Below are 217,389 nucleotides of genomic sequence, written 5' to 3'. Positions count from 1 at the left end.
TTTAAAAACAAAATCTGACACAAATTCTACTGAGTAAATTTTAAATGAATCGAACAAATATTCGAATGTTTACAAACAGATAAACCTAATTTGCAAAAAAAACAAAAATCTTTTGTTTTTAGACTTGCTAAACATGAAAAGAATACACGAAATTAATAACAACGCAGAGATTCGAAATGCTTTCAAAAGTCCATAAAGAGAAGCGATTGTTTGAGAATGTCTAAGTAGAGAGTTTATTAGACTCTAAATAAAAACTTTTTTTATATGTTTTTGTTTATTGTACTAATTTTTTCAGAATTTGGCAACAAATAAAAGATACTTAAAACCTTATCATAAAAATATGGCATTAATAACAAACAAGTTACAGCTTAAACTACAGCTATCTACAGAAGGTAATACAAAGTAAATTTTAAGGAGTAACCATAAAATGTCTTAGTTGAATAATTATTTCAATGAAAATTCAAAACAATTACCATAAGAGATTAAAATGATATTTTGCAAGTATTAAAGTTTAAAAAAAGGGGATTTTGTTTAAAATTTTATTGAATGTATTTATTTTTCTGATTTATTATACCGTATTCTACTTATTTTTAGGAAATATGCTATGAATGAATTTAAGGCAAACAGCCGCTTTTTTACAGTTTAATTTTAATGAGGGGAGCTTTATGTAACACTTATGTTTAGCCAATCTTTATTTATAAATTATATGGAATTTTATATTTATTAATTTGTAATTTAAGCTAGCATAAATCAAAAATATTTAAATGTTAAGTTCTGCTTTTCTTTGTTTTTTTATGGTAATCCACTTCGTTCTTTCATTGTTAATTTTGTTTCTTAGAGTTTTCTCTCGAATCCCAGTTTGGTTGCTGAAGTTTTTCATATCATCGGACTCTAAATGAAAAAAAAACCTTTGTATATATATGCATAAAGATTATATATACATATATATGTATATATGATTTGCTAGTATGTAAATATATATGCATGTATATATTTTTGAACCCAATAATATACGTAAGAAAATAGAGCAATAATTCTTTTATTGTTTTAATTTTACATAATTATGTAAAATTAAAATAAAAGATCTATTGCTCTATTTAATGTATAATTTTATATAGTTTTATAATTATTATATACTTTTTATAAATATATATATATATATACATATATATATACATATATATATGTACAATTAACAGTTTTTATATAAATAATTATTTAAAAACAATTAACTGTGTTAACTTTTAACTCACTGGGCCATCCAAGGTTTTTATCTCTGATGTATTTTCCAAACATCTCCTCCAATAGTTCTTCTTGCTCTGTGGACCACTGAGTATATACTCTTTCTGAATAAAACATATAGTTAAAAATAATTAGCTCCACAAAAAATTTTTTTAAAAAATCATTGAATTTTATTATTTATTTATCAAAGTAACTATTTTTAAAAATTGTTTAAAAAAAGTTAAATCTCACGATATTTTGACATATCAACACATTAATTGAGTTTTCTATACAAAAATTGACAAATCCAATAATGAATATAAGCGATTCTTCAATAAATTCCTGTTTTACTTACAAAGTAGTATAGTTTTAGTAGATCAAACTGTGTTATTGGTTTGGAAAGAAAGTTCTTTAGCATTTGCGAGTAGAGGTAATTTATTGATATAAATAAAATAATTTACTTGAAATTCAACACTGCATATTGTATGAGGTCGTTTATTCTGCTGGTAAGGCCAAACATAACATATGCCTAGCCCAAGACAGTATTACCAAATGCACATATCAAATTTGGTTTCAACGTTTTTGGTCCAATGACTTCCAATTCGAGGATCGTTCAGGGTCTAGTCGTTCAATTGAAGTTGATTCTGAAGCGTTGCGCAAACTGGTGGAAGAGGATCCAAGACTCAGTAGTAGTGTATAGCCTCCACACTTTGATTTTCTTACACACCAGTGCTGTACTGTCTTCACTGATTGGGAAAGGTTCTGAAGTTGGGGGTTTGGGTTCCCCACAGTCTGACACTTCATGACAATGACATGGGCTTGGAGATCTGCACATTCTTGCTCTCCAAAAAGTGACGCTTTGACTGGTTAGATCACTTATTCACTGACGATGAGAAGTGGGTACTTTATGTAAACCACACACGAAGGTGGATTGACGCTGAAACAGATCCCCAGAGCAAATCCTCACCAAAAGAAGGTCATGTGTTAGTGTGGTGGGATGTACATGAATGTACAAAGCCAACATTTCTAAAATTTTCGAGGCGCAGCTAGACAGCTTCAAGAAGGATGGGGTCCATTTTTTCTCACTTTCTTTCCAATCCAATAAATACTGAATATTTTAAAAGCTTAAATGAACTGTTGAAATTAAGGTAAAAGGAAGCGGGGGAAGGGAGAGGTTTGTGAAGTCACAAAAGGGACATGTTTTCTCTCCCTCCAATAGTTTATAAAAAAATCTAGTGCCTAATCTTTTAACCAACGACATTCTTTAAACAAGTTTTAGCTATTTGTTTAAAAAATATAAATAAGTTTTATTCCATGTTTAAATTTAAGCAGTAATCAGATTTTATACACGATAAATTAAAAGATTTAAAGTCAAATGAAATAAAGATTACGTTAGTACATGAAAAAAGTGTAAATTTACCTTCTAGTTTTTGAACGGAGGAACTAGCCAGTTCCACACTTGAGTTGTATAATTCTTTTAAAGTATGTTGCCGTTTTAACGGTTTTTCTAGATGCAAAGGCTTTTAAATATAACCATCATATTTTATATAATAAAATGATAAGAAGGTTAAGAAACGTAATTATTAAAATTATATACTTCTGAAATAAACATTTTTCATTAATGAAAATCAAAACTTGCCATGTAAATGATCAGCAGGGTCATTCTCAATTTCATTTCTTTCTTCATTAGCATCTGCTATTTAAAGTTAAATATAATCATAGATGTAGTTTTTTTTATTAAAAATAAAAGTTCAAGTTTTTAAAATGAATATAAATTCAAACCTATTTGAACAAAACTGGGTTTCTTGCGTTTAAGATCCATTTTTCCGCTACCTGCTGCAATGTTAACAAATGTTATAACAACCATTTTAAAAAAATTTTCATTAAGTTTTATTTTAAAAAAAAGGAAAGCGAAAGTATTATAGAAAAACATAAGTTCTGCTTCTTTCCCTATTCAATCTTAACGAACCTCCAAAAGATGTAAATACTTTTTATCGAATAACGCTTTACAAAAGATATTAAAACAGCACGCATAAAAAGGATTGTCGGGAAAAACCTTGGATAAGTTTAAATTTCATGACACTTTATTGTCTGTTTAAGTAAATTGGTGGAAATAATTCCAATCAACTGTTTGAAAACTTATTTATATGGAGGCATTTTGAAGAGTGATAACCAGAACTATTTATTTTCTATTTTGCTGACAAACAGTAGTTTGTCATTCTGTTGATTTAAAAGTCGCTTTTTTTCTAGTTTTAAATATCATATAATTTTTCAATTTTTAACTTCAAAACCTCAACATGTGGTAAAGAAAGTAATATATACCTGTATCAATAGCTAATAAGTGTTTTCCTGTAGACAGTATTTGTTGGTGAGCGGCTGGTGCTTGATAGATATTTTCATTTATATCCTTGCTATGGCCAAAATGTTTAAACACTAAGCTTTTTTCTACATCATTGAGATTTATTGCAGCCATAAGGGTGCTTAATCTATGTCTATTTGTAGTACCAGTTAATCTGGACTTACTTATTATTGGCAATTTATCACAAACATTTGTTAAACTATGCCAGCCCGAACAATGTTTTTCTGAACCGTGACAACTTGGAAAAGCATAAAGGTTAGATTCAGGAATTCCAACTTCCCTTCTAATAGCTGGATTACATAAAGTTTCCATAGCTCTGACTGTATCTTCAGGGATTATAACAGGCACTAGATGATTTGAGCCTTTGCCACTTTGGTAAGTAATTTTCAAGTTTGTTTCTGTTAGCTCTTCAGAACGTTGATCGTCTAGCCAAGCACCATTTGCAGCTTCAGTCCACTCACGTAATAAGAGACGGGCAGGCTCACCGCCGCGTCTGCCATTAAATAGTACAAGCCTTGTGCATGCAACATCACGAAGCTCAACAAAGGCATGAAGATCCCATAGAATAAAACTGTCATTTTCGTACTTTTTCATGACAGATATAGCATGATCACGAATCATTTTAATGTCTGATTCGATTGGAAGCTTAGATGGTTTTTTTAAACTTACATTTCTTCGCTCATTTAAGTCATAAGTGGCATCCCCAAATATTTCTTCTTTGCGAAGTTCTAGAAGAACTAAAAAGTCAGAAATTGATTTAGCTGAATCGTCATTGTCTTTAGCTAAAAAACTCCCAACACATTTTTTTGCACTGCCAGAAATTAAGTAGTACAATGCAGCTTTTAACCCTGACTTTTGTTTTTCGGAATAGGTATCTGTGTATACCTCTATTGCAAGTTTTAGAGAATTAAAATTATGGCGAAGAAACATATCGGCAGCATTGCAATAAACTTGGTTGACTTGATTGTTTTTGAAATAAGAATAAAGATGACTAAGTCGCCTCATGTCATTTCTAACAGAATTTTGAACTTCGCTTTTCTTACTAAGTTTTCTTCTAACCTTTTCGTATAGAAGCGACCCAATCATCAAAATTGTTTGATCACTTTTTGCAATGATGCCGATAGGATCATCTCTTATCACTTGTAAGATTTCATTTTTAAAGCTTTCATTAAGTCCTTCTTGTGATTTATCAGCAAGGATTTCAACTGGTATTGCGCATTTTGAATTTGAAGAATCTTTTCCACATAACTTCATGTGACGTGAGTAGTATGATTTTGAATAAAAACCATGACATAACGAGCACATTACAAGACTTTCACACTTTCGCTGACTCCGCTCTCTTTCAAAACGAGGAACTTTTAAATTAATTTGTTCCAAATTAAATTTATGAATTCCATTTTTTTTAAAACATTTAAATAGTCGATTACGCTCTATTTTTGGTTTTTGTAGAGCGGTTTTCACTTCTTCGTTAGTTTTGTGTTTTTTTGTAATATGTCTTGAAAGTCTACGAAATGATTTTCCACATATAAAACATACTCTTTTAAGTATTTTAATGGGGCCCTAAAAAATAATATGAAAATTGATATGCAATTGTTTATATTGGTAACACTAAAATCAGCTCGCTAATAATGCTAAACTTACTTTCTTAACTTTTTGTGTGTTTTTATTTACTTCTTCTTCGTTAACCATTTTGTTTTTATTATGTGATATATCCGTGAGATATAAGTTTTCAGGAATTTCTGTTGAAAGCAAAGAGATCTCGGAATCTTTTCTTGAAGTCTATACATATATGTATATATATATTTATATATATATATGTACATAAATATATATAAATATATACATACATACATATATATATATATATATTTACATACTTGTAGAATTCATTTGAAAAAAATTACATTAAACAATTTTTTTTTTTTACCTGAGATTCCAATTTATCATTAACAGTACTATTTGAATGGCTTGACCCAGGATTTGTTGAACTACTAATAAAGATCTAAAATAACACGAAATATTATCTGCTTGTTAAAACTGAAAGAATTTATATTAAACTTAAACTTTGCCTCTAAAGGAGAAATTAGTTCATTTTTTAACCTGAGTTTCTTCTGAAAGGCCATTACCAACACTACTAACTTCACTTAATCCAGGATTCGTTGAACTAATGATTATGCTCTAAAATAACAGAAAATGTTGTTTTGAATAAGTTTCGGAATTTCTTGAATTATGCAAAAAGTTATATTTGTTTATTATATTTGAAACCTGAGACTCTTCCGATTCATCATTTATGAGATTGCTTACTTCATTTAATTCAAGACTCATTGAATTACTAATAACGTTCTAAAGTAATGCGAAAAATCACTTTAAGAAGTTTAAGAAATTAGTCAAAGAATGCAAGATTCATTAAGATCCCTAACATAATTTTGATTCTAAAAGTGGCTCGTATAATTTTTCACCTGAGATTCCGCTGATATATCATTTACCGTACTGCCTACATGACTTGACTCAGGATGCACTGAACTATTGATAAAGTTCTGAAATTACACCAAATCTTATGTAAATAATCTTTTTAAATGTTAAAACAATTTTGTTATGTTTAATTTAAAACAACGAAATTTAATTTTTCTTTATAAACGACTCTATTAGAAAACAATTAAGAATCAGTTTTTTTAAAAAAATACCTGGACAAAAGTACTGATAACAAAGTCAATTACATCATCACCTTCCGTTGGCATTAAATTTGAATCGCTTTTATTACTGTTCTGTTAAGAAATAATAAAATATTTTTTTTATTTCAAAACATTTCGTCCCAAGTTAACAAGAAAAAAAATGATTTTTTGCCTGAAAACATTAAAATTTTTTTTTCGTTTATTTTCTTCGATTATTATGAAAACTTAGCGGCGAGCAAAAACAAACTCAAATAAATGACCATGGTCCTTGTGCTGAAGAAGTAGAATAATGCAAATCAATTATAGTCCTCAAAATAAGCTGTAAATACCATTATGCAAAGTTTGTCTTCGATACAAAAATACTTAAATAAAAATTCAAAATAATTTCAAATACATTAAATAAAAAAAATTTTCAAAAATTACCTCCGCGAAAGAAAAACTTGTTTCATTGCCGTTAACTAAACCAACTACTTGATTATTCGCTTCTTGCTCTATAATTAAGTATGATTCAGGTTAATTACAATTTATTTACTATTTATATCATTACTATCAGTTGTTTATAGATTTTTACCATACATAAAAGATTCCCAAGTCTGGTTGAGAAAATAAAATTGTAGCTCATTTACCTTTTTTTTTTTTTGTTTTATTAAAAAGCTTTTGGTTACTTTTTATACTCCGCATTAAATTATAGACTATAAATTAGACCTAATATAAAATAAAATTTATAAACTTTGTCCTATTACAATAAAGCACCCTTTAAAAAAAGGAGAGACTGGCAACTGTAGAAGAAAAAACGTCAAATTAGAATTCTCAAAGCTAACACACCGCAGTGAAAATAATTTATGCTAAAAAGAATCTCCACAAGAAACGATTTGTATTTTCGAAACCATTATACCATGTACAATTATAACTGATATTTGAAAAAAATATAAAATCGAAATTCAAAGAAACATGTTTAAATATTCGAATCTAAGATTTTTTTTTTCAAGATAGGTAACTTCTAGGCATGGTGCAAATTTTAAATTTTTTGATATTCATATTGGTGTCAAACGAGAATCTTTTACAAAAAAATTATTGTCATTGGACACTGGGATCAATATTAACCAGAAAACTCATCGGAAAAATTTTCATAGCATCAAAAATTTTCTTATCATTTACAAATGGCGACCATGTAAAGTTTGAAACCCCTCCCCCTCCCTCCCCCCCCCCCCTCCTTTTATTTTTTGAGGGATGTCTTTACATGGTTTAAGCTTTTGAAAACTAATTTTTTAACTTAACAAGAATTTTTCAGATTAATTTTAGTCTAGTTTAAAACAGTACGGGTTGTTGTTTTTTTAACGTCATTTTTGTTTCAAATTAAAACAATTTTTTTTCTTTTAAACAAACACATCTTACGGACCGTAAGGATACATTCACGCGTATTTTTATAGAAAAATTTAATATAATCAGCATTAGATTGTATCAAGTAAAGAGAATGGCGAGGAAGTCAAAAGTATTTTTACTTTCAAAATACTATTAAGTTTTCATAATATTTAATAATGTTTTATTATATATGCTAAATTATTTAATTGTTAAAGGTTTTTTTTAACATGAAAGTAGTTTTCACAAAATAATTGGGTAAGTTACATTAAGTTAATTTTTATTACTTGTTCACTACTTTCCGACTTTGATTTTAACTTAAATTCATCTTTGTCAGCCTCATGAAAAGAGTAAGTTTAAATAGGATATTGAAAAATTTAATTAGTGGCCATAAACTCACTGGATATATACAATATAAATATCCTGCGAACTGAATTTCTTTTTTGAATAAATCTTATTTCACAAACATATTCACTTTAAAATAAATGTCTTTTTTTTTTAAAAAAAAAAATTATGTTTCCTAAATAATGTGCATTATGAAAGTTAAAGATACTTTTTTTACTGTTAAAAAATTTTACTCTGAATATTAAAAAAAATTTTTACACTAACTTTTTCTTTTTCCTTCTTTAAACTTTTGGTACACCATCTTTTCCTTCATAAAACATAAGATTTAATGCTTCTATCAACTCATACAACTAATAGAGTTCTTTAAAAAAAATTCAACTTATAAATAATATGTAAATCAAAGTATTTATTTTAAATGCATTTCAAAAAAGAAAATTTCACTTACTGCTGCATGCCAATCCAGATTATCTTCCCCATAGGAATAGGTAATTTCTTCATATTTTTCAATTTTTCTTATTGAGAAAAGGCAAAGAAATGGAATGTTTTTTATGGTTAATTTTTCCATTTTACAATTGGGGAAATATTTAGAATCATTAACTAGCCTTCCAAGAGAACCATCATCTTCAGTTGCATCAATACTAAATATTTTAATAAAAAATTCTCAATTGGTTAAGAAAGTTTTTTTTTAGAGGATCTTAAAAATTTCCATCTATTCTGATAGACCCAATGTATTTCTGTTTAATTTAAAAGTTTAGAAATACTCTCCATTATTAAAATTTACAAATGAAAATCAATAGTTTATATAGTTTGATAATATTTTTTGTTTAAAAAATGCTATCTTACCAGTATGCTTCATCATTGTGTTTGAAACTAAAGACATAAGACCCATAGCCTTCATTTGCATATATTTCTTCAAGCTCCTTCATTTGGTTCTTTTTTTTTAATACTCCTCGGTAAACAGCAACAAATTCATCTTTGCCTATTTCTGTTGTAGTGAAGACTCCGTATCCTAAATGTTTTTTACTTCTTTAAATGTTATTCTATTTAAGTTTATATCAATTAGTAAAATATATTATGCCAAAATATATTGTACCAAAAATTGTATTGCTATTTCATTTAACAAAATTATAACTTATCCTACCTTTGTATTCATTTATGTACTGCTTTTCAAGATTTTTAGGATCAGATTTGCTATTGTAAAACTTTACTGCATTATCATTTTGAATAAAGCGAGCCTTTTTCTGTGATAACTTAAACAAAAACACAGTTTATTTAAAAGTAGAAAATATTTAACCACTAATGGCAAGATGGATTAAAACTCCTTAGTTTTTGGTAATTTCATATTAGTTATTGGTAACTATAGGATTGTTTTGCCCATACTGTTGTTCTAAGCGCCAGATAAAGCTTACAAGTTATAAAATTCTTTTTCCATCATTTTACTAAGTAGTGAAAAAATGGGTGAAGTAATAATTTAAACTTTTGGCTTTGCTTTTCCAGTGTTCCAGAGGTGATTAGTATATTCCATTTCTTTATCTTCTCTAGCTTAATATGTGTAATAATTTTAGTGCAATCATTTTATTTAGCTGTTTTCTGAAAGAGGTAGTTAACTAGAAAATAAAAATTTTAAGGTATATAATAACCTATTCTCTTTTATAGAAATTGTTGCAAATTTACAGACTGGATTCAAATAAAGCTAAGATTGAATTTCTAAATAACCAAACACAAATGAGTTGACTTTCTTTGAGTAAAGTAAAAATTGCTCCATATTTTTTGTATGGACATAAATTTTTGGCATATTTTTTGATGTTACCATGTAAAAGGTTTTGTTTTTCATCTTAGAAATTGTCACTGTCAAAGTATTGTTTACTTGTATTTAAGTTCTTTCTTTTTTAAATTTAATCATGTAAATTTATTTGAAAGTAGTTAAAGGTACCAATTTTTCATTAATGAATATTTAAATTAATTCATGTTAATGTCACTTGATTTTAAAGAAAAATCCAATTTTATTAATATTTAACCAAACTGGGCTCTTGAATTCCAAATTTATTATGATTTCAATAATTCAAACTAAATTTTATTTTATTTTAGGATAATGAAGATAAGACCTTTCCAAAGAAAATATGTACTTATGAAAATTTGTGCTTATAAAAATATGTGATGGCTATAAAAGTTGTTTTAATATTAAAATTTGTTAATACCTGTCTACGTTCATTAAGAGGATAGGTTTTTGTTGTTGGTTTTATTTTCATTGCTTGAGGCTTTTTTTTGTTTCTTCTATCTTTATTTAAGGTAAGTAGAATCTAAGAAAAAAGAGTTTAAATTGGAGGATTTCCTTTCTCTTTAATTTTATTCACTGCAAATTTTTTTCCATCCTTAGTTGAAAATTTAACTAATCCTACCTTATCAATATTGTTTCTGACTTCTGGATTTGAGTCCCAAGCATTGCAAATCATTTTGAAAACCCAAAGTTCATCATTAAAAGTGTAAAATTGGTTCAAATCGTTTATATTAGGTCGTTTATCTTGACGCAGAACCTCTATTAGAAGAGAATCATTAAGAATAGGTATTATATTTACCCAAGGGCTATCATATCCAGAAAGAACTTCGTAAGATGACATTGCCCAGGAATAAATGTCTGACTTAAAAGATGGGCCTTTAACTTCCTGTTTGCAGATTTCCGGTGCTGTGTAAGCTAAAGTCATTCCCAATAAAAAAGATTTATTCGTTAGGGTGGCATTAATAGTGTCCTGTATTAATGAAATGTCATCAAAGTCGGATAGTTTAACACATAGTTTGCTTAATGTTCCAGTGACCAAAAGGTTAGATGGTTTAAAGTCTCTGTGTATAACTCCGTTATCGTGTAATGTTTTTAAACCCATGGCAGCTTGTTTGATGATGTCTAACCTCTCACTTAATACGTAATGATCGTTGTCATTAAAAATTTTGATCAGTTGGGATACATTGTTTATACATTCATCTCCAACATTTACTCCACAGAACTCAAATATAAATGCTGATGGTCGTAATGAATATCCTTTAAAGACTACGAGATGAGGGCAAACTAGTTTGCGTAATTTATCTGCTACCTGCAGTGTTTTCTTCTTGGATAGTGGTTGCTTAAAGATTTTTACAGCAAGCGGCTCTCCTATTAGCTCAAATTTAAAAATTGATGCGGATGTCCCTTCACCTATCTTTATACTAAAACTGAGCGGAATATCTATCAAAAAATCTTTCATTTTACATTCTAGATCCGACAGTGATTTTAATGAGAATGTAGCCATTATCTAAAATTGAAATAAGTTATTAACTAAAGTATGGTGATTTTTTATCCATATTTATGAAATATCTGTTTCAATATTTTTTTGATGTTTAAGTTGTGTTTAACCCATTAACGCCTAAAAAAAAACTAGCATGGAAAAAATGTCAAATGATAACAATACATATGTTAAAAAAAAAAAAATTAGTTCTGAGGATACGATGGCGTCCTAGTCTTAGATGTTTATTTTTCTAAACGTCCTCAAATGACTACAGCCGGCGTAAATGGGTGAATAATGAAAAATAGAAATGACCTAGCACCAACCATCAGAGTCTCGGTACGGGAAGTATCACTGGATAGGTCATTTTTTACGGTACCGATAAAGAACTGAGATTGGTCTCGGAAGGACTGATTTTTTCGATACTAATTTCGAAATACTGTTGATGGTATTATCGTACATACGAGACTTCCAAGAAGGATGCTAACAGAACACAACTTTTTTTTTTTTTTGTAAACGATTAGTTTTTAAGTGAAAACTAATAGCTTCAACTAAACTGTTAGTTTTTACTATTTAAACTTCATTTTTTATGTTACATAATAACGAAATTCTTTTTTTTAAATATTTATGTTTGCAAAAAAAACAGTTTAATTCACTAATAGTTTGTTACTGTAAACTCAAAATATATTTTCCTTGTTTTTTGTTGTTTTTTGTTTTAGTTAAATATGAAGTTTTTTATATGTAAGGGGAGAGGGGGCAACTTTGAACGTTTTTTAAACTTTTTTTTATAAATCAATATTTTAATTATTCTAACCACTTTTTTTTCTTCTAAATAGTTAAAACAGTGATAAAAGAACAAAACTAAAGTATTTTAATAAATTTTGAGCTAAAAGTTAAGTCAGAATTCTTATTTCTTTAACATGCTTGAAAATGTAAAAATTTACCCCAATCTGAGGTTGCTCTGAATACACCTGGGGTAGCTTTGAATTATCTTTGGCAAATGGAAATAACTAGTGATTAAATTCTTTTTTTTTTAAACAAAACAGAGCATTGATTTATTTTTAAATTTTATTAAGTTTAAGTTTCTAAAAGTAAAAATCAGTTATTTTCTCAATACTATCTTATAATCACTCTAAATCGTTATTAAAAACAAAAGTTATATGACGCTATTTAAGTTGTAAATAGAAGCACATTTTTAAAAAAAAAATAATAAAACTTACAACGAAAACTAAACCTTAAAATTAAAAAAAACACGATTATAACGGTAAATGGAAATGGATTAAGTTTTTTTTGCCTGTTCATTTGTCAAGCCATAATTTATTTTAGAGCTTTTGACTTGGTAGTCTTTTAACATTATTTCCTCATCTTTATTAAATACTTGTGTGACAGTATATTTAGTTGTCAAACCTAACTTGGTCTTAGATAATAAATTTTTACACTTCTTTATTCTCGTTTGGCCTCATTAATCCATTTGTAACTTGGAAAACACCATTACTAACATCTTCCTCTATGACTTCTTTCACTCTCTCTTTTATAATTTCAAAGTAATCAAAGTTCAGGCTGCAATAATCAAGCAATAAAATACGAGAAATTTAAACAACGATTCAAAGGTGCCCCATTTATTTTATTCAAAACTGCCCCAAAAGCATTTTAAATAATAAACGATAATTTTTACAAAATTATCTCAATTATTGACATTTTCTGCTTAATTGTAAATGTTATAAACTATATTAAAATGACATTAGACATCACACTGCTTAGAGACGTGGTCAGGAAAATCTTACAACTTTATATCGATATGTTTACGATTTGTCCTCAAAAACAAACCAATCATATATTTTGTCCAGTTTATGCCAAATGCCAGGAAAGACAGATTATAGCTGCAAGGGTAAATATTATTTTCACAAAATATTTAGTTTTATTTAGTTTAAATACAAAAACGCTTCAAAAATGCATTTTTTTGAAGCTCCCCCCCCGTTCATAGCTGCCCCCCTCTCCCCTATTTAAAATTATTTTAAATTTGCAAAAATAACTTTTACCTTAAAAAAGAAAAATAGTTTTTTACTTTCGCTTCACGTTTTGATTGAATGAAAAACACGTTTAAAAATCATGCTCCCGCAAAAATATCCGAAAATTATAAAAACTGGTTTGGCCAGTTGTTAATATTCTAAAGGTCGATATTCGAATTTCTAAGGAATATAACTATAAAGAGTTTCTAGTAAAAAAATGTTAAAATATGTTAATATTTAGATTTCTTCAAAAACTTTAACTATTAACATACTCTTCAAGTTATAAATAATTTCATATCTTTTTGGTAAATACTTTCAAGTTCTCACTTAAACTTTTTGAAAAAATGTCGTTGATGATGTTCGTGTCATCGTGAGGGAAAGTTCGAATTGTTAAGCGAGTCTGTTTGTTTCACTGACGTTTGTCGCCACCAATTTTATTAAAAATTTATCAAGCCTTAGAGTGTCTTCACTTATCGCGTAGAACTATGGGGAAAATCTCTAAAAAAAATTATTTTCTAAGGTAAAACACTATCAAAGTTTCAAATTAAACACAAATGTTTCAAATTAAAACATATTAAACTTTAAGAAGTTTTTATCATAAACACCCATCACTCCGTTGCTATAACAACTTGGTAATAAAAGAAAATATTGAAACTAGTTCCCACCTCCTTGCAAAGATTGCAGCCAATTAAAATAATATTTTTAGCTGATTTTTTCCTTACAGTTTAAAGATAGATTTTCCCAAGTAGCAACTTTCATGTGGCCCGACAACGGTTCGGTTCTAGCTGCGGAGCTAGGCTAGGCCTGGCGCAGTACCGCCATGCAGGGCCGTACCAAGGGCGGGGCCGGCCGGGCCGCGGCCTGAGGCGCTAAGATTAGGAGGGCGCAAATTTTAATAAATTAAAAAAATAATAATCAGTTTATGAAACAAATTTTCACGGCGTCGCTGCTGTTGATAAGAAAATTAATCAAAATTCCGCCTCTTGACACAAACTCCTAAAAAATATATATTTTTTTTTTCTGGGGGGGAAGGGGGGGGAGGGCGCAAATTTCTTTTCTTGCCCGAAGCGCAATATTGGCTCGGTACGGCCCTGCCGCCATGCACATTAGGGCATCCCGTACTTTTCAACTTTCATTAACAAGGTCGGCCCCAAGAATTTTTTTCCCTTTAGGTACACACATTAAGGGGTGGCAAATATAAATTTATCAAAGTAAAAGTAACATTTGCAAAAATAGACCTTAATTTTTGCAAATAGTAATTCAAATGGGGAGGGGGGGGGGAGCGAAGTTTAAAATATGTAAGACTATCCCATACAATTAGTATAAAAAACGATTTTTTTTTCACCAGATTGGATGTCAATAAAATAAAGATTTTTTTTGGAAAAATTGGAGTGGTGTATAAGCCTCCCTTCATATTCTATGTATAGCTGCCAGGTTTCATAAATGCTTATTCTACAATACAATATCAAGCTTATAAAAATCAACAAACAAAAATTAAACTATTTTCTTTCTAATAATATATCTTAATATCTAAATATCTCTATAATATATTCTGTTATAGGCACTAAAAATGACTAAAATGAATGCTAAAATGAAAAGATGTCCTTCTTGCTATTATTATATCTCCTCTTGCTCAGATAAAACCATATTTTCTCTCAAAACCAAAGACAATTTCAAAAGCAGCAGTTACCTAAAAAAAGCTTATCATTTAAAAACTACTTTCATGACAATAAATATTTCTTAAACTTTTATCAATTATAATATATTATTAAGCATAATAAAAATTTATCTTACTCCTTAACTCCCATCTCTGTGTGTGAACAGAGAAATATGGAAACACCATAGGACAATCAGGAATTTTTCTATATCACTATTATTCATTTGACAGGTTTATAGGCTTCTTTCCATGTTATAAGGTTTTTTTTTTACTTTTATTTTTATTTTAAAATTTACTTTAATTCAAAAAAATCCCATATTTTAAGGTATCAGTGTTATATTTTACTTATGATTTAACTACAAAAGCTATGGCGATTACTTTGGAAGTTACACCATAGGCGAAGTATTAGAGTAAATCAGTTTTAAACAGGTCATATTTGGGCCACACTTCAAAAAGGCAAACTTAAAATCGAACCAAAAGTTCAAGTAAAAAAATGATATCATTTAAGAGGGATTTTTTATTAAAAGAAGAAGTAAAACAATAGCCCCATTTATTTTCTGCTTTTTATTTTTTGTCCGAAATTATTCTTTATTTTTTTATTTTTGGTTTTTATCCTGAGAATAATAAAGTTTTAAGAGTAAAAACGTTTAACACCATTTTGCGCAAAACAACAAAACAAAATTTCAATTCTAGAGGTATATTTTATTTTTAACAGAAGTAACAGTATAAATGAAAACTTAAAAAAAAAGCAAATAATTTAATTTTCTGGTTAAATGCAAAAACTTGGATGAAGGAAAATCTTAATCTGAGTATGGCTTTCATTGGTTTCCATGCAATAACTGGATTTCAATATGCTGGGATTTTCCCCCTTAATAAAAATAACATAAATCAAGATAAATTAAAGATAACGCAAACACTTTATCCACCTATTAAAGCCACTAAACCATCAAGAACCATTACCCCAGTGGAATGATTTACAAAAACAATGCGATAATTCAAATTCAATTCAAGCATTAAATCAAAGCATTAAATAAAGCAAAATCGGAAATTGAAATCACGCTAAAATATATTCTGCGGGAGCAAAACCAAACGCATGTTAAAAAAAACGAAAAAACGAACTTAAAAGTAATTGACGGCACGTGTGTGACAGAAGAAGATGCTATTGCAGTGTTCAAGAATGCTACCACAATTGATACAAATATTTATCATATTGATTTTAATTCAGAAAACAAAATCACTTTTGAAGGTAACTTGATATCGTATCAAAATTTTCCTCTTCCATATATATTTATCGACTTTGTTTTTCAAGATATGAATATTAAAAATCATATTAGAAGCTAATAGTAATAATAATAATAATAATAATAATAATAATAATAATAATAATAATAATAATAATAATAACAACAATAATAATAATAATAATAATAATAATAATAATAATAATAATAATAATAATAATAATAATAATAATAATAATAATAATAATAATAATAATAATAATAATAATAATAATAATAATAATAATAATAATAATAATAATAATAATAATAATAATAATAATAATAACAACAACAACAATAATAATAATAATAATAATAATAATAACAATAATAATAATAATAATAATAATAATAATAATAATAATAATAATAATAATAATAATAATAATAATAATAATAATAATAATAATAACAATAATAATAATAATAATAATAATGATAATAATAACAACAACAACAATAATAATAATAATAATAATAATAATAATAATAATAATAATAATAATAATAACAACAACAACAACAACAATAATAATAATAATAATAATAATAATAATAATAATAATAATAATAATGATAACAATAATAATAATAATAATAATAATAATAATAATAATAATAATAATAATAATAATAATAATAATAATAATAATAATAATAATAATAATAATAATAATAATAATAATATGTTATCGACAACAAACTTTTTTTTTTTCACTTTTATTTTACAAATAAGAAGCAATTACTCATTTTAATCTTATTTTTTAATAAAAATCAAAATCTCGCAAAAAGAATCTAATGTTTATTGTAAAATATGACCTGTTTAGTTAGGTTTAACTTTTTAAACGAAAGCTTTCATGACGTCATGAAAAATTTTTAAAGTGTGCGCAGAAGAAAGTATTACTTAACTACCTTACATGTTATCTCCTTTAAAAGTATGACAACAATTCTGATTTATGTGTGTTACTACAAAAGTTGCAAAAGAGTGCAAAAGTTTATAAACAGCAAAATATTTCGAGTTTTTTTGTCAAAAGGTTTTGCTGGAATGAAATTTTTAGTTACTGTTCTTCTAAAGTAACAATATAGTACAACAAACTCAAAAAAATGATAACTTGTAACGGAAGGAAGAAATTCAAACTATTGAAAACATAATCGGGCAAAAGTATGTAAGCAGTTCCTTGCCCCATAAATAAATCAAAATTTTGTAAAGAAAAACATATTTATATTAAAGTTATTTTACTGGATATAATTTTTTACTTAAATTAAAAGTAATGGTTAACTTTAGTGTGGTAAATCTCTAAAGTAAAAAAAAGTAACAATTCTTCCGCAAATGTCATTTTAACATTGGTTAAATATCGGAGATTAATAAGAAGTTATTGTCGAAAAAATGTTTCATGGACCAGAAGATTTTAAAAAACAATTTTCTGCTTGATAAAATTAATAAGTTACTTAAACTTTAACATTTTGTTTAAATTATAAACAAGAATAATGTAATTAAAATTTGCTTAATTTATATTCTAGTTTACCACTCTAATCATTATTCACTTTAATCAATATTTAAAACATTTTATTAAAAATTATTTTGCTTTTTTAAAGAAACAAATTAATCATTCAAAATAAATTTTTCCAAAAAAAACCCTAAAAACAAATATAAAAACATATAACTATCTGAAATACAGTTTATCATTTCCCCATGCTTGTTTTTGCAATAGAAACTCAGCTATGTAACACTGGAAAAGTGGTTCACTGGTCTAGTGTCTTCTTAGCTCGTAACCCCTAATTTTATTTGTGAAACTTTCTTTTCTCAGATAAGCTGAGTGTGCACAGTTGGGTTATTGAGATTGACAAACTTTCTTTGGTGAACGAGGACGTGTATATAAATACAATTCGAAATCTGTAGATTATTAGCATCAAATTTTCAACCATTGCGTTTTATTAGTGGATAATTATTTGGAATGACCTGTGTGTTCTAACATTCTTATCATTAACACGAAATATATTGAAATATATTTATGCCGATAGTTAAATTTTGAAAGAAAAACTTAAAAGAACGAGCTTTAGCACGGTTTCTTTTCTACCTGAAATTTTAATTAATTTTAAGTATACGCATTCCTATTCAGTAGCATAGCTTCATAAACTCGCCTCTTCTACTGAAATGTAATTTAAAGCCACTAAAATTATCCCATTTGTAAAAGCAAAACCGTTTTTTTACTTCTTCATTATTATTTCAAAAAGATTTAAAAAGATAAAATAAATAATTTTAGGTTTATTAAAGGTCATCTCATTTTATAACTTTCTCAAAAGATTATCCGATGGTGCAGACTATTTTCTCTACTTATGGATGTTATCATTTGTTTATTTACAAAAATGACGTAGGAGGTTTTAACAAACTTAACTGTCTGGAAGAGAAGAGACTTACGATTGCGATTAACCGAAGTAGCGTCAGTTTAATCGCGAAAGAGGAAAATTTTGATCTTCCGAAAATTGATTAAATTTATTGTATTTTCGTAATAAACGTCATTATTTGATTCGAAACTTACGTTCATATTCTAATTAAAGGAATTAATTGAAAATTCAATCGTAATAATTGAATCAGTGTTTTTTAAAAGGGCTGATTTGACATTTTTTTTAAAATTCACTTTTTGTGTGTTTTGTGTCCTTCTATGATAGCTTCATCAGTTTATGTTAAAAATGTGTTTAAATTTTATCTTCTTACAGAAATAAAGCCACCTGAAAGTTTTTGATTTTTTTTTAAAAGGCAAATTTGTTTCAAATATGCCCTTTTTAAAAAAATCACTCTCCAGCTGATTCGTATTTTTAGCCGCAATACGCGGAAAATATAAACAGTTTCGATTTCGGAATATTCGATTTTTTTTAAAAGGGCCAATTTTTCGAAATTTCATTAATTAATTATTAACAAACGAAATGTTATAACAATTATCAAAGTGTACTAAGATATTACTCTTGCATATATTTTTTAAAAATATATTACACAAATTCTGTATATTTAATATTAAAAGATATAAAGAGTTTTTTTTAGTTTTCTCAAAAACGGGTTTTGAGCAAATCAGCCCTTTTAAAAAACACTGATTCAATTTGTATCTTTACGTTAGTTTCGAAACTTCCGTTAACAATTTGCGTTAAAGTTCGTAAATTACGATGTGGATTTTTTAAACCCATAAATGCTGTTTTTTATATAATTTTCATTGTTTACAAAATTGTGCTCCACATACTAGATCAGTTTTCATTTTAAAAAAGAGTTTTTAAAATCTTATATTTGCTAGTATTTTTATTAGTATTGTTAGACTTACTGAGATATTAATAATGAAATTCATTTCTTATTATTTCATGGACCTATAAGAGATGGACGTGCAACCTATTGTTTTATATTAGAGAGGCCGCAGAAATCAGCGAGCCATGCGAGTTTCCGACAAACTCTAAATTTTCACCCGTCAACAAAAAAAACTATTAAAATGGCTGCCCACAAATTTAAAACAGAAACTCTGATCACGTGGTATTAGTTTAAACTTTTATAGCATTTGTTAATAAGACTGTTCAGGATAAAGTAACTACTTCACGCGTTGACAAATTATTAAACAAATTACACCTAGGTAAAGGAAATTAGTTGTCGGCACGAACAGATTTTCATCATTTTTCCAAAATAAACATTTGTAAATTTGGAAACTTTTTGTAACAAAGTTCCTTCAATAATAAAATAGACCTGTAAGGATAATTTTAAAATGACTAAAAAAAGTATAGCGAAATATAAAAAAAGCTTAAATAAAATTTAAGCTGTTTTATATTTCGCTCTACTTTTTTTCAACTCCTTGGTCCTTTATTCACCAGGCTTAATTTTGTGTATTTTTTGAGTATTTTTTCCGATATGTCGCCATTTTTTGCCTCGACTACTCTATAAGCTCAATAATATATTCCACTATGCATTATTTTTTAGTAGGTATATTTTCTAATGGGATTTTTTATAATTGATTCGATAATGCAAAATCCTTTTAAAAAGTTATTCAAGTTTATAATTATCTTGCAAAATGCGGCCAGATATTTCATGTTTTCGTTTTTCATACTTCATATATTATTTCATTTGTCATAAAAGACACATAATAACCCATTTGTTTTTGTCAAATAAAATTTAGCTTATATATAGCTGGTAAATCATGTTATGTTAAAGTTAAATACTTAATTATTCTTGCGGTTTGCCATAAATTAGCTTTGCTAAATTCTTCAAAACTGTGACAAATTTTTTTTTCTTTTTTGTATTTACATTCATTTTATGTATAAGTTATTTATCCTTAACTGTATAAATTTCTGTTGTTAAACATAAAAATAGAAAATTCTATAATATTCATAAACTAGAAGTCTGTAGCAATATAGCAGATGGAGTTGTTCCCTGGACATGAAACCAATATGCTATAAGTAGCTACAAAACTAGTTGATATTTTGTATTATTTATTATATCTCTAGTTATACATGTACTAAAAAAGTTAAGTAAATGATCTCAATTTCTGTATTATCATCAGTGTTATTTTTTAAAATATTAAGAATATCTAGCTATGTAAAATTAAGCTTGCAAACTGATTCTATTGCTATTATCTTGAATAACTAAAAGGAAGTTGGTGCGACTGGTTAGACGAGACCAAAAATTTTCGACGAATCCGACAGACTTTAATATAATTTAATTTCTATTACTTAAAACAAAAGATTTGTAATAATACGCAACGAGCATGGTTCGCAAAAAAAACAATAGGTTGCACATCCATCTCTTATAGGTCCATGGTTATATGTATTTTAATTATCATTTACGATTCGTAAACGTAATATTCGTAAATTACGAAATTTACCCACATTTTTTTCAACTACATTTTTACAGTCCCGGTGTCATTAACTTGTCAAATTTCTCCATATGACGATGGTTTGGTGAGGTCAGAGAGGGTGGTCAGGTTCCAATTAATGACTCGTAAGAGAAAGAAAACACTAAGGTCTCGGATTCAGATTGCTACTCAAAACACCTTTCAGTCTCAGTACTCAGCAACAGAGGAGCATGTCAGAACACCAGCCAGGAAAAAACTGAGACTTACCCTAGGCAGTTAAATGACAAGTTGTGATTGTTGTTAGAAGATACATGTACAAACAAGTTTAACATTTTTTACATAGTTTAAAATTCGAAACATTTTTATGACAACTTCAATAAAAATGAAACTATTCTAATGTATGCGTATAATATTCTTTAATAGTACTTTAGTAACGAATGTGTTTGTAGAAAAAGCTTCCATAGTGGTTATTGTAAGAATAGTCAGTTTCGAAATTTTATGAAAATTTAACAGGAAAGGATAGTAATAAATTAATCGATGGTTTTCGTAATTTTTAACAGAAATTTCGAGCAAATTAATTGATTTACATAAGTTATGACGAACCTTTCGAGCAAATTACTTGATGTTGCGAATTAATTGAATTAGTTACTTGTAGGAATTTCAATATTACAATTTAATTGATACCGTTAATCGTTGCGTTCAGTTAATTTTACGAACACACGTAATTTTATTCTTTAATCATTACGGTCGGAAAAACTTCGTATGTCTTTCCTCCACTGTCTGGAGTTTTTCAATCTTGATCCACTTACAATTCCGGCTTTCAACGTCAATAATACCTGTACATTGCTGTTTCTTTTTGTTTGAATTCTAGATTTTAAAAGCCTAGAAATTATGTTATAGAAAGTCAATTAGAGGAATTGTATTTAAAATGATAATTCTTTTTTGTGTATCAAGTCAAATACCGAATAAGATCATTTTTATATTATTTTAGTTATGTTAGATTGAAAAGTTTAGACTCAGACCATCATTTAAAACGACTTACTGAAACATGTTTAAAACTTCACTTAAAGTGGACTTATTGAAACGTTCGAAACTTCGCCTAAAGTGGACTTATTTTAAACATGTTTTAAACCGCGCTTAAAGTGGACTTATATGTACACGCTAAGTATAGTTTTAAAAACAAGTTTAAAAATGTGTTAAGTATTCTTTACAGAAAAACATCTTTTAAATAAACTCAGTAAACTATTTCTTTTGATTAAAAATAGATAACTTTACAAAAAACTTTTTCTTAAAAAAACCTATGCATTAGCGACCTCGTCAATAACATTTTTGATCGTATATCTTTAGGAATAAAGATTTAACAATCTTTATAAGTTCTACCAGTATCAGTTGTATGATGTTTCATGGAAGAAAAAAAAAATTATTAAATATTTTTATATTTTATCCACATAAACGCTTCTCAAAATGTAGATCCACTTTAAGTGTTGTTTCGTACAATGACTAAATATACATGGTAAAAAAAAGGAATGTTGAAACTCAAAATTATGTATTTAAAGCTAAACCAACTATCCGCCAATCTTTGTATAAATCATATTCTAATTAGAAAACTGGTTATTGACTTCTTAATAACAATAGCTTTGCCTAAAAGTTTCTCTAAAACGTAAAGTGGCCTTTAAAAAGTCCACTTTAAGTAAAAGTCCACTTTAAGCTAAGTTTTTACTATTTAGAAGTCCACTTTAGGTTGATCTAACAAAATATATATATATATATATATATATATATATATATATATATATATATATATATATTTATGTTCAGGTGGTTTTGTAATGCAAATTTGATTTGTTAAATAGATTTTCAACACTCTAATTTGCATTACAAAACCGCTAAAATTTATATTGGGTATATTAATAATATATTATTGTTAAAAGGGTATTATATTATTGTTAAGGGGGTAAAAGGGTATTATATTATTGTTAAAGGGTAATATATTATTGTTATTGGGTATATTAATAACATATTATTGTTAAAAGTTATATTGGGTATATATACCCAATATAACTTTTAGCGGTATTTTAATGACAATTTTTGTGGCTTGTTATCCAATATAAATTATTAAAAATATCCTAGTTTATTTCAAGAAATAAAAAAATCAGCCTTATGCACATTGCATAAAAGAAGTGAGGAAAATATTACTAAGTAAAATAATTTTTCCAAATACCTCAGTTTAATTTCTAGAAAAAAAAAAATCATCTTACACAATCGCATAAAAGAAGCGGGAATAGTAATAAAAGAATTAAATAAAATGGCTAACAATGTAAGCGTACTTTGTATCTATTGATATTATTTCTACATATCTATATATATATATATATATATATATATATATATATATATATATATATATATATATATATATATATATATATATATATATATATATATATATTATATATAGATACTTTTTATATAAATATATATTTAAATTATTATTTATATTTAATAGGTATCAACTATTAATTTAATATATAAATATAGACTTTTAAACATATATATATATATATATATATATATATATATATATATATATATATATATATATATATATATATATATATATATATATATATACATTGTATATATACATTTATATGTATATTATGTATATATATATATACTCATATTTATTTACATTTTTTTAGTATAAAATACATTTAAAATACAATTTATTTTTAATTACTTCTGTATCATATTATTTCTTAAAGGATTAAAAATGGAGTGGGCTGTCAAAGGAGAAAAAAAGGCTTGTCATTAATGAAGAAGTTGATACTTTTTACAAAAAAGCTCAGGAAGATGCTGCAATTCATGAGGTTGTTGTTAGTTACGATCAAGAAGAGCCCAAGAGTTCTTCGTTAGAATCAATTAGCAATAATAGCATTAACCTTGGTAGTTATCGTTCTTTTGAAAGTATCATAGATACAAGCTCAGAAGAAATTAAAAATAAGTCACTTTTAGAGGAAATTCGTGTTTGGGCAATTCAATACAATGTTGAAAATAAAGCATTGGATGATTTGTTAAAAATTCTTATAACAAAACATCCGGAGTTACCTAAATCATGTAAAACACTTTTAAAATGTTCTTCGACCCATTTGAATATCTCAAAGATGGGTAGTGGAGAATTTGTTCACTTTGGCCTAGAAACTGAACTTATTAGGTATATAGAATCTGGTTTGCAAAGCTTTAGGATAAGTTCAGATCGATATAATTTACTTTGCGCTGAAGCTACTCATTTTCATTCTACACTTATCACGTTAACATTTAATATCGATGGGATGCGTTTATTCAAATCCTGCTCTAAATCATTTTGGCCTATTTTAGCAAAAGTTAATGAAAGTACTTGCCTTGAGCCTTTCATTGTATCTCTTTATTTTGGCACAAATAAACCGAATGACCTGAATAAATATTTTTCAGGGATTGTAGAAAACTTGAACAATTTAAAATACCCAATTGTAGTTTCAGGACAGAGGTATCTTATTAGAGCTTTTTGTATTGTAAGTGATGCTCCGGCAAGAGCATTTATAAAGGGTATAAAGTATTTTAATGGTTACAATGGGTGTGAGTATTGCAGACAAACTGGTAGCTATATTAATGGAAAGGTTGTTTTTGATAATCATGATGCTCCTGCTCGAACTGATCAACAGTTTTTGAATTTTCAAGAAAAAGATCACCAAAAGGAAATGACGGCAATTGGTAGTATTGTACCTCCTGTTACTTGTGTGCCAGCTGAGTACATGCATCTGTTATGTGAAGGTGTGTTCAGAAAACTTTTGTTTTTATGGGTTTCTTCAACATGTGTGTACAAAGGTTCATTTCGCATACCACCGTCTAATCGAGTTGCTTTATCAAATAAGATCGTTGAAAATGGGAAACACATGCCTAAAGAATTTAAACAAAGAAAAGTGAGACCATTGGTTGAGATGGACCGATGGAAAGCAACTGAATTTAGAACTTTTTTTATTTATTTGGCACCATTAGTCATGAGATCTTTTCTGCATCCCAGTGTTTATGCTCATACTATGCTTCTCCATTTTGCAGCATTCAATATGCTTGGATCAGATTTTTTACCAATTATGGATAACATTTCCTGGTGTTTGAAGAAATTTGTTACTACGTTTGCAGATCATTATGGTAAAGGTAATTTAGTGTATAACATTCATTGTCTTTTACATTTAGATGAGTTTGTAAAAAACCTTGGTCCACTTGACTTTTGGTCATCATTTCCTTTTGAGAATAAATTAAGGCATATTAAAAAGACCATTAATTCCAACACCAATTGCCTCAAACAGTGCATCAATAATGTAATTAGAAGTTCAATTTTCAAAACATTATCGCCATCTTGCAATAACTTATTTTACTTATCTACACATTCACCAGACAATATATATCTCACCTCTTCTGGAATAGTATGTGTTACTTCGTTTGTTACCGATGTTGTGTGTAATGGAAATGTAATGACTTTATATGAAGACGTGTATTCCCATCCATATCCTTCTTCATTTATGCATATAGGTTTGTATAAACACTCAAATAGTAATGTATGCAATGTTTCAATAATTAACAAATGTGTGTGTATTCCTTGTGAGAATAGTATATTTTACATTATTCCATTTGCTTCTAATAAATTGTTTAGTTATTGATCAAAATACCAGAATTATTTATATAAACTATTAGTTTTTGAACAGCATCAAATTTTGAACTGTTTAACAATTGAAGACATTTGTACTTTTAGCACTTATAGTCTTCAATTTAAATCTTGAAAAATGACTTTTATCTAGTTTTTAAATTTTGTATTTAATTTTAAAAAACAGTTTGTTACATAATTAGTTGTATAACCAATTTATATCAGTTGCGTAAAAGATGTTTAATTTTTTTATGAGTTTTTTAGTGTTATTTTTTTATAGGCATTCTTATGAATTTTATATCTATGTAATAAAGATATTTTTTATGAAATAATTATATATAGAAAAGTATGAGTTGTTTTACCTATTTTTTATTTACTTGGCATTGTTAATTTATATTGCTATAGTCCTAGCAAGTATTGGGAATTTATATAGTTATTTTACTACTATTACTTATGCAAAATTTTTTTTATTGAATTATGGTAATTCTAATGTAAACATAGTGTCATCAGGGTGGCAAATACCCTGTAAATATTGTGCCAGCCCAAAACGATATTTACTGAAATTATCTTTCCTAATTCCTAGAGTTTTTTATAATATGCACAAATAGTTTATATTATTTATATTTTTTACAGTGTAAAGATATGTTTTATATTGTTCATTTCCTTAACGACAATACTGTGGAGTATGTTCCAAAGGAATGGCTTAATGGAAACAGCGAGTGTATGTGGCCAAAATGTAGCATGACTTCATTAAAAGGAATGCGCCGGAAGAGACAGATTCCCAATAAAGATTGGGAAAGATACAAAATACGAATTTTATCTACTGCAGGTAAAAACACACATATGTGTGTTTGTGTGTGTGTGTGCGTTTAAGTTATACCTGGTTTATTAATATTACTTTAATGCACAATCAACTCACATTTTTGTTACTTTGTACTACTTTGACTACTTTGTTACAGACTGTGAGGAAAGAGCATTAGAAAAGTTAAAAATATCTGAAGAAACAAGTGATCTTGCTTCAGAATATGAAGGTAATTCATGTCGTAGGAAGACAACATCAAAACGATTATCCCCTTCATTATTTGCTTCTCAAATTCATGGCAATATGTCTAGTGAAGATGATTCTGATTTCAACATGCCTACATCTCTTCAGCAAGCTGTCATTTCTGTAAGCTTATAAAGTGACTTTATTAAAAACAAGTTTTTTTCATTAACTTGCTTACGTTAATGAAAAAAATGTTAAATAATTATTTTAAATGTGGAAACGAAAATATTTATTTAAACATGGCTTACTCTTGTTGATTACAATCAACAAATTTTTATTTTCTTAAATTAGATAAAGTTTTACTAGATTTTAATAATTAGCATAAAATATTTTAGACATCAACACCAGGTAGCCAACCATTGCTGCCAATACCACATCATGCTGTAAGTATTAAACATGTTGCTTGATAGAAATACTATAAGTTAAAATTTGTTAATGTTATTATTAGACATTTAATTTTGATATATGATTAGAATGTTTTTCGAGAGATGCAACACCAAGGAAAATCTAGTCAAAGCTTTGTGTCATTACTAAATGATCCTGATGAAATAAATTTACCTTCAGTAAGATTTTTGTAAATTTTATTTTAGTAATTATAAGTTTGCTGTGAAGTAGAATAATTATAATTGAAGATCATTAAATTTAAATATGCATAAATGTAATTAAAGTAGAATTTTTTTTAAAAATTATATCAGGAGTTCTTGCCAATGCCATACACCAAAAATTCCACTGACACCCTTACACCAATCACACAGTCAATTGAATACCGATTGTCCTCCATTGAAAATTTACTTAAAGGTGAAAAATCTTTTAAAGTACATATATTAATTTGTCTATCTTTTAAATACTTATAACAGTTCGATTTGATTAGATTTAGAAAAATCTGTAACGTCTGCGACAAAAGAGATTAAACATTTGATAGAGCGTATGCCAATTGGTCATACTGAAGAAAGTTTATTTACGAAATCAAGCAGCATAGAAGAGTTAGATGCTGTTTTGTTGCAATGCCAGGATGAAGAAATGGCCTCACTTTTTGCAAGTTGTACTTAAATATTATTGAAAAACTTTTTAATAAAAACTCCGGTTGCATCCATTGAAAAATTAAAAATTCGAATATTTAACCTTTTTTTAGATAATACAATTTTTTATATAATTTGAATTCGTATATAAATTTTATTTTTTAGTAATCACTTATATATATTTATGTATGTGTTTATACACCTTTGTGTACTTTTAAATTGTTTACTTTCTTTTTCTGAATGTAGATTAACTGGCTAGCAACAGCAGGCGGAAAGTATATATCTGATACGGTACGAAACATTTTGAATGTTTTCATGACTGATGAGTTACAGATGAGTTGTTGTCGTACTGGGAAACGCTCAAACAAATATTCAATTGAGGCTTTTGTAAAGTTTATTGCAAGTAAGCAAAGTAGCTATTCCGTTAGAGTTAACCGTTTGTCAAGTACAAGTACTTATTGATAAAGTTGACATTAACCCTTAATAAATTAATTAATTTTTTGTATAATCGAAATAATAAATAATAATAAACTGATTTTAGTTGCTGTTCGAAGGCATTGCAAAAATGCTACAGACAAAGATGTCAATGAAGCCATCACCGCTTCACTGCATAACTCAGCAGATCGTGGTGGTAGACGTATGCATCGAGAGAAGAATGAATAAATAAATTTAATGAAAAGTTATTGTAAATAAATAAAATGTTTGTAAATAAATTTATAATAAAAAGCAAGAAGCATATTATTTTTCATATATATATATATATATATATATATATATATATATATATATATATATATATATATATATATATATATATATATATATATATATATATATATATATATCAGATTTCATGTAAAAAGTTAGTGTACTTTCGTTCTGAAAGTGGTTTTGAGCGATATAAGTACTATTGCCACACGTGAGCCACTCCAACGCCATCCCATAATGAGTAGTGGTAAATATATGGCTAATATATACTTCCCACACGTGGGCCAGATGAACCTTTGCGCACAGATGAAGTGTGGCTTTCGTTCTTATTTAGTGTGGTTTTAGTGCTATAAGCATTAAACCCACATATGGCCCGCACTAAAGCCATCCCATTAAGAAGTGTGGTAATGATATGGCTAGCAAATGCTTCCCACGCGTGGGCCATTTGAACTTTTGCGCACAAATTAAGAGTGGCATTTGTTCTTATTTAGTGTGGTTTTATTGCTATAAACATTAAAGCCACATATGGGACGCATCAGCGCCATCCCATAAAGGAGAGTGGGAAATATATGGTTAACATGCAATTGCCATATATGGCCCACGTTAAATTTTCTTGTCGGGTTGGCATAGTGAAAATCTTTTTAATAAAGCTTGTATTCTGATAAAGTTACAAATTAATCACAACAGTTGAAAATATGGGATTATTTAACAGAGAATGAAATATTTAACAGAACTTTTCAACATAAAAAACTGTCAAAAATGATTTTATTGATTCTAAAAAAGACTTAACACTTTTTTATGGTCATAAAAATTTCACAAGATGCTTCTAAAGGACCAACACTAGTTAGCATATCAATAAAATAAAACATGTTTTAATGAACATTCGGATATGTAAACCAGTACCTTGGATCAAACCTTTGTATCTTAAACTTGATATATTTGGGAAGCACCAAAAGATTTGTTGCAAATAGTTTTACTTTTTAGTTGAACTCCTAATGTTTATCATGTTATGATGAGCTTATATAAAATGATGTTATTAAAGATGAAGTTAATCTAGGAATTCAATTGAAGCAAAGGAAGTAATGCTTTCTGTATGCTATTTTTGTATATACAACTATTTAAATAATTAGATTGCTGATTTCAATAATAGATTGCTGTCATATATTACTAATGTACAATACTCTGCAAATGCTTATTCCATGCATCACCAATGACATTTGTGATGCGATACATTTGGAATGTATCATATGTACAGACTGTACTACAGCAATAAAAATCTTTCAGATAAATACAGTTACCCTGTAAAATAATGGTTAAAAAGTCAAAGTTTTTGTTGTTGTTGTTGTTGATTGGATTAGAAACAAAAGCCACTGCAAAACCTTTTCAGATTAAGACTGTTTATTTTGATCACACTTATAGTCAAAATGAGCAAAGATGAATTAGATGCTTAAGTGATAAACATTATTCGCAGTCCTTATCAACAGTAGCATCTAAGTTTTTTTAGTTACTTAGTTACTGAATTCTACTAAATAATAATGATATCTATAGCATTTTCATAAGTTTTTTTTTTGTAAGTTAGATGCTGAATGCTGAATTCTAATCAGTTATCTAGAAAAAGGTCAACATATTTTAAAATCTATATATTTATAAATTCTAATGTAGTTCAATAAACAAAATTTTTTACGTTTTGTTAAATTATAATATTCAAATATGTATTCAGTTTTATTCATTGTATTATTTTAAGTCTTTTGTGAATAATTTTAACAAAATTTTGAAAATTTGTTATAGGTTACAAGTTTTTTTTTAGTTGTTTTTTTTTTTTATAAGAAACCAAGCTAATGGGTTAGTATTTGAAAGTTTCTTATTTTAAAGCTTGTTCTAAATCTAGTACTAAAAGTTTCTTAGTAAAATTCCATTTAATTGCACATGCAAATGAAATACTAATTTAAACTGTTGTTCTCTGTTGTAGATAATGTTGTTCTCCTTTTAATTTAAGCTGTTGTTCTCCGTTGTAGATAATAACTTTGTGTAATCTTAATGTAATAAGTAGGTAAAAGTTAAAAAAATATTCCTCCAACTCTTAAATAAGTTTATTATTCAAAAGTAGCTTATCACTAAAAGTTTCTTAAGATTTTGGGGCTTCTAGTGCTAGTTTCTTATAAACTCGTTTCTTATTAAAAACGTGTATCTTACAACTAATTGTCTAATCAAGTTATTGTTAGAAAAACGTTATTTTGACAAAATTAAACAATTTTTTTTTATTACCCTGGATGACTTTATGCTGTGTACACACATTTTTAGAAAAATTAGAAACATAAAATGTGATAAGAGGTTAAGCAAGTCCCCTGCTTTAAAAGTAATTATAGATTTTCAGCTTTTTCTTACACAGAATAGCTGATATAGTAGGATTCTGGTCATTTCTATTATTTGGGCTTTACTTTAATGATGTCAACAAAATAGGGGGAGGAGGATTCTTAAATGCTTTGACAGTTGTTGACAAAGGGGAGAGTAGTAGGTCAAGAAAAGTGGACGTCAACACTTTTACTTTTTTTAATAAATTTATTTACTTAAAAAAAAGTAATTTGAAGCAGCGTTAGTAGTCGTTTGTAACGTAGTGTTTGGAGGGTAAGAGGTAATCAAATGTTGTGTCTCTTGAAGTTTGGTGAGCAGGAGAGGGAGGGGGGGGGGTTGACGTAATTAATAAACAGCCTCATAGTTGTGTCTGGTATTTATTTTCTCTGTCACCAAAAACACAGGAATAAATTACAGCTAATGGTGGAATAAAATATAGTGAATAATATGTAATAATAATAAAGTAAAAGTATGTTTATTTGAATTTGACGTTTCGCATGTTTGAATAAACCACAATTTATCTAATTTTCTGTATATGTTAATTTTCCATTTATGTATCAATGTATGTATTTTGGTTTTTGAGTCCTCAAAAACTCTTCAAAACAGGCCTTACCCCCAATAGTACACTAACGATTTGCCAGAAACCCAAATAGCACAGACTAACAATTATCAAAGCTAGGGAAATTCTTTAATTTGTCGGATACAGACGATCTATCAAGGGATAATTTTTGGATTCAATAATTTGTTACCGAGTAGGCCCTTAATTTAAAATTTGCGCCACACAGTTTTATTAAAGTGTCATTCCTCTTTTAACCAGCCTCCCAAAATTACTTGTGTTTTTAAACAACGTGCTGAGTTAAATATATAGATTTCTAAAACAAAATATTCAAAAACGAGTGGGGAAGAATAACCCTTTGGATTCACCCTTGTGAGAGGGATCATCCTTTTAAAATTAATGTTTTAAATTAGTTTAATTTTTCAAAAATTAAATTTGTAGCCCTCAAATAAAATAATGCATGCTCTGTAAAAAGGTTGGATTTCTCTGGTTTAGGAACCTTTTTTTTTTGTTTGCCTTTTATCTTTTTTAATAGTATATAAAGTTGCTTTGTTTTTAGTAGTATATATTTTGCTTTTGAATAAAATAAGTTACATAAAGGTTTCACGTTAAAACAATATAAATAAACAAGACAATTTAAAAAACAGATCGGGACACAAAGAAGATATGGGTAATGCAATACCATCTCAATCTTTTCATAGAGTTTCTTAAAAAATATAGATTGTCAAAAAGTTCTAATAGACTGCAGATATAAGTAAGATGTTAAATTTCTAATTTAAAAACTCAAAGATTTAAAATATTATTTTTATGTATTAACCAATACATAAATAACTAAAAGAGAGCTTTAAACTTTGATGTGTTTAATGATTTTAAGATTTTATCATTATATTATTATTAGCTTTTTTTTTTTTTGAAAATAATTACATTTCTTGGTCCTCGAAATGTTATCAAAAACTCTGTATACCTATTTAATTTCATTGAAAATTTAAAAGAACTTTTATTGATTTGTTCTTAAGAAATACTTTCCATTTATATTTTTTTCAAAGTTACAAATAAAGTTAGCTGGAGAGAGGTTATTTGTATATTTATGCATTAAAATTAAGTGTTGATTAATATTTATTTCATAAACATTCATAATTTTCATGTCTCTCATTATGGGTTTAGTTTAATAAGAGAGGGCCTATTATTGATCCTTGTGGTATTCCACACGGGACTTTAAGTATTTTGAACTCCTAGTTTTGAACATATTGTTTTCTAATAGTAGGGGAACTATTAATGCAAATGTAGTTCTTATTTATTACGCCATAATACTTTAACTTTTCTAACAAGATGCAACGATCAACGGTGTCAAAAGCTTTAGTTAGATCAATAAATATACTTAAGGTAAATTTGTTTTTATTCTCGGCCTTTGCTGAAGCCCAAACAAGAAAAAAAAAAGAAAAAGAGTAAACAAAAATAGCAGAATCGATGTTTGTTAAATTACTCTTTACAAATCTGCAAGCACTCTTGAAAAAACCATAAGATAACTATGATAACTGTGTAAGAACTATAAATTTAGGGGTATTCAAAAATTAAAATTCGGGGATAAGAAAGCAGTAGGTACTTAAAAAGTGCCTATTACATCCTAAAATGTCCTCAAATCTCTAAATTCCGATTGGAACGTCCGAATTCCGACTATACTTCTAAACAACCATCAATAAGTTGAATCCGCCAGGAAAAAGTGTGTGGGCCGATATTTCAAAAACCAATATGATGATATTTGTTTTAAAACAAAATATGTTTCTCTCGTTATAAAAAATATTAAACGAATTAAAAATTTGTACACTTTATAAATCTTTTTAAGTTTTTAATAATAAACTTTATTTTATTGTTTCAATTTATAAAATTGCTTAACCCTTTAAGGCCTAAGGGAGGAAAACGCTGGTGTTTAATAAAATATACAATTGAAATATACTAATTAGGGTCCAGTAATAGACAATACACATTTTTTCAATATACCAGGGTGATTGTTACTATGGAAACTGAAGTGGGACCAATATGTCCCGTCAGGCCATAAAAGCTTTTTTTTTAAAAAAATTTTTAGTTAAAGAAAAAACAAAGTCTTTGTTATTAAACACATTTTATTTAAATGCTATGATATTTCGAAAAACTTTTTTTTTTTCATTTATGCACAAAAAAACCTTACAAGTAGTGGATTTAAAATGTGGTCTTGACTCAACCTTTTCTTTTGAGCATACTTCACATCTTCCAAGGTTAGTTTCATAGAAAGGTCAATGAATGCCTTGATTTTTTCCTCTAATTGACAAAGGTATTGAATAATTAGAATTTCGGCGTTTTTTTGTTGATAAAGAAGGTGATAACATTGGGCGTCCTATTTTGGGTAGTCTGCTAAGTATTATTAACGATTGTGCGACTGATCTTTTAAACTGCATTAATATAATTTTTTTACCACTTAAATTTTATAGACCACATAAGCATTACATAAAGTACGCTCAAGAACCCCAAAAAATCTTCGGTGCCACCATTTCCTTGATTTTCGGTCTACACCATAAATCGAGCAATACATCCTTTAAAAATATTAGCCCGTAAAGCCTGACAGGACTTATTAGTCCCACCTAAAATTTTATAAAAAGGTAGTGTATGCAAAACTTTAAAACACTTTAACTAAACTTCAATTATTTAGTTATACATTAAAGAAGCTCTAAAAAAATTCTCAACACAAATAAAAGTATGCACAGTGGGCCAGAATGCACTTTTACTGGACAAAATTCATAACTAATTTAATATTAGAGCTATATTCACTAAAATTAGTATGAGTACTAATATGATGTCTGCGCTTTTTATGAAGGTAATATTTTTTTATTTCGTTGCTATGGATACCTTTATTTTGCTTAGCAACAACCTACTTTTGTTATCTGCAGATATTTTATAAGTGCTATATTCACTAAATTTGGCATGAGTACCAATATGAGATCACACTTCTTACAAAAGTGATAATTTTTTAAATTTAGTTGTTATGGATTCTAATATTGCTTAGTTACCGGATACTTTCCTTAGTTACAAAGTGGTAAATTGATATTTGAATATCTTATCGGATTTTTGACCCACCTGTATTGAATAACAATTGAGTATTTAGGTAAATAATGTTTTAGGAATAATAAAAGCAAAAAATAGTGCAAGAAAACATTATCAATTTTAAATTACATCAAAAAATTATAAAACAATAATATCGTTTGAAGATTGTTTAAGTAATTGTAAAACATCTGAAGGAAATGCTTTATGATTTGTTTGGTGTGATGTTGATTTACGTAATGATGAAATAACAGGATCACTGGAAACTAGGAGTCTATTAATAAGATCAGTATTTGTTGCTTTTCTGGATGTTTTTCGGCTGAAATTTTCGCGATAAGATTTAAAGTCTTTATTTCTAGCCTCTTGAGCTTCCTCTGACATAAGTCCGATGGGTAATGTAAGGCTTTTAATTATGTCATGTCCATGTATCAATACTTTGTGAACTGATTGAGCCATGTAATACCATGGATAAAGGGACACATATAGTCTAAAAGTGTCAAAACAATAATCCTTGAACTTTAAGCAGTCTATTTCATATCCTGAAGAAAGCGTTACCAAGATAATGTAAAATCTGAATATAAGGTTTTGGTCAATACCCAGAATTTCAGCTGTTTGTTCATATGCTGCAAAAGCACGCCTTGAGGTATTGCCATCATTGCTTGTTCCAGAACCACCACTTTTAGGAAAATCAACAACAAGTCCCATTTTGTTCATAAAACCAGTCTGAATCTTTTGTTTAGCTACAGATGCCTTTTCTTTGTGTTCTTTAGATCTTGCTTGCCACTTTCTTGTTTCTTTTTTATATGCAATGTGCAATAACATCTCAAAAAATCGAATCCATGCATGAAGACTGGAAAGACCATATTTGAACTCTCTGTTAGTATAATCTATATTAAGGATATCAAGACTATTCATATTTTTTGGAGAGACACCACACACTGAACAATATTGGTATGAGTTATTTTTTTCAGATAATATTGTTTGAACCTTCCCATCAATCATTGTAAGTTCAATAATACAATTCACTTCAATAGAAGATCCGCAAACCTCTAATAAAATCATACCCAAGCTTTCTATCTCACTTTTAATGTACTGATCTTCTTCAATCACAGATTCCTTGGATTCCATTTTGTATGCAAATCTTATGGGTCTACAATAGGCTGAGGAGGACGACTTTTGATTTCTCCAAGTAGGCACCTTTTCGTTGCTGTTGTTAAATCCAGTCAAATCCAATGGGACAAGACAAGTAATAAATAATGATTCTTCACGCTTTAAATCTCTGTTAATGTCGGGTTCTGATAAAACTTGTTTATAAATGCTTTGGCCAGTAGCACCATCAAAACCAGCCTTACACGTTAGTGTCATTGTTTTTATTGCTTTGTCGTTCAATATCAAGTGCCTTAGTACAGGTTCCTGAACTGCACAGATTCTTTGCAAAGTATGAGTCATTAAATCTTTTAAAGGAACTGAAGCTGAATAGTCCTCCACTGTTATGTTTGCAGGATAACATTTCAATTTTGCATCTCTGACATCATTGTAAGCGGGGTAGATGTTATATTCTTTCTCCAAGGCTCCGCTTCTAATCAATTGATAGGAAGCTTTTGTCAGACTTGCATCAATTAATAAAGCCAGTGCTTCATCTGCTGAATATTTAGTTGCTTTATCTGTATTTGATATATTTAAAACATTCTTGGCAGCAATAACAACAGATTCATCTCTAAATTTTTTACTAGCAGCAAAAAATAATTCATTGGATGAATGAGATTCAATTAAACAAGATACACGCCGTTTTTTAGTTTTATTAGAACTATTATCAAATGCAACTGGTTTTCGACCACGTCTACTTGCAGTTGGTTCATTGTCTTTTTTTTCTGACAATTAAATATTCATTAAGCCAGTTCACAAACTTCTTTTCAAAATTTTTCACAGTATAGTTTGCAGATTTCCACTTTTTTTTATACAAGTAAACAAATCGTTGAACAGCATGTCTAAAATCAACGTCTTTAAAATCAGCAAATTTTGGCTGAATAAATTTTAATATATCTTCAGTAATATTTTGTTTTGAAATACTAAGATTGTTTTTTTGGAGAAAATTATGAATGTCTAAGTTTAACAAAACCATATCTAAATAATTATTGTAACAAGTATTTTGTATTTAAAAGTAAAATGTTATAATATATATGCCGCCTGGACTACTAATACTTGTTAGTAATTAAGTTACTACAAGTGTTAGTAATTAAAATTAAAAGTAATTAAATTACTGTCAGTGTTAGTAATTAAATTACTAACAACTACCGAAAATATGTTGTTGCTATGTTATGCAAAGTAAGGTATCCATAGTAACCAAAAAAAGTTAACCTCATAAGAATTGTGAATCTCATTTAAATACATACCCCCAATATTGTGTATTTAGCGCAAGTAAAATACTGTTAAAACAACGTTAATGTAAAAATGAGTTGTTGCTATGCAAAATTTAGTACCATAGCAACCAAGTTAAAACATACATAAAATCTGAACGGGGATTTAAGGGGACGAGCAATCAATTAAAACTCGATTGAAGCATCATATAGCTCAAATAAATATAAGACAACACATGGCAAATTGTGGTAATTATTAGTTATTGTGCGGCAAAAAATAAGTTTCTTAAGAAATTATTTTTTTTAATCTGTGATTTTCAAAGTATAACTGAGATAACATGCTATGACAAATTTATTTCACACATTGGTTTTTCTTATCTCTAAATACTCTAGAATAACATGTACTAATTTTTTGTTTCAAAAACGTAGATGTAATTGAAATATAACACAACGTTGATGTCACCTTTAATTACTTATTTATAATTTTTTTTTATTTTATTTTATCTCAATATTCAAATGCTTAGAGTCCTGGTAACTAAGGGATTTAATATAAATAAATTATCAATAGATTTCTCCTAATATATGTAGATACTAAAATTAAATAGGTTTTCAAGATTAGACAACTAAAATTTTTCCCATTTTGTCCACCTACTGGCCCACTTTGGTATGTAAAGTTAAATATAATAGGTTTGCTTTTACAAAATAAATACGCTTGATTTCCTTAAAAACCACCATTAGAGATCACATCTAAATAAGCATCTGCGTCTCGTTATTTTTTTTATTCGAGACGAGACGAGACAATGATATCCGGGATACAATTTTTATAATCCGAAAGAAAATTTATTGTCCCGGTTTATAACTTTAATCCGGGACAGTTTATTCGTCAATTTTTTCCGGGACATTACTCGTCTCGTTATGCTTGTTCCGGTTCATTTCAGAGAAAACGATTCCGAGACGCAGACCCTTACATCTGAATTAAAAAATAATTGATAACAAACAATTAAATGTAATTTTAAAACATGACTAAAAACCAAGTGAAAACTTACGCAATGTTTTTACAGCAAAAAAAAAAAAACCGGTTTAAGAGAAAGACAGGAGTTTAAGGGTCTACGTTTCGGAATCGTTTTCTTTGAAATGAACCGGAACAAGCATAACGAGACGAGTAATGTCCCGGAAAAAATTGACGAATAAACTGTCCCGGAATAAAGTTAAACCGGGACAATAAATTTTCTTTCGGATTTTAAAAATTGTATCCTGGATATCATTGTCTCGTCTCGAATAAAAAAATAAATAACGAGACGCAGATGCTTACAGGAGTTAATGTAGTGGGACATATAAGTTCCGTCAGTCCTCAAAGGGTTAAATAATGAAATAAAAAAAAGGTTTATATCAGGTAAAAAATAAAAGTTAAATAAAATACTATTAGGGTAACTACACCTCTACATAGGAATATATTTTAGTGATTAAAAGAAATAAGGAATACTTTTAAAATCATAAAACAGAAACTTTAACTCAATTAATAAATGTCAACAAAGAAATAAAAACACAATTGTCAATGAATAGCTTTTGACTTAACAAGACAACTTTAAAATTTTCAGAGACGGTTTTTGTTTGATTCTGGTGTAAAAAGTGTGAAAGTATATTATCATGATGTTGTTCCATGTCAAAAGAGTAACGCTCCGATATAAGCATAAAAGTGTTGCACAGAAATGTCCAACAAACTTTATTTTTAATAGAGTTAAAGAGCACAAGTGTGAAGAAAACACATTGAACAGTATTAATAGGAATTTTAACTCACCTCTATGGAGTGATTTTAGATATTGACCAAACTTTTCAAAATAAAACATTTTTCTGGTTAAAATTTCATTTTAGTAAAGCAAATCATCATTAGGAGACACAGATCCGGCAATATAAACAAAAGACGTCTTTCATTGAATAGTTATACTTTTTTTTAGTTTTGTCAAATTATCTCAGCTGAAGATTCATCAAATAAAAATTCACAAAATTGGTAAGAATGTGCTGCATCAGGAGCTGACTCATTAATGTTATATGACAACAAAAGTGAAGTTTTAGAAATATTGAACTTTTCAATTATTTGTTTGACGCTTAAAAAATATGTGCCACCATCTTAACTTGCTGAATTCTTTTTCAAGTGGGTCTGTAAAAAATTTTTCCAACATAACATATTTGTGTGTTTCTCTTAATAGAGTTTTTTTCAGCTCAACAATTCCTTTACATGTATGATTTATGGAATGTCCTGTATCATGTGTTAATTGTTTTATACGCTTCCCCTGATTACTTGTCATACGAAATCCCATTTCTTCAAAATCCCAAATAAATTTTAATCAATCATCGTTTGGATCTTGGATGACAGCTTGTCGATCATCATTAAACCTATAATTCACACCCACACTTTAAAACATTTTACATTTAACATTTTCCACCATGTAATAACAAGTTTAATAAAATCAGCAGTCTCATTAATTCTTAAGATGTTGGAGGTTTCAGGATGATTAAGTAGAGCGCTTTGTTTTTTTTCAAAAAAATACTATTAGAATGAAGTTTTTGTTTGAGCAAGTCTTTCAAAATGACTTGGTCAAACAAAAACTTCATTCTAAAAGTGTTTTTTCGTTAGACTATAAGATTTAGCTTCAAAAGGTATTACTAAATGACTCCAACAAGCTTTTTTCTTAACACAATTTTCATAAAAAAATAGTTGTCCTTTTTTTTCTGTGAGCCAATTGTTTTGAATGTTTTTGATTAGGTGGACAAATAGCAAAAAAGTTTCAATGGTGGTTAATCAAGATTTTTTAGGAAATGAATCAAATTTTTTGAAAAATGCTTGATTACTCAACGCCGTTAATGCAAGTTCTCAAACTTTTTCGACTTGTTTGTTCTCGGTGGTAACAAACATGTTTTTTTTTTCATGTCTGCAACATTTGTTTATAAACAATATGATATGCTAAGTTTTAAAAGATATGTTTTAAACAATATCTATAGATATTGTTTAAAACTTAACATATTTTTTGCGATGGAGTAAGAAAATATGTATACATATTTTCTACAAAAAAATAAAATATATATATATATATTCAAATAAAATATATATATGTTAATCTATGGTAATTTAAAGACCGGAATTTTAGTTGAATAGTTTTATGGCATTATAAAATAGGGGTGGTTCATATCACAGTAAAGTTTATATTTTGAGCTTAGACTTTTAAATAAACCTTAAGAGGTTTAACTTTAAAAGTCTAACTAGTCGTATGTCAATTTGTGTGTTCTTCACCCTTATATTATTAAAAACTTTAATATAAAATGGAAAAAACAGATTTTAAACTTGAAATAACTAATTTTTTTCAACCTTTAAAGATGTTTGCAGACATATGACTGAAATTAAACATATAACTTAAAACTTGTTTGAAAAAATTGTTTTTTTAATTTAATGATAAAATGAACTGTATTATAAATACTTAAAATTATAAAAATCTATTTGAAAAACCAAAAAACACTTTAAAAAAAATTTATTACGAGAAAATTATTAGAAAATACAATTAAAAACACTAAAAAATCGTGGCATGTTATTGATGAAATAATTTTCCAAAAAAATATTCCTCCAAAAAAACTTTTGATTAATAAAAAGCTAGTTTATCAAAACTTTTGTCAGATTCTTTGATAATATAGGGCCGAACTTGTTAAAACAGTTTCGCTAAGCTCAACAATTTGATTTTTACTTAAAAAGATATAGTACGCATATGGACGAATCTAATCTTAAAGTTTGCGAATTACTATTAATAGTTTAAAAAAAAAAAGCGCAGGTTTTGATAAAATCAGCGCAAATGTTGTAATATCTGTACTTGATGACAGTGAAACATCTTTATTACATATCTTTAAACTTCCTTTAAAATTAGGTGTCGTTCCGATTAAGTTAAAAACTGCCTGAATCACCAATTTTTAAGAGTGGAGATGCCTCCAACATTTAAAACTACAGACCAATTTCTATCTTCCCTTGTTTCTCAAAGATACTTGAGCGTATAATGTTCAACAGACCATGGTTATTTAAAAAAAAACTTCATGTTGTAAAAAAACAGTTCGGGTTCAAAAAAATGCTTTTTTTGAACCCGAAACTGAAAAAAAAAGCTCGATTCTAGGACTATTGTTGTTTCTAATGTACATAAATGGTTTTTATTTATCATCAAATCTTATAAATTTTATTCTAATTGCAAATGACTATAAATACTTTTTTAAACATTTAAACGAACAGTTAGATAAAGTAAATTAGTGGTTTTTAATTAACAAACTTTCTCCTAATACTGATAAAACTAAATTTATTTTGTCATTTAGTTCCTAACATTGATTAAAACATCATCTCTACATTATTTTTTTTTCCTTTTTAGATACATAAAAATAAGGATTTGATAAATTTTTCCGTAAAAAATATTTTAATATTATTTTTGAAAAGATCTTTAAAATGGGTGAATCGACCTGCATTCGAAATAATTCTGACAGCACGTTCAACTTAGCAGTCGTTTAATCTTCTATACATTAGAGCTGCACCAAGAGATATTAGCATAGTTTTAGCGTGTTTAAAATGTCTACTGTGTTTTATTTGTTTTCAAGGATAGTTTATTTGTCTTAAACCATTCCGTTTGATTTGAAAACTCTTTGTTAATTATTTTAGACACATTTAGAAAACCAAAGAGTTGAGTATACACAATTCGCTCTAATATTTTAAAGAAACAAAGGAGATTTTAAATTGGTCTACAGTTTACAGAATTTAAAAACAGAGCGGATTATATCCAATTTAATGTTTGTTTATTAAATATATAATCTCTTAAAAGAGTTCCGAATATTTATGGTGTATTTAAAAACACGCTACGCTATAAAAGACTTCCCTCAGTACAATCGCTGCCCAGTTTTTTTTTTAAATAACTAAATTTATTTTAAAAAATGATATTGTTAACGTAACCCTTTTTTGACCTCCCCCTGTCGAATATTGTCAAAATATTTCAGACCTCGCCTCCTGCCTATTTTGTTGTCATTACTAAGGGACAGCTTCAAATTAGAATATCTTCGTCAATGAAGTTTTTACATTTTATGTTTTTTAAAAGTGGATTCAAAAACAACTTTAAAAAAATCTTTCTAAAAATTTCTTTCAGTTAAACAATAAAAACAAAACATCAGGTAATCGAAACTTTGAATTTGAACAAATTATTAATGACATACGCATGACAACCTAAAAATAAAATAAAGTATTATTAAAATAGTAATGCAAAGTATACTGAGTTACAAAAACCAATACCAAACACACTTTGGTAATTATTAAACCATGACTAAATTAAAATCTTATGCAATAACAATTCTTTTTTGGTGACATCTCAACTTTCTCAATGTACTAAATATTTTAATTGTGGAAAAAGAATGCAAGTAAAAAAAAAGGATCGAGATGAGTTAAAGTTTAATGTATTATTATAAAAATATTTGTTTTTATTTCTTAGCTTTACGTATATAAACGTGCAGTTTTTTGTAACTTTCTACAAATCCTCGATTAAAGTTAATCTCTATGGCCAATTATAAATTGTATAACGTAAGGAGAGCAGTAAAAAAATTTTATTTATAATTTATTTTAAAATAAAATAAAAATTGAGTAAAAGAATACTAATTAATAAAAATAAAAATGGGTGACCTGGAATGTGGTACCTGGTGATGACCTGGAATGCGGTGCCAGCTGACGACATGGAATGTGGTACCTGGTGATGACATGGAGTGTGATATTTGGTGATGACCTGGAGTATGTTACCTGGTGATGATCTTTAAAGTACAGGTCTTTAAAGGTTTAAAGAAGCGAAAATGATGACAAATTGAATAAGTTATTAAAAGGCATAATGAAAAGTAAACTGTAAACAAAAAAAAAAAGATTTGAAAAAAGTTCAAAAATATGAGAAATTATGGTCTAGTGTGGCTTTTCAAATAACATTTAGCATGTAGAGAATGTCTGAGAAATAAGTTTAGGTTAGGAAAACAATTTTGAACTACAAAACACAAGATTATGAAACTAAGATATCAGCAATTTGCATCCAAACTATGAGAATATTGCAAACATTATTTATATGCTAAAACAAGAAAAGTATATACAAAACAATAAATTGAAAATAATACTTTAAAACTTAAGTAATAACAGTTTAAATAAATTTTAATATTTTAAAACTATATATATTTTTAATGGTTATTAAGTATTAACTATTTTAAAAAATTTTTCTTATTAAATATTTTAATAATCAATTAGATATAAAGTAACTTATCAAACATCTCCGCTCTCCTGAACCATACAGAGCCATAATCTAAATATCTGAATGACATAAGTTTTTTATTATTACTTTGTAGAAAACACAGAACATTAATTTATTCTTGATTGAAAAGTCTATTAAAAGTTAATATTCAAATACTGGGGAAAATACAACTTATACTTACTGAAGTACTACTAAAGATATTTAAATATGTGACCTAATCTGGAACCAGACTCTTAGATGAAAATTATTATAATTTTTTTTTTTTTTTTGTAGTTATTAACAAATTGTAGCCCTTAGAATAACGCTCAAAATTCCAAAATGCTAGTTTGCAAGATTTTTTTCCTCATTCAGTGATAATAGAATTCCTCAATACATACAGTTGTAAATGGTCTGCAAAAACTATCCATGTAGAAACTTATTAACATGCTAATGACTAGAATATCTTAAAATAATTCCCTTTTGCCAGATTAGGTCACAATAATACTGTATTTATACAATTAAATTATTTATGTATTTTTACCACACATTTTTCACAACTATAACAACTCAAGCAAATATCTCTCATCTTTTATACTTTAACTTTAGAAATCTAATACAAACTTAATTAACTAAAATACTTAATAAACTAACAAGATAATTTGGTGTGTGTATATATATATATATATATATATATATATATATATATATATATATATATATATATATATAATAAATAGCAAAGCTGGGTAAAAATGTGGTATTTGATTTCAAAACACCATTAGTGTAGTTTTAATGTACTGGAACCATTTTAAAACGAATGTCTATTAATAATTTTGTTTTATATTGATCAATATTTATATTTGAAATAAAGTTTAATAAAGTTACTAAATAATTCCAAGTGAAAATATGAGTTTATTTAATTGAGAATTTCCAACATGCTAAACTGTCAATAATTATGTTGTTAATTCTTAAAAATAGTTATAATGTTTTTATGATCATAAAAGTTTTATATGATGCATCTAAAAAAAAAAAACACAAGTTAGCACATCAATAAAATAAAGAGGTGGACTGGAGCTTTAAAGAATTTCTTTGAAAATATGTATACTTTATTAAACTTCTACATTGGGGTATGCTTTTAAGATGTCCATTTATAAACACTTTATTAATTCAAATAAATCATAGTATGTATTAATCTATACTTGAATTATAGTCTTGAAAAAAAATGGCGGTTTAGCTTTTTTTTGTTTTTGAGTTGCGCCCGTAAAAAATCGTTCCTATTTCAAAAGAAATCGTTCCTGTTTTAAGGAAATCGTTCCTGTTTTTCTCCAAGAAATCGTTCCTACGGCTTTTTTCCGGGAAATCGTTCCGGTTTGATAGAAATCGTTCCGATTTTTTCTAGAAATCGTTCCTATGCGGAACAGTAGGAACGATTTTTTCGGGGAAATCGTTCCTACATTTTGAGAATTCGTTCCTTCAACATTCTTATTATTATTATTATTACTACTACTACTATTATTATTATTATTATTATTATTATTATTATTATTATTATTATTATTATTATTATTATTATTATTATTATTATTATTATTATTATTATTATTATTATTATTATTATTATTATTATTATTATTATTATTATTATTATTATTATTATTATTTGTGATTAGAGACATTAAAAACATGAGGAATTTAATACTTATAATTACTCATGCAGACAAGTCATCTAATTTGTACTGATTAAGGAAAGTACAAAAGTACAAAAAGTTGATAACTAACTCCATTACAACAAGTTATAAAATGGTTTATAATATTAAGAGCTGGGGCCAATGCTATAAACATAAAAAACGAAGTTTTTTCCGTAAAACACGAAGTTTTTACCGTAAAAAGCGAAGAAAAAAAAAGTCCATTGCTATAAACATTCAAAAAATTCCGTTTTTAAGATAAAAACTTCGTTTTTAAATCCAATGCTATAAACGAACAAGGGAATCGCCTTTTCAGATAAAAAATGCGTTTTTTCGAAAAAAAACTTCAGATAGATTTTTGATCTCAATTTTAGATATTTTCTTCGTGATTTTTGGCGGCCATTGCTGGAACAACGTTAGCGCTTCAAAATCATTGAACATTCTTTGTTTGTGTTTTTATGCAGATATTTTATAGATAAAGCTTAAAAGGATTTTGGTAACTTCATAATAAACTAATTACTTAAAATCTGCATTTAATCGATTATTCAGTTCCTTGTTGTGCTTCGTTAACAATGCATGCATGAATTTAAAATTCCATACTTATTTATGAAGGTTTTCGATAGTAATTCTGGTTAAACAAATTTTTCATAGTGTTTGACTAAAGAAAAGTATAAAGAGTTGATAAATATGCCATATAATACACAAATACACAACAAAATAATACACAAATACACAACAAAATAAAATGCTGTTTAAAGAACTTAAAATGTTACTAGCAATAAAGATCAGAGAAAACAAAGAGGTTCTTCTTGGGAAGCTTAGTATTTTTTAATTAGCAAACTATTTAAATAAAAATATGTATTGCTACATTATATTTTATATATGTATATATATATATTTACAAATGTTATAGTATAAGTATGTAATATATAGTATATATTAACATAATATAAGTATGTAATCAATCAATCATATTTCTAAATAAAGATTTTACATTCGAGTTTATATACAAATAGTTATAAACTAATGTAAAGTAAGCTACTAACAGTGCTAATGATATATAACAAGGGTAATAATAATGGCAATTTAATCATTCTATTCAAAAACAGCAGAGATATATTACAGTATATAAAATTAACAATGATAACATGATGTAATGTATAGTATATATCAATTTTATATATATATATATATATATATATATATATATATATATATATATATATATATATATATATATATATATATATATATATATATATATATATACTTCCAATAGTTTTATTAACTTAATACACTAACATTGAAAATAGCTTCTCCTACACTGTATAATACTATAAATTGTGTTGGTAAAGATTCCATGACAGTCTCTGAGAACATGAAAAAAAATATTTGTGCCAATAAAATGAAGAAATACCATTATTTGGAAAAGTACTGAAATGCTTTTATTTCGCTTAGTATAATGTTGCAAATCATCTTTAAGCCTAGTTTCTAAAAAATCTAATACAGCTCTTGGGACTCGATACTGCTCTCGAAAAACGTTGTCAGAAACATCTTCGTTAAAAAAGCGACCATTAAACTAAAATGATATTGAAAAACAAAACAAAAATATAATTTCTGCGCCTATTTAGTATGATTTCTGATTTTGTTCGATAAAAAATCATTAAAAAAGTATATATATATAGTAATTTTAAGTAATGTTTTAAACACCAACCTCTCGAGGCAATCGGTGGCGAAGCTCATTTTCTGCAACTTCGAAATCTAAGTCTTCATCCGAAAAAATTAAATTCATGTTTCTACTTTAATTTTACACAGATTTTTTAAACACCAAATACTAGAATTTAAAAATATTCATAAAAATAGAATAGACAGCACAGCATACTTAATGACTAATTAAATTCATTAAGTAGGCCTAATAAATAGAAAGTTACAATAAAAATTACTATTATATTACTACTATATATTACGGATAAAAAAAGTTCGTGAATTTCAGTGACGTTTACGTTTTATGCTTTATAGCAATGGGCGAAAAAAATACAAACAGCGATAAATTCTTCGAGATTACGAACTTTTTTTCGTACGTGAAAAATTGCGTTTTTACGAAAGATTTTTTTTCTCGAAAAAAACTTCGAATTTTTTATAGCATTGGCCCCAGAATAAATGCTGAAGGTAAGAAAATCATGACAGGCACAACTGTATTAAACATGATGCATATCAATGGTGAAACTAGCGCTTGTATAACACTTAAAGATCACAAAGAGAACTTTGTAAATAACCCTAGCGTACGATTAATAAATCCTGCAAAAAAGAGTTGGGAAAAATAAGCAAACCTATTTTAGACAAAATAAACAATAATATAAGGGGCATGTTGAATCTAAATCAATAGAAAAACACGCAGAACGCAGTAGATTGGTTTAAAGGCATTCATTATAAGAAGCTGCAGAAATTCGTCGTTTTTGATATTAACAATTTTTATTCATCAATTAGTGAAGAACTTTTGAGAAAAGTGATATCCTTTGTTGAGAAGTTCGTTTGTATTACAGCTGAAGAAAAAAGAACGGTATACCACTTTAGAAAATCTCTTCTGTTTCATAGAAATGAGACATGGCTGAAAAAAGGATGCGGACTATTTGATGTAAAAATGGGGGCATTTGACGGGGCTGAAGTTTGCGAATTAGTGGTGCTATTTTTGTTAGAAAAGCTATAATCCGTTTATAATAAAAGTTTTATAGGTATTTACATAGACGATGGTTTAGCGGTTTTTGAAAATATAAGTGGCCCAGAATTAAAAAGAGTAAAGAAAACAATTACAAAAATGTTTAAAGAATATGGATTAAACATTACCATTAAATGCAACCTTAAAATCGCTAACTACCTAGATGTTACTTTGAGCTTAAACGATTCTACTTACCAACCCTATAGTAAGCCAGCAAATCAAATAAACTATATTCATAAGGAATCAAACCATCCTCCGAATATTATTATGCAATTACCCATTTAATTGAAAAGCAGGTTATCAAGACTTACATCAAGTAAGAAAATATTCGGCTAAGCGATTAAGTGTTATGAGGAGGCATTAAATAAAGCAGGATATAGTTATAAATTAAAATATAATAACACTCGTAATAATACCAGAAAGAAATATAATCGAAAGCGTAACATTATATGGTTCAACCCACCATTTAGCAAAAATGCCATCACAAAAGTCGGCAATCATTTCTTGATTTGGTAGAAAAACATTTTCCATCTAAGCATATTTTGAACAAGATATTCAATAGAAACAATTTAAAAGTCAGTTACAGCTGCATGCCGAATTTAAAATCTATAATAAACTGGCATAACCAATAATCATCGACGATTTTGAAGATCGAAATAAGAAATCCTGCAATTGTATCAACAGGTTGTATTGTCCCCTAAATCAACTTTGCCTAAAAGAAAACATACTTTACAAAGCCGTTAGAAAGAAAACATACTTTACAAAGCCGTTACATGCAAAATATAGTTGACCATGAGAGAAACACGGTTTTTTGAGATATACCCCAACTCTATCAAATGTTTGACCTCGACTTTTAATAAATAATCAACCCAACAAATCTATTTCTGCAAGTAAATATTCATTTTTTTAATCAGTCGTACAACACATTATTTATGCCTTTTTTTCTTCAATTCACAGGTCGGCATTGCTGCCTCTTTCGTGGCATAACAAAGAAAGAGATCAAAATAACTCCTGAACTTCGAAAACATAATGTTTCACATAGAACACTTTATTCTTTAAGAGATAACTTAAAGTCTTTTCAGAGCTTTGGAGGAATTTTAAAGAATGAGAAGCTTTTCAACAATGTTATTGATCAATCTTTGTTTAATATTCCTCTGGATCATGTAAATTAGTTCTTTTTATTTAAATAATGCTGTTATACGACAAAATTATTACAATTGTTTTTATTAACTTTAACAGGTTGCAGTGCCTGCATTACATATATCTCCGGGTATCTACTTGAAATGTTTTATTATGTTGGAAGATGAGTGTCATTTAATTGATATAAAACTTGCTGGAGAACTTGCATTAAGAAATAAAACTATTGGTAACGAAGAATTTGATAAGTTTATTTCCATGCATATCCAATCAAGTCTTTTGAATAGAGTTATTACAGATTGTCTTGAAAAAATTGTTCTTCTGCAAGACACAGTTGGAATATAAGTTTTGCGTAATCCAGAAAGAGCAGAAGATATTTTGAAAGTATATAAACCAAGAATTCTTTATTATGAATTGAGAAAAAACGAAAAGAAATTGCTTTTTAGTTAAAAATATGAGTTATTAAATTTACTATTAACAAAAATTTATAGATAAAACTTGCTTTACAACTTTGTTCAAACTAGGATAATAAAATTTAATAAAGAGGGTGAAGTTTTTGTAATTTTAAATTATCAATAATTTTTTTAATTTGCACAAATATAATTAAAAAATTAAACATCTGTAAGTTTTGTTTACCTAATTTAATTAATCAGTCATTAGTCATTAGAATATGTCATTAGTCAATAGAACTGCAAAGTTTACACGAATGTTACGAACTAGACAAAGTGTCAGGACCATGCATTCAAAAACTAGATGAAATATTAAAAGAAAATAAAGTTTAAAGACAAGCCTATCATGGGAAATGTTTTGTAGGAAACCATGTTCACTAAATGCCTAAGGTAGTTGGTTTAATACTATAAATACATACACACATACATACAACGTGCATGCATGCCTGCATGCATGCATGCATACATACATACATACATACATACATACATACATACATACATACATACATACATACATACATACATACATACATACATACAGGGTGGCCCATAATTAGTGTCCCATCTTAAAAAAGCAATTCCTTGAAAACTAGGGATGGAAAACTATTGATTTTGCTTTGGTTTTTGATATTATTATATATTTTGATCTATTTACTGCTGCCTTCACTCACTTTACTTGTTTTTTTAGCAATGACAAGACCATCACCATATCGGCAAAGTATTATTGATTTTCATGAGAAAGGAGTTTCAGCACGCGACATCCAGACTAGACTCAAAGTGCCGCGAAAGCTTGTTTATAGAACAATTCAACGCTTCAAAGCATTGAGAACAATGTCAGATCGTCCACGCAAAGGAAGAAAGCGCTCCGTGGTGACTGATGCAAAAATCAAGCAAGTTCGTGAACGGGTGCGCCGCAACCCAGAACGCAGTATGCGACAAATGGCCAAACAGCTCCAAATTTCTCGAAGTTCTCTTGGAAGAATTACCAAGGATTATCTAAATTTGACAGCTTACAAGAAAAATCCTGCACAGCTTTTGTCTCAGGCATCAAAGCAGAAGCGCAAGGATCGCTGCAAGGATCTCCTCGCCCGTTTCGCCAACAACGCTCATCTCAACATCGTTTTCACAGACGAGAAGATTTTTACAGTTCAACAACATCACAATGTGCAGAATGATCGTGTCTACGCTTCCTCAAAGCCTAATATCACAATACAAAAGGCAGCACATCCTCTTTCAGTAATGGTGTTCGCGGGTATCAGTGCCACCAAGAAGACACCATTGATTTTTGTTCAACAAGGCGTTAAAGTAAAAGCCCAAAACTATCTGAATGACGTTTTGATCAAAGAAATACTTCCATGGAGTCAAAAGGAGCTTCGTAGACATTGTTGGACATTCATGCAGGATAGCGCTCCAGCCCACAAAGCCAAAATTGTGCAAGATTGGCTCGGCCGAAACACCCCCGATTTCATCAAGCACAATGAGTGGCCTCCAAGTAGTCCCGACTGCAATCCAATGGATTACTCAGTGTGGAGTGTTCTGGAAGCTGAAGCGTGCAAAAAACCGCATAAAACGATTGATTCTCTGAAGAAAGCGCTTCAAAAAGCATGGGATTCGCTTTCACCCGCCTACTTGCGTGCCACCGTAGATGACTTTCCAAAGCGTCTTGAAGCTTGTGTGAAAGCCGATGGTCGACATTTCGAAAAAAATCTTTAAATTTTATTTGATATTGTTAATAAATTGTTTATCAAAAAGTTTTATGTGTTTTCCATCCCTAGTTTTCAAGGAGTTGCTTTTTTAAGATGGGACACTAATTATGGGCCACCCTGTACATACATGCATACATACATACATACATACATACATACATACATACATACATACATACATACATACATACATACATACATACACATACATACATACATACATACATACATACATACATACATACATACATACATACATACATACATACATACATACATACATACATACATAAATGTATGTGTGTATGCATATACAGTGGGGTGCAAAAAAAAAGCCACACTAATATTTTTTCTTCATTTTAAGTATAAAATGTATAATCAAGCAAAACAAAAAAAATTGGATGTGTCAGTGAAAAATTTAGGACTGAAAAGGTATGTTTATATATAAACTAATATTTACATAAATAAAATCTTTAAGAAAAAGATTAATATGGACACATTTAATATTTTAGAAAACATCTAACGGATGTAGAAATTGGACGAATTATTGAAGCTGCTGACCAAGGAGAGTCTCATAGAAGCATTGGAAAGCGTTTTAAAGGAGAAAACTCAACTATTAGTAGATTGGTAAAGAAGTATAAACACACTGGTAAAACTGAAAGGTCTGCTGGATCTGGGAGAAAGCCTAAAACTTCAAAAAGAGCAGATCGCTACATTCTTAACGCTGTCAAAAAAAATCGTAAAATCACATGTTCTGAGATAAAACTAGATTTGAACCTTACTAATATCTCAAAGTGGACAATATCTCGCAGAATAAAAGCATCGGGTTGTTTTTTTTCTGGAAAGCAAATTAAAAAACCCTTTGTTAGTGAAATCAATCGAAAAAAACTATTAAAGTGGTGCATTGAGCACAAAGATTGGACATGTGAACAATGGGCTAAAGTTATTTGGAGCGACGAGTCTCCTTTTGTTTTGTTTTATAATGGTCGATCTCACTGTTGGAAATTAATTGGGGAAAAATTCAACCCCCAAACATGCAAGGCAACAATTAAACATGACAGAAAGATTAATGTTTGGGGTTGTTTTAGTGCACACAAAGTTGGAAAACTTTACCGGGTGAAGGGCATCATGGACCAGCATATGTATCATAAAATCTTAGTTAATCAGCTTGGACCAAGTATAAAAGAACTTTTTCCTAATAGTGACTACATCTTTCAACATGATAACGATCCTAAACATACAGCACGGTTGAATAAAAGATATCTAGAATCTAAATTAATACCAGTTATGTCTTGGCCAGCACAGTCTCCTGATTTAAATCCAATAGAAAACCTTTGGTCTATATTGGATAGAAAATTGAAAGATCGTAGAGCAACAAATGAAGATGATTTGTTCCAAATTCTTCTTGATGGTTGGAATGCTTTGCCAAACGATTTATTAAAAAGACTTGTAGATAGTATGCCTTCCAGATGCGCAGAAGTCATAAAAAACAAAGGATGGCCAATTAAGTACTAAAACAGCTGAAACCTAAAAAATGCTTTACAAATCCTAATTTCTTTTTATTATATGTAATATACAATGATGTTATAAACATTTTTATCAAAATTGTCCTATAATACTTTTATTATACGAGTCTTACTCATTTTTTGTTGCTGTTTTTATTAAAAAAACTAGTGTGGCTTTTTTTTTGCACCACCCTGTATGTGTATTTACAACAAACTGTTTTATTATATATAATAAAAAAGTGTATTGCATAAAATAATATATTTAAATCTGAATGTTTATAATGCCTTGATTTATGAATTGATTTGACATTTTTTGATATTTTTTTATTTATAGTATGAACAATAGCTTGACTTACGCCATTCCATTCCAGAGCTAGTTGGATTTATAGATACTGGTGTTCACTCACTACCTATCGATGTGAGCCAGAATTTTAAAAAGTTATTTTCATATTATTCTAAATGTCGTAATATTATGAAAAGCTTACACTATTTCAAAGATAATGATATTCAGGAGCTTGGTAAATATCTAACTAATTTTTCAAACACAACGTTATTTAAACGTTGGATTTTCGTTGTTTATTGGTCACGACGTCAATCCACCAAATACCAACGTTATATTAACGTCGAAATAATCAACGTGGCTAGATAACGTAATGCTCACGTTTTATTGACGTTTGATTTCATAAGCTTTAAATGCGTCGTATTTCTTATTATTATCAACGTTACATCAACGTTCGGTCAACGTTGAAAAAAAAATTTTTTTGATGGCTTAAAATCACAGTTTTAAGCAACTTAAACTTAAACCATTTGCGTTTTCTAATAATTACTTAATGAATGTAATTTTAATCTTGTATCACAAGGCGAAAATAAATCCAGAATATTTAGACTTCACTATCTGTTTATATTTGTTTATAATTTTTCGCTTATTAGTAAGTAACGTTACATTTATACTAAAAACTAATCTAAATTCTATTTTAATGCCAGGTCGAATTTCTAACCTTACTTTAATTACTTGAAGTCGATGTAATAAAATTGCTTATAACATTGTATATAATGTATACAATATTATAAACAAATATAAAAGTGTTGGTCAGTTATATATTTTTAGTATTCATTTAAATGAGTTTCCAATCTATTTTTTACTTCAACAATATGTCTTGTGCATAACAATGATAAACACTAAAATAATTAATGTGCCTATTACATAGGCTATTTTATTAACAAATATGTTATGCGCGCAGTGTTTGTTTTAATGGACAAAAATTTTTTTTAATCATAAACATTAGCAACATTGTGTATTCATTTATCAACATAAAACAAAATTGTTTACTTCTTTGTGCATTATAAAAATACATGCTATATATATATAGCATGTACTTTTATAATAACATAAACAATGTTTTTATAACATAAAAACACTTTTTATTTATAATATTATATATAAAGCATAATATGTTTATTATGTGTAAATACAAATATCAAAAGAAATATAATTGATGTGCGTTTGACTATTAACTAAATATAACTAAATATGTAGAACAGTATACTTATTAACAAATTAATTAATGTTACTTAAGTTATTTATCAATCAGTTAATTAAAAGTTGTTTAGCTTTGAGTAGTTTAGGTTAGTAATAGTTACTTATATGAGTTTTAAAAACTTTGTTTTCATCAATGGTTTAGTTTTAGTTAAGCATTTTACTTCTGAAAAATTGTTTATAGAAATTAGATTATTTAATAAAATGGCATCTCGGTTAAGGTGGTAACCCTAGAAATAAATGTTGATTTTTGATAAAATTTTCAAAAAAATTATTTCTATTATATTTAATTAAGAAATTTATTACCTTTTCAAAAATGTATAACATGAATAAGTTTTATTAATATGATTGTCAACAAATTGATATAATTGTGAATTGGTTGTTGTTACTTTCCCTAGCAACGCCCTAGCAACATGTAAATGCCCTTAAAAATGCAGCAGAAAACTATTTTTTAAACATTTTTATGGCTATACTTTAAAGCTATATAGTGACTATTAGCTATACTTTTAAACCTAAAACACTTTTTGAAGTTAAAAGGATAGGCATGAAGTGTGTCTGGTGACATGAATTGCTTATCTAATTGCTAATTGCTTAGTTACAGCTGTTGTTGGTGATAAAGTTTTAGATTATCAGGCTTTCTCAAAACACTGTAAAGGTTGTACAATGTGGAGATCCAAGGAAGGTACACCTGAACATGATAGATGGAAAGTAAATCATGATTGTCATATAAACCATACTAAATCCTCTGGTGCCATGGAAGCTGCCGGTGCTATTCAAATGTTTGCACGTTCCATTCAGAAAAACAATATTTATTTATTCTCAATATATAGGAGATGGAGATACTTCTTCTTTTAAAGAAGTTGTTGAATCTAATCCTTACAAAGAGAATGGAATTAACATTGAGAAATTAGAGTGTATTGGCCATGTACAAAAGCGACTTGGTACTAGAATTCAAAATTTAGTGAAAAACTTTAAAGGGACAAAAACTCCAATACATAATAAAGGGAAACTTACTGATACTATTATTAATTCCATGCAAAACTACTATGGTCTTGCTATTCGGAGAAACTCTGATAATGTATACGCGATGAAGAAAGCTATTGGAGCCATTCTTTACCATTGCACCGCACTTAAAGATCCTGCATGTCGCCATGCTATGTGTCCCAGAGATAAAAATTCTTGGTGTAAGTGGCAACTTGATCAACTAAATGGTACTAAGTTTCATAAAGATAAAATTAATTTACCAATATGGATCTATTTAAAGCTGAAACCAATTTTTCAAGACTTATCTGATGATAAATTGCTAACCAAATGCCTCCATGGACAAACGCAAAATGCAAATGAAGCATTTAACGCAATTATATGGACTCGCTGTCCTAAAAATGTATTCTTATCCAGAAGAACGTTTGAATTGGCAATTATTTCTGCAGTTCTTCATTTCAATGATGGTGGGGAAGGAGTAAAATCTGTTTTGGAAAGTTTTGGAATTAAAGGACAAATAACTTCCAAGAAACTAATGGAGGCTGATAATAAACGTGTTAAACACATGAAGCACAAATCTTCTAATATGGTGTTAAAACAGCGTAAAAAACTAAGAAAAATTAAAAAAGGTACAGTGGATGTTGAGGTTTCAAATGAAAAACAAACTTCATATATACCTGGTGGTTTTTAAGCATTATTTTTGAAATACTTTATTTAAAGTCTCATTTCCCAGATTTAATAATTTTTGAGACATTCCACATTTCAAAACATGGTTTTTTAAAAATGGTATGGATTTATGAACTGAAATTTTCAGGACATTTTTATAAGACATTGATAAATCATTTCTCATAGGATTTTTTAATATAAAGGGCAAATTTCAGATTTATATGAAATTTCGTACTAATTTGAGTGACAAAATAAATAAACTCTGAAATATTTTGTATAACTTTGGAGTTATCGAGGCAAATCAAAAAATCCTATGATAAATGAAAATATTATATATAATAAACATTTCTGCAAAATTTCAAAGCTGTAGAGTTATTATTTAGTAAGATGTTATGTTTTCAAATACACCCCATTGTTTGAAGTTTAACTAATTTATTTTTGGATAATCAAGGCAAAAAAATTTTTGAATGATTTTTTTTTTTTAATTTTTTGAAATAGAGTCAAGTTTTACTAAAAAATATCAATAAATAGCTTAAACTCAAAAAATAAATTATTTCTAGGGTTACCACCTTAAGTAAATGGAGAAGTTTTAAACGATTAGTTAATGAGGTATTAGAAGAAGAAAGTGAGAATGATACTTATTCTGTTGATAAAAATGTTGCTGTTGACAGTTATGTTTATGGTGGAAGTGTTTTAAAGAGTTATGACCAAATAGTTAGAAATAGCGTTACATTAACCTCTTGTACTTATGATGATTTTGATATCTCATGTAATTCATCTTATGATACAACTGCATCTTGTACAAATAATGATTTTCAAACATTGAACTCATCTGATAAGCAATTTAATGAATTGGAAACAACATAATTATTGCAAGATCTGGCATCTTGGGCGTCCCGAAATAGATTGACACAGATAGCAATAAATGAAGTATTAGGTATCCTAGTTAAAAATGGTCATTCCAATGAACTACCAAATGATTCAAGAACCTTACTTAAAACACCAAGGTCTGTAGAAACTGTGAATGTATGTGGAGGGAGTTATGTGTACATTGGAATTGCTTTACGAATCATAAGAGCCTTGAATGAAAATAATGGTTACACAAAAAAAAAAAATAGAATGGAGTGTTAACCTTAATGGTTTGCCTTTGTTTAAGTCTTCTTCTACACAGTTATGGCCTATTCTTTGTAAGTTTAGCACTTTAAACCCATTTATTGTTGCACTATATTGTGGTGAGAAAAAGCCAAATAATGTTGATGACTTCATGAAGGATTTCTTAACAGAGTATGATAATTTAAAAACAAATCACTTAATTTACCATGATCGATCCTACTTAGTTTCAATAAAGTATTTTACATGTGATGCTCCAGCAAGACAATTTCTCAAGTGTATTAAAAGCCACACTGGTTACTTTAGTTGTGAGCGGTGCACAACACAAGGTGAATGGAAAGGAAGAATGGTTTTTCATGAACTTCATTGTTCTAAAAGAACTGACTATAAGTTCAGTTTACTAAAATATCTTGAACACCAACTTCGACAGAGTCCTCTAATAAGTTATGGGATTAGTTGTGTGAATCAATTTGTTATAGATTATATGCATTTGATATGTCTAGGTGTGGTAAAACGACTTATAAGTTTTTTAAAATTTGGTCCGCCGGTATGTCGTCTCTCCGAACTTCAAATTAGTAGAATTTCAGAAAGTCTTGTTCAACTAAATGGATGTATGCCAAGTGAGTTTGCAAGGTAGCCTAGATCATTAAAAGACTTCAAAAGATGGAGTTTCGTCAATTTTTACTCTATACTGGACCTGCTGTTTTAAAAAAAACCTTATCAAAAGCTTTCTATACCCATTTTGTCACACTTAGTGTAGCTATTACAATTATGTCATATACAAGCGCATCAAAAAGGTCAGAAGTAATGTTAGATTATGCAAATGAACTTTTGCTGTGATTTGTGTCCGAGGCAAAAGTTTTGTATGGACAAACATTTACATCTTATAATGTGCACACTTTAATCCACCTAAACGAGGACATAGTAAATCATAAAACAAATCTTCATGAATTATCTACTTTTTCATTCGAGAGTTATATGTACATATTAAAAAAGTTTATTAAGAAATCCCAAAATCCACTTGCACAAGTTGTGAAGCGTTTGTCTGAGTTAGAAAAATCAGGTTCATCGTTTTCTTCAAAAGCTGTTTTCACCACTTTGTCAAAAGAAGAGAAAGATCGTTGGTTTTTACTTGGGTCAAACAGCTTTGCTATATTATGTAACAATTTTTTTTTGTGTGATATACTTAAATCTTATCAAATAACAAGTTTGTATACAAATTCATGTGATTCAAAAAAGATTAATATTGGTTATGTTCAAAGAAATGTTTGTATGAAGCAGAAAGTTTTAAAAACCATGGCACAAATGAGAGATAAGGTAGTTTAGAACCAGTATGTAAATTTTTGGCACTATCTGATGTAAACATTTTTATTTTTCATTCCTGTGATGATATTTTCATTTTTTTACACTAAAGTGTACAACAAAGTATGGATAATCGAGGCAAATTATTTTCAACTTTTTTTTTTTCAATTCTTCAATATTTATCTTATTATATAAAAAAAAAATTTATCAAAAAAAATTTTTTATAGGTGAACCACCTTAACAGAATTGTCTATGAAATATTGATTTTCTTGAATTGTAAAATTTTGCGTAGTAGGAGGTTCCGTAACGTCTGGAGCAGTGAGGTCTATCAACTCATACCAATGATTGGCATTAAAATTTATTACAGGAATATTTCTTCAATTCATTTTGAAAACTGATCAAGTTCATTCTATAAATATAAAATTGTGATCAATATTGCGTTATGATTGTGCTTAAAAGGATTAGATAACTTTTTTTTAGTTACAAACTCAATTAAATAATTTAAAAAGATACCTTTATCTAAGAGTCAGTATTGATTTGAAACCATGATTACGGATCTTGTTGTCATCATCTTTAATCATGACATTGAGAATGTTTTTAGGTCTTAGGCAGAATGCGCTATTTTTAATGTTTTGCTTCACAATATGATTCACATCATTAAATGGGAGAATATTTATTCGAACGATGGCGGAAAAAAGGCGAGGAGAGTAGTGCAGCTTGGATGGTGTCTTTATTTCAAACCATGCTGGAGCATAAACTTAAACAATAAAGTAGACCAGTTTTTTTAGAGACTGGTTTGGTTGATTGTCTCTTGTATATAAACAGAGAATGCGAATAGCTAGAGTTAACCACCTTGCATGGTTAAGTAGACCAATTTTTTAAGCAGCCCATTTAACAGCAACTTTACCTGACCCTACTCCTTTGTAATACTTAAATAAAAGTCTTTGGTCACTAATAAGGTCTTTCAGTACTTCTTTTGGAATATACACATCAATTATAGGATTTGTGACAGGTTCAAACAAAATTTGATGTAAATCCTGAATATTTTCAGCACATCTTTTGCCAAGAAGGCCACTAAAGCTTCCTGGTCCAGTTGTTAAACCATCTAGTTTTTCAAAAAGAGCTCTTAAAGGAAGTTCGTTTTGATGTAGCGCGCACCCAATGAGGTGCAGTTTTCGTTTTAACAATTCTTCAAGTTTTACCACTGAACCACTTATTGGGCCAGTATTGGTAGCAGTATTATCAAGAAGAACTGCCTGAATACTTTAAACACTATTAAATTCTTGTAAAACACTGAACGTCTCTTTTGCAAGTACTAAACCAGTTCCGCCAATAATAGGAATTGTTCTATTAGTCAAATAGGTTCCAGTAGATTTTCCATCTTCATAAGTAAATGTGAGGTGATGTTCAGGTTCAATAGATTTTTTGAGGAACTCACCTTCAGGTGAGTTTATTATGCAAGAAGTTCGAGTGTTCTGATCAAGTTTTCTATTCACACCAAGGCAAAGTAACTGTTTTTTTTTTCTAGCTCTTTACCTTCACTAACTATCTTTACTTGTGCTTTAGCCCTATCTAATTTGGACTTGTCTATAAAGATGTGATTTATATCAACATCTTTTCTCAAAATATGTTTAATGTCATGTAGAAAAGCAGTTGCAAGAGCTGCACTTAAGTTTGACGAACACTCATTTCTGACTAATTCCATAGCAAACCTAAGAAGTTTAAAGATGTAGTCTTCAGGAAATTTGTTTATTAGTTGCCATTCAGCTTCTTTCTGAAAGAAATTGCAGCATACAAAATTTGCGTATACTTAAAATATATCAATAAAGTTACAATAAGTTTACCTCAATTTCAGATGAACAGCTAGCTTCTTCAGATGACATTGTTTGTTGTATGAGAGATTCTGCTTTATCGACTACCCTTTGAGATAGTTGTTGTCGCTCATTATCAACCCTCTTGCTTCTTTTGAAAGCTACACTACCGTGCAAAAGTCTCCGCTCATGTGTAATATTTGCAAGGAACAGTAAATGCAATACATTTTAGGATGATTTTAAATATATAAAAAGAAAAAAATGTTAATATAAAAAGTTGATGAGGCCAAATCATAATTTGCATACTTTTTCCTTTTCTTTTTGTTTCAAATAATTTTGTTTACCTTTGTTTTGTTGAGTTCTGCTGCTAAAAACATGGCAGAAATTTTTCTATATGAATAACCTTTTTCACGTAAAATACATATAAAGTTCTTCAGTATTCTTTATTAAATTTAAAACTGCACAAAAGTTTTAACCAAAATATTTTTTGTAAGCTTAGGTTTGACAGTAGCATGATACTTTCCGGCATGTAAGGATGTTTTCAGTAATTTTAATTGGTTGCTTTTAATAGACTTATGTTTATATTTATACTTGAAAATGGCATTAGTGTGCGCATTTAATGTCTTGAATTTAATAAAGAATTTGAGAAATGGTGAAAGTAAAGAAAGAATATTGTGAAGAACTTCGTGGCAAAATATGTATTTTACGTGAAGAAGGTTATTCATATAGAAAAATTGCTTCCAGGTTAAAAATATCCGAATCAGGTGTGAGATATGCTCTACAACGATTGCATGATATTGGTTCCAACAGTGACAGATCACGTTCTGGAAGACCAAGAGTTACATCACGGCAAGAAGATACGTTTATTGTTGTGTCCAGCAAAAGAAATAGAAAAATTCCAGCCACAATTTTAACAGCAGAACTCAACAAAACAAGGGTAAAGCCAGTATCAACTGATACTGTAAAAAGAAGACTAAGATCAGTCAACTTAATTGGACGCATTGCTGCACGTAAACCTTTGTTGAGGGCAGTAAATAAGAAGAAAAGATTGGAATGGGCAAAAATGCATAAAAATTGGGGATTAGAAGATTGGAAGAAAGTCCTATGGACAGACGAGAGTAGGTTCGAACTTTTTGGTACCCGACGTCGCGTGCATGTTAGGCGTTTACCTAATGAAAGAGTGCTTCCTCAATGTATACAAAGTACTGTAAAACATGGAGGTGGTAATATTATGCTTTGGGGATGTTTTGGCAATGGGTTAACTGGAGATTTAGTTAAAATCACATCTACCATGGATAAACACATGTACCATAATATTTTGGTTAAGCACGCGATTCCATCGCGTGCTTAACCAAAATATTATGGTACATGTGTTTATCCATGTGTTAACCAAAATATTATGGTACATGTATTCGTATAATTGGGAAAGGATTCATCATGCAGCAGGACAACGATCCAAAACATGCATCTGGATTATGCAAAAATTATTTGAAACTAAAAGAAAGGGGAAAAGTTTGCAAAATTATGACTTGGCCTCCTCAATCACCATATCTATCACCCATCGAAAAGTTGTGGGATGAACTGGATCGGAAGATCAGAGAAGCAGGTGAAACATCTTTTATTAATCAGCAAATGCTATGGGAACGTTTGCAAAAAGCTTGGAATGAGATAACAGCGGAAACCATGAATAAATTATTAGCCCGAATGCCAAGATTATGTGCTGCTGTTATACGCTCCAAGGGGTCTCATATTGATGAAAATAAAATTTAACATTTACAACTTTGTATATTAACATTTTCTTGATTTTATATATTTAAAATCATCCTAAAACGTATTGTATTTACTGTCTAATTCATTGTTTAATAAACAATTAAAAATAAACGCAATTTTCTTGCAAACTTTTGATACTTTATTGAAATATTACAAATGAGCGGAGACTTTTGCACGGTAGTGTACTTTATCAACTGAAGAAAGTTGATAAGCTCCTTTTGTACCAGTTTTCTGCCTCTGATCTCGAAGATAAACTCTATCTTCAAGAGGTACTTTCGCGTTTTGAGGGCAAATACATATAATATGTTCTTCTGAGCATTTTGTTTTATTGCATGATACTTTTCTATCACTGCAAGGTAGCATATCAAATGAGCAAGAACAAGCAGAAATATTGAAAAGCTTATCCAACTTTGCATCAAGATTTCGTTTAGTAATTGCTCTACCATGCTTTCGATTAATGTTTTTCACTAGAATGAGAAGATCCTTTACCTTTCTAGCAATTGATTTGTCAGTTATTAGAGGTAGATTTGGATTCATTGCAGCCCAAATTGATTTTAAATTATTTTTAATTTGCTCAGTAATTTCTATGATATCTGCAGTTGGCTTTACATGAATAAGATAGAAGTAATATTAAATAACCTGTCTGTAAGTGCTCGACTTCATCATTAATAATTCACATGACCCACCATCATACTTCTTTCAACTTGTTTTTCGTGTAATAGGAGTAACTATAATTTTCGGCATTTTTTTATTGTTGATATTTGTAATTCTTGTTCAAGTTTTTGTTTACTATGTTATATTTATCTGTTTATTCATTTAACAATCGCCAGGTGCGATAAATTTGATTGGCTGCTGTAACTTAACAAACATTTTTATTGGTTGCATTATATATTCAAAACGAGATATTTTGAAACGAGGTACTTGTTTGGAATTTAAAATTTCAAAGATTGAAATTCCAAATACTTTAGAAACTTACAAATTTAGGGCATAACTGAAAACTTTAAATGCAAATCCGCAAGCCATTTTTAATACAGTATTCCTAAAATTTGATGGAGTTGTTGTTATACCCTAGTAACAGTAACTGCAACATTACTCAATTTGATATTCGAAAAAAATGTTAAAATCGACCTACCCTAAGATATATATATATATATATATATATATATATATATATATATATATATATATATATATATATATATATATATATATATATATATATATATATATATATATATATATATATATATGAACGTTCAAGAGCTGTCAAAAAAACGTTTGAAGTGAACGTCAATACAACGTTCGCTATCTGTTAATTGAACGTTCGATGCGAACGTTCAAGAACTGTAAATCGGAGTTCACAAAAGTTGGTTCACGTAACGTTTGCAGCGAACATTAAACGAACCTAAACGAAAGTTCGGACAACGTTTCTTGAACGTTATTTGTTAGCTGGGTATATATATATATATCGTTTGATGTAGTTTAGTATTAAAATAATTCAAAACTCTTGTTCGTTGAAAAGTGCTCAATACTAAGGAAATTTATTTAGATTTCATATAAATTTCAAAACAGAGCGGTTTATAATTATAATTAAAAACAATAAGAAAAAACTTATTATGGAACTTTAAGTTTCGTTCCTAACGGCAATCATCAGCCATATATAACAAAATTAAAAATTAAACGTTAAAATGACATTTAGAATTACGGTGGCGTGAGCTCTAATGACTCCATGTAAACAAAATTTTAAAAGAATAACGTGACGTAAACGTAACGTGAACCAACCAGGATCAATCTTCGGTATAAAATGAGGAATAAGGAACTTATTCTTGTGCCTGCATTTTGAGACTATTTCACTTCTTGTATTAAGTAGGTTATCTCCTTAATACATCAAAACTTGAAACTCGTTTAAACAAATGGTTTCAAACTCTTGATGCTGGGTTGTATGGTTTGCATTTTTTAATAATCTTCCATATGACTAAGATGTGAAGTTTTTTTCTTTTAATTTCCATACCTCTTTTAATAGCTCTGTATAACTCTTGTACCTAACTGCATTAAAAGATTTTAAGTGGTAAGCATACCCAGCTTTAAAAGATGTTTCGCTAAGTCCTAAATACATTTTTTCTTAATATTCCGGATTGTCCGAAAAGGCGGTGGCCTGATAAATGATGTTGTTGGAAAGGCAACGATTGTTCATTGGACATTTGCTTTTGTCAGTGCTGTTGCATTTCATTTCATTAGTTTTTGCCTCCTTATTCAAAGTGCTTTTGTTGTGAGAGTTAATAATGGATTTTATATTTGGCATGCAAGTAGAACTAAATTTGATTGTGTTTCTATTAAATATTTTACGAAGCCTGTGGTTAACTGGGAAGTGGAGGTCGATGAGGTTCAAAAAACATTTACCTATTTTTGTAACAACATTTGCACTGAAAGGAGGATTATACCAAATTATCTTACGTTTATGGTTGCCGTTTGTTAATTTTATACTTGGATGGTACGCAAGTTCGCAATTGTAACCCGATTTTTTCAAGGCTTCTTGATAAGGAGGAATACTTTCTTTAAAAATCGCTTCACTTGACGATGCTCTGATAATCTTAATTCAATAGTTTTAGGAATACTTTTTATTACACTCGGTGGATGATTATAACGAGTATGTATATAATTAAGTATATTATCTGGTTTGCGATATGGTTGAAAAGAACTAACGTTAAAGTTTAGTGTTAAATCGAGATTGAACTATTTTCAAATTATATTTAAATAGAGATAAGAAGATTATTATTTTCAAAAATTTGCACAAAATGTTTCTATATTCTCTCTATTTCCTGACCACTTTTGTTCCTAAACATAGCTAGTTCATCATCTCGATATATTCCGAAATTGCTTTTATCATAAAACTGCGAGATTTGATGCCATATAAAAATCGCCACTTATTGACTAATGTTTACGTCACTTTATTCTTTTAAAATTTTGTTTCCATGGAGTCATTAGAACTTACGCTATCGTAATTCTAAATGTAAATTTAACGTTAAATTTTTAATTTTGTAATATATGGCTGATGATTGCCGTTAGGCATTAAACTTAAACTTTCATAATAAAAGTTTTTTCTTTATTGTTTTTAATTATAATTATATATATATATGTATATATATAAGTATATATATATATATAGTATTGTAGAAATTATGTTAGTATTTCAAGTAAGAGCGCTCAATACAGCGTAGAATAAATAAGGCAAATTTATTATTATTATTATTATACAAACTAAAGAATTAGCTTGCACAGTGGGTCAAGTTGTGCCAAAATTAAAAAAAAAAATTTTGTTCAACGTATGTTTAATGGCAATAGTTGTTTTCCATACTTATCAAGCTATTGATTTGAAACCATGATTACGGATCTTGTTGTCATCATCTTTAATCATGACATTGAGAATGTTTTTAGGTCTTAGGCAGAATGCGCTATTTTTAATGTTTTGCTTCACAATATGATTCACATCATTAAATGGGAGAATATTTATTCGAACGATGGCGGAAAAAAGGCGAGGAGAGTAGTGCAGCTTGGATGGTGTCTTTATTTCAAACCATGCTGGAGCATAAACTTAAACAATAAAGTAGACCAGTTTTTTTAGAGACTGGTTTGGTTGATTGTCTCTTGTATATAAACAGAGAATGCGAATAGCTAGAGTTAACCACCTTGCATGGTTAAGTAGACCAATTTTTTAAGCAGCCCATTTAACAGCAACTTTACCTGACCCTACTCCTTTGTAATACTTAAATAAAAGTCTTTGGTCACTAATAAGGTCTTTCAGTACTTCTTTTGGAATATACACATCAATTATAGGATTTGTGACAGGTTCAAACAAAATTTGATGTAAATCCTGAATATTTTCAGCACATCTTTTGCCAAGAAGGCCACTAAAGCTTCCTGGTCCAGTTGTTAAACCATCTAGTTTTTCAAAAAGAGCTCTTAAAGGAAGTTCGTTTTGATGTAGCGCGCACCCAATGAGGTGCAGTTTTCGTTTTAACAATTCTTCAAGTTTTACCACTGAACCACTTATTGGGCCAGTATTGGTAGCAGTATTATCAAGAAGAACTGCCTGAATACTTTAAACACTATTAAATTCTTGTAAAACACTGAACGTCTCTTTTGCAAGTACTAAACCAGTTCCGCCAATAATAGGAATTGTTCTATTAGTCAAATAGGTTCCAGTAGATTTTCCATCTTCATAAGTAAATGTGAGGTGATGTTCAGGTTCAATAGATTTTTTGAGGAACTCACCTTCAGGTGAGTTTATTATGCAAGAAGTTCGAGTGTTCTGATCAAGTTTTCTATTCACACCAAGGCAAAGTAACTGTTTTTTTTTTCTAGCTCTTTACCTTCACTAACTATCTTTACTTGTGCTTTAGCCCTATCTAATTTGGACTTGTCTATAAAGATGTGATTTATATCAACATCTTTTCTCAAAATATGTTTAATGTCATGTAGAAAAGCAGTTGCAAGAGCTGCACTTAAGTTTGACGAACACTCATTTCTGACTAATTCCATAGCAAACCTAAGAAGTTTAAAGATGTAGTCTTCAGGAAATTTGTTTATTAGTTGCCATTCAGCTTCTTTCTGAAAGAAATTGCAGCATACAAAATTTGCGTATACTTAAAATATATCAATAAAGTTACAATAAGTTTACCTCAATTTCAGATGAACAGCTAGCTTCTTCAGATGACATTGTTTGTTGTATGAGAGATTCTGCTTTATCGACTACCCTTTGAGATAGTTGTTGTCGCTCATTATCAACCCTCTTGCTTCTTTTGAAAGCTACACTACCGTGCAAAAGTCTCCGCTCATGTGTAATATTTGCAAGGAACAGTAAATGCAATACATTTTAGGATGATTTTAAATATATAAAAAGAAAAAAATGTTAATATAAAAAGTTGATGAGGCCAAATCATAATTTGCATACTTTTTCCTTTTCTTTTTGTTTCAAATAATTTTGTTTACCTTTGTTTTGTTGAGTTCTGCTGCTAAAAACATGGCAGAAATTTTTCTATATGAATAACCTTTTTCACGTAAAATACATATAAAGTTCTTCAGTATTCTTTATTAAATTTAAAACTGCACAAAAGTTTTAACCAAAATATTTTTTGTAAGCTTAGGTTTGACAGTAGCATGATACTTTCCGGCATGTAAGGATGTTTTCAGTAATTTTAATTGGTTGCTTTTAATAGACTTATGTTTATATTTATACTTGAAAATGGCATTAGTGTGCGCATTTAATGTCTTGAATTTAATAAAGAATTTGAGAAATGGTGAAAGTAAAGAAAGAATATTGTGAAGAACTTCGTGGCAAAATATGTATTTTACGTGAAGAAGGTTATTCATATAGAAAAATTGCTTCCAGGTTAAAAATATCCGAATCAGGTGTGAGATATGCTCTACAACGATTGCATGATATTGGTTCCAACAGTGACAGATCACGTTCTGGAAGACCAAGAGTTACATCACGGCAAGAAGATACGTTTATTGTTGTGTCCAGCAAAAGAAATAGAAAAATTCCAGCCACAATTTTAACAGCAGAACTCAACAAAACAAGGGTAAAGCCAGTATCAACTGATACTGTAAAAAGAAGACTAAGATCAGTCAACTTAATTGGACGCATTGCTGCACGTAAACCTTTGTTGAGGGCAGTAAATAAGAAGAAAAGATTGGAATGGGCAAAAATGCATAAAAATTGGGGATTAGAAGATTGGAAGAAAGTCCTATGGACAGACGAGAGTAGGTTCGAACTTTTTGGTACCCGACGTCGCGTGCATGTTAGGCGTTTACCTAATGAAAGAGTGCTTCCTCAATGTATACAAAGTACTGTAAAACATGGAGGTGGTAATATTATGCTTTGGGGATGTTTTGGCAATGGGTTAACTGGAGATTTAGTTAAAATCACATCTACCATGGATAAACACATGTACCATAATATTTTGGTTAAGCACGCGATTCCATCGCGTGCTTAACCAAAATATTATGGTACATGTGTTTATCCATGTGTTAACCAAAATATTATGGTACATGTATTCGTATAATTGGGAAAGGATTCATCATGCAGCAGGACAACGATCCAAAACATGCATCTGGATTATGCAAAAATTATTTGAAACTAAAAGAAAGGGGAAAAGTTTGCAAAATTATGACTTGGCCTCCTCAATCACCATATCTATCACCCATCGAAAAGTTGTGGGATGAACTGGATCGGAAGATCAGAGAAGCAGGTGAAACATCTTTTATTAATCAGCAAATGCTATGGGAACGTTTGCAAAAAGCTTGGAATGAGATAACAGCGGAAACCATGAATAAATTATTAGCCCGAATGCCAAGATTATGTGCTGCTGTTATACGCTCCAAGGGGTCTCATATTGATGAAAATAAAATTTAACATTTACAACTTTGTATATTAACATTTTCTTGATTTTATATATTTAAAATCATCCTAAAACGTATTGTATTTACTGTCTAATTCATTGTTTAATAAACAATTAAAAATAAACGCAATTTTCTTGCAAACTTTTGATACTTTATTGAAATATTACAAATGAGCGGAGACTTTTGCACGGTAGTGTACTTTATCAACTGAAGAAAGTTGATAAGCTCCTTTTGTACCAGTTTTCTGCCTCTGATCTCGAAGATAAACTCTATCTTCAAGAGGTACTTTCGCGTTTTGAGGGCAAATACATATAATATGTTCTTCTGAGCATTTTGTTTTATTGCATGATACTTTTCTATCACTGCAAGGTAGCATATCAAATGAGCAAGAACAAGCAGAAATATTGAAAAGCTTATCCAACTTTGCATCAAGATTTCGTTTAGTAATTGCTCTACCATGCTTTCGATTAATGTTTTTCACTAGAATGAGAAGATCCTTTACCTTTCTAGCAATTGATTTGTCAGTTATTAGAGGTAGATTTGGATTCATTGCAGCCCAAATTGATTTTAAATTATTTTTAATTTGCTCAGTAATTTCTATGATATCTGCAGTTGGCTTTACATGAATAAGATAGAAGTAATATTAAATAACCTGTCTGTAAGTGCTCGACTTCATCATTAATAATTCACATGACCCACCATCATACTTCTTTCAACTTGTTTTTCGTGTAATAGGAGTAACTATAATTTTCGGCATTTTTTTATTGTTGATATTTGTAATTCTTGTTCAAGTTTTTGTTTACTATGTTATATTTATCTGTTTATTCATTTAACAATCGCCAGGTGCGATAAATTTGATTGGCTGCTGTAACTTAACAAACATTTTTATTGGTTGCATTATATATTCAAAACGAGATATTTTGAAACGAGGTACTTGTTTGGAATTTAAAATTTCAAAGATTGAAATTCCAAATACTTTAGAAACTTACAAATTTAGGGCATAACTGAAAACTTTAAATGCAAATCCGCAAGCCATTTTTAATACAGTATTCCTAAAATTTGATGGAGTTGTTGTTATACCCTAGTAACAGTAACTGCAACATTACTCAATTTGATATTCGAAAAAAATGTTAAAATCGACCTACCCTAAGATATATATATATATATATATATATATATATATATATATATATATATATATATATATATATATATATATATATATATATATATATATATATATATATATATATATATGAACGTTCAAGAGCTGTCAAAAAAACGTTTGAAGTGAACGTCAATACAACGTTCGCTATCTGTTAATTGAACGTTCGATGCGAACGTTCAAGAACTGTAAATCGGAGTTCACAAAAGTTGGTTCACGTAACGTTTGCAGCGAACATTAAACGAACCTAAACGAAAGTTCGGACAACGTTTCTTGAACGTTATTTGTTAGCTGGGTATATATATATATATCGTTTGATGTAGTTTAGTATTAAAATAATTCAAAACTCTTGTTCGTTGAAAAGTGCTCAATACTAAGGAAATTTATTTAGATTTCATATAAATTTCAAAACAGAGCGGTTTATAATTATAATTAAAAACAATAAGAAAAAACTTATTATGGAACTTTAAGTTTCGTTCCTAACGGCAATCATCAGCCATATATAACAAAATTAAAAATTAAACGTTAAAATGACATTTAGAATTACGGTGGCGTGAGCTCTAATGACTCCATGTAAACAAAATTTTAAAAGAATAACGTGACGTAAACGTAACGTGAACCAACCAGGATCAATCTTCGGTATAAAATGAGGAATAAGGAACTTATTCTTGTGCCTGCATTTTGAGACTATTTCACTTCTTGTATTAAGTAGGTTATCTCCTTAATACATCAAAACTTGAAACTCGTTTAAACAAATGGTTTCAAACTCTTGATGCTGGGTTGTATGGTTTGCATTTTTTAATAATCTTCCATATGACTAAGATGTGAAGTTTTTTTCTTTTAATTTCCATACCTCTTTTAATAGCTCTGTATAACTCTTGTACCTAACTGCATTAAAAGATTTTAAGTGGTAAGCATACCCAGCTTTAAAAGATGTTTCGCTAAGTCCTAAATACATTTTTTCTTAATATTCCGGATTGTCCGAAAAGGCGGTGGCCTGATAAATGATGTTGTTGGAAAGGCAACGATTGTTCATTGGACATTTGCTTTTGTCAGTGCTGTTGCATTTCATTTCATTAGTTTTTGCCTCCTTATTCAAAGTGCTTTTGTTGTGAGAGTTAATAATGGATTTTATATTTGGCATGCAAGTAGAACTAAATTTGATTGTGTTTCTATTAAATATTTTACGAAGCCTGTGGTTAACTGGGAAGTGGAGGTCGATGAGGTTCAAAAAACATTTACCTATTTTTGTAACAACATTTGCACTGAAAGGAGGATTATACCAAATTATCTTACGTTTATGGTTGCCGTTTGTTAATTTTATACTTGGATGGTACGCAAGTTCGCAATTGTAACCCGATTTTTTCAAGGCTTCTTGATAAGGAGGAATACTTTCTTTAAAAATCGCTTCACTTGACGATGCTCTGATAATCTTAATTCAATAGTTTTAGGAATACTTTTTATTACACTCGGTGGATGATTATAACGAGTATGTATATAATTAAGTATATTATCTGGTTTGCGATATGGTTGAAAAGAACTAACGTTAAAGTTTAGTGTTAAATCGAGATTGAACTATTTTCAAATTATATTTAAATAGAGATAAGAAGATTATTATTTTCAAAAATTTGCACAAAATGTTTCTATATTCTCTCTATTTCCTGACCACTTTTGTTCCTAAACATAGCTAGTTCATCATCTCGATATATTCCGAAATTGCTTTTATCATAAAACTGCGAGATTTGATGCCATATAAAAATCGCCACTTATTGACTAATGTTTACGTCACTTTATTCTTTTAAAATTTTGTTTCCATGGAGTCATTAGAACTTACGCTATCGTAATTCTAAATGTAAATTTAACGTTAAATTTTTAATTTTGTAATATATGGCTGATGATTGCCGTTAGGCATTAAACTTAAACTTTCATAATAAAAGTTTTTTCTTTATTGTTTTTAATTATAATTATATATATATATGTATATATATAAGTATATATATATATATAGTATTGTAGAAATTATGTTAGTATTTCAAGTAAGAGCGCTCAATACAGCGTAGAATAAATAAGGCAAATTTATTATTATTATTATTATACAAACTAAAGAATTAGCTTGCACAGTGGGTCAAGTTGTGCCAAAATTAAAAAAAAAAATTTTGTTCAACGTATGTTTAATGGCAATAGTTGTTTTCCATACTTATCAAGCTTTAAAAAAAAGATATTTTTTAGTCGCTAGCTTTTATATTAAATTTTATATGGCCTGTTGAAGTTAATTTTTTTTGCCAGAGTTGTAAGTTTTAAAATAAAAATTAATAAAATATATGTGTTGCTACACAGAAACTGTCAACTACTTTTTAATTAAAATTATTTGCGCCATAATTTTTTTACATATTGATAGATTGATACTCTTTGAAACAAAAGAACTTCCTTGCAAATTTTTTACTTGTAAGTAAGAAATTTTATTTAATTTTTAAGATGATGTGTTTTTACAGATTTTTTTAGTGAAAATTTTTGCTTACTTTATTTAATTAAAAAAACCTCCAATATCCTCCAGTCTGAATATGCAATAAAATCTTTACTAAGTATATATATTAAAATTTAAAGTTAGTTTTAGCTTTAAAAAAGTACCACCTTGCCCACAAATTAACTTTTAGATAGCAGGTTATAACTAAAATTTTGCCCGCGACAAACAAATCACGAGTTTTTTTAATTAGTTAATTTTTAATTAATCACTTGGCTTTTTAATTAAAAATAAAACACATCATCTTTAAACTTTTAAGCATAAATATACTGTCATTTAAATGACTTCTAATGAATGTATTTTAGAATTTATAGGTTAAAATGAAATACATTGATATATATACCTACATGCTAAAAAATAAATTAAAAATCTCTGACCATGGTGTTTTAAAGGATGTTATCAATGGTATGAATCTGGTAAACCCTAACCCTAAGCTGGGAACATTGCTAATTCATATAAGAAAGAGATGGCAGGATTTAAAAGGTAACCGTATTTGTTTTGAAAAAAAAGCATAAAGAGTGGCTACAAACAGAGATTGATGTTTTTACTGATATTCCTGTGAAACAAGATACACGTGGCAGGCTTTCAATTGAGAATTTTGATGACTGTTCACTTCGAACAAAGTACAGGGGCACCAACTCTCTACAACCTGGGAATTCATCGAATGAACTACTTTTTGCAGCAAAGGTTTCTCTTAAAAAAGAAAATAAACTTGATGAGGTACATGCAATAAAGAGAATTTTTGACAATAGTAACAAAATATCTTAACAACTCTCTGGCAATGAGGCTCTAGCTTTACTTTTTGATACAAACATGACCAAAGATGGATATCAACTACATCGAAGTGCTGCTTTGTGAACTTTATCCTTCACATAATAAAGGGAGCAAAATTATCTTGCTATCCAAATGAAATAGAGATAGATGATTTTTTTGCTAAAATCTCAGAGCTTGGTCAAGTACAGAAAGAAGTTATTAAAACAGCTGCTGATGATACAACCATATTTGCTACTTTAAGACACAAGGCAGGATTTGATGGCTCAACAGGACAAAGTGTCTATAAGCAAACAGTGTCTAAAGATGGTATCCGTAATATACAAATAGAAGAGTCACTGTTTTTAACTTGCATAGTACCACTTGACTTGAGCTCATTTGCTGGTGGAAAAAAGAGAACTTTGTGGCGAAACCTAAAACCATCATCAACTCTGTATTGTCGCCCTCTGCGTTTTCAGTTTGAAAAAGAGTCTAAAGATAATATAATCTCTGAAGAAGCTCAACTAAAAGAAGAAATAAGGAATTTAAATTGTACAAAAATTAAATTAAGCTTGATAAGCTTGATATGATGGGCTCGTTTTACAAGCATAATCTTAAGTGTCATCGTTTGTATATTTATATTTAGGCGCATACAATAGTGATCGCACTAATAAATGCATGGTTTCTATACCGTAGAGATTTAAAATTACTAAACCCAAAAACATATGCCCCTGAAAAAGTTTCAAGCAAAGGTTGCAACAAGTCTAATAAAGGCAGAGAAAAGTAAGATTGGCAGACCATCCCTTGTAGCTATGATATCACCAAAGGCTAAAAGATCTGTGGTCCGAAGCAACACAACGCAAGACGTAAGACCAGACGGAGTAAACCATCTACCAGCATACACTGACAAAAGACAACGATCTAAAAATGCCTTGCAGAGTTTTCATACATTCAAAGCCAAAAATGTAATGTTTGGCTTTGTATGCAAAGAAATTGTTTCAAGGATTTTCATTTATAAAAACTGGCACTACCAATAGAGGCATAAAAACATTTAAATCCCTTTTTTCCCCCTAAAAGCCCGTTGTAGCAGGTATGCTACAATACACCGATTGAGCTTTGTAACGCGCCATTATGATTTGGGAGTTCGAGACCCCGTTGGAGGGGTAAAAGTAGAGACAACGTATCAAATCTCCCATTAAAACTTGAGAAAACGAAGTATAAACATCTATCAAAAGCATTCAAATAAAATTTATTTAATTATAAAGTATAATCTAAAAACAAAATTTGTATTTGAATATGCCGAAAGTTAATTGTGCCGTAATTGGTTGTACAAATAGTACATATAGATTGAAAAAATGGAATAAAGAACTATGCAATGAACACCAACAAAATATAAGAAGAGAGGAATGCCAATTATGCGAAAAGCCTTTTTTATTATATAAGTTTCCATCAGAAAATCAAAAAAATAAAGAAAGACAATTATTGGTCAAAGCTTTAAGAAGAGAATTTATAAATAAGACATTATGGCAGCCAACAGGTAGTGATAGGGTATGCTCCATACACTTTGTTGATGGAATTCCTTCAACTGCAAACCCTACGCCTACTTCATGTCTTGGATATGAAATAAAAGCTAATAAACCTAGAAGAAATTTATTAAAACACCCTATACCATTAAAAAAGCAAAAACTTCACTACACTGCTGGTACCAGTTGTTCAACTTTTATGACACATGCTTTAACGACCTCACCTCACTTGCTTCAACCAACTGATTCTAATAATATTTCAACTTTTATGACACATGCTTCAGGACAACCATATCATTCTAATGATATTTCAACAGATTTAGATGAAGAAAATAATTCACCACAAACAAATATATTATTTTTCTCACCAGTATCTGATCATTCGTATTGCTCTATACAATCAATTAAAGTTTGCAAAGTATGTGTTGACAAGAGTAATCTAATTGAATCACTTATCAGTAAAGTAAACACGTTAACATTAACTTGCCAAAGATTCAAACGTCAAATATTATTTGATAGTGTTAAAAGTCCAGTATTTACATGGAGAAAAATCAAAACTGATGCTAAAATGAACTTTTATACTGGTTTATCAACAATCACATTATTTGAGAGTTTCTACTAATCAAACCATATTTACCAAATTTATTTTATTGGTCTGGTCCAAAAAGGTTTACTAATTCTAAAAACAAGAAAAAACATGCTTTAATGAAAAAATCAAAAAGACTATCACAAAGAGACGAGTTTTTACTTGTTTTAATGCGATTAAGATTAGGACTTCTAAATCAAGACTTGGCCGATTGTTTTGGCATATCCCCAGCATTGTGTTCACGCACATTCACAACTTGGATTAAAATGTTAAGTCAAGTTTTAGGAAAAGCATTAGTTGTATGGCTTCCACGAGAATCTATTCGTAGCAATCTGCCACCTGTTTTTGTAAAAGCTGGTTATCAAAAATGTAGAGTAATTCTTGATTGTGCAGAAGTTTTTATAGAACGTTCAAAGTCTCTTGATAAGCAATCAAGCACCTGGTCAGACTATAAGCATCATAATACATTTAAATTCTTAATAGGTGTTAGTCCAACTGGATATATTACATTTCTTTCATCGTGTTATGGAGGAAGAGCAAGTGATAGGTTTATTACAAGAGATAGTGGTATTTATAATCTACTAGAACGAGGTGACGAAGTTATGGCTGATCGAGGTTTTCAAATTCAAGAAGATTTAATTTTAAATTTCTGTACTTTAGTTGTGCCCCCTAGTGCCCGCTTAAAAAGCCAGTTAACCGCCGAAGAAGTTCAAAAAACAAAACATGTTGCAAATCTGAGAATACATGTAGAGCGAGCTATTAACCGTATTAAAACGTACAGAATTCTAAATGGAAGTATGTCGATTAGCATGCTGCAACATGCAGATGATATTTTACTAACGTGTGGTGCACTTTGTAATTTAAAATCAAAATTTATAGCTAACCCTTAACCAAAAATTAGTACTCATTAAATAAATTTTTTGTTTCACTTAATTGTTTTTATTTGTAAAATATTTTTTGGGGGTTTTATTACTTATTCCTGTGCCTTTGGGTGTTCTTATTTTGTCTAATCTATAATAGAGGTTGATTGGTTAATCGGAGGTCGAATAATTTACTTTCAAATCTCAATCGTTATATTATTGTCTATTTAACAGGCGCGATTTTACGGGGAAGGAGTTGTCTCAACCCCTCCCTATAAAGGTAATTTCCAAGTTATATATTTCATAGTTTGTATTTTCAAGAATATAGTCGGCTAGTCTGTAGATATGGAGTTTTAAGAACTTTTTTTTGGAAGGCAGTGGCACCATTTAAGGATCCCCCCTCCTTTAATTAATAGAATCGCCCCTGGTAATCAATGCACCGATTAATTGTAATTTATGTAAAATGAAATTAACAAATTAAATTAAACAAAGTAAAATAATTTCATACTTTACGCCTAAGACATATTCACAAAAATAGTGGATGCCAAACAAATCTAGTACTTTTTTTTTAAGTTGAAAGATCTGCAAATTTAAAATCAGCTACAGGCGGCATAAATTCTTTGTCTCACTTTGATATCAATGACTGCTTTCAGGGGCTGCACGAAGAGGTGTTTTTCTTAGGGTGTCATAAGCGCATATTGCTGACTAGGACCAACGATGTCCATATTTGCCGACTACAAATCAAGACTAGAGTAGGGGGAGATGTTAGACACCTATCGCCGGGCCTTACTTCTTTAACTTTGATTACGATGTCTTTTTTTGCAAACTAGTTTAAAAATTTTAAAAACAAAATGTAAAAATACAAACCCGCAGTAGCAGTATTTTTGGGTTTGCAAAAACCATAAAAACTACCAACCCAGAATTTTAAAATACTACCCCGGGATTATTTTATGTTTCAAAAACTAATAACTTGGTATTTCATTATTTTTAGCAATGATACTTACTTCACTTGACAAATCTTCAACATTGTTTATGGACTTTAAGGGTGGATGCAAACCTTGTAGGAAGGGGAGGGGCGATTTTAATATTTTTCGATTTGGTGGATCCAGAATATCTTGTAAGGGGAGGGGGGCAATTATCAGATTTAATGATTTGTAAGCAAGCAATCACATGATTTTAAATTTGCACCGTACAATTTTTTTTAACGTTATTTTATTCAGGCCCAGGCTCCCAAATTTATTTTCGTTTTTAACCCCTACCCCTATGGATCCGCCTTTGATGGACTTATAGATATATACATATGAGATGAATTAAGTTTATAAAAAGTACTGAAGGTCCAACATTTTTAATTTGTTACCACCTTTTTACCATATAAATTTTATGAAAGTATAGGAAAATTGAGACCCTGCAGGAGAGGTAAGGAATAGTATAATGAAGTACAAAAATCAAAGCAAAAACTTCTTAATAAAATTCAATTAATTAAAAAGAAGACCACCAAAACTTAAATTATATGTAACAATAGTGAAAGTTAACGTCAATTTTCACTATCTTTACATATAGTTTACTTAGGTTAAACAAATGGAAAAGAAATGAAAAAGTTTGTGAAGATTTCTATTTAAATTTCATTCACCAACATTAAAATATAAATATATCCTCAACTCACAGTATTATCACAGTATATATTTTACTGACAAACATTAAAAAATAAATTTTATCAAGAAACATTTTAAAAACAAAAATAATAGAATTAGAGAAAGATAACAATTAAGCGACAAGGCAAAAGGGGAAAAAAAAAAAAAAAAACTTAGTTTTTAAAAATATGATAAAAACCTAAATATAAAAAAATGTTTTTTGAAAAGAGTTACATTATTTGCTAAAAATAGATTTCAAATAATAATCTTTATAATAATTAATATATTTTTCCTTTAACAAATTCCACATAGACACATCAAAATTCATTTTATCAACAACTATGCCATGTGGAGTCCATACAACAAAGTATGTAACACTGCACCTTGTAACAGCCATTTGTAACATACATTGGGTGTAATAAGTATGGTTAGTTTTAAGTTTTACATTGACACCCTCTTTTATTAAATATGGTAAATTTAATTCTGTTGGTGTTGTAAAGTTAATCTTGTAAGGGCATTTCACCTCAATACATGCTTTAGGACAGCAATCACATGACATTATTCGGTCTGGACTTGCTCCAATGTAAGAATGTTCATAATCCAGGTAAAGTCCACATTCATTCAAAGTAAGATTTTTATGATGACCTTTCATTTTTTCATAAAATGCATTCACTGCTTCAACTTCCATTGTACGACCATATTTTAAGGCTGGGATATTGGGGTTAGTAAATGTCAGCCCTGATGTTTTTTGGTTTAGTGACCAAAAGTTATGATACCCACCGACAGTTTTTTTAACTTTATCCATATTCGTTGCTACCTCATGAGCTTTAGAGGCAGTTATAACACTTTTTCGATAGTGATACCAATTTTCATTTTCATTTTGACCTCGTGTTACTAACTCTATTCGTTTTATATTTTCAGCTGACATGTTTACTTTTAAACTTGTAAAAAATTCAGAACAACACGAAGAGGTAGAAATTAAACTGTCAATGCTTGGCAAATCAACTGGTGGCATATCAATGTTTGTCAAAACTTCACGAATAAAGTCTATTTTTGGCTTTAGAACAGCAGTAAACAAAATGCTTGTCGGCACAATATTCTCAAGAGCAGAAGCTACATCATTGATATTTAAGAACTGCACTGTATTATTTGATAGAGGATTATATTTTTCTTTTTGTATATCTACTAACTTTCTCTTTTTTTTACCTCTTTCGCCAAAATCTTCACGACTAAAGTCAAGATCTTTGATTTTAGAAGGTACTACTTCTTTTTGAGATGGCAGCCATTCATTTGAAGTGCTTGTACATGCAGGGTTTTTTAATCCGTTTCTTACAGCAGCTTCAACTCTATACATTGCTGCAGCAACATGATTACAAGTTTGACCCATGCCAGCCATGCATGTGCAATGACAGGCTTTTATTTTTGCACTTTTTTCTAATACTAACCACAGTTTATGATATGTATCATTAATAGATTGTGATCTTCGACGTTCTGATTTAAATATACAATAATTACTTCCTGTTAATTTATGATACATAAGAGGCTGAATCCAGGAAGATTTATAGTAGCTGTATGCTTTTGAGTTTTTATAGTCACTTAAGTCTTTACTTCCTAGTTCTGATGGATTAAACATTAAATAGGTAAATATATCTGGATATAACAACATTGGCCAGAATGGCATACCCTCTTGTTCGTCCATCCAGCCATCAAGAATTTTAAATGGATCAGGTATTTGCATATTGTCTAATTCAAGTTTCAAATTATATTCTTTTTTTAAATCTGCCTCAACTTCTACTGCTGTTTTTATTGGTAGAACATTGTTTTCTATTGCAGCAAATACTCTTCCTTTTTACCATTTAACTTTAATCCTCTTAACTTTAGATAGTTTTTTTACTCTTCAACTTTCATCTTTGAAATCATATTGTACTCCATGATTGATTTTATAGTAAATATTTGTTTTAGCAGTATTAGTTAGATGTTTATACTTCGTTTTCTCAAGTAAATATTGTAACGGAAGTATCTTTTTACCCCTCCTATTGGAGTTCAGACCTCTTAAAAATGACGTGTTTTAAATTCGCTCAATCGGTGTATTAAAAAAAGTTCATTATCAAAAAAAAATTTTTTTTTAAATTATGTTTTTGTATTTTGCACCCCAACACATGTATTTACACAGTTGATCATAATTTATTTTTAAACTTAAGCTTGGGTGGGCTCTAAAGGGTTAAATTTCTGCTTCGTCGACGCTTAATGCTATGAACAGTAATATACTAATCCTGCTTATCCTTTTTTTTTCAAGTTGTTGAAATATGATATAAGTTTTATACTGTCATCTTCTGTTGTAACTTCAAAACACTTTAGAGTAACACAGTTACATGGTATTCCTAGAACATGATTTTTTAATCTCAGATCTCGAGTAAACTCTCTTTTCCTTCCATTGACTGCCTTTTCTTTAGGTTTTTCTGTGACGGTAGAGTTATTTAGATAAGCCACCGCCACATTTTTTTAGTGATAAGTGTTAGTCACGTGACTTATTATTTTACTATTATTGGTTTAGATATAAATAACATGGACAACTGAGTTTTTAACCAAGTAAACATTGTATAATAGTGGTTGTTTCAAAGTTGCCATTTTTTAAAAATGACTATCGAACCTTATAACAAATTTTTTGTTATGAATTTTTAAATTAAAATAACTTAGGACTAGAATATCATTAAAATATCTTAAACTCAAAATTTTCAAAATGTGGACATCTGTGGTTTTACCCGTGTGGTCTTCATATCCCAGTAAATATTTGACGTCTGCTAGACGTCCTATGGACGTTCAAAACTGGTCCACTCGTCCGTGGCGTGCTTAGACGTCCAAGGACGTTCATCTTAGTCCAAATTCGACTTGATCCATTGCGTTGACGTAACTAGACATCCGTGGACGTCTATATTAACTGCGTTGCGCATGCGCATAAAAACTTTTGATTTTTTATGTGTTATTTTATTTCATATCATAAGTCAAAGTGTATACATATGACATGAATGTAAGGGTATTCATATGGCATATGAAGATTGTACATATTTACTATAATATGCTATTCATATGGTGAGTGAAAGGGTATACCAGGGTTCCCACTCCTCTAACTTTGATTAAAGTTAATATAGGGTATACTCTATGTTCCTTCTCTATTTTTATAATCAATTAGTTATGATTTTGTGCTAGCGAGCGGAGTACTCATCAGAAAACATGTTTGTGCAATCTCACAATCTGTTGATGAAGATGAATAGGTTGAGGAGCACTTAAGTGATAAAACTTAAAACTTATAACTCTTTAGAAAGTTCACAATTTTTTCCTGAGCATCAATCAGAAAGTGATTCTAGGCATGACTCGTTTTCAGAAAACAGTTCCGCTGAATTTTATGATAACAATTGCTTGTCTGAGAAAAATAGTTTTCCTTTAAGTAATGATTATGGTGATTATGATACATCTATTGAATGCCAGTTCTCTACTTCTACTAATACCAGTTCTGACAAAATGTTGTCTGCGTTAACTGCGTTTACGCACGCATTTAATACGCAACTTACGCATTTAAAATGCGTTTAAAAACTAAAACGTAACTAAAACGCAACTTACGCGTATAAATGCGTTTGCAAACGGAACTCAAACGCAACTTACGCGAATAAATGGGTTTGCAAACTTGACACAAACGCGACTTACCTAATCTATTTTAAAAAATGTGTCTTTTTAAGAAAACGCGAATCGTTAAGTAATTACTTTTTACGTTTTAATTCAAAGATATAATATAACTTTTTATTTAAACCGTTGTGTTATAATTGAAACTATTGCATTAAATTTTCATTTTATTTTTGTGCTTTTCAATTTCAAAAAATATATTATCTTTATATGATAAAATTTTTTATCTTTAAATGATAAAATTTATTTAAATACTATCTCACTGGAGTAAAGTATTTGTGCAATAAATATTACTGTTTCCATGTTTTTCATATTCATTCCCTTTTACTGTAATCTCTTGTATATGAGATTGTTAATGAGAATTTAAATTGATCGTGATATTAAATGTTACCAGTGAATAAAGTAAGATAGATTTTATTATTTTAATGTTATTTGTTTCAATGTTGTTTTTGAAAGAAATTCAAAATATAAGTTCTGGAGTCTGTCTGCTGTTTAAAAAAATTATATACTTATTTACTAAACAATTTTATTTCAATCAATTGTTTGGCTTTCTTTATATTTTTTCAAGCTATTTTCATAGTATATTATATTGTGCTATGATTTTGTTTGTATGGTGAAAACTATGTTAAATGTGCAAACTATATTTTAGTTCATCAAATTACATTTTTATTAATGTGTTCTGTCTCTGATTCTTTCTTTTTCAGATCTGCATTTGTGTCTTAGGCCTATGGTTTGCCCTTAAGTTGCTGTGGGTTTCACAGTTTGATTTCCAACCTGGCATAAAAGTATATCATTTTTAAATACTATTTCATTTGTTAACTTAGAATTAAAATTAAAGATAATTTTTTTAATGAAACAACAATTTTTTTTATTGTTCATTAGCCCCTCGAGTGTATTGGAAGGAATCAATATACCAGGTAGAGTATTTAAGGTTACTGTATATGAAGTTTTATTTTTAAAAAAAGGCACGCAATAAGACTTTATTTTTATATAGTTTTTTTTAAAGATGTTTCCTTTGTTAAGATAATGCAGCAATATAATTAAGCAATGTTTTTGTTGTTTTTTTGTTTTAAATTATGCTTAAATAATAAAATTAAATTTATATTTATTCAACATAAATAAATTTAGTATCCGGAGTTATTTGTCAATAACTGATGATCAGACTATTTTAAACAAAAACGATTTTAAGGGCTAAGAAGGTAAGTTTATTACCTTTGTTGTAATAGCTCTAAACTTAACTGTTTCAATATTTTCATTATATATCATTGTCTGCTTTCAGGTAAAAGTTATAAGTTTGCACACTGCAACGTAAATCGATTTTCAACACATGGCTTTCCGAGTATATTTAGTTTTCCATTGAAATGAGAATAAACTAAACATAGAGATATGCTTAAAGTTAACTATGTATTTTATATTTTATATTTTAAACGTTCGCTAAACGCAAGTTAAGTAATAAACTATAGATACAAATATTTTATATATTCTGTTTTGAATAAAAAAATATCATTGTGACTTTAATATTCATATTGTAATTGTAAATTGCAATCTGAAAATGATTTTAATTATAACTTCTGATTATTCTTTTTGTTCACCGAGCTTAAGCGTTGCCACGTATGACCTAATGATTTACAGTTGGGGTAGTGTTTTTTGGTGCAAGGAGAATTTTAGTATAATAAATTCGTATTTAATGGCTATATACATATGGACAAAGTCAAAAGGTATTTGATGTGCCTACCAGACATCGGCAGGATTTGCCATTCTTTTATGAGTAAAAATTGCGCTGAAAGATATACACAATTTTGCTAACGATAAGTGCGTTCTATTCAAACAAAAATACAAAAATAATATGTATATCAAATGCATTCAAATCTTAGTGGAAACTTATTATAGGTCCTATGCTATTCCGCTATCGCTTTATCACCGGTTTGCCGCTGACGGACCGTTGCTCAAAAATTGTCGATCTGCAGCTTTCCGCTAGCGGACCGATGTAAATACGATGTGCAAGCCCACGCGGCAACGCAGCGGGTGGCCGACGTCGGCACGGCATAAGTGCTGACAGTGGTCCGTTGTCGGTCAGCCTGCTTAATGTTTGCTGGGTCGGTAGTTTCCAGTTGAATGGAAGTAATTGAAGGGACATTTAGGAAATTCAAAAAGATTTTTTAATAGTTAAGGGTGTAATAAAAAACAATTTTAAAAATATGCCAAAAAATAGCATTATTTTTTAATCAGTGAGCAAATATGTATTAATATTTGTCTAATACATAATTACATAATTGCTTTGTTAATTTTGTATAAAAATTGATTTGCATTTAGATTTTGCTATTTATAAAAAAAAAAAAGCAAAATAGTGATAAGGATGCCACTGTAGTACATATAAAATATTTATATTATGTGAAAAAGAGTTTGTTAAAAAACTAGCATAAATTGATTAATGGGAAAGAGTGGAAATTCTTATCAATAAAAAGTTTAGTTACTAATTCACAATAATTTATAGTTTACTAAAAGTCAAATAGGCAGTTAATAAAAAAAACTCTTTAATTTTAATTAAATTCAAAGTAAGAAAGATTATTATCACGTTGTTATTATGTGTTATAAGGTATACTTATAACGCATAATAACAAAAATTAATAACAAAATTATCACTTTGTTATTATGTGTTATAAGGTATACTTATATAAGGTGACATACTTATATAAGGTAATATAACTCAACTATTACTAATATAACAAACTCATGCTATCGTTATAATATGGTTATAATAACTTATAATAAATTATATAGCTGTTTAATTAACTAATAAAAACAAGTTTAAGAAATATCATATGGTTTTATTACTTATAGGTAATAAAACCATAGAGTTAAATATTTATATTTATTTTATAAATTATGGTTATAATATAAAAAAACATTTATAAATAGGGTTCTCTAATTTATAAATATTTTGTGTTAGCTAATTCTAAGTTGAATACAAATGGAACTATTGTTTGTACACGAGTGGAAACGGAAATTGATGAAGATGAGATGCTGCACGAACTGGAACCTCATCCCTAACTTATTTTATCTAGTTCTTTAGATGGTTAGTTTTTTTTTATCTGGGTTAGTAATGGAAAAAAAAAAGTGTTTTCATCTAGTTTATATACTATAATGTAAATTTCTTATTATCACTTTTTTGAAATAATATTTCAGATAATATACCATCTTTTGATTAAATGGAGTGTTACTATATAATCATTTCTTTATTTCGTTGAATGACATGTATTATTTATTAACATTAACTTTTTATTTCAGTTTAAAGAATTTGTACCACATGTCATTCAAGATCACACTTCTCCTGAATCGCACAATGATCCCATCACTTCTACTCCTGAGTTATTGCAAGTTTAAGAAATGAAGTAACTCTTTAATAAACACATATACATCTTAAAATATGATAGCATGATATGGTAATGAGTGATATAAAAAAAAAGAAAGAATATTTAAAGGGAGGAGTGAGATGCTCAAGAGAGCTTTGCAGCCTATAGTGTTTTTAAAACATGAATCTTGGCAGCTTATTAAGGGTTCTATCTTTTTTTACAATTGTTTTCTATTTAAATTTTCTTTCACTGCTAATAATAAAAGAAAATAAATAAAAGAAAAAATAGCAACGCATATTCATTAAATTTATAATAGAATTTATTTAATAATAAGAGTTATATTATTAAATTATATAAACAAAAATGTAAATAATATAAATAATAAAAAAGATTTAAATAATATAAATAATTACAAAATCTTTTCTTTGGAAATATCTTTTATAAGTGTTAAAATATTGGCGTTACCCAGTCGGCAAAAAACGTTATCGAAACGTTGCGTAAAGTTTGCGCGCGCTAACGTTACAATTCAACGTTTTAAAAACGTTGATACATCGTTAGTTAACTAACCATATTTAGTTTTTAACTAAATTACAGCAGCTGCTGTAATTACAGCAGTTCAATTGAATCATATATGATTCAGTTATAATATATGATTGCTTTAAAGCGTGATATATCCATAGAATTAATGCATTTTATTTTTTTTTAGCTTTTTTACTTTTCTATATTATAAATATTATAAATTAGATTATAAATTTATGAATGGGTTATGAAATTATAAATGGACGTTTTTTTGCCATAAGTTTACAGAAATGTAAACAAGTCTGTATACATATTTACGAAAATCAACTATTTAATACTATTTTTTGAATGTTGTTCTCAGAAGCCCCACTTATTGCAAGTATCCCCTGTTGGCAGTATATGTATATTATCTTTTTGCATTTGATGTCTCGACGAAATTATTTAAAGACTTATTCGTAGAATAAGCAAACAAGTGAAAAGGCTTATAAATGAAACAGAAAGTGATCATAAAGTGTTAATTAAAGACCACTCACCTACATTAAGCCTCGGTGATGTAACTGATTTAAGATTAGAGTTTGATATTGACACAGACAGGAAAGAAAATGAGCTTGAGCTTGAAAACAATATTGATGTTCTAAAAAGAAATGAAAACCTGCAGACTGTGTTAGCTACTTGGCTTGTAGATAGTCAATGTAGCAGAGAGCATGCAGATAGTTTGCTCAGTATTTTAAGAAAGCACGATTTAAATTTGCCAAAAGATAGTCGCACTCTTCGTCAAGTGACTTTTTACAAGTACCACATTATTTATTCCTTTATAAATATGCATGTAATAGATGCCTGGTAGATACAATAGTGGTATTTTTTTCCTTCCTAAAAATGTTTAGGCGCAACTTAATTGTGCCATTATTAACTTAGTTGTGTATCTATTACACAGTTATCATAGTATTTGTTCTAGCTATTATTTTATCACTTATATTATTTACATTTAGTGTTTATTACAGTATTTTAAAAATCTTCTTAAAAGTAAACTTATTTACTGTTGTGGTTTTATCAACAAAAGATTTCTGTTTTTAGTTAAGTAAAAATATTTAAGCATTTAAGATAAAAAAAAAAACTGCAAGGGACTTTAGTCTATATGAAATTTGTTGTTTTAGACAGTTGTAAGGCTTGCAATAAATATGAAGCCACAACCACCCCAGAGGTTAGTGATCATCTTGATTGGCCAACTCCACCACTAAGCAAAAAATTTACGATAAATGTTTATCAAAAATTTAACAATGATGCAAAAAATGTCGTTATAAAAACAAAATATAAAGCAATGATAATTTCAATATATATGGTCAGTTTCAATATATATGACATTTTTTAGATGCTTTGTTTTTTCTGGTATACAAATAGTATTTGAAAATCCAAATTTAAATAATGTAGACAATCTTAATTGTTAATATCATAACAAATATTATTGTTTTTATAATGTTTTTGTAAAATGAAATGAATAGAAATGACACTATACTGTATTTTTTTTAAAGGTGATTATGAAACTGCAAGACAAAAATCCAAGAAAGCTGAGATTACATCTGAGTTAGATACAGCTACGTCCGACACTGAAAAGGGCAATTCTGCAAAACGAAGGAAGAAGAATGTTGATGATTTTCCTAATGATGATTATGGTTACATAGATGGTGAATATGAATGTATGAATAATGCTAGTCCAAACATTAATGTTGATAAATTGTTGTCCAAAAAAAACTCAAAGATGATGATGATTTTCACATTCTGATGATGATTTTCACATTTTTAATAAATCTCTTGCCAAAAAGAAACCAGGTGTTAAAAAGCTACTACTGCCGCCACAACCACCCCAAATATCTGACAAAAGTATTTCCAATTGAATTATTGAAGATAAAACTCCTATGTTGTGTAAGGTAATGACAACAGACCAATCAGATTTGTATTAAAATCAAGAAGAGACACAAAATTCATCAAGTAGAATGATGCAAACCTTGCCTGAAATTTCACTTCGTTATGCAACACCATTAAAAACCACAACTAATTATCTACCACGCACTGAACATGCAATTTCTAGTATGTCATTAAAATAAGTTATTTTAAATTATTAAGTTTGATAGAAAAAAGTGTGTAATAAATCCCATTACGTAATAAAATAATGATGCAACTTGTATACAAATATTGCACCTAATGTTGATTAGGTTTGCATTCTAGTTTTATCAACATATATAAATCTGTTACTTAATTAAGATAGTAAATTTAAAAATGTTGACGATTGAGTGCTGAATGAAACATATAAAAGTGCAAAAAAGATGTATTCAAACCTTTAATTTAGATTTGATTTAATTTAAAATGGAAAACAAATTATATTTACATGATATAGGTAAGTTGCTGGTGGAAGTCAAAAAACAGAATGATGACATAAAGGCTCAAATTCAATGTATTTCACAACAACAAAATGCTATTTTAAAGCATCTTGATTTACAGATCGCAAGAGTTAATCCCAAATTGCCTGAAAATGTAATTTTGTCATTACAAACATTTGAACAGGTGCAAAATTTTGAAAAGAAATTGCGATAGTCAACGCTGGACAAGTTGCAGATAGTGAGTTTTTTGTTCTAATGACAAACTTAAACTATTTTTTTCTTTAAGTTTAAGTTATACATTATGTTTAGACACAGTATCTTGGTCTTCAAGGTGTTACTTTGAAAGAGACTGTCAGACGAATAATGAAAATGGGCATGACTGATGATTTGGCAAACAGTTTTAATTTCATGGGCCATGGAAAAAAGCATGCTTTTTCTGTCCTGCAGCTTAAGGACATTGTTTTTGATTAGTAAATAATCGTATGTATATATTTGAGTTAGTTGAAAAACTTTGCTATCATTGTTTGAAAAAAAGTGTTTTTGTGAAAGAAGACTTTAGTTTTCAAGTAGTCAAGTGACTTGTCCTGCAAAACTAGTATCTTGTGATCAAATAGTTCCATTAAAATGCTTATCAGTGTTTATGTTCTTTTTTAATGAAATTGATTAAAAATCAACAAATAAAAATCTAAATTCATGTGCAAGCATAGAATCAACAAAACCTATTTTAGAGTGCTCGCACCACTGACTTGTGATCTTTTCAGATATACAAACCATTACATCACAACTTTATTGTAAAAATACAATGGTAACAACATGGTAATGAGTCCTAAAGTTTCCATTTTCACAAAACTTGTTAATTTTAGAGTTACATTTTATGGAAATCATTTATGGTCTTTAGGCTGCAGTTTGTATTTTATGCAGTTTTGATATAAAAACTATTAGAATAATTGAAAGTGGAAATTTAGTGGCATTTATAGTTTCATATGCTGATTTGTATTTTTTGAAATGATAGTGGTATTGATATAGTATATTTCGACTGCCTTGAAAACACAAAGGGTTTATAGCATATTTATATATTATACAGTTTCTGTACGTGCAAATCCCATGACGAAGGAAGCCAAAAACGCTGAAATTGAGTCAGCTATAAAAACATGGCTGCGTGTTTCATCTGATAGAGGTGGAGGTCGTAAAAGACGAGAGGATACCAAGAGACAGTTACCTGGGATAAATGTAGAGGATTTATTTTAGCAATAATAATAAAGCTTCGATAAAATTCGCATTTTTTATGTTTGAGGTGTTATTTTTGTTTATTCTTATAGGGATGCAAAGCGTGCAAAACCTGCAACAAATCAAGCAAAAAATGCATAATAAGGAATATCTAAAAAAAGTACAATTTGATATATATGTGTGTATATATATATATATATATATATATATATATATATATATATATATATATATATATATATATATATATATATTTATATGCACACACACATACATACATATATATCAACTTAAGATATTTTTAGATATTTTGTTTGAATGTATTTTTACTAACTTTTGAATTAAACATAAATATAAGTGTGTGTGATTTTTTACTTAAAGTTTACACTATAAACTTTTTTTGCCATGTCTACAGTTTTAAAAAGTAATATATAAATGACAAAAATAAAAGTAAATAATAACCCAATAAACATACAATACTTTATAAAACAAACAACCTATATTAATTGTATTATATAGTTATAAGTATTTATTATAATGACATGGTTATTGTTTTCTTATTTGATTGAGTCTATCAAGTATACCTTTATTGCTATACCTCACTATAGAATATATTTTATACATGTCATATATAACTTAGTTGTATTTTTTCCGGACAGCTCCTGATCGGCTATTCGTCAGCTTATTCATCATAACAAGGTGAATTGTCAATGTCATTTTTACGTTTTTGTTTACGTCCTGCCGATGAGCAGCCGCCCATCAAAAATACATAAAATTTACATCAGCAGCCGATTAACTGCGGACCTCGCGCCGATGCTAGTGTGGTATCTGGGGTGGCATGCTGAAAATTGTTGATTACTTAATTGAATGTTGTAAATTTATGTAGAATTTCAAAAGCAGGTTTTACACCTGTTGATGGAAATAAAAGAACTTCTAAAAAGATCCAATAATCCTGAGGAAGTAACTTTGGTGTAATCACCATAATTAGAGGAATTTTATGTCTTTGATAAGACCTTAAGTGAAAAGACTGTTCGACTTAATGTGGTTAGTAATAATATTGAACATATAATTATTTTATTAGTTATTGATTGCAGCTTAAGTTGACTTTATGATGTTTCAATGGTAATTTTTATGCATTACTAATTATAAAAATTATTTTTAATAAAGTGTTTTTATTTGTATGCAAATGTATTTGCATATAATAGTTACAACAGCTTTCACATGTCGGTGGTCATGATGCAGATGCAATGGTATTTGCAATGATGAAGCGGTATGGATATTAAACTCAGGAAGTTGATACTATGTAATTGTGTTTATTATTGTGCAATGTTATTTTATTAGCTATCATATCATTATTCTTTTAAGTTTGATAAATTATAATTTCAAGATTAATGAGTAACTGGGTAATGAGCCAGCTGTGTGTTAAAGGAAAAACAAAGAATAAAATCACTTTCCAAGAAATGGTTGTCTTTCCTGTTCTTATAGGTATAGTAATGTTTTGTTTGCATATAAAGAAGCTTGTTATCACTTAAGTTTCCAAAGTAAATATTATGTGTATTTTTTATTTTACACTGTTTTTGAATGTGACTATTTGCTTTGTGAACAATTTTAAAAGGCTTTGTTTTATGTTTCAATTACAGAGTTTACTCTTTTTTTAAAAATAATAGTTTATCTTTTGATGAGTATAAGTACTTCATACATGTTTTCAGCTGCTGTTCAAAACACTTTTAAAGAGACTAACGAAAATCGAATAAGTATTGCAATGGAGAGGTGTCTAAAATATGCTCCGTATAGACCAGGTGGGACTAAATGTCAAATTGACCGAGCAGCATCATCATCTGACTCTAAAAAATCGATGTAGCAACCCAAATCATTTTGTGAAGATAACTTGTATTTTTCGTAGCATTAATTTTTCAAAATAAATCTTTCTTATGTGCGAGTTTTAATTTTAATTGGTTAATGTGGCTAAATGCACCCTAGTTAATGCGTTCGTGTTTTAAAACAAGACAATTTAAGAGTCTAAGAAGCTCGAAAATTTGTGTGTGTGAACATACATCCATCTATCCATGCATGCATGCAATACTTGCAATACATAAATTCATGCATGCATTTCTTTACATAAATACATGCATGCATGCATGCATGTATGTATGTATGTATGTATTTTTTCAAAAATACATTGTATGCATTTTTGCATACATAAAAATACATGCATACATATATAAATCGTATTCATAAATATAAAAGTAAAAAATATTTCCGAATACGCCCTTAAATAACGTCGAGGATTCGTCGCTAAAAAAACTTTGCAAATTTCATTTGAAAAACGTTTTTAGGTGTTACCTATGCAACCAATGCATAACGTTTTCGCTACGTTTATAATAACGTTTTTACAACGTTTTAAAAACGTTTTTTTGCCGGCTGGTTACTTATAAACATGTTTCTGTAATTTAAAAGTGATTAAATTGGAAATTATTTAAAATGATATTATCTTAAAAGTATAAGCCAATACAACTTTAATTATAAATTAAATATATATTAAAGTTATTCAATACATGTTATTTTCTATAAATAATATCAATATAATAAAGAAAATATATTCACTTTAAAAAAATTTTTTTAAAAAAAAGTTCAAAAGCCATTGTTTTTATCAACTACAAAATTTTATTTCTGTTGAAGTTTAATACAAGCATTTTTCTTTGCAGTTACATTCCTTTATTTATTAATTTGTGCAATTTTAGGTTTGGGTACCCATACTGTTCAAACGGTATGGATTACGTCTGGGTACGGCACTGATAACCATAAAAAAAATTCCTAATCGTTTCAATTTTTAACTATTTCAAAAAATGAGCTGTACTAATTATCATGTATGTTATTTTTTTAAAAGATGCAGTTCATTTAAATCTTGATGAGAAACAATTTATAATAATTTTAGAAAAAGAATCTGCATTTAAAGAAACTAATTATTTATATTTTTTTAGTGATCTACCGATGCACTTCTGTCCATTCTGCTTTTTCAAGTGCATAAATGAAAGAAAACTCCGTGGCCATATATATCACTTCCATCCTATGCAAAAATATAAATGCCATGTTTGCAACCAGCAATATTCGTGTTATAACTAATTAACATCACTTTCATCAAGAAAGCATAGAAATAATCTGACTAATCTACCATTTACAAACATACGTTATCCACTTTTGTATGAAGATATTACTATTAATGCAACTGAAAATCAAATTATGGAAGCAGAAAGTTTAGTTGTATAACCGTCTTAAGAAAAGCTCTTTTGTGACTTTAAGCTGAAATTTACTTGCAGGAAGTTTGTTCCTGAAACCACTTTCAATAATATTTTATCAAACTTATGCATGATGAAAGACTTCAATGAGATCATGGGTTCATCTATTGTAACATGTTCAGTTAAATCAAAGTATGAATCTCTGTTAAAGAATGAATTTTCTTATATAATTCCTGAAAAAGTTTTTCTTTCAAGTTCAGAAAAACACTACTTTTATGTTCTAATCAAAGAAAATCTCAAACAATATTTGTCTTCAGCTAATATGATTGAACAGTTAGAATTATCTGCAATAAAGAACTCAAACTCAATAACAAATCCTCCAAAAATCTGCGATGATTTTGTACATGGAAAGTTACTTCAGCAGAATACCTCTTTTGCTATCCATCCAGAAAGTATAGGAATCATATTATACTCAGATGATTTTGGATCTAATTCAAACCCTTTGCGGCAACAAACTCAGAAAAAAAACGCAAGACATTCTTTCTTTATTATTGTATTATAAATTTGCAAAAAAAGTATAGAAGTCAGTTAAAGCATGACAATCTCGTTCTGTTGTCTTCAGCAAGACACATTACAGAATTTGGCCTTCCAGGTATTCTTAAAATATTCATAAATGACTTTAATGATTTACACTCAAATGGTGTATATATACAGAATAAACATTAACCTGTATGTTTTGTTAGCTTTCTTGGAGATAACTTAGGATCTCATCTGATTGTTGGTTTTACATGTGGTTTTAAATCTTCTAGACCATGTCGTTATTGTATGATAACTAAACCCAGATTGAAAACATTATTTGCATCAAAAGATTGCATTTTACGAACTGTCAGTAATCATTATGCTATAGTAGAAAAGGTTCAGGAAGATGCTTCTTTGAGTTCTACTTATGGTGTTGTCTGTTCACCGCTTCACCGTCTCAAGAACTTTCACCCTGTTCTATCTCTTCCTCCTGACATTATGCATGATCTACTTGAAGGATGTTGCCCGAAGGAGATGAAGTTAATATTGAATTATGCAGTTGAAAGCAAGTTCATAACTTGGAAACAGATCATTACTTTGATGAATATTTTTCAATTCAAAGGTGCTGATAAAACAAATATCCCTGGGCCTGTGGTGAAAAAAGAAATTAAGGGCAAAGCAGTTTAAATATGGTGTTTTATGAGATTATTTGGTGTTCTCTTTGCTGATTACTTTCCCAAAAGTGATCCAGTCTGGAGTACACGGAAGGTTTTGGGTCAGTTAGTGGATATTAGTTTTGCAACATCATTTGACATAGAACAACTACCAAAGTTCAAGGAAATATGTGAAAGACATTTGGTATCAGTGATGGAAAATTTTCCAAATAGTTCTGTATCACCAAAACAGCATTAGAGTGAATTTACGTCATCTTATTGTGGAGTCTGATTTGAAGTCTGTTATTGCAGAAGAATTAAACAACGAACTTAAGAAGAACGTCTTCGGTATGACTATAACTCACGATGGCTGGACTTCGTGTACCAATGACAAATACTTCTCGCTGACAGGACACTACGCTGTTGCCAAGGAACCACCAGAACTGAAAAAGCTAATGCTCAGGTGCTCTCCATTTAAAGAACGCAGCACAGGCAAAAACATTGCTGTGTGGTTACAAGATGAAATGGAGCAACTGGAACAAGACATACCTGCATTGAGGGACTTCTACCTGTTTTGCGTCACTGACAAGGGGCAGAATGTTGTTGCTGGAGTCAGAGATGCAGTTCGCAATCGAGAAACAGAAGAACCTATGTTCCAAAGCAAACTGAACTGCATTGCTCATATTCTTCATTACTGTTTGAAGAGAGAAAGTGGGGAAGAAAAATGACAAACTAGCAACTCGCTGCAAACTTCTCAAGCGGTCGAAGACAGCCCCGATGAATGGCAGCCAGAGTTCGTTGGTCTTCTGAAAAAATTGCGCGATCTGACTGCCCTTGCTTAACAGTCAACAATATTTAAGCAGTGCCTTAAAAAGGCCTGTGAAAAGAAGAAAATTCCTTTCAAGAAATTGATGTCATCCGCCCGAACCCGTTGGAATTCAAACTGCGCCACCATTGAATCAGTCTTGGAAATCAAACCAGCTCTGCTCCTTCTTGCTGGATACTCAAAACACGAACGTGATGCATCGGGACTCACTGAAAATTTTCAGAAGTTAATTCTGACACCAGACGAGTTCGAGAAACTTGTGGAGATCTACAAATTCTTGAAGTTAACAGATGAACACATATTTCATGAACAGATGAATACATATATTAACAGATAAATACATATATCGGTAACAGATGGATACATATATCGGTTAACAGATGAATACATATATCGGTTAACAGATGAATACATATATCGGTTAACAGATGAATACATATATCGGTTAACAGATGAATACATATATCGGTTAACAGATGAATACATATATCGGTTATACATATATCGGTTAACAGATGAATACATATATCGGTAGTAAGAAAAACTTCATCTGATAACAGAAGTTCGACAGATCAGCGAAAAATTGACTGCAGACAATGCCCCTACCATTCACCTTGTTGTTCCACAACTTCGCCATCTTCAGGGATTTGCCGATCATATGCCAAATGGTCTGGAAAAGAAGTTCGCTTTTCAATTCAATTCAGAAATTAGCTCCGAAATTGGAATGTTTGGTTCCAGACAAGTTGTCTACCTGGTTGCCAACTACTTGGACCCATTTTACGAATGTGAGTGAAAAATATTTCAAAATGTTTTTAGTCAAAAGTTGCAAAGTAACTGGTTGTAATCTACTTTTGTGCAAATCCCCAATCCACCATTTGAGATGCATATTGTCAAAGTAACATCTAAAGTTGCTAATAATAAGTGCAACTAATAATCTGAAGTAATGCAATCTAAAGTTGCGAATAATTAAAAGAAATGAGAAGGAATAGTTGTGAATAATTCCAAAAATGCAAATAAATGTAAATACTTGGACACAAACTCAGTAAAAGTTGGTTAAAGTATGAAAAAGTCTGACTATCTGCCCTTAAAGTCACTCTTTTTGCCCATTATATTTTTCAGACCAATACATCAAGTTCTTGAAAACCAAGTTCAAAGAAACAAAGTTCAGTCTCCAGAATGTAGCGAAGGATCCTGAAGAAGCTGTCAAAGAGTTCTTGTCAAGTTTGTTCGGCAAAAGTGGGAAAGAAGACTCTGAGATTGAACCATTCCTCGTCGACGACAGCCTTCGGCACTCACAATTTGAAAGCTTTTCTTTGAGCTTTATCCAGCCAAAGAAGCAGAAGAAGAGCGCGACTGGATTGAAAGGAGAACTTTTTGCCTATGAAAATGATGTTGAGGCAGTTTCTGCATGGATGGGCAAGCCAATTTTGTTCTGGGTGAAAAAACGGAACATCTATCCAATTCTTTCTAAGGCTGCCTTTGCTATCCTGAGTATTCTTGCAAGTTCAGCATCCTCAGAGCGCTTGTTCAGCGCTGCCAGCCTGACAGTCACGAAGGGAAGAAATCGTATGGATCCCCTGAAGGCTGAAAAACTGCTCTTCATCAAGAGCAACTACTTTCAGTTTGAGAAAAAAATGTTGCACAAAATCTGCTCAGAAACCAAAAGCTCGTCATTAATTCCATATGAGGACCCGAATGATGACATCGAGGAAGCCCCTGTTGACGCAATTAACATTATAGACATGTATGACATTGAACATGACAAAGAACTTGTCGAAAATGATTTTTTTAAATTTGGTTCAGAACTCTTCCAATTTATTTCTTGCTAAGAAACTCATGAAAACAGTCACCGAATTAGTATATCTCCAAACTTTAAATGTTTATTTTAATCACTGTTAAGTAAAAATTCTAAAGTGAAATTGCTATACTTGCCAGTGTTTTATTTTTATGATGACTAAGGCAACTAGTGTGTTTAAAAAGTTAACTTTTGGTACCAAAACTGCATATATTTTCGCATGATTTAACCTCTTTCATTTACTCATGTTGTTTAATTAACTGTGGACTTAAATGAAATACTTCATTAAGTAGCTCCCTGCTTAAGTAAGTACAGTTAACTTAGTACATTTTTTAAAATTTTACATTAAACGTTTTACAGACTATTCCAAAGATGCTAAATTTGCACACCTGCAAGAGCTTTTTTGAAGAACATCAAATGTCATTCTGGTTATAGCTCGTGCGAGAAGTGCATTCAAGTAGGAGAGTATTGTGAAGGTAAAGTTATTTTCCCTAAAACATGCACCTCTTAGAACAGATAGTTCTTTTGATAAAATGGAGGATGAAGAACATCATACTGGTAGTCGAAGTCCTTTATGTGATCTTGGTTTTGGAATGGTCTCCAGATTTCCTCTCGACTATATGCATCTGATTTGTTTGGGTGTTATAAGACGATTGATGCTTTACTGGAAAGTCCTGTAGGTCCTTATGCAGTGCGTTTGGGGACACGAAAAGTGCTGGAATTGTAAAAAAAAGTTGATTTCTTTCATTCCCTTTATTCCTAGTGAATTTGCCCGCAAACCAAGATAATTGTCTGAAGTATTAAGATGGAAAGCTACAGAATTTAGACAATTTCTGTTATATACCGGTCCTATAGCATTGCAAAGCATTTTAAGCAGTAAACTTTATAAACATTTTTTACTTTTATTTGTTGCTATTAAAATATTATCTACTAAACAACAAGATATTAATTTATGTGATTATTCAAATAGTCTGCTTATTAGATTTGTAGAGGAAGTCTAATTGTAGAGGAACTCTAATTCGAAGTCAAAGTTGTAAAGAATCCCAATTAAAGCCCTAATATTCGCCATTTTGAAAATAATAAGTTTATGATCTTTTTGCTGACAAAAGCAATATATTAATAGCATGGTTTTTACGTTAAAAAAGTCATTAAAGTATGTTTATCTTGCGCAACTTTTTGTGGAAATGAAAATAGCCGTTTTTTGATTTATTAGAGAATAAACTATATTGCAAGTAATGTACATTTGTAATAAATTTTTAAAAAGAATTTAACAGTTTTGTTTCCTAAAAGAAGAACTTTTGAAACTTAGTTCATAATTGTTTTATCACATGTATAATTTTTAAAATGTTACCTTCAAACCGTTTTTTTTGATAAAAAAAACTAGCGTACAATACAATAATAATTATTAATCAATTTGTCAACATTCTCACATTCTACGTTCAAACTTTATTTGAAATCTTCCATTAATTTCATTTCGTTATCACACTTTCGTTTTAATACTTTAAAGTAATAATGTAAGTGCTGATGGAAACCAAGTCTGTTTATTGCGCAATGTAAAGGTATTTAATTTTCGTTAAAAATGAAAGCGTTTTGAAAAAAAATGGCGAACATTAGGGTTTTTATGAATTTTACGTAGGGGAGAAATACTCCCGACGTAAACATTAGCCCGTAAATTAACCTGCATAAAGTTTGTCGCATGTTTTAGTTGTGAAAATTTGTCGTGAATAGTAAAGTTTTTGAATTCCTGGTGTTGTTAAAGTAAATAACCTTATTGTGAAATTAAACAAAGAAATGTTTAACAAGCTTAGTGATAAATTATCATTTGTTAATACTGCAGAAATAAATCCTTATGAAGGTAGGGTTTTTAGTTTTTTGAGTTGTTATGTAATATCGATAGTGGGAGTAAGTCCCATAAAAAAGTAAATCTCCTCTTATAAGCTTTAAAACTCATATAAAAAAATTCTTAAATTAAGGATTTTTTTATATGAGAGTATTTATCCCCTTTTCAAAACTAAATTATTAAAAAGAACCATTTTAATGATAAAATGAACTTTTTTGGTGGTGTTTTGTGGAAGAGTAATTCTCCCCTTTTTAAAATTTTTGTTAAAAGTGTAAGTTTTACTTTTGTCAAGTTTTTTTTGAAACAATAAATCTCATATTTTAAGGATTTTTTTCATATGAGAGTAATTCTCCCCTTTTCAAAATTAAATAGTTAAAAAGAACAATTGCATTGATAAAATGAACCTTTTTGGTGGTGTTCTGTGGTAAGGTAATTCTCCCCTTTTTAAAGTTTTTGTTGTAAGAGTAATATTTACTTTTGTCAAGTTTTATTTGAAAGAGTAAATCTCCTCTCTTAATGATTTTTTTCATATGAGAGTAATTCTCCCCTTTTTAAAGTTTTTGTTATAAGAGTAAGTTTTACTTTTGTCAAGTTTTTTTTAAACAATATATCTCCTCTTTCAAGGATTTTTTTTCATATGAGAGTAAATCCCCCCTTTTCAAAAATTAAATAGTTAAAAGAACCATTTTGTTGATAATATGAAACTTTTTAGTGGTTTTCTGTAGTGAATTATAAACAAAAATGACATTTTTTTTTTTCAGCATCGTCATCAATCAATCCATTGAATAGTTTAACAGAAATTCAGTTAAAAAAACCCGGGTAAAATACTGAATTGATGTCTGTAATATCCGTGTTCGGCATAATAGACACATGCCTTGTATTGTTAGCATTTTTACTGTGAATAAAAAACATGGCGGTTAGCACGCTTTAGCTTATGTTGTATTCAGTTCGTGATTCAACACAAACATCAAATATTACATGGCACCAGAAGTAAACCTGTGTTTAAAATAAAATGGAACAACTTAGACCATTAGAGGCAATGAATTTAAATGGCAATGTTTCAGAAAACTGGAGAAAATGGAAGCAGAGATGGAATCTTTATAAAATAGCTTCAGGAGTCAATGACAAAAATGAAGATATTCAATGTGCCATTTTCCTTCACATGATTGGCGAAGACGCTTTAAGAGTATATGATACATTCATCTTCACAATCGAAGAAAAAGACAAATTAACACCTTTAGTTCAAAAGTTTGAAAGTTATTTCAACCCAAAAAAAAACATTACTTCTGAACGATATTTATTTAATACATGTATCCAAGATAGCAGACTATTTACTGACTTCTTGATTGATTTACAAAATAAAGCTAAAACATGCGAGTTTGGAACCCTCGAAGAAAGCCTTATACGAGACAGAGTAGTCTGTGGTATCGACTCTAAAGCTGCCAGAGAAAGACTACTTCAAGACACTGAGCTCACTCTAGAAAAAACAATCAGTTTTATGAAAGCATATGAAACATAAAAAATACAACTAAAAGCCCTTGAAAATACAATCCAGGCAGATTCCATAAACAAACATGGAAACAGAACTAAATTCAACTCCCTAAAGATTGATAAACCCTTACAAAAACCTTGCTATTACTGTGGATCACAACATACTTCCTCGTTTTGCCTAGCATATGGCCTAAAGTTCACAGCATGTGGAAAACTAAACCATTTTGCCAAAGTATGTAGATCCAAAACCAATCGCTTTAATACTAATACTGTAGACCAAGTTGATCAAAAGGAAGTTAACCTCAACGTTGCAGAGCTATATATTTATCATGTTGCAGCATCGATGGAATGTGCTGACGATTTAACAGCAAATATTACAGTTAACAACAAAAATATAACATTTAAACTAGATACTGGAGCCCAATGTAATGTCATTCCATACAACGTCTACAACTCTATTCCTAGAAGACCTCCTCTCAAAAAAACAATAACCAGACTAAAATCATATGGAGGAAACAATATTCCTGTACTAGGAACTTGCAATCTAACTGTTGAAAATAATAACATTTCACGAGTGTGCCAGTTTTTTGTTGTATCTCTATCCAATGTAAAACCACTTCTTGGTCTAAGTTCCTGCAAATCTCTTGAAATACTAAACATTAACAATGTTGAAATTGATAAAGCTAACATTTTAAAACATTATGGTGACGTTTTCACTGGTCTTGGTTTAGTTAAAGGAAACTATCACATCGCAGTTGCTGAAAATGCAATCCCAGTCATTCATGCACCAAGGAAAGTACCAATGACTGTCCTTCCTAAACTTAAAAGCACACTTGACCGTTTAGTTAAAGCCACAGTGATCTCAAAAATTTCTAAACCGACACCTTGGGTACACTCATTGGTCATCATAGAAAAAAAAGATGGATCTTTAAGATTATGCATTGATCCGAAAGAACTAAACAAGTCTGTTTTAAGACAATACAAAACCACTCCATCTAAAAAATCTCTAGCAAACTTTGCGGCAACAAAGTTTTCACTGTTATAGACATGGCTGATTGCTATTGGCATATAAAACTAGATGAACCTTCTTCAGAGCTATGCACATTTAACACTCCATATGGCAGATACAAATTCAACCGCATGCCATTCGGCATATCATGCGCATCTGATGCTGCACAGGAGATGATTGAACTTAATTTTGGTGATATCCCAAATGTTTTGGCTATCCACGATGATTTGATTATTGCAGCTAAAACAGATACAGAGCATGATACAATTTTCCAAGAAATCCTACAACGAGCTCGTGAGAGAAACATCAGATTCAACCTAAAGAAAATACAATTTCGAGTATCTGAGGTCAAGTATCTTGGCAACATAATCAGCCATGAAGGCATAAGAATTGATCCTGAAAAAACTAAAGCCATATCTGCATACCCATTACCTACATGTCAAGCAGATTTGCAACGGCTCTTAGGAATGGTCAACTATCTGCGACAATTTATCTCAAATATGTCAGAGATAACTACTCCCCTTCGCCAGTTGCTTAAAAAAGACATACTCTGGTCATGGAACCATGAACATACCAGTGCTATAGAAAAAATTAAACAGATTCTTTCATCTTCTCCTGTACTCTCATTCTTTGACACTTCAAAAGATGTCCAGATTCAGGTAGACGCATCTTCACATGGATTAGGAGCCTGTATTATGCAAGAAGGTCACCCGATCAGCTATACTTCCCGTAGTTTAACCACAGCAGAACAGAGATATGCCCAAATAGAGAAAGAACTTTTAGCAATAGTTTTTGCTTGTGAACGTTTTAACCAATATACCTATGGGCGACAGGTCTCCATAGAAAGTGATCACAAACCTCTTGAATATATCTTGCACAAGCCGCTGTCAGAAGCACCACCTCGCATACAAAGATTTCTGATAAGACTTCAAAAATATCAAGTTGTAGTAAAATATGTTCCAGGTAAAGATCTACACATTGCTGACTCCTTATCACGTGCCCACCTCAACATTTTTGACGAAGATGATAGCCTAAATGAGGACTGCAACGTTATGATCCACACTTTAGTTCAAAATTTGCCAATATCAACAAATAGACTAAAGCAATTGCAGCACGACACTAAACTTGACCCTGCGCTCTCTCAAATAACAAACTATATAACTTATGGTTGGCCCCTACACCAACAAATGCTTTGCGGTGAAGAAAAGAAATATTGGAACATCAGAAACAACTTACACATAGCAGAGGGAATAATTCTAAAAGAAAATAAAATAGTCATACCAACCGCTATGAGACCCCTCATATTAAGACAGCTCCACTTATCACACCTTGGCACCGAGAAGACAAAAGCTAGAGCGAGAAATGTTGTTTACTGGCCAGGACTTACAAGCGACATTGATAAACTAATACTTAACTGCAAAAAATGCCTTAAATACCGTAATAACAACAAAAAGGAAAAAATCATTCAACACGACATTCCTGACTTACCGTGGAGTAAAGTAGGATCAGACATATATGAGTTGCATGGAAAAATCTATGTAATTGTTATAGACTACTTTTCTAAATTTATAGAGAGCAGTGTCATTCCTGACAAAACGGCATTCTCTGTTATCAAGTTCATGAAAACCATTTTTACTCGTCACGGAATACCTTCAAATCTCATTGCCGATAACAACCCCTACAACAGTGCAGAGTTCCTTAACTTCTCAAAAGAATATGGGTTCAACTTCACTCCATCAAGTCCTAACTACCCCCAATCAAATGGTCTCAGTGAAATGGGCGTGAAAATTATGAAGAAAATACTAAAAAAATGCGACAACCCTGAACTTGGCCTTCTAGAATACCTTAACACGCCTCTTACAGGTATGGACTACTCTCCATCCCAACTTCTCATGAACAGAAGAACGCGAACAACCCTACCTGTGCACCGTGATTTACTTATACCAGCAGTTCCACTAAATGCTTATAGCCAGATCACCAAGTCCAGAAATCGTCAAAAACAATACTATGACCGGAACGCATCTGAACTCCCAAATCTCGTAGCAAACGACACTGCCTGGATGAAAAAAGATGGAACATGGAAGAAAGTGACAGTTAAAGAAAAACTAACACTACCCAGATCATACAACGTGGTAGATAAATATGGAAGAGTATATCGACGCAATCGTAAACATCTGATTAAAACCAATGAGCAACCACTAGCATATCAGCATGAGCAACTTGATTTACCATACGATTTACCGGCAGTTAGCACACCTCCTACCTTAAATGAGGAAACAGCTAGAAATGAAATAGAAGAAGCTACAATCATTCCCGAAACTCTATCGACTGAACCGCAGCCTGACGTACGCAGATCGTCAAGGACTAAAAACAGACCTGCCTACTTGAGGGACTTCATTTAACTGTGTATATTATAAAGAACTTATTAACTATATGATATATATGCATATCTTTTTAAAAAAAAAAAAAAAAAAAAAAATTATAGAAGGAAGATGTAATATCCGTGTTCGGCATAATAGACACATGCCTTGTATTGTTAGCATTTTTACTGTGAATAAAAAACATGGCGGTTAGCACGCTTTAGCTTATGTTGTATTCAGTTCGTGATTCAACACAAACATCAAATAATACAATGTCAATAAGTAACTAAAGTATATAAAGACTTAATTAAAAATTTTTGTTTTTAGTTTTATCTGTTCTGCTTGTATGATGTCATTTACAAGAAAAGATAATATGAAAAGACATGCTTTACAGGTACATAAAACCATTTTTAGAGATGATCAATCCAAAGATAAAAGAACTCCATGTCACTATCAAGACTGCGGCCAAGTATTTTTTCAAAAAGTCAAACTTATTAAACACATAGAGGAATGTCATGAAGGTATATTTTCCAAAGAATCCTACAATTTTTTATCAGAATCTGAATTCTTAGCATGGAAGGAAAAGGAGGAACTTAATAGTTATGTTTTTTTCAGTAAACAAACTGGTAGTTTTTTCACTGGAAAAAATATAAAAAAACTTATTTTATTTGTCAAAATGATGGTCATTCTAAACCGCATCGCTCTGTTAGTGAACCAGCAAGAAAAACTAATAAAAGGTACTACAGAGGGAGTGTTAAATCAGGTGCCTTCTGCCCTGCCAGAATGATTGTCACAGTAAACAAAAATGGTGTCACAAATGTGCAGTATATCAAAACTCATAACCACAGTGTTAGTATTACAAATACCATGTACCAACCTATCCCAGGTAATATTAAAAAAAATATTTCTACTAAATTATCATAAGGTGTACCTGTAAATACGGTTTATCGTGATCTTAGGGAAAGTTTTGGAGACAGACAAAATAGAAATGATGAAGATGCTGTTTTAACTAAATCACATCTTCTTACAAAAAAGAATATTTCTGATATCAACAGAGCAGTAAAAAAGGGATGTCGGCTTCACCCTGATGATAGCATTTCAACTTTTTTACTTGTTCAAAAGTTGAAGTCTGAAGATTTTAATAGCATTCTGGTTTATAAGCCACAAGGACAACAAACTGTTATCGGCCCAAAAGTGTATGACAACATTGACCTTAATAAGGATTCCTTTGTGGTTGGTATACAAACAAAGCATCAACTATCAATGTTTAAAAAGCATTCATCACAAATTGTTTGTATTGATGCTACACACTGCACCAATCAGTATGCATTTCCTCTTGTAACTTTACTAGTTCGAGATGATTTTAAAAGGGGTTATCCAGTAGCTTTTCTTATTTCTAACCATGCAGATGAACAAACCATAACACCATTCTTAGAGGAAATAAAAAGGAGATGCAATCATTCTGTAAAAGTTAATGCTGTTATGACAGATGACGATTTGTCAGGCTGGAATTCTTTCGATAATGTTTTCGGAGATGTGCGCCACTTGCTATGCAAATGGCATGTAAAACGGGCATGGCGCAATAAACTTCCTTTAGTCGGTCCATCTAATTTACAAGAAGAAGTTTATAGGATCTTAGAGACAATCATTGACGAAAAAAACCCTGATGTTTTTTTATCAACTATGAATGGTTTTGTAAAGGCATATGAACATAAATGTCCTAACTTCATTAGTTACTTTGTTACATACTATGCTCCTCGACATATAAAATGGGCTTCTTGCTATCGCAACTTTCAACATGCTGACACTGATACTAATATGTTATGTGAGTCATTTCATAACAAATTGAAAACAGTTATATGGAAAGACGACCTAATAAAAGGTTAGACGATTTAATCAATTTACTTTTAACAATTGAGGAAGATAGTTATTGGCGCCACAAAAGAGACAACATTTATCTTGGAACAGTATCTCTCCCAAAAAAGTACAAAAAGAGAGATGAAAAAGGAATGTTGATTTCAGATAAATGTATTATTAAATGTTCATTAACTCAGTACACAGTTAAGAGTCAATCAAAAGATGTAACATACAATGTTGACATTCTAACCGACACATGTAAGGAAAGTTTGTGTTCAGAATCATGTCTAAATCCTGCCTGTAAGGGTTTGTGTCAGCATTTATATAGGTGTAATTGTAATGACATCATAATCCTTTGCAAGCATGTTCATAAGTTACGATTCTTTTAAGAACTCAAGAAAAAAACTACACAAAAGTATCTTTAGCTGTTAAAACTGGTAATAATCAAGTGAAGCAAAAATCACAAACATTTATAAATGAGACTGAAAGGTTTCAAAAAAATATTGATGAATTATCTACATTAATTTCTCATCCCATGATAATAAATTTGCAACTTCCTTCAATGAACAGACAACTGGAAGACATGATCAGCCAAGCTGAAGCCATAAAAAATATGAATTCAATTGAGATACCTGTAAAGCCACACAATAACCTTTTAAATTTTGAACCAAATAAGAAGTTAGATAATCAATGGCAGCCTAATAAATTTAAAAGAACAAGAAAAAAAAAATAGGAAAAAGGAAACAAAACCATATCAATATCCTGCACAAAACCAAAAAGAAGAGATAGTTCTGAAATTGTCTCAGCAACATGTTGATCTAATTCATGATAAACAAAGTACAATAATATGCGATAAGATTGAAACTAGTGATTTCACCAACACTCTCATTACGTAAGATATTTAAATACATTTTCAAATACTTGCTACTATTCATATTTTCTATGAATATCTTAGCTTTTAAATAAATTTGCTTATTCAAGTTAATTTGATGTAATGGATAATATATTAGACAGTAAATAAAACAATAAACTATATTTCCTTCAGTATATTAGTTATATTTTTGTGTAAAATATAAATTATTCATATATATGTGTGTTTGTTTATATATATAAATATAAATATAAATATATATATATATATATATATATATATATATATATATATATATATATATATATATATATATATATATATATATATATATATATATATATATATATATAATATATATATATATATATATAAATATATATATATATATATATATATATATTTATTTTTTTAATTTATTGATATATTTAGACATCGCTCTCACCAAATATCTTTTATTTCCCTTTTGACATTAGAAAACAATATACCATCTGACATTTCCTTTAATTTAAAAAAAAACACTCCAGGTTTTCAAAAAGGCTGGCTTCAAGATGAAGTCATAGGAAGTTTTCTACATTGCTTAGAAAAAAGATACCCTTCAATGAAATATTTGGGTCCAACTGAAGCATTAGCTTTAAGCTGTTCAAAAAGTTTATGGCTTTTATGGAGAGATGTTGATACTAAAGTTATAGAACAAGTCCTTATTCCTTTTAACCCAACTAATTCTCATTGGATTTTAATACATCTAAAAGTTATAACAAAAGAAATAACTGTACTTGATCCACTCCATTGCAATATTATGCCAAATAATTTATCACACAATAAATCCATTGCTGTTGCTAAAGACCTTTTTCGACTAAAGTTTAACATTTTAAACCCAACCGTCATTTCAGCCCCAAGTCATTGTTTACAGAAGGATAGTTACAACTGCGGTGTTTACATATGCTATTATGCATTACAACTTTGTGAAGGTATCATTATTTTTACACAATATGCATTCTGCATACAGAGTGCATCTTGTGCAATATTTATATATTGGTATTTTTTTAGTTGTCGATTTTATAACTAATTTTTTTATTATGTTGCTTATATTTAATTAATTGCATTATATAAATTCATTTATGCATTATTAACTATAAATTTAATTATTTGTTCAATAAATTATAATTGTTAATTATAGTTTGCATAACTTATAATTTGTCTGCGACTATTTAAAAATGCATCATTACACGACTTTTTTATTTTCTATTTTATTTAACTTTCTTTAAAATTGTGTTTTCAGAAAAAAATATCAATGATCCATTTAATGAAGTACAATTTCGTAAATATATATACGATACTTTATGCGGTAGGTGTTTAAAGAACCTTGAAAGTGGTTTTGAACGTTTGTACGATATTTGCAGGGCAAGTGTTTATTTTATTTTAACATAATAATAAGCTGAAATTTTTATTCCAATATTGTATTAGGGAATAACCTGTTCCTTTACTATTTTGTTCGTCCACTTTGAACTAAATGCGATTTGGTTGGCGAAAAATAAATATATACCGTTGTTACATTTTAGGTTCTATCCTTATAAACATATGTTTCCTTGTTTCTTTGAGTTGTTTACAGTTATATCTAAATTATAGCTGTCTATGAAATTTGAGAAATTGATGGAGTAATAGATATTGTAGTAGTGATTACAAGGATGACCTTTAATATTTTATTATTACAGATTTGCAAGAACACATCCTCTAAAAAGAACGATTGGGTGCAATGCACAAAATGCCCACAATGGTATCATTGCCAGTGTGCCCACATTTCAATCAAAGATGCGGGTGTCATTGATACTTTCCAATGTCAATGATACAACCCTATCAAGTTTAAAAAACGGCTATTTTCATAGCCACAAATCGTTTTAAAAACATTAAATGACATGAAAAATCTAGTTCCATTCTATTCTAATTACAGGGCCGTGCTAAGGGCGTGAATTAATTATAATTAAGAAAAAAATAAAGGAAATTTTAAGGGAAATCTTTTTTTTTTAATCTTAACTTGTGCTAAAAATGCGCCTCCTTATATAAACTCTAATTAATAAAAGCTCATTTAGTGAACAAAAGAGCGCTCTTTTGTTCTGTAAATGAGATAAATTGCGCCCCCTTCACTTTAAATAAAAGTTATGTCAGAGTTAAAGACAATAACATTTAATTTTTTTAAGAGGAAGGGAGCACAATTTTTCTTGCTTTCCCGAAGCGCTAAGTTGGCTCGGTACGAACCTGTCTAATTCTAGTTGTTTTTTAAGTTTTAAATCAGACAATAACTTAACAAATTTAATAAAATATCATATCATTTTTAAATAGCCTGTTTAATAGGCCTAATTTGTTTCAGTTTTTAAACAACGTGATTTGTTAAATATTTGGGGAGAGTGGTCTAAAATATCCCCCTTTTCAAAAAATGATACAATCAACTAGCCTCGTACAAACAAACCTAAAAACAAATTTTTTAAAGGATATTCAATTTATGCTCTACAATTTGTTATCTGAAAATTAAAGATGCATTTATGCCTTACGTTAAGAAGCAACCGATAAAAAGAGAGATGCCAGGGGCCCATTTCACCCTAGTGTTAGCCTAAAATGGGTGATGATAAGTATATGAAGCTAAATAAATCATTTAAGATAATAAGTATAATATTAGATAATCCGTAATCGTTAATCCGTAAGTTAATCGCTAATCCTTAATCGTCGGAATGTGATTGGTTGATTGTTTTTTTTCTTGAAGATTATAAATGTGTCATATGATTGGTTGCCTAAAATGAAAGTCGTAACAGGATTGGTTGATTTTATTTACCCCCTGTTAGGGATTACGACGAGTATAAAAGTTGTGTTTCAGTTCATTCTAGTCAGTACAGCGATCTACGCCACACGACATCCCGAACCTCTGCTCAAATTTTTTTTCAAGATGGCAGTCAGTTCAACAACAACCACATTGAAGTTGCAAGATGGCGAAGTGGAAATACCATTTGAGCAGCGTCCTACTGTTAACATGGCGGAGTTGTTATTTCGGTTAAGACCTGTACCAGTTTCGTTGCCGTTGCAGGTAAATATAAAACTAAAAAATATAATAATAATGGAGTGTATATAAAATATATGAAATGTATAAATGATTTTTAGGTAGCAGAAATAAGTTCCACCTACCAAGAGGAAGAGGTCATCCTCGTTGATTCCGAAGATGACATCAATGACTTCCTCTTAGAAGAACAGGAATTCATCTTTGAAGATCAAGAAGAGAGCGATAGTGATAGCGATAGCGAACAAACTGAGGAGAGCGAAGATGAAGAAGAATCGGAAAGCGAGGAGAGTGAAGATGATGAACGACATGATCCGGACTATCAACCTGGAATGAACGACTTGAGGGTGATTTTAAACCCCATAATGCGTCTGAACAGAAACGCAAGATGATTTTTTATGAAATTGTATATTTTTTAATAAATTATAAATAAATGATTTATAAAATATACATATATTATCATGGCGCTACTCGACTTTCTCCCCCCCCCTAATTTTATGATTGATTCTGATAGAGAATTTTATGCTGATTAAGAATCGTATAAAAACATGGGTCTCAAAATCAATGGAAAGTGCTCTAATTCGAAGTCAAAGTTGTAAAAAATCCCACTAAAAACCCTAATATTCGCCATTTTTTTTCAAAACGCTTTCATTTTTAACGAAAATTAATTACCGTTTTATTGCGCAATAAACAGACCTGGTTTCCATAAGCCTTATAATTATTTTTTTTAAAGTATTGTAACGAAAGTGTTATAACGAAATGAAATTAATAGAAGATTTCAAATAAAGGTTGAACGTAGAATGTCATAATGTAGAAAAATTGATGAATAATTATTATTGTATCGTACGCTGGTTTTTTTTATTAAAAAAAACGGTTTGAAGGTTACGTTTTCTAAACTTTACATGTGATAGAACAACAATGAACTGAGTTTCAAAAGTTCTTCTTTTAGGAAACTAAACTGTTAAATTCTTTTTTAAATTTTATTACAAAAGTACATTACTTGCAATATAGTTTATTCTCTAATAAATCAAAAAACGGTTATTTTCTTTGCCACAAAAAATTGTGCAAGATAAACATACTTTAACGAATTTTTTAACGTAAAAACCATGCTATTAATAATTTGCTTTTGTCAGCTAAAAGATCATTAACTTAATATTTTCAAAATGGCGAATATTAGGGTTTTTAGTGGGATTTTTTACAACTTTGACTTCGAATTAGAGCACTTTCCATTGATTTTGAGACCCATGTTTTTATACGATTCTTAATCAGCATAAAATTCTCTATCAGAATCAATCATAAAATTAGGGGGGGGAGAAAGTCGAGTAGCGCCTATTATTATTAGATATCGTCATATACACATATAGTTATTCAATTGTTACACAAAAATCGCTTGTGATGTATACATATTCTTTGAACCGTATTCGTCAAATTTGAAACGTTCTTCTAGTATATCTTATTAAATATAGGGTTTTATATATTGGGTTTTCGATATCGGTTTTCAATATCGGGTTTTCAATATCGGGTTTTCAATATCGGGTTTTCAATATCGGGTTTTATAATCGTCGTATTTAACAATATAAACATGTTCGTTTTTTAGATAAAGTGATCACCATTTGATTGAGTTCTAGAAATGTTGGTTTATAGTTCGATCGATATTTTGAAAAATAAATAACACGAACCATGTTTTTATATAATTAATCTAAAAAATAATTTTAAAATCTAAATCTAAAAAGACTTAAATAATTTTCATTCAAAGAAATTAATTTACTAAAAACTATATAAAAATAACGATAAAATTAATGAGATAAATCAACGATATGAAACAATAAAAAGAGGTTTTATAGTGTAACATATATTTAAAAGTTTCAAAATTTTTTCAATGTCAAATATAAATTGTAAAAAAGTTTCACTTTCATATTGTGAATGTCCTGGTCCGTCAATTCTTTAAAAATCAACAAATCGCCCTTGATTTTTAAACATGGAAAACTTGTTTCGTTAGGAACAAAATTAGGATTTTTAACCATTCTTTCATAACGCCATTTTTTAATGATTTTTTTAAGCTCTTCTTTTTCTTGAACAGTAAACTTGTCTTTATATTTTAAATTGTAAACTTTGTACTTTTTTTGCACGATAGGTAATACCTCTTTTGTTTGATTAATGGTGTGATTTGACGTCATTAAATTTTTGGACGGTTCGGAATTTAAATCTTTTGACATGTTCATTATTATTGATCTAAAACAAAATTTTTATGAAAATATTCAATTACAACAGAATCACTTTGAACATTAATAACATTATTATTATTAAAATGTTATACAATAAAATGACAATAATCAAAATCATTCGTAGCATGTAATAACTTTAAATAATATTTTTTATGTGTTGAAAAACCAATATCTTTAATCATTTCACTTGTATTTGAATAATTATCAACTTCCATGTTTACAACAAATTATTAATCGTTCATCAACCCTTGTATTTCTCTTACAATATCATAACGTTTCATATAAGCTAATATTCTTAAATTTTCAGCAAAGCTCTTTTTTAAATAAAATACTATAGCTAAATTTAAATGTGCCAGTTTCCTATTGTCATAATCCAATTCTTCTAATTTTGATTCTGTCATTCCTCCAAGTCTAGCATATATTTTCGAATCCAATCCCAATTGTTTAGCTATTATATTCATAGCCATTGTTTCATTTCTTTTTTTTATTTGTTGTCGTTCATATTTAGGGATTGCAATCCCGGAGGTTTTTTTCAATCCCGGGATTTCGGGATTGAAAAACATCAATCCCGGGATCCCGGGATTGAAAAGCAGATACAACTTCTATATAGTATTAATTAGAATAAAAACATTACATTTAAATAAAAATACATTTATTAAATGACTTTAATTTAACATGTTAATTAAATTTTACATGTTAATTAATGTAAAACAATTATGTTAGAAATAAGGAGATATGTTATGTTTTGTGTGCTTCGAAATGCGACTTCAGGAAGCATAACGCGTCCAAAGTTTTATCGCCTAAACGGTTAAGAATTTTTGTATTGAACAGTCCAGCGGAAGAAAATGCCCGCTCAGCCTCAACACTTGTCGATTTCACGGTCGTTAGAAAAGAATAAACTCTTTCTAACTAATCGCCACGTGTATCCACATTTTCAAATAGTGTCATTTCTTTTTGAAATTTTGATGACAAAATTTCATGTCTAATTGGTTGTATTGGTGATTGTCCTTCTTTAATAACATCAAGTTCCTCTTCAATACTTAAAGTATTACTTTCAAACTCAGGAGCCATTTTAGGTTCCTCAATCAAATCCAGCATGTCAGACTCAACTGATGCTCTTACTAGAGCAGGATTGGAAGCATTTAATCTTTCCAACAATTCTACCAAAAGTTTTCGACATTTAAATGAAGAAGGCACTGTAATCATTTCTTCATCGACTTCAACGGGGCTTCGACCGTTATGCAGGTATTGCAGAAGTCCACTCATATCGGTTTGGCGTTCATGCATGCGAGTCATTAAAGCTCTACGCATTTCTTTGCTTGTATTATTGTCAGCATCTTTTAATTTTGTAAGCATGAAATTAATAGCAATGTCGGCTGTAAATAGGTTAGAATCTCGACGACATATTGCTTCAACCGTTAGGGTTGGCTTGCACTGGGTATACCCAGTGCAAGATAATTCTATAGTTCTGTCAGATGATGAAGTGACAAATTGTCAGAGATTATTACAACTTTAGTTCCCATTAAAGCAACGGTTGAAGCAATATGTCGTCGAGATTCTAACCTATTTACAGCCGACATTGCTATTAGTTTCATGCTTATAAAATTAAAAGATGCTGACAATAATACAAGCAAAGAACGTTAACGTTAAATATCAATTCATGGTTTTTGTATACCACTTTTTACTTTGTAAAATTGTTTAAGCATTAACAGAAGACTGCTCCGCCGTGTCTTGCAGTCCATTATTAAAGACAGTTGTTTTCCAGATTCAGCCTTAATATATTTTTGTAAGATGTCGTTCTTGGTAGGTGATTGTTTAAGTTTTAGTATTAGTTTGCGTACTTTTTTAATGTCTGGCCCATAATGAACTTAATTTAGTTCAATTTTAGGTCTTAACTTTTCATGATTGTAGTCCAACAAATCTTCCTCAGTGTCCTCATTCTCGGATGATTCACTGTCAGAAAATTCATTGTTAAAATCTGGCTGATTTGCATCGAATTCATACAGGTCTATGTGTATGAAGTCCTTTTGTTGAGCCACCACCAATTTTTAAAATTTTCTTGCAGTTTGGTAATTTACACATCGCTGTTTGGCCTTTCCCATCCCGTAGAAAATATTTCCAAACAGCTGAGTTACTTTTAATTGTAAAACCCACATACGACATGCTGATTTAATTTTTGATTATAAGATTCTCCCTTATAAGAAACGCGCTTTTCTTCAGTTTGAAAAAACTGACAATAGTAAAGAACCTACAAAAAATTATTAACAATAGTAACTCAGGTATTAAAAAATCTAACTAATTTAACGCGAATATTTTTAAAGTGTTTACGTAAGTAACTTTTTAGAAACAACGTAAATTTGTATTATATAACAAATTATTATAAAATAAATATAAACCGTATGTAATGATAAAAAGCGTGGGTATCGTAAGCAAGCATACTATAATAATTTTTTTCTTTGCTTACAAATCTATTATTTAAATCAGATCGTATTCAATTTTTAAATAGTGTATATGTTAACCAACATGACATAATGCAAAGATTTTCACTTTTGTTTTTCTCTAAATCAATCCTTTTCGATATCGTATTTTATTGTACAACCGAAAATACAATGCTTTTTACAATTTTATGTTAAATAAAAATTATTTTATTGATACGCAAAATTGTTGGTATTTTACTATATTTTTTCATTACGCTTTGTTTTGTTCGATCTAAAAGGGAATCCCGGGATTGATGTTAGACAATCCCGGGATTTCGGGATCATAAAAAAAGTCGGGATCCCGGGATTTCGGGATCCCGGGATCCCAGGATTGCAATCGCTATTCATATTCTTCATCGAAATAATCATCATCTACTTCAACAGCCATTCTTCTTTTATTATTATTTTGTTTATTCATCTTTTATAATATAAATATAAATAATATTTATTAACATAAATACTATTGATATTAATTATAAAAATTTCTTTTAAAAAACCAAAGTAAGAAATGATAAAAAATATATTTTATAAACACATTTTTATAAACTGTTATATTTCATTTCTTTTTTTATTAATTCCAAATCACAATTTGTCATTTCTTTACAAATAAAAATGTCATTATTGTGTTTCATACAAGGAAAACTTGGCGCTACTCGACTTTCTCCCCCCCCTAATTTTATGATTGATTCTGATAGAGAATTTTATGCTGATTAAGAATCGTATAAAAACATGGGTCTCAAAATCAATGGAAAGTGCTCTAATTCGAAGTCAAAGTTGTAAAAAATCCCACTAAAAACCCTAATATTCGCCATTTTGAAAATATTAAGTTAATGATCTTTTAGCTGACAAAAGCAAATTATTAATAGCATGGTTTTTACGTTAAAAAATTCGTTAAAGTATGTTTATCTTGCACAATTTTTTGTGGCAAAGAAAATAACCGTTTTTTGATTTATTAGAGAATAAACTATATTGCAAGTAATGTACTTTTGTAATAAAATTTAAAAAAGAATTTAACAGTTTAGTTTCCTAAAAGAAGAACTTTTGAAACTCAGTTCATTGTTGTTCTATCACATGTAAAGTTTAGAAAACGTAACCTTCAAACCGTTTTTTTTAATAAAAAAAACCAGCGTACGATACAATAATAATTATTCATCAATTTTTCTACATTATGACATTCTACGTTCAACCTTTATTTGAAATCTTCTATTAATTTCATTTCGTTATAACACTTTCGTTACAATACTTTAAAAAAAATAATTATAAGGCTTATGGAAACCAGGTCTGTTTATTGCGCAATAAAACGGTAATTAATTTTCGTTAAAAATGAAAGCGTTTTGAAAAAAAATGGCGAATATTAGGGTTTTTAGTGGGATTTTTTACAACTTTGACTTCGAATTAGAGCACTTTCCATTGATTTTGAGACCCATGTTTTTATACGATTCTTAATCAGCATAAAATTCTCTATCAGAATCAATCATAAAATTAGGGGGGGGAGAAAGTCGAGTAGTGCCGAAAACTTTTATTGTCCGGTAATAATGACATATTTTTTATAATTCTTTCGTATCTCCATTTTTTTATAATATTTTTCACCTCCTTCTTTTCTTGTTTTGTCCATAAATGTTTTTCCTTAACAATATAAACTTTGTAACTCTTTGAAATAACAGTGAACGTTAATTTTTTTGTCGTCTCTAAACAATTTTGTTTTTCCATATTTATTTTTTCTAAAAAAATTTTATAACATATTATCATTACAAAAGGATTCATTTTTAAAAATGAACAATGACATAATAAAACAGTTTAAAAAACAATTCTATTCAAAATAATTCATTTTATACGTTAATAAAACAATAACAAAAACCTTTTATGACATGATTTAATACCAAAAAGAATAAAAATTTTATACAATATTTTGTCATTCATTAAATCCAATGTTTTTCTAAATATATGAAATGTCCTTTCATTGCTAAATAGGCATGAATTCTTTTTTGATAATGAGTGGGGTCTCTTTGATATACTTTCAACACGACTTCGTAAATTTTGTCATACAACGTACGTCGATCGTAATCAATACTTTCAATATTTGGTCTGGGTAAAAAGTCATATCCAAATTCTTTCCAGTTTTGTCCAATTAAATCCATTACTATGTTTACAATTTTATTCATGCGGATTTCTTTAACCATTTTTTTGTTAATCTAAAAAATTAAAAAACTATTTTACATTTAAACATTTTTTAAAATGAACATTACTACAATAACAAAACATTAATTTTTTTAAAAAAAAAGAAACCATTATACATATAAGGATATATTATTATATAACCATACAGTTTTTGTGTTCGTCAATACAACTACTACATACCCTATGAACACAATATATACATTGATAATTATTATTTATACATTTTTCATGTTCATAAAAAGCATTACAATAAGGAAATTTTGTAACGCAATTATTATAATGGTAGCTCATACATATCTCACAAATATAATTTTGACAATTGACACAAAAAGTCGTATTACATTTTAATTCTTTACAATTGAAACAAAATTTAAAGCATAACATAAATGTTTCTTCAAATGCTGTTTTTAATTCGGACTTGAACTCCTTCAATTCATTTTTCAAATTTTTTTATTTCTTCTTGAATTGTTATCACTTTTTGAACATGTTTGTCGCAATATGGATGAAATTTTTTATTTTTCATCAATTTTGCTTTTCCCATCTAAAAATAAAATTTGTTCCTCAAATATTTGACATTTATCATCAGTACATCTTTTATGAGATTTATCTAAATTTAAATTTTTTATAATAGACATTTTTTTAACATACTGTATTTTCGAAGCATATTCTTTTAATGTTTCTTCGGTTAACAATTTATGACATATATTTTGATGAAAATGAAAACATGAAACACAATAATACAACGCACATTTACAACAATCAAATAAGTCCGTGTTTTGTTTATTGATTAAAAACCATTCGTCACAACAATCGCAATTTCCGTATTCTTCTGCAGGACATGCAAAGTCCATATGTTTATCGGCTATTCTTTGATAATGATTTTTCAAATCCTTAATATAAGACAAATATTGTACTGATAAAAAATCCATAATATACCTTTATAGTTTGAACTTTTTTTGTTTTTTGTATAAACAAAAAACTTCTTGACTCTTCCGAGTTGTTCGATGAAATGTGATTTTTCTGACTCAATTTATATGTTTTTTTGTTGATTAACAATTTTAATCTTTTTTAATCCTTCAAAATTTTTCTTATTGTAAAAAGTTGTTTTCGAAACTACGACAGATTAACAATTTTGCAATGTTAATCTTTTTTAATACTTTAAAAAATTTTTCTTATTGTAAAAAGTTGTTTTCGAAACTACGACAGATTAACAATTTTGCAATGTTAATCTTTTTTAATACTTTAAAAAATTTTCTTATTGTAAAAAGTTGTTTTCGAAACTACGACAGATTAACAATTTTGCAATGTTAATCTTTTTTAATACTTTAAAAAATTTTTCTTATTGTAAAAAGTTGTTTTCGAAACTACGACAGATTAACAATTTTGCAATGTTAATCTTTTTTAATACTTTAAAAATTTTTTCTTATTGTAAAAAGTTGTTTTCGAAACTACGACAGATTAAAATTTTGCAATGTTAATCTTTTTTAATACTTTAAAAATTTTTTCATTGTAACTAAACTAAAATGACTCATCACCTTTGTGTTTTTTTAATTTTTTTACTTTGAGTAATGTTTATTTTTAACATGTCTATTGTTTAAGGATTAAAGTGAAAAAAACATATAAATTGGGGTTGTTTTTCTCAACAAGTCATCAATCGCTCAAAAGCAACAAGACAGTGATCAAGAAGTAACAAGAAAAAAGAACAAGGCTACAAGGTTGTAAGTAAATAAAAAATGGTTAGTTTATCTGCGACACCATCTTCTAACTTTTTAAATTATGGACAATTAGCGGCTGGTTCTCTATATTGTATTTATTTAAATGAAAAGGTTGATGCAAAGAGTAAATTGAATCAGTATTTAAATTGTCCTATACAATTAATAGGTCAGTTTGATTTTAATAAAAATGTATTTTATGTTATTCGAAATGCAAAAAAAATTTCAGTGTTGTTACCGTTTAAAAAAATTAACGAATGTTTAAATCACAGTTTAACTGATTGTGAAAGTTTAGACAATCCAAAATTTAATGTAAAATGTTTTATGTATCGCGCTGCTATAAAAACATCGCCTGATGACAATCGTTTCATAAATCCAAAAATCAGCGGTGAAAGAAAAATGGAATATTATTATAACGTGGTTGATGATAACGCTATTTGTTATGAAAATTGGGATGAAAATTTTATAGCTGAAATGTTTATTGAAAGTATAAAAGAAAGTCAAAATAACGCTTGGAAAACCATTAGTAAAGAATTTACAATTCCATTGACCACTTTTAATGCGGATAAACCTACTCTGATATCTATGTATAATTATAATCCAGATAAAGAAGTTGATGTGTTTATTAAAGAACAAAACAGATTACAATATGAAGTAATGAACAAAAAATCTATTCCGTCTTACATCTTAACAGAAAAAAAGTTAACAACAGTTGAAGGGCCACCACTTAGTACGTATTATTATGAAGTTGATAAAATTTTATAATTGCAAAATTATTTTTTTCTGTATAATTTTACAAAATATTTTTTAGAAAAAACTAAAAAAGATAAAACAACCAAAGATTAGCGAAAAAAATGCTGTTCGTTTATTCTTCAAGATTTAAAGAATTTTTATTAGACATTCGAGATTTGATTAAAGAGAATAAAGAACAATTTAAGCATTTGGAAGATAATAATGTTAAAGAAATAAAAAGTATTTGTGACGATCTTTTATTTTATAGCGAACATTTAAATGACGAAGATTATTTTTTAATATTACGAGAAAATTTAACCTATGTTTTTCAATATCATTGTAGTATAACGGATGGATTCTTAAAAAATTATTTTGTTGAATTATTAAACAAGTCGGGTGTTTTGTTAAATTATTTTTATTTATGTTTAGATATTGATAAATATCCTCAATATTGTATGAAATGTATAAAACTAGCTGCTCATCTTTGTATACAATATAAATAATTTTTAGTTATAAAACAATATGGAAGAACAAAACGATATTGAAATGTCAGAGGAAAAACACGTTACTTTTAATGATAATGTTGAAGTACATTTTATTGTAGAATCAAATCCTGAATTGATTGATTTAACTATAGATGATCCCGACGATAACAAAAATGCGACTGAACCAAATGTTATTGAAATTTCCGACGATGAAGAAGTACAGGGTAATGATATTTATTTAATAGACAAGCAAGGTAATCCTATTAAACACACCGGAAGAATTATCAACGGAGTAAATAGCGTCACTTATTTTTTGAGTTTATTAGACATTAAAAGCGCCAAAACTGAAATTTTAAATAATTTATTTATTGATCGTTTTATTTATTGATCGTAAAAGAAAAAGCGGAACAAAGTGATGACATTATTTTTTGTAAATATTTAGCTTGTCACATTTGTTATCATTTATCTAATATTGTATATTTTTTTAATTTAAAACGTGGTTGTAATGAAGCACATGAAATATTTAATTATTGTTGTGAATATCTTAATCAACAAGGTGAAGATGTGGATGATATTTTCTTGATGAATACTGTATAATATTTGTTATTTTTAATCTTTCATAAAATACTAAATGACAAGTTTGTATTACGATTTTTCAATATTCTATTGTGTATTAATTAGTTTTTTAAAAAATATATAATCTTTCTTATTAGACAGTTAAACAAGTTAAAAGTGTTAACTAAAAAATAGCAATCGTAATGGAAGAAAATAAAAATGCAGATGTTTTACCTATATCTGATAACAAGAAGACGACGATTGATGGTTTTTTCAATGTTACAAAATCTAAAGGTGTTTTCCTCCACGATAATATTGGTATAGTTACAGATGATGAAATTGACAGATTTCCAGAATTAAATGAAAATTTTAAATACTTAAAGATGAAATATCCACAGATCGATTTTGAAAAAAAAGCAAAAATAATATTAAACGGTTTTAAAGATATAGGCGAAATATTGGAAAAGTTTGAAAGCATTAGTAATTCTAATCATATAATGACCGATGATGAACGTATTATTGAAAAAGTTTTTAATAATGTTTTAGCTGATAATTATTTAGCAGAAGATTATGAAACTTGGCTTAGTAAAGCGCAAAATTCGGTTGACATGGAAGAATTGAAAAAAGGTCTACAAGTTCATCTTAAAGACGAAGAAATATGGTTGGTTGCTTATATGGTAATGGTTAGAAAAAATTTTTTAAATAAATATTTAAAACTAGCCACTTTAAAAATGTTTCGTTCGAGATATGAAATTTCTTTTCCTCATTCTTATGAAATTATTAATGAAATGAAAGTGTTGTTTCATATGTTTTTTATCAATACTATACCTAAAAGTGTGTATATGAAATTAAATGTGCCGAAAAGAACTAGTTTTGATAATTATTACGAAGTTTATTTATATATGCCCAAGATATTAAAAATGCTAGAAATAGAGAAAGAAAAGGAGTTGGAATATAGCACTATTAAATATTATCATCAATTCATATATTGTTTGTATACGCCTTATCCAGTGTATGACATGTTTAAAGAGATGAACAAAGAAAATAAAAAGCATTTTACTTTTAAAAAAACAGCTTATGTTTACGGTAGGAAAAGAAAGAGTGATAGTTTAGAAGTGTTACATAACAAGTATCCAGAAGCAACACGTTTTGTTTTTTTTAAAAGAAATTTTAAACCTGATTCTATTGATGATTTACGTAACGGTGACTATTTCGATAGTGCTTATAATGCTGATGTGTTTGTTTTATCTACCAAAAAAAGAATCGTAGAAGATAAAGTAGAAACAGTATAAAAATAACAAAGACATAACTTTCAGTTTATTATTTTTATAACTATTGTAGCGGTATATAATGACTTATGTAGCGGTATATAAAGTTGTACTTTTATCATTTTTGAACTGTTTTTTATAAATGTATTTTCACTGTTTTTTATAAAGTATTTTAATCATTTTTTATTACTAAAAATTTTTTTTCATAAATATGTAACCAAATTTGAATCATTATTTTTGAATATTTTTTAGAATCTTAATAAAAAATTTTATTATTTAAAAATGGAACATATCGTTACAACGGTTCCTGAAGACTTTGAGCAATGGGAGTCAGATCGAGTAGTAAATTTTTTAAACAATCAATTTTTTCTTATCTATCGCCATGAGGGTTTTGGCATTGGAAAAAAAATTAACTGCATTAAACAACTCGCTCGTTGGTGTCGAATGCATGCAAAGGTTAAAGCTCACAATAGCGTCAATGTGACTTATTCCAGTAAAGTGTACTGTGATGAAAAATGCAACTGTTATTTTAGTTAGAGGAAGCGTTAAATGTTTCATTTGAAATCTATAATCTACAAGACTAGATTTATCTGAGAAATTTATTTTCAGAAAAATTCAGTTTTGTAGATTATATATTATTCATTTTATTATATATTATTCATTATATTAGTATATCAAAATATGTTACGGTATTAATGAAATAATGACTATAGTATTTTTTTAGAATCATAATTAGAATGACTTTTAGTTTGGAAATGTCTGATCAGGAAATGGTTGATATTTGTACTGAAATTTTTTTGGATGATTTGTTATGGAAAAGATTTGGACAATTATTACAGTGTACGGAGACATTTTTGAATGGTTTGAATGGACAAAGTTTGTCGGTTCAGATGAGCGAAATTTAGAAAGATTTTAAAAAAAAGTCAGTATGCGTATGTTCAGACGATTGTTTTGAAAACTATATATGTTATGCAGACTATATTTTATTAATTTGTCAGGTGGCGATTTATGATGTTGTAATGAAGAAATGGAGAAAAAATGTTTAAAAAATCATATCATTTTTGTTTGGATCATTATGTTAAAATATATTTTAACTTTATTTTTTGATCATTATTTTGATTTTGACTTTACTTATTCATTACTTTGATCATTATTTTTAATTTTTAGAATAATAATGAGTTTTGAGAATAACGAAGATTTTAATATAAAAACAATGAAAAGTGATTTGTGTAAAAACGATTTAGTGAAAATATGCGCAGATGTATTTCATGGTTATCGGATTAAAGTATTGAATGAAAATCAAAAAACAATGTTGTTACGATTGTTCCATTTAGATGATAATTTTTTTGACCAATGGAAAAATGAGAGTTTTGAAAAAATTATGACTGAAATGTTAACAAAGTATAAAAGACAATGTTGTGACGAAAGGTGTTTTCAAACATGTTTATTAGCAAAGTTATTTATTATAAATCCTAAAGTTGTAAAAAATAAGTGGAAATAGATTTTTAAATTTGTTCAGTGATATTGATTTTCAAATTATAAAACCTATATATGTATGTATTCTTTTATTTAGATGTATATAAAAATATCACTTTTGTGTTCAAAAGAGGATGAAGATGAAATATACGACGTATTAGAACTACCAGTTTCCACACATATTGATATACATTATCAAATGGAAAAACTAACCTGTTTTAGTATGAAGTTTGAGAAATCTGTTTTGCAATCTAAAATTAACATAATAAAAGTGGAATGTGCTATGAATGGAGCGACAACAGTAACAAGTTATAGAGCTATATTATCTTTTGATTGTGTATATCAACATTTGTTTCTTCAAACTTTAGTTTCATGTTTCATGTTATTTTTAGGTAAAATAACATAAACAAAATCTTAAAATGATTATTACAGAATTTGCTGAATATTTGGTAAAAGCTTTGGATACAACCAACAACTTTTATGACATTGCTCAAGATAATATCACTGTTAAAATTGTTCATCATTTAATCATGAAACAAAAGCATAAAGCTCGTGAATTGTTAACTGAATTGTTTACAAAGAGCGAAATCGATTTTTCATTTATTTTATCGTTGTCATTAAATATAGCTTTTTTTAATTATTTATATTATAGATTAAGTTTAAAAGACAATGATATAATGAAAGTATTAAATTTATCAGTGGAAAATAAAACCTATGAATTGTTTATGTATTTTTTACACGGTTTTTTACATGATTATGACGTTTGTGATGGTAATTATTGTGGTGGTACACATTTAAACTATTTATAAACAAAATTTATATACACTTTTATATGTAACGTTAAATAATCAAAAAAAGGATTTTAGAATGTTTTTTTTTGTTTTTAGGTAAAATAACAGAAACAAAATCTTAACATGAGTATTAAAGAATTTGCTGAATATTTGATAGAAGCTTTAAAAACAACCAACAACTTTTATGACATAGCTCAAGATAATATTACACTGAAAATTGTTCATCATTTAATCATGAACCAAAAACTTAAAGCACGAGCTTTGTTAACGGAGGTGTTTAAAAATAGCCAATTTGCTAATAACGATTTTTCATGTCATATAACAATGTCGAAGAAAATAGCTTTTTTTAATTATTTATATTATAGATTAAGCAAAAAAGACAACGATTATATGAAAGTATTAAATTTATCAGAGGAAAATAAATCTTATGTAATGTTTATGTATTTTTTACACGGTTTTTTACATGATTATGAAATTTGTGATGGTAATTATTGTGGTGTTAAACATTTTAATTTGTGGTAAATTGTTGATATTCGTTATATAGTTTTTTAAAAATATTTTTTGAATGATTTTTTAATTCATAAATGTTTTGATTTAGATTAAGATAAAAAAATGGAAGTTTTAATAAAATATGAATTTATGGACATGGAAAGCGCGTATGCTACTAAAAATAGTGCTGGATTAGATCTTTATAGTGTTTCTGATAACGAATTAAAACCAAAAAGTAAAGCAATTGTAGATAGTAATTTGAATATAAGTTATATGCCTGATCATATATGTGGAATGATAATGGCTAAGTCCAGTGGAATTTTTAAAGCTTATAATGTTATTAATGGTTTGATTGATCCCGATTATGTTGGTAATATAAAAGTGCAAATTGAAAATAAAAGTGATCAAGTGTTAAATATTAACAAAGGGGAAAAAATAGCACAAATGCTTTTAATTCCTTATTTTAGAGCTTTAAATATTAAAGTAACCAATATACAAAGAAATGGAGGTTTTGGGTCGACAGATCTGGCTAATGGACATGGAGGGAATACAGGTATAATATAAATATATATATATATATATTGTTTTTTGTTCTATTCAATATATGTATTTATATATATTGTTTTTTAGACAACCAAACATTACACATGTATCAGGGAATGTTCGATAATAAAAGTAATAGACAATAAAGACAATAAAGAGAATAAAGAAGAAAAACAACATAAACCGATTACGTTTTATAGTAATCCGTGTATAAAATATATTGATCTGGACTTAAAATATCAACAAACTTTTAATTATTGTAAAGACAAAATACATCATTTAAACTATTTTACGCCCTCTCCTTTATACTGTAAAAATATATATTCTTTATTATGTTGTATCTTTGAACCTAACGATATCATTTTATACAAAGGAGGAACAATAGAAAAAAACTTTTGTGAAAAACATAATTACAAAAGTTTTAATATTGAAAAATGGAATGTTCCAAAAGTACAAAACATTGTTGAATTTAATGATATTGTTTATTGTGAAGAGCATGAACAACAGGAATCTCATTGCTCTAAATATGAAGTACTTGTACTTAAATCTTATTTATACAAATATCATTTTTGGGATTTAGAATTGTTATAAATAAATAATTTTTTTTTAATTTTTATTTCAAATTGTGTATATATTATTAACAAAAAAATTTTTTAGTAATAATAATAAAATAAAAAACATGGAGTATACTGTTTCTGAAGAGAAAAAAACTTATGCCAGTGGAACACATTTTTTTGTCACGACTTATAGAAATAAAAGAACAAGAGAGATTACAACGGAGAGTGTAATGAATACGGATCAGTTGAATATGTATATTCAAAATCCTTTGGATATAGAGAAATGGATAGAACAATTTACCTTTGAACTCCTAGATAAAGAAGAAGAATTGACCTTTCAGTCTCTCGACGTGCCTTGTTTATATCAAATTGTGGTGGTAATGTTGTATGGAAACGATGATTATGAAAGCGGTGAGTCTAAAGTTGTTAAATTTGCTTATTCGTCCCCTCTGTATGTGATTAAAAAATTAGAAAAAAAATCATTTTTAAAAATGGTGGTTAATATTAATATCAAACAGGCTTTTGAATATGTAGAAAGTGGTAGCGGTTGGAGACTAATTGCTTTAGATTTGTTCAAGTCTCAATTATTGACCAATGTTAAAGAAGACAAAATTATGAAAATGAGAACTGAAATTATAGGAGCTAAAAATCGAAGAATAACTAGATCAGATTTTAATCCCTTTTTAAAACGTAACGTCAATGCTTTAATTAAATTTCTGATTCAATTAGATAAAGAAGAAAACAGTAATAACGTGTTTTCAGAATTTATTGGACCTTGGTGTAGACCGCATGAAGTTTGGTCAGATAATAATTTTCAAAATGGAAAAGTTTTAAGTTTTTATCAAAAAAAAAAAATGTTTTTAGATTATAGTTCTATAGTAGATAAAGGTTATTGTTTTTATGCTGCAATATTAATAGGTATGTTGTTAAATAAAATAAAAATCACAAAAATTAAAGATTTTGATTTATGGTAGAAAGAAAATACTGTAGGCGGTATTAAAAGTGAAGAAGACGTTTTTGTTTTTTTACAAAAAGGATTAAATGAAGTGGAATGGTTAACTATGAAAAATTTTCTCATCTTTATTAAAAACAGTTGTTATAACTTGACAGTAAAAAATTTAGAAACGATATGTATGCACTTTACGAACGAAGGGAAAATGTTTCCGTATCATTTAAGAATTTTTGTAGTTAAAAAAAAAATCAATCGTCTTTATTTAATTGGTAAAAATCTGAAAATTATAAATATATACGAAGATTATTTAAACCCTATTTTTGAAAGTAAATTGTTAAATCCATTACAGTTAAAAAGGTTTTTACCTTTACTTGAAACAGAAGAAAAAGATTTATTAAATGGACAATTTTCCAATACCATAAACATTCTAATTGCTGATCAAGGTAATCAAACTTATCATGCTTTAAATTTAATCAATGTTAACTACAGCAAAAAATTAGTTAGTAAACAACGACGTGAAAAACGATATTTAAAAGAATGTCCACGTTGTTTACAATTTTATTCCAATAAAACTAATAGAAAAAGACATGAAAATACCTGTGAAGGTTTTTATGATAATAAATGTTTTTTATATAGTCAGAAAAGAACTTTTTATAAACCACGTATAAAGTTTATGATGCAAAGTAGAAGACAATTTCCTTTTTTTATCACTTTTGATTGTGAAACATTAAATATACCATTTACAGGAGAAAAAGAAGAAAAACAAAAAACATTGTCCCATTTAACCTATTTTTGTCATACGGTTTCATTAAATATTGTTTCTGATCATTTAGCTAAAAAATTGTTTGGATTAGACGTTCAAGAAAATGTTATAAAACAATTGGTTTTTTATTATGAAAACAACGATGAAAGTTTAAAAAAATTATCATTGATTTGTTACCCATTTCTATTCAAAATTGTAAAAATATTATAGCCTATGAATATCGACAAAAATTATGGAGAGAGATGAATCAATGTGAAAACCTGAAGGCAAAAGAAAATTTAAAAAGTGACTTGATAGTGTATGATTTGCTGATATTAGCAGCAGTAGTTAAAAATTATTGTACTCAGGTATTATTAAAAGAAAGTTCATCTTTAAATATATCGATAGAAGATTATGACAAGTTATGGCAATAAGATGAAATTATTTGTACTATATGTAAAAAAAAATGTAATAAATTAAAAATGGAAAATGTTAAAAATCGTTTTTGTGAAATTGAAATAGAAAAGTCATTCAATCAAAAAGAAATAGATCATGTGAATTACAGTCATGATAGTTTAGCAGATTTGTTATACGAGTGGTTAAGCGAAGTTAATTTGTTTGCTTTACCTAATCCAATTCAAACTTTAATTCAAACTGAAAATGCATCAAAGATCAAACAACGTTTGTTGTTTTTATCGCAAACTTTTTATTTAATAAAAAAATGGATTTTGCTGATTGAAACATACGGAGAAGATTATAGTTGGCAAAATGGTTACTTGTGTAAAATCATCAATATGAATATAGATGAAGTCATGAACATGATACGATGGTTAGGTAAAATATTTTTAACACAACGCAGGTGTGATATTTTATTTGAGGAAGATATGACTTTTCAATTTGATAATATAGATATGGATTTGTTTTTGTTAGAAGATAGTCGATTTTTATTCAAAACATTTTTGGAAATTTTTCGTGTGATGAAAACTTTAATAAATTCACAATATATAAATTTAAGTGAGAATGGAAAAGTAAACGATATACAGTTGTTTTCATTACTTTCTGACATTGATGAAACACAGGTAAAATTATGGCACCAAGTATTGACTGTCAGTTTAAAATCTAATCATGCTGACAGTGAAAACGTTCATTATTATGATCAACATTTATATGAAAAAGAATTTCAAAAAGATTTACAGAATATCTTAAAATCGGTACTGTATCATTTTGAGAATTATTTAGTAGTAGATCATGATCATTATACGGGAGAAGTTTTAGGTCTAGCTCACAATCTATGTAACGTGTCGTACGGTAAAGTTTCTTCTCACAATATTTTAAATATATACGCTCACAATTCCGTATTTGATAACGCCGTCATGATCATCAACAGTTTACATAAAACTTTAGATTTTCCTTTACATGATTTAGATAATAGTAACAGTAGCGATTACGAAAATTTAATGAAATATTTCAGTTTTGATAATTGTTTTTTTATAGCGCAAAATAGCGCTAAAATTCGTATTGTAGATTTTTACAACAAAGTTAGAATTGTGGATTCCTATCGTTTGATGAACATGTCTCTGAATGAAGCTACATCCATGTTAACCTCAAAGTGTAAAAATGATTTAATTACATCAGCTGTAAGTTATTTTTATCAATATGGTTTTTTGGATTACGAATCCATGACTCATTTATTGCAAAATGAATCCTTAAAATCTTGTTTGACTAAAAAATTAATTTTTCCGTATTCACAATTGGAATTAGATTTATTAGAAAAAGAATACGAGTCAATACCACCCATTGAATTATTTGCTAAAAATGATTTATCTAAAAGTGCTAGTTTGGAAGAAGAAATTGATAAAATTAAAACAGATTATGAAAACGTAAAATTGATTTGGAATCTTTTTAAAATTAAAAAATTAAAAACGTTATTAAAAATTTATGTGGTGATAGATTCGTTAAGTTTAGGAATGGCTTTGATTGATTTTGATAATAAAACGTTTGTACAAACAGGTTTTCATATATTATCCGCTGTCAGTATATTTAGTTTTGCTAGTCATTTTAACAATTGGATGAGCGGAATAAACGTGCAATATCCTCCAACTCACGAACATCACCAATTGATTGAAAAATGCGTTCGAGGTGGAATGTCGACCAACGGTTCGTTCAAGTTGGGAATAAATACAGAATATTACAAAGATTATTTGAAGCTAAACTATATCAGAAATGATTTTGACGCTTTAATGTTTTTTGCTGACGAAAATCAACAATATGGTGGAGCTCAAACTGGACCTTTAATATGTCAAATGAATTATAATTTGGATTATAATACCAAAGACTTTATTGAAGTTTTAAACAAGTATTATACTCCACTTCACCGTTTAGAACAATTTTCCACAGACGCTTTTGTACATTGTAAATTATCCATGAAAAAAGAGTATCAAGATAAGTGTCACGGATTTTCACCTATGGTTCAAAGAGGTCATATACCTTTATATCAATACAGTCCATACGAAATTTTAAAGTTGAGAAAAAAATTAAACAACGGACAATATACGATTGAAGAAGATAAATCAGTAAAATTGTTGATGAAAGTGGATAGTCACGTGACTGTGGAAACATTGGATTATTTAAAATGGTTAGTAGAAGAAAGAGGAGTTGTGATTGAAGAAATATATTCAGTTATGCCTGTGTATCGATATCCTTTAAGTGCTAAAAGTATACATTTTTATATGAAAATGAGAGCTGAAGCACTAAAAATAGGAGATTTGATAACTGCCGCTTTGTGTAAATTTATAGTCAATGGACAATATGGATTTCACACTAGAAAACCTGAAAAAAATATCAACATTAAAATATATGTTCATGTACAAGAAAAACTGAGACAATGTATCAAAAATCTAAACGAATTGTATGAAACAATGATATCGGAAGGAGTTTCACCTGATCAATTTAAACAGTATTTACCTCAAAGTTTTCAAAAGTTTTTTTTTCATTAATGGACAATTTATGACTTATAATCCTGAAGAAATATATTTGGATGTTAATAATCAAAAAATTTCAACTGAAGAAAATCCATCTTTAACTTATGATCGTTTTTTTCAAGATTTTTTAGCTACCAAAATGAAAAACCTTACCACCAAATCTGTGGTTTGTAGTTTAGAAGGTGAAAACGTAGACGTTTTAAATTTATTAGTAGAGGATGTCGAAATAAATTTAAAAAAAGCAGTCATTACTCTAGTGGAAGAAAAATCTAAAAAAATAAATTTGAGCTTACGAATGATTGCTGCCAAAATATTGAGTAACGCTAAACTGAACATTAGTCGATTTGTCTTTGATTTACAAAACATGTGTGAAAAATATCAAGCTAGTGCTCATTTAATGGTGACTGATACAGATTCTGCTTGTTTTATGGTTATGAAGGAAAAAAGTGACATTTTAAATTTTAATCACGAATTTCAACAGTGGATAAATAACGATCCACAGTTTAAAAAATGGATGGATTTTTCAAATTATCCTAAAGATCATTATAATTACAATAACGATTATGCTAAAGCACCACATCATTTTCAAGATGAAGTACCACCTAAGGCTGTTATTAATAAAATTATGGCTATGGCACCAGAATGTTATATGGTTGATGTGGATAAGGAAGGTAAATTGAGTACTAAAAAAAGATTCAAAGGTGTACCTTTATATAACATCAAAATAAACAATTATGTGAACGGATTAGATTGTTATCCAAGCACCAACTATATCATGAAACAACAATGGAAAAATATGATTCCGAAAAAAGACCAACAGGTATTACAAAATCGTATGGGAATTAAAAGAAGCGGTGAACGTTTTGATATCACTATCAAAGAATGTAAATTACAACTTTTTAAAAAACCAAACCAAAAGTTATATCCTTTTGATTGTGGAGTAATGGCTGAAATTAGAGGACATCATGTTTTGAAACCAATAGAAGAGTTAAATAAAACCGTTTTACCTAATAAAAATACATTTTGTAGTAATGAACACATTTTTAATTTATTACGTTTAGAACAAGAAATTATTGAAAATAATCCCTACTTGAAAAGAAATAGACATTTCATTGACAATACTATTTTACCTTTTTATAAATTATTAAAAAATTCATTTAATGATATTCAAAATAACTGCGAAATAGAAGTTACGAGTGATGAAACCATGTTAAATAATGAATGTAGTATGAACGATGTTTTGTTGTAAACTCTTTATGATGTAGATAAAACTGTTTTTGTTGTAATACTATTTATGTTGTAGGTGAAAAATAAAAAATTATTTAAAAATCATGGAAAATATAAATGTGGTAGAACAGCTCATCGTGGAAATTAAAAACGAAGTGATGAAAACTGTGGAGGACAGAGACGAAGATAGAGAAATAACCGACGATGAGGAAGATGAAAATTCATTGATTTATAAGTTAGATACTGTATTGAAAAACGTCAAAAAAATTGAGAAAGAATATTTGGTAATGAGAAAACATGCTCAAGATTTTATGTATATGATGAGAGGAAATATTGAATCGTTCGATAAAATGAAAAGAAAGCATCATTTGATGAAAGAGAGATATCACGAGTTGTTTTTGACTAAGTTGAATAAATTTAAATATAGTATGTGTTACGAATGTAACACATACTATATTTCATACTATCAAAGAGATTATGACGCTGCTGTTTTAGAAAATAGTTTCAATGTAGGTGAAATCATGATGCGAATAGTAGTCCAAGCTTTTTTTTCAGCTGGTCAGTTGCCACTATTATCAGAAGATGACTCTAAAAAAATATGGGTAGACACTGTAGCAGTTATTAATAATACTCCAACGCAAACAAAAATATTTGAAATTTTAGATTTTAATTATGACATAGACGAAGATTATCTTCGATTAAAATCAAATTTGGAACTTTTTATGATTTTAAAAACAATTTATAGCGGAAACATTAACCATTTACAAAACATTTTTAATAATTACCAAGCTATATTTCTTTTTGAATCAACAGAAAAGGATGTTCACTATTTTATTCAAAATTTATTTAAGGGAAACTCTTATGCTGACGGATACAAAGTTCCAAAACCAAACGTTATAAAAACTAGAAAAAGAGCTAATGAAGTGTTAACACCGACTAAATTAATAAATTTAATAGACACTCCAGAAATGAAACAAGAAGATATCAAACAAGAATTGGATTCGACTTTTGATTTGAATGAATTTACAAGAATAAGCAATGACAGTAACAAAAACAACAATGGCGATAAATCTATATCGACAGATTCTATTAATCAACCTAGCACTTCATTTAAACCTTTAAATTTGACCAATTCACTTTTAGGAAATTTAGTTCAAGCTAGTACACCTAAAAAAAAGAAAAATAAACGAAAAAAATGAATAACTTAAAAAACGATATTGATGTTCTAATTGAAAAATATTCTCAAAATGAAAAAAGTGTTTTATTTGGTGTTAAATCCAAATCTAAAATTTTTAAACTTATTTCTTTATTTCATAACAAAATAAAAAATAATGAAGATAAAAATTTATGGTCGCAATTGGAATTTATCAATAAAAGTTTAAATTATCCTAGTATTAAACAGATGATAAAAGAATGGAGTCAAACTATAGACGATAAAGTATCGTCATCTAGTGCTGACGTTTTAGATAAAAAACAAGCTCCTAGAAAACCTTACTCTTACGAGACACATCGAACGCGATATACAGATCCAAAAACTTATTTTCAAGCCGATATTGCCGATATGCGATCTTTTAATAAAGATCATATGAAATATAGACCTAAATATTGTTTAGTTTTAGTCGACGGTGTAAGCGGAAAAATTTATTTAACAGCTATGAAATTAAAAAACGAAAAATCGACATTAAATGCTTTTGATATTTTATTTAATGCGATCGAGAGAGATAAAAACAATCCAATTTATCTTCAAACAGACGGAGGAGGTGAATTTTTTAATAAAGCTTTTAAAATGTGGTGTAGAGACAACAACATTGTTCATTATAAATCTAAAAATTACGGAAAAGCTTATTTAGCTGAAAGTGTCATCGGTCGACTGAAAATGTACCTTCGGAAATGGCAACAAAATAATAACAAATTAAAAGAAAAAAATTGGGATTATTATTTATCAGAAATTGAAACCTTTTTTAACGAAAAAATAAAACAAAACGGTTTAAATGCTAACGATTTAGATGGTGACACAATGGACGCTGAAGCTTTAAGAATGTTGGATAGATATTCTTTTTCAGCTAAAAGAAAAAATAATTTTAACAGTAATAACATTTATCGAATTGAAAAAGAAAGTAAAAATTATAAATTAAAACCGTATAAACCCTTAAAAGTAGGCATGAATTGTTATTTACGACGATTTAAACCAGTAGCTTCAGAGTTGTTCAGTAAGTCTTCCACCCGACAATTACCCTATTGGGATACGGATAAAAAAGTGACCATTATAAAAATAAAAAAACGAAAAAACATTATAGCAAACGATTATGCGCCTATTTTCAAATATTTAATTAAAGACGGTCAAGAAAATATTTGGGTACGTCGAGAAGATTTATTACCTTTAAACGAAAAAGAGTCAAACGTTTATTATCAAAACCCTGTTCATTATAAAACTCATTTTTTATCGAAAATAGAAACATGAACAACGAATTGTTTTTAGATGATATTTTAACGGATAAATTTTTTCAATATGTTTATTTTTATCCTGAAATTAAGGCCAATGGAAACGAGAATCAATTAAATAATAACATTTTTAATTTATTCTCGTTACCCTTAGTTTCCAAAAACGGGGAAGCTGTTAAATTTCAACCTAATTCAGTGATTCATTTAGCTTCTATGGATGTTCCTACCAACATGGTGTCTTTAACTCCTAAACCGCAAACTATTGTAGATACTATTCAACAATTTAATTATGATAATATCTATAATAACAATTACGACCCTAATATATTATCGCAATTTATTGAATTTAATTTAATAACAGAATCGGTGGTATTGGATTCTAGAACTGAAACACTCTTCAATAATTTATGGACTGAAATCGGGTTGGAAACTTTTGAAATATTGCAAGATCTAAATAACAATTCAGGAAAATTAACTTCTACTCTCAACGGATTGTCTTTTTTTAATAATGATTTTTTGTTTGGAAATTATGGTATGTTAACTAAAAAAGTACGCATTTTAAACAAAACGACCAACAATTACCTCACCTATGGAGATATTGTTCAAACGTTATCAAAAGGTGATGTTAAAAATGAAAAATTGCTTCCTTTGTTTAAACTTTCCATGGATTCGTTGTTTCATCAACAAAATAAATACGTCTATTCGCAAATATTTAATAATAATGTCAACAACGAATTGTTTGACTTGAATTTTGTTTCCAATCAACAAAATTCATTTTTAAATAAAATACAATTGGATATAAAAAATAATGTGGATAACTGGGCTTGGTATTTTAAATCAGACGATTTAAACCGAAAATATGTTTTACCTCAATTCAATATAAGCGTAACAAACGATCTAAGCGAATCGACCGTCAGTCATTTTGGATTTTTTCCTAATATTGATTTATTTAGTACTGCCTTAAAACATAGTGTTTATGATTTTACACCGCTTATCCATTTTACGTATAATAATAACGATAGCTTATACAATAATTTACATGAATGGGGAAGGGTAACGTATCAAACCAAGAATAATTTAAATCAATGGATTACAAACAGTGTATCAACCATCACTAATACACCTTTTCTTATTTTTGTTAAACACAACAATAATCCTACGGACAGTAATATATTAGATGTCATTGATCCGGATCGAAATATCAATTTAAAAGCTTCTAGAAAATTTCCAATGTTGGTGATAAAAATAGAACCTGAAACTATATCTAGTGAAGGTGAAGTCCTCACCGTAAACGTGAAAATATTTTTGCAAAATTATTTGGGTACTGATAATTGGGTTGATAACATCAAAAGACAAACATTTTTACCGTGGCAATTGGTTCATTTTATGAAAAAAGTGTTTTTTAATCAACAAACAAAAATGTTTATTCAAATGCAAAATTTGACGAATCCAACATTATCCATTGGTTATGATATCGCTCCTAAAACAATTTTAGACGACAATAATCCTAAAAATTTGGAATTATTCTTGTGTTCTATCTATGAATCTTGTTTTGGAGCCAACAATGTGACAGATTTTTTATTAACGTCTACATGGATAGAAAACAAAATTAATATATTATTTACATATCTACAAGAACTGTTGTTTGTTTATTTAAAAAATAAATATTCTTTTACAGACACTCGAACCTTCAATTTTTTAAATAACACCAAATTTTTAAAACCTATAAGTCCAAGTATGTTTCCATATTTTAGACCGCAAGATTTTTTGTTTGGATTACATCAAATGACTTTACCTATCCCAAACACCGGATGGAATGGATATAGTTATGAATTTTCATTAAACGGTTTAAATATTACCACTCTACCACTACCTTGGTTTAAACAAAAAGAAATTATGTTTCCTACCTATCAACTTCAAATACCAAGAGTAATAAATCAAGCCATGTCATCTGATAATAGTTCCAGTTATATCAATAACAATTCTCCCAAACGTATTTTTGTTACGGAAAATTTAAATCATATTTACAGTTTAACAGATGAGATATTGATTCCTTTACCTAATATGTTAATCGGTGAAATTCCGTTATTATCAGCTGAATACTCTATCTCATTTCAATATAAAATATTAGCTAACAATCCAATGTATAGTACTATTTTTTCATTAACATCAAATGATTCTACTATTTTATCTTTATACTTACCCAATAACACTACAAATTTTTACCTGTTAACTCCAGATATAGACAGTAATATGTTTAATGTATCGTTGAATACCTGGTATACGTTTACATTAAGTAGACAATTTAATTGGTCTGATAATCAATATTACGTTACAGCTTCCATCGAAAGTAAAGGTAATGTATATAGAAGAAGTTTAAACAATACTACTTATTCCAACAAAAATATATTTGGGATTAAATTCATCATTGAATCAATATATTCATTTAAAAAATGTTTCATTTTTATCTAATGCTAGACAAAATTTATGTCGTTTTAATTCTATAGAAAACAAAATTTTTTCACCTAAAAATGTAAATATATTATGTAACAATAATAATCTCATTGGAACTTTACCCATATTTAGCGACGAATTTTTTATATATTTTGAATTTATGGTTACACGACAACATAGTAATTATATAAACCTATGTCATTTTACTACTGGACCGGACTCGATGAGAATACCTGGTGTGTGGTTAAACCCAAATAGCAATAGTTTATATTTTGTTGATTTATATTGGAATCCTAGCAACCTAAATATTAATTTTAACCAATATTATACTTTTTATTACGAAAAAGTAAAAAGTAGTACAAATTATACCGTCAATATTAATGTTGCTGGATATACAGCTACTCGCGCAACAACACATACATCTGTTTTTGCAAACTTGAAATGTTATTTAGGTGATCCATGGCATGATAATAATGGAGTTTATATAAAAAATGTGGTTATATACGGTTCGTCTCAACAAAAGTTTAAACATATTACCAACACACCTGTTGATGTTTATAAAGATATTAACGTTGCTAATACTTACAAATCTATGTTTAAATTACCGTTTTTTGGAATAGAAAAAAATCAATATCATGAAAATGTACAACTTTTTTATTATCAAAAACAAAATTATTTTTTTCCATCGATAGATGTTATAAATACCAATGTCAATAATAACCTGTATAACGCAGTTATTAGCCCACCTTCTTTTGGAGGGTTAGTCTACGATTTATACGATCATAATTTTGCTCATATTTACAACGATCAAATAAAACCTACCTACTCAAACGAAAAAACCGTATCGCTTTATACTACCGCCTACATACCTAAAAAAACGGAGAATTATACAGATTTATATTATACGTGGAAAAATCAATATAAAGGAATATTAACCAAAAATGACATATCAAAATTAACTTTTGAATGTAAGAACTTTCAAAACGATTACTTTTATCAAGTGGACAATAATAATAAAATTATTACTCATTGGGATAGTAGTTTACCTTTAAGAAACGTTTTACTCTATATTTACGAACCTATGGAAAAATTTAATGGAAATTATACCGTTTTATATTTGTATCGCAATGAAAAATATTTAACAACTGAAATAAACCCTTTTACCTTATCAATGAAATATGACATTGTTAGCGAAATAAAATCTTTAGGTAATAAAAATAATAAATACAGGAAAAAATTGGTAGGTGTAGTCACTGAAATTCAAAATTTAAATGTGAACGCTTTAAATTATGGATCAAATACAGATAGGTATATACTCGTTAAGTTTGAACAAGCTCAAAAATGTGATGTAGTCATTAATAATAAATTTGAAGATGGTATAGTATGTATTTTTAACGTTCAAGAATACATGACCGGAAATCAAAGCGTTATAAACGTAGATTTATTAAAAGATTTCAAACCTAATTTTGATGGAAAATTAAGATATTTTGAATTTAATGACATTGAAGATTTGAGCAATTTTAAGTGTTCGTTTTTTAATTCAAAAATGGAGTTATTAACTTTTAGTTCTACAGATGTCAATTATTTTAACCCTACGTTTAAAATTCATTTTATAGTTTCTTGAGGTGCATAAAATATATAAATAAACTATTTATTTTTAAGAGATATAAAGCATTTATATTTTATTTGAATGTCAATAAATTAGTTTATAACTAAAATGAAAGGAAGAAACATGTTTGCGAGATATAACTTAAACAGAGTCGATAAAAACACGACCGCTATTAACTCTTATGATAAATTGGAACAACAGCAAACGCATTTAAAAAAAGCGTTACAAAATGTGGCTGAAAATTTAAATCAATACACTACTAAAAAAGAATATGAACATCTACAACAACAATGGAACAAACTTTTTGAAGATAAGATGAAACAATTGGACGAATATAAAAATTTATACGTACAGAAAAAAAATTATAAAAAAATAGATAAAAGAAAACCAAAAGACAGTGATACAAGTAGTGATGAAAGTAGTGGAAATGAAGAAAAAATGCTACCTGTAAAAAAAAAAAATAAAAAAAACAAAACTAATCCTTTGGAAATGAAACAACACGTCTGTGTCAATTGTTTATTGTTAGTGAACGCGGTGGATGCTATAAATGGTATGTGTAAAGATTGTATTTTTCAACAAAGAAGTATTCAAAACTTGACGCAATTTCAACAGATTAAAAAAAAGTCTGATCATGTTGTAAAAAAAATCCCAAAAAAGAAACGAAAAGAATTGTTTGAAAAAGGGTATGAAAAAGCTTTAAAAGACGTTCAATTTAATAAAATGCCTTATGCAAAAGAAGAATCTGAATCTGCTGATGAATAATATTTTTAAAATATCAATTTTTACCTCATTGCGATGAAACAGCCAAAAAATTATTAAAAAAAGATGTAAAATTTGCAGAAGAAATTGAAAAAAACAATGATTTGTATAGATACAATACCACCTTTAAATTACCAGAGAAAGAAATAGTCGAAGATATTTATAAAAATGAAGTCATCCAGAACAACGCTAATAGGGATTTATTAAAAGAAATGGATTTATTAAGAACAACTAAATTGATAAATAATGACGGGTTTTTATCAATAGAACATATAATGTCTATACCACATATTATAAGAGAAGAAGACTTTGATTATTTACAACAAAACGAAAGAGAAAAATATTATATATCTCATTATAGATCAATAGTAGCATCAAAACAGTTTTTAAATGTACCGGAAGAGGAACGTGCTCAAATTGAAAATTTAAAAAATTATTATACAAATCCGCTTATTCATATTTCATAATGGCTCCACCAATGCATTGTTTAAAAATTTGTAAAAAAAGAAAAGGTGATTATGTGGAAGGAGTACCAAAAAATGAAGAACTCATCGGACAAATGTTTGATATAGTAGAAGTTGTACCCAATCATAAACAATGTAAACTAAAAGAACATTTTAAAATATTTATTTATGTAACAACAATTGTATTTGTTTTATATTGTATTATTACTGTAATTATTTTTTATACAAATAAATAAATAATTAATTACAATGGTATTCTTATAAAAATTGTCCAATTGTTGAAGAGCTTGACGTTTTTGTTCTAAATAATTGCAACCTTGATTAAGTAAATTTCCAGCCATGTCAGACTTTAACGCTGTTTTAGCTATATTACCCAAAGAACTAAAAATTCCTTTTCCACGTTTACGATGTTTTTTTGAATGTTTTCGTTTTCCACTACCTCTATTTTTAAAAACATGTTTTTTATGTTTTTTAGGATGTTTTCTTTGATGTGATCTTACATTAACCATTTTAATTTATAGCAATGATAGATCTATTTTTTATTTGTTAATTATTTCAAATTTATTTATATAATTAAATTTTTTTTAAAAATGATATTATTTAACTCATTTTTGACATACAAATCTAACGTAACCCATCTTTATTTTATATATATATTGTTTATTGTTTTTTTAGCCTATTAATAATAAAATGGTACGCATTCTTCATTTGTCAAAGAGCGAGTTGCGAAAACCTAGACTAATCAACGTCAAAAAAATACCGTCTATGGAAGAATATCTTGTTATATCTCCACATCATGTTGTCTTATACGATATTAAACAGTTTCCTTATCCAAGAAATTCTCACGTTAAAAAATATCCACTTCTTAAATTTATCCGAGGAGATATATATATTATTCAAAACGATAATGAAGGAAATACCGTCAATATTGATAAAGATATCATTATACGTTTGTCAAAAATAATAAAAAAAGATGAACAACAACGAAATGAAATGTGCAACCAATTAATGCTCAGAGCAAACAATCGTAAACTCATTTAATAACTGACTGCAGCTTTCAGTCTCTCCTTTTTTATTGAGACTTGTAGCTTCTAGCTAATTATTTAGTGTTTTTGTGTCTGGTGAATTTGTAACCTCATTTTGATAACTGACTGCAGCTTTCAGTCTCTCCTTTTCTATTGAGACTTGTACCTTCTGGCTAATTATTTGATGTTTTTGTGTCTGGTGAATTCGTAACCAATTAATGAACAATGAAGTGAAAACAATAATATAATAAATAATGTTTTTTGTTTAATTATATAATTAATAAAATTTTTTATATTTTATAAACGCAATAAATATTCTCCTTAGTGGGGAATCGAACCCCAGTCTCCCGATAGACAGTCGGGAATACTAACCACTATACTACCAAGGATGTATTAATATTAGTTTCTATAAGTATTTTTTAATTAAGTTCATCATGATAAAAAAAGTTTTGAAATTTTGTAATTTTATTTATAATTCATTAACAAATATACAATTTCATAAAAAATCATCTTGCGTTTCTGTTCAGACGCATTATGGGGTTTAAAATCACCCTCAAGTCGTTCATTCCAGGTTGATAGTCCGGATCATGTCGTTCATCATCTTCACTCTCCTCGCTTTCCGATTCTTCTTCATCTTCGCTCTCCTCAGTTTGTTCGCTATCGCTATCACTATCGCTCTCTTCTTGATCTTCAAAGATGAATTCCTGTTCTTCTAAGAGGAAGTCATTGATGTCATCTTCGGAATCAACGAGGATGACCTCTTCCTCTTGGTAGGTGGAACTTATTTCTGCTACCTAAAAATCATTTATACATTTCATATATTTTATATACATTCCATTATTATTATATTTTTTAGTTTTATATTTACCTGCAACGGCAACGAAACTGGTACAGGTCTTAACCGAAATAACAACTCCGCCATGTTAACAGTAGGACGCTGCTCAAATGGTATTTCCACTTCGCCATCTTGCAACTTCAATGTGGTTGTTGTTGAACTGACTGCCATCTTGAAAAAAAATTTGAGCAGAGGTTCGGGATGTCGTGTGGCGTAGATCGCTGTACTGACTAGAATGAACTGAAACACAACTTTTATACTCGTCGTAATCCCTAACAGGGGGTAAATAAAATCAACCAATCCTGTTACGACTTTCATTTTAGGCAACCAATCATATGACACATTTATAATCTTCAAGAAAAAAAACAATCAACCAATCACATTCCGACGATTAAGGATTAACGATTACCTTACGGATTAACGATTACGGATTATCTAATATTATACTTATTATCTTAAATGATTTATTTAGCTTCATATACTTATCATCAAATGGGTTTCTTATTTAATAAATGTATAAAACCCGAGTTTTAATCAAGAACTGACAGTTACTTATACTTTAGTAATAAATAATCATCTGTTCCTTAACCATATTAGAATTTTGACACTCGAAGTAAACTCAATTGAGACAGAATGTGCTCAAATCTCTTCTGTAACTGAGTGATAGAAACTACTACAGCATAACAATATGTGTACAGGTGGGATGAGAGATTATCTAAGATATATGATATATCCGGTTGGATATTATAGTGATTTATCCGGCCAAATATATGATAATACTATAAGTGTATGTTTCATTCGATGCATACAAAAAGCTATAAATGGTAGCAGTCAAACAGGATATGCTGTAACAACCTGATCCCAAAAGTGAAAAAACCGATGTTCGGGAAATCTCTGCATCCACATAAATTCGGATAAATAATCAGCTATCATTTCGCGGTTAGTTGGTCCCATCATTGATTTAAACATAGATTTGGCTCGACACCACAAAGCTTCCACGTGGTTTGTTGTCACGCCTGTCTGCGGATCTACAAAATTGAGGGTATAGTTAACGGTCCCATGTAAATATGCAGGAGCTTGCATATCATTATATGCTCTCCACATGTCACTCCAAACAATAGAACCAGGAAGTATCCATTGATGTATAATTGGAATCAATGTTGCAGCATCGCGATTTTGGACAGGAACTAAAAAGCCTTTCTTTGTTGCAGGTTCATACCCACCAAATATCCACTGTTGCGGGATTATTCGACCAACATGATATTTTCTTCGACAGAAAACAGATTCATCTACTTCAACAATACACCCTGGACCGCCAATTGGATCAGGGTTGTTGAGGAAATATGAGACGCAAATATCTCTGCAAAATTGATTCCAATCTACAATCGTGTCATCACTTCCAATATTTAGTTCTTGCCTTATATCGTTAATTGATAAACCCCGACTCTTACCCGCACTTCTACTCCAGACGTATGTTAAGCCTAATACTTGCCACAAGTGTAGATGGGATTTCTCAAAGAAGCTGCCTTTTCTTATACTGAAGGTTCTTTTGCAGCGCTTAACTGGACATCTCCAAATGATTTGATCGATTGATCTATTATGTACTTGTTGTGTGCAGGGCAAGTTACATACACTACAATTCATACTTTCAGCGAGTAAACCATAAGTTCTGCACCAACGAATTGTAGCTTCTAAATTGTATTTGAACTTTACTCCTATTTCTGTTAAGGTAAGAGAGTCAAAATCGTTAATTGTTGGTCTGTGTAGGGCCATGATAATTATGATCACGAACTTAATATAAATCTATTTATGAAACATTCCTTTTTATACGACAGGCATGATGATAATAAATTTTTACGAGGGGGTTAGCTAAAAGTATGTGAAAAAAAGGTCAACAGTTTAAAATATAAATATTTTTAATATAAACAATTTAATACTATCAAATTTATTTTAGTATATAACAATAAACAGAATTTTTCAACTTCTTTGATAAAAATTTCAAAAGATATTTTAGACAACAATGTAATAATCCCAGTCAAAGCAAATTTGCGTGATAATTGAAATATTAATGAATTCTCAAATCGTTCCATAATTGGAAATCTTTGTTATAATATTTAAAAACCAGGTTACTGGTACTTTAAAATGATAACTTTTAAAACAGAAAAAGTCACTATTCAAGATGGCGAATATTAGGGATTTGTCGTATATTTTTGTACTTTCAACTTCAGATTAGAGCACTTTCCGTTGATTTTGAGACCCTTGTTTTTATACGATTCTTAATCAGCATAAAATTCTCTATCAGAATCAATCTTAAAAAAAGGGGGGTGCGAAAGTCGAGTAGCGCCGATGATTCTAATACAACTCCTATATCAACATGGGACCTAAGTTATTGTGAGGTTTTGGAGCAAATAAATGATCCTACTTTAAGATATTGCATTCTGTGTATTTTTCTTTTCGTGTTTTTAGATTTGAGTAAGCGAGGCAAAAAAAAAATTCTTTATGTGACAAGTTATTTAAAAATTTGTTTAAATTTGGTTTATATATAAAAAACTTCTAACTTCCAATTTTTTAATACATTATTAAACATTTTAGAAATAGCTTTAGTGCCACATTAAGTTCTATCACAATAAAGATCTTTAAAAATGTTAATAGATTTTTAAATGTTAATAGAATAAATTTTCTGGCGAATTTAGATCTGTTGACTGTGCGGGCCACTCCAAAACATCTGTCTTGATAGCGCTAATATAACACATTTAATACTTTTGGTGGTGTGTTTGGGGTCGTTGTCTTGTTGGATTTTCCAATTCAAAAGGAGATTTTTCTCGGCATATGGCAACATGACGTTTTCTAGTATTTATTTGTACTAATGCTGATCAATTGTCCCTTGAATTCTATGCAACAGACACACCATGAAAAATTCTGCTTGACTCAATCTGTGTGGCACAACATCTGTTAACACAAAATCAAGATCATTTGATATGGAAGGCTTGTTTTCTTCTATTTCAACTTCATTTTCTGCTTCTAACTCACAACTTTGTGGTGGAACTGGTAAACTATCTGAATGTGGAATAGGTCGAATGGCAGATGGAAGATTCGGATATTTTACTGTTCTTATTTTATTCATTGACAAACCTGCCTTAATGGGTGGGATCAAGCAGATATAGTAGTCATCTATATGGTTTTCAGGCTCTCTCCATACCATAGGAACAGCAAAAGTCAAAGATCTTTTTTTATTTTTCAACCATTCTCTTAGGATAACCGAACAAGAGCTACAGCATATATGTGGAGCCCATGACTTATCCTGGTTCCCTACCTTCATATGGAAGTAATGCTGGTAAGCAGTCTGCACTAGAAGGGTAATAGTTCTTTTCTGTGTGGAAAATGTTATTTCACCACTAATGCAACAAAAATTGTCCGCTAAATTTACACACTTCCTTGGCATTCTGATTTGTAAAATTTTACACAATTAACTGAAAAAAAAACGAAAAACATAAGAATAGATTAGACCAGAAACTTTAGCAAACAAACATAACTAGTATCACAAGTTTTAAACATGAATAAAACATGGATAGTCAAAAAAACAATTTTTTTTTAAAAAAATTAAAAAATTTATATCCTTGTAAAGGTTGAATTAAACGATCGCGATTTGCAAAAACTGGAAAAATATCTGGTCTTTAAAATAATAGTTTAAGCAAAGCCGTTTACTTTGTTGTAAAAAAGAAAGTTATAAAAAAAACAAAAACAATAAACTTACGATTACAAATGTAATAATACTCCAGTCACTAACTGCATTACATAAGTAACAAAACTATAAAAGTATTATTACTTTTATAAAGCACTTATAACTTTTAAAGTTCCTTCATTGTTCAAGTATTATTAGTAATTCCAAACTTTAATCAAAGTAAAAAAACTTCTAAAAAATAAAGTGGGTAATCCAATATTTTTAAAAACTTTATGAACTTCTACAAATACACTTAAACAACTTTATAAAAACGTACTTTATAAAAAGTTTAGCATTATGAAAAACGTTACTTACAGTCCGTTAAAACGAGCGCTAATTTAAAAGTCAACCAATTAAAAGTTGCTTAAAGGTTAAATTTTGTTATGAAAGTTACAGTTCTTATGAAAAAAAAAAAAAAAAAGAAGGTAAAGAGTATTATTTGTAAATATATATTTTGTTTACTTAGAATCTTTTTAAGTTTTCTGGCGTCATTTTTAAAATTTTTGTTTGCACACGTTTATTGTTTGCATATATGCTTTTTTCATATGTATGTGTATGTGGTAGTAAGTGCCTTATAGTTGTTTTATCAATGTGTTTTTATAATAATGTAAAGTGCTTTTTTATTGTTTGTTCATGTGTTAATATGTGTTATATAATTGTTTTAAAAATAACTTGAAATATATATATATAAGGCATATATTTAATCTTATATACATATTTAAACACATTTATTGTGTTTGTAGTTGGTAAATGAGTTTATATTATGTTGTTTCTGTGTTTTCAAAGTGCTGTGACTTGGTAAACATCTACCTGAAAATCAATCAGTGTATTTTAGAGAAGGAGCAGAACAAATGGCTGTAGATCGTGCAGCTCAAAGTGATATGCACCTAACAGCATGGTTTAAGTTAAATACTGAAAAAGAAAGAGCACATTGCTATTTGAATGCAGACATTCCTTATCACTTTGTATTTGATGATAAACATTGTAAACGGAAGGTTATACAAAGGGATGGTAATTAGGTGGTTGTTAGTCTGTTTTCGCTTAAAGAAACATCTATGATACCTAAACATGCCTTAAATGCAATTGATAGGTTGTTATAAGATATTTGCAACAACAACTTTCCGTTCGAAAGAAAAATCATTCTTTTTGGTGGTGACTTTAAGCAAATTCTGCCTGTTGTGAAAAAAGGACAACCAGCTGAAGTAGTAGAATTGTGTGTAAAATGTTCTTTGCATTGGCAATGGGTGGTGCAGAAGCTTGCATTAACTGATAATATGAGAGTACAAGATAGGGAAGTTGAATTTTCCCAATGGCTACTAAAACTTGGGAATGGAAAAATACCTGTCAAAGAGGAGGATCCTTTAAAGGATGCATTGAAATACAAAATCAGTGCATTGTTAGTGAAATTGAATCAAGTGTTGAGAAAATTTTTGGTGAAATGGATCAAAATGATTATTAAATGAAAATAGGTTGTGTAATGATGCTACTTAGAAATATAGATCTCAAAGCTGGGTTATGCTATGGTATTCAAATGAAAGTTTGTGCTCCTCAAAACAATTATATACAGAGGTTTTGACAGGTATTTCTGGTGGTAAATGGGTTTCTGTTCCTCGAATTCAGTTGGCTCCATCAGATTCTAATTAACCTTTTGTTCTGAAACGGCGTTAGTTTCCTGTCAGGTTAGCAGGAAACTATTCAATGACAATTGATAAAAGTCAAGGTCAAACATTAGATAAAGTTGGGGTATATCTTAAAAACTGTGTTTCTCTCATTGTCAACTATATGCTGCATGTTCAAGAACTAGAACATTTAACATTTTATTTTTCAAAATTGATAAACATCTCATTCAAGGTATGGTAGGTGAAAAGTGTTACACAAATAATGTTATATTTTTTTAATGTTCTTAATTTATTGTCTTTAGACTTTCATTTTGAAAATTTGCTGTTTGTAGGTTGTCAGCACATTTTGTATGTATAACTTTATTTATTATTATAATATTTTTTTTCATAGTTTTTGATAAATATATCTGTCATTTAATATTATTTTAAAATGTGTTTATATGTGTTATATAAATTCATATATGTTTAAATTATGTTGTTTCCATGTTTTCAAAGTGGTGTGGCTTGGCATAATGTTGGGCAAAATTGATAACCTTGCCAGCCAAGGAATGTACTTACAGCAGAGGTGTGAATTGGCAGCATTTAGTGCCAGGCGGTGTTACTGATTCAGAGCTAGGTTGTGTTGTCTAGCCTTTTTTAATTATTCTGGAAACACATAATAATGTCTGTTAATGTTTAGCGTAATGTGTATGGGAGAGTATGCAGCCTTGATCTTGAAATGTAGGGTGTTTTAATGTCCTTAATTTGAAGTAATTGAATAATCATTATTGAATATAAAAACAAAGATACTTTTATGCATTTAAATATTTAGTAAAATGATAAATATAGTGAACTTTAAATTGGTTTTCTAATTTTGTCTTTTGTTTTTCTATGGCATCAACATCAAGAAACAAATCAGTGCTGCTATCTGATTCAGTGTCCATTTCACAGGATCTGAATGCATTTATACCTTCCATTTCAGGAAACTCTTTCAAAAGCTGAGCTTGTTTTTTTTGCTCAGCTGATATGCGGTTGGCAGCTTTGGTCTTTGAGGAATGCACGGTCCAGTTGTTTTTGAATTTGAGCAGCTTTTGAAGCTTATGCTCAGAATTAACTTAACACACTGTTTCATGTACCAGTATTACAGCCCTCTCATTGCAATAGTTGACGACAGCCAAGTTTTTGACGTACGACTGGAACTCTAAATAATCAGAATCGATATGCCAGGAGCTAGCTGGATAAATCATCCATTTGGACTTGGTTTTGTCACGGCCTAAAATCTCAAAAGTATGCCACGATTCAAATTATTATCAATATTTCTGTAGCCTACGTAATTGTTATTGTACTTTAAAAATTCAAACAACAGTTATTAATAAGATTTTAAAAATATATTCTTATTTTTATTTACCTGTATATAGCTCCACGCAGTTTTCCAGCATTGCTACTGGAATTGTCAAAGCATAAAGAATGCACATTTCGGCTTTGTCCATCTCCTTCAAAAGTTCACTGATTGCATTAAACTAGTTTAGGCCAGTGCCAGATTCAATACCGGGTGCACCTAGAAGATAAAACTTACAAGTACACAGATCTTGTCCTTCGCTTTGTCACAGTGCTCAGGTATTAAATCCTTAATTATTTTCCCATCAAAATGTAGTTCAAGCTTGCCATCTTTGTGGTTAATATAATACTGCAATAATTTTTTTAACTTTTCAAAATCTTCATCAAGTATCTTATTTTTCATTCTATATACACTTGAGTATGAAAGAGGCAGCTTATCTGGATTACCTCCCCCTTCAATATCCAACTTTGTTAGAGTAGCAGTGATTTTATTGACAGATAAATTGGCTCCCAGAGCTGTTCTCATTGCGTTATGTATGGTGTCTTTGCTAACGTCAATTTGTTAAGATTGAGAGTTAGATGTGTTTTTTTTTTTGGCAGGACTAGGCTGATATTCACTGCCACTTGAACTGAGTGTGTCAGATGAATTTGAAGTATTAAGTACAGAATCCTGACCGTCTAAAACAAAAGGTAGTCTATTAGTCACTCTTTCCAGAACTCTCTTTTCTTTTTGCTTTGAATAGTCAGCTCTGGTTTTGTCCAGATCTTTTATACACATCTTGCGATCTGTTATCTGGTCTCTGATGAAGGCGATGTCAACTGCTTTGTCTTCCTTTAATATGAACTTATCCATCATAATAGCTTTAATAGCAGAAACCAGTTTCTGCACTCCAGAGTTAGAAAGACCAGTGTTCATTTGTACTTTTGCTAAGTCTTCAGCACCAAGGACTTCTTTTTCTGGAAAGAGGCATTTGGATTGTGATGAACCTGCAAATAAATCACAAAATCTTGTGAAGATTCTCAACTATTATACAAGCCAATTATATTTCTTAATCACATAATAGACATTATTTACCTTGAAGGACTGGAAATAGACTGCCTCCTTGTGCTTGTTTGAGACGAATTGTTCCATGTCCTTTGATGTGACTTCAACCAAGTTCTTTTGTAGAGTACTCTTTGTACATACATGAGCAAAACCACGGCCAATGACTGAAAAGCATTTTCCACACCTTTTCTCTACAGTATTTTGAGCTTTTTTAACCTTGGCTGGTCCTGGGTTGGATAAGTTTTCAAGAAAAGTAGACTTAGTTTTTCCAGATAGTCTTGCAGTTGAGCAAATCTTGCAATTACAGGTTGAAGTTCTGATCAGTGTTTTTAGCCTGATTGAATTAAAGTTGTGAAGTTCTGACAAAGTGACCTTCTGACCTTCATCACATCTTCTAAGTGATGATCTACAGGCCTCACATACACCAAGAGGGACTCTTGGGTCTTGAAAATCAATCTGTTTCTGTAAAATAACCTGTGATCTGTGTTTCATATTGTCATTCAGTGCTCTAGAAGCCTTTTTGAAACAAATAAAGCAGATACATTTTCGGTTTCATGAGTCTTTGCTCTATTAGGCATTTTGTCATGAAAAACTATGTTTTTTGTTTTAAATAAACACAAATCTAAAAAACAAAAATGTAAACAAACATATACATGTCTTTTCTTAGAATTATATGCGACTTTTAGGTTTGTGTTGCGCTACAAAACTCCGAAGGGTTTGTTCGCTTAACTCCAGAAAAAAAATTTAAAAAGATATTTCGTTTTTTTTTGTTGACAGTGAATTTAATTGCATTGTTTTTTCTGTATGTAGAGTTACTTTGACTTATTACAGAAATTTTTATTAATACAACTGATTTTATTTTCTTTGAACCTTTTCATTTATGGCATAAACTTTAAATGCAATTTTCTCTCTCGGGCGCCAATCAGTGATTTTGAGTTAAATATTTTTTTGATCCTCTAGGTAGATACTATCATCCCTCAAGAGGGTTTCTCTGGGTCAGAAGGTTCGGTTGGGAAGCCTTTTTTTTGGAACTGTGTGACATAAAAATAATATCATCCATGGTCAAAATTGTTGGTTTGATAACATTTAAAGACAATTAGTTCTTCCATATAATAAATCTCAGGTTTAGGTAAAACAGAAGTTATGATGCTATGAGGAGCAACGGTTTCAATTGCTTTTGCTATGCCTATTAAATTTAAAATCTTTAAGTCACAGTTTATTAATGGGTTGTAATTACGCTTTTCATTTGATACTGGTGAATGTTTTTTTCTTCCACGCTGATCAAACTCATCACGATCAAATTTTAAGTCACATAATTTTGATGGTGCTACTATGCTGCGGTTGGGAAGCCACTCTGATTTTGAACTTGTACAAGCTATAGTCGTCAAACCATTTCTAACAGTAGCCTCAGTTCGAAAGAGGGTTGCAACAACATGATTACATGTCTGCGATAAACCAGCTAGACAAGTACAATGTGCAGAAACTATTTTAACAGTTTTTTTTATCAAAAATAATTCATAACTTGTGACAGAGACCATTAATTTTTTCAGATTTCCTACAGTTCCCCTTTAAATAGAAGCATTCACTTTTTATTCCAACTTGGTAGTAAAATAAAGGTTCAAGCCAGCCACATTTAAAGTAACTATATGCTTTACACGTATTGTACTCACTTAAGTCTTTACTGGCAATTTCAGCAGAGTTAAGTAATAAATAATTGTGTATATCAGGATATAATAATTAGCCATCAGACAAAACTATGAATATCATGTTGTAATTGATGTTAGCATATGCCAATTACAATACAGCCTAAAATCGATTTTGTCATATGTCAATTACCATGACATTTTTTTTAAATGTCGGAAATTATATGACAAAAATATAACAAAGTAATTTTTCACAATTTATCTTATCTTTTCATAAATACAATAAAACGAAATGTTCCATAATAATACTAGAGATTATTAACTATCACAGATCTTAATTAAGCATTCAAAACTCGTCTGTCTCTTCTAGTTCATTGCTTAGAAGGCTTTGGCTCATGAGATTTACAGTCCTTTTCTTTCTTTTCAAGGATATTAAGACTTTCCTTTTGTCATAGATTGCTTTACAGTCTTGTACTTAGTTTATTTAGTAAGAACTAATCATATGCGTATCAAAACTTGGCACATTTTGATATGCAGTACCTATTTGGCTTGTATACATAAAAAATAGTTAAACTAAAATTTAAATTTAAAAAACAATGAACAATTCTTACCATCAGTTTTTCTGAAATACAATACTATCTCTATAATTCGAATCTCCTTAATTCGAAAACCTCCGTAATTCGACTAAATGTAAAGTCACCGTGAAATGCACTTAAGAAACTCTTTTGTTTAACTTTCTATAATTCGAACCTCTATAATTCGAAAACCTCCATAATTCGATTGGATTTTTCGGACCCTTTAGTGAACATCTCTCTGTAGATCGATTTTTTATTTTCTGAAGTGTAAAAAGCTCGTTAACCATTGAGTTCTTTTTTCAAATTTCGAATGTTTTGAGTTTTTGAAAAACGATTAACGTGAACTATTATCTTTTGTTTAAAAAACATCATGGCATCAAAGAGACCGCATAAAGAAACCAATTTAAAGCGGAAACACGATGTTCTACTGGAATTGGAGAAAGGAAAAACAAATAGAGGTTTCGAAATTCTTTGATATTCCATCAATCATTCTTTTAACCTGTAAAATGAATAAAGATAAATTATTTGACGCTTTTCGTCAAGGAAACTTGGCTAAACGGGTGCAGGTTGATACGTATTATCATGTTAACAAAGCTGTACTTATATGTTTCAAACAAATGAGCTTATATTCAAAAAAGGCGATCTACAATTACAGACTTTTTTTTTTTAATAAAAAAGTTTAAAACACATAATCTCTAATGCATTTAGGCCTAAGAATCACTATTTGTTTGTTGTTTTTTTTCATTTCTATTTGTAATTTGACCGGAATATTTGAAAAAAAAATCAAATTTCTATAATTCAAAATCTCTTTAATTCGAACTTTTATTTTTCCCCATGAAATTCGAATTAGAGAGATTGTACTGTATTTCCAAACAGAGATGGCATATTGAACTTAAAAAGAGTCTTCTTTTCGGTATGAAATTTTGTACACAACTAACAATTATGGACAAATAACTGCCGATTATATATCAATTGTTCATGTTCACATGCCCTACGATGCTTACTTATTAAATTTGCAATAACGAAAAATTAATATTTAATTGTCGAATGATATGGTATTCGTATTACAAATGAAGTATTATAATTAAATTTCAAATGCCGAATTCGTACAAAAAATTACGAAATAAACATATTAATAAAAAGATTTTTTCGTCTTCGTCATTTTAAAAGTAAATTGGCATAATTTCGTAATATTTATTTTTTCATTAGCATATCAATTAGCTGTTGAAAAAACTTGTCATTGACATAGTATTAGGATATAACTCATATCTGCTATGACGGCAGGTCTAATGATATTTGTTTGTTTTTTTTTTTATTTTCTTTTCTTTTTAGTTTACAATTATTAATCGTAATACAACAATATAACAATACATAAACTTGGTATCTGAAAGAAGATCCAAAAGATCTCGTCGTCAGAACCATATAAAATATATCTAACGTGTATATATAATAAAATAAAAATACAGTTGATTTAATAACTGGTAACAATGTAGAATTAACAAAAACTGAAAATAATTTTACAAATTATCCAGAGTGAAATAATTTTTCATTTCAAAAATATTTATGTATATTGCCAGTAGAAAGAATATAGTTTTTTAGTTTAGTTTTAAAAACTGAAAATGAAATTGACAAATCAAAAATCGGAACAACAATTTTGTTCCATAAATATGGTGCTCGATAGTTTATACAAAATTGATTATGTTTGACATAAGGGTTCAAGTAATAAGTTATTATTTCGTAAAGGATATTTGGTTATAGTTTTATGGGTAAAATGATCTTTAAAAATCGACAATGGTCGTTCATTTTTACAAAGAAACGTAAAACATAAAATATCACAGACATTAAGTTCGTAGACGTTGAGTGCTTTAACGTTTTTAAATAAAGTATTTGAATGAGAGAAACGATTTTCAAAACATATTACACGGATTGCGTGTTTCTGACGATGGTAAAAATTTCGCAACTTACTTTTAGAGGTACTTCCTCAAACAATATTTGCATAATTTAAATAGCTATGAATAAATGAGTTGTAGAGTTGAATTAAATTTTGTTTACTTAGATAGTATCTGACTTTATATAGAATTCTAATACTTTTTGCCAATTTAGTAGAAATAAAGTCGATATGATACTTCCATGTAATATCTTCATCAAATTAAATGCCTAAAAATCTTGTGACCGACTCCTTTTTTATTTCAATTTTATCAATAAAAAGTTTAGGTAAATTACTTGGTAAAAAACGCTTTTTTGCGAGAGAGTGGAAAAGGATCCATTTTATTTTGCCAATGTTTATAGTTAACCTGTTGCACTTAAAGCAGTTGGAGACGTGATTGAGTTCTTTATTCATATTTGAAACAAAAGTGGACCTAGAAAAGAACCCTGTGGAACACCACATTTTATGTAAATTAATTTTTTATTTTGAAAATAATCACCATAGGAAACAAATTGTTTTCTATTTGTCAAGTAACTTTTATACCATTTTATTAATTTGCCATTAATTCCGTAAAATTTGAGTTTTTTAATTAAAATTTTGTGATCGATCGTGTCGAATGCTTTTGATAGGTCAATGAAAATTCACGAATGAACTGTGTAATGGCTTGTTAAGTTGAACAATTTTTTTTAAAGCCGAATTGATTTTTATATAGAAGTTTATTTAGATTAAGATAATTGTATGTTCTATTGTATATAATTCTTTCTAAAATTTACGAGAAGGTTGAAAGAACTGAGACAGCGAAAATTACTTTAATACCAACAAATATCAAGTTTTTTCTTCGGCTTCTGTCTCCTAGTTCTGCTATTTTTTCTTTTATGTTATTGTTTTCATTTTAAATAGTACTTCCATTTGGTGATTTTTTCGACTCTGTTTTTTTTAATTCTGTAAGTTCAATTATTACCTTGTCATAGCTTTTACTTATAAATTCGACAGCTTTCTGTACCTCAGATAATTCTTTTTTTAACTTAAAGTTTTCATCTTTTAAGTTATTAAATTTAATTTCCATTTTTTCAATCCGATCATAAAAATTTTCATCATAGTATTCTCATGATTTTCAAGGATTTCTCTAAGTTGTGTTGGTGTAAAGTTTTTCGCCATTATTATAAGTTTTTTAATAAGCGTCTTTAAACACGTCCGTTCGCGGTGAAATTCAGCGCAATCAATATCACAATTACAATGGCTAAATCATGTGAAAGAGCAAAAACTAGCATTGTATTTTCTGATGGCAAATAATTATGTCGGCCAACAAGTTAGATCTTGGACTTCTGATAACCAGCCATTACTGAGCTTAAAAGGATCAGGTAATTTAACACCGTTAATAAATATTTTTTTTTTGTACTCAGTATGTATATCATGTTCCACCTCTTCAGCTCTTTTATTAGGCATAACGTTATTTACCATTGCACAATAGAATCGAGCTGCAAGAATTTCTTTCTTTCCAGATATCTTCAAGCCACGAAGACGTAAATATGACTTCGATTCTTTAACTTTCATTCTACATACTACGTCATTATCCATTTTGGCTTATATATGTTTTACGTATGTTTCAAAGATTATTGGCTTTGTTTATGTTGTTTGTTTATATTTCATTTATTTAAGAATTTAAAGCTATGACTTGATTTATTTCCCTTATAAACTCGATCCAGTTTTTTTTTTTAATTCTACGTAACGCGGGTAGAATTGGTGTATTAAACCATCGCTGCCACGTGGAATTATAGGATGCCAATATTTGGAATATTGGATTTTTTTTTTTTATGCATTGGTATTTTATGGCGTTTTAGCTTTATTTTGGCATTTTGACAAAGAAAATTTTAAATTCTTGAAAAGGTATTTATTTTGGAAAAAATTTTTTAATTACTTTTTACTCCTCAAGAATTTTTAAGGATAATAAAAAACATCTTTTGACTTCCGATCCGAAGATTAACTTGTTGATTTCATCGATGAAATGTGTTCAAAATAAAGTGACGGAATCATTTTAAAACAGCCGCGATATGAAAAATGACATTATTTATGCATTTTTACATTCACCCTTTTGGCATTTCAAATATAAAAAATGTTGGCAACACTAACTTTAATTGTCATTCAAAACGTTTGGAATGCCCGCTTCCACGTTTAAGACGTTAAAATAGTTCTCCTCGCCGCATTACAAAAAATCTTGATGCTGGAGACTTTTGATCCAAATTCTATTTAACCGTAATATTTTATATCATAACCATTTTAATCATAATTCTATTCTCTAAATTAACTTTGACTTTTTGTGCTAAAGTTCTGTCAAATATTTTCAAATAAATTACTGTCAATACTTTGCTTAGACAAAATTTAAAAGAATTTTATAACGTTATAAAATTTTTTTTTATCATTCGACTCTAAAAAGTGTTTCAGAAATTGACTTTTGCACTAGGCGCCAAAAAAATTTTTTTGACTAATAGAAAATGTGAAATGTTCAGTTTTTTAAAAAAACTTTATCTTATCAATAAAATCTACATTGTTTTATATCACCATGATAGAGTTTAAGAAATCATTTGAAATGCGAGTACGTTGATGGTTATAAATCAAAGCGAATCTAGAGAAATCACGTTCAACTTTTACGCTGGAGAACGCTGCACCGCATACCACTTGCAACATTTCATGGAACCGATTCCATTTCGTTTTCTGGCTTTTCTTCTAGTACGCAAGAATGTTAAATTCAACGTCGAATGACGCTCGTGGATCATTAAAAGTCCATTTTAAAAATAATTGACGAATATCTTGATCTGATTTTGAAGATGCATTAGCAATACCTTGTCTGGTACCTCCTCCAGTTCATTCAATGAAACGGCGCACTTTTTCAGCATCAAATTCTTCTGAGTTCATCGGAATCATCTTTTCTGAAGTACTTGAGGAATATGACTTATTTAAGTGTATGAATCCTTTTGTTGATGAAGAACTTGATTGTTCTCGTTGAGTAAAAAGTTTTTGATGGATTTTGATTAGCTTTATAATTCCTCTATTCAACATTTCTGTATTGAACATTTGATGACCCGATGTATACCAAAACCTAGGATCCAGAACTAAAGCAGCAATAAATGCCTCACATTTAAAAAGCAAAAAAACCAACCTGTTCTCGCTTATTGATTGCGTTAGTCAGTAGCATTTTAAATCCCAAATCACCTGCTTGAACGTCCTCAGTTTCTATTTTCATTTGAATCTATTTAACGCAGAACAGACTGATTGATAATTTTGCAAATCCATCAAGGCCGAATTTATTGGTAAAAATGCATCGAAACATTCATCTATAAAACCTCATGAAGCATTATTTAATTTTAATTGGTCGTGTCTTAGCCTTTGATATGCTTCTGCGTCACATTGTCATTTTGATTCCTCCCAGCAGGCACAGAGACGTGACAAAAACATGAATTTCACGTTATTTTGGCACGTGACATTAAGGTGACCTATTGGTCCCCATGAAATGACCAATTTACGTGATCTATGGACGTGTTTTTCACGTTACTTTTGGTACGTAATTTTAAGTGATTTTTCGGTCCCCATGAACTGTCCAAAAGACGTGCGTTTTACGTTAATTTTGGGACGTAATATTTAAGCAATAATTTTGCTTTATAATTACGAAGTGTTTGGATTTGTGAAAAGAAAAAAACATCGTCGAGGAAATATTTAATACGTATTAAATTACATGGTTTTATTAGTCAGTATATTAGTTCTTTACAAATATTTTGAATTTCTAATAAAAGCTGCACTTTTGTTAAAATATCCACCTTATATCCAATAAGTACAAAGTCATAGATCTGCAACTTACGAAGAGCACGCTTCAATCCACAAAGAGCACACTTCAAAACATAATTTAACGAATCAGTCGATGTTTTCTCCTATAAGAGCACGCATCAAACTTTACCTAATGAATCAGATTTGGCTAAAATGAAACGAATAAAATCTTAATATAATTATTTAATAATTATCTTACATCACAAACTTAAAAAACGAATCTTACTTGGTGAGTCGCCAACTATTTTGGCAACAAGATTTTCTAGTGTTGCTATTTGTTTTCTTTTGTCTAAATCATAAAATAATTTTAAGAAAACAATACTACATACAAAGTAAAAAAGTTAAAAAAAAGTCATTTGCCTTCTAATTTTATACACTCCGATTGCTAAAAAATAAAAAAGGATTTAATAAAAAAATATAAAACAAAAAGTCGACAGATAGTTTAAAAAAAAAAGAAGTACAAAATAAAAAATGCACGTTAAAAAAATATTGTTTATATATCTATTTATCTCTATCTATCTATATATATATATATAAATATATATATATATATATATATATATATATATATACTTCTAAGAGCGCTATTAGGTCTACATGGTAAAAAAACCGCGTTAAGGGCGACACTGTGTTTTAGCTAAAATATTCATTAAATTTTAATTTTGGCCTATTTACGTCTTTGATTATAGCTTTTATGTAAACTTGATATAAAAAAAAAGTTTTAATAATATTTTCTAAAAACTTCGTGTAGCCCTTAATTTTTCTGATTTTTTTATGTAGACCTTAATAAAAAATATCTTTAAAAGCTATACTAGGACTACACGTATATAAAAGTTCATTTTAATGCGTCCCATGTTTCCGACTGCAAAACAACTTCCTTTATAAAATTAATTAATAAGAATTAATGAAACCGCATTTTTTTGATTTTGTTTGTTTGTTTGTTTGGTTATCAAAAGAATTACTAAATAAAAAAAAAATAGATAAATAAATACACGGAATTGTCTGATTATGTTCATGTTGTCTCTTGGTCGATATTTTTTGCAAAAAAAAAAAAAGTAAAAAAATGTTATACGACTCATTATTTATAAACCTTTATAACTTTTATACACTTTGTTTATACTGTTTGGAATAAATTAATTTTTTTTTTAAAGTTTGAAAACAGTTCTGCAAACAGTAAATGGACGTCAATAAACACGAAGCCGTAAGTAGCTTATTTTTTTCTTAAATTGCTTGAATGTTCATCATACGAGAAAAAAATTGTCTCGAAAGTATTTCTGAAAGTTATATCTTTACTCGATTAAAATTGAATATCTTTATAATATCTTAATCAGCTTTATTTATTTATTTATTTATTTAGGCAACATGTAAAAAGTAAAAAGTAAAAAAAAAATTTTTGATGTTAGGAAAGGATAGCATTTAAGATGATCATTGAAATAAATGATGATGAAAAGAAGAAGAGAAAGAAAAAAATTAAAACAATAAATAGTTAATAGCTTTCAAAATTTGAATACGTGCTCACTTTACCCTAGTTGTGGAATTAAACGGTGGTGTAGATTATGGCTGTTAGTGCTGTAGTCTCTTCGAAACCCCACTGTGACACAATTATGGGCCTGAGGACATATATTTATTACAAAGCACAGATGTTTTTCTTTTTCCCCATCTCATCCCCTACAATTTATTATTAGCATAAAATTTAGTGTAAAAAAAAATTTTTGTGTATATTATTTCGTAAGTGTTGTCTAGTCTTCTTTGTTAGCAGTAATACAGTGAAGGAAGTTTTTGTTTGGAAAATGCGTATATATTTAAAATAACAACAACTTATCCTGAAGTTCGCGTGGCATAGTGGATGGTTCTAATACTGATCAAACCGCGTTTAAGGTTCGAATTAAATCTTAAACGCGGTTTGATCAGTATTAGAACCATAGAAACCATTTTGTAAACCTGCGTTATACAAAAATGTTTCTTTAGGGTTATTTAAATTTTAAATTCTTTTAACCGCGCTCATCAAACTTTAGTACGTGTTAACATTGTAAAAAGACAAGCATATATAAAACAATCCGGTGTTTTGTTGTGTATGTTTGTCAACTATGCATAGCAATTAAACTTATTTATCTCCGTGAGTCTAGACATCTCCCCAAAAACATTTTTACTATTTCTAATCTTAAAACTTATTTTATTTCTTCCGAGAGGCAGCTACTCCTCAGTCTCAACTAGTATATGCAAATACAAAGGAAATAGAATTTCTGATATTATGAAATGATGTTTAAGAAAATCATAGGATAATGACGATAAGAGGTAAAAGAGAAAGAAAACAGTTTACTGCAATAATTAAAAAATGTTTAAACACAATTTGGGATGTTTTTAAAAATGAGCAAATAGCTTATGTTGCAGTCAGTTTTAGTTTTCTTTTAAATGTTGTTTAAATTCTGGCATGTTTGAAAAAATGTAAAAATTATCACCAACATGCAAAATTTTACTTTTAAATAGATAAAGTTCGCTTCTAATCTTAAATTTAAATTTAATAAAGAAATATTTTCACTCAAAGCACGATTTCCTAATTAGAAAATTATTTTACGGATAGATGTGTAAAGTTAAAAAAGTTGCACTAAGTTTTATAACTTAGGTCAATTAATGAATTATTATGATATTACATTTGAATTTTACTTTGTGTCACAAGTCATGAAAGATTACCAAGTAATGAAAAAAGGAGCCACTATCAAAAGATTAATAGAAAAAGTTTAAAGCGACCATGTAAAAAAACAATAGCATGTCAGCTTTCTTTTTTGAATCTTGATCAAAAATTTTTATTTTGTCATTTTGAAAAAAATTTAAGCCAATTTGCAAAACACTTTGTTTGTATAAGCCTACATAAATTTGAAATCGTTTGACTTAGAAATTAAAAATTAGAAGAACAAGTTTTTATTTGAGGAAAAAGGTACGTGGCACGAAAAAAAAAACTTGAATATGAAAATTAAGTTTTTTATGAGCCCGACTTTTAATATCTAACGAATTTTAAAATCCGCCACCAGATTTGTAGGCTTTTTGTAACAACTTTTATGCTTCAAAAACATCTTTCCCTATTACAAGAAAACGACCTCTCCGTTCAAATATTTAAAAAATTTCGGTTGCCGTGAAATAAAAAACAAAGTACTTTGAGAACTTTAATAATAAATTCAACAGCATTACAAGGAAAGAAATTAGCACGATGCGATAATCTTTGACGCGCTTTTGTTTGTTAGCAGTTCAAGTTAATACACATATTTTCCAATTCTGATTATTTGCTGCTGTAGCATTAATTAAAGCATCTGTTAGACAAAGGCAAAGTGTTAAAGCAAATCTAGGTGACTAAACTCAAATACAAGCAAGTAATTCATTTTTAGGATCCCTAATAGAATCAAAAATCGCAAGAAAGGAAAAATAACTATGATTATAAAATGTTAATATCTTTTAAACGTTCTTTCTTTTTATTTAAACTTTTCATTCGTTCATTTGTAAGTTTGGTTCGAGCTGTTTTATATGGAATTTCCTTCAAAAACTCTTCCAAAAACTCAAGCAACTCTTGTTTACCTAAAAAAAAAAAATAAGTTAGAGATCTTCTTTGCTAGCACATCCAAATGAAAAAACAGTTAGTGTTCTAAATCTTTTTTTTTTCATGATGTAGTTTGAAATATTGCCTTTTTATATCTCTTATTTGTTTGTTTTATATTTTTTATTAGTTAAGCAGAAATTAAGATTATCAATAATTATTTATAAATGTATATCTATAATTTATATAGAACTATGGTTTTAAAATATTTATTTGTTATTTTTTATGCTCATGATTATGTTTCAGATTGTAAAACATAATCAAAAGCATAGTTCTTAGCGTAAAAGATTTCATAGTTTTTAAAAATGGAGATTACTTGGCATTTTGTTGTCATCAATGCAACTTTGAAATTTGTCCAGCAGTATTTTTTCATCTCTTTGCACCCAAACATGAACTCTCTTTCTAAAAAATAAAATGAAAAAAATGATAATAATAATTAGAGCATATTTGTGCAAAATAAAAAAGAAATATTTTTCAAAAAAAAGATACACACACATATATATATGTATTTATACTCTACACCACTATCATGTTTACATGATACTTGTGTAGAGTATATATATAACTATTAGGAGAAGTTTAGTCATGTTAAATCTGGTTTATTTGTTATGACTTTTTTAAAATGTTTAATATATTTTAATTTTTTCATTTATTCTGTATGTTTTAATTTTGTTTTTTTTATTTTAGCAAATAAAAATGTGATGAATAACACTGGAGCGCCATGTGTCTTGAGGTATTTCTCTTTTATTTCAGTCATTTGTTTTTTTGTTTTGTTTTGTTTGTTTAATCTTTAAAAAGCTTTAAAATATTTGTTTTTTTTCTAAGCCAATAATTGTTGGCTGCCAAATTTTATGGAAACATTATTTATTATAAATATGATTCTCTAGTTTACAGATAATTTTATTTATATCTCAGAAACATTGAAACAGTTAACCATTTCAAAAAAACTAATTAAAAATTATATTTGTTACTAAATAATTAGATACCTGCCAAATCTTTTTGTGGTTCTTCCACTTTTTGTCTCTTTTTGTTTCTTTTCACAATTTCTAAGAGAACAAATGATACAAGTTACAAAAAACCATACTTTTCAACAATACTAAAATCTGACAGTCAAATTAAGAACAGTGTTTAAAATTTTGAATGTAGATCATTCAGTTACACTGAGGTAATTTTTGACCTTTTATATGATTTCAAAAGGTAGCTAAAATTTAAATAAGAATGCGAAACTTTTGAAACAAAGTACTTTTATTTATTAAAAGCTGAATTAAATGAAAAAGTTTTAGCCAAAATATAAGATAAAATTTATGGGATATTATGGAAACTAAAGTAAAAACAGTAAATTTAGAAACATTAGAACAGCTCTTAAATGTTTAAATTTCTGCATAAGTTTGGACTTTTTGTGCAAATTTATGCAAAAAGACTTTTTCTTATATTATTAAGAAAACATAAAATACTTTACCACAAATTTAACAAAAACTGTAAACTACCTTTTTGACTTTCAGCTGATGAATCTGCATAAGCTTTATCTATGTCATTTTTAGGTTCAACATCAGCTTTGTTAGATACAAGATTAATAGTTTGAGGGAAACTTGAGCTCTCATTAAGTGTCTTGGAACAACTTCCATCTTTTTAAGAAAATAAAATCAAAAAGATATAAGTTAAAATTTTTTTTTTTTTCTAGTTTTTTCTAAGAGCTGAGCTTAAGTGCTCTTTTTCCTACATGAAACATCTGATAAATTCTCAAATTATAATAAAAAGTTAAACCTACTTGAGTCAAAATTAAGAAGATGTCTTCCAACTTTAGTTATCTCCATCAAGGCAAGTGGTACTTGGTAGGTGTTTTCATTTATTTCTTTTGAATGGCCCATATGCTTAAAAAATACTGCTCTATCCTTTTCAGGTAAATCAAGGGCAGAAAATAATGTACTCACTCTATGTCGATTTGTAGTGGCTTTCAAGTTTTCTGGTTTTTTTAGATTTAATTTTTGAATGACACTATGAACAGCATTCCAACCAGATGTATGTCCTTCAGAATTTCTTGTACATGCAAATAAAAACTTATTTCCTTCTGGTATATTTACCTCTCTTCTTATATCGCTATTAGCTATAATTTTTAATGCTGGAAGGGTATCTGGAGGAATAAGAACAGGAACTAGATGATTGTTTCCTTTTCCAGACATAAAAGTTATTTTTAAAGTTTCAACTAGCTTTTGATCAATCTCATCTAGATCAAGCAAGCGTTGTTTGTCTATCCATGTGTTTTCAATAGCTTGTTGGTATTCATCAAGATGAAGCCTGGCTGGTTCACCACCTTATATGTAAAATGCAAATATAAAATTTAAAGTTTGTTTTATATAACTACTTTTATAAAAAAAAAAAAAAAAAAAAATTTTAATTTTTTCTACTTGGATTATCCTTTTATTTGTTTTTCTAATATATATCACATTTTGTATATATAAACACTAAATATAATATTAAGACATTTGAATAAGGACAATAATGATAATAATAGAAGTAATAATGATGATAATAATAATAGTAATGATAATAATAATAATAATAATAATAAAAATAATAGTAGTAATAATAATAATAATAATGATAATAATAATAATAATAATAACAAAAATAATAATAATAGTAATACTAATAATAATAATAATAATAATAATAATAATAATAATAATAATAATAATAATAATAATAATAATAATAATACTGATAATGATAATAATAATAATAATAGTAATAATAGTAATAATAAAGATAATAATAATAGTAGTAATAATAAATAGTAATATTAAAAATAATATTATTAAATAAAATATATAAAGTTATAATGATATTATTGAATAAAATAAATTAAAAGATAAATAATAATAATAATTATTATTATTACTATTACTGTTATTATTATTATAAAAGAAAAAAAAAAAAAAGATATTTATTGACACTTAGCCTTTATATTTTTACCATATATTTATAATAATGATCTACCATTTCATATGTTTATTCTACTAGGTTTGTTTAGTTTACCAATATAATTAATTATTTGTATTATTTAAATCTGTTAATATTCTATACGAAGAACAATTTTACTTTAATCAAAGAAAAATCTCAAATACTGTTTTATGAGGATTCTTGTTTTATTTTTTTTTTATTTTTTATTTTTTTAGCAGAAACTATTGATTTATTAATCATGTGTTATAATTCTTGACCTTGTTATATCACTTAAAAAGTAGGCATAGATTTTAAAAAAAGATCTTGTATACAATTAACATAAAAAATGAAGTAAACAGACTTTAAAGCCACAAAGTTTGTGAGAACAACAAGCTTTTATGTCAATCTCATAAATATTAGTTGAAAACCTTTATGTTTTACAAAATATCTTTTATAGTAAAAAACCACAAGGTTATCTTGCTAAATTAACACTATTTAAAATTACATTAACATCAGTTACAAGCTCTAATTTTTTTTTTCTTAAGCTTAGATAAAATTGTATTTGTAATTATAAAAAACTAAGATTATGCAAGTTATATGGAAGTAGTTCATCCTGAAATGATATGATGTTAATAGCTGATATTATTTTAGAATTTGTTAAATAGTATAAAAAACAATAGTTGTAATTCCATACCTCTTCTAGCATTTAGCAATGTAAGTCTTGCACATGCGCAATCCCGAAGCTCAACAAAACATTCAGAGTCAAACCATTGGTAGGAATCTTTTGCTAAATCTGCCATTTTTGTAATTACAAAATTGCAAAAAGCAATCACATCTTCTTCAACTGGAAGTTCAGATGGTTTACGGGATTTTACGTTTTTGTTTTTATTTAGTTGGTAAGTGGCATCTCCAAAGATAAAGTCCTCCCACATTTCTAAAACACTAACAAACTTGTCAGTTTCACTAGCATCATTGTCATTTGCTTCTGATAAATATAATGCTTTAAGAACTTTTGCAGCACGTTTTATTAAATAAAATAAATTTTGTTTTAAACCAGCTTTGATGCCTGAATCTGCCTTTTTTGTAAAAATATCTATTGCTTCTCTTAAGGCAAAGAAGTTAGAGCGCAAAAACATACTACTAGAATCTTTACTTTGTGTTGGTAAGTTTTTGAAGTGTAAAAATAGGTTGTAAAGATGTGCCAATTGTCTCATGGCGTTTCTGACAGAGCTTCTTGCTTCCATAACTTTATCAAGTTTCCTCTTTTCTTTATCATAAAAGACTGAACCAATTTTAAGAATTGTTATGTCTTTTAGGCAAATCTGACCAATTTTATCTGTTCGAAAATGTGATAAAATGTTTTTTTTAAATTCATCACTTAATCTTGCTTCTTCAGGTAATCTTAGAAGCCCCACTGGAACAGGAAGAACTTTTTGACATGAGTGTTTTTGACACGACTTCACATGATTGTGCCAGAATCGTTTTGAAACAAACACAAGGCATTGACTGCAATAACTAACTTCTTTATATTTTTGAGCCTCTCGTTCTCTTTCATATTTTGGTTCCGCTTTTCCAGCTTCAGCTACATTGACTTCCAAAATCCCTTTTCTTTTAAACATTCCAAAAGCTTCATCTCTTTCTTTCTTTGATTTAATTGATGATGCAACTTCAACTTCTGGATGACTTTTGTGCATAAGCTTTATGTGTCTTGTTAAATATGATGTAAACTTTTTACAAAAAATGCAAAATCGATGTGGCTTCTTTTTTCTTACATTCTAAAGTTTAGAATTTTAAATTTCAATTTCTGAAAATTTTGGGATTTAACTTTATTCAGATTGATTTATAAATTGTGTAAAAAAAATGTATTTTTCAAAGGTACCTTAACTTTTTTAGGCATTTCTTCATCAGGCAATGTTGGTTGGCTGTTTTGACCTACCTAGAATATTTAACAATAGTATGAAGTAAGAGATGTTTTCTTTTTTAATAGTTTTTCTTGATTTTATTTCATATAATGCTAAGAAAGATTTATTATGTTTAGTATAAAATCAGTGTTTTTCTTAGTTTTTAAAATGTTAAGTATTTAAAATATTTTTTATTAAAAAGTCAACTTAATTTTTACCTGAGATTTGTCTGTCACATCATCTATCATAAAAGTGCTTGAAGCTATTTTGGCATTTTTAATATCGGATATCTGCAAAGAAATGTGATTAAGATATTTGCTACATTAATCAAAAATAAATCAAACAGCAATAAACTTAACTTGATTTTGATCACTTTAAACATGGAAAAGTTATTCATAATCAAATAACATTTAAAAAATTAAATTAAATAACACATTTTGTGTATTTCAAAAAACATTTTGTGTATTTAAAATTGTTTTCAGCTTAACAAATAAAATAATAAATTTACCTCTAAAACTAAGTTGTAGTTAAGAGCTTCAAAATCAATGTCATCCTAAAAAATCATTAGCATTTTGTTTAAATTAAATCATATCATAAATGCGAAGTGGTAGTAAATTAAAGTTAAAACTTCACATACCTCACTGGAATCTGATCTTGATGTGCTTTCATTTTCTAGAGTATCAATTCTTTCTTCATCACAGGACTTTAAATTAAATTTTTAAAAATCTATATCATTTGTTGCACATAAAATATTTCCATTAAAGTTTGAAATGCTGAATATTTTTGCTCTCAAATGATCAATTAGTTTTAATCAATCTTCAAATATTAAAAAGCATGAATTTGTTTACAAAAGCAGTATACCTGTGGAGTTTGGGGTAAAGACTCTTTTTCACTTTGATGTTCTTGGGTGATTGATGAAAAAATCTATTGTAAACAAAATAAAAAGATGTTTCTTTTTTCTTTTTCTTTTTTTTGATAATTGATAAAGTCACTAGCCAAAACCAATGATGAAAAAAGTATAATAACAATTGAAAAAGAAATAGAATTAACAGAATCAAAGTAGAAATCTAGTCAAATATCTTTTGAATTTTCATTATGAGTTTGAGTTTGCTTATAAATACTAGGTTTTAAAAAATATTACTCCCTATATTTAAAATATCCTTACTTTATTAAGAATATTTTTAGGGTTAGAGTACATCAGATGAACCTTTAAGATTAAATACAAGAAGTAATATAATTAAAATAATGAATCTGTTATAAGTATGTTGCAAAACATGTGAAGGAAGTTTTTTTTTTTTGCCAAAAAAAGTTTGCTTTTAAATAATAATATCATGTATGTTTGTTATATATTCATTTAGTCTTTTTTTAGAAATATTTACTTGAATATTGTCTTTTTCATCACAATCTGTAGCTGCCAATTTTGTGACTTTATTAAACTGTGCATCACTTCTGACTTCTTTGTCTTTATCTAACTGTGCACTTTTCTCAACTGGTCCTATGCCATTTTTCGGTCTTTGTAATTTTTCAATCTAAATGTTTGTTGTTTTTTTTTCAATAAAAAAAAAAAGATCAATTTTCTCATATAAAATAAACACTTTTTGATTATACTTTTTTAGTAACAAGAGTGAATATAACATGAATATAAAAAAATTTCAAAAATATCTTGTTTTTTTAAATTGACTTTGAGATAACAAGAAAATAATGCTTCAAAATCAAAAATTAACTTTAGAACTAAAAAAATCAGTAAATTGTTCTCAAAAATAAATCTTTCTCACTTAAGTTATTATTCATCCTTGTGAAGAAAAAAAAAAGTGTAATTTATGATAGCCCTAAAAACAGAACGGCTCTAACAATGTGAAAATGATTTTAGAGGTAGGGTGCAGCAAACTTTGTTTATTACAAAACAATTTATTTGGGTATTATTAAATAGTTGTGCACACAGTTATTATCTTATAAAGTGTGGATAAAATTTTTAAAAGGTTTTTTTACCTTTGATATTCTTTTTTGCTCTGTCTTCATTTGAAATTCCTGAGTTAAAAAAAGGTTTTTTAGTAACATTTTAAGTAAATCACTAGGGAATGCAAATAATTGGCAAAATATAAAAATAAGTAGTTAAAACTTGAGAAGAAAATAAAAAAAACCTCAGCATGCCACTTTAGATTATCAACTCCATAAAAGTAGAGAATTTCATCACCAACACAAATGTCTTTCAAAGCAAATAAACATAAATGAGGAACATCACAATGCAAAATCTTTTTCATGTATGCATTTGCAAAGTATTTTGAGTCATTAACATAGCGTCCTAAGTATTCATTGTATGGAGTTGCATCAATGCTAAATAAAAATTTTTGTTTTAAAAGAATATCAATATAAATAAAGAAAACATTATAAAATTTAGATGAATTTTAGAATAAAATTTAGTTTAGTACCAGTATTCAATATTTTTGTGTAAAAAGTCATAAACATAACTGCCAGCATTTGTTTCTTCGTATAACTTTTCTTTATTTTCCAGTGTGCTTTTTGCAACGAAATCCCCCCTATATTCTACTATGAATTCTCCTTTTTTTAAGCTTTTGCATGCAAACACTCCAAAACCTATACAAGTAAAACCATATTTGATATCTGTTATGTAAAATTTCATTCTGATATAATTTTTTTTACATTAGAAAGTTTGTAGAAATATATTTTCTGACAAGTTTTCTGACCTTTTGTTTGGTTAATAAATTCTCTTTTTAAATAACTTGGATCTTCCTTTAATGAAATATAGTGCTTTGCTGCCTCAATTGGAGAAAGTCGTTTTCTCTAAAATTATAATTTTTAATCACTGAGTTTCTCCTAAAAAATTGGCTTGCTATTTACAATATAAAAACATAGGACAGTCAAAATGTTGTTTTTTTTTCCCTCTGGATTTATATGAATAAAATTCTGCAGCAAAAGTAAATTTTAATATAAAGTTTATTATAATTATTATAATATATATTTTAATTATTATAAATATTATAATGATAATTACTAAAGTCTAAGTTATATAAATGCTCTTTGTTGTTATCATTGTTGAGTTAGTAACCTAATGGGTTTGTTACCTGACTTTTATTTACTATCTTCTCTTCATGATATGGCTGAATGCTACTTGATACCTATAATTGTATTTTTGAAATAGTTAGGAAGAAAGTTGTGTGCTATTGAAGGGTTATTTTCAGAACTACTTCTTTAAAAGTGAATTACTTAAAAGTCTGTAGAAGTTGCAAGTTTTCTTGTTTGCATGTTCTATTTAAAAAAAAAACAAACCTGCAATGTTGATGTATTTATGTCACATGCTTGAATTGGTGCACCCTAATTTAATATAAGTATTTATAATGAACTGTGTTAAATAACATTTGGAATATTGTACTACTCTTGTTACTCTCACATTGCATGAAATAAATTTTCAGAAGTTTTATTTTTAGCCTAGTATAAAGGTGGGCGTGGTAGTCAATTTTTAATGAATAGGTATGTGAGGATGCATATTAAAAAAACAACTTTTGAATTAAATAAATTACAAGTTTGCAATAAAAATGTTTGTTATTGCTGTAGCTAAAACATGAAAGGTCACCTACCATGACAGATGTTATTATACTTGACACTGTTTCTCTCCACTAAAAAAATGTTGTTAATGAGCTTGTTATATATATCTTTAGTATATTTTTATATCTAAATTTCAAAGTGAAAGTGAAATTAAAGCTTTTCTTTTTTTATTACCTTAGATATGGTTGGTCTAGCCGTTGGATTGTCTTGCCATGTAGTCTCGATCAGGTTAGTAACTATAACCACATTAATTGTATTTTCCGTATATAAACCGGTAATGTGGCTTATGTTTGGTCGTTTTCCAGATTTGATTGCATCAAGCAAAAGTATATCTTTAAACAATGGTATAACACCATGCCATGCTGTGGAAAAACTGCTAAAAAGCTCGAATGCAGTTATTGCAAGAGCGTACATATCGGATTTTTTGTTTGGAGATTCCACCTCACAATTACACAGTTCAGGACTTGTGTAGGCAAGGGTCATTCCTTGATTGTTGGGCTTCGTCTTATTACATGTAACTGTTGCTTTTATATCAACAAAGTCATCAAAGTCGCTGACTTTTAAAGTTACATTGTACTGATGCCCTGTCACTAAAATGTTTGAAAGCTTGATATCTCTATGAACTATATTGTGTTCGTGCAAACATTCAATTGACATTTGTAAAAGAAAATCTAATCTTTGTTGAAATAAAAAAATTTTCTCTTCATTTAGGAGATCAATGAGCTGAGACAGATTATTGACTTCCATTTGTTCAATATTAGTGGCGCATAATTCAAAAAACAAAGCGGTTGGCCTTACAGAATAACCTAGAAAGTTTACAACATTTTTATGTTGTAGTTTTTTTAATTTTGTTGCAATTAGCATTGTTTTTCTTTGAGAAAATTGGGTTTTAATCAACTTCACGGCCGTTTGTTTGTTTCCTAAGCTATACTTGAAGACTGAAGCTGATGTTCCTTCACCTATTTTGGAAACCAAGTTTATAGGCATATCAAATACTTCATAGTTTTTTATGCAGTCCGTTTCAGCAACATCTTTTACAAGCTGTAATATAAATCAGTAATAATAACGTTTAAAGTTTAATTATGCTAAATTTATAAATTAGTGACGTAACAACTTATGATGAGATAGTAGTGAATGCTGCGCTGAATTTTTGAAAATATTAGTGATCCAAAACCTTTATTATCTTAGATTTTCTTGTCAGGTATTACCAGATTTATTATTACTCAGTTGATTATTAATCAGTTAAGTAATGTTAAAAATTTGATAAGTAATGAAATTTAATAATATCTGATTATCCAAGAAATTTTATCTATATAATAATACTATATTAAAAAGTAAATTTGCTTACCGTAGAACTCATTTTCAATAGTCCTCAGAACTTCGGAAAACAGTTAAAAATATTTCTAAATATAAAGTTTTAAGTTAATGTTGCTTTTGATGTGGCATGTATAATTTTAAAGTAGAAAAAACATTAATTTCTCTACTTCTTAATGTAAAACCATGTTAAGCAGATGTTTAGTTGTTTATTATACTTTATTTTAATTTTGTTCACTGTACTAATAAACCAAGAGAGCGTGTTTATGACAGTAATGATAAATAAAATTTTTTGTTAGTTTTATTTATTTTTGTAAGTAATCCAGTCAACTACGTTAAATTACAGGTGAATAAAAAATTTTACATCTCTTTAAAAAATTTTCCAAAGTTTGAAACTTATAAGAAATTCAAATTATATGCCATGAAATTCGGTTTCCAAATTTGCACATTACAGTAGCTAATGTAGAAATTAGGCAAAATTTATAATGAGATCCATAAACATTTTTTAAAAACTCAACAAGTGTTTTTTTTAACGCTCAAGCTTCAATGTTTAACTGAAATCCACGTCTATTTTTTATTATAAACACTTGTTTTTGAAAACATTTCCAATTATTTGAAAGATGATAGTAAATATAGAATAAACATAACTTAAAAATGGGTTTCATTTATAACCAGGTAATCTCAACTTGGGTTACCTTTATTACTGTTCTAAGATTCTTGATATTAGGTTACAGTAATTTTGAAATACTCTATAAAAAATCAAGAAACAATTCGCGAGGTTAGAATTATTTTGTTCCATTTCCCGTTTTAAAAGTTGGGAGAAAATGAGTTGTTAATTTTAGTTAGCAATAATAACTTTTAAAACACGCTTTATTTTACACATTTTTTTCTAAATAATTTGCTTAAACAAATTATTTAAAGCATAAGTTGTTGTTGTTTTTTTTTAAATTACAGCTAAAACTTTAACCATTTTTTACTTTAAAAAAAAATCAAAAACTTTCTCCCAACGTTTAAACATGGAGATAGAGCAAAATTATTATAACCTCGCGAATTTTCTAACACAAAACTTTTATAAATAAGAAATACCTTTCTATCTCTTACTCTTCACACTCTTCTTCGGTCACATATGCCTTTTGATATCTCCTAAAGGCTATTTAAACGTTTTCAAGGAGTCAATTTCACGTTTTTAAAATGAGAATTAAAGTAAATCGGAAACATTTTGAAAAGAATGAAGTCAAATTCCAGTGATGGATAGAAACCAACTTCTAAGGTTACCGACTTATTAAGCAGATGAATTATTAAATTAACGACTTTTAAACTTCATAACAACTTTTTAACAGTAAAAGGTTACTCGAAAGGTATTAGAGTCTTTGTTTGCTTTTCTTTTGTTAACCCGTTCTTAATTTATTTACTTCTACTTAATTGTTCTTAAATCCAATTTCCACTTTCACTCTTAATTAGGTTAAAAATCTGATTTCACTTCCTCAAACTGTTATGCAAAATATCATTAGTTAAATTTAAGTTTTCTGGTTCGGAAACTAAGTGTTACTAACAACTGCCTCATTTTTAATATCGCAAATATTATTCCTTTGTGAGCTTTTTTAAAAGTGTTGTTAATCTTCAATAGTATCTTTGAGAAGTCATTCGATATCTCAATTTAAAATTCTTTCTTGAACTTTACTAGTTAGTTTACTGTTACGAGAATCAACAGTTTAGAAAATCTGGAAGCAAGTACTAAAAGATGATAATTTACCCACAACATTTTCACTACTCAAAAATATATAATACTGCATTCATTTCTTATAGATGACTTTAAGTCTGCGAAGTTCTTTACCTTTTAGTAAAATTGCGGAACAGCCATAAATTAACTCTTCTTGTCATTCATAATTATGAGGCAGACTTTTACTTCAGTTTCTGAAATAAAAGCGTTTTATATTTTTAAATTACGAATAATTGCATCTTTTTTAGTTCGTTGTAAATTATCTAGTCACAATTATGAAAGAACAAATAGAAAAACGCACACAATATTTCAATTGTTTAACAGTTGGTTTATTTATAATCGTAACACTTTGCAACTTGTAATCTAATCGTTGGTTACAGGAGTGTAACAATTTATCTCGCTGCGCATGTTTACGAGTGAACGCCGACTACTAAAACTCATAAATTATTGTCAAAAAACTATTCTTCTTTAAACCCTTATATATTCGTCGAATTGATTGGTCTTCGTTAATTCTACCGAAAATCGAAATAGGTTTTTTTCCATAATTTGTAACAAGTTATTAGGTTTCATCAATAGTAACTCGTTCTTTCGAGAAATGTTTCTTATTAATCACAAGAATTACAGATGACGAATGAAATTTTTTAGCGTTTCTCTCCTTGTAAAAAAACTGCTGCTAAAGTTGAACTCGGCACTGATATTGGGTCACACTTTGAAACTATATTTTTAAACAAATGCAAATAAAAATCAAATAGCACGAGAAGTTTGGAAACCCATGGAAAATACTGAAGGTTATATTCACTGTTTTAAGTTTGGCAAATTAGCAAATTCGAGTTCACGTTGAGCACACGAACACTGAGAACAAACTATTTTTGCAAAGATTTTTAGTTCATTACAAAAGCTGTAAAAAGTTTCATTTTAGTAATTAAATTTATCTTTAATTTAATTTTTTAATATGAACTAGAAATATAAAAGTTCTTGGAATCTTTTCCATTTTATATTTTTAGTTTTAAAAAAAGATTGAAGGTATTGATATTCTATAGAAGGTATTGATATTCTACTGTAGGAGCGCGACACGAAAAGACATAGCTGCTTGTACAGTAGCAAATAAAATCCTGGAATTGATAGTTAGCTTTTTCTATACATAAATAAAAAAAATCCGAAAGAGGAAATTAGCTTCCCGTAAAAATAAAAATTTAATAAATCTGGAAATCTGTATGTGCGGAAGCCGCTGTAATCAATTCTGATGGAATATTAATAAAAATTTAGCATAGTTAAATGTATAAAAGCATTCACTTAAACTATTACGGCTACAAACAAAACAAAACTTAAGTTTTTTGTTGTGAAAAGTAAAACTTAAATATAAAAAACTCATTTATCATAAAAATGTGACCTATGGAAAATACTGAAGGTTACATTCACTGTTTTAAGTTTGGCAAATTAGCAAATTCAAATTCACGTTGAGTACACGAACACTGAGAACAAACTATTTTTGCAAAAATTTTTAGTTCATTATAAAAGCTGTAAAAAGTTTCATTTTAGTAATTAAATTTATTTGTAATTTAATTTTTTAATATAAATTAGGAATATAAAAGTTCTTGGGATGTTTTCCATTTTATATTTTTAGTTTTAAAAAAGTTATGTTTACTCGACTTAGATGTTTTTTTTATGACAGCGCTAAAAAAGTTGACACAAGCGCCTTATTAGTATTGTTGTACCTATTTTTGTTTAAGTTGTTCCTATTGTTAGTATTACTGTTTCTAAAATTTATTAATATTAATTTGTTATTATTATTATTTTTATTATTATTATTATTATTATTATTATTATTATTATTATTATTATTATTATTATTATTATTATTATTATTATTATTATTATTATTATTATTATTATTATTATTATTATTATTATTATTATTATTATTGTTATTATTATTATTATTATTATTATTATTATTATTATTATTATTATTATTATTAATATTATTATTATTATTGTTATTACATTTATTATCAGCGTTATAACATAGCATAATACTCATGACAAAACACACTACTCATAACAAAACAACATTAATTTGTTAATGACGTTTTAGTGATTTAATTTACCTAAGAGTTTTGTTAAGTGTATTGTAAACTCTGGAAAACTTAAATTTTTCAGCTATAAGAAATATGGAAGCATTAAATTAAATTTTTTTCCTTCTTTTTTTGAAGCTTAGCATGATTTTGAGTCCATTTTAGGGAGTATATTACAGATACCGTTATTTTTTTCTCTTAATGTCTTTTCGAAAGATAATAGAATATATTGAAGTTAGCATTCATGGGCGCCGGCAGGCAAGGGCAAGAGGGGGCAGTTGCCCCCTCCTGGAAAAACAAAATAACAAACTTAATATTCATAAAATTTCTTTTAACTGTTAACTTTAACTCATTTATAGTTTACTCATTTTAATGTAAACTACTACCGTTTAAAATCAAATATTACTATCAAATGCAATGACTTCCACGATGGCGGAAGCTTTTTTATAAAGGCATATTTTATGTTTTAAAAAAAAGATATTTGAATGAAAGTTTAAAAAAATATATGATAGAAAAAGATCATAGAAAAATAAAAAAGGAATAAATAGAAAAAACAATAGATAAAGGAGAAGTATAGAAAACAAAAAAAAGAGAGGAAATAATAATAATAATAAAAAGAAATCGAATTACAATAACAAAGTTCTTACACAAACAAATAAACTTCGAACTAACGAAGAAAGATGTCAATGTGTCAGTTTCATTTACTTTTTTATGCTGTTGTTTTTTTGTTTGTTGGCAAAATGTTTCTTGTTTGTATTGTATTTCTATTTATTTATTTTTTCCAATTTATTGTGCTATATTCATTTTAATAATACTATTACCTTGTGTTTTTTGCTTGCTAAATGTTGATTATTATAATTATATATATTTAATTTGATTAACTTGCATTAACCTGCGTATTTTAATTTTTGTTTTGTTTTTTGGAATATGTCTAATTTGTATGTAATAAATCATTTAATGTTTTTTAACTAGTCATTATATTAATATAAAATTTAGCATTATTAGGTATAATTTAGCATTATTAGCAATCTGAGCGTTTGTCTGGCCTTTGCATGATGAGCGTGCATTGTGAAAAAATACGCTCCAGAAAATCTGAATTTATGGAACAAATTGTAAATAAGTTTGGAAGTGAACGCAGACGACTACAATTTCTATTTACTGAATAACAATGATTTAATTCTTGTGTTTTTATTTTTATATTTTCTTTAATTTTTTGTTGTCACTGGTCTTATAAAATGACTTGACAAATTGATACATTTATGTAGTTTTTGAAATATCACTGTTAAATTTTGTTTTGCCCCCCCCCCCCCCCCCTTGTAAAAAATCCTGCCGGCGCCCATGTTAGCATTCATAAGTAACATATTCCAGGTAGCTGTTTCCCAATTCTTTTTACCTTGAACTTGACATTGTAACTATGGATTTTAATTAAACTTCTCTATTACGGAGATGTTTAATAACTACGTGATTTTCCATATATTCATAATTATTATTTTTCGTGTGAACTCTATATTTCGCGTGAACTCTATTTTCGTGTGAACTCTATGTTTCGCCATTCAGCTTATCATTTACACTCTCATTTTTTTGATTGTCTTAAAACACGGGGGCAGGTAGGGAGAGAATGAAAGCATTAATTAAATAATAATACTCATAGAAGTTGGAGCGCGACACGAAAAAGCATAGTTGCTTATACAGAAGCAAATAAAATCCTGGAATTGATAGTTAGCTTTTTCTATACATAAGTAAAAACTTCTGTAAGAGGAAATTAGCTTCCCGTAAAAATAAAAATTTAATAAACCTGGAAATCTGTATGTGCGGAAGCCGCTGTAATCAATTCTGATGGAATATTGATAAAAATTTAGCATAGCTAAATGTATAAAAGTATTCATTTAAACTATTACGGCTACAAACAAAACAAAACTTAGTTTTTTTTTATTGTGAAAAGTAAAACTTAAATATAAAAAACTCATCATAAAAATGCTACGTTTTTGGGTTTGTTTATTTGAAAGCGCAATTTATCTAAATCTATTTAAGAACTCATGAGAGAGAGAGAGAGAGAGAGAGAGAGAGAGAGAGAGTTAAAGTTGTTATGTTCAACTGAACGCCTTGTTTTCACATTTGATATTACATTTTTATCCACAGCAAAATTTCAAGCTTGACATTCTGCTTTACTTTTTAAATTTTTCTTGATAAAAATTAAATGATAGCTTTATTGTTTTTTCTTTATTAGAATAGATTTTTTTTATAATGCAGCTGCTACTACATTATAATTCAAATCTATTCAAAATGTATTCAACTAAAAAACTGAAATACTATCCCTTATGAAATAGTTTCTGAAATTAGGTTTTCCATGTTTCACTAAATTGTCTAAAACTCTTTCTTTCTCTAGAATATTTTTTACCGAGGTATAATTATATCTAGTAACATTTATGTATTGAATACTAATTGCAACAGTTGCGCCTTAAGTATTGCAAATTTCTGAAACAGGTTTGATAACATCTTCATGATTAAGTTTAAAATTATTTTTTCGCATTAAAGAATATTTTAGTGTAATTCTCGACACTTGTTTTTGAAAATTATAAATTGTCCTTTCTTATTGGAAATTATAGATTTTTTAACTTGATTTATAAGAAAAGTTTTCGTTTGAAATTTGCCGTGATTTTGTTTCGTTATAGACTTTCTACATTTGGAGTCTAAAAACACTTTCCTTGATTTGTACCAATTTAAATTAAATAATATTTACAAACGGATATTATTTATAAAAAAAGACGCCATTTATAACTTGACATTCTCTATATAGTTCACCGAAATCACACTATTTTTTGTATATAATAATAAATTAACGAAATTGCCTTTTCTTTGTCATCTGTAATTGCATTACTGAAATTCAGTATCATCTGTAATTGCATCATTGTACATCAGTGCCCAGATTACTACTAAAGAAATAAACTATACTCTTCTAAAAAAATACAGATTAATAATGAAAGTTAGAACATAAATATCTTATCGGAACAAATGATTACAAAAGTGTTTCAATAAAACTTCAAAAGATAATTTCATTCTTATGAAGTTTTTTTTTTTGAAATCTCATTATGATTAAGTTTCCTTCCTTTACAATAACAACGATGATTTTTAGAACACCATTAAAAAATAGAACAGTTAAATAAATCCCATCATCATTATAAATATAATTAATAGTAAAAAATTTCTAATACTGAGTATGAATACATTTCGGATCCACCATTTATCTAATGAGATTAGCCTTAGCTCTGATTCAGTTTTCCACATAAAACCTAGCATATAAAAATGTCTTTGTTTTCGATGAGTTTTTCATGTAGTTTTGTTTCGTTTGTTAATATGCGTGATTCTTTAAATTTAGATTGATTTTATCATTTCTTATTTAAAGTCAGCTAAGAAATTATTTCGAATATCGCTGTAGGATATTACAAACTCATTTCGTGTAGCCCTTATCTGCAACTTGAAACGCTCAAAATATATATGCAATTTAAGGACGAGTCGCTTTAAAATTTTATTTATATTGTGTGACGTTAATCTCCAATTTCAATTGCTCAAAAGTGTATATGCTTTTGAAGACAACACCGTGTAAAAATTTACAAAATTCGTGTAGACCTTATATTTTTAAGTACTCGAAAGTATATATATGCAGTTTAAGGCGACAAGCTGTAAAATATTGTTAGTTCCGTGTAGATCTAATCTCCAATTTTAAACATTTTTTTTATTGTATTATATTCGGATTGTATATCTTTATTTCATTAGTAATTATAATGTATAATATATGGTATATTTACTTACATCTAATTTAATCCATAAAATATGCTTGTTTATATATATAGTATATTTATTATATATTTCTATATTAGATTTTTCATTGAGTTTTCCTTATATTTATTTATCATTTGTTATATTTGTATTTATTATACTTTATTTATTATACATTATTTAGGGTGGCCATCTGCGAGTATTGTGAGGTGGGGCTTTTTATAATTTACTTATGGGTATATTTCAGGGAATTGGGATGGGGTTTTGGTATTTCGCATAGGTTAGGAGGTTCGGGTTAAAAATGTGTGGGGATATGGGGAAGCCTCTTGGTTCTGTGTAGCACTCTGACTTATTCTTGTTAACACGCCTACTTTTCTTTACGTGCAAACTTTTGTTTTAACTCTAATAATAACAGTCCTTTTTCTTTAATATACCGTAATCGTTATTGAAATCTCTACACTTGAAAATTATATAAATACTTATTCTTCTAAACTCCTTTTATAAAATCAAACCTCCGGTCTACTTATATTCCGAAGAACCTAAAACTTTGTACCAACTCTTCTCTTCGTAATTCTTGAAGTTGAGTCTTGTATCCCCTCCTTACGTATCTCTTAACTAACTCCTGACTGACTACTGACTGACTCTCATTTACCGACTAAACCCAACTAATTCTTCTCTGATTCCTACTCCAACTCATTCTTCTGTTTTGTATCTCCCTTTTTATATTGGTTCCAATGCTTCGGGCGTTGGCGTCTTTTCATTTTTTATTCGTTATTGTGTAAATTATTAATTAATGGCTTTAGGTGGTTTTATTTTTATTAACGACATCTTGTTTTACTTAGAATTAGCTACCTCACAGTATTTAGCCAGGACAGTCTTGTATTTTTACAAAATGTCCCGTGTCCTTTATTTGACCACATTTGTCCCGTATTTTTAAATTAATTAGTACAAATTTCACTTTTGAATTTTTAATGAAAATTTTAACTTTTTTTTTAAAATCAATTTGCAAATAATGATGTCGTCAAACATTTCTATTTGAAAAACTAAATTTGTCATTTTATTAAATCAAAATATTGTTTTATAAATTAAACTTCTTTTGTCTTACTAAAATAATGTTTTCATCAAATAAATTAGTCAAGGAACAGTTTTGATGTTGTATCAAAGTAGCAAATGTAAAAATCGACTTGATATTAGACAATTGATTCATTGACAACAATTAATTACAAGTCTAAATTAAAATGCTTACATTTTCATAATCTAATTAAGGAAAATGTTTCCTTCCTTAATAATGTTATTTCAAAAGAAAAATATATAAAGTAAAAGTAAATTTATTTTTAAAACTTAATTTATTTGAAAAAATATCTCACAGTTATTATTGAATTTCTCAGCCATTAAATTAAATTTTAAATTAGACAAAAAAAATTTTTTTTGCAGCACAATAACGTTGTACTTGAGATTGCATTCTCAATTTTTTTTACTTAAACGCACTTTTGTCATTCATTAAGAAATAAATTTTATCTGAAAATGTTGAGGAACTTTTAAAAAATAACTACAAAATTTAAAATATTTTGAAAAACAAATTAAAAACTTCTTTTTGCTTCAATATATTTACAATAAAATTTTTTTAGCTAATGTCCCGTATTTTTAGCAAAACTCCCGTATTTTTTGCCAATTTTCCCGTTTTTTTGAAAAAAATCGAAGGCCACCCTAACTTTATATATTGTTTATTGTATTTTATTTATACTTTATCTTTTATTTCTTTCGAATAATTACTTGAAAATATATAAGTTGTTCAATTGATTTCGTGTAGACCTAATCTGCAATATTAGATACTCGAAAGTATATATGCAGTTTAAGGCGACACGCTGTAAAATGTATAAAATTCGTGTAGACCTTATCTCCATTTTTAAGTACTCGAAAGTATATATGCAGTTTAAGGCGACAAGCTGTAAATTATTTGTTAGTTCCGTGTAGACCTAATCTTCAATTTTAAACTTTTTTTTTTTAAATTGTTTTATGTTCGTAATATACATTTTTATTTGATTTGTGTCTATAATATATAGCATATAGTATAATTATTTGCATCTAATTTAATTCACAAAATAATTTGTTTTTATATGGCATATTTTTTACATATTTCTATGTTATATTATTTTTCTTTGAGTTTTCATCATATTTTTTTATCATTTACTATATTTATCATTTGTTATACTTTATTTATTATACTTTATTTATTATGCTTTATTTATTGTTTATTGTATTTTATTTATACTTTTTCTTTTATTTCTTTCAAATAATTACTTGAAAGTATGTAAGTTGTTCAAATGATTTCGTGTAGACCTAATCTGCAATATTAGATACTCGAAAGTATATATGCAGTTTAAGGCGACACGCTATAAAATATTGTTAGTTCCGTGTAGACCTTATCTCCAATTTTGAACATTTTTTTTTAATTGTTTTATATTCGTAATATATATATTTATTTGATTTGTATTGACGATATACATCATGTATTCATTATGATTTGCATACATATATCGTATTTTATAAATTTATACTTCTTACCATTTTGCATATTGTGCATTTATTGTTACATAGTATATTCAATATATTTATTCTATATTTATTATTTATTCCTATTGTAATTTATCTATTATTCATCATGTTTTATTTATATATATTACTTTTCATTCATCAAAAATTTCGACTATCTAATCGAATGTATATTAGTAGCCTAATCTCAAATTTGAAGTATTCGAAATTATATGCAGTTTAAGGCGACATCATTGCAAAATAATATCGATATCGCAGCTTTATATTCTTATTGAAGTACAATAGAACAAATATGTAACATTGGATGAAGTTATTGCATTATTTTGTTGAGAAATAACAGGTTGGTGTTAAGTTAAACACAGTTTTTAAGTATACAAGGAAGTGTCCATTGTAAGCATCATTTCTTGTTAAGCGCGGTAAAAATGTAAAGAAACAATGATGATGTGGATAGATTTATATAGAAACCTTGATAATTATTGAATTGGTATAACTAATATTGTTTACATTGATATAACATAATATTGTTTAAAAAAACTAATTTAAAAAAGATTTTCATTACTTAAAAATCTACGCATTACTTTTAAATTATGAAATGACGTAACTTTGATTCCGTGCCAAATTGAATTTTTTTTGGCGTAAGAAAATGTATATCTTGTTTATTTCGATACACACTCGTATTCAAGACAAAACAAAATATTTTTTAAATAAGTATTCTAAAAGTCTTTATTAAACAGTTTTTATTTTTTTGATATAGACTTAAATAACATAAATAATTGTTATAAATATTCGTGTAGGCCTAATCTTCACTTTTAAGGATTTGTACGATATACATGCTTAACAATAAAACGCTGGTTTTTAGCGAAATTTTAAATCAAAAACAAAAATATTAAATGGAAACTCTATAAATGATCAAAGAAAACCACGCAGATTGTGAAAAAAGTATCAGCTAAAAAAAATTAGTCAGAAAAATTATGCTTGAATTAAGGTCTACACGAAATATGTCGCCCTTAGTTATATGTAGACCTAATATAGCAAACTTTCACATTTCGTGTAGACGTAAACTGCTCTTATATATATATATATATATATATATATATATATATATATATATATATATATATATACATATAGCGTATTGCTATAGTCAAATAATACAAATACTCTTCGGCTTGTATCGTGATAATGGATTTTTGAAAACAAAGTGGCCAACAAATGGAGAAAATTAAAAAGCATTTTACACATATTTTTCAAGGTAACAACCTAAATATCTCCATTCAATCTAATATTAAAATAGTAAATTATCTAGATGTAACATTGAACCTGATCGACAGTTCTTATCAACCATATTGTAAACCTAATAACCAACTTTTGTATGTTCATTCTTATTCAAACCATCTATCTAATATAATAAAAGAAATCCCTCGCACTATTGAGTCAAGATTATCAACTATGGCAATAAATAAAACTGTGTTCAATAACTCTATTCTTCCTTATGAAGAGGCTTTACTTAAATCAGGATACAATTCAAAACTCACCTACCAACCGCAAATAGACAAACATCAAAGTAAACATCGCAAACGTAAAATTATATGGTACACCCCCCGTTTAGCAAAAATGTTGAAACTAATATTAGAAAACGTTTCTTAGCTTTAATTGACCAACACTTTCCAGTCGGACACAGGCTTCATAAAATTTTTAATGGAAACTATATTAAAGTTAGTTATAGTTGCATGCCTAATATCAATTCTTTAATAAATGCACATAATAACAAAATTCTTCAAAGCGATAAATGTAAAAAAACAAAAGAATGCAACTGCATATAAAAAAAAATTGTCTGTTAAATAACCAATGCCTTTCTAGAAATGTTGTATACCAAGCCACTGTAAATTCTGAAGATCCTCAATTCAAAGACAGTTTATTTCGGTGTAAGTGAAACTACATTTAAACTTAGAAATGCCAACCATTTTAAATCTTTCAACGCACCTAAATATAAAAATGACATCGAACTTTCCAAAGAAATATGGATGCTAAAATCTAAAAATCTGAAACCGGTGATTACATGGAAGATCATAGCACAATGCAAGCCCTACAATCAAGCAGCAAATGTTTGTAATCTTTGTCTCCGCGAAAAATTTCATATATTATCATATAAAGGAGAAAACTTACTTTACAAAAGATATGAAATAATATCAAAGTGCCGATATGCAAAGAAATTTTTGCTATCCTTATTCGACACCAGGGACTAAAACCTTTGACGTCTTTTTGTTTTGTTTCGGTTTAGTAACGTCAGAACTCGTTCTACCATGATTTTAATTTGTAATTTTTAATTGGTTTTTAAGTAACGATATAAACAATGGCTAATGATTGCCGAAAGGCATGAAACTTAGAGTTCCATAAAAAGGTGATTTTTACTCATTTTATTTAAATAAATAATTAAATATATACAGATAGATAGATAGATTGAGAGATGGATGGATGGATGGATGGATATATAGATAGATAAATAGATAGATAGATAGATAGATAGATATATAGATATATAGATAGATAATATATATCCATACACATCTACTGAATTAGTTACAAAGTATCTTAGAAGTCGTTCTGCATTCTGAAGATTTGAGTTGCGAATAGCATTATCACTTTCGCAGAGGAATCTTATAGCAATTTTCAACAATATCTTTAAGGGCAAAAATACCAGTGTAAATCAAAATGAGTGCAACTCAGTAGCTTTCCATCTATCCAACTCAACTAGACTTCGTAGCTGTCTAACAAAGTCCCTTGGGAGTTTACCATTTAAATTTGTTAGCTTTTGAGAGACCTGGTTGATCATGTTGGCTGATAGTTTTCCTGATATTGTGTCTTTTATACAGCCTTTTAGAAAATATATGGTTTTCCGCATAACACCAAGACAAACAAGATGCATATATTAACCAATAGACTCAACATCATGTAATGAACTTTTGCTGGTTTGGTTAGATCTATTATTATCATCTTTGAAAAAGTAACCGTTTGTCCGAAAGATCTGGTCTGTTCTTAAAACAACATTTTATGGTGTGAAAAAACAATGCGACTTTTTAAACTCTTTCCAACAATTGTACACCTTTCTCATGAGTGCAAACTACAATGACTAATGATTCCTTTTAGCATGGCTCTGGCAGGTGCATCGCAAACAAATGCATAAGCAGTAACAATCTAATCGATGTTATCAACATGAAGAGCATTATGTTGCAAATCATTTAACTCATGTATTAAGGTATGGAAATACACATCACACAGTAGCTTTTTATTATAACAAAACAAACCAATAACAAATGGCTCTATTCCTAAAATTGAAGCAAGTATTGGCCATAGTTGGGTAGAGTTTGATTTGAACAAAAGTATGCCATCAATATTGAAAGTTATATAAAGAGAAGTTACTTTGATTGATTTATAAAAAATTTGTTTTGCAATCTGTGTTTTTAAACCTAAATAAATGTTATCACCATAACTATCAATACTGATACTTGCAATTCTTCTTTTTGTTTTTAATAATGTTCTAGAATCTGTAGGTACACTTTGATTACTCTCTAAAAATAACTCTAATGCACCATTAATAGATTGTCTTGTACATCTCTTTGTAAGAGCCCAGTGACGCAGTTTAGAACATAAGTTTTCATCATAAATACTATTTTCATCTTTATTACCAAAAGAAACATTATCTGAGGAATTTTAAGAAACATCTATTTCACTATTGCAATTATTCATATCACTGTCAATAAACAGAAAATACTTATCTTCTACATCATTTGAAATATATGTAAAATTATCATCACTATTTTTATTTCTTATTACCTCAAAAGAAACTTGTTTAGATAATGACATCTGGATAACAGCTAACCGACTTTTCCTCCAGGATGATACAGAACTGAAGACATAAACAAGCTTTAGAGTTTATAATTTGTATCTTGCAAAAATAAAATTTATTTATAACATAAAATTAGCAGAAAAATAGAAATATTTATAAAAATACAAAACTAAATTTATAAGCAATAGAGCATAGATATATATATCTGTGTGTGTGTGTGTGTGTTATTGAGTCTTACTACAGAATGATATTCATAGGCAATAACATAACAATTCCATTGGGTCTTCCTAGTCGATAATATTTTATTCAGATGTTATGTAGCTTAATAAATTTAATATTAAATAAGTCATAATAACTTATTTATTATAACATCAATAACATCGACAAATTTGACAATCTGAAATAATATATAATAGGGTAGAAAAAAAAGTATACCTTGTACTAGGGTGTGATCTTTTGCGTGTAACAATATGAGAATTATCTGCCACAACGTTACTCGATTTTGAACTATGTTTTGTTCTATATTTGTTAAACCTAAATTGATAAAACTTACATATAAGATTTAAAATATGTTTATATAAAATATTATGTGACATTTTATTTTTGTCAAAAATGCATTGCAACGTTATAAAATATCTTATACCCTGATACTTTGTTTATTAACTATTATAAAACTACAATGCAAAATAGTTATATTATTATAAAAATAAAATAAAAAGTAATTACAATAATGAATATATAAACTAGATATTTCCTATAAACATTATATTTAAAAAATCCAGAAAATTTTTGGCGGAAATTATCCTGAAAAATTTCAGAATATTTTTCCCCTTATTTTTTCTCTTAATTTTGCATTCAGCCAAGTTGTTTCTCGATTTTTTAAAGACTTCTCTTAATTTTTGTATGAATGATGACTAAAACCACATAAAAACAACTAGATAGCAATAATATATACTTTAACTTGTATGGAAAACTTGTATATGTATGGAAAACTTTTCGGATATTTGGAAAAAGATGAATTTCAGAAAAATATCCAGTATTCCAGGAATATCCCAAATAAGATAATCCCTGAAATTAAATTATAAAAGATAGTAAATAAAGTAAAGAATATCTTTCCAAGTTTCTAATCACAGGTTTTTATTGTGAAAAAAAAAAGTTCCAAAATACACGATATTTTGGCAACGTAACATTCACGTTTCAATCAAGTAAAATTGTAACCTGGATGAGGTCACCTAAAATATACATGATTGAAAGGTGAAGAAGGAAACTGGGTAAGACCACGCATCAAACTTTATCTAATGAATAAGTTGATATTTTCTCCAATTATAGCTAATCTTAATTTATAATATGATTATTAAATTATCATTTTAAATCACAAATTTTGAACACAAATCTTACTGGTGAGTCGCCAACTGTTTTGGCAACAAGATTTTCAACAAATTAGTGTTGCTATTTCTTTGATCTAAATCATGAAACAATTTTTAAAAAAGCAATGCTATATAGAATATGAACAAATAAGCAGATATTGCAATTAGCCATACTTGAGAGAAACTTGCTTTACATATTGGAAGTTCGTCAACATTGAAAAATAAGTATAATGCAGTTTCAAATACATCAACATCATAATCATCTTTTTGTGGGGAAAACATTGAACAAGTCCGCATTAATAAACTGTTTTATATTGTACATAATAACAATGGTAATAAAAATCATTCCATACATATAACAATAATTTCAAAAATATAATTCAAACATCATAATATAATTCCTACAGAAATGCTTAACGTTTAATGTGGTTTCGTCATTAGCTACTAGGCTTTGAATTAGTTACTAGGCTTTGGAAGAGCGCGTTCTTCAAATGCACGCGGCCATTGGTAAATGCACGCGGCCATTGTAAATGGTAATTTGCTACCATTTACTTAAAATTCGTTTTGTTACTGAAAATTTAATTCTCTTAACATTTTGTCACTAATAAAGGACTTCGCATCCCCGTTTTTGTCTTAATAGTGGCAAAGAGTAATCAAGTTCTTGATGAAGACCTTTTACCAGAATAATAAAAAGTAAAACATTGATTTACATGTATAACAATTTTTTCTTTTTAATATATTTAAGAATTTAACATATATAAGAATTTTTTCTTTCCTCAAAAGTGTTGAAAATGCAAACTGAGCTAATTAATTTGTTAAACACCTTTTTAAATTTAATTAACTCGATATTTGACAAATGCGCAAAACTACAATATTCACCCACCCGTTTAAAAAGATCCCCTAAATTGCGTACAACAAATTATTAGGCGTAAAATAAAGAAAATTTAAAAAAAAAAAAGAACTAAATACATATATTTATACCATTTAAATGACAAAAATTTACAATAAAAGGAAATCAGGTTTTTCTTTATAAATCGTATAAATGCGTCAATCGTAAACCTTAAAGAAAAAAAAAAAGAAATTATGGTACCATAATTACAACAAAAAAAAAAAAAAACACCATATAAAAACTGAAAATCGATTTACCTATTTATAGAACCTACTTTGAAGTGGCAGTTAATATAAACATTTATCTAAAATGTAACTATAAAATCTGTTCCGAAGTACAAAAGGATTAACAATACTAACAAACAAACAAACAAACAAACAAACAAAAAAATCAAATTAAGATGTAAATAGCATTTTTAGCATAATGTTGTCTTGGCTTTTAGTAAATAAGGAAAAGCAGTAAGTTCCAATAATGAAACTACCTATTATTCATTTTTAACAAAAGTCACCAACGCAAAGGTAAGCCAAGCAGTCTATCAACACAAAACATCACAACAATATTACATAAAAATATAATATTTACACCCTTGATCCTAAAATCCAGCGAAAATAACAAACCAAATTAAAATATGAAAGGCAAAATTAGAAAACCAATTTAAAATTAACTATATTTATCTTTTTACTAAACATATAAATACATAAAAACATATTTGTTTTTATATTCAATATTAGTTATTCAATTACTACAAATTTAGGACATTAAAACACCCTAGATTTAAAGATCAAGGTTGCATACTCTCTCATACACATTACGCTAAACATTAACAGACATTATTATGTGTTTCCAGAATAATTAAAAAAGGCTAAACAACACAACCTAGCTTTAAAGCAGTAACACCAACTGGCACTACATACTGACAAGTCACAGCTATGCTACAAGTACACCGCTTGGCTGGCAAGGCTATTAATCTTGCTCAACATAATGCCAAGTCACACCACTTTGAAAACATGGAAACAATATAATTTAAACATATATACAACTATAAACAAATATGGCTTTATATAACACATATAAACACATTTTATAACAATATTAAATGACAGAGATATTTATCAAAAGCCATTAAAAAAAAAATATTAAAATAATAAATGAAGTTATGCATAAAAAATATGCTCAAAACCTACAAACAGTAAATTTTTGAAAGGAAAATCTAAAGACTATAAATTAAGAACATTAGAATATATAACATTATTTGTGTAACACATTTCACCTACCATACCTTGAATGAGATGTTTATCAATTTTGAAAAACAAACTATTGAATGCTCTAGTTCTTGAACATGCAACATAGTTGACCATGAGAGAAACACGGTTTTTTGAGATACACCCCAACTCTCTGAAATGTTTGACCTTGACTTTTATTAAATGGCAATGAATAAGCCAATCTGACAGGAAACTGAAGACGTTTCAGAACAAAAGGTAAATTAGAATCTGATGGAGCCAACAGAATTTGTGGAACAAAAACTTGTTTACTACCAGAAACACCTGTCAAAACCTCTGCATCAATATAATTATTTTGAGGAGCACAAACTTTCTTTTGAGTACCATAGCATAACCCAGCTTTGGGATCTAAATTTCTAAGTTACATTATTACACAACCAAATCTCAATTTTAAACAATGAGGTGGCACACCTGAAGGAGTTAAGCTGTTCAAAAACTCAACAGGAAAGTTATTTCTTTCATGAAAGTCATCATTATCAATTTGATCAGCACTTAAATAAATTTCGACCTCACCCGGCAGCATTCAAGCACTTCTTCATTGATTGATAATGAATCAACATTAGTTGGTGTTAAAATCATGCATTTAGAATAATCATTTTGATCAGCATCTTCAAAAATCTTTTCAACAATCAATCATTTTCTCTAATAATGCACTGATTTTAATGCATCCTTTAAAAGGATCCTCCTCTTTGACAGGTATTGTTCCATTCTCATGTTTTAGTAGCCATTGGGAAAACTCACCTTCCTCATCTTGTACTCTCATATTTTCAGTTAATGCAAACTTCTGCACCCATTGCCAATGCAAAGAACATTTTATACACAATTCTACTATTTCAGCTGGTTGTCCTCTTTTCACAACAGGCAGAATTTGCCTAAAGTCACCGCCAAACAGAATGATTTTTCCAACAAACAGAAAGTTGTTATTGCAAATATCTTTTAACAACCTATCAATTGCATTTAAGGCATGTTCAAGTATCATGGATGTTTCATCAAGCAAAAACAAACTAACTTGTCTTAAAAAATGCCCGCGTATAGAGTTAGGAGTTACATAACATGTGCTACTATCCAATATTGGAACAGGATGTTTGAATAAGCCATGCAATGTAGATCCATTTGTAAGAGTTGCTGCTATGCCAGTCCATACAGCTGTAGCAGATTTAAAGCGCCTACTTATGGTTTCAGCAATTAAATAATTATAAGTAAAGATTTTTCCACTACCAGCTGGTCCATCCGTAAAAAACAATCTAGAATGTTGATTTTCTACACTTGGTTGCTCATTCAGTTCAGCAAGGATAGCATTACATACATTTAATTGATTGACATTGAGCAACAGTCTCATTCAATTGGCTTATTTTTATACCTTACATACATATTTAAACTCATTTTTAAAACAATTATATAAAACGTATTAACACATACACAAACAATAACAAAACACTTTACATTTTTATAAAAACACATTGATAAAACAACTATAGAGCACTTGTTACCACATACACATACATATCAAAAAAGCATATATGCAAACAATAAATGTGTGCAAACAAAAATTTTAAAAATGACGCAAGAAAATTTTAAAAGATTCAAAGTAAACAAAATATATATTTACAAACAATACTCCTTACCTTCTTTTTTTTGCATAAGAACTGTAATCCTCATAACAATCCTTTAACCTTTACATACAATATCATGTGACATGCCATGTCAGTGTTTGCACAAAATTTTAATTTATTTTTTTAAATTTTCTAAAAAAGATTTGATCGAATTGTTCCACATGCTGTTGTTCCATAGTGGTGCAGAAAGTGGAAAAGCCTACATGAAGAGTACCAATTATCCATTCAAATAGTATAACCTTTATTCAGAAGTGGCAACATCATGTATACTACAATTTTTTCAGTATTATTGAAGCTTTTACATTCTTCTGGTAGTTGAATATCAATAGCATCAGTTGGAGTTTGTTTTCCGGTATAAATTCTGAAACGGTACATGTATCCAGAGTCTTCACATAGGCAAAACAGTTTTATTCCAAATCTGGCTCTTTTAATAGGAAGATATTGTTTGAAGAGTAGTCTATCTTTCCATAGTAACAGTGACTCATCTACCGCAATACATTGATTTGGAGTATAAACACTTTGAAATTTTTCAAAAAGTTCCTCTATAACTGGTCGTAACTTGCATAATCAATCTCGATTTGGATCATTAGGGTGAGGTAAATTTCGGTTATCATTTATATGAAAAAACTTCAATAGTAAATTAAAACGATTACGAGACATAACTGCATTAAACACAGGTGTTTGAAATATTTTATCAGTTGACCAATAAAAATGTGTAGCAGGTTTATGAATTAAACCCATAGTCAAGATCAAACCTAGAAACTTTTTCATTTCAGACAGAGTTGTTGGGTTCCAGAAACGAACATAGGAATGTTTTGGTATATTTCTGGGCGTTTCAATAAATTGTTGAGCAAAAAGATTAGTTTGAACAACCAAATGATCTAATAAATCATCAGTAACAAATAATTGGTAATATGTTATTGGTCTAGAGTCAGAAATCTCAACATTAAAACCAGGTTGACCTAGGAACTGATGTAGTTATGGTAATTCACCATTTGCAGGCTTCCATGTACTGTTTAAAAAGTTGGGACAAGTCCAAAGGCTTGATTTTCATTTACTATATGATAATCTAAAGGACTTTCAACTTCCATTTCTTTGATATTCTCGTTGTCTACATCTACAATAGCACGATCTTCATCAAAATTGTTAATATTTATTTCAATGTCTTCAACATTAGTACAATCTTCATTAAAATTGCTAATATTTGATTCAATCTCATCGTGAGAACCACTAATATCTTCTCCACTGTCTTCGTCATCATCGTCACAATCCAAACTACTTAAGTAATTTATTACCTCTTGCAAAGAATAAACTTTTTTATTGAACGACCTTTTTGAAAACCTAAGTAATATAAATCCAATATCATAGGAAAGTCTATGTAAAGCTGCCGGAATATTCCGGCATGGTATTATTTTTATTTTCAAGCGCCGGAAATAATTGGCACAATTTATTTAGCGGTAGTTAAAGGGTTAACAACACCCACATACAATAATTAAATATTACTGTCACTTTTAACAGTTGGTATCTCCCTTCTCATTTATCTCAGTACAAGAAAAATGCAAAATAAGAGAGCAACTTGAGGAAAGGCTCGACGAATATTCTCACGGTCTGCTTTTCGGCAGCTTTTTACTTTATCCCAAATTTTCCTAATATTTCTTCCGGATGTGTTTTAAATAGATTTAATTTTTTTTTTTTTTTTATTTATCTATTATATAGTTTATAATTAAAATTTTTAGAGTTTGTTATCATGAGCGCCGTCGTGTTTTGCATCATCAGCTAAATGTATTAATGAATGAACATTTTATACAATCTGATCTCTACCATATAGCTCTTCAAAAGTCTGCACAAGATATCGCAGTAACTGACTTGCATACCCAGCATAATGTTTAAGTAAGGAAGTACACAACAAAATCCTGACAGTAACAGATAAGTCCATAAAATTCTGATAATATTTTGGAAACAACTTTCCTTTCAAAACAATCGGCCCTGTATAAATCAAAAAAAGGCGGAGCTCAGTAGCCTTCCATCGCCTAAATTCAGTTCATGAACGAGATTTCCTAGAAAACTCTTGAAATATATGGTCGCAAAGCAGCCAGTTTTTCAGAAATGACTACAACAACATTTTGTGACAACCTACACGATGGTGGGCCTTGAAACCATAAGTTTATAATTCTTCTTACAACACCCAAACAAACACAATACATATAATTAATTGGAAGCCCACTTAAAATATTATAATTTCGCTTTGTGAAAGGAGATACTGCTTATGGTTGTTCTGAATCATGTTGATTGAAAAGTCTAGATCAGTTCTTTAAGGAGCAGATAAATCAGGTAAAACAACTTTTTGAGACCGCTAACCACGTTTAATTCATCGTTCACAACAATTGTATCCATTATGTGTTTTAATGCATTTAACAAATGACCGAGCAGGTACATCATAAATAACTGCTTCCAATTTTATTTTGAATGCTTTGCAAGTAACCAAAGGGCATATATTTACGTCCAGGAGCAACTTTTCTACCATAATGACCTGCTCTACATGTCAAAATCTAAATATGGTTTTTAATAACTTTTTTCATTTCAGAAAAAACTGCTTTCCTCCTGTCTCCTCCTCTATTTCCAAGTCTTGTTGTTTCACGCTCATACCAGAGTCTTGGAATTCCTATAATTCTATCGGGATTTATGGCTAGATAATAAAAATAAATAAAATATTGACTTAAGGTGGTACATCCCCATTAATTTTGAAATTTTTTAGAAGAAATCAATTTTTTGAAAATTGGTTTTTTAAATTCAAAATTTTTCATTGAACAATACTATTAATTTTTTTTTTAATAAATAAATAAGGAAGTGTGTACAATTATGTGTTTTGTGGCCATAGTAAATTGAGAAGTCCGTAGCAACGCCATAGCAACGCAATTTAAAACAAAAAATGTAAACTTGCTCAAGCTTATAAACATCAATAACTCTTTTCTACTGCAGCTTGTTTATTTTGTGCTTCATGTTTATTTTAAAAGCTATAACTTGAACTACTAATGCGAACATGTATCAAATGTATCGTGCTTGCATGCTGTTTTAATTTGTTAATGTTTTTATAAATAAATAGCTAAATAAGATATGGGACGTTCTATTGCTGGAACTAAAAAAAGAAAGTTTTCTTGTAATCAACACCTAAAATCTTCAAAGTTTATTCAGCTTGATACATCAATTTCTGATCCAAGTTTATCAGCAAGCTCCAAAAAAATAGTAAACACTGAAATATTTGGAAGTCAAAAAAATTACATCATTATAAACTTTAATATTTTAAAACTAATGGTTAGTGAGTTTAAATGCCCCGAATGTGGAAATGAAGTTTGTTTAGAAAATGATTTAAAAAGCAAGAAAGGTTTTTGTTTTTATTTAACTTTACAGTGCCTTTGTTGCCAATTTAGCAAAGGATGGCACACGTCTCAGTTTTCTACTAAAAAATCTAAAAGTACTCCAGGTGTTCCTACTGCATCAGTTAATTTTCAAGTCTTTACTGCTTTTCGTGAAATATGTAGAGGTTATCAATCTATATGCAAATTTGCAGCTGTAATGAACATGCCATCTCCTATGAATTTTAAAAACTATAGTGCAAAAAATAACAATTTGTTAAATATTTATAATGAAGTTGCTTCTGCTATGTCAAGCGCAGCCAATCAAACCAAAGATATTATTTCTAAATCAAGCAATCTTAATGATGTTTCTGCTTACCAGGTTTCTGTTGATGGTACCTGGCAAAAGAGAGGCCATCAATCTTTAAATGGTATTGTCACTGCAATATCAAGAGAGAATGGAAAATGTCTTGATTCAATTTTGTTAACTAAGTTCTGCAAAGCTTGTAGTTATTGGAACAAAAAAAACTCAACACCAGGTTATCAAAATTGGAAAATAAATCATGTTTGTGAAGCTAACCACAATAAATAATCAGGATCCAAGGAAGTTTCTGGTGCTGTTTCAATTTTTCAACGGTCAATTAAAAAGCATGGTTTGAGATATGAAGGATATATTGGAGACGGTGACAGCTCAGCATATAATGATGTTGTTGCAAGTAATCCATATCCAGGTTTTGAAATAAACAGACTTCATTGTGTTGGACATTACCAAAAGAGACTTGGAAATCGTGCGCGTAACCTTAGAGTGACACTTAAAGGTCAGTTTCTTTCAGATGGAAAAAAAATAGATGGAAAAGGTCGACTAACAGATAAAGCCATAAATACGCTTCAAAATTTTTTTGGTATGGCTATCCGTCAAAATGTGAGTAACCTATATGCAATGAAAACAGGTGCTTGGGCTGTTTTATTTCACAACAGTGACATAAGTGAAGAGTCAGAGAGACACAAATTTTGCCCACGAACTAGAACTAGTCGGTGTTTGTGGCAGAGTAATAAAGTAACAGGTAAAACAACATACAAAACTAAATTAAGCTTACCATTAGCAATTAAAGCATTACTTATGCCTATATTTATAGATTTGACAAATGAAACATTATTGTCAAAATGTTTGCACGGACAAACTCAAAATAACAATGAAAGTCTGAATGCCTTAATATGGAAGAGATGTCCTAAAGATTTTTTTATTGGGAAAAAAGTTCTTGAGATTAGTATGAACTCAGCTATTATAGCATTTAATGATGGAAGCACAGCAGTTGAAAAAGTAATTAGTGCTGGAGGTATCGAACCAAGTATATTTATGCAGGAAGGACTTCGTAAATTGGACTGCAACCGAATTAAAAAAATGAATCACAAATCAAGTGCTAAAGGTAAAATAAGGAGAAAACAGCTTAGAGCCATCAAAAAAGGTTTCATAGATATTGAAAAAGAACTGGAAAAGGACCCACAATATAATAGTAGAGGTTTTTAGTTGGGCTCGTGCTTCTTTTCTTAATATAACGAACTTTTATTTTGTTTTTTGTGTTTTTCTCAAAATGTCATTTTTACCAAATACCCAAATTTTAAAACGCAATATTTTCAGTTTGGGACCATATGCTGACTTGAAATTTTCAGGGTGTTTTTGTTATAAATTGACTTAGGTAATGAACCAAAACTACAAATAAATATGATGTATAAGTATGCTTAAAATCTTTTTTTCTTGCTTTTTTTGTTAAAAATTTTCTTAAATATATAGAAAATTATTTTTAAAATGTTCTATGCATCTTTAATGCATGATTTTGGTTCATAACCTCTTCGTACCTTTTAGGAACACAGTGTGAAAATTTCAGAGTTAAAAGATATATAGAACTGGAGATATCTTGTTTTAAATTACACCCATATTTTGGCAATTCGTATGGAATAAGTGAGGCAAAAGTTCGGCAATCGAGATTTCTTATTTAAAAAAAAAATCAACATACTTGTTTTAACTTGTGTATTGTAGTTTTAATTTTGTATTGATTATTTTAAGGAAATTTTTTAGAATGGGGGTGTACCACCTTAAGTCAATAAAACATTTTTTCAATAATATACATGCATACTTTCTGCAAATTATTTTGAATTAATAGTAAAGATAAACTTACACAATACTGAAAAAAGTGAAGCTTGGCAAACTCGTAGTTTGTATCCTTCAACGCATAAAAAGTATTCAATGCTTCTAGGGCGCTAATTTACTCTTCTACCCCCGCCCCCATTTTTATTTTTGATTATGATAGAGAATTTTATCCTGATTAAGAATCGTATAAATACATAGACCTGAAAACCGAAGGAAAGTTCTCTAATTTGATGTTGAAGTGTCAAAAAAATATACCAAAAACTCTAATATTCGCCATCTTTTTTGAAACACTACCAAGTTAATAATTAATGCCGTAAATATGAAATTATTCATTAAAAAAACTTTATAGCCCGGTTTTTATTTCTCTAAAACATTTTATGGAGAAATTTGTCATGCATTTGCTTTTTATTTTAGTATTTTTTTCTTGAAAAAACTTCGAATTTCAATAAGTTTTTTTCTTATTTTCAGATTATATAGATTTTTTTAAAAATATATTTATGATTTTAGATAAACAAATGTTCCTATATACAAAAATATTATTCCAACGGGATATTCATCTACAACTTGGTTCCAAAAGTGAAAATAAGTACGTTCTTTAAAACGTTGCGCCCACATAAATTCTGGTAAATAATCGGGAATCATTTCTCGATTTGTGAGCCCAAACATTGCTTTAAATTTGACTTAGCTTCTTTGCCACATTGCCTCAACCCTGTTTGTTGTAAAATTTTTTGCGGGATCAACAAAATGTAAAGTATGGTTTACTGATCCATGTTAAAAACCTTGCGCTGCTAAACCTTGGTATGCTGCCCACATATCGCTCCATATTTCAGTCCCAGGACAAATTCATTGTATAATGATGGGTAGTAAGGTTGCAGCATTGCGGTGCGCTACAGGAATGACTAACCCTTCTTTAGTCGCTATATCGTACGCACCAAAAATCCATTGATCTTATACAATTCTACTTCGGTTGTATTTCCTTCTTGAAAAAAGTGATTAATCTATTTCCACTATTGAACCTGGTCCTCCTAATTGCACACGGTTGTTAAGGAAATAAGTAACGGTAATGTCTCTACAAAATTGATTCCAATCAACAACAGTTTTATTGCTACCAATTTCTAAATTCTTTTGAATGTTTTTTACTGAAAGGCCACGACTTTTTCCGGCGCTACAAGTCCAAATATAGGTAATACCTATTATTTGCCAAAGTTTCAGTTGAGATCTTTCAAAAAAACTCCCAACACGAATACTTATTTTCTTTTTGCATGGTTTTTGCATGCATCTCCAAATCTTTCCATCGACATTATGACTATTTTGTTCGTTGCACTGAATGTTACATCGAGGACAGATCATATTGATAGCAAGTAAACCAAACTCCCTGCACCAACGGATACACTCGTTATTATTGTTTTTAAACCTGCGACCAATTTCCGGTAAAGTAAGGCTATCAAACTCAATAATAGTCGGTCGTCTAGCATTCGCCATTTTAATTTTAAAACAGAAATAAAGAAACATCTCTTATAAAGAGAGTCTTTTATAATTACATTTTGTTATTTGCAAATTTTTTGCATAGGAATTTTCATGAATATATTCTGAATTTTCATGAGAATTTTAATTACTTTTAAACTACAGAAACCAGGCGGCGTAATTAAATAGTGAAATTTTAAAGTGTTATAAATTAACATTTTGTGAATGCTCTGCGGCATATAGTACCATGGAAAGCATTCTACGTAAAACCTAGCTCTATGTCTACAGTATTCCCTTAATAAATCTGTATCAAGCTCAAAACCACATGAAATACAAGTCAGAACAACATGGAACAGTTTTATAAGTTCAAAATTAAGTCCTGCGGTTTTAGTAAACAATTTTTCACTCTGATAGGCTCTTCTGGAGGTTTTGCCATCATTAGATGTTCCTGAGCCGCTAGCCTTAGACCTATCGACAATCAGTCCCATCTCCTGAAAAGCAAATTGAATTTTTTTCTTTTGCATTTCAATTTGTTGCTTGTCAGCTGGTAATCTTGATGACCATTTCTTGACTGGCATTTTGTAAGCAATGTGGATTAAGCATTCGAATGTTCGTATCCATGCATGAAGAATTGAAATCCCATATTGTAACCCATTTTGAGTGTGCAATTTATTTATATATATATATATATATATATATATATATATATATATATATATATATATATATATATATATATATATATATATATATATACACTCATTAGGGTGTACCTGTGTGCAAATTATTTTCTATATACCTTGTCAATAACATTCATTTCTTTAGGACTTACACCACATAGAGAGCAGCACTGTGATGAGTCAGTTACATCTGATAATGCAGTATGGGCTTTGCCATCAATCATACTAATTTCAATTTTATGGTCAACGTCAATAGACTTACCATTAAGTAGGATATGGCTTGTTTTAGTTAGCTGTTTGATCTCGTTTTTTAATGTTAATTCCTTACAACGAAGAAGGTGTGCAGTTTCCTCTTCAAATATAAATCGCAAAGGCCGACAGTACAAAGTAGATGTGGGTTTAAAATTTCTCCAAAGAATGACCTTTTTATCATTATCAATAGATGAGAGCTCTAAAGGCACAAAGCATTTAATGAACAGAGACTCCTCACTCTTCAGATTCCTAGTACACTCATCATCATTACATATTTGTTTATAAATACTATGCCCACTTAAACCATTAAAACCAGCTTTGTATATTAGAGGAGCTCTATTACATTCATCTGCATTTAAAACACCAGTCTGTGTCTCCAAAAGCTTTTTTGTTGTGTGATCTAGTAGATCTTGAAGTGGAACACTAGCAAAATAGTCAGTTACGCTTATATTTTTAGGATAGCATCGATCTTTTGCCACTCTAACATTTTTACATGCTTTGTTTTGTTTGTTATCACTGCATATGGCAGATTTGTTGTGAAGATGCTGATTCGTTCTCTTTCTTTTCCTGTTAATAATTTTGTTATTCCTCTTAGCCATATTTTTAAATGTAATTCGTTTGGTACCAATAAATAATGGGGTTGCAATGTAAACAAATATCCAAAAGCTCCTAAAATTGACAGCACTTTTTTCATTTACGAACAACTTGTACAGGCTGTTTTATAACTTATTACTTTAAGTTGTGTTTAACCAAAACGAGGTTTTATATTCACATCAATTTTTAACAATAAAAAAGATATTAGACTAGTTATTAACCCAAAAATAACTCAAAATGTGGTTGCTATGGGCGTTTTTAAGGATACTTTTTTAAGATACCTAAATATAACAGCTAATATCTTTTTTAATAGAGATTGTTTACAATCCAATATAATCAGAGACTATTCACAAGTGATGAATAAATAAAATAAGCTTTAAAAAAAAAAAAATTTTTTTAAATTAAAAAAAGGTTTTATGAGTGTGGGACCACCTTAATGTTGATACTGCCGATGCAAACAGGACATCGACCAATGGTGGTTATTAAAGATACAAATAATTCACTGTTAATCACAAAGTTACATTCAAATGCAGTGTGATGAGATGAAGAATCGTCTTTTGATTCCAAAGAAATTTCTAACTTTTCTGCAGAAGCCGATTTATTTACAAAGTTTTTTGTAATATTCAATGCTGTATTACCGTTATTTCTTATATCTGCTTGCAGAACCCATTTATAAATAAAAACACTAAAAAATCTTTAATTATAACTCAATTTAAACTGAAGGAAGACTGACAAAAAAGTAACTACCGTCCTTCAGGAGCTCTACTTTGAGAACAATTTTAGTGGTTTCAACGTACAGCTTAAAGCTTTAAATAATATTTAAGGAGAAGCCAAACGTCTTGAGCATTGTTTAGCAAAAATTTAAAGTTAATCGCTTTTGTGGTTAAGGAGATGTTGGAGAAAAAGCGTTACTAAGGTCGTTGCTATGAAGCAAGAACCAAACTACTCTTTAAAAAAAGGGCAAATTTGATTAAAATTAAGAAGATTTTTGACTTATTGCAAAACGCACATTGAAATAGGCGAACACTAGGTGTTTTACTCTATATATAAATTTAAAAAACGGCAAATAAAAGAAAATGCATAAATAGTTCAGTCTCTTGGCAGCAAGTGCTCTTTTCATTTCTGCTTTAACCATTCACTCAATTAAGTTTTTTAATATTAGGAATGTTTCACTCAAATAAGTTTTGAACTGTTAGGAATTTAACTGTTAGCAATCTTCCATGTCACTAAAGAAATTAAAACTGCCGACAAATTAAAAGGTAAGTCGTATGTTATCATTCATAAGGTTAATTTTGGCTATCATTCATAAGGTTAATTTTTTTTATTGTACTTCTTCCGTCATGATAGAATCTAAAATTGCATAACAATGCGCTTTTGCATCCTTACAAACAATTGCAATTGCATCAAATTTTCTTTTGAACTTTTCTTTCATTATATTGTCCTCAAGGTGGTTTTCAAATTTTACTAACTCCTTTATTGAGTTAACCTGTTCAAATCTTTAATAATGCAAATTCCATTTAACTGAAAGAAAGGACTATCAAATAGTTTGTGATTTGGCTAACATCCTTTATGAAACAATATAAGTTCTCAATTTTATACCAGTTTTTAAATAAACTATTCTATGATTTTCTAGTGTTACCTCTATTGAACATCTTTTACATCCAAACTTAGCAATGTGCCCCATTACACATTTAACAAATGCTCGCGAAGGTACACCACAAATAAATGAACAAATACGAAATGGCAATTCAATGCTGTCAATATTTATGCTCACTTCAACAGACCTACTTTCTTCGGCGCTTCTTTGAAAAATTGATAAAATACCCTTTTGTAATCCAAGGTAAACATATTTTCCAAATTCATTTATCAACATCTACATTACGAGGGATATGCAGTAAAGTGCGAGAATCTTTTGAAAAGTCTTCTTGATGAAAATGATCACTAATTTGTATCAAGTTTAACAACTCATCAAAATACTCTCTTAGGAGATTTTATTTTACTACCTACTTGATAAAATCTGATAAAAATTCATGCACAGTTTGCTTAATTAAACATTTATCCTCTTTTTCTGAGCTTCAACTTTTAAAAGGATCTTTTTTCTTCTGAAGAATCAAAATAAGAATGACTACTTGAACTTACAGTTGAAGACCACACTGGAAAAACGATCAAGCTACTTTTTTGCTTTTTTTGGGTTTTTGCCCTTTTTATATTCGGCTGCAGTTTAAGTATATAATAATTGACTATATAACTAGCTAACCGATCAAATTACACAGATATTAAGCTTAACAAATAAGTGAGCTATGGTTTTTTGAAGTTTAAAATCTAATTTACTCAAAACAATAAAAATGTAGCTTGATCGTTTTTCCAGTGTGTTCTTCAGTTGTCATTAGGGAAAAACTGTGTGAACACTTTGAAACATTACTCTCACTATCCTCTGATATTTCTTCTAAGAAATCAGATTAAGAATGAGAATTTGATAAAGATAAATTGAAAGTACAAGTCAAAGATATATTTCCAGCTAAAGCTGCTAGGTATTTTTTCATATATTCTTTTATATATGATGCTGAATTTTCTGTCTTCATTTTATTAAATTGCTAATTTTGCAACATTAATTCTCAAAACTTTTAAAATGTTAAAATAAATATAGGGAAAAAACCTAGATATTAGAAAAAATATAAATCAGGACAACTAAAATAACGGGACGCGAAACTTTAATTTCATGTAGTTTTGACGACAGTGCTGATTTAAAAAAATAGCGAAACGCTTCTATTATTAAACATTAGTGTAATTATCAATAGAAATATAATAAAATGTTATGGCTCAATTATTTATCACTATTTTCAAACAAAAATTAATTGTCTTGATGAAGTTTAAAAAAAAAAAAACTTTTTAGAAAGAAACTGTAAATTATCTGTAAATTAGCTGTAAATAATAAAAATACTTTTAATGAATTAACTAATCATTATCATACTATATTATATTCATATCATAATAGTAAATATATAATTATAAATAAATTTTAAATCAAATAAATGTAAAACCATAAATACATTTCAAAACTTTATTAATTAGATCATCAACAGAGACTAAAAGATCTGACCTCTAAGTATTGAGTTTCTTTCTTTTTCTGTCCTCTATGTTAATCCTTGTAGGGTGTTAACTAAAACATGTTTTGTTTCTGATGTAAAAGTATTATGACGCTTAAATCCCTTTCCCTCTGACATCTTAGAAGTCGCATCAGCAAATGCTAAAATTTCTTTAAATTTAAGGTCATCGATTGTCTGGAAAGAACACCTATTGCTATCATTAAATAAAGCATCACAAAGCCTTTCCTCTTTACATTTAGCATGTCCCATAATGAAACAAAATTAGCTAATCTTAATGCTGCAATAGTTTTTTTTATTAAATACAGCAACCATGTTTGCAACAATTTTTCTATCATCAAACTAGGGTACACTGACTTGCGTGAAAGCTTTGTAGTTTTGGCAACAAACAATTCCTGTCTGTTATATAATTGAACTATGTGAGACCAATCACAAGAGAGAGGTTGATTATTAATTTTTGAACTAATAATGTTTTTTCCATAAACTAATTATTTCTTTTACTTTTAAATAAGTGAACTGGGTCGTGTAGCATAATAACTGTTTTTTGTTTTTCTATAACACCTTTGGTAAACAAGTCGATTTATGGGATCGTAATCTGATAAGAGACACAATAACTTTTCTCCTGCATCAATTATTTGTTTATTTATGTTTATGATCGAATCATGAAGAAAGTGTACTGGCAGTTTGAACATTGGTTCAATTCTACAAACAAATCGTTTACCAAAGATAATTTTAATCATAAAGACTAATAATGTTTTTGCAATTTTAGTGGGATTGTCCTCACTATATCCAATGAGGTGTCCTCCTCTGAAACTAACACTTTGTTTAATATACATCTTAAAGAGAAGGCAGCAACGCTTTTAAGAACTATTAAGATTTTAAAAAACAACTGTGATTGTATCATCGCATTCTTTTTTATATCCAACTTCTCCAATTCTTCCTAATTTTGAAATGAGAGTCTTTGGACTGGGCAAATAAAGCAGATTTCTTAAATGTCGATAACAACATCTGGAGGACAAATAGTTCTTGTGCAAGACGTATACATAAAGTAGAAAAGCGACGTCCATTTGGAGAATAAGTCGTGAGGTGTAGTTGTTTAATGAGGAAAAAGTTTCTTCACAAGCGTCACTGTATGTATTTTTAATTTGACTAATCAAACTTAATACCTCATCTTTTATTTCAGGACTAGAGGTTCAAACTCTTTTGACAATAGCTTCAAGCTGTGACCACCAAGTAAGACAATGTGAAAGCTGAGCAGGTCGAAGCAGTTTACTTTTGTATGCCTACAATAAATATTAACTTGACGTGAATGACAATTAATTAGAACATTAATTAGAAATTGTTTCGGGCAGACATGATCGAGAAACACCTGACATTTGACTTTTCAATGAATGCAAAGTATTGAGGATATCTATAATAGATAACAAGTTCACTTTAAATCAAAACAAACAAATATCATAAAACAAGGAAAAAATCATTAACGTTCCCTTTCTTTTATTTCAGACAACATTATTTCAACACCATAAAATCTAATAAAATCAATTTGATTGAAATTATTCATTTCATCAGGTATTGCATTTTGTGATATTAAGGAAATTTTATTATCATTTGTAGATCTTGTTTTTGTTGAGAATGTTTGGCGCACCATTGAAGATGTGCATCCAGGAAAAACAGATAAGGATTAATAGGAACCTGAAAAAAAAAGGTGTTAATAAAATGATTCATTGTAAAATATATCAATAAAAACTTTAGGAATGCTTTCCTCAAACTTTTGATCGAGGAGGCTTGTGCATTTTGTAGCCTCGTGGCCAGTGTTTTTCACACATACACACCCATATTTAAAGTTTTTTGAGAAGAATTTTAGCTAATTAGGCCAGGTGAATAAAAAAGAGTATTTGCTGTTTTTTCGTGAAATCTTTCACTCATGAGCTTTTGCTGAAATGTTTAGCGATTGCTCACATATGAGAAAAGCGCTTGAATAAAAAAGCTATAACTAAAAAAACGGTGAGCAATTGCTTCTAATTTTACGAGCCCCCTATATTAGTTGCTTTTTTTTTTTTTTTTTTTTTCGATAATTGGACATTGATTTTACTATTTTACTACTATATTTTACTATTTTTTGACAATTCGTGTATATATATATATATATATATATATATATATATATATATATATATATATATATATCAAGCAACCAAAGAAGTTCGTGCGGTTTCGCAGATCCATAAATAAATACACATAAAAACAGTTTTAATAAAGTTTATTCTTAAAAAAAGTCTCCTTAAGCAAGAATAACTTTCTCCCATCGTGAAACAAGCTGGTGTATTACATTTTTGTAAAAGTCTTGGTAGCAAAAAAATTGAATTAACTCATTTTCGAGATCTTCTCTATTTCGGAACTGTCGATTCCTCATATGATTATCCAGGGCCAAAAACTGGTGATAGTCGCTTGGCGCAAGGTCTGGTAAATACGGAGAGTGAGGTAGAGTCTCCCATTGTAAACATGCTAGAGTTTCCTGCGTGATTTTTGCGGTGTGCGGTCTGGCGTTGTCCTGGTGGAATACAACATCCAGCCAACAGCGAATGATGGGACTCACATGGGGGTTATATGGGCAAATACATAGGACCGACGTGGGCTAACCATATAAATAATATGTAAGTTTGGTGGCTGGCACCAACTGGGACTCACGTGGGCTAACCAGTTAAATTGCGAAAACCGATTTCGATCATTCTTCAGTTAGCCTCTAAAAATTCCAATTAGCGACTTAAATGGATTGCCTTTGCTCTACATTTTTCGATGTGACACTTATTCATGATAGAGGAATACTTTTATACTAAGACTACGATAGTTTTATACTACGACCAAGCTTGCAGTTGTATCATACACGACACGACGGTATATGATACAATACAATTGTAACATACTACGACCAAGCTTGCAATTGTATCATACATATGCATATCAAATGCAATATATCATGCACGATTGCTTATTAAATGTAACAATATCTAAAAATACTTCAACTCGACAAGATTTTTGTAATGTGCAAGCTGTGTAAAAAACATACTTTTTAATAAACGAACAAAAGCAAAGACGAGTTTACAAATTCGCTTTTATTATTTACAAAAATATAAGACCGTTTACATAAGTTCCATATAAAATAAATATTTCTCTATTCTCTTCTGTATATAGAAAGATGACAAACACGCCCACGCCTACACACACGTGTTTGTGTATGTGTGAAACTATTCGATTGATTGTGATACTAACATTCGGATCGCACAATTACCATCACGAACTCGACTTCCAAGTAACCATTTTCCTCCAATAAATATAGAAACTTAACGATAAATTTGTATTTTTTAATAAAAGAAAATATTTTTAAAAAAATTATACAAATAAATTCCTACTAATATTACTTACGTTGCTTAAATAATTTTTTTTTAATGTATACAAAATCATTAAAAATCTGTTAACCAAATTACCTATGGTTTTTTTCACAATCTTTCTGATTTACTTTGCTTCTGTAAAAGAAGTTCATTATAATGATTAAAAACAAAGAAATATTGAACTTTTTATTACAAGGAACTGTTTATAAATTTCATTGAATTTCAATTTATTTTTTTCTATAAGTTTTTTTAAAGAAATATTATTTTTTTATCTAAAAATTATATTTTTTATTTTACCAGTATTTTGTATTAAACTGCTGTTTTTTTTTTTTTATTAAATGTTTTCTACAGTAAATGATAATAAAATATATTGAATATATTAAATAAAAAACATAATATTTGTAAGCTGTTTGACTCAACTTTAACTTTTGATAAAATCGACAGTGATATTAAATCTTTCTTTCGAAATTTTAAAAATATCCTTGATTTGGCAAGCAACTTCCAATGTTTTGGCTCATTCACTAAATTTCTCACCAGTTTTCAGTAACATGAGTTATAGCAATACCATTTCATGAACAAAAATAAAATTCATTTGAGCATTATCAATTCTTTAACATAAAATCTAATATTACATAAAAAATTGCACTTACTGTACACAGTCTCAAAAAGTTTAGTGGTTCTGAATCCTCTTTTATCTTGCCTACCAAAAACATTAAGTTTCATAGCCAAGTTATTGGACATCAAGTTAATGTCATCATACGTTTAGTTGTCTCCTCAAGACAATTACCCCCAATATCACTTACAAATATAACCTAAAAAATTACTCAATACTTTACACAATATTTTGAAAATCATTTTAACCTTAATATGACAGGATGAATTATTTAGTTTTCTTTACTCTAACTCAGATGATAAAGGAAAAACACCTCCATATGGAAGAATCTCAGCTTTTTGAAGTGGCTGCTGTTCTAAACTTCTAATTATTACCATTTGTAAGCGCTGCGTTTCTTTAACATCTTCGAGCTGCCTTAGTACTTTACCCAAAAGATTTTCAATTTTGTTAAGTTGGCCTAATTTAAATTAAAAAATATGTTTAAAAATAAATACTTTTGATAATCATGAGTAAATTATTTTTATTCAACTCTTGGTTAGACCTAGCCATTGCCAATGGAACTAAGAGATTCAATCAATGCAATCAACCTATTTATGAATCTGAGAATCCCTCCCCCTCCACACACAAAAAATGTATTTCAACAGGATTTTTTTGTAAGGCTTTTGAATATCTTTATTCTTAGTAGCTTGGAACACAATCTAGACAAAGTTATCTATATTATATATTATATAATGCAATATGCATACAAGTTTATTACTTGTTTTTTCTACTTAAGTCTAGTTTATCTCAATATAATTCCTACAGAAACGTTTAACGTTTGATGTTTAACGTCGTTTCGTCATTAGTTACTAGGCTTTGAAAGAGCGCGTTTTTCCGTTGCACGCGGCCATCGGAGAAAGATCTCTTAAGCAAGTTGAAACTTTTTTCCTTTTGGAATTTAATTATTAGTTTAGATATGGAATTTAATTATTTGTTTAGATATATTACATAAAGAATCATATTAAGATAAATAATCATCGCTAAGATCATCTTATAATTGAAATAAGTATATAAAATAGTTATTTAGACATTTTTATAAGTTAAAGTAGAAAGGATTTAAATGAGATAAAGTAGAAAGGATTTAAATTTTTATTAGATAAAGTAGAAAGGATTTAAAGTAAAAAGGATTTTAATTTTTTAAATAGTTTAGATTTTGTTTGTTTTAGTTTTTCTTTTTGCAGTTTTATTTTTATTATCTTACTTTTTGGAAGGAAAATAGGGGTACGGATGTTATTTAAAGTTATATTAATGCTATTTCCATAAAATAGTTATTACTACTTTGAAATTTCTGTGATACTGTTAACTATTTTTGTTCTTTTTTAGAAAATTTAAAAAAATAAATTAAAATTTTGTGCCAACACTGACATGGCATGTCACATGTTATTGTATCTAAAGGTTAAATTTTGTTATGAGGATTACAGTTCTTATGAAAAAAAAAAAAAAAAAGAAGGTAAAGAGTATTGTTTGTAAATATGAATTTTGTGTCTTTTTAAATTTTCTGGCGTCATTTTTAAAATTTTTGTTTGCACACATTTATTGTTTGGATGTTTGCTTTTTTTACATGTATGTGTATGTGGTTATAAGTGCTTTATAGTTGTTTTATCAATGTGTTTTTATAATAATGTAAAGAATTTTTTTTATTGTTTGTGTATGTGTTAGTATGTGCTGTATAATTGTTTTACAAATGTGTTTAAATATGTTTATAAGGTATTTGTTTAAGTATATATTTAACTTTATATACATATTTAAACACATTTATTGTGCTTATAGTTGGTACATATGTTTATTTTATGTTGTTTTCGTGTTTTCAAAGTGCTGTGACTTAGTAAACATCTACCTGAAACTCAATTAGTGTATTTTAGAGAAGGAGCAGAACAAATGGCTTTAGATTGTGCAGCTCAGCGTGATACGCACCTAACGGCATGGTTTAAGTTACATACTGATAATGAAAGAGCACACTGCTATTCGTATGTAAACATTCCTTATCACTTTAAATTTGATGTTAAACATTGTAAACGGAAGGTTAGACAAAGGGGTGGTAATAAGGTGATAGTAAGAATGTATAAAGTTAATCTAACTGGAGAATTGTTTTTTCTTAGACTGTTACTTTTGCAAGCAAAAGGAACAAATCTTGGGAGTGTGTGCGTACTGTTAATGGTATTGTCCTTGAAACATTTTGTGAAGCATGTGTTTTGAAAGGTCTGTTGCAAGATGACACTGAATGGCAGAATACTCTTTCTGAGGCGGTCTTAACACATATGCTAAAGCAAATTAGACAGTTGTTTTCAATTATTTTGACCTTTTGTTTACCTGACAATCCTTTACATCTCTGGAATGCATATAAATTTTTTATGATGGAAGATTTCATTCACCGCTCAGTCCCACTTCTAATAGCTGAACAAGCTACTCTGCATCAAGTTAAAAAGATTGTTAATCAAAGTGGTAAAACGCTGGCTGATTACAAACTGCCTGTTATTAATGAGTTTATAGGCTTAAATCTAGAAAATTTTGATGAAAATGTTCAATAATCTATTGAGAAAACCAATCGTATGAGATTGTTGCTTAATGTCAATCAATGAAATGTATGTAATGCTATCCTTCCTGCACTAAATTAGCAACCAAGTGTAGAAAATCAACATTCTAGATTATTTTTCATGGATGGACCAGCTGTTAGTGGAAAAACCTTTACTTATAATTGTTTGATTGCTGAAACCATAAGTAGGGAGTTTAAATCTGCTACAGCTGCATGGACTGGCATAGCAGCAACTCTACTTACAAATGGATCTACATTGCGTGGCTTATTCAAACTTCCTGTTCCAATATTGGATAATAGCACATGGAATGTAACTCCTAATTCATTTGATGGGGAGGTTGATTTTTCCCAATGGCTACTAAAACTTGGGAATGGAACAATACCTGTCAAAGAAGAAGATCTTTTTAAAGGATGCATTTAAATACCAAATCAGTGCATTATTAGAAAAAATGAATCGATTGTTAAAAAGGTTTTTGGAGATTCTGATCAAAATGATAATTCTAAGCGTGTGATTTTAACACCAACTAATGTTGATTCATTATCAATCAATGAAGAAGTGCTTGAATGTCTGCCGGGTTAGGTCAAAATTTATTTAAGTGTTGATCATATTGATACTGATGACCTTAATGAAAGAAATAACTTTCCTGTTGAGTTTTTGAACAGCTTAACTCTTTCAGGTATGCCACCTCATTGTTTAAAAATGAAAAGTTGTGTAATATGCTACTTAGAAATTTAGATCTCAAAGCTGGATTATGCAATGGTACGCGAATGAAAGTTTGTGCTCTTCAAAATAATTATACTGATTCAGAGGTTTTGACAGGTGTTTGTAGTGGTAAACGGGTTTTTGTTCCTCGAATTCTGTTGGCTCCATCAGATTCTAATTTATCTTTTGTTCTTAAACGTCTTTAATTTCCTGTTAGATTGGCTTCTTCAATGACAATTAATAATAGTCAAGGTCAAACGAATAGAGTTGGGGTATATCTCAAAAAATCGTGTTTGCTCTCATGGTCAACTATATGTTGCATGTTCAAGAACTAGAGTAGTTTGTTTTTCAAAATTGATAAACGTCTCATTTAAGGTATGGTAGGTGAAAAGTGTTACACAAGTAATGTTATATATTCTAATGTTCTTAATTTATAGTCTTTAGATTTTCATTTCAAAAATTTACTGTTTGTAGGTTTTGAGCACATTTTGTATGTATAACTTTATTTATTATTTTAATTTTTTTTTTTCATAGTTTTTGATAAATATATCTGTCATTTAATATTGTTATAAAATGTGTTTATATGTGTTATATAAAGCCATATTTGTTTATAGTTGTATATATGTTTAAATTATATTGTTTCCATGTTTTCAAAGTGGTGTGACTTGGCATTATGTTGAGCAAGATTGATATCCTTGCCAGCCAAGCGATGTACTTATAGCATAGCTGTGACTTGTCAGCATGTAGTGCCAGTTGGTGTTACTGCTTTAGAGCTAGGTTGTGTTGTTTAGCCTTTTTTAATTATTCTGGAAACACATAATAATGTCTGTTAATGTTTAGCGTAATGTGTATGAGAGTATGCAACCTTGATCTTTAAATCTAAGGTGTTTTAATGTCCTAAATTTGAAGTAATTGAATAACTAATATTGCACATAAAAACAAATATACTTTTATGTATTCATATGTTTAGTAATAAGATAAATATAGTTAACTTTTAATTGTTTTTCTAATTTTGCCTTTCATATCTTAATTTGGTTTGTTATTTTCGCTGGATTTTAGGATCAAGGATGTAAATATTCAATTGTTATGTCTTATTGTTGTTATGTTTTATGTTGATATTCAGTTTTAACTATAGACACCTTCACGTTGGTGACTATTGTTAAAAATGAATAATAGGTAGTTTCATTATTGGAACTTGCTTTTTTTTATGCACTAAAAGTCAAGACAATATGCTGAAAATGCAATTTATATCTTAATTTGATTTTTTTAATATATATGTAGTATTGTTAATCCTTTTGTATTTCCAAGTAGATTTTATAGTTACATTTTCGATAAATATTTATATTAACTGCCATGTTAAAATAGGTTACTATAAATTGCTAAATTGATTTTCAGTTTTTATGTGGTGTTTTATTTTATTTTATTTTTTTGTTATTGTAATTGAAGGGCCCAGCGGAAAAGCTGCGTAAGCCACAATTACGTCATTTTTAGTAAATTGTAAATGACTTTAAGGATATTTTTAAAAATAACGGGAAAAAGTATCATTATCAGAAAAATAGTATTTATTATAAAGACAGGTGAAAAAATACACTGGTATATCTACTAAAAAATTAGGACACTATATTACTGTGTTCTGCAATAACAAAAATGTTAGGCAACTTTGCCTCTTCAAAATTTTTAAAATATTGTTAAAAGAGTTGGTCAGGCGAAATGGATGTTTTGTTTATGACTTGTTAATGACTCTTTTATATATGTAGCATGCACTAATTTATGTCTTCGTCACCAGAATCATCTGTTAGACCCAAATCAGTTGCCTCCTCGTCACCTTTAAGAGCAAGATAATAGGGATGATGGACAGGTGGTAAGAATTGTATTAGCTCAAAAAGATCACTTAGCTTTTCTCTTGTGAGTTTTCTACTATTGGGGTACAAGGGCTCAAGTTCAACATTGATAGTGGTAGATGCTCGTCCACGATTTCGCTTTGTTACGTCCAGCAACATGAATGTGTCACTTTCTAAATCACAGTTTCTGGTATGTGTCGAAAAACATCCTCGAGGATTCACGAACCTATCTCTTGTGTACCTCTGGATGCTTGTTGCTCACTCCATACATACATAAAAGCTGTCTTTAAGTTTTCATTGTGGATTCCAAGATTGTAAGTCCACATTTGCCTTTTATAGTAGGCTATTCCTGTACTAAGCACTGGTGTCGGTAGAGTTTTTTGTAAGTCGAAAACTAATACCCTCTTGTTTGGATTTGTATGTGCATCTAGTGTATCTTCTTTCATTTTTTCTTTTGCCTTTTCAGCCATCTCTTGATGAATAATAAGGTTCCTCTTAACAGTGTTCTTTTCTTCACCCTCTGAAAGACACCTGATTTTATTGTTAAATAGATCACATTCTTGACATGTATCTGATTGCGGATGGTGAAAATGTAAATTATATTTTGTATTAAATATGCGTCGAAATACAAAAATTGAAAGTGGGGTGCGATCATTTTCATTGCGATTGCAAACATATTTCTCGTACATCTTTGACATTCGTAAAGTTGCAAATAATTTCTGTACTGGTTGTCTTTTCTGCTATAGTGAGATTGGTACGTTGGAAATATGCGAATAAATCTTTGAAGATATTCTGTGTCTTCATCACTACTTTTATTTTGTGGAGCCGATTTACCTCTGCGATCTTCGATAGGTGTACCATCTGTTTTTTTCCTTGCTAAAATACTTGTTATTGTCTCTTTAGGAATCTGCAATGTGTCTTTGAAGTAAGTTTTGCAAATCTTTTAACATTTTCACATTCATCAGTTAGTTTATAGGAACGACTATTTACCCATCACAAAGGCGTTTTTTAAATCCCAGTTCATGGTGTAAAAGTTAGAAAAAGTTTGATTACGGCGAGCAACTGTTATTTTACTGCTGCACTCTAAATTGCAGCCACAATCTTTGTTAATAAAAATCTTTGGTTCAACTACTTTGCCCTTTGATGTAACATATCCCTTCCCTGTTGACCTTCTTTGTTTCAAAATATTTCTTTTGTGTAGTTCTGGATGAGCAACTCGCTTACGACTATGTCTATGACTATGGGTTTCTCCTTGTACTTCCTGGGAAAAGCTGTCGTCCTCTCCTACTTCTCCAACAAGGTTAACATTTGAATCTGCAATGAAAATGTTAGGTAAAAATTATTTTCTATCAAGAAAAGAATTCCTAACAAAACAAACTAAATGGTCCTAGCTAGTCTAATGCTAGACCTAACACCAATGTAAACAATCAGTCCTAGGCCACATCAATAGGACTAAAAAATTCCTTTTATAAGCCTATTTAGTTTTAGAGAAATTGTACATACCATTAACTCCTGTTAGTATAGATATAGGTCTTGCTTTTTCTTCAACATACTGATCCCCAATACTTGAAACAGAAATAAAAAAGTGCATGTCAGTTTTGAAAAACTAGAAGAGGAAAACCTGCCTAAACAACATTGAGGCTAGAAACTATATTATTGTATGATAAACTCAATGAAAAGTATATCTTGAAGCTGCATTAATTATATACATACCTTCGCTAACATCATCCTCTAAAGAAGTGTAGTTATCTGCATCTGAATCATCACAATCACTTTTCAATAGAAACTTCCAAATCTGAGCAGTTCATTTTCGCCATGTTGATTGTTAGATAGGCAACTTTTCCACAATTCAAATTTTATTTTTCTGTTAAAGTAAATATGATTATAGGTAGTAGCACTGTATGGATGGGCTTTGGGGTTTGGCACTTTTTCCACAACAAACTACATACTCAATGTACAGTTTGCAGTGATTATCCAGAAAATTTCAAAAATGTGGGTTAGACCACTTTTCCGCTGAGCCCCTCAATTATAGTATGATAATTCCTTTTTTTTTTTTTTTTTTTTTTTTTTTTTTTTTTTTTATTTCTTTAGGATTTACGATTGACACATTTATACAATTTATAAAAAGAAACCTGATTACCTATTATTGTACGTTTTGGTCAGTTAAATTGATATTAATATATGCATTTAATTCAATTTTTTTTTAATTTTCTCTATTTTATGCCTAATAATTTGTTGCACGTAACTTAGGGGATCTTTTTAAACGGGGGGTGAATAGTGTAGTTTTGCGCATTTGTCGAATATCGAGTTACTTAAATTTTGTAAGGTGTTTAACTAACTAATTAGCTTAGTTTGCGTTTGTAACACTTTTGATGAAAGAAAAAATTCTTATATATGTTAAATTCTTATATATGTTAAAAAGAAAAAATTATTATACAGGTAAATCATCGTTTTTCATTTTATTATTCTGGTAAAAGGTCTTCATCAAAAACCTGATTACTCTTAATAAAAATAACTCTATTCTCCTGACCACCATTAAGGGAAAAACGGGGAAGGGAGGTCCTTTATTAGTGTCATAATTTTTAACAGAATTAAATTTCGAGTAACAAAAGCAATTTTTAGTAAATGGTAGCAAATTACCGTTTACTAAAAACTATTGAAACAAAGATGCCATTTAGAAGAAATGGGCAGATTAGTACCATATATAGTAATGATCAAATGGTCGGTTATTTTTAATAAATTTATTTAGTTGTGTGCATTTAACGTTTTAAAGACTATTTCCTTTTTTAAAGGAACATGTATCAAGGGGATACCAAAAAATTAATAACTCATGTATAATTCACGTTCACTTTATCTTAATCTTATTAGTTAAAGTTCATGTTATAAAAAATATAACAAGAATTTAGCTTTACTTTTTCGTCAATTTAAAGCATGATGAAGTGTTATTAGTTTGTGTCAGTAACTAAAAACGTATTGTTTTGAACTTAGTTATGTCGAGGAAAATGGTTCTGCCATACACTGATATGACCTATGTCAGTTGTAAATTACTCAAATAATGTTAAATAGTTGGTAAATTATTTTACCTCCGCATCCTTTTTATTTTCTTTTTACAGATGGTTTAATTTTTTCAATTTGAAGGTGTTTTTCTTAAAGGTTATAGTTAAGGTTTCGCAACTTTAAATTGTGGAAAACAGCCACTATAAATTAAGTAACAGACCGACCATAACCCGTTTTATGGGTTGCTTTTTGCTTGTATAAAATAATACCTACCATTTGAATCGTTGGGTAAAGTAGAAGGCTTTTTGCTAATTGTTCGCATATTGCCTTGTGAAGGTTGAGCTCATGATAAGTTGATTGGGAAGCAAACGACTGTTTAGAAATTGAAGAAAATGTTAGTGAAAGGGGTTTACCAATGACTTCGGAGTCAGAGGAACAGCAATATCATCATTATCATCTGATTCTGAGTCAGATGGCATAACCCTTTTGGTTTGTTTTGCTCAAAAAAAATGTAAAAAAGAACAAATAGAAAACTTGAAAAACTGAGAAGAATTTTCTAAAACCTAATGTGAATCTGTAATTTGCCAAATTTATTAGGAATATTAAATTTGTTGACTCATTAGAATCTCTGCTTTTCGAATTTTTTCCACTGCTCTTTCATAGTTAGCTAAATGAAAAATATATGGGTGTAAATCAAATACTAATATAAAAATGAATAAATTTAGTGAATACCATTAGTATTTTTTACCTAAACTTATTTTTATCTAGAAAAAATTTTAAACTTTAAAACATTAAGCACTACACTATGCTATATATTTGCAAAAAAGCAATGAAAAAAAAAAAAGAAACATTTTTAACTATTTTTAAAGGCTTACAAGCTTTCCCTAAGGACCTAACATTAAACTTGTTCCATGAATCTGTCGGTTTTGACTCACGAATATCAAGTTGCTTTATGTTTGACCCAGCAGGGGGCCAGAAACAAACATCTTCATCGTCAGAAGCAAACCACTGTTGATAAATAATTACAACAATGCATGTTGTCACAAACTCAACATTAGCAAAAAGTACCATATTTACAAATCTATTGTTATACAAGAAAATTATCATTAATTATTCATATATTAGAGTTGAAACCATCATTTTAAAATCCTTGTTAAAGATAAAACACCTTGTCATTTTTAGCTTACAAATGAACAAAGTATTGTAGTAACCAGGTGTTAGGGTACTGAAATAACAGTTTATTTTATGCAAACTTCAAAACCATGCAATAAATATTATAATAATAATATAAACTATGCAATAATAATAATAATAATAACAATAATAATAATATATATAATGCAAAAATAATATATTATATGATAACACTATTTATTTTAACATATTACCTAAATTAAAATATAACATAGTCTGATAGAGGTTTTTATGTTCAAATGTACAGTGAAAAATTATTTTTTTATTGTATCAATCTCTTCTATTAAGTTGAATAATAAAAAAAGTTAAGTATCATAACTAAAGCAAACAAACCAAACTTAAAGAGGAATAAGTAAATAAACTTATATTGTTCTTGGAAAGTTTGAAATTACATCTTCAAAAAAATAATTAAGTAGATTAAATAGAAGTTATCCCATAAAAATAAAAGTACTATTTTTAAAAACTTTAAAATAAATAACTACTTCAATAACAGTATGTTTACCAGAATTACCATATAATATATATATATATATATATATATATATATATATATATATATATATATATATATATATATATATATAACGCTAGATCGACTTTAAGTGGCATTTTGTAAAAAACTTAACTTAAAGTGGCATTTCATAAAACGTTCGAAAACTTCTAAAGTTAATGATGATATTGAATAAAATCAAGTTGAAAAGTATTGTGAGATGAGTATTAAGTTAAAAAGAATAAAATTTACCAAAAATACTTTTTTTTAAAAAAAAAAGTCCACTTAGCGTTTTATTATCAACAAAGATTCCACTTAACGTAAATAATAACGTTAGATTGACTTAAAGTGGACTAATACTCTACATCGAGTTGTTAATTAGTATTCGAGGCTTTATTATAAAAAGAGTAACAAAATAAATGGAGGAGATTCTCCGATGACGAGGGTATGGCGGAAGAGATAAGTATGAAAAACTAAAAAAGAGGTTACTTCAGTTTAATACCGAATATAAATGAATAAAGTAAAATTTCTATATCAGTCTTAAATTAAACCGAATTATACAATGTAATAGAATATAATAGAATAATAGAACTCTTTATGGGTTTGAAACAACGAAGCCTTTGGTGTGACAAGTAAGGGTCTGCGTCTGAAAACGGTACAAAACGAAACGAAACGAAACGATGAAAAATATTGTTTCGATAAAACCGTTACGAAACAAAACAATTTTTATCATTTTTCGCAAAATACGGTACAAAAAGAAATACAATTTTCTTGTTTCGTGATTAATACGGGACTAATTGACAATAAGCTCTTGTTTCGAAAAAACCGGTACGAAACGAAATAAGGTTAAACTTTTTCCGAAATGAAACGGTTAAAAACGAAACAAACAAACAAGAAATTTCTGAGTTTTACGAGAAATACTATTTTTTTTACGACAGATAGGGCTAGCATAAGATAAAAAAGTAATTTACTGTTATATTGTACTAATTAACGCACACATTTTCGATTTTGACGAGAAATTAGTTTTATTTAGACTATTATATTTCACGATAAATTTAAATTTTCACAATAAAAAGTAAAACATTTTTATATCAATATTTGTTGAGTGTCACTTTCGGATAATTCTTCCGGAGTTTCCATTGTTTTTCTTTTGATTCCTGAAGATGTTGGTGTTAAAGGTAAAGAAGAAGAGCATAATGGCGTTGATGAAATGTTTTTTGTTTTGAACGATAACTTTTTTTGCTTTTTTGAAAAAACTGCTTTGGGTATAGGATTCTTGGGAGGTGTTCTGAATGGAGTTAATGCTGGGGGGTCGAGGGCTTCTTCAGCATCGTTTATAATTTTCAAGGTCATGTGAGGATAGACAAGATCATAATTGACTTTAATCAAAGTCAATTGCTTTGCTGTCTGAGTGGAAAGACTGTCTTTTATCATTTATAATTCCACCGCTGGCGCTGAACACTCTCTCACTACAGCTTGATGCAGCTGGAATGCAGAGCACATTTCTTGCCAACTGTGCTAACAATGGAAAAGTAGAGGCATGTTTCTTCCACCATTTCAGCACATCAACTTTATGCTTTTCTTCAACACGAGGCATAGCGTGGAAAGATTAAAATTCCCTTTCAATTTCCGGTACATTTTGACTAATGGTGTGGTTATTATCACCCTGTTCAATCTCTATATTTTGTAAATCGTCGTACTCATCCACACCAGCTGGCACTTTAACTTGTGTAACTTTATGATTATTTTTTTCACTGATCAAAATAGCTTCCGACGATGGATGATCGTCGATGACTTTCCTGGTGAACTCTTCCAAGATACCGTAATGTCTAAGCATATATCCTGAAATCATAAACATTAACTGTTAAATTTAGTCTTTTAACAAATAATGAATATTAAAGAATGGTTTTTTTACCAAGAAATAAAACTTATAACCTCTAAAGTACGGATGAAGAAGGTTTCCCAAGGCATAGTGTTGGTTGTATCTTCCATGTTCATTGAATCGCGTGGCTATGTGTAAATGCTCACTTAGTTTTTTACAAAAAGCAATAATTATTTCTCTGTTTTCCATATCAATGTGGTTATGAAGAAAATTGTCAGTTTTCTAAAGCATAGTTAGCATATGATGAAGCACTGGTTCAGTGTCCTTGGACATGCAATCTGACATAATCTTCATTTTATTTAATACTGGCATCAATGAAGCCATCAGTGAAAATTGGTTGTCACTTGTAATAACGTTCTGTAGTGGGTTGTTATTTAGTGCATCTTTTTCTCTAAGAGAAATCAACACATCTTTAAGTTTAAGGATTGACTCCAGCATAAAACAGTTAGAATTTCACCTGGTTTTTACCGGAGCAATCATTTTAACATAGTTTACACAGAGCAACATACACTCTTTTTCAATAAGTTGACAAGCTAAGGTGGACCTGTGAACTTTGCTAGATAGTTGTGTGGCAATATCTATGCAGTCTTTGACTTCTTGCACTTCATTGGTAGCATGAAGTAGGCTAGTGTTTAGTAGGTGGTCTGCACACAACAGTGATTCATATTTTATTTTGTTCATGATTGACACAGCATGTTTCATGTTTGCCGCCGCATCGTGGACAATGACTTTCTTGGGCACGGCGTCCAACACTGGATATTTTTGGATCATTTCTTCCAAAGCCTTAAACAAGAATGAAGATAAATTAATGATTTATAAGATAACTTATGCAGCTTTTGGGTTTTACAATAAATTAATAATTCTTTCAATAAATAACAAAATCCTAGAAGAAACGCTATTCTAGCGGAAGGAATAGCGTTTCTTCTAGGATTTTGTTTTTTATTTTTTTTTACAAGCACAAATTATATGAACATTAAAAAAATTACTTTGCTAATGTGGTAACCAGTGTGTCTTCCCACAAAATTGTCAAAGTTAAGAACATATTTCTTCAGTTCAAACTGACTATTAATATAGTGAAGAGTAAGAGTCATGTATGGATCCTGTGACCTAGAGGTCCAGCCATCAGTGGTGATAGCCACCTGTTGACAACTGGAAACTTCTTTTTCAATTAGGTTTTGCACAGTATCCATAACGCTTTCATAAAGCAATGGCAGCTTGTACCTTGAAAAAGTCGAGGAATGTTTCACAATTACTTTTGGATTTAAATGTTCCACCATTTCCTTGAAGCATGGTTCATCTACTAGAGTGAATGGACTACTTGACCTGGCAATGTATGACATGATTACCATGTCTGTCTCCAATTGCCTGACTGATTGGGAAGAATATTTCCCAATAGTTCCCACATTAACACTTTTAGATAGGCCTTTTTGTGATCGTTGATCTAAAAAAACGAAATAAAAATTAAAGTTAAACATGAAAATTATCTTTAAACAAGGAAAAACATTATTCTATGAAAAATAATTAAAAAACTTACTGTATGCGTCATTCAGTTCAAAGGCAGCTTCTGTAATTTCTTTAATATCTTCTTTTCTTTGGCGCTCAAGTTCGATTTGGGCTCTTAACATCTTAGTATAGTCAGTGGGATGCTTGGTTTTCATATGGTACCTGATACCACTAGTGGATCCATCAGTTAACTTGATTTGGATTTGACACTTTTTACATTCCCCACACTTAACACCTGACACAGTAACTTTATTGAAATAATTCCATAAAACTGTAGCTATTATAGGCATGATTTTATGATTGAGAATAACTATGATGTTGAAACAATCAAAATGATGACTAAAATCAAAAATTCTTTTTTTTAGTTAAGTGGAAATTAATTTGAATGTTTAAGATCAAAAATGTTTACATCCGACAGATGAAAAACTGTTTTTTTCATAAAATTGTTTTTATAATAACTTTTTTAATAATTTTCAAAAAATATTTTTGAAAGTTATTAAAAAAGTTGGATATTTTTAGGAGAAACAAATTTTTAAACAATAAATTGATTAGTTTTGCAGAATATTTAAAGTTAACACAACAATATCGTATTTAGAAGGTTAAAAAATAGAATTTGAAGTATTTTATTCAAACAATTATTGCAAACTCTTCATGCGAGTTTATATACAAATATATAATTTATGTCTGATGAACTTAAAGTTGAAATTTTGTTACAGTAAAACCTACCTACAGTAGACAATATCTTTTTTAACTTCGTTAGATGTGCCTTATGAAAATAATGCTATTGCATTGCTTTGTTAATAAAGTTTTTAAACTTTCTTTTACGTTTAAATGATGCTAATGCATTGCTTTGTTAATAAAGTTTTTAGTTAAACTTTCGTTTACGAAACATTAAGTTAGTAAGTATTAAACGTGAAAGTTCATGTATTGCTCAGGGGTGTAGGAATCATGAAATATCTGTTTGGGGCGGGGAGTTATGAAATGTTCGGTAAAAACCGATACGAAACAAAACAAGTTTATTTTGTTTCGTAAATAACGGTGCAAATCGAAACAATAATTTCATGTTTCGTAAGAACATGATACGAAACGAAACAAGATTTACGTGTTTCGTATAAATGCGATACAAAACAATATATTTTTTGTTTCGTAAAAACGGAACGAAACGAATAATCACATTTTGTACCGTTTCAAATCGAACTTCCTAGAGGATACGAGCAGACGCAGACCCTTAGTGACAAGTTTATATTCATACATAAATTTGTTGTTTTTGAAAATCAACTTTGCCAGAATAAACCGAATAGAAATTTTGCGAATTATCTTCAAGGGGTTGAAACAAAATAATATTATGTAATGGGTAAACTCTTTTCTGAAATCTTTTAACTAAGTCTAAGTGTATCAAACTTTTTGAATTAGTTTTCTTTTTAATGACTAATGGATGAATTACTTTATTCTTTATTATTTTTTGTTAACGGAAAAATACAACGCTAATGCTAACTTAAAACTCTTCTTTTTTAGTTTTTTTGAAACGCGTATGATTATTAACTGTACAACCGAATGGCAATTATGAAAATAGCTTAATCATTTTTTAAAAGCTTATTCTTTGTCTGAAAAATATAGGCTTTGAAAATCCCCATTATTTTCAAAACAGTAAGGGGGGAGGTGGTTAGAATAAACAGATAATATTCATCCAAAATTTATTTAACCGTAAAAGAGGCATAAAACCTGTATTTCGAACTTTAAAAACAAAAAAGTGACACAAATTCTAATGAGTTAGTTTTAAATGAATCGAACAAATATTCGAATGTTTATAAACAGATAAACCTAATTTGTAAAAGAACAAAAGTCTTTAGTTTTTAGACTTGGTAAACATGAAAAAAATAGACGAAAGTAATAACAACGCGGAGATTCAAGATGCTTTCAAAAGCGCAAAAAGAGTAGCAATTGTTTATATTGCCTAAATAAAGAGTTTATCAGACTCTAAATAAAAACTTTTTTTTATATGTTTTTGTTTATTGTACTAATTTTTT

The 217,389-nt window shown here is 28.8% G+C and overlaps 16 protein-coding genes, 1 long non-coding RNA gene and 9 pseudogenes across 24 annotated transcripts; 12 read left to right on the top strand and 14 right to left on the bottom strand.

The window, feature by feature from the left end:
- Positions 1-284: 284 nt before the first annotated feature.
- On the bottom strand, positions 285-14,163 carry LOC145184787 (uncharacterized). Its single transcript, XM_090094265.1, has 19 exons — positions 10,356-14,163; positions 10,155-10,256; positions 9,098-9,206; positions 8,800-8,965; positions 8,402-8,594; positions 8,221-8,263; positions 6,676-6,743; positions 6,265-6,345; positions 6,040-6,117; positions 5,846-5,923; positions 5,681-5,758; positions 5,508-5,582; positions 5,222-5,359; positions 3,544-5,140; positions 3,004-3,057; positions 2,861-2,917; positions 2,642-2,728; positions 1,254-1,346; positions 285-891 (listed from the first exon to the last, which is right to left on the bottom strand). The coding sequence occupies exons 1-19, from the start codon at positions 11,235-11,237 to the stop codon at positions 761-763; spliced, it is 4,110 nt and encodes a 1,369-aa protein (XP_089950391.1). The 5' UTR covers positions 11,238-14,163; the 3' UTR covers positions 285-760.
- Positions 14,164-23,753: 9,590 nt separating this feature from the next.
- Positions 23,754-25,976, top strand: LOC149885789 (uncharacterized). Its single transcript, XM_090092406.1, has one exon. It carries the CDS (start codon positions 24,147-24,149, stop codon positions 25,677-25,679), a length of 1,533 nt encoding a protein of 510 aa, XP_089948532.1. The 5' UTR covers positions 23,754-24,146; the 3' UTR covers positions 25,680-25,976.
- A 215-nt stretch (positions 25,977-26,191) lies between these two features.
- LOC149885788 (uncharacterized) lies at positions 26,192-28,442 on the top strand. The gene is made up of 8 exons (XM_090092419.1): positions 26,192-26,492; positions 26,623-26,831; positions 27,044-27,091; positions 27,182-27,271; positions 27,404-27,506; positions 27,580-27,743; positions 27,974-28,130; positions 28,269-28,442. Exons 1-8 carry the CDS (start codon positions 26,306-26,308, stop codon positions 28,388-28,390), a joined length of 1,080 nt encoding a protein of 359 aa, XP_089948545.1. The 5' UTR covers positions 26,192-26,305; the 3' UTR covers positions 28,391-28,442.
- Positions 28,443-38,737: 10,295 nt separating this feature from the next.
- On the bottom strand, positions 38,738-43,110 carry LOC149885787 (uncharacterized; annotated as a pseudogene).
- A 1,757-nt stretch (positions 43,111-44,867) lies between these two features.
- Positions 44,868-47,043, bottom strand: LOC149885786 (uncharacterized). 2 transcript variants are annotated; one of them, XM_090093754.1, is made up of 3 exons: positions 46,441-47,043; positions 46,162-46,305; positions 44,868-45,384 (listed from the first exon to the last, which is right to left on the bottom strand). In XM_090093754.1, the coding sequence occupies exons 1-3, from the start codon at positions 46,516-46,518 to the stop codon at positions 45,331-45,333; spliced, it is 276 nt and encodes a 91-aa protein (XP_089949880.1). In that variant the 5' UTR covers positions 46,519-47,043; the 3' UTR covers positions 44,868-45,330. The 2 variants fall into 2 exon arrangements, with proteins under 2 accessions (XP_089949880.1, XP_089949879.1); XM_090093753.1 differs by lacking the exon at positions 44,868-45,384 and having other exon boundaries at positions 46,002-46,305.
- A 9,476-nt stretch (positions 47,044-56,519) lies between these two features.
- Positions 56,520-57,173, top strand: LOC149885785 (uncharacterized). The gene has a single exon (XM_090094264.1). The coding sequence runs from the start codon at positions 56,520-56,522 to the stop codon at positions 57,171-57,173; it is 654 nt and encodes a 217-aa protein (XP_089950390.1).
- An 803-nt stretch (positions 57,174-57,976) lies between these two features.
- LOC145202516 (uncharacterized) lies at positions 57,977-60,186 on the bottom strand (annotated as a pseudogene).
- A 2,687-nt stretch (positions 60,187-62,873) lies between these two features.
- Positions 62,874-66,601, bottom strand: LOC149885784 (uncharacterized; annotated as a pseudogene).
- Positions 66,602-71,494: 4,893 nt separating this feature from the next.
- LOC149885782 (uncharacterized) lies at positions 71,495-83,133 on the bottom strand. The gene has a single exon (XM_090094122.1). The coding sequence runs from the start codon at positions 78,593-78,595 to the stop codon at positions 77,093-77,095; it is 1,503 nt and encodes a 500-aa protein (XP_089950248.1). The 5' UTR covers positions 78,596-83,133; the 3' UTR covers positions 71,495-77,092.
- Positions 74,486-75,256, top strand: LOC149885783 (uncharacterized). Its single transcript, XM_090094263.1, has one exon. It carries the CDS (start codon positions 74,486-74,488, stop codon positions 75,254-75,256), a length of 771 nt encoding a protein of 256 aa, XP_089950389.1.
- An 8,116-nt stretch (positions 83,134-91,249) lies between the features above and the next one.
- Positions 91,250-92,632, top strand: LOC149885781 (uncharacterized; annotated as a pseudogene).
- A 6,080-nt stretch (positions 92,633-98,712) lies between these two features.
- On the top strand, positions 98,713-99,414 carry LOC149885780 (uncharacterized). The gene has a single exon (XM_090094261.1). The coding sequence runs from the start codon at positions 98,713-98,715 to the stop codon at positions 99,412-99,414; it is 702 nt and encodes a 233-aa protein (XP_089950387.1).
- A 2,602-nt stretch (positions 99,415-102,016) lies between these two features.
- LOC149885779 (uncharacterized) lies at positions 102,017-104,502 on the top strand (annotated as a pseudogene). The gene is made up of 2 exons (XR_016454155.1): positions 102,017-102,259; positions 102,449-104,502. The product of XR_016454155.1 is annotated as an uncharacterized LOC149885779 (transcript).
- A 467-nt stretch (positions 104,503-104,969) lies between these two features.
- On the top strand, positions 104,970-106,416 carry LOC149885778 (uncharacterized). Its single transcript, XM_090093201.1, has 3 exons — positions 104,970-105,437; positions 105,749-105,870; positions 106,182-106,416. The coding sequence occupies exons 1-3, from the start codon at positions 105,068-105,070 to the stop codon at positions 106,311-106,313; spliced, it is 624 nt and encodes a 207-aa protein (XP_089949327.1). The 5' UTR covers positions 104,970-105,067; the 3' UTR covers positions 106,314-106,416.
- A 140-nt stretch (positions 106,417-106,556) lies between these two features.
- Positions 106,557-107,904, top strand: LOC149885777 (uncharacterized). The gene is made up of 2 exons (XM_090094260.1): positions 106,557-107,542; positions 107,617-107,904. The coding sequence occupies exons 1-2, from the start codon at positions 107,258-107,260 to the stop codon at positions 107,902-107,904; spliced, it is 573 nt and encodes a 190-aa protein (XP_089950386.1). The 5' UTR covers positions 106,557-107,257.
- Positions 107,905-119,304: 11,400 nt separating this feature from the next.
- Positions 119,305-123,016, top strand: LOC149885776 (uncharacterized). Its single transcript, XM_090094172.1, has 2 exons — positions 119,305-122,453; positions 122,531-123,016. The coding sequence occupies exons 1-2, from the start codon at positions 122,024-122,026 to the stop codon at positions 122,587-122,589; spliced, it is 489 nt and encodes a 162-aa protein (XP_089950298.1). The 5' UTR covers positions 119,305-122,023; the 3' UTR covers positions 122,590-123,016.
- Positions 123,017-138,161: 15,145 nt separating this feature from the next.
- On the bottom strand, positions 138,162-138,711 carry LOC149885775 (uncharacterized). The gene is made up of 2 exons (XM_090094259.1): positions 138,524-138,711; positions 138,162-138,449 (listed from the first exon to the last, which is right to left on the bottom strand). Exons 1-2 carry the CDS (start codon positions 138,659-138,661, stop codon positions 138,162-138,164), a joined length of 426 nt encoding a protein of 141 aa, XP_089950385.1. The 5' UTR covers positions 138,662-138,711.
- A 610-nt stretch (positions 138,712-139,321) lies between these two features.
- On the bottom strand, positions 139,322-140,263 carry LOC149885774 (uncharacterized). The gene has a single exon (XM_090094258.1). It carries the CDS (start codon positions 140,261-140,263, stop codon positions 139,322-139,324), a length of 942 nt encoding a protein of 313 aa, XP_089950384.1.
- Positions 140,264-154,819: 14,556 nt separating this feature from the next.
- LOC149885773 (uncharacterized) lies at positions 154,820-157,264 on the top strand. The gene is made up of 4 exons (XR_016454115.1): positions 154,820-155,211; positions 155,308-155,357; positions 155,560-156,005; positions 156,068-157,264. It is a non-coding gene; the product is annotated as an uncharacterized LOC149885773 (long non-coding RNA).
- Positions 157,265-157,583: 319 nt separating this feature from the next.
- On the bottom strand, positions 157,584-168,732 carry LOC149885772 (uncharacterized). Of its 5 annotated transcripts, none has more exons than XM_090093040.1 (21): positions 167,496-168,258; positions 166,322-167,188; positions 166,180-166,218; positions 165,872-165,916; positions 165,667-165,720; positions 165,289-165,385; positions 165,013-165,178; positions 164,725-164,917; positions 164,573-164,611; positions 163,963-164,112; positions 163,445-163,507; positions 163,221-163,286; positions 163,092-163,136; positions 162,802-162,873; positions 162,562-162,618; positions 161,377-162,457; positions 159,511-160,053; positions 159,230-159,367; positions 158,729-158,788; positions 158,059-158,144; positions 157,584-157,723 (listed from the first exon to the last, which is right to left on the bottom strand). In XM_090093040.1, exons 1-21 carry the CDS (start codon positions 167,505-167,507, stop codon positions 157,685-157,687), a joined length of 3,912 nt encoding a protein of 1,303 aa, XP_089949166.1. In that variant the 5' UTR covers positions 167,508-168,258; the 3' UTR covers positions 157,584-157,684. The 5 variants fall into 5 exon arrangements, with proteins under 5 accessions (XP_089949166.1, XP_089949167.1, XP_089949168.1 ...); XM_090093039.1 differs by lacking the exon at positions 157,584-157,723 and adding an exon at positions 168,548-168,732 and having other exon boundaries at positions 157,820-158,144; positions 167,496-167,550; XM_090093041.1 differs by lacking the exons at positions 157,584-157,723; positions 163,092-163,136 and having other exon boundaries at positions 157,819-158,144; positions 167,496-168,260.
- Positions 168,733-180,143: 11,411 nt separating this feature from the next.
- Positions 180,144-186,308, bottom strand: LOC149885771 (uncharacterized; annotated as a pseudogene).
- A 3,388-nt stretch (positions 186,309-189,696) lies between these two features.
- LOC149885770 (uncharacterized) lies at positions 189,697-191,463 on the top strand. The gene is made up of 4 exons (XM_090094256.1): positions 189,697-189,825; positions 189,991-190,123; positions 190,232-190,474; positions 190,532-191,463. Exons 1-4 carry the CDS (start codon positions 189,697-189,699, stop codon positions 191,461-191,463), a joined length of 1,437 nt encoding a protein of 478 aa, XP_089950382.1.
- Positions 191,464-198,208: 6,745 nt separating this feature from the next.
- Positions 198,209-199,014, bottom strand: LOC149885769 (uncharacterized; annotated as a pseudogene).
- Positions 199,015-207,582: 8,568 nt separating this feature from the next.
- Positions 207,583-209,113, bottom strand: LOC149885768 (uncharacterized; annotated as a pseudogene).
- Positions 209,114-210,688: 1,575 nt separating this feature from the next.
- LOC149885767 (uncharacterized) lies at positions 210,689-211,364 on the bottom strand. The gene is made up of 3 exons (XM_090094255.1): positions 211,169-211,364; positions 210,910-210,960; positions 210,689-210,792 (listed from the first exon to the last, which is right to left on the bottom strand). Exons 1-3 carry the CDS (start codon positions 211,362-211,364, stop codon positions 210,689-210,691), a joined length of 351 nt encoding a protein of 116 aa, XP_089950381.1.
- Positions 211,365-213,063: 1,699 nt separating this feature from the next.
- On the bottom strand, positions 213,064-214,561 carry LOC145190637 (uncharacterized; annotated as a pseudogene). The gene is made up of 2 exons (XR_016454228.1): positions 213,913-214,561; positions 213,064-213,819 (listed from the first exon to the last, which is right to left on the bottom strand). The product of XR_016454228.1 is annotated as an uncharacterized LOC145190637 (transcript).
- Between the last annotated feature and the right edge of the window lie 2,828 nt (positions 214,562-217,389).

The sequence above is a fragment of the Hydra viridissima genome, unplaced genomic scaffold, assembly GCF_058129835.1.
Source record: "Hydra viridissima isolate aposymbiotic clone 2 unplaced genomic scaffold, HvirCarnegie_v1 scaffold_7, whole genome shotgun sequence".
Taxonomy (NCBI): domain Eukaryota; kingdom Metazoa; phylum Cnidaria; class Hydrozoa; order Anthoathecata; family Hydridae; genus Hydra; species Hydra viridissima.
This window is presented reverse-complemented; position numbering and strand designations above follow the sequence as displayed.

Bases quoted from the DNA above. Each gene is read 5' to 3' on its own strand.
- LOC149885788 (XM_090092419.1), top strand. From the start codon at position 26,306: ATGTTTTATATTGTTCATTTCCTTAACGACAATACTGTGGAGTATGTT. The intron at 26,493-26,622 runs GTAAAAACACAC...ACTTTGTTACAG, and splicing joins ACGAATTTTATCTACTGCAG to ACTGTGAGGAAAGAGCATTA. The intron at 26,832-27,043 runs GTAAGCTTATAA...AAAATATTTTAG, and splicing joins TTCAGCAAGCTGTCATTTCT to ACATCAACACCAGGTAGCCA.
- LOC149885786 (XM_090093753.1), bottom strand. From the start codon at position 46,518: ATGAATTTAATTTTTTCGGATGAAGACTTAGATTTCGAAGTTGCAGAA. The intron at 46,306-46,440 runs GTTGGTGTTTAA...ATATCATTTTAG, and splicing joins GCCACCGATTGCCTCGAGAG to TTTAATGGTCGCTTTTTTAA.
- LOC149885767 (XM_090094255.1), bottom strand. From the start codon at position 211,364: ATGGTACTTTTTGCTAATGTTGAGTTTGTGACAACATGCATTGTTGTA. The intron at 210,961-211,168 runs GTAAGCCTTTAA...TTTTTCATTTAG, and splicing joins TAGGTCCTTAGGGAAAGCTT to CTAACTATGAAAGAGCAGTG. The intron at 210,793-210,909 runs GTCAACAAATTT...ATTTTTTTTGAG, and splicing joins AAAAGCAGAGATTCTAATGA to CAAAACAAACCAAAAGGGTT.
- LOC149885772 (XM_090093039.1), bottom strand. The intron at 163,137-163,220 runs GTATGTGAAGTT...ATGATTTTTTAG, and splicing joins CAAGATCAGATTCCAGTGAG to GATGACATTGATTTTGAAGC. The intron at 162,874-163,091 runs GTAAATTTATTA...ATTTCTTTGCAG, and splicing joins ACTACAACTTAGTTTTAGAG to ATATCCGATATTAAAAATGC.
- LOC149885785 (XM_090094264.1), top strand. From the start codon at position 56,520: ATGGTTACACAAAAAAAAAAAATAGAATGGAGTGTTAACCTTAATGGT.
- LOC149885777 (XM_090094260.1), top strand. From the start codon at position 107,258: ATGAAAGTCGTAACAGGATTGGTTGATTTTATTTACCCCCTGTTAGGG. The intron at 107,543-107,616 runs GTAAATATAAAA...AATGATTTTTAG, and splicing joins CAGTTTCGTTGCCGTTGCAG to GTAGCAGAAATAAGTTCCAC.
- LOC149885778 (XM_090093201.1), top strand. From the start codon at position 105,068: ATGAAATATTTGGGTCCAACTGAAGCATTAGCTTTAAGCTGTTCAAAA. The intron at 105,438-105,748 runs GTATCATTATTT...TTGTGTTTTCAG, and splicing joins TGCATTACAACTTTGTGAAG to AAAAAAATATCAATGATCCA. The intron at 105,871-106,181 runs GCAAGTGTTTAT...TTATTATTACAG, and splicing joins GTTTGTACGATATTTGCAGG to ATTTGCAAGAACACATCCTC.
- LOC149885783 (XM_090094263.1), top strand. From the start codon at position 74,486: ATGAAAAAATCAAAAAGACTATCACAAAGAGACGAGTTTTTACTTGTT.
- LOC149885774 (XM_090094258.1), bottom strand. From the start codon at position 140,263: ATGGCCCTACACAGACCAACAATTAACGATTTTGACTCTCTTACCTTA.
- LOC145184787 (XM_090094265.1), bottom strand. From the start codon at position 11,237: ATGGCTACATTCTCATTAAAATCACTGTCGGATCTAGAATGTAAAATG. The intron at 9,207-10,154 runs GTATTAACAAAT...TTTTTGTTTAAG, and splicing joins CTCTTAATGAACGTAGACAG to TTATCACAGAAAAAGGCTCG. The intron at 5,141-5,221 runs GTAAGTTTAGCA...ATTATTTTTTAG, and splicing joins ACACACAAAAAGTTAAGAAA to GGCCCCATTAAAATACTTAA.
- LOC149885775 (XM_090094259.1), bottom strand. From the start codon at position 138,661: ATGGCAGTCAGTTCAACAACAACCACATTGAAGTTGCAAGATGGCGAA. The intron at 138,450-138,523 runs GTAAATATAAAA...AATGATTTTTAG, and splicing joins CAGTTTCGTTGCCGTTGCAG to GTAGCAGAAATAAGTTCCAC.
- LOC149885776 (XM_090094172.1), top strand. From the start codon at position 122,024: ATGGAAGTTTTAATAAAATATGAATTTATGGACATGGAAAGCGCGTAT. The intron at 122,454-122,530 runs GTATAATATAAA...ATTGTTTTTTAG, and splicing joins TGGACATGGAGGGAATACAG to ACAACCAAACATTACACATG.
- LOC149885780 (XM_090094261.1), top strand. From the start codon at position 98,713: ATGGAATGTGCTGACGATTTAACAGCAAATATTACAGTTAACAACAAA.
- LOC149885782 (XM_090094122.1), bottom strand. From the start codon at position 78,595: ATGCAAATACCTGATCCATTTAAAATTCTTGATGGCTGGATGGACGAA.
- LOC149885770 (XM_090094256.1), top strand. From the start codon at position 189,697: ATGGGACGTTCTATTGCTGGAACTAAAAAAAGAAAGTTTTCTTGTAAT. The intron at 189,826-189,990 runs GTAAACACTGAA...TTAACTTTACAG, and splicing joins CAGCAAGCTCCAAAAAAATA to TGCCTTTGTTGCCAATTTAG. The intron at 190,124-190,231 runs GTTATCAATCTA...TTTATAATGAAG, and splicing joins TTTTCGTGAAATATGTAGAG to TTGCTTCTGCTATGTCAAGC.
- LOC149885789 (XM_090092406.1), top strand. From the start codon at position 24,147: ATGGGTAGTGGAGAATTTGTTCACTTTGGCCTAGAAACTGAACTTATT.